General features: G+C 42.1%; 7 protein-coding genes across 15 annotated transcripts; 5 read left to right on the top strand and 2 right to left on the bottom strand.

The window, feature by feature from the left end:
- The first annotated feature begins 12,197 nt into the window (after positions 1-12,197).
- On the top strand, positions 12,198-14,792 carry LOC118389565 (beta-1,3-galactosyl-O-glycosyl-glycoprotein beta-1,6-N-acetylglucosaminyltransferase 3-like). Its single transcript, XM_035779458.2, has one exon. The coding sequence runs from the start codon at positions 12,711-12,713 to the stop codon at positions 14,022-14,024; it is 1,314 nt and encodes a 437-aa protein (XP_035635351.1). The 5' UTR covers positions 12,198-12,710; the 3' UTR covers positions 14,025-14,792.
- Positions 14,793-19,970: 5,178 nt separating this feature from the next.
- LOC118389103 (transmembrane protein 178A) lies at positions 19,971-38,786 on the bottom strand. The gene is made up of 4 exons (XM_035778850.2): positions 37,291-38,786; positions 26,198-26,311; positions 23,984-24,121; positions 19,971-23,176 (listed from the first exon to the last, which is right to left on the bottom strand). The coding sequence occupies exons 1-4, from the start codon at positions 37,700-37,702 to the stop codon at positions 22,935-22,937; spliced, it is 906 nt and encodes a 301-aa protein (XP_035634743.1). The 5' UTR covers positions 37,703-38,786; the 3' UTR covers positions 19,971-22,934.
- A 2,238-nt stretch (positions 38,787-41,024) lies between these two features.
- Positions 41,025-117,350, top strand: LOC118389102 (mitogen-activated protein kinase kinase kinase kinase 3-like). Of its 2 annotated transcripts, XM_035778846.2 has the most exons (34): positions 41,026-41,277; positions 65,606-65,663; positions 74,085-74,175; positions 74,788-74,852; positions 76,977-77,032; positions 77,713-77,760; positions 78,358-78,400; positions 79,068-79,140; positions 81,714-81,845; positions 82,479-82,541; positions 82,951-83,032; positions 84,371-84,493; positions 87,492-87,564; positions 90,101-90,162; positions 91,327-91,389; positions 94,687-94,745; positions 102,010-102,048; positions 103,841-103,903; positions 104,712-104,769; positions 105,147-105,366; positions 106,380-106,486; positions 107,309-107,350; positions 107,753-107,837; positions 108,302-108,381; positions 108,661-108,721; positions 109,294-109,411; positions 109,504-109,562; positions 109,906-110,009; positions 113,849-114,020; positions 114,191-114,259; positions 114,547-114,639; positions 114,809-114,879; positions 114,975-115,030; positions 115,777-117,350. In XM_035778846.2, exons 1-34 carry the CDS (start codon positions 41,182-41,184, stop codon positions 115,862-115,864), a joined length of 2,772 nt encoding a protein of 923 aa, XP_035634739.1. In that variant the 5' UTR covers positions 41,026-41,181; the 3' UTR covers positions 115,865-117,350. The 2 variants fall into 2 exon arrangements, with proteins under 2 accessions (XP_035634740.1, XP_035634739.1); XM_035778847.2 differs by lacking the exon at positions 91,327-91,389 and having other exon boundaries at positions 41,025-41,277.
- Positions 117,351-118,275: 925 nt separating this feature from the next.
- On the top strand, positions 118,276-188,341 carry LOC118389101 (son of sevenless homolog 1-like). 4 transcript variants are annotated; one of them, XM_035778841.2, is made up of 24 exons: positions 118,276-119,310; positions 131,951-132,076; positions 132,379-132,402; positions 136,540-136,671; positions 140,629-140,793; positions 141,649-141,858; positions 142,078-142,221; positions 142,771-142,881; positions 144,169-144,267; positions 147,874-148,001; positions 150,965-151,626; positions 169,774-169,855; positions 173,206-173,328; positions 175,338-175,441; positions 175,637-175,859; positions 179,200-179,319; positions 180,832-180,994; positions 181,219-181,336; positions 181,679-181,851; positions 182,427-182,543; positions 183,615-183,665; positions 184,360-184,630; positions 186,263-186,384; positions 186,630-188,341. In XM_035778841.2, the coding sequence occupies exons 1-24, from the start codon at positions 119,224-119,226 to the stop codon at positions 187,206-187,208; spliced, it is 4,134 nt and encodes a 1,377-aa protein (XP_035634734.2). In that variant the 5' UTR covers positions 118,276-119,223; the 3' UTR covers positions 187,209-188,341. The 4 variants fall into 4 exon arrangements, with proteins under 4 accessions (XP_035634734.2, XP_035634735.2, XP_035634736.2 ...); XM_035778842.2 differs by lacking the exon at positions 132,379-132,402; XM_035778843.2 differs by lacking the exon at positions 183,615-183,665.
- A 5,716-nt stretch (positions 188,342-194,057) lies between these two features.
- On the top strand, positions 194,058-198,344 carry LOC118389564 (uncharacterized). 2 transcript variants are annotated; one of them, XM_035779457.2, is made up of 3 exons: positions 195,598-195,725; positions 195,974-196,092; positions 196,283-198,344. In XM_035779457.2, exons 1-3 carry the CDS (start codon positions 195,714-195,716, stop codon positions 196,842-196,844), a joined length of 693 nt encoding a protein of 230 aa, XP_035635350.1. In that variant the 5' UTR covers positions 195,598-195,713; the 3' UTR covers positions 196,845-198,344. The 2 variants fall into 2 exon arrangements, with proteins under 2 accessions (XP_052383375.1, XP_035635350.1); XM_052527415.1 differs by lacking the exons at positions 195,598-195,725; positions 195,974-196,092 and adding an exon at positions 194,058-194,174.
- Positions 198,345-202,139: 3,795 nt separating this feature from the next.
- On the bottom strand, positions 202,140-203,696 carry gemin6 (gem (nuclear organelle) associated protein 6). The gene is made up of 2 exons (XM_035778840.2): positions 203,428-203,696; positions 202,140-203,092 (listed from the first exon to the last, which is right to left on the bottom strand). The coding sequence occupies exons 1-2, from the start codon at positions 203,553-203,555 to the stop codon at positions 202,705-202,707; spliced, it is 516 nt and encodes a 171-aa protein (XP_035634733.1). The 5' UTR covers positions 203,556-203,696; the 3' UTR covers positions 202,140-202,704.
- A 121-nt stretch (positions 203,697-203,817) lies between these two features.
- Positions 203,818-219,583, top strand: LOC118389098 (serine/arginine-rich splicing factor 7-like). Of its 4 annotated transcripts, XM_035778837.1 has the most exons (9): positions 203,819-203,954; positions 207,055-207,235; positions 207,586-207,762; positions 211,922-211,990; positions 214,461-214,532; positions 214,655-214,708; positions 218,696-218,740; positions 219,175-219,210; positions 219,309-219,583. In XM_035778837.1, exons 1-9 carry the CDS (start codon positions 203,927-203,929, stop codon positions 219,361-219,363), a joined length of 717 nt encoding a protein of 238 aa, XP_035634730.1. In that variant the 5' UTR covers positions 203,819-203,926; the 3' UTR covers positions 219,364-219,583. The 4 variants fall into 4 exon arrangements, with proteins under 4 accessions (XP_052383374.1, XP_035634730.1, XP_035634731.1 ...); XM_035778838.2 differs by lacking the exon at positions 219,175-219,210; XM_052527414.1 differs by lacking the exons at positions 219,175-219,210; positions 219,309-219,583 and having other exon boundaries at positions 203,818-203,954; positions 218,696-219,168.
- Positions 219,584-228,392: the final 8,809 nt, after the last annotated feature.

Genomic DNA, 228,392 nt, shown 5'->3' with positions numbered 1-228,392 from the left:
CGAAGGATAATTAAGGGTGGGATATAGTACGTATTGTTAGATAGGATGGTCGTTCTGTACAAATAGGTTAGCCATTCATTCAAAAGACATACCTAAATAAAGTTTAAACCTAAGTAGTCTATCTGTATATGGGAAGTAGTCTGACTATGAAAAGTAGCAGATAGATATATTAAAACAGGTGAGGATAAATTAGGCTAGGCGAACAGAAAAATTTAACCTGTTCAATGCTGAAAAAAATTAATATCCAAAGAGGAGGAGAGGGAAACCTAGTCTAGAGTAGTGAGATATGAGATATTAACGTTGAAAGTCCCAAGAAGAATATTATACGGGTGAAATGTAATGTCCGATCAAAAGTCAAATCGATTGACGAAGTTTCCAGAAAGGAGAAATACATATAGAATTCCATACACATTGATTATCATTAAAGAGACACACACATAGTCAGACAGAAGAGCAACTAAAATAACTGTGTAATGATAAAAACAGGTCGTAGAAATATATACACATAGATAGTGATAAATACCATAGCTACAAGGAGCAGCAAGGATTTATTCATCATGGGTAGCAAATTCTCCAAGGAGGTCCCGGAATGGACGGGAGATTACCGTTATATGGAGCAGAAAGACAGAAGGAATATTGATTTCTGCTTAAAATGGAAAAAAGGTATGGTTTTGATGGGCATCTAGATGTTGAAAAGTTAGAATTTCTTATAAAACAGATACATAAGGAATGTGGCAAGGACAGAATAGACAAGGCTTATATACAGCCAGGGTCTGGCTTTCGGAAGCCAGAAAAAGAGTGGAAGGGGATAGAAAAAAGAAAGATGTAAAGAGTCAAGATACTCTGCCCTCCGCTCCCACAGCTGGAAAAAGTGGCCAATTGGGTGGGGGTGTGGATCAAAACCTACATCCTTCTCTAGTGGACCAGGCTTACAGAGATAATCCCGACGATGGGGTGGTGATGGCTCAGAGGAGAGTGAGTGCAATTGCCGCTCCGTGCTGAGCCTCCCCCAGCTTATGATCTGGGAGCGGGTGGTGTGAGTCCGGAGGGACAGACAGGCACGGAGAGAGAGCAGGAACTGATTAGGGCAGTATTGAGGAAGGTGCAGATGGAAAGGGCATTGGTAGAGACTCAGACAGTGAAGGAGGAAGATAGGTCGGGGAGGGAAAAAATCAGACACCTTCACCGAATCAGAACCGATCAGGCCTACTCAGAGAAACCTCCGATATAGGAGAGGAAAATAGACCAAGGCATAGGAGAGATTTCCAGTATTATAGAAGGGAAGAAGACAGTGCAGAGAGAGAAGAGCAGTTTGCCCTGATAGAGCTACCCAACTCCCAAGCTGGGATGGAGGGCAACGACCCTGGACACAGAGGGACGTAGAAAAGGCAGTAGAAGGAATCTCACACCCTAAAACAGGAATGGCAGGGTTTGAGAGAGATCTAAACGGACTAGCGTCCAGTTTCAGGCTAAACACAGGGAGGTGGAAAGAGCAGTTAGAACCATAGTGGGAAAGGATTGGTTTGCTGTGCACGGAGCCTGGGTGCCAACGGGGAATGATGGGGACATTATACAGTGGAGCGCGGGACTTGGAGAGCCATTCAGAGCAAAAATTACAGAACTATGCGCTAACCTAACTGAACATTACCACCGACACGCCGACTTCTCTAAGGTAACTGAATGTAGACAGGGAGAAAATGAGACAGTCAGTCAGTACCTAGAATGTTTAAAAGATGTATTTAATGCCAACAGTGGTACGCCAGAACCAGCCCCCGGAGGGGATCAAAATACTCCTTATCATCAGCAACTAAAAATAGCCTTATTAACTGGAATGCACGTTGAAATCAGTAAGGAGGTGAAAAATAACTTAGTGGGGTGGGGGTTAGCAACTCTCGCAGAGGTAAAAAGATATGCGATCCACCACGAACAGCACGGGCAGACAGAAAAAAAGGAAAAAAGAGCATAGGAATGATGCATTTGTAATGTCAGTACTAGAAGATAAAGCAAGGGGAGGTAAGAACAGAGAGAGCAGGACGGGGGCAGATAGAAAGGGAACGTCAGGTAAATGGGGGTGAAGGGGAGCTAAAATGTTATAATTGTAATCAAAACAGACATTTCGCCAGGGAATGCGAGGCTCCATGTGGATATTGTAAAAAAAAAGGACATCAAGAGCCGCTATTGTAAACAAAAACCACAGGGACAGGGGGGCAAGAAGGAAAAGGGAGAGAGGCGCCCAAAATCTGACTCAGACAGCGACGAAGACAAATCCTGACTAGAGACTGATACTGCTAAAATAGTCAGGAAAGAAGTAGTGGACTGGTATGACGAAAAGGACAGCGACTGTAGTAATAGCACTTCAGACCTTAACAATTTAGATACGATTGACGCAGAGACTGAGGTATTTGAATTAGCAACAGTAGACCTTGCTCTTGCTCAGGAAGAGAAACCTTTTTTGACACTTACAGTTATGGGAAAGATAATTACATTTCTGTGTGATCCCTCAGGGGATAAGATAACTGTTCATTCTGCGTCTGGACATCACTGTGTAGAGAGACTCTCGACTACCATAACTCTCCGATATGAAATGACTGAGGGGGAGGCGACGGTCCCAGTACTCATATCAAAATTGTGTCCGGTGAATCTATTGGGGAGAGACGTCATGAAACTGTTGAATATAGCCATAACACCTACAGACAAAGGTATGAAAGTCCAGGTTGTTAAAAATAACATGGTAATCTGTGGGGAAGGAGATCCGCATTATTGGTATAGTCAAGATTTATTGAGGGGAGGTTTAACAGACATACCCAAAGCATTGTTGGAACTAACAGATGATGTAATATCAGGACCCACTAAAATGTCTCCAGATGACTTGCACTGTACACTGTGGTATAACAGACACCCCGGCCCCGACCTGGTATATGAGGGGGCACTTCTGAAAACCACTGAGCGAACCATTGGTCTGAAAGGGCTTTACTATGATTCAACTCATGCAGCTGTGGAGGTGGAACTGCCTACTCATATCCAGGCCCTGTACAGAGAAAAATGGAGTCCCCATGTGGACCCAGCTAAAGAACCCTCTGGGCAGTGGAAGGATATGGGATATTGGGTGACAAAGGGGAAAAGGCTAACACACTGGGTAACGGGGAAGGAAGGGTTACAACATAGCCCATCCACTGATAGATACAGACGTAAACTGAACTGGAGAGCAAACTGTGCTCCTACAGTGCACATTAGTGAGAGTGGGGGGGGGGGTTCTGAGAAGCAGAATACCTGTTGACAGAAGAACAGGAAGAAGATTTAAAAGGAATACCCGAGTATCTGTGGTCTCAGGGTCCCGGGGATGTGGGATTAATTAAAGGAGTAACACCGGTACAAGTTGTCCCAAAATCAAATTATAGACCTTACCAAAAACAATACCCATTAAAGCCAGAAGCAATTACAGGAATAACACCCTCTTTTGAACAGTTAAGAAAGGGAGGGGTTATCATACCGGGGGATGAAGCGTTCTGTAACTCACCTTTTTTTCCAGTAAAGAAGGCATTCCCTAGCACTGACTGGAGAATGGTAATGGACCTACAGGGGGTCAATAACAGTGTGATACCAAGAACACCTTGTGTACCAGATCCGCATACTCTGTTAAACCAGCTGAAGCCTGAGAATGCTTACTTTACTGTGATAGACCTTGCTAATGCTTTCTTTAGTATTCCAATACACCCAGACAGCCAGGGGTGATTCGGGTTCACATTTTTAGGAAAATAGTCGTTTAGTCCAAGGTTACTTGGAAAGCCCCACTATCTACAATCAGGCATTACTAGGAATCTTGGAAAATCCGACCCTCCCCAGGGAAGTCAAAATTTGACATACGTGGATGATATCCTGTTGACTAACTCCTCACAGGAGGCCTGTAAAGAGGATACTCTCGCTCTGTTCCTCTTCTTAGCTGACCAAGGTCACAAAGTTAAGCTCTGGCAGGAACAAGTTATCTATTTAGGACACACCATAACTCAGGAAGGGAGAACGCTTAATCCAACCAGGAAGACAGCCATTCTAGAAGCACCCAAACCATTGAACAAAAAACAGATTATGAGTTTCTTGGGAATGATTAACTATTGTAGAGCATGGGTCCCACACTTTGAATTGCATACAGGGTTACTTAGTAATTTGATCTATGGTAAGGCTATGACAGCTAAAGACAAAATAGTATGGAGAAAAAGAGGCGGAGAAACAGTTTGTGGCTATTAAACAGCTATTGATATCTGACACTGTTCTGGCATTCCCTAGGTATGACTGTGAATTCACACAGACTGTGGATTGCAGGGAGGGGTCCATGACATCAGTGTTGACTCCGGTAAGCCGGTGGCCTATTATTCCTCCCATCTTGATGAGGTGGCACAAGCAATGCCCCTGTGTTTGCAGTCAGTGGTGGCTGCATCACGGGCTGTGGAGGATTCTGCCTGTGTAGTACTATACCATGATTTGACATTGAGGGTACCACATGCCGTCTCAATTTTGTTATTGGAACATAAAATGGCGTACATGTCACCAGCAAGACATTTGTCTTGTATGATTATTCTGTTGAATATGCCAAACCTAACAATTGAGCGTTGTACCACTTTGAACCCCTCCACTCTAATTCCTATAGCCACAGAAGGGAGTCCCCATGATTGTGTAACGGAGACAGAGAAAATGGTCCTCCCCAGGCCAGATCTAACTGATCTGCCTTTGCCAGATGCTAAAATAACTATGTTTGTTGATTGGGTCTTCCAGAAAGAATTCAGATGGCTCAAATGCTACGGGTTATGCAGTAGTGACTCTCACTAAGGTGCTGGAAGCTGAAGCTTTACCAAATAATTACTCTGCTCAACAAGCTGAAATTGTGACCCTTACCAGGGCTTGTATATTAGGAAAGGGTACCACACTCACACGTAGACTCACACTTAAAGGAGGAAGTTTATATCAACATCGAAATACTGAGGGAAAGTCAGCTGGAGCCCCCATTAAGGAAGTTACTAAATGGGTCAAAATGGGAGCCGTAGATAGAGGAGGTATCTGGCACAAAGGGAATCTACCAATTTTACCAAAGTCACTATTTAAATATGCTGCTATATTGTTACATGGGCAAAGCCATGTATCAACAGGGTGTATGGTAGGGTTATTTAAACAACACTTTGTAGCATATGGAATAACTAACTATTTTAAAAACTTTTGCTCACGGTGCACTATATGCGCACAAAGTAACCACCAAGGTAAAGTGAGGGCACCACAAGGGGAATTCCCGGCGGCTAAGTATCCATTCCAACAATTGGAAATGGACTTTATTGAATTAACTAAAAGTGAAAATAAGAAATGGTGTTTAACAATTATTGACAAATATACTAAATGGATAGAGGCGTTTCCTACATCCTCGGCAGACGCAGAAACAGCGGCTAGAGCATTATGTCAAGAGATTATCCCGCGATTTGGACTGCCAGAAACTATTTATAGCGACAATGGTTCCCATTTTTCTAATCAAGTAATTGATAATATAGGTCAGAAATTGAATATAAATATGAAGAAACATTGTTCTTATTACCCCCAGAGCGCTGGCCTTATCGAGCGCATGAATGAATCGGTAAAAAGTAGATTAAGAAAAACACACCTAAGTACCAGAATGAACTGGGTAAAATGCTTGCCCATAGTGTTAATGACTATTAGAATAACCCCTGATAGGGAGGCACATGAGGAGGTTGTTCATTAACCAAACCCGTATATCAAAAGTTTTATGCCCAACAGGAGAACTACAGAAGGAGGTGGCACACAAGATTCAACCAGGAGACTGGGTCTGGGTCCAATTACTAAAGAAAAAAAATGGAAGCAGCTACGGTGGGAGGGACCATTCCAAGTACTCCTGGTGACTGCCTTCGCGGTGAGATTAGCCGAAAGAGCAACCTGGGTGCATATCACACATTGTAAGAGGGTAAGAGACACTGACACTGCGAACAATCACAGGAGTAGGAGAGGAACCGTAACCCATAGGGTACGGGGGTCAAACTCCTTCTGAAGATTCCCTAATACCCGACTTTTCCCCAGCTGTGAGCGTTCATAGAAGTGAAGTGATGGCTTGGCCTCTGGCTGATGATATGTTCTCTGGGAGAGGGTAGGGCTTCACATGTGCGCTGACCGTCCTGAGCTGTTTAATTGTGGGGGTCATATTCCTGATCCACCATGATCCCCCGGAGAATGCCAAAGAGGCTAACTTGACTCATGTGCTAGACAAGGGAACTTTGATATTACCAAAGCATCTCAAAAGGTCACTGAAACAAAACAGTAAGGAAGTGAGAGTGGATTTGGGTAAGGATATCTCAGTCGAATTTTATGTAGACCAAATGGGGGCATTCACTCCTTGGCGGTCTAGAACCATGGGTCTCTATGGGAAGTATTTGTGTAAATCACCATGTAATTCATGGAGTCAGGTCATTGCTCACACTGAAAGGGATAGCTATGTAAACCCATACACCCAATTTGGGACCAGATGGAGTATAGTAAGGGTTGGTGTTTCGGACTGTGTTCCAGAGCAGAGGTAGTATTGTATAAAGGTGCAAATTAACATTAAAGCGGTCAAGACCCAGGATCTCGGGTTATGGTATGTAGGATTTGACCAGTTTTCAACTGATACTATGGTACCGTTCCAGGTGGCAGAGGTTAGAGTTGATAAGGAGAATATGGTTGGCCGGAGTTCAACCAATCTCTCTAACACAACGGATATTCCTAGTGTAATCACCCAGGGTAAAGGACCAGTACGAATAGTTCAGACCAAAGACCTTAAAGAAGTTATAGAGGTGGAGACTGGGTTTGGGGATTCCAACTTATGGTTGGAATGGATTCAATATACGGCGAGATCAGTAGCTAAAGAAGAATTTTATTTTTTACCTTTATTTAACTTGGCAAATCAGTTAAGAACAAATTCTTATTTTCAATGACGGCCTAGGAACAGTGGGTTAACTGCCTGTTCAGGAGCAGAACGACAGATTTGTACAGCTCAGGGATTTGAACTTGCCGCCCCGAATGTTATGCCTGTGCAACTGCAAAACCCCAGTTGACAACTATCCCTTTTCCACTTAACGGAATTAATTCCCCTAAGGGAATGGCCTGTATGGTAAAGCTGTTCACGAAAGCAGGAATGCCAGATAATGACAGTTGTATTGATTTGCACTATTCATACCCCCAGGTTCCCCTTAAATCAAGACTTTCTCCCTTTACAGTGCCCGGAAGAGAATATTACTGTTTGGCCCGGTACAGTACTCATGGGAAATATGTGGGGGAAGTTAGTACCTGCAATAGGACAGAAAATATTACCACTGACGAGACCATGTCTGATTTGACAGGCTGGTTGAACTCTGGGGATTTCAATAAGGTAAAGTGGGCCAGGGCTGACATCTGGTGGTTGTGTGGGGGAATGATGTTCTGGCCAGTATTACTGGCAGATTGGACAGGATTATGTGCCCTTGTACATTTGGGAATGCCTTTCACACTCATTCAAAACCAAGACATGAAGTTAGCCAAACGGGAGAAAAGAGAAAAACTCCATCTGGGTCTTTTGATGACAGAGTATATATTGATAACATTGGGGTTCCACGGGGGGTGCCAGATGAGTTCAAAGCAAGAAATCAGATCCTAGCAGGATTAGAGTCAAGCATTTTCTGGTGGTCTACTCTCAATAAGAACGTGGACTGGATTAATTATATTTAATATAATCAACAGCGCTTCATCAATTATACCAGAGATGCTATTAAAGGTTTAGCAGAACAGACTGAAGCAACCCGCCTGATGGCTGGGCAGAATAGAATTGCATTAGATATGTTATTGGCTGAAAAGGGAGGAGTATGCGTGATCTTTGGGAACGTGTTGTACTTTCATCCCAAATAACACAGCTCCGGATGGATCAGTGACCAAAGCCTTAGATGATTTGACCACCCTAGCTCACGAGTTGGCAGAAAACTCTGGGGTGGATACTTCTCTGACTAATTGGTTTGATAGTACATTTGGAAAATGGAAAAATGTTATGATCACTGTGTTATGGGCTACATTCACCTGTGTGACTGTTTTAGTTTTATGTGGCTGTTGTCTAATTTCCTGTGTACGAGGCCTTATTTCCAAGACTCTGGAGAAATCAATGACACAACAGATGGTGAGGTACGGGCCTATTCCAGGTTCTGGCCCGTGGAGTGCTGAATTCATGTCTACAGAACAAGTAGACGAATCTGGATCCTTCATTTGCGGGGAACTTATGTTTGATGAGACCATTTTTTATATTTAGGGAGGTTAGGTTGTATCTTGTTTCAATATTAGACTGTTTTTTTATGAAGATTGTAACAAAAATCCTGATAAGAAGAGTTATGGTAGGCCTAAAAAACAGTGAGTGCGAATGCAAGTAGTGGTTTATGTTAACTTCTTGCGACTCTCAAACTAATTAGCATAACGCAGCAGACATAAATCTTCATAGAAAATCTTCCTATTCATGAAAATCACAAATGAAATATATTGAGACACAGCTTAGCCTTTTGTTAATCACACTGTCATCTCAGATTTTCAAAATATGCTTTACAGCCAACGCTAGACAAGTTTATCATGGCATAATGCTATGCTAGGCTCTGCTAGCAGCAGGCAACATTTTCACAAAAATAAGAAAAACAATCAAATTAAATCATTTACCTTTGAAGAACTTCGGATGTTTTCACTCAGGATACTCCCAGTTAGATAGCAAATGTTCCTTTTTTCCAAAAATATTATTTTTGTAGGCGAAATAGCTCCCGTTTGTTCTTCACGTTTGGCTGAGAAATCGACCGGAAAATGCGGTCACTACAACGCCAAACTTTTTTCCAAATTAGCTCCATAATATCGACAGAAACATGGCAAACGTTGTTTAGAATCAATCCTCAAGGTGTTTTTCACATATCTATTCGATAATATATCCGTCGGGACAATTGGTTTCTCATTAGAAGCGATTGGAATAATGGCTACCTCAGTACTTTATGCAAGATTTTCTGCGGGAGCCATCATGTGATCACTTGCTCAATGTGGTCCCTTACGGCTATTCTTCAACATAAATGCGTAAAAAGACGTCACAATGCTGTAGACACCATGGGGAATACGTAGAAAGCGTACGCTCATTCGTAGCCCATTCACAGCCATATAAGGAGTCATTGGCATGCAGGGCTTTCAAAATATGGGGCACTTCCTGGTTGGATTTTTATCTGGGTTTCGCCTGTAACATCAGTTCTGTTGCACTCACAGACAATATCTTTGCAGTTTTGGAAACGTCAGAGTGTTTTCTATCCAAAGCTGTCAATTATATGCATAATCGAGCATCTTGTCCTGACAAAATATCCCGTTTAAAACGGGAACGTTTTTTATCCAAAAATGAAAATACTGCCCCCTAGCTACACTCACATATAAATTGTGGAAACAAAACGGACAGATGTTATAATAATTAACCCCCCCCCCAAAAAAAAAAAATAATAATAATAATAATAATAAGTATATGATGATGTAATCCTTACGAGCCATGTGTTTAAGTTTGTGTCTGCAGAGCCATTTACTTTATGTTCATATTCTTATTTTTCATTATTTCTTACTGTTGCATTGTCGAGAAGGAACCTGCAAGTAAGCATTTCATTGGACAGTATATATGATGTGTATCATATACATATGACTAATAAAACTAATAAAACTCTGTTTACTTCCTCAATTGACAGAATTTAAATGGAATTGACCCCAATCTCTGATGAGAGCGCAATATCAGTGTCAATGCTCCCTTCTCTATCTGGCATTTGTTTAAGCTGATGTCTTCTGCTTTACACCAGCTGGCTGCTCTCTTGCTCCAAATGTTGCCAGACTTCATATCTGAAGTGCTGACTGGCTTCTTCCTCTGTCGCTGCTGCTTCAGTTTAGGTCTCTTGGACTGGCTCAGTTCCTGATCGAGACAATACCTGCTTCCAGGAAAGTTACCCGGACACCTGACTGGCTTTGGCACAGGCCTCCACATGCTTCACAGCACTCTGTGACAGATCTGGATGCTGCAGGGCCTGCTGGGTCAGCTCAGGACATGACACAACCTTCTGAGTTAAGCCTAGACAACCAAACCTCCTCAGGATCATCTTGATCACAGAGGGGTTACTGGGTTCAGCATACAGGATTGAGTCCCAGAGGACTGTGGCCTTGCGCTGGTCAGCAGTTCCAGCACGGTAAGTGGCTTGGACTTTGGAGTCAAGAGATGGAGCTGTGGTCGGGTTGTTCTCACCAGAGAACAGAGACTTGGCTGGTAGGCCACTTTTAATATGGAGACTGAGGTTCTCTAAGGTGTGCCCTACGGTAACCTCAGCACACAGATCCAAGAAAATGTGTTTTCTCTCAGAAGAGAGAATTAGAAGAGATCAATCCTATGTACACCTGAAGAATGGGGATAGTATTTCGATTTTACAAGCTAGTTGAATTTACACTATTTCTTAAAGACCCACTCCAGCCTCCCCAGCACCTTAGTTATCATCTGATTTACTTAACAAAAGGTGCATTTCAGCAGCTGGTGCAGATCTTCTCATGACATGGCACAAGTGGATGGGTGGGCCTTTTGTCCTCTATTGCTCCTCTATTATTCCAGCAATCAAAGGGGAATGCTGATGACATCTGAGTTCACCAATCAGAGAGACCAACTCCTTGAATACATTTTTTTCTTCTCCTGAAAAACACTATTTTGCTCAAGTATGTTTACTTCACCCTTACGTGCCGGTACTTTACTGTATATATACTCGGAATATTGTTTTTCAATGGAGGAAGAAAAAAAATAGCTGGAGAGTGTCTTTAACAAATGGACGTCTTGATTTGAAAGGCTCTGGGAAGATAATTATTTTGACTATTTAGAGTGTTTGTCATAGGCCTACAGGTCAAACCAGTCCACTTTCTACTAATGTAGTTTATGAAAGTTAAATCAGGAAGGCTGGTCTGAATGCATAGTCGCGGGAAGTAGGGGTGCACCATCAGCACCCCCTGAAATATATGAAGAAATATTTATTTTTTCAATAGTTCTGTATTAGCGAACCAACAAAGCGTCTCCTCCTGCTCAGCATCATTCAAATGCCAATCTTTGAACATCTTTGCCCAAAAGTGTTGATATTCATTCATCCTCATCCATTACACCTAATAGCACAACAAATGGCTTAATACCAATATAATACCAATATAATACCAATACCAATAATAAATATTTGACTTTTCTTTCTTCAAAAATGCATAAAACATTGTGTAAAAATATCATGAAGCCAACAACAACAAAAATACCCACAATCCTCTAATAAGGAGCCACATGTTAAGTTGTTGCAAGAACATAACATTCTTAAGTTGAGAGAAAATGTTATGCAAGTTGTTTTTACATGCAAATAATCATTCAGTTTTGCAATATATTAAATTGAATTTACATTTTCAAAAGTCAAGCTTTTTTAACACAAAAATGAAGTAAAACCAGAAACATGCATGAAAATCATTACATTTACATTTTTTTTACAGTGCACCACCAGATGGTTTGGACTTTACCACCACCTCCTCAGAAGGAAATCATTTGGCAGAAATAACATATTGTTTTACTGTATTAATTAAATCAATGCAACTGTCAAGCAAAGCCTTGTTATTGCCTCTTTAACGACACAATTGAAGCAATAAGGAAAGCTGTGATGGGAATTTCAGTTTACTGTAATTGACCCCAACCATTTCCCTACCAGAACCTGCTCCAATGTTGTTTTCAGTTTACTTCCTGAATTGAGTGAATTGACCACAACCAACCCCGGACTCTCATGACAGGTTTAACTGTTACAATTAGTAGCTGGAGATCTGGTCCTGGTAGACAAGATGACATCCAACCATGACCTGCATAGGGCCAACTGTTTTAGATGTTCATGACTCTATATGAAAAAAATATATTGTAATATCCAACAATATTGGTTGCGTGGGGTAAATTGGTTAGAATTGTGTACTTTGGAGCATCATGCCATTCATTGGAACTGCTGAAAATGTTGGTACCTTTTAATTTAAAGTATAAAGCCATGCCTGCTAAAGTGAATGATTACCTACTAATTTTAATGTGAAGTGTGTGTGTGCGTGTGCGTGTGTGCGTGTGCACGCGCGCGCGTGTGTGTGTGTGTGTGTGTGTGTGTGTGTGTGTGTGTGTGTGTGTGTGTGTGTGTGTGTGTGTGTGCGTGAGTGCGTGCGTGCGTGCGTGCGTGCGTGCGTGCGTGCGTGCGTGCGTGTGTGTGTGTGTGTGTGTGTGTGTGTGTGTGACATTAATCATTTAACAGCAGTTCTCCCAGGCTATGGTCTGCACAAATACTAATAATACATACAGTACCAGTCAAAAGTGTTGTATGTATCCAACAATATTGATTGCGTGGGGTAAGTGGTTTAGAATTGTGTAATTCAGAGCATCATGCCAAAACTTGGAAATGCTAAAAAGTGTGATATTGTAGGTTAGTAATTCATTTTCAACCACATTTGTTCCAAGTTTTGTACCTTTTTAATTTCATGCGTTTGTAGGCAGTATAAAGCCATGCCTACTAAAGTTAATGATTACCTACTCACTTTAATCTGAGTTGAGTGTGTGTGTATTTCATTATTTTACAGAAGTGCTCCCAGACTATGGTCTGCACAAATACTAATAATACATTCTTTAGATAAATCATTTTGTTATGGGTCCTCTTAGACCATCATTATCACAAAAATGCTTCTTCAGAAACCTCTTTCTCATCCTAATGTCTGCTTTAATCTCACTTCTCCTCTGGAACACTCTGAGACGCCCAACCTGTTCTGAGAGAAGCCCGCTCCCAGCACCTGACCTCCTGCCACAAGACTACGCAGACGACCTGCCTGCCTGCTCAGCCATCATCAGAGGAGACCTGAAGGGCATCGACAAGGAGCAGCTCAGAAGACTTCTGAAAACAAAGAATAAGCCCAAGCGTCTGTCTGAGGCGTTCTACCACGACGTGACCCGAAACTGTAAAACGTACGTTACAGGCAGAGGGTTCGTCATGATGCCCCTGAGTGTGGAGGAGAGAGACTTCCCCATCGCCTACTCCATGGTGGTCCATGAGAAGATTGAGATGTTTGAGCGACTCCTGCGTGCCGTGTACACACCTCAGAATGTATATTGCGTGCATGTGGACCAGAAATCCTCAGAAGAATTCAGGACTGCAGTAAAGGCTATTGTGACTTGTTTTACCAATGTGTTTGTGGCAAGTAAGACAGAGAGTGTGGTTTACGCATCGTGGTCTCGAGTGCAGGCAGATCTAAACTGTATGAAGGACCTGTTGAAGTCACCTGTCCAGTGGAGGTACCTGCTCAATACCTGTGGAACAGATTTCCCCATTAAAACCAACGCAGAGATGGTTCAGTCACTCAAACTGCTCAACGGGAGGAACAGCATGGAGTCTGAGACCACCGTCGACTATAAGAAACACCGGTGGCAGTATCAGCACAATATAACCAATAACATAGTAGTCAGAACAGACGTTACGAAGAGCCCTCCTCCAATCAGCACCCCCATGTTTTCCGGAAATGCCTATTTCGTGGTCTCCAGGGACTTTGTCCATCACGTGTTTGACAGCCAGGAGGTTCGGGCCCTGCTGGAGTGGGAGAGGGACACCTACAGTCCTGATGAGCACCTGTGGGCCACTCTGCAGCGCATGCCCTCGGTGCCAGGGTCTAACCCTCCTCACGTCAAGTACCATGAATCAGACATGAACGCCATCGCTCGCATGGTAAAGTGGAGTTACCTGGAAGGAGATGTGAGGAAAGGAGCCCCATATCCACCCTGCTCCGGTGCCTCCAGGAGAGCTGTGTGTGTCTACGGGGCTGGAGATCTACGGTGGCTCCTACAACACCACCACCTCATCGCTAACAAGTTTGACCCAGAGGTGGATGATGTAGCCGTTAGATGTCTGGAGTCCTACCTTCGTTTTAAAGCAACATATGGTTCATCTGGAAGTATCTGGAAAAAGCTATGAAATGAGAAAGGTTTTCACATACCGTAATGTACATTTTTTTTTAATTTGTGTTTTGGTATAATTTTTATGTGGTTGTTTTACCTATTGAATTGAACGCACTGATTGGAAGAGGCTATGGATAAGAGCATCTGCTAAGTTATACCAAAAATGTGCATTTTCATGTTGCATTTAGAATACACTCTCTAAACAACAGTTATATATTTACACAGTCTATATAATGTCAATATAGGTTGTACAAAAAAAATCATAATTGGGGTGTTCAAATATGTTGGGAATTGTGGCACAGGAGAGTCTGAAAAGAATGAAATACCCTAACCCTGTTCAATGTCAGCAGAAATTTCCTGTGTGAAATTAGACAGTCAGAGGATTTTCTTCTGAATAACTGGTCAGGGTATACCACGTTCCATTCAACTTCAGCCAACTTTGATGTAAAGGCTTGATAACACCTGTACTGACTACTTCTATACGTCATGCCCATTGTTGCTTGTCGATTGTTCACTAGAAAAGGCAATCACTTGGTTGCGGTGACTGAAAGGCTTGGATAGCTGTGGATTAGTGAGGAATGTGGGCAGAGGTCAGGTCAGATGAAGGGAGAAGGAACCGTTTTATTACACACTTCATCTGCCGAGCAGCAAAGATGTAGTGTTTAGAGGTGCAACGAGGAGACTCTGCCTAAAGGAGGGTATAAATAATGGTGCTGGTGGGAACATGATTTTGTCTTTTCAGCTGTTTGACCCAGTGGGTGAATAAAATTTGTTTGAGCTTTGACTAGTTTTTCACTCTGTTTGTCAGAACCTAACACATTGTTACAATAGCCTAAATATACAATATGAAACAGCCTTGGAAGTGCAAGCCAACATAATTCATTATTTTATGAACTTGTTTAACTGCATTGATATGGCTAAAAATACAGTGCTTTCAGAAAGTATTCCGAATAAATTGGATTTATTCAGACCCCTTGACTTTTCCCACATTTTGTTACACATTTTGTTTTTTGAGTATCTTTTGAGGCTTTTTGTGCTTTACCTTCCACCTTGTGGATTTACCTTTTTTGTCTTGGAGGATTTCCTTTGTTCTTGTAGGATTCCTTTTGAGGTTGTGGAGTTACATGTTTTCCTGAAGAACTTCACTTTTTACTTCATTAAATACACCGTCTCAAGTACTGCTGTGTCTGCCTCATCTTCTGGGTTCTGCCGACTATTCGTGGCTCAGTTGGTTAAGTGACTGTTTCTCACTCCGGAGACCCGGGTTCGTAACCGGGTCCTGACACAACCAACCCCAGTCTCTCATGACAGGTTTAACTATTAAACTAAATTGAAGTGGTTCTGGATAAGAGTGTCTGCTATTTCATTAAACAGTATATATGACGTCAATGGAAGTTGTAAAAAAATTTTATGACGGCTGTTCAAAGAGAACTTTTGCCTCCTCAATTTTGCCTTTCATGTCTCTCAAAAGTTGGCTGCATTGTTTGTCACTTCCGAACCAAATAAACTGTTCACCTCAAGCAAATAAATGACAATATTGCTTGGCTAAGTTGCCTTACTCTTTATCTCTCCTTTTCATTTGAAGAGAATGCCACCTGCTGATTGAAGTATGATATCAAATAGTCCTTAACTGTCCATTTGAATTGATAAGGAACATTTCATGATCTCTTTTTCATGTTAGCCATATAACCCACATGAGCAGACATTGTTGAACAAAGTGCTCATTCTACTAGCAACAAGTGGCGGTAGAGCTGCAAGCATTGCATTTGCCTCTGACATTAAGGGTGATGCACGTGAATTATCTCTGGATGGAATGGCTAATGACATCTTCGAACGTAAACTTGCCCAACAGTTTTGATATCCATTCATCATGATCCATTAAACCTCATAGGATCGCAAACAGCTTAATATTCATATAGAAAGTCCTCATGAGCACATGTGGGCCACTCTGCAGAGCAGGCCCTCAGTGCCAGGGTCTTACCCTCTCCACATCAAGTACCATGAATCAGACATGAAGCCATTGCTCGCATGGTGAACTTACCTGGAAGGAGATGTGAAAGGAAAGGAACCCAGGAAAGGAACCCATATACACTCTGCTCTAGTGCATCCAGGAGAGATGTGTGTCTCTACTGGGCTGGAGATCTCTGGTGGCTCCTACAACATCACCATCTCATTGCTAACAAGTTTGACCCAGAGGTGGATGATGTAGTCATTTGATGTCTGGAGTCATACCTTCATTTCAATGCAACATATGGTTAAGATGGGAGTGTCTGCTTAGTTATACCAAAAACATATTGTCATAAACCTGGGGCACATAGAATGCACTGTCTTTACGACAGTTAATTCACTAGGCCCACGCAGTCTAAATAACATCAATGGAGGTTGTATAAAAAAACTCAAAATAGGAGTGTTCAAATAAATCAATAAAGACTTATTTAAAACTTCATTTTACCCTCAAATTTGCCTTTCATGTAAAGTTGGTTTCACTAATCAATAACACTTGCTATCTGAGCGTCATGTCTGTCATTACACAAAAAAATATCAGTATGTGAAATTGTATAAATGAAAAAACATGTTCAAAGAACAACAGCTGTCAATTCACATGCACCTCTACTGAGAACAGTGGAGTCCCTGCATAACCTTCCGAAAACATTTAAAACCCGCCTTCTTTGAAGAGGAGGCCTATCTTATATAACTTTCACCGCGCACCCGATGCCATACCACCACAGGGTGACTCACAACACTGTGGTTAGAATGGGCGTTATGAAGAGCCCTCATCCAATCATCTTTAAGAAGACAATAGATGGCTGTTCCCAAATATATTTAGATGAATACTAATATATGGTTCTGATTGTTCCTAAATCCTGGTGAAAGATCACTTGAGTTTGTTTTGGCTTGCTATGCTATGGCTCAACATCCACCATCATTTCCACCTGTAACATAGACTATTGTTTGTCTTTCTCTATCAAAATGCTATGGTTGAGTTTTTGTATTTATTTGCTTCTGTTCATGGAAGGTTAAGTTCCAGAAAGTAGATGAAGAAGAAATTCATATTTCTAATTTATTTAAATGGTATTACAGTGTTACTAATTTGTCACCAGGAAACAAACCAGTTGCCTTAATCTTTCACGTATTTTTCATATCAGTAGACTGCCATCTTCTGACGTGCGCCGTAAATGCAATGGTCAAAGATGTCTATAATGACCATTTGAATTGATGAGGAATATTTCATGACCTCTTTTCCGTTATATATTGTTTTTGAAAGCCATTTTGTATTGTTACACAGTGGTAATATTGTACCACCACCCTATTTTATTCCTATACAGGCCTGGCCAGTTTGATGTGCAGTTCTCCTTTCTCTCATGACAAATGTTTACATTTAACTCACATTTAAATTGTGGAATCAAAGTACATAACTGACAGATGTTATACTAATTAACCCCCCCAAAAAAAAAAAAAAAAAAAAAAAAGTATATGATGATGTAATCCGTACGAGCCATGTGTTTAAGTTTGTGTCTGCAGAGCCATTTACTTTATGTTCATATTCTCATCTTTCATTATTTCTTAGTGTTGCATTGTCAAGAAGGAACCTGCATTTCATTGGACAGTGTATATGATGTGTATCCTGTACATACGACGAATAAAACTAAACTTGTGTGTTCCACTTTAAAATTCCCTCATTGCCGCTCTATGAGGAAAACAAATTTATTTCAAACTGGAATTTCTGTTTACTTCCTCAATTAACAGAATTGAAATGTTTTTGTCCCCAACCCTGATGTGAGCGGAATATCAGTGTCAAATTCTCCCTTCTCTATCTGGCATTTGTTCAAGCTGATGTCTTCTGCTTTACACCAGCTGGCTGCTCTCTTGCTCCAAATGTTGCCAGACTTCTTATCTGAAGTGCTGACAGGCTTCTTCTTCTGTCGCTGCTGCTTCAGTTTAGGTCTCTTGGACTGGCTCAGTTCCTGATCGAGACTATACCTGCTTCCAGGAAAGGTACCCGGACACCTGACTGGCATTGGCACAGGCCTCCACATGCTTCACAGCACTCTGTGATAGATCTGGATGCTGCAGGGCCTGCTGGGTCAGCTCAGGACACGACACAACCTTCTGAGTTAAGCCTAGACAACCAAACTTCCTCAGGATCATCTTGATCTCAGAGGGGTTACTGGGTTCAGCATACAGGATTGACTCCTAGAGGACTGTGGCCTTGCGCTGGTGGTCAGCAGTTCCAGCACGGTAAGTGGCTATGATTTTGGAGTCAAGAGATGGAGCTGTGGTCGGGTTGTTCTCACTAGAGAACAGAGACTTGGCTGGTAGGCCATTTTCAATATGGAGACCGAGGTTCCCTAAGGTGTGTCCTACGGTAACCTCAGCACACAGATCCAAGAAAATGTGTTTTCTCTCAGAAGAGATAATTAGAAGACACCTGATGAATGGGGATAGTATTTCGATTTTACAAGCTAGTTGAATTTACACTATTTCTTAAAGACCCACTCCAGCCTCCCTAGCACCTCAGTTATCATCTGATTTACTTAACAAAAAGTGCATTTCAGTAGCTGGTGCAGATCTTCTCATGACATGGCACAAGTGGATGGGTGGGCCTTTTGTCTTCTATTGCTCCTCTATTGTTTCAGCAATTGATGACATTTGAGTTCACCAAATAGAGAGACCAACTCCTTGAATAAATAAAAAAATTATTCTGAAAAACACTATTTTGCTCAAGTATGTTTAATTCACCCTTACGTGCCGGTACTTTACTGTATATATACTCGGAATATTGTTTTTCAATGGGGGAAGTAAAAAAAATAGCTGGAGAGTGTCTTAACAAATGGACGTCTTAATTTGAAAGACTCTGGGAAGATAATTATTTGGACTATTTAGAGTGTTTGTCATAGGCCTACAGGTCAAACCAGTCCACTTTCTACTAATGTAGTTTATGAAAGTTAAATCAGGAAGGCTGGTCTGAATGCATAGCCGTGGGAAGTAGAGGTGCACCATCAGCACCCCCTGATAAATCTGAAGAAATGTTGTAATATTTTTTATGTATATATTTATTTTTTTATTTATTTTTTGGGGGGGGATTCCCAACAAAAGTAGTCTACTGTGCTTTTAGTAGTTCTGTATTAGCGGACCAATAAAGTAATCTCCTCCTTCTCAGCATCATTCTGTTTCTCCAAACCTCAAATTTTGAAGTTGCTCCAAACGTCAGAAGTTAAGGGTTAAAGTTTTTGATAAGGTCAAAACATAAAGTTTAGGCATTCATTACGAATTGTTAAATTAAGTGTTTGGAATACGGAAAACTATTTAAAAAATGAGTGTGTTCCACTGGGATTAAACATGCAACCTTCAGATCCGGAGTCATGAGATTACGCCCATCTGCCACCCCCGTCCACAATGACCTAGCAAAACCCAAGCCCACCGCCCCTAGTGGGAGGTTTTGAAGGCATTTGCCATCATCCTTCGGACATTTCAAAGTGATCTTGAGTGATCTTGAGCCTGATGTGGTGACTATTGAGAAAGCAGCAGGTAAAATTAAAGAACTTATATCTAACCTGTGCTAATCCTAAATCAGGCAATTATAACAGTGCACACGTAAATAATGTTTCAGAACCATGGACAGTACTGCAATTTGAGGTAAAAATAGAAGACAGCTGATTGCTGATTTCAGCTCCTTAGACACTGAACAGCGTTGCACACAGTGCCGTTCCCAGCTCCCAACATAGATGATTATGGCAATACTGCTCAAGACCTCTTGGTTCTAGTAGTTTAACCATGCTCTGATGTGCTACAATGGTATACTGACAAGACTTTGTCATGAGTGCATGAAGGATCATTGTGATATAACATTATAAGGGGGTCATGAAAGTGCATTATAACGGCATCATGCAGGCCTTTGTAACACAGGTAACACACAGAGACAAAGCTCAACATAAGGCATGTCATAAACTCTTTAGACACGTTCTTGTTGATCATATTTTATTTACAGCTCGATTTAAATGTCAATATAGAAGACTTGAAGCTCAATGTACCATCTCAGAATTGCTGCTCTGCTTCTGACACAGCATGTTGAGTTGAACATACATAACCTGCAAAGTCCACACAAGCCATTTAATGTCCCCACAAGCCATTCAAGGTCCCTACAAGTCTTCCAGGTCAGATAAGAGTCGTTGCGAAAGCTGGCCATTCCATGGGGCAGCATGTAACTTTCAGGGCCCACCCCTCACTGTTGGCTGCTCAGAACATGTGTGATGACGTTCCAACACAAAAGTCTTACATCCATTCAAGCGGTGTGTCAACATTATCTCATCCAGTTTCTACTGTTTTCACATTCCAATGTTGAATCGTGCACCATTTGTGTCCACGAGTGAGAAAAATGACTTTCCTCAACTTTGTCAGCAACAATCCCTGTCGTCCTTCGCCTATCATTGTCAGTATTCTTCTCACAGTCTGGCACACATTTTGAAATGATTAGTGATTATGCCTCATCTGTTTGGGAAGGGACTGGTTAATAGGTTCACTAAAAACGTTGTACAATTCGATTGCCACAACTAAAATTACCAATAGAATCCGTCAGAATGTCATAGGCTGTGGATGACATTTTTTTCAAACCCTTTGGTGCAATTTTCACAAGTATGTGGTACATTTTCACAACAAGCACAAAAATCTAAACAGATCATTAAAATGGCTCATGTTTCAAAACTCTAAGCACATTTTCAATTGACTGAGTACAACAAACAAATTCACAAAGTTACTGCATCAAATCACTCTTTCAATTTGGATATATAGTCAATCTAAGTACCTGCTTTTCAAAATGCAATATTCCCTTCATTTTGTTATATGATTTTCTTATAATTTGTTAAGAATACAACTATCTATCACTTAATAAATCTGCTCAAAACTGATAACTACTGAACCAAAATGATGTAATGCCTACTTTACGTATACAGTTCGATAACTGCTGAACACTGTACATTTCTATATTTTTTTTTACCTCATAAATGTATCAGTTTGACATCAATTTATGTTGTAAGGTAAATCCAAATCCTGGATGTGACTATAAATACTACATCATTCTCCATCAGCCAGTGTCCTCCAATAGGACCAAATGGAAAGAGTCACTCTGTGTGCTACCATTTGGAATGATAGTGTAGTGTTGAAATACCTGTATTGTGTATAATAATATATTTCACTCATCATCTGAATTTCATTTGTACATTGTAAGCTGACGAATTTCAAACAGAGCGACAGACGATACTGTATTAGTTGACAAGTCACGTAGAAAATGGTGATCTTTCACAATGTTGCATGCGGCAGAAATAGCACACAACGCCCTTACTACGTTTTTACAGTAGCCAACTGCTTTACAATATCCCTATTTGTGATGATTTGTCCTACACGTGTGCTGTATACGGATTATGAAACCGTTAAACTGACATATTTCTCAACGTGCTCACAACCTGCCATTGGATACAAATTGTTTAAAAAAAATGGTATGTCAAGTTAGAGTCAAATACTGTATGGAAAATATATATTTACCATCTAGTATTCTTTCTATTCAGCACTTCAAAAAGAACAGTTTTGAAAGCACACTGGCTGATGGAGAATGATGATGTAGTATTTACAGTCACATCCATATGCTTTTACCTTCCAACATAAATTGATGTCAAATTGCTACATTTAGGTAAAAAAATATAGACATTTACAGTGTTCAACAGTTATCAAACTATATACGTTAACTAGGCAGTACATACTTGTGGCTCAGTAGTTATCAGTTTTGAGCAGTTTGATTAAGTGATAGATAATTGCATTGTTAACAAATGACAAGAAACTCATATCAAAAGTAAAGTGAATATTGCATTTTGAAAAGCAGACACTTAGATTGATTATGTAACCCCCCCAAAAAAGTGATTTGGTGCAGTGAACATGTGACTTTTTTTGTTTGTTTTTCTCAGTCAATTGCAAATGTGAGTTTTGAAACAGGGACGATTGTGATGATCTGTTTTGATTTTTGTGCTTGTCGTGAAAATGTACCACATACCAGTGAAAATTGCACGAAAGTGATTGAAAAGAACAACAACTGAAAATAGTAGTTAAAATGACTACATGGTGAGCCGATCATTATCTGATGTATTGGTGGCTAACCAAAATGTGCTCATGGTATTTAATGGAAAACAAAGATGTGAAACCCCAATGAATGCACAATCAAAGGTTCTGGACATAAGATAGGGGGCATTACACATGCTATCAGTTTAGAGTTTTGTACTTAAGAGTTTAGAAAATATATCACTTACATCTGAAAAAAAGGAGGGTTCTTGCTTTTAAAGTGATACTAGTAGTTTTATACAATGTCCATTTGATTCAATCTTACCAAACCACCCTAAAGAATTCTACCTTTTTTTCGTATATATGCTAATATATACACACATGTTTTTTGTGTGTGGTATGCCTGTGTGGGTATTTGCATCGTTTCATGTTATTCACTCTCATATTGTTCTCCATATCTTAGAGAGAGAGAGAGAGAGAGAGAGAGAGAGAGAGAGAGAGAGAGAGAGAGAGAGAGAGAGAGAGAGAGAGAGAGAGAGAGAGAGAGAGAGAGAGAGAGAGAGAGAGAGAGAGAGAGAGAGAGAGAGAGAGACTGTGTGTGTGCTTGTGTACACATGTGTAGGTCCATATGTATGTGTGAGTTTGCCTGTGTGCACTTACAAACACACACATAACACATTCTAACAGCTGCACCTTCCATAACACCTCGATAAGGATGGCGAGAGTCTACAAAAAAGACCAACAAGATTCTCATATCTCACTGTGGAAACTATGTTTCATCTCTGGTTTCGTACAAATAAAACACCTCCTGTTATATTGGTCTTCCTAGATCCTCCAAATCTACAGGGGGCGCACGATTCTCTCAACCTGCTCATAACGCTCATACCGAGGACTCCCGGGCGGTTTTGGAGTGCAGGGCCTTGGTTTGGCTGAAGAAGGGGTAGGTGGTGCAGAGGCAGCCCGATGCCACAGTAAGTCCCAGGCTGACCCAGGCGCAGAAGATGGACCAGCCGTAACCATGGTCCACGTCGCCGGGCAGTCCATAGATGAATGGTGGGTTCCGGGAGAGGTCGTAGGAGACGCTGGCGGCGTAGGTGCACAAGGAGATGGTGCAGAATATCCCTGGAGGGGACACATTTTTAGCTCCAAGATTTTTATCAAAGAGGTCATACAGGATTCAAATAACAACAAAGGACAGGCTAGACAGTTGAAGTAAAATCAGGAGACATTTACAAGTTATATTCTTCAAGAATCAATGGCTATATATTATTCATTAAAACGTCTAAAAATGGATGTACCAATCCCGAATTGCCACTTTAATAACCATCTGCATGGAATGACAATTCATGAGTATAACATCAATAAATAAACAAAAAAACACAAGTTGAAAGGAAATCTAAAACTCAACTGAAATGAAAAATGAGCCGCCCTATTGTGTAATGTTATAAATATGTTAAAGGAATGTTTGCATACAACCATTGAAGTAGTCTCCTGTTTGTAGCGATTAGCTATTATGAATGGCTATGGCATGTTTTATTATGCATATTAACACCTGTCTGTAAGGTTTTACGAATGCATCTGTATCCATTAGGCATTTACAAATTCTGCTAAAAAAGAGCCTTTACTGTATGTGTTTGATGAACAGTTGTGAGGAAGATTTGGATGAGAGAGAGAGAGAGAGAGAGAGAGAGAGAGAGAGAGAGAGAGAGAGAGAGAGAGAGAGACAAAGGGGGAGAAAACTAAAGATAGAGATATAGAGCTGTTGTAAAAGAGGCACAGAGAGACAAAAGTTGAAACCAACAATGAAAGGGAAAGAGAAGCACACACTCTCTCTATATCGATGTCTCTCTCTCTATATCTCTCTCTTTCTCTCTCTAACACACACACACATAGGAGAGGTAGGGTGTTGGTAGTTGGCAGGCTTTGTACCTGCCATGAGGAAGAGCAGGCCGGAGACGTGCTGGGTGAGGCTCTCCTCCCAAAAGAAGCCCACTGTGGCCACAATGCTGCCACACAGCAAAACGGCGGCCGCCATCCCAAGGAACCCCGCCGTGATTCGCCGCAGATCTGAGACACACACACACACACATATAAACATAGCACACACACACACAAGCAAGTACACAAAGATACAGACACCAGCATACACAAAAGCGAACACATAAGCACACACACACACACACACAGACAAACACAAAGTGTACACACACACACACAAGTGAAAACATTAGCACACACGCACACACCAACATTTCCATGACAACCACCCCCTAGTAAACCCGCTCATGCTACCCCTCAACAGTCTCCAAACAACCACGGGAAACATTTGTTTTTATTAGGTAATACTTTGCATTTTGTCTCCCCTGTCCTACATTTGTTACAACCCTGTCATAAGAATGACATGATGCCTGTCATAACGTAAAATGGCCAGCAACGACTGTTAAAAATAGGTGAATTTGAATGATTTCCTTAATGCATCGTGACAGCATTGTGCCTTGTTTTTCAGTACACGTTATGGCAAGCATTATGTCACTCAACACACAACAGTGTTATAGCGGGATATGTAAATGGAAATATTAAATTCCTGCAACTATACTGTAGCAACATTATGACACATTGATCATAAATCACATATCCGATAGTATACTCCCCCCACCCCCCAAATGTAGGCCTACTCTGCATCTCATACATTTGTCAGATCGAGTTTCAGTATCCTAACACAGGATCAAACTCGAACAGGAAAAACACTGGTAACGTCCCAAATAACACCCTATGCACTTAATAGGGAACAACTGTGCACGCAAAAGTAGTGCACTTAATAGGGAATAGGGTGCCATTTCGGATGCAAACACTGTCTAAAGGTGGCAGGCAGACAAAGAAAACCAATCACATTTTGACTTTGATGAATGTTCTTCCTCAGACTAGTTGTGCAGTAATAATAAGACTGTGTGGAGTTAATATGTTTTTCTTTTACAAGCTGACATTTACTTCCTCCCCGTGAACATTTTCTATAACCATGTAGTAATCCGATCATCAGGGGTCAGACACTGGAGTAGGAATGCTAGCTTCGAAAGGTTAGCTTAACATATTCAGCATGTGGGTACAGTATTAGCTTTATTACAGATCATGGTTCTCTGAAGAGATCACTATGGTTGTCTGAAGGTTCTAAAGGTTCCACAGCATGAAGCCAAATGAATATGGAGCACTGGGATTTGGACTTCCACTGTTATTTCATTATCAAACCTAGACACAACAGACAGAACCTTTAGTCTACAGTACTGAGCACTGAAAAACAGACTTAAAAAACACACATACAAAACATGTAACTATTTATACAAAAAAAAAAACACATAATACAAGGGATGGGAAGAGCAAGTAACAGTAAAACATTTCCTCTATAAATAATGGAAATAATATGGGTAGGAATACAATGATATTGTTTGAGTAAAGATGGTGGTAGAAATTTGCTCCAAATCCGTAAGATGAAAGTGAGGGTCGCTATGTTTTTTTGCACCAACCACTACCTGGAAAAGCTCATCTTAAAGGACCCTAACACTACGCATGACAGATGTCAGACTATCCCACCGCAGACACCGACATAGATCAGTTGTAGGGCACCTGGAATCAAACTTCTCACACCACACCAAGACCATCTAACCATTGTTCAAGAGACTTTTGGCTCAGACCAAACCGGAAATGAGCTAGCATTTTCTACCTCTGGTTCGTTGGGCATTGCTATGGAGGAAATGAATGGGATTATAGGATAAACTCTGAGAATAAGATCTGAAGTAAACACATGCTTAGGAGATCTTATATGTTTTCTTCTATGAGATAATATCAGTCAGTTTACATTACCTTTATGAATTCTAAAGTATTTATGTGCTATATGTGCTTGTTTTGATTACATAAATGCTTAAAAATTCACAAAGTGACATTAGCTGAGGAAGATGATCTCATAGAACAAAACGTATAAGATCTCTTACAGTTCCCCATAGGTTCCCCATAGGCTTTGGCCAACGAGCCATGTTGCAGTTAGCCTCCTTTAGTTCCTAAAAAAAGACACCATTACTATTTCTCTCTATAAAAAACAGCTAGCCATGCTAGCGGTTTTATTGCTGATGGTTCTGGGACTGCAATACATACGTAAGAGATGCCATTCATCTTGCTGAATGGTTCTCGTCAGGTTGAGCGGGATGTTTCGAAGCCGAATAGGCTGAGAGAAATGGTACTTGACAGTTGTGCATCGGTCCGCAATACCTGTAGAGAGAATGGATTACTAAAAAGCTCTACGTTTTAACATTAGTACGTATGACTTTTGTTATGTAAAATCGTTGCTCTACTTACAGGTCTTTACTTGAAGTTACCATAAGATGTATATGGCATACTGCCATATTATAATGGTTTATAATCATTTACTGTATAAAAGTTTCATTTAACTTTTAATGTCATAACAGCTTTATGTCAGTGATCGTTAACCTCTATGGGATCGGTGTGCCCCCCTCACGATGGTTGAGCTAACATAGGCTAATGTAATTAGCATGAGGTTGTAAGTAACAAAAACAAATCCCGGGACATAGACATATCTGATATGTGAAGAAAGCTTAAATTCTTGTTAATCCAACTGCACTGTCCAATATACAGTAGCTATTACAGTGAAAGAATACCATGCTATTGTTTGAGGAGAGTGCACAATTATGAACTTGAAAATGTATTCATAAAACAATTAGGCACATTTGGGCAGTCTTTATACAACATTTTGAACAGATAAGCAATGGTTCAAATAATGGCTGGAATAATACATTATGGCCTTATCTTTTACCAGATCTAATGTGTTATATTTTCCAACATTATTTTCACATTTCCACAAACTTCAAAGTGTTCTCTTTTAAATGATATCAATAATTTGAATATCCTTCCTTCAGGTCCTGAGTTACAGGCAGTTAGATTTGGGTATGTAATTTGATGTGAAAATTGAAAAAAGGGTTGGGATCCTTGTGTGTCATAAACCAGGCATTGCATATTATACAGGGAATGCTTATAACAGTGTTATACATTTGATGTGTCAGGTCACATTGTAAAGGGCAATACTCAATATTTCTCTTTAACGTCATCAACTGCCTCAAACTGTGACATTTGAGCTCTTGTAATTTCCATGCAATGGCTAACATGGCAACCAATGGGTTGTCCAGTTTCCCTTACGCGCATGGCAGGCCTAGGTATACTGTAGAGTTGAATTGGTATAGTAATCAAATATATGCAGGACAAATTATTTTAACTTGGCCTGTGCTGTTGCCTATTTTGTTATCTTTCCAAACTGGACAGGTTTAGACAGTTTTACATAGTGAGTTCTCAGTAACACTTTATAAGGTACCCTTTTTCATTTGTTTATAATGCATTTACAAATTATTAAATAACTGTTATAAGCCGTTTAGAAAAGGTACCTTTATAAAGGCTGCCTATAAATTGTTACAAAGTTACCTTTGCTGATGTTACGGTGTCTCTAAAGGTGAGCTACTGTAAAATGTTGTCTCTTTCTTATATGAGAGTACAGTTGTCACCTGTGCTCCCTCTCCGGTCTCTAGGTCACCAGCCTGCTCGTTGTGGCGATCACCTGTCACCATCGTTACACGCACCTGCGCGTCATCAGACTCACCTGGACTCCATCACTTCCCTGATTACCTTCCCTGTATATGTCACTCCCTTTCCCAGGCGTCAATGTTTCTGTTCCAGTGTTTAGTCTGTGCGTTGTTTTATGTTATGTTTATTTATTAAAACACTCACTCCCTGAACTTGCTTCCCGACTCCCAGCGCACATCGTTGCAGAATGACTCCTCACCTAAGGGAAGTATCAGGGAGTGTTTTTATTTTGTTTGGTGGGAATGACGTCGGGTCCGGGAGCCGCTACAGGCTCTTATGCCTCAGACAGATCACCAGGCTCCCCTGCTACAGGCTTTCATGCCTTCAACGGATCGCCAGACTCCCACTGGCTCGTCAGGCTCTCATGCCTCAGCCAGATTGCCAGTCTCCCCTGCCTCAGCCGGTCTGTCAGGCGAGGGGTACCTTCACATATGCTCTCTCCGGCGCTCTAGATTGCCATGCTCCCGCTTCTCAGCCGGACTGACTGGTTTCCCGCGCCTCAGCAGAGGTGACCGGTCTGCTCCTGATCCCCGGGATCATCATTTTGGTCGGCAACCTGCGGCTGGCGCCGCGCATCGGGGAGAGGTTACTGTCAAGTGTGCTCCCTCTCAGGCCTCTAAGTCACCAGGCTGCTCGTTATGGCGCACACTTGTCACCATCGTTACATGCAGCTGTGCGTCATCAGACTCACCTGGACTCCATCACTTCCCTGATTACCTTCCCTGTATATGTCACTCCCTTTGGTTCCTTCCCCAGGCGTCATTGTTTTTTGTTTCAGTTTCATGTCTGTGTGCTGTTAGTGTTTCTAGTTTTGTATTATTATTATTACTCTTTGAACTTCTGTCCTTATTTCCGGCTGAGCTCCCACAACTTGAAGTGGTGGGACAAAATCTAAACAGTTTCCCATCAAATGAATCGCTGATGCTCTTTAAAACACTTTTTATTCAAAATCTTTACACACATTCAAAAGACGTATCATAGGAATCATTGTAGATCCGTCTTGTGGTCCACATCTAGAAATGATGAAACATCAATATGTGCATATTGAGCGGGCACTTTGAAGTGAGCGCTCACACCTGTGTTTGATCTCTCACTGTGAGCGTGAGGCGTATGAGGCTGCGAACTGAATATCTGCATCTCACGCTCAGAGAGTTGGGAGGTTGTGTGTTTATTTACACTAGCCAACACTCCGTGCCTTTGCATAGATATGAGTAGCTCTGCTCGCAGTCCCTGGCTGTGTCCCAAATGGCACCCTATTCCCTATACACTCTTAGAAAAAAGGGTTCCAAAATTGTTCTTCGATGGTCCCCATAGGAGCACCCTTTTTGGTTCCAGGTAAGAACCATAGACAATAAAATCAGTAGATAGTGATAGCGCTGACGTCATCCACGTATTCCTATGGAAAACTCCCGATTGGCACATGAATTCGGAAGTATTTTAATTTTAAGCACGCCATATTGCTGAATGGTGCTGAATGGTGCTGAATGGCCCCCAAAAAAATAGCTGAGGATCATGGTGAAAGTGGCCGTAACTAGCAAAGGATCATGGTCGATGTAGTCGTTTTCATCCTGCCTGAGCGAGTCAACTGCCTCCTCGTAGCCTTCCGGCCGTGATTGGTCTGTGTCAGCACGTGGTCCTGTGTGACAACAAATGTAGAAGTCATAATGGATTCAGATTTAATTATATATCTTGGTTTGTCAAATGAAATCAAATTGTATTGCTCACATACACATGGTTAGCAGATGTTAATGCGAGTGTAGCGAAATGCTTGTGCTTCTAGTTCCAACCGTGCAGTAATGAGTAATCTATCAATTTCACAACAACTACCTTATACACACAAGTGTAAAGGAATGAATAAGAATATGTACATATAACTATATGGATGAGTGATGGCCATGCGGTAGATGGTATAAAATACAGTATATACATATGAGATGAGTAATGTAGGATATGTAAATATTATATAAAGTGGCATTGTTTAAAGTGACTAGTGATACACTTATTACATCTAATTGTTTCATTATTAAAGTGGCTAGAGATTTGAGTCAGTATGTTGGCAGCAGCCACTCAATGTTAGTAATGGTTGTTTAACAGTCTGATGGCCTTAAGATAGAAGCTGTTTTTCAGTCTCTTGGTCCCAGCTTTGATGCACCTGTACAAACCTCGCCTTCTGGATGATAGCGAGGGTGAACAGGCAGTGGCTCGGGTGGTTGTTGTCCTTGATGATCTTTTTGGGCATCCTGTGACATCGGGTGCTGTAGGTGTCCTGGAGGGCAGGTAGTTTGCCCCCGGTGATGCGTTGTGCAGACCATATGGTTGTGGGCAGAGCAGTTGCCGTACCAGGCGGTGATACAGCCCGACAGGATGCTCTCGATTGTGCATCTGTAAAGGTTTGTGAGTGGTTTCGGTGACAAGCCAAATCTATTCAGCCTCCTGAGGTTGGAGAGGCGCTGTTGCGCCTTCTTCACCACGCTGTCTGTGTGGGTGGACCATTTCAGTTTGTCCGTGATATGTATGCCGAGGAACTTAAAACTTTCCACCTTCTCCACTACTGTCCCGTCGATGTGGATAGGGGGGTGCTCCTCTGCTGTGTCCTGAAGTCCATGATCATCTCCTTTGTTTTGTTGACGTTGAGTGTGAGGTTATTTTCCTGACACCACACTCCGAGGGCCCTTAACACCTCCCTGTAGGCCATCTCATCGTTGTTGGTAATCAAGCCTACCACTGTAGAGGCGTGCATGGCCATGCAGTCATGGGTGAACATGGAGTACTGGAGAAGGCTGAGAACGCACCCTTGTGGGGCCCCAATGTTGAGGATCAGCGGGGTGGAGATGTTGTTTCCTACCCTCACCACCTGGGGGCGGTCCTCAGAAAGTCCAGGACCCAGTTGCACAGGGCGGGGTCGAGACCCAGGGTTTCTCGCTTAACTTCTCTGGGATATGTGGGACGCCCACCTGGCCAAAAGCCAGGGAAAATGCAGAGCGCCAAATTCAAATAAATTACTATAAAAAGCAAACTTTCGTTAAATCACACATGCAAGATAGCAAATTAAAGCTAGACTTGATGTGAATCCAGCCAACATGTCAGACTTCAAAAAGGCTTTTCGGCGAAGGCAAACGATGCTATTATCTGAGGGTAGCACCTCTGTAAACAAACAGAGAAACCATATTTCAACCCTGCAGGTGCAACACAAAACGTAGAAATAAAAATATAATTCATGCCTTACCTTTGACGAGCTTCTTTTGTTGGTACTCCAATATGTCCCATAAACATCACAAATGGTCCTTTTGTTTGATTAATTCCGTCGATATATATCCAAAATGTCAATTTATTTGGCGTGTTTGATCCAGAAAAACACTGGTTCCAACTTGCTCAACATGACTACAAAATATCTCAAAAGTTACCTGTAAACTTTGCCAAAACATTTCAAACTACATTTGTAATACAACATAGGTATTTTTTAAAGTAAATAATCGATACAATTGAAGACGGGATGTGTGTTCAATAAAGGAAGAAAACAAACTGAAGCATGCTTTCTGGTCACACACCTCTATCTAACAGTACACTTCAAGTGACCCTCATTCAAGACGGCCGTACTTGTTCATTATTCAAAGAAATAACCTCAACCCATTTCTAAATACTGTTGACATCCAGTGGAAGCGATAGGAACTGCAAGAAGGTCACTTAGAAATCTGGATTCCCAATGAAAAGCCATTGAAAAGAGAGTGACCTAAAAAAAAATCTGAATGGTTTGTCCTCGGGGTTTCGCCTGCTAAATAAGTTCTGTTATACTCACAGACATGATTCAAACAGTTTTAGAAACTTCAGAGTGTTTTCTATCCAAATATACTAATAATATGCATATCTTATCTTCTGGGGACGAGTAGCAGGCAGTTGAATTTGTGCATGCATTTCATACGGACATGAAAATACTGCCCCCTGTCACCAAGAAGTTAATGACGAGTTTGGAGGGAACTACGGTGTTAAATGCTGATGAACAGCATTCTTACATAGGTATTCCTCTTATCCAGATGGGTTAGGGCAGTGTGCAGTGTGATTGCAATTGCGTCATCTGTGGACATATTGGGGCGGTAAGCAAATTGGAGTGGGTCTAGAGTGTCAGGTAGGATGGAGGTGATATGATCCTTGACTAGTCTCACAAAGCACTTCATGATGACGGAAGTGAGCGCTACGGGGCGATAGTCGTGTAGCTCAGTTACCTTAGTTTTCTTGGGAACAGGAAAAATGGTGGCCCTCTTGAAGCATGTGGGAACAGCAGACTGGGATAGGGATTGATTTAATATGTCCGTAAACACATTAGCCAGCTGGTCTGCACATGCTCTGAGGACGCAGCTAGGGATGCCGTCTGGACCGGCAGCCTTGCAAGGGTTAACACGTTTAAATGTTTTACTCACGTTGGCCGCAGTGAAGGAGAGCCCGCAGGTTTTGGTAGCGGGCCATGTCAGTGGCACTGAATTGTTTTCAAAGCGAGCAAAGAAGTTGTTTCATTTGCCTGGGAGGAAGACGTCGGTGTCAGCGACGCGGCTAGTTTTCTTTTTGTAATCTGTTGATTGGACTGTAGACCCTGCCACATACGTCTCGTGTCTGAGCCGTTGAATCGCGACTCTACTTTGTCTCTATACTGACGCTTAGCTTGTTTGATTGCCTTGCGGAGGGAGTAGCAACACTGTTTGTATTCGGTCATGTTTCTGGTTGCCTTGCCATGATTAAAAGCAGTGGTTCACTCTTTCAGTTTTGTGCGAATGCTGCCATCAATCCACGGTTTCTGGTTGGGGAAGATTTTAACAGTCACCGTGGGTACAACATCACTTGCTAATAAACTGGCTCACTGAATCAGCGTATACATCAATGTTGTTGTCTGAGGCTATCCGGAACATATCCCAGTCCCTGTGATCGAAGCAAACTTCGAACCAGCGATGAACAGACCTGAGCACAGGCATTTCCTGTTTTAGTTTCTGTCTATAGGCTGGGAGCAACAAAATGGAGTCGTGGTCAGATTTCCCGAAAGGAGGGCGAGGGAGGGCTTTGTATGCATCACAGAAGTTAGAGTAGCAATTATCCAGAATGCTGCCAGTCCGGGTCGCGCATTCGACATGCTGATAAAATTTAGGGAGCCTTTCAGATTAGCTTTGATAAAATCCCCAGCTACAATAAATACAGCCTCAGGATATATGGTTTCCAGTTTACATAGAGTCCAATGAAGTTATTTCAGGGCCATTGAGGTGTCTGCTTGGGGGGAGGGGGGGGGGATATACACGGCTGTGATTATAATCGAAGAGAATTCTCTTGTTAGATAATGCGGTCGGCATTTGATTGTAAGGAATTCTAGGTCAGGTGAACAAAAGGACTTGAGTTCTTGTATGTTGTTGTGATCACACCACGACTCGTTAATCATAAGGCATACACCCCCGCCCTTCTTCTTACCAGAGAGATGCTTGTTTCTGTCGGTGCGATGCGTGAAGAAACCGGGTGGCTGTACTGACTCTGATAAGGTATCCCGAGTGAGCCATGTTTCCGTGAAACAGAGAATGTTACAATCTCTGATGTCTCTCTGGAAGGCAACCCTTGCTCGAATTTCATCTACCTTGTTGTCAAGAGACTGGACATTGGCGAGTAGTATGCTCGGGAGCGGTGAGCGATGTGCCCAACTACGGAGCCTGACCAGAAGACCGCTCCGTCTGCCCCTCCTGCGGCGCCGTTGTTTTGGTTTGCCTACTGGGATCCGATCCATTGTCCTGGGTGGTGGTCCAAACTGAGGATCCACTTCGAGAAAGTCGTATTCCTGGTTGTAATGTTGGTAAGTTGACGTTGCTCTTATATCCAATAGATTTCCAGACAAGGGCTTCTGGCACCGCGAGGTTGCTACGCAGTAGCCAACCAGCAGTGTGTGACTTCACGCTCCAGACCGGACACCGGGAGCCTGTGTAGAACCTTTTTTGGTTCCAGGTAGAACCTTTTTGGGTTCCCTTTTTGATTCTACCTGGAACCAAAAAGGGTTCTTCAAAGGTTTCTCCTATGGGGACAGCCGAAAAACCCTTTTAGGTTCTAGATCGCACCTCCGATGAAAAATCCATATCTCAGACTGGCCAGTAAAAATAAAATATTAAGATGGGCAAAAGAACACAGACACTGGACAGAGAAACTGCCTAGGCGGCCAACATCCCGGAGTTGCCTCTTCACTGTTGACATTGAGACTGTTTTTTTTGCGGGTACTATTTAATGAAGCTGCCAGTTGAGGACTTGTGAGGTGTCTGTTTCTCAAACTAGACACTCTAATGTACTTGTCCTCTTGCTCAGCTGTGCACTGGGGCCTCCCACTCCTCTTTCTATTCTGGTTAGTGCCAGTTTGCGCTGTTCTGTGAGGTGAGTAGTACACTGCGTTGTACGAGATCTTAATTTTCTTGGCAAAATCTCACATGGAATAGCCTTCATTTCTCAGAACAAGAATAGACTGATGAGTTTCAGAAGAAAGTTACTTGTTTCTGGCCATTTTGAGCCAGTAATTGAACCCACAAATGCACAGGAATGGTGGTTGCTGATAATGGGCCTCTGTATGCCTACATAGATATTACATAACAAATCTGCTGTTTCCAGCTACAATAGTAATTTAAAGCATTAACAATGTCTACACTGTATTTCCGATCAATTTGATGTTATTTTAATGGACAAACAAATTGCTTTTCTTTTAAAAATAAGGACATTTCTAAGTGACCTCAAACTTTTGAATGGTAGTGTAAGTATTCAGCCCCTTTTCTATGAGACTCGAAATTTTGCTCAGGTGCACCCTGTTTCCATTGACCATCCTTGAGATGTATCTACAACTTGACTGAAGCCCACCTGTGGTAAATTCAATTGACTGGACATGATTTGGAAAGTTACACGCCTGTCTATATAAGGTCCTGCAGTTGACAGTGCATGTCAGATCAAAAACCAAGCCATGAGGTCAAAAGAATTGTCTGTAGAGGTCCAAGACAGGATTATGTTGAGGCACAGATCTAGGAAAGGGTACACAAAAAAAGTCTGCAGCATTGAAGGTTCCCAAGAACACAGTGGCCTCCATCATTCTTAAATGGAAGAAGTTTGGAACCACCAAGACTCTTCCTAGAGCTGGCTGCCTAGCCAAACTGAGCAATCGGGGGAGAAGGGCCTTAGTCAGCGAGGTGACCAAGAACCCTGATGGTCACTCTGACAGAGCTCCAGAGTTCCTGTCTGGAGATGGGAGAACCTTCCAGAAGGACAATCATCTCTGCAGCACTCCACCCATCAGGCCTTTATGGTAGAGTGGCCAGATGGAAGCCACTCCTCAGTAAAAGGCACATGATAGCCCGCTTGAAGTTTGCCAAAAATGCACCTAAAGGACTCTCAGACCATGAGAAACAAGATTCTCTGGTCCGATGAAACCAAGATTGAACTCTTTTGCCTGAATGCCAGGCGTCACATCCTGGAGGAAACCTGGTACAGTCCCTATGGTGAAGCATAGTGGTGGCAGCATCATGCTGTGGGGATGTTTTTCAGTGGCAGGGACTGGGAGACTAGTCAGGATCGAGGGAAAATGTACAAAGCAGAGTACAGAGAGATCCTTGATGAAAACCTGCTCCATAGCACTCTGGACCTCAGACTGGGGTGAAGGTTTATATTCCAACAGGACAACGACCCTAAGCACACAGCCAAGACAACGCAGGAGTGACTTCGGGACATGTCTCTGAATGTCCTTGAGTGGCCCAGCCAGAGCCTGGACTTGAACCCGATTGAACATCTCTGGAGACACCTGGAAATAGCTGTGCAGCGATGCTCCCCAACCAACCAGACAGAGCTTGAGAGGATCTTCAGAGAAGAATGGGAGAAACTCCCCAAATACAGGTGTGCCAAGCTTGTAGCGTCATTTCTAAGAAGCCTCGAGGCTGTAATCTCTGACAAAGGTTCTTCACCAAAATACTGAGTCAATGGTATTTTGCAAAAATGTCTAAAAACCTGTTTTTGCTTTGTCGTTATGTGGTATTGTGTGTAGATTGATGAGGGGGAAAAACTATTTCATTTTAAAATAAGGCTGTAACAAAAAAAATGTTAAAGGTCAAGGGGTCTGAATACTTTCCTAATGCACTGTATATATGGTTCTATGTAGAACCCTTCATGCCTTCCAAAGAATCCTTCTTGCCTTCCAATCATCAAATAACCCTTTCTTCCAAAAACGGTTCTTAGGATATTAAAAGTTCTAGGTTAGAAACCTTCGCCTTACAAAGAATCATGTCTTCCAAAAATGGTTCTTCTGATCAAAACGGTTCTTGGTAGAATCCTAACCTTCCGCAAAGAACACTTTTGGAACGCTATTTTCTAAGAGTGTATGGGCACAATTCTTCACAGGTTGAAGCAGGTATCAAATTAAATCCACATTGACAGAAATCAAACGGTAGGTGTTGAAGCTTGAGGTCCTTCACATGACACCTCAGCCATTTTAAATGCAAGGTGGCAAGTGAGTTCCGGTGACATTTAACCGCCGGCTAAATCAGGACATTAATCTTGATGGACTGGACACCACGTGGAAAAGTTATCATTTCATCCCGATCGACTTTTTGAGTTTCAACCTTAAAAAGCCTTTGTAGGAACTTGAACTTCAGCACATTGGGCATGAATTCAGTTATAGAAAATGTTATATTCTGGCGTTTCCCTAAGGAGATCCCTTTATGGTTGTAGGTATAACACTTTCAATCAAATAAACCTTTTAGATTCCTTTTTTTCCATAGAGAAGGTTCTTAAGAACCCTGTAGGATTCCATGTTGAACACTTTTCCCTGTAGAATAAAAAATGGCTTCAAAGGGGGTTCTTTGTGGGTAAAAAAAAAAGGTGATATCTAAAACCTAAAAGGGTTCTTAGGCTGTCCCTTCCAGGTAGAACCCTTTTGCTTCCAAGTAAAACCATTTTTGGTTCCATGTAAAAACCCTTTCCACAGAGGGTTTAACATGGAACCCAACATTGTTCTTCCTGGAACCAAAAAGGGTTTAACTGGAATCAAAAGGTGTTCTCCTATGGCTACAGACAAATAACCCTTTGGAATATTTTTTTCTAAGTGTAGTCAATCAACACTTTAGCTTTTGTAGCCCTATAGATGGCTCTATTGACAATTTGACTGGGATAACAACATAAACAAACATTTCCGAGGCCTGTCTACAACGATTACCACTGTGGGAAAATGAGAGGGAAAAAGATGTAAAAATGTAACTCATAAATTAGCCTATTAATAACCTAAATCATTAGGCTATAATTTCCCAGCACCCTCATCATGATGCGACAATTATAGAAATCATAATAGCCTACTAAAGCAAGCACTGGTAATGAGTTTGAAATAGCAATTAATGTTCCTGGAAATTAGTTTGGGCGTGTATAATCATGAGCCCTTGTGTATGAGCCGTCATAAACCTTGTTTTGACGCAATGCACGTATGCAGAATCATCACCGCAGATGGAGCTACCTCGATTAAAGGGATGCAAAACAGTCATTGCCTATAGTCACGGTTTACTGACAGCAAATTTGACAACTGTTTTTCTTTTCTCCCACTTTTTAGTGTGCACATTAAAACTTACCCTTTGATATGAGTTTATCGATATCCCGGTCCATGCCTTGAAAGTAGCATTTTCTCCAGAGTCCAGAATATGTGGAGAACAACGGACGCCCACATTCCGTCTCAAGAATCCCCATCCCCAGTATTGCCCTCCAGTTCTCAAGTAATTCCTCCTCTCTACTCCCGACGTGAATCGGCTTCATAAGCGCCACGTTCCGTTTGGAGTTGCCGTTGTCCACAAGAGGCAAGTGGTATATAGGCATCTCCCTGTTTTTCTGGTCGTTAGAATCCGACCCATACTTGTCGCAGTTCTCCTTATGCCTTCTGGTGTCTGTCTCGTACCAATGGTCGGTGAAGATAGCGGTGACCAACAAGAGTAAAGAGATAACGCTCATGGACAAGCTAAGAGCCGTTGCAAGAGCTTGTTTCTCCATGGTTTGAACATCAGCGCTCGGCGCTATGCGCACAGTTTAGACGTGTTGACAGTCGGACGCCCTTCTTCCAGCACCTGCTATTCCAGTTACTACGCATTTTTACGCATCCTCTGACCTGCGAACATGGTCCACAGTCGAGAGCGCATTGGCATTGGCTGCTTCCCACCCGCGGGTTGCTGAAAATGGAAGATACAACAACACAGGTGGATCCGTACGGTGTCCGCAAGCGTGCTGGGTGTGGGCTAAACTCCGCACTTGCCTCTCTGTGCTCGGGATTACTAGTGTTTACCTGCAGAAACCACACCACCCCTATCGCCCTTTCCCTCTCCTCAGCACCTGGGCTTGTCCTCTTCGTTAGTGACACAGTCGGGTAAAACAGAGGGCTCCTCCTATTCGCATGGAGAGGAAAATGACCATCTCCCGGAGGCGACATACAGCGTGTGTGGGGGAATGTCAAGGTTGTCCTACTCTTTCACAGTCAGTAATAAAGATGGGTGTGTCTATAAGAGAAAATAATGGTTCCCTGTAACTTAACCCTTGCATCCTCAGTTTGATAAAATATCCATTCCCCTAATACACCAAATACACTATTTGACAATTTGAATGTGTAAAACTTAAATTTCTCCCTCTCTCTCTCTCTCTCTCTCTCTCTCTCTCTCTCTCTCTCTCTCTCTCTCTCTCTCTCTCTCTCTCTCTCTCTCTCTCTCTCTCAGATGCAGACACATACACACGCACATCAACCATATGAAACCCTAATTCTAACCCTAATTGTAACCCTAAACCTAACACAATGGCCATATCAAAGTGAACTATGAACAAAGTTCATGAACTGTACATAAAGCTTTCAGGGGACATATCCAAAATGTCAGGATTTTTAACAGTCCCCAAACGATGATAAATAGCCATTTCAGCATCATGCTATTGCAATTCTATTCTGTCACAGTATCAAAGTCTGAATTGAGCTAAAAGTGATGAAATAATTGCCACAAAGCGAGCATTGCTGAAATGGATTTGTGGGTGTTTATTTGGCTTGTTTGATCTGCGCCTTTGCCAGCTCTAATAATGGCCCATTAAAATGGAGCCTGGATGTGTGCCTGGCATGACAAGAATTGCATAAATAAACATGTAAATGGTGATAACAATGATTGCAATCTGTACTGTTGGAGTGAACATGGGAAAAAACATTAAGCAATTAAATTGGCACATTTGCTAGGTTGACGAAATTGGTACAAATAACAAATCAAATCAAATATTATTTGTCACATGCGCCAAATACAACAGACCTTAGAGTGAAATGCTACTTTACAACCCTTAACCAACAATGCAGTTTTACAAATAATTAAAGAGCAACAATAAAATAACAGTAACGAGGCTATATACAGGGGGTACCGATACAGTGTCAATGTGCGGGGGCACAGGTTAGTTGAGGTATTTGAAGTAATATGTACATGTAGGTAGAAGTAAAGTGAGGGGGAGGGAGGGGTCAATGCAAATAGTCCAGGTAGCCATTTGATGAGCTGTTCAGGAGTCTTATGGCTTGGGGGTAGAAGCTTTTAAGAAGCCTTTTGGACATAGACTTGGCACTCCAGTACCACTTGCCGTGCGGTAGCAGAGAGAACAGTCTATGACTAGGGTGGCTGGAGTCTTTGGCCATTTTTAGGGCCTTCCTCTGACACCGCCTGCTATAGAGGTCCTGGATGGCTGAAAGTTTGGCCCCAGTGATGTACTGGGTCGTACGCACTACCCACTGTAGTGCCTTGCGGTCAGAGGCCGAGCAGTAGCCATACAAGGCGGTGATGCGACCAGTCACGATTCTCTTGATGGTGTAGCTGTAGAACTTTTTGAGGATCTGAGGAGCCATGCCAAATGAGGGAAGGAGAGGTTGTTATCCTGGAACCACACTACCAGGTCTCTGACCTCCTCCCTATAGGCTGTCTCATCGTTGCCAGTGATCAGGCCTACCACTGTTGTGTCATTGGCAAACTTAATGATGGTGTTGAAGTCGTGCTTGGCCATGCAGTTGTGGGTGAACAGGGAGTTGGGAGGGGGCTGAGCACGCACCCCTGAGGGGCCCCCATGTTGATGATCAGTGTGGCAGATGTGTTGTTACCTACCCTTACCAACTGGGGGTGGCCTGTCAGGAAGTCCACGATCCAGTTGCAGAGTGAATAGCATTCTCACATTGATGTTCTTTTTATCCGAGTCTGTAGTCATTTAGGCAGGTTACCTTAGTGTTCTTAGGCACAGGGTCTGCTTGAAACATGTTGGTATTACAGACTCGGTCATGCTTGTAACGTCCTTGTATTCTGTTTGGTCCGGTGCCTTGTGAATGTTGACTTGTTTAAAGGTCTTACTCACCTTGGTTACGGGGGGCATGATCAAACAGTCGTCCGGATCAGCTGGTGCTCTCATGCATGCTTCAGTGTTGGAAAAGGTTACATTGTGTGGGTGATTGTCTTTGTTGAATACATTTTTTTTGTGCTGTGCATTCCTATTTTCAGATTAGTATAGGCCTAGGGAGTAGGGACAGATCCATCTAGTGACACCTGTTTTCTCTGGAGGATATTACATAAAGGCAGGACATAAAGGGAAATTAAGAATAAGAGTGATGTGTGATATGGTCAAAAGTAATAACGCATTGGCTTTTTATTAGTCATTTTTGGATCATTCAGTAATATGGACTTTTTAATAGTACTGTACAATAATACATTCAATCAAATAGTATGTTATAAATAATACATGTATTGCAAACTTTCCACATGCACAAATGCCTAGTAATTCTGGCTCACAAGACAATAGATTATAATAAATTCACACAATATGATTGACTGTATGGTTATTGTTTTGTGTGCTTTCCAGTTTTACTGAAAAGCAATACAATGTATCAATATAGTAGCCTAATGCAGCATATGATCTATTATACCATAATTATTGATTGATATAATCAAACTCACAAGATCATTTTTCCAAGTTTATGATCTTATTTTCCTAATTCTCAAATTCTATGCTATTCTACTCTGGATATTTGTGAGAATGAGAAGAAAGGATCCAGCTGTAAACAAGTAGAGAATTACTAGGGTATTCATGATCCTCGAGTCAAAGACATTTCTGTAGGATACACAAAACCAAACTAGTCGCTTCTAAACTCTGGTTTCAGATCAGTTTAGCGTTTCACCCCCAACAAGTGAGAATTTGTGGACGCTAAACTGATCCTAGATCTGTGTCCAGGGGTAGAATTCTACCAGAGACCCCAGCCAGCCAGCGACCCACCCTCTTGTCACCCATTCCTTGCATTCCCCTCTTGGACAAGCTGGCTGCGGCGCACGCGCAGTGCTCAGAGGAGGCCATGTTAAAGTTACAGTGAAGTCAGGCTGTGATATTTTCTGACGACGTGTGTTTATATTGTATTTTTTTCGTTATATGTGGTGTCAGTGTTTCAACAAATATAGCGACTGGATAACTAAACCGGGGACCTAAAAATGGCTTCCACTTTCGACCTTTCAAGGCGAAATCCGCAAGAGGATTTCGAGCTAATACAGAGAATTGGGAGCGGGACCTACGGAGATGTATACAAGGTAAAAGGGATTTTAGCTATACATTGTCCTCATTTTTGATAAACCATTGATATGCTACAAATAAAGACATTGTTATTAGTAAACTGACTACAATGTAGGAACTTGGAGTAGCCTTCAGGAGTTTAGTCAGTCGGGAAATAACAGTGGTTGTTGAGATAGTAACTACTGTATATCCAAGCTGTTAGCCTGTTTACCAACTCTCTACAGATGTGTTCCAATTCACAAAGCCTACTACATCCGTAAGGAATTCTACCTATTAGTGTAAAACATGTATACGTATCCCGGTCAAATTCCACGAACGATATTGTTATAATGTTTCAATTTGCTTTCACAGTGTTGTCATCGCTATCCTTAGCACAATAGTGGACTAACGTAGCCTAACATTATTCCTTATAGTCAGTCATAGGACCTTACATGTTCTGTTTCTTCTTCTATGGTATATTGGCGATCGCACAATGTAATGTGCATCCTGCCACCTACTGTACGGGATGGACACAGGATTCCCCCACAAAAATAAATAAACTAAACTAAATCAAAAACTTTTCTGATAAAAAAATAAAACACATCTGATCGCTACACAGGCTCAAGGGGAAAGTGGGAGGACGGGTCTTCCGTAGTCAGTACCCCTTGCAAGTCTTCCGATGTAAAATCCTTAAGTCCCAATAACTTTTCTGCCGCAGCCACAATAATGTCCAGTTTCTTAGACTTCTTTGAGACTTGTGCTTAGAGTTTATAACTGTGGCAATGAACGACATTAAATCCACCTTTTTTAACACACAGGGTATCTTTTGACTGGCAGCAAACATTTATTACAGGCTGTGGTCGGTCCACTACCATCTCTTCACTAGCATCACTTGTTTTCTCAAACCTTTTAATCTCTTCCGCATAGGCGATTTGATTGACCGCTCTCACTTTTGCTACCTCAATCTCCTTCACCCTTACAGGGCACTCTAGGAACTCGGGATCATGATCCCCCCCCCCCCACAATTGAACACCAACATTTTTCTACACACCATTCTTCAGTATATTCTGTCCGTCTGCACCTCACTTGAAACATGGCTAAATCCTGTACAATTCTTACACTGCAATGGTTTGGGGAAGAAAGCTCTTACAGTGTATCTTACATAACCACACTTCACATGCATAGGTATTTGCTCTGTAACAAAAAACAACAGGACCGACATACTTTCTTATTTTTCTCCATTCACCCAACGGGTCAGACGCCGGGCACCAATCACACCAGGTTTTCTCTTCGGGTATTCAACCTAAACATCCGTCGTCACCCCTGAGATGATTCCTTTGACAGGTGATCTACTCCAAAGTTCAAAAATGCTGTTGTCCGGATTCTTTTGAGGCTCACTGCAATCTTCCTTTCTTCTTCAGAAATACAATTAAATCTAAATAAGACCACTCCTGTTCACTCTGACAAACTCCACTTTTCACAGTGCGTACTTCGACACCTCAAATGGGTCTCCTGCATAGGCATCCTTACGCAACAAACGCATCTCAACAACAAGCGATTCATTATCATTCATAGACGTATCCTCCACTCCAATTTTAGAGAAATTCCTTTTTATTCCAGTTTTTGATACTACTGTTGTAGTATTGTCCATTCAGAACATTCGTCTTCACCAACTTTGCCCATCGCAATGCTTGATTTGACCTCTGCAACCACTTCCGGCCATCTTTCCCTTCTCTGCCCCCTCCCACACGTTCTGTTTAACCCTTAAGACCCCAATATAATTCTAGAATGCTGCTGTAGATTTCTGAGAATTTTCAAGATAAAGCACATTTCTTTTAACACATTCCACACAAACAGACACAGCTCAAAAAGAAAGAACAAATGACAGATTTACATTACATTTACATTTAAGTCATTTAGCAGACGCTCTTATCCAGAGCGACTTACAAATTTGTGCATTCACCTTATGACATCCAGTGGAACAGCCACTTTACAATAGTGCATCTAAATATTTTAAGGGGGGTGAGAAGGATTACTTTATCCTATCCTAGGTATTCCTTAAAGAGGTGGGGTTTCAGGTGTCTCCGGAAGGTGGTGATTGACTCCGCTGTCCTGGCGTCGTGAGGGAGTTTGTTCCACCATTGGGGGGCCAGAGCAGCGAACAGTTTTGACTGGGCTGAGCGGGAACTGTACTTCCTCAGTGGTAGGGAGGCGAGCAGGCCAGAGGTGGATGAACGCAGTGCCCTTGTTTGGGTGTAGGGCCTGATCAGAGCCTGGAGGTACTGAGGTGCCGTTCCCCTCACAGCTCCGTAGGCAAGCACCATGGTCTTGTAGCGGATGCGAGCTTCAACTGGAAGCCAGTGGAGAGAGCGGAGGAGCGGGGTGACGTGAGAGAACTTGGGAAGGTTGAACACCAGACGGGCTGCGGCGTTCTGGATGAGTTGTAGGGGTTTAATGGCACAGGCAGGGAGCCCAGCCAACAGCGAGTTGCAGTAATCCAGACGGGAGATGACAAGTGCCTGGATTAGGACCTGCGCCGCTTCCTGTGTGAGGCAGGGTCGTACTCTGCGGATGTTGTAGAGCATGAACCTACAGGAACGGGCCACCGCCTTGATGTTAGTTGAGAACGACAGGGTGTTGTCCAGGATCACGCCAAGGTTCTTAGCGCTCTGGGAGGAGGACACAATGGAGTTGTCAACCGTGATGGCGAGATCATGGAACGGGCAGTCCTTCCCGGGAGGAAGAGCAGCTCCGTCTTGCCGATGTTCAGCTTGAGGTGGTGATCCGTCATCCACACTGATATGTCTGCCAGACATGCAGAGATGCGATTTGCCACCTGGTCATCAGAAGGGGGAAAGGAGAAGATTAATTGTGTGTCGTCTGCATAGCAATGATAGGAGAGACCATGTGAGGTTATGACAGAGCCAAGTGACTTGGTGTATAGCGAGAATAGGAGAGGGCCTAGAACAGAGCCCTGGGGGACACCAGTGGTGAGAGCGCGTGGTGAGGAGACAGATTCTCGCCACGCCACCTGGTAGGAGCGACCTGTCAGGTAGGACGCAATCCAAGCGTGAGCCGCGCCGGAGATGCCCAACTCGGAGAGGGTGGAGAGGAGGATCTGATGGTTCACAGTATCGAAGGCAGCCGATAGGTCTAGAAGGATGAGAGCAGAGGAGAGAGAGTTAGCTTTAGCAGTGCGGAGCGCCTCCGTGATACAGAGAAGAGCAGTCTCAGTTGAATGACTAGTCTTGAAACCTGACTGATTTGGATCAAGAAGGTCATTCTGAGAGAGATAGCGGGAGAGCTGGCCAAGGACGGCACGTTCAAGAGTTTTGGAGAGAAAAGAAAGAAGGGATACTGGTCTGTAGTTGTTGACATCGGAGGGATCTAGTGTAGGTTTTTTCAGAAGGGGTGCAACTCTCGCTCTCTTGAAGACGGAAGGGACGTAGCCAGAGGTCAGGGATGAGTTGATGAGCGAGGTGAGGTAAGGGAGAAGGTCTCCGGAAATGGTCTGGAGAAGAGAGGAGGGGATAGGGTCAAGCGGGCAGGTTGTTGGGCGGCCGGCCGTCACAAGACGCGAGATTTCAGAATACCTCCCTCTACCTTGTCACAACACAACTGATCGGCTCAAACGCATTAAGAAGGAAATACATTCTACAAATGAACTTTTAAGAAGGCACACCTGTTAATTGAAATGTATTCCAGGTGACTACCTCATGAAGCTGATTGAGAGAATGCCAAGAGTGTGCAAAGCAGCCATCAATAAAAAGTTTGGCTATTTGAAAAAATATAGTTATAGTTTGAATTGTTTTGCTCTTTTTTTTGGTTACTACATGATTCCATATGTGTTATTTCATAGTTTTGATGTCTTCATTAATATTCTACAATGTAGAAAATAGTAAAAATAAAGAAAAACCCTCAATGTGGCACCGTCATAGGATGCCACCTTTCCAACAAGTCAGTTCGTCAAATTTCTGCCCTTCTAGAGCTGCCCGCTCAACTGTATGTGCTGTTATTGTGAATTTGAAACGTCTAAGAGCAACATCTGCTCAGCCACAAAAGGGGTCCCCTTGAGTGATGGATCACGTTTCACCACCAACAGATGAATCTGGGTTTGGAGGATGCCATGGGAACGATACATGCCCCAATGCATAGTGCCAACTGTACAATTTGGTGGAGGATGATTTGGGAATGTTTTTCATGGTTCGGGCTTAGTTCCATTGAAGGTAAATCTTAACGCTACATGATACAATGACATTCTAGATGATTCTCTGCTTCCAACTTTGTGTTAACAGTTTGGGGAAGACCCTTTCCTGTTTCAGCATGACAATTCCCCCATGCCCAAAGCTAGGTTCATACAGAAATGTTTTTTTCGAGGTCGGTGTGGGAGAACTTGACTGGCCTGAATAGAGCCCTGACCTCAACCCCATTTGAACACTTTTGGAATGAATTGAAACGTCGACTGCGAGCCAGGCCTAATCGTCCAACATCAGTGCCCGACCACTAATGATCTTGTGGCAGAATGAAAGCAAGTCTCCACAGCAATGTTCCAACATCTAGTGGAAAGCCTTCCCAGATGAGTGGAGGCTGTTATAGCAGCAAAGGGGGGGGGGCCAACTCCATATTAATGCCCATGATTTTGGAATGAGTTGTTCGATGAGCAGGTGTCCACATACATTTTATCATGTAGTGTATGACACCACATTCATGTCAGTAGGAATAACACTCATTTTGTATTCCATTGTGTAAATACAAAAAAACCTAGAGTATTTAAACTGTTGTAAAAATGCTCACTTAAAATGTATAATATATTATACTTGTAAATATTATTTTCATATAAATAAAACAATTATCCAAAATGTGACGAGAGGATAATATTCAGATGGTATTTAAAAATCCACACAAAGTAGGCTATTTGATTGACAACAATTCCTACTTCTGTAACATTGTAAACATTCAAACTATTCAGAGACTCTTTCAAAATGTTGCTATCCTCTCTCAATAAGATTTAGTACAGACCAGGCCTAACATAAAATGTAGAATAGTAGCCTATTTTGACAACAATTCAGTGAACGCAACAAGTATTTGATAGAGAAGATACAAAACACAACTGTTGAGAGACAACAAAACATTTGTAGGAGAAATTCTTATTTCACACTGTCACTTTAGTATTGGCATTTAGCCTACAACATGTCATGGAACTTCTGGAAGCACTGCACAATCCTGCTAAGTGGCACAGAACACGCAGAGCACCCAAAATACATTTCTACACATCTCCCACTCTTTGCTCTGTGTCCACTCCAGATTTTACCTTTATTTAACCAGGCAAGTCAGTTAAGAACAAATTCTTATTTTCAATGACGTCCTAGGAACAGTGGGTTAACTGCCTGTTTAGGGGCAGAATGACAGATTTGTACCTTGTCAGCTCGGGGGTTTGAACTTGCAACCTTCCACTTACTAGCCATGGGAAAATCAAAAGAAATCAGCCAAGACCACAGAAAAATAATTGTAGACCTCCACAAGTCTGGTTCATCTTTGGGAGCAATTTCCAAAGACCTAAAGGTACCACGTTCATCTGTACAAACAATAGTACGCAAGTATAGACACCATGGGACCACGCAGCCGTCATACCGCTCAGGAAGAAGATGCGATCTGTCTCCTAGCGATTAACGTACTTTGGTGCGAAAAGTGAAAATCAATCCCAGAACAACAGCAACAGACCTTGTGAAGATACTGGAGGAAACAAAAGTATCTATATCCACAGTAAAATGAGCCCTATAGCAAAATAACCTAAAAGGCCGCTCAGCAAGTAAGAAGCCACTGCTCCAAAACCGCTTTAAAAAAGCCAGACTACAGTTTGCAACTGCACATGGGGACAACGATTGTACTTTTTGGAGAAATGTCCTCTGGTCTGATGAAACAAAAGTAGAACTGTTTGGCCATAATGACCATCGTTATGTTTGGAGGAAAAAGGGGGAGGCTTGCAAGCCGAAGAACACCATCCCAACCGTGAAGCATGGGGGTGGCAGCATCATGTTGTGGGGGTGCTTTGCTGCAGGAGGGCCTGGTGCACTTCACAAAATAGATGGCATCATGATGAGGGAAAGTTATGTGGATATATTGAAGCAACATCTCAAGACATCAGTCAGGAAGTTAAACCTTGGTTGCAAATGTGTGTTCCAAATGTACAATGACCCCATGCGTACTTCCAAAGTTATGGCTAAAGGACAACAAATTCAAAGTGTTGGAATGGACATTACAAGCCCTGACCTTAAACCTATAGAACATTTGTGGGCAGAACTGAAAAGGTGTGTGTGTGTGCGAGGAGGCCTACAAACCAGACTCAGTTACACCAGCTCTGTCAGGAGGAATGGGCCAAAATTCACCTAACTTATTGAGGGAAGCTTGTGGAAGGTTATCTGAAACGTTTGACCAAGTTAAACAATTTAAAGGCACTGCTACCAAATACTAATTGAGTGTATGTAAACTTCTGACCCACTGGGAATGTGATGAAAGAAATAAAAGCTGAAATAAATAATTCTCTCTACTATTATTCTGACATTTCACATTCTTAAAATAATGTGGTGATCCCAATTTACCTAAGACAGGGAATTGTTATTAGGATTAAATGTCAGGAATTGTGAAAAACTGAGTTTAAATGTATTTGGCTAAGGTGTATGTAAACTTCCGACTTCAACTGTACAGACGTTTTATTCAGTACTTTGTTGAAACACCAAGTCTTCTTAGGTATGACGCTACAAGCTTGGCACACCTGTATTTGGGGAGTTTCTCCCATTCTTCTCTGCAGATCCTTTCAAGCTCTGTCAGGTTGGATGGGGAGCATCGCTGCACAGCTATTTTCAGGCCTCCAGAGATGTTCAAGTCAAGGCTCTGACCGGACCACTCAAGGATATTCAGAGACTTGTCCCGAAGCCACTCCTGCGTTGTCTTGGCTGTGTGTTTATTGTTGTTATCCTGTTGAAGATGGCAAAGGATGGTCACACCAAATATGGATTTGATTTAGATTTTTGTTCTGCTCACTCACTTTGCATTTAGTTAATTGATAAATATAATCTATTAACATGTCTATTTCTGAAAGCATTCTTACTTTACAGCATTTTTCACACCTGCCTAAAACTTTTGCACAGTACTGTGTGTGTGTGTTTTATTTTTTTTCTTGCTGATATGAAAGATAAGGAATTGAGAGTCATGATCAAGGGCTATGCTCTCCCCTGTTATATTTATCAATGTACCTTGTATATCTAAAGATGGACAGGACAACAGTCTACAGATGACTATTGTTACATTCACAGTAGCCTATCTTTAACAAATGTCCTTTTCAGGCCCAAGAAAGCAATCGCCCAAGAGGCTCCCAAAGATAAATGCTGGCTTACACGGTTAAGGGTTTCTCAGTTTTAACTTATTATGTGAATGTTGGTCATGTTTTGAAATACAAGGCAACATTTTTCTGTGTAATCTTTGGCTAAGCTTGAATATTTAAAAATGACTTCAAGCCTACTTTGTTTTTCTAACCCTTTTAAAAGATGCATCGATAACTGTTCATATAATGAGTTTATATCCATACTTCAACGTTGGGATTCAACCCACTAGTCGATCTTTTCATTCTGAAGGTTTTAGCTTACAAGCACCAGTGGCCCGAGTTAGGCCAGAAAATGAGCTACTATACCAATTCTCTATTTTGAAGTAAATTGGTCCATTTCAGAAACCAGATAAACAGGCCCTGTAAAGGGATTCTTTCTTTCATTAAATACTTAGGTAAATACCTGGTAATTGGCGCTAACATGGGTAATTCTGTCATGACAGTTGGCACACGATTATTAACAAGCACTTATAATAATACGCAAACTACTTTTTACCGTCAGTGCCCACAGTGCCCCTAAATAAGAGCGGTAAGGGAGGTGACCTATGCTGCATTAAATATATATTTGTTTTAGGTAGACCTATCACCCTGAAAGTGCACTACACATCAAAGAACTTGTGCATTTCCTTTTCCACACTATCTCTTTTGAAATAGGCCTAATTATCATTGTGCTGTAGTATCCATTAGTGCTAAGTTAGGGACTACTTATTTCATGAGAAAAGCATTGTGAAAGGAAGTCTTACGCAAAGGTACAGGAAAGGGAAGCAGTAGGATCAAAGCCCTTGTCATTTGACTGAAACTGAAATACAAAGAAACAATTAGGCTATGTACATACTCTCTCTCTCATGCTCAACACAACTCATTGTCTTTGGGTCATAAACAATGCCCCCCTGTTTCACCCCTCAAACTACAGTGTCTGCGGAAATGATTGACACTCTTGATAAAGATGAGCAAAAATGACTGGGTCCTGGGGCGCCTTGTTAAGGTCAACGGCATCATTAACTTTACCCAGTACCAGGACATTTTAGACCAAAAAAAATTCCAGCAGACATTAACCCCAAGCACACATCAAAATCCACAAAGAAATTACCATCACAGTCTTATGACTTGAAAACCTGTGATTTGAATTGAAGAGCCGGAGGTGCAGACGAAGGATATCAAGGATCTGGAATGATTCTGTATGTAGGAATGGTCTAAGATGTGTTCTCCAACTCATTAAACAGTTCAGAAAAGGCTCAGTGCCCTTATCCTTGCAAGATGAGGTATTAAAACATATTGAAAACAGGGGTGTCAATAATTTTGACCCCTACCTTTTTTGAGAATAAATTGTCGCTTTTTAAACAAATATCTTTCTCTGAGCTATTGTATTATTATATTATAATTTCCCCATTTTTTTTTGCATGTAATATAGCTCAGTATTTTAATTTGATTTTATATAGTCATTTTTGCTAAATGTTATGATCAATAATTTCGGATCCAACTGTATGTATAAAAATGCCAATTGAAGTCCATTTTAATTGTAAATGTATTGACAACCCAGTTGACGGACATTTTTTAAAAACTATCTCGATAGACTTGCTATTCAAAATGCGGAAATAATGAAAGCCATAGTTGTTCCATTTATCTGTTTTCTTTGCCTATACCCTGCAGCCAATTTCATAGCTGCTGGGTTGTTTTCAGTCATCAGCATCATCTCTGCAAGTGAGAACATTTGGTAACATGGGAATGTACGCTACCTACAGTGCCTTGCAAAAGTATTCATCCCCCGTGGCGTTTTTACTATTTTGTTGCATTACAACCTGTAATTTAAATAGATATTTATTTGGATTTCATGTAATGGACATACACAAAATAGGCAATTGGTGAAGTGAAATGAAAAAAATAACATGTAAAAAAAACTGAAAAGTGGTGCATGCATATGTTTTCACCCCTTTGCTATGAAGCCTCAAAATAAGATCTGGTGCAACCAATAACCTTCAGAAGTCATAATTAGTTAGATTGCACACAGGTGGACTTTATTGAAGTGTCACATGACCTCAGTATATTTCCAGTTGAAGTCGGAAGTTTACCTTAGCCAAATACATTTAAATTCCGTTTTTCACAATTCCTGACATTTAATCCGAATAAAAATTCCCTGTCTTAGGTCAGTTAGGTTCACCACTTTATTTTAAGAATGTGAAATGTCAGAATAATAGTAGAGTTATTTATTTCAGCTTTTATTTATTTCATCACATTCCCAGTGGATCAGAAGTTTACATACACTCAATTAGTATTTGGTAGCATTGCCTTTAAATTGTTTAACTTGAGTCAAATGTTTCGGGTAGCCATCCACAAGCTTCCCACAATAGGTTGGGTGAATTTTGGCCCATTCCTCCTGACAGAGCTGTGGTAACTGAGTCAGGTTTGTAGGCCTCCTTGCTCGCACACGCCTTTTCAGTTCTGCCCACACATTTTCTATGGGATTGAAGTCAGGGCTTTGTGATGGCCACTCCAACACCTTGACTTTGTTGTCCTTAAGTCATTTTGCCTCAACTTTGGAAGCATGCTTAGGTCATTGGCCATTTGGAAGACCCATTTGCGACCAAGCTTTAACTTCCTGACTGATGTCTTGAGATGTTGCTTCAATATATCCACATAGTTTTCCTTTCCTCATGATGCCATCTATTTTGTGAAGTGCACCAGTCCATCCTGCAGCAAAGCACCCCCACAACATGATTCTGCCACCCCTGTGCTTCACAGTTGGGATGGTATTCTTCGGCTTGCAAGCCTCCCCTTTTCCCTCCAAACATAGCAATGGTCATTACGGCCAAACATTTATATTTTTGTGTCATCAGACCAGAAGACATTTCTCCCAAAAAGTACAATCTTTGTCCCCATGTGCATTTGCAAACGGTAGTCTAGCTTTTTTATGGCGGTTTTGGAGCATTAGCTTCTTCCTTGCTGAGTGGCCTTTTAGGTTATGTCAATATAGGACTCGTTTCACTGTGGATATAGATACTTTTGTACCCGTTTCCTCCAGCACCTCCACAAGGTCCTTTGCTGTTGTTCTGTGTTTGATTTGCACTTTTCACATCAAAGTATGTTAATCTCTAGGAGACAGTATGATGGCTGCGTGGTCCCATGGTGTTTATACTTGCGTAGTATTGTTTGTACAGATGAACGTGGTACCTTCAAGTCTTGTGTCATGCACAAAGTAGATGTCATAACCAACTTGCCAAAACTATAGTTTGTTAACAATACACTTGTGGAGTGGTTTAAAAACAAGTTTTATTGACTCCAACCTAAGTGTATGTAAACTTCCGACTGTACACCTGTTCTGAAAGGCCCCGGAGTCTGCAACACCATTAAGCAAGGGGCAGCACCAAGCAAACGGTATCAAGACCAAGGAGCTCTCCAAACAGGTCAGGGACAAAGTTGTGGAGAAGTACAGATCTCGGTTGGGTTCTAAAAAAAAATATCAGAAACTTTTTACATCCCACGCAGCACCATTAAATCAATTATTAAAAAATAGAAAGAATATGGCACCACAACAAACCTGCCAAGAGAGGGCCACCCACCAAAACTCCAAAACGGACCAGGCAATGAGGGCATTAATCAGAAAGTCAACAAAGAGACCAAAGATAGCCTTGATGGAGCTGCAAAGCTCCACAGTTGAGATTGGAGTATCTGTCCGTAGGACCACTTTAGCCGTAAACTCCACAGAGCTGGGCCACCTCTCATCACCCCAAGAACATCATCCCCCACAGTGAAGTGTGGTGGCAGCATCATGCTGTGGGGATGTTTTTCATCAGCAGGAACTAGTAAACTGGTCATTATTGAAGGAATGATGGATGGTCCTAAATAAAGGGAAATTCTTGAGGGAAACCTGTTTGTCTTCCAGAGATTTGAGACTGGGACAGAGGTTAAACTTCCAGCGGGACAATGACCCTAAGCATACTGCTAAAGCAACACTCAAGTGGTTTAAGGGGAAACATTTAAATGTCTTGTAATGGCCTAGTCAAAGCCCAGACCTCAGTTGAATTGAGAATCTGACTTAAAGATTGCTGTACACCAGCGGAACCCATCCAACTTGAAGGAGCTGGAGCGGTTTTGCCTTGAAAAATGTGCAAAAATCACATCGAGACAGATGTGCCAAGCTTTTAGAGACATACCCCAGCTGTAATTGCTTCAAAAGGTATCTCGACAAAGTATTGACTTTGGGGGTGAATAGTTATGCACGCTCAAGTTTTCTGTTTTTTTCCCTTATTTCTTGTTGCAAAATATTTTTTATTGTGAATCTTCAGAGTTGTGTAAATCAAATGATACAAACATCCCAAAAATCTATGTTTAGCTTGTAAGGCAACAAAATAGGAAAAATGCCAAAGGGGGTGAATACTTTTGCAAGCCACTGTATATGTGTTCACATTCCAGAAAACACTCGCATGAGTGCAATATCAAGACTATTATGAAGGCCCATATGGGGCTTTATAATGGTGATTTACCTAGCTGCAACATGACAACATTTTGCGTTCCAGTGAAAAAATTCCAGTAGGTACAGATCTAGAATCAGCTGCCCATCACCCAATATTAACCTTCCCCATTAGTGGGGAAAATGCTAAACTGCCCCAAGATCTGTGTCTAGGGGCAACTTCACCCTACTCCCTTTGTTCCATTTGGCTCCATAAGATTGCTCGTCGTCTATCATCCTTGACTTTAAGATAACATTCTTGCATGTGAAAGAATGCTAATGAAATGTCTGAGTTCCTTCAATGTTTTTTTGTGAGTAGGAGGACTTGGCTTTTCCAGACAGTATGCTTCACTTGAAGTGTGTCATACTGTCGTAAGAATGACGGAACAAGTACAGTAATAATCTAACTATGAATCATTTGCCATTGTCAGGAACATTATTGTCATATGCTGAGACAAAAGTCGCTCTGGATAAGAGCGTCTGCTAAATTACTAAAATGTGATGTACATTTATTTCCCTATCGAGAGCTTGGGATTATACATGCTCAATGGGTGACATCTGGTGAGTATGCAGGCTATGGAAGAACTGGGACTTTTTCATTTTCCAGGAATTGTGGAGAGATCCTTGTGACATTGGGCCATGCATTATTATGCTAAAAATTGAGGTGATGGCGGTGTATGAATGGCATGACAATGGGCCTCAGGATCTCATCACGGTATCTCTGCATTCAAATTGTCATCAATAAAATGCAATTGTGTTCGTTGTCCGTAGCTTATGCCTGCCCGTACCATAACCCCTGTTCACAACGTTGACATCAGCAAACCGCTCTCCCACACGACGCCATACGCGATTTTTGCCATCTGCCCGGTACAGTTGAAACCGATTTAATCCGCGAAGAGCACACTTCTCCAGCGTGCCAGTGGTCATTGAAGGTGAGAATTTGCCCACTGATGTCAGTTACGATGCCAAACTGCAGTCAGGTCAAGACCCTGGTGAGCACGCAGATGTGCCTGAGGCTGTTTCTGACAGTTTTTGCAGAAATTCTTTGTTTGTGCAAACCAACATTTTCATCAGCTGTATGGGTAGCTGGTCTCAGATGATCACGCAGGTGAAGAAGCTGGATGTGGAGGTCCTGGGCTGGCGTAGATACACGTGGTCTGCGGTTGTGAGGCCAGTTGGACGCACTGCCAAATTCTCTATGAGGTGGCTCATGGTACAGAAATGAACATTTTAATTATCTGGACACAGCTCTGTTGGTGACTCATGCAGTCAGCATGCCAAATGCACGCTCCCTCAACTTGAGACATCTGTGACATTGTTGTGTGACAACTGCACATTTTAGAGCGACCTTTTATTGTTCCCAGCACAAGGTGCACCCGTGTAATGATCATGCTGTTTAATCCGCTTATTGACATGCCACACCTGTCAGGTGGATAGATTATATTGGTAAAGGAGAAATGCTCACTAACATGGATGTAAACAAATTTGTGCAAAACATTTGAGAGATATACACTTTATGTGCATATGGAACATTTTCTGGGATCTTTTTTCAGCTCATGAAACATGGGACCAACACTTTAAACATTATCTATTGAACAAAAATATAAAATGTATTCTAATTCTATGGTTGGAATATAAATAATAGTGGGCACTTTTGAATACAGTGTTGTTTGACATTACAACAAAGGAAATTGTGACAGGATAGGAACCAAAGTGATGGTAAGTGTTTCCTTGGATACCCTATAATCTTTGGCTACGTTAAATGTTTCTTCATCTAGCCAACATATTCATGCTTTGCCTATTCATCTTTGATTTAAAAGATACTGTTGCACAAACAACATGCAAGCAAGCTACTTTTGCTCTGACTCTGTACATTTATTAGCTAGCTAACTAGTGATTAGCATTAGCGGCTAACACGATTTAGCTAAAACTTGCTAAGAAAATCCTGCATGTGCTGCATTGACCATGCAGACTGAACGCAAGTGTCTCATGGTCAAGCAACAACAACTCCTTGAGTGACATTGGGTGGGGATAAGTCTGTGGGAAGTGGCATGGAGAGAGAGAGGAGAGGGATGACTCAAGTAGTGGTGTAAACTATAAAAATGGACATTACACAGGGCATATCACATTTAACATACCAAACTTTCAAATACCGTTATGTAAGGTAAAGTAAAAACCCGTAACAGGTCCGTGCAGCAATACCGGTATATAGTAAAATACGTATACTGCCCAGCCCTACTTATAGCTGTGTCTCTCTACTATGACATTCGCATGACTGTGGCATGAGAGTGTTATAGCATGGTCATGATAGTAAGTGTTAACTGTTATTGTAATGAACACCAAGTCCAGGTAGAAGACAATGTACCGACCCTAACCTATATTTATGTAGTTGGTGCTGTATATTAACTAATATACATGGGTTCTTGAAAAACAATTGTTTGTTTACAATTGTACCGTTTATGCTCCCTGCATATAAAAGCCATGAAAATTGATGGAAAGCCACGAACGCAAGATTGTAATTTCTATGACTCACACGGTGGAGGAACATGTTGCCTGTAAACTACTGTACTGTGGTAAACTGTAAGTGGCACTTCACCTTTTAATATGTAACGTCTGTCAGGATTTTTCTACAATATATCAATTATATGTGGAAATATGTGTTTGATTTAGCCAGCAGCTGATGAAACCAAGTGAATTCTTTCCTCCCTCTCTCCCCAGATTTAGCTTGTGGCTATCACTGTCTAGCTGGCTAGGTTTAGGATATTTACTAGCCCATTTACTAGCCCAAAATCCACAATTCGCCCCTCCAAAGAAAGCATGGCTCTCGGGATTCTCCGAAATGCCGCCAGATCCGCGTTCGGATCTATGGCCAAAGCGTGGCATTTCAGTTTAGCCTGCACCTGGCAGGCTGTATAGAAAACTTCCCCGGAACCACAAAATAGCCGAATTACCACAACATGCAGCCCCCACAAACACCTTGAAAACTTGCTCTATACAGTAACAGTGACGTCCGCGGCCAAAATTACTATTTCCCATAGGCTTGTGCTGTATAGCAGTGATCACCAACATTTTCTGAGTCCAGATCACATTCACAGTTATAAAGCAAGCCGAAAGCTACTGCTCATATTTTTTTTAAACATGACTTCCAAAAAAATAAGCCTATGCAACATTAATAAAAACAGTTATGTAGGACTGAAGTTTGTGCAGTAGTCTGTATATACTGTATTTTTACATTTAAAAAAACAATTGACCTTTATTTAACTAGGCAAGTCGGTTAAGAACAAATTCTTATTTTCAATGATGGCCTAGGAACAGTGGGTTTACTGCCTGTTCAGGGGCAGAACGACAGATTTGTACCTTGTCACCTCGGGAGTTTGAACTTATTATCAGAGCATATTGGCTATGTGCTTGGCCTGACAATATTGTTCTTTTAAGACCATATTATATTCCAAAACACGAGCTTTGATAACAAAATAGATCAGTTGTATCACTTGCGAGGCACAGCATAAATTGAAATAATTAGCTTTTTTTTTTCTGGACTGATGGTGCCTGCATCTGATGGTCAGTCTCAACGGAGGGAGGGAGTGAGCAGCAGAGGGGTCTGCCTCTCACTATCCCTGCTTTCTCCTTTCCTAAGGTGAGACTGACAAGTGAGGGGATACTGCCCTCCCACTCCCTTTTTAAATAGCTGAACTGCCTGTTTGGACAGTACATCAGGCTTGGGTCAGGTTGTTTTGATAGTTCTGCGGCTTCTATGCGTCTAGAAAATGGTTTTGTATTGATTTCAACAATCTGAGGAAGCCCTATTGTCTGGGGAGGGAGTGTGTCAGTGTGGAGTTGGGGGATGGAAAAATGGAGGGGAGGAAGGTGGGGGAGGCAGATGGATAAATATATATAGAAAAGAGTGAGGGAAAGTGAACAAGAGAGATATAGTGAGAGGCAGAGTGCGGGTCTAAAGGAAATATGGTGACACTGCATATTTCGTCGCAGTCCTGGTTTGAGTGGAATTTGTTCATTCTCTTTCTAAGGGCTGTGGTGGTTAACTGAAATGGATTGCGTAAGCAGATCTCCTCAGACAGAGTTAGGCCTCCTTCAAACTCAATGGCCTTGTTAGAATACTTAAATGCATCCTTCCTTGTTTCCTTGAGGTAATCAACAGATCTATAAGTGATTGGAAAGATGAAAGCAAGGTTACCACCCATTACTTCACTGATCCAACCAATTCCGATCTGTGATTACTTAAAGAAAGGAAGGAGGGAAGGATGCATTTGAAATATTCCAACAGGGCCATTGATTTTCCTGCATTTCAGGAAGTACTGCATTTCATGTTCTACCTCAACTTTCAGGGGTGTATTCACTAAAAACTAAACAGAAGAAAACAAATGAAACGAGGAGGGACCTACCTGAATTTGTCCAATAGAAACTCGTTGTGAAACATTTTGCTACGGTGTGCACTGAATACACCCCAAGTTCAGCTCAACCGGAACTCTTTGAAGTTTGGGGCTAAACTTTGAATAGACATTGACTGGATGTGGTCCAGCAGCAGCCATTGTGTAGAGAGAATGTAGTGAAGAGCCTACTTGGCATCCAGTCATCTCAGTCCATTTAAGCTGTCCAGAGGCACGGCTATGGGGGGGATGCGCTTGATTTGGTTAAGGTGATTAACACTTTAGCTTACTAACCCTCTTGTCTTGATCCTTGTTGGCCTGCCTTCTTCACACCACATACTACTCTCTCTCTCTCTCTCTCTCTCTCTCATTGTCTCTGCCTCTCCTGTTCTCCTCTTCCTCCTAGCCAATTAGATACTAATCTGATACATATTCTGTTGAGATATCACTCTCTTGCCATTAATCTCCCGGTAGGCCTACATATCTCTTGGTACGTCTTTCTCATGGTATGAAAATAAAATCAAAAGTCTACCCTTAGCTAGGAGACAGTGAGGCCATCCTTTTCATGTGTGAATACAAAGCATCTATTTTACAGTATCAATTAACTGTCTTTTGTATAAAAAGCCTGTTGCGAAACACAAGACGGCACCAATGTTTTTTTCCTCAGCGAACCCTCATAAATGTTGTCACCCAATCCTTTCACACTTGGAATTTTTCATCAATTATTTACCCAAGTCCCACAACTGGGCCATTGTCCCTTCCTGTTCCGCTATCACAGCGCCGAGATTGGAATCTCCCCATGCGGACCAACCTGGGCTCATGACCCTGACTTTGAACACACCTGGCTCTGATACGTCTTAGGCAGTGCTTTATTTGAAGGGTACCTACATAAGGCCTTCATAACACATTCATAAGAGGTATATTAGCGGTTCATAAATGCTTATGTCACTACTGCTTTAAAATAGCCTAACACTTTGTTTTAAAAATGTCATCATAATGCCTTGCTACATAAGGTTGTCATAAACACTACTTAATTGGCGTTACATTAGAAGTTGACAAATGATGTCACATAACCAGATTCTGTCTGGTATGAAGCACAAGACCCTAAACCCATCTCCTTACTTTGTGCTTGAATGACATACTTATGACACCTCTATGTAGGCATTATAAAGGAGCTTTTAAATAATGAATAAATATTTCTAACATTCAGAATGGAGTTAATGGTCAGACACTGAAATCACACTAGACCTTCCTTCACAGGCACTCTATATGAACGTGTATCCACATCCGGGAATCGTCAAAACCGCCCTATTCAGGAGTCAAATGCTTAGAATAATAAAAGGCCTCCTTTTTTGTCTTAGCACCCTTTCGGTTCCCCATCAACCCTTTTTTGTGACTATGGTTAGCATTAGGGATGTGCATCTTTTCCTTTCAAGACAATTCGATACGTATCTAGATACATGGCCTCTGAAACGATACAGGAATGATACGTTTTAGTTTGAATTGGTTCGGTGCGATTCGAAACACCAACATTTGTTGCATAAATACATTCATTTTCCATTCGAAATTCAAAACGGCTGCTGATGGCACTCGTGCTGGATCTCTCTGAGCTGGATCTCTCTGAGCTGGATCTCTCTGAGCTGGATCTCTCTGAGCTGACTCTCTCTGAGCTGACTCTCTCTGAGCTGACCTCTCTCTCTCTGTTTGTCTGTCTGTGTGTGAGAATTATATACATGTGTAATGTAGGCACCTGTGCTAAGCCATACGGGAAACAGGGCATCTACCACCTCACTATCAGACAAGGGAGGTAATGTTAGCTTTTTCTACCTCCACTTTCGATCTGAAATCACCATCACCCGCTAATTAATTAGTCATTTTTGCAGATTCAAAGTGTTTGAGCTCGTAATGTAATCAATATTTTTCTTTAAAAAAAATCATATGACATAGCCAATGAATATAAGGCACACCTTTGGATTTCACCACCCATGTCAAACCGTTTGTTTTCTGTTCTCATGAAATTATCAACTTTACCCTGTATATCTAAAAATGACCAAAACTATTGCTGATGGTAAACCGGAACATCAAATGTAATGTAGCCTAAGCCCCGATCAGCAGGTATGCTACAGCCAGATGAGACGTTTCTCAGGCGGTAGTTTAGTCTACTTTATTCCGGTAAAAAACACTTTTCAACTGCGCATTTTTATTTTATTTAACCTTTATTTAACTAGGCAAGTCAGTTAAGAACAAATTCTTATTTTCAATGACGGCCTAGGAACAGTGGGTTAGCTGCCTGTTCAGGGGCAGAAGGACAGATTTGTACCTTGTCAGCTCGGGCATTTGAACTTGCAACCTTCCGGTCACTAGTCCAACGCTCTAACCACTAGGCTACCCTGCCGCCCCAGATTACAATAATCTAGCATATTATATTGGTTGTCACTCAACTAATAAAGCCTAATAATGCGCAAGCCATTTTACAAACATTTTGATGCTGAAGGTGACGCGCGGCCTACCTCTTGGTCAGCGTGCTAAGCCGTGCACCGAGCGCAGTTTGACTAGGCGACTGATAATGCCTGAGTTGTTTGGCATGTAAAATTACTTGCACATCAATGACTGTCAACACAGTTGCTTAGTTCGACATTGAAAGAGAGGACGCATCAGTTGTCACAAAATATGAGGTATTTTCAGAAGGTAGAAAGTATTATACGCACCGCCGATTCGTAACGTTTGAATCGATTTTATGACCGATTCATGCTAAATTTGGATCAGTTTGGGGACCTGGGGACATTTGAACCAGGACCAATGTGTATCGCTGAATCATTACATCCCTAGTTAGCAGTTTATTTTGTCCTTGATCTAGGATCAGTAATTTATTTGCAGCCTAAGTAATTATAGGGTCATTAATATGCAATTACCATTTATATGTATAATATATGCCTTTTAGCAGATGCAATGCGTCGTACAGTCATACCCGCATACATTTTTCATATGAGTCGTCCCAGGAATCGAGCCCACTATCCTGGCATTGCAAGCACCACGCTCTACCAACTGAGCTACAGAGGACCACAACATTGTTTAACATTTCATTAACATGACTGACAAGTAGCCTAAATAGAGACCTGTAAAACAAAGTGAAACACAGACTTTGACCTAGGGGCCTGAGGAGGATGCATGTTCAGATAGAAATGTACTGTGTAGAACATGTTGGATTATCTGTCATATGCAGTAGAATAGGGAGTTGTCAGCTCTAGTCATTCTATTTCTATCTGCAATGTTTAGAAGCACGCCCCAGCGTGCTCCGTACCCCCCTCTCACAGAGGTGTCACCCAAAGGTGTGAGAGGCTGGACACAGAGGTTTTCTCACTTTTGGACCCTGTGGTTTGGAAAGCTGAGGAAATCCTCTCTGTCAGCTCTTAACGGACCTGTTCTTCAGTAGTCTTGAAAACCCGACCCTAAGCAACCGTAATTAGGGTCTGGTTTCAATGACGGACTCTTTAGGTATAGAGTAACTACATCAATGCCCACATCACGATCTTATCCGCTTGAATAAAATACACAATAGTATCTAGCAAGATGGAGATCAGAGGTTATTTCTAATGAGTACGTTTCGCAAGTGGCTAGTTTGCTTCAGCTACCTTCACTCAAACCACTGCAAAGGTTTTGTCTGGAAACTTTGGTTTCGAATTGCAACATTCTGGCGTATCTGTCTCGTGATTTGTTGGGAGAGTTGTCTGTCTGAAAAGAAACCACCCTGGACATTTTCTTCCCCCTTATCGAAGTTGCCAAAACAGTCTGTTATTGAAACAAGACCCTAGTCACTGTTTCCTAGGGTTGGGTTTTTGAGACTTGTTCCACAGGCCTTGAAGTTGAGCAAGTTGAGCAAACATTGAGCTAGCAATGTCAATATCGCCTGTGCAACTCCCGCAGTGATCACATGCACTTAATAAACAATAAGTCGCTTTGGATATAAAGCATCTGCTAAGTGACATGTTTTATTATATTATAAATATGTAATTCTGAGTGTCTGTCCAAAGTCAGAAGTACACTGTTGACATTAAAGTGGCCTGGATTCTATCAAACCTGCCTGAAATATTTGTGGCTGTATGTTTGTAAAACATTTTGTGGTTTGTCTATTTCAGACGGGAGTCTACCTGGTATTTTATAAAGGTCGCTACGCAAAACCATACACCGGTTTTACTTGACTCAGGAAAATGTTAAAGGGTTAGTTCACCCAAATTACAAAATTACATATTAGTTTCCTTACCCTGTAAGCAGTCTATGGACAAGGTGTCTTGCTTTGGTTTTGTTTACCTGGCGACTGTCTCCAAGTGCTAACATTTTTGCATTTAAGGCACAAGTACAATGCAAGTCAATGCATGCCATTTTGTAATTTGGGTGAACTGTCCCTTTAACATGTTAAATACTTCATGGATGCCTTCACTCCACTGTAACATTTTTCAGTACAAGTTCAAAAGAGGTCTTCTCTTTCCTCACCATGAAAGATTAGCATTTAGCATTAGCTACCCCTTATCTGTCATACTCCCTTTGTAAACAAAGCTGCTGGATCAATGGTAGTTCTTGTTTCACATAGACCAGGAAGTGAGTGGAATTCCACAGCACTGCTATGAGCAGGCATGCAGAAGAGAAATAGGGTCATTCTGTGTGAGAATGGAACAAAACATGACTTATTTCTCAATCCATTTGGAGACAGATGTGAAATGTATAATACACATCTTTCCCCCAAAGGTCATTTCTATGGGTTACATTTCAGAAAAGTCCACAACGTCAGGGTCATTAGTTGCTCCTATTTCACATTAAGTGACCCAATAAAGACAGAAGTGTCTGCCCCGAACATCCTCTTTTTAGTCTCCCTCCTGACATGTCTCTGATGTTTGAGTGTTGACATTCAGGTATAGATTGATCAGACACAGAAAACAACATGTCTCACTGCATTTCTGGATTATATTTCCATCCGTTATTCTTACAAACAATGACAGTAATTACATCACACATTAAACATCACAAAACCGCTGTAACTGACCACAGACAAAAGCAACAAGCCTACACATTGCCTTGAACATGTATCTATCTCATTTGCTCAAAATGCAGTGAAATAAATACTGCCCTGGTGTAAAGAACAGGTCGCTCCAGATTCTGCTCTACAGTCTGTGTGAACCCTGCGGCCCGTGTCGCTTTGGCCTATGTTGAGATGTATTTTCTTTGGCTGTAATTACCTGAGATGGTAGCCAAAGGGCCTGCTGTGCCCTGCGCCTGTGCTGCCTGAGCTTGGCTGAGTGCATGGCACTGGGGCGGAGGAGAGTTGGGTCAGCGTTCCCGATGGAGGGGAAAGCTCTATCTTGACCCTGTGTTGCCTTGGCTGAGTGGCGCTGGAGCGGTTGGGGTAGGGTTAGTGCTCCCAATGGAGGGAAAAGGGGCATGGGCAGCCTGCAGGGGAAGGTTGGAAGGAGTAGAGAGGTCGGAGAAGAATGAGGTGGGGGCCAGTCAGAGTAAAGGATTCATGGCCTGTCTTCTTCTCCTCCTTTTCCTTTGCCACCGTGACGTCGGTAGGAGGCTAACGTTGGTTGTGGAATGTTGCAGAGTGTGTACTCTCTAAGCTCATTTGCTTTAATCCCTCGCGGACAGAGTGCGGTACATAAATGTTCACGTAACGTCCGTCAACAGACTTTGGGATGCGGCAACTAGCGAGGAACATTTTTGCACTGCACTGGGTTTGCGTCACTGGTTATATTGAGGAATCACAATTTCGCAGGGCGGGGGCATCCTTTGAATTTCGGAAGGGGAGGTGACGTTTTGGGCCCTTAGACTTGCGGAGAGGGGGATGCAGTAACCAAATACTTTCCGGCTCCTATCTAACACAGAACCTAATCAAATAGTTTACAATTTATTTTTGGTTCAGGGTTACTAGAATGATGTTCTGTTGAGAGCTATTGAGTCTTGTTCTTCTGTTCTTGACGATCAGAAATCTGAAAAGCCTGGTTAGGTGGATCAACATGACAGCGACTTGTTTCTGATTGCCCGTTCCAGCATACTGTACAACTTCAAATGCATGTATTGGAACATGGCCACTTGACTCCAGAAGGCTAGATGATGGTGCCGTTCTAGTATCTAACTAGATATGGAGAAACGAGACAGAGGGGGAAACCCAATGGACTTAACCATACCGAGACCTTGTGACATGATCATCATCAGCCAGCCCCTTCCTCTCCCTTCGCCCCCTCAAGGGCACTGGTCGATACCCGGTGGGCGGTTTCCCACGGTCCTCAGCTCTCACCTTAGGGTGGGGGTGGGTGGTGGGATGAGGTGGGGGCGGTGTGCTGGTGGTGGTCGTTGTACTTCACAGGCGTAGTTTGCATTTAACATGCGGTAATGGCCAATATGATTTGCCATTTTCTACGAAATTAGATATCGACCTTTGGTAGAAGTGCCTGTTAACACCACCAGTGCGGTTGATTCCGCTATTGACCTTCAAGTGGTCTACGTTTCCCATAAGGTGGGGGTTAACCTTTTGGAGGTGTTTTTCGCAAAGTGCGTTCAGGTCATTAGTGAAAGACTGCGCAGAAATTTGTATTCAATTTCACCAAGGTTTTAATGTGTGTGTGTGTGTGTGTGTGTGTGTGTGTGTGTGTGTGTGTGTGTGCTAATTTTTTTCACTGTCTTTTGTGGAAAATCAATGTGTTGCTTTTTCCAATCGCTTTAAAGGAAGCGCAGAAGTGTCACCTTTGCTGTGACACATGCCAAGATGTCATTATAAGTATGACATTGATTATTGATGAACTTTTCTCCCAGGGTCAGCTATGTTGTATAGTACGTCTATCCAAAGGTACTTGAGTATCTTCTGACTGTACCCTGCTGGCGTTTTCATTTTCTGTGCCATTCTCTCCAAGCTCAGCCCTTCATGAATGTAACATACAATGTGAGCTTGCTGGCTCTGAAGAGTTTTTTTTTTTTCTCCATTTTGCGGTGAATGATTTTCTTGCTCATCACATCTGCTGCTAAACTGGGATTCTCTGCAGCTGATGGTGGAGCAGATAGAAGGCGTGGAAAAATAGACTCAAGTCATTGATCCTGCGTCTTGTTTCCTCCCATGCCTTCCATCCACTGCCCCCCTTGTGCTTTTGTGGAATAAATTCCTTTTGAGAGTGCAGTCTGAACGGGATGAGTGCCCATACATGTTTAATGCTTGGCAGTGGTAACCTTAACCCCCACCCCCGACCCTATCCCTAGCTCTAATTGAACCCTTACCTTAACTCACCCCTTCTAAACTCAACCTCAATCCTAAACCAATTTCGATGAACCTTTGAAAATGCCGGCTAAATGTCTGCCTTTATGCTTCTTTTCTGTGTTTTGATTTCCCCGTCTAGTAATAACCTCTATTGAAGGTTGGTCTATTGCATGTCTCCACAATAAAATAGACGTATTATCTAAATGATCATTCCCTGATCCTGAATAACCGGGTTTTCAATCCATAATGACTTGAATATCTTCTCACTGAACACATGAACCATGATTTTCCTTGTGACAGTCAATTCCGCACTAGTCAGGTTGGGATAAAAACCAGAATACACAGTAGTCCCATTACACCAGAATCTCGAAAAACCGGAGTCATCATGACTATGCAAGTTTTATCTGTAGCTATTTAAAGGCCAAGTGCAGTCAAACGTTATTTCCACACTATGAGGTTGGAATAATACTGTGAAATCAGCCTGCTTTGGTGAGATGGAGTTTTTGACACCAGGTAGATAATTAGTTAATAGACCAATGAGAACTAGAGTTCAAAACCAGTCTACCAGTAACAGCTAGTTTTCAGTTTTCCTCTCCCCACTCAGACCACTCCTCGACAGTCATAGCAAAATTCTTGCTTGAGAAATTGCTCTTTGCTAAGACAAGATTTGTGTTTGTTTTCATTTAAAATGGTCAAAAAGAATCACAGTAAGGTACTTAATTGTTACACAGAAATGATTTTATGTCCAGATAAAAACATCTCCGTTGGACCTTTTTTTAAAGTCGAGCCCCGGTTCCAAAACACATCCTCCTCAAGGTGTGCTCCTGGGCAGCTCTCCATCGATCACCTGTGGTTTTCTGTGTGTGGAGACTGGTCGATGTGCTCACCCTCTGTCTTGTTTGTCTTCCAGGCTCGGAACGTCACCACAGGGGAGCTGGCGGCCATCAAGGTCATCAAACTGGAGCCCGGTAAGAATCTTTGCCTCCATCTTCTGACACTCTGGGGTGAAGTTATCCCTACGTACAGATCTAGGATCAGCTTGCCCTCCACCAATCAGTGGGGAAAATACAAAACTGACCCAAGCTTAGCGTTGAGGGGCAACGTCACCCTACACCTCAACTCACTGTCTCAGCTAGTTTAGCCTCTCCTGACCTATTATTCCATTTGACTTACTTAAATATTCTCTCCCCCACCATCATACTTCTCCAGTCATTTCTGTGCCTATTTCTGAGACTCACGAAACATTTGGAGGAATTGAATTCACCCTAGGCAAAATACAAAAGCGTTATGCAAATGAAACCCACCTGAATGCCCCAGGCCATATGCATGGAAGTACAGTATATTATGACCCAGTGAGAGCATAACATTAGTGGTTAAGTTGGTTGGAGCATGTTGCTTACAGTAGAGCTGCGGGTTTAAATCCTGTATAGGCCACACACCGGCCTTATTAGCGTAAAAGGCATCTGCTTCATGCCTACCATTTATCATTTGTTACCCATCGCTTTAGATGAGAGTGGTGTGTGTGTGTGTGTTTTATCTGGGACTTTCCTATAATAGTCAGGCAGGCCTGGTTGCGTCCCAAATGGAATGTGTCCCACGTCAGGCCAGGAATGTGGAGTGGAGCTAGCCTTGGGAGCCATATCAGACCAGATTTACCTTCATCTCAGCCTCAGATGGCAGGGCTTGATTAAGTTGGAGTGTTAAGAGTAAACCTGTTGGAGCTTGCGGCCAAGCTCTTTGTCTGTGCCACAATAAGATTATCATTTTCGAATAGAGAGGAATATCAGATTTGAAGTCTCTGTGGTATTTCAAAAGCTGCCTGCTTATATCGAATGCATCAAAATCCAAGATGTCCTTATAATTTGATAAGATGATAATGATGGATATGAATTGTTATTCAGAAAAACTTAAAGTAACACTGTTGATATTCTTGTAGAGCTGTTGCTAGTAAGTACCCTGGAGGGATCCCGTGCAATTTCACATTATTGCATAGCAGTGAAACACAGAGCTCAAACGCCTTGTATTATTAAAATGCATTGAATGTCACATCCTGTCACGATGCAACAATGTGTGAAGATTGCAGGACTTCCATAGGCAAAGTGTTACCTGTTACTCTACATCAGTGCAGCTCGTCCATTTACGTGACACCCTCAGGGGTTACACATTTTTATTCTAGCCCAGCACTAACACAAAATATTCAGAATAGGGTTTAAAAAAAATCCCTATTCTGGTAATTTTCCAACAGATTTCTGGAAAACCTGGTAATTTTGGGAAAGTTATCAGAATTTTGCAGCCCTAATTCTGACCCTCCCCCCACACACACACACAACCTTGTTCATAAGGATAAACTAGGCGTGGTATAGGCCAACTGACTCACTTCTCCAATAACCTATAGAGGCGATGTCTAACCATCCAAAAATACATTTTTATTGTAGTGTTTTTCTTAGTTAGCATTAGCAGACTATCTCATTGGTCCACAGTTAGTCATAATTGCTACTATAAAACAGCCTAATTACAGTTGGTTTGTGTTTGGTGATAATCTGTCACCGGTCAGTTGTGCAATTGAATTCTGCTATGAATAGCACGTTATCAGTCTCCTTGCAATCTCTAAACTGCATTCTGCTCTGTTGCTTCCATATGTGGGAATAATAGCAAATTAGCTCTCGGATGCTAACTTTTTTAGCCTACGGCCATGTCTGTCTCCTGTCTATGATACGTGGATTAGGTCATCTATTGAGGTTGAATTGATCATATATAAGTAATGTTAGAATTAGTTTGGTAATGACGTTCCATTGACGTGAAACACGCGTTTGACGTATTCAATACCATTCCGCTCCAGCCTTTACCACGAGCCCGTCCTCCTCCAATTAAAGTGCCACCAACCTCTTGTGGTTCCATTCTAGTAATCATAATCTATTCATTTGCTAAGGCTGTTTGATCTGTGTGATAACGCAACCTTAAGGAAACACTCCATTGCGATGAGCGGTCTCCTACTTTTGAGCTACCTATAACACTATTTACAAGTCAACCGATCACTCTAACACCTCTTAATATGAAATCGGAGAGGTTCGGATAGATGTAAGTAAGCCTTATCACGACAATATTTGATGACAAAGTGGAGCTATTACTTTATTGCTTATACCTATCCAATCCTTTCAGATCTACAAAAGGGTGGCTAGGAGTCAATGTGGAATTCTCATTTTGTACAGTCATATGATATTATATTGGTATTTTACTGATTCTAATAGGTACGGTGCTATTTAGAATCCGAATCAAACAACAACTCGATACATCTTATTAACATTTTGGTCTTAGTCAACTTTCAGACTCATTTTACAGTTAACTGTTGATGCTATAGTTGGGACGAACCAACCCAGGGAGTGGGAACTGGTGGGTGTAGGCTAGGCTAGAGACTAAAGAAATGTTTACTTACATTTTCTTGCTATAAATCAACAGGGATTCACTTTGATTTTGGCTTGTGAGACTGGGTGTCAGCAGGTGGTAGGCTTGATGGACTGTGAGTGTGCGTGCGTGCGCGTGAGTGTGTGTGCGCAAAATTGTGTGCAATTATCTATGTGTGTGCGGGTGTGTGTACAGATATGCAGCCTGAGGCTTGTGGGGTACCATCTGACGTTGCGGATGTTAAGAGTTCAGACAGGAAGAACTAGCTCCTATAGAAATAATGAACACTACTACATACAGCCCCTGCTCATGTGAAGCACGCTTGTGTGTGTTACCACTAATATTCAACTTTCAGGCAGTCCGTTAAATCTACAGTACAGAATAGGATCATAATTTGATTAACCTGTTGCAGGAGAATAGTCCTACAGTACAGGACATTTAAAACGTGTGGTTTATTTGCGGTTTTAAAAAGGCTTCTGAAGTTTGTAATTTCCACTTTGACATTTCAGACTTAATTTTCCCTAACAAGAAAATGTATCAACCCCTACAAAAATGTCCATAAATTATAATAATTCACATTTCCTTTTGCTGCAGGATAATTTTCCTGCTGTAGCAAACTGGCTCAAATGAAGTTACGACATCTGTAGCTATCCAATGTTAACTTTTATAATTTTGTGTGTGTGTGCACGTGCGGCCGTGTGTGTTGTTGTCCTTGTACGTGAGTGTGTTCTTCAACAACCAAAGCTATTCTTGGGTGGAAGGTTGAGGGGTCAGTCAGTATTGAACCGCCCCCTGACTCTCCCAATCCTCTCCTTTTAATGTCAAACCACCTCTTTACCATATCCGCTGTGACAGCTCCTGCCTTGCTTTTGGTCGTGTGTCCCAAATGGCACCCTATTCCCTATTTAGGAAAGAATGAAATAATTGTGCACTACATAGGGGATTAGGGTTCCATTTTGGAAGCGGCTTTAGTATAGACACACAAGACTGGAGTATTTCTGCAAGGCTTTTGGACTGGAGGACCTCTGTCGTAGCGCTTCTAACGTTAAGAGGCACTATTGGTTTGCTGCAACTTTCCTCTCCCTTCGTGTGTCCGTTCTTGTAAGGACACTGCATAATTCTAAAATAACAGGAATTGATTTGGGGTTTATTTGTAGCATATTTTTAGGTTGTGCTCGTGGTGCCATGGTCATTTCAAACATTTGATTTGTGTCAGTTGTATTATCATCCACAGCTGACTGTTAACCATGTTTTATTTATATAAAGGGATAGTAAGCCAAATGACAAAATTACATATTTGTAACCTTGTAAGCAGTCCTTACAGAGTATCATTGTCTTCTGCATGTAGTCACTCAAGGCACTTTTTTCAAAGCCCCCTTTATGAAAGACCATCAATGTTAGGTGTGTGAGCCTGTGTATCATAAAAGAACACTGTACTGTGACGTCTCTGTGTTGTTGGGAATTCCAGTCACTTCAAGGTTGCATTTCAAATGACTATTCCCTATATAGTGCACTACTTTTTACCGGGGCCCATTGGGTGGGGACTTATCATTTGTTACATATTCGTCGCCAAACCCACTGGCTCCAGATCATCTATAAGTCTCCGCTAGGTAAAGCCCCGCCTTATCTCAGCTCACTGGTCACCATAGCAACATCCACCCTTAGTATGCGCTCCAGAATGTATATTTCACTGGTCATCCCCAAAGCCAACACTTCCTTTGAGCATCAGCTGTCAGAGCAGCTTACCGATCACTGTACCTGTACACAGCCAATCTGTAAATAGCCCATCCAACTACCTCATCCCCATGTTGTTATTTATCTTCTTGCTCTTTTGAACCCCATTATCTCTACTTGCACATCATTATCTGCACATCTATCACTCCAGGATTAATGCTAAATTGTAATTATTTTTGCCTCTAAGGCCTATTTATTGCCTTACCTCCCTAATCTTCTACATTTGCACAGACTGTACATTTGTTTATGTGTAACTCTGTGTTGTTGGCCAGGTCGCAGTTGTAAATGAGAACTTGTTCTCAACTGGCCTACCTGGTTAAATAAAGGTGAAATAAAAAAATCAAGATGGGGTTTCTGATGTCGTTTGAACTTCCCTTGCGGATGTTTAGGGTTGAAATGCTTATTGTCTTATTACAGTGCATTAGATGTAGAGAATGCACTTGACAGGCCTTTGATGGTTAACTAGATTGACGGTGACAATTGGAGCTGGAAAGTGGTCAGAAGCTTTAAAGAGAGAGTGGGAGAGAGAGTGTGTGTGTGCCCGCATTTATCAGGTGGACCACATGCGGTGGAGTTCGGCCCGGAGGTCTCTTATTAGCCATTCCTGCTAACGCAGTGCAGGAACCCCATCTAACATTCATGCTGCCAAGGTTTTCACCCTACCTCTTAAAATGCCAACAGCACGGCAACACGAGGGGAAGGTGCCACAATCCACCGTGACAGCGTGGAGTGACATGGAGGTGCTTGTCAGTACGCATCATGGCCAGGGCAGCTGGCACTCTTGACAGATGTCGCCATGATGTCCAGGAGTGCGTTTCGTGGCGACAGGGTCGATGGCTCCCGGTGTGTCGCCAATGCCAGGACCATGGAAACCTACGTAGGCTAGACATAGGCTGACAGATTGACTATTCATAGTGTGTGGACACACACACACACACACACACACACACACACACACACACACACACACACACACACACACCCCAAGGGTGGGCGGCTAACACCCTCTAACATGTCACAGTTAACCAACGCCGGACACCATATTCAGCACCTTGTTATATCTGCCTGTCTGTTTCAATCTCAAATGTAAAACTGTTTCCCAAAGATGCTTTCAAAGCTTTAGCCCAACTAATATTCCCTAGCAACAGTTTGCTTTGGTCTAATTGGCTTATCTCGCTTTAGTGGCGTGCTGTGCAGAATTCAAAGAAGTAATTTAATATTTGCTTCTTTTTTTTTTTTACTTGTTCCAATTTGTTCTAATTTGTGCTGTTTGATTTTCAGATGGCATCTCTGTCACAGTTTCCTTTTCATTTGGGCTGGCTGCCAGGCTTTATCTTTATCTTGTGCTTTGTGCTGTCCATGTACAGCCCAACAATCTGGCTTAGAGGCTGCCAAGATCTGTGTAACTGCTCCAATAGATCTCAATCTGTTTCCATAAGGCCCCCTCCACCAAATCTGGATCCTGTTCATTAGGGAACGCAACGGGAAAAGTTTGAAAACATTTTGCAACGGAAAACCAAAATGAGCATTCCGTTTTTGAATTCCTTTTTTCTTCCGTTTGGTGCCTAATGAGCACAACCTTGATTGCTTCCAGTCGTCCATGGTATCTGCCAACTCTAAGCCATTTTCTGTTAGCCAACATGAGATTGTGGTTGTACAGCCATCACATTATGTGGTCCTTGCTTGCTGTCAGTGTATGTGTGCATCCCAAAGGGTGCACCCTATTGCATAGTGCACTGTATTTGACCAGAGGCTTAAACTGCACCAGTCAGGGGGTAAAGCTGCAAAGAAACTGACCTTATGTCAGAGCTTAAGGGCAACTGCATTCCATTATCCTTGTGCTAAGGTAAGCTCTACTCTTCTGGGGTCAGCAATACAAGTCTTTATTCCTTGCCAAACATTCACTACTGTTTGCTAAATAGCCCAAATAAAAAACGACCATTTGGTCCATACAGTTACAATATGTAAGGTCTTAGTGACCAGAATGTAAATATTAAACACTGTTTTGTAACTGCACATTAATACTTCATTCCATGTATTTGTAGGATATTGTGATCAAAAAGAATACATAAGAGTAAATGAATGACAGAAGAAAAGAAAAACTTTTAGAATGATTCATTGTTAACGCCATGTTCTTAAAAAACAACAACATGTAGGCAATTTAGCGTACATTACATCTCTGTAATAAGCCAGTAAACCTCCACTTGTGTTCTAAATATAACATATTTAGAAATTGTTTTGAGTCCTAAGACTGATTCTGGCAAGCTTGAGATAAGTGTGCAGGAGTTTATCCAAAGTCACTCCTTTGGTGTTAGCACATAGAGGCGATTGCAGTCAGTAGTAGGCTTCTCCCCCAGTCCTACATGCCCCATAGACACTGATCTTGGGTCAGTTTAGCCTTTTCCCAACGAATGGTTAATGTTATGATTGGAGCAGGAGACGCTGATCCTGGATCTGTACCTAGGGGAAACTTCACCCCCAGAGCATCCTACACAGTCAGCTCCTCTCTCCAATCCCCTCTGTGCTGGAAAAATGTCACCGCGTCACCGGAGAAGGACAGGCTCACCACGACAGGAAGCACCAGGGCCATCTGACCTTGGTCACTGTTGAAAGGGAACCCTAGGACACTCCCTCAGGAGGAGGCCGTAAGCAGAAAAAGACCCGCAACCCCCCCCCACCGATATTTCATTCATCATAGGTTTGAGTAAACTTTCTTCTTCTTCTTTTTTTTTTGCTGCAGCGCCAACGCTATAGACAACCCTCGCCTTGCATATCCAGCACGTTACATACATGTTAATGAGCCATTACGTAAGCCAGCATACAGATTTATTTTCATCTCTTATTGAGACTACAGAAGGAATTTTGAACGCGGAGCAAGCGACTGGCTTAGAAATATTGAATAGTGGCGAGAGAGATAAAGAGGGAGGTGTAAAAAAATAAATGATCAGCTTTTTAATGAGGCCTGGAGCGTCCATCATTAAGCCAGCAGTCACACTAAAGTGACTTTGTTCTCTCTCGCGCTCCTCCAAAGCGTTTGTCCCGCGCACACGTTTATAGACGTTGAGACCCGAGACGGAGATCAAGGTCAGCCCAGATCGGCGCCGTCAGGTCCACGAACCCCAGGGGACATTGGATGAGAATCTCTTTTTTTCGACAATCAACCAGGCCCCGCCGTCTGTCCCTCGGGCCAATCGAAGGCGAGGGAGAGCTTCATGGGCAGTCATTTCTCGTTAAAGCCAATAATCGTTCCCTGCTTCTTCCTCTGAAGAAGCATCGGGTGGAGCTGCGCTCGATAGCTCTGCCTGGGAGAAATGCGCTGACCTAGCAACAGTGCCAGTGCTAACTTGCTGATGGAGAGTGCCGGGTTTGAATGTGCAGCACGCACCCCGTATTGACAGAGCTGCTAAAAACGAAAAGCAAGCATCCCCGGCGGGTTTTCGTTAAGGGCTATTCACTGCCGCCGCATTAAGAGAATCTCTTATCTGTGAGAGTGTGTGCATGTGTTTTGATTGTGTGTTTTGAGTGCACCCTCAAGGAGACAGGCCCCCCCCCCAAAAAACATAGCTTCTATTGGTTTCTATTTCCCCAGTTTCCAGGCCCATCACGTTTCCCTGCGTTAGAATAGCATTGAGTGTCGGGAAACACTGGCCTTCTGGTGGTGTTGACAAGCTGCCAAACTGAATATTCCCAGCCTGTGTAATTATGATCTGTGGAATTGATTCCCCTCAGTGATCGTAGTTGGACGTCGTGCGGCTCATTGATTCTGAGATGTATGGTCCTCATTTGGGAGGTGTGGAGCTTAATGTTTGCAGTGATAGCTTTGCCAGTTTGACAGATGCCTTCATCAAAAGGGACTAGCATAGATTACAAATAACGCATTGATTCTGCTAAATCAATCCTCCGAGCCATTATCTCTGCACATCCGGGTCAGTATGCAGACTAATGCACAGTTGGTACTTGTTTAGAGACAGAGAGGAGTCCACTTACTCTAGTTCCCAGCTAGTCTTGCCAGAGTGCTTTGGTTCAGCGAGGTGGTTTAAGCGTGTGTCTGTGTCTGCATCAAAAAATTAATAATTAAAACTTATTTTATGCCATTTTATTCATGTAGAAGCAACTGAAGTTCCTTTTAAAGTCATTCAAGTGTGTTTACATACGTGTGTGTTTGTGTATGTGTTTATAAATGTGTGTTTATGTACATATGTGAATTTGTCTCTCTCCTCACCTGCTCTCTCACGTCTGCCGTCTCTCCACAGGGGAGGACTTTGTGGTGGTGCAGCAGGAAATCGTCATGATGAAGGACTGCAAGCACTCTAACATCGTGGCCTACTTTGGCAGTTACTTAAGGTAGCATATTTAAAGGCCCGCATCCCGCGCTCCCTCCGTCACCATCCCTAACCTACCCTACCCTTCCCTCCTCCAAGCCGTGCCCTGGCTCAGTCAATTCCCAGCCACTTACAAGCTAGGAAGTATACACACACACACACACACACACACACACACACACACACACACACACACACCACACACCACACACCACACAGGCTCAGCGTGGAGTCTTACTCCACTGCAGTCAAGCTACAGTCAGAACCTCTGGTCCAACCTAGCCGCACTAACGTTAGCTAGCGATGTGGCTAATTGCTAGCTCTAGGGAAATGCTTTCTATTGAACTGCTCAAGACAAGGGGAGGTGGAGGGTGGCCATACTGAGAAGTTGCAGGGGCTGAAAAGAGGGAAGTTCCAACGTGTTGGTTGCCCGGAGGGCGGTTGTGGCCTAATAGCCAAACTGCATCATGCTGTGTCACGACCTACAAAAGACTCCCAAAAGCAGTCATCCTCCTCATACTCTCGCTCTACCCCCCGACTCCACCCCGCCCCCTAGAGTTTGGTTTTTACTCAGACTATTTTGGGACGTACGGTATCAATTGTAATGTCATTTGTTTCCTTTTGCTCTTTACAGGAGAGATAAATTATGGATATGTATGGAATATTGTGGGGGAGGGTCCCTACAAGACATATATCATGGTAAGTAGACACAACGACATACACACACATATTTGAAAAAATGACAGCTGGTTCAACCGGTACGATGAAGCCAAATTCAATAAGTTTCAGTGTGTGGTTTTAAGCTAATTCCTCACTCAAGCTAGGCGTCCTCTTACTAGGGGTATGGCACCCTATTCCCTTTATAGTACACTACTTTATGCCACGGCCCAGAGGGAATCGGTTGCCGTGTAGGAAGTAACCTGGCTCCTACCACATAACCAGACAGATTAACAGATTCTTATTACTCTTTTTCTTCTTCTTGTCTTGGTCGTTAAAGGGAGAATCTGCAGTTGCTATGTCCATTTTTGGACTTTACGATATATAGATATAGACGATATATACCCATTTTAATTCGGGAAGAATATAATTTATAAATTGCCTTGCGCTTAGTTCAACTGTCTTACCCCATCACAACCCAAAATATAAGCTGGTTTTACTCCAATGTTTGTAAACATTGTAAGTTGTAAACGAACACTGTATAGGTTTAAAACATGGCTACATCCATAGCATCCATCTGTACATTGGAGAAGTTACATTTCTCCAGGCCCCATCCCGGAGTTGTGTACGAAAGCAGTGGTGGCATGACGTCTTTGTAATTGTTTGAACTGCAGATTGCCCATTTAAAGCACAGGTCATTAGAGCGGCTGTCTTAAGCAGCTGCTGTCGCACTTGTGCGCGCACACACATACACTCACAGAGACAGTGTTGATTCTGCTCTTAATGACTGTGCTGGGCTCAGTCGGCTGCGAGGCCCCTCGTTAGAGAGACAGAACAGCAGTCGACACCGCCAAGTACCGTTGATCTCAGCCTCCCACATATCAGCTCCCCGCTGCCACGGAGACGACGCGCTGCTCGTAATGTCCCCAACCCAAGGCTCCGTCTACGTCTCCGGTGTAAATAGAGGGTCCCCGAAACGGAAGGTGTCTGAAATGCCCTGTAGTTTCGTTGTGTCGTTACATTCCTTGGACCTTTTAACCTCTGTCGTTTTAGACCCGCCCTGTAGGCAGGTGGCGGGGGAGGTCAAGGGGGCATGTCAATAGTCTAACATAGCTTCCTCTCCGTCTGCATTGATCTGAACATGGAGGATAGGTGAAAGCAGTATGGTAGACCATAGCTGGGAGTATGCTGTCAACTGTATAGGTTCTTTCAGGTCAGTGCCGATGAAAGAAAGAATATAAAGGTAGGAGGTCATTTTCAACTGAGTTTCCCAATTGAAACAGGGTCAATGAGTTGCCAGCAAACCTGTGTAAATATTTGGAATTAACATCATCATTTTTTGGAAAGATAAGCTTGAAATGGGAATGTTATAATTGATTGAACTGACTAACTTGGTGACCCTGCTTTTTGATATACCCCCTAGAGGCCTAAGAGAACGTTAGTTTAATTAGCCCTGTCATGTGACTGACTGCACCTTTTAATCAGACCCCAATCAACTGGTGCGATCATGGCTTGCAATCTACTTTGTAGAGACTCTAAGAAGATTAGCCTCTCAACGGTATGGCCAAAGCCCTCACACAGCCTAGGATTGAAGCAGGATGGTGGATGATGCGTGTTCTCACTCAAACTGAAGACAGACAGAGAGACGGGCCGGCGAGCAAATTCCAGAGGATCATGTTTGAATAGACAGTTGTTTTATTTGTTTATACAGGCGATCTCATTGAGAATATGCCGTTTCCTGTATAGTACTATAAATGATATTGAAATCTAAGAAGAATCTAGCTCTGTCTAATTCAGTAGCAAATCTATTTTTTGTTCTGTTTTAAATAGGGTTCTGTTGTGCCTGGTCTGTTCTATAGTCCCAATAATCACCTTGAAATAACCTAATGTTGCCAGGTAAAGCTGTCAGATCAACATCCAGTTGTGGACTCTATTGTTGATTTGATGTGATTTGGTTGATGCTGGGGTTAAATGACACAAATACTTCAAATGTGGAAATGCTGATATGTGCCCAAGTAAGACCTTTAGCTTAAACAATATTAAAGATTTACATGATACATTTGAGTTCAGGTACCAGATGTTGTCTCAGGCACCAACGGCCGAGGAACGTTTTAATAAAGCACGTGTGCTTCTCAGGCTCCAACTATGTCTCTCCTTATCTTTCAGTGACGGGGCCTCTCACAGAATCACAAATAGCCTACGTGTCTCGAGAAACTCTTCAGGTACGTCAATTCAGTTTGCCTCCTCCAAACGCTCAAGCGCTCACTCTTCTTCTGACACACGTCTTTCATCTCAAAGTGTTGCCTTTGAACGTCCTCTTACATTTGATTTGACCCATCCACTCGAAATGAGACTGAAAGCAGCCTTTAGCAATAGGAAAGGGAAGATACCTAGTCAGTTGTACAACTGAATGCCTTCAACTGAAATGTGTCTTCGGCATTTAACCCAACCCCTCTGAATCAGAGAGCTGCGGGAGGCTGTCTCAATCGACATCCATGTCTTTGGCGCCCGGGAAACAGTGGGTTAACTGCCTTGCTCAGGGGCAGAACGACAGATTTTTACCTTGTCAGTTTGGGGATTCGATCCAGAAACCTTTCGGTTACTGACCCAATGCTCTAACCAGTAGGCGACCTGCATAGCAACATCGTAAGGACTATTGTTGTCATTGATTTGTTGATTTTGATGTACAATTATTATACCATAATAAATCCCATCTTTAGAAATCCCCCAAAATAATAACCAGACTATTGCTTTCCTGGTTAAATGACAATGCTCTCATGCTTTGGAAAAGTATATGTGGTGATTTTGGTTGGATGCTAAAAAGGGACAACATATTAGGATGAGATATTATTTGTGAAGAGGTCAATGGACTGACTCACTGTAGGCATATTTCCCTCCACAGGGTCTCTACTATCTACACAACAAAGGGAAAATGCACAGAGACATAAAGGTAAGGTGGGAAAATGGCACATTGTAGCAGGAATACATGGCTTCCATTGCATAGAATAGAGTGCACAAAGACAAAGGTAAGGTGGGACTGGGACAATAACCGTTTCAAGCAGGAATACATTGTGTAGATTAGGCTAAAATAGATGTTATTGTCCTCTTTATTAAGGAAGTCATTTTACACAAGCTTGTACGCACACACAAATAGACCAACAACACCTTTACCCAGACATGTACAATTACATTGACAGTAGTTTTAGGTCCTCCTCTGGAATTTCTTGGCATAGATGTGCAATAGCCATTATAAAAACATTTCTGACACTAATGGCCACCATTTTAATCCCCACAAGACATCTTTCAAAGTCACTCCAGGCTTTTCCCATTTCGGTCTTTCCCCTGTGAAGTTTCCTTTTGATAGCTGGCCTTGTTAAGAGACCGCTGCAGAAATGAAGTTGCACTGAAAATGTGCAGATACAAGTTAGTTAGACGTTTGATATGTTGTTGAAGGGGGAAAATAGGTAAAAACGTACTAAGCGCTTCCATAGGCCTATGCAACTGCAGATCCATTGTGACGTTCTGATCTTCTTTTATGTTCACAAAGGGAGCAAACATACTGTTGACAGACAACGGGTACGTCAAACTAGGTAAGGAGTCCAGGCGTGCAACTGTTTTCTTTGATGTGTGTTTCAATATGATGAATCATGGCAAGTTGATGAGCGCGTGAATCCTCACCTGGCGAAGATTGACAAGCTGTTAATTGAGCTTGGCTGTGAAGAGCACCTTCTGCTTTCACATTCTGTCTCTGTCTGTCCTCTCTCTCTCTCTCTCTCTTTCTGTGTGTGTGTGTGCGTGCTTTCCTATTCAATGTGTGTAGTAGCTGCGACACACGCACAGCTTGGACAGTGATAATTGTATCAGTGCTAACACAACACTTTATATCGTATTCCTTTTGGAATATTACCTGGAATATTACCTATTACAATACATGAGCATTGCATGATTTGAATTGATTTCAACATCGTTATGCATAATTATGCATAGTTTATCATCATCAAACGTGTATTAGAAGTTCACTGTGTTCATGATAAACTGTTGTTGATTGCATTTGGACATTTATTAGCCATTTATTCCTGATAAACTGTTACTGTATTAATGTAACTCTGACTTTAAACAACTCATTTACAAATCATTCATTGGTGAGTAACGACATGTTAATAAAAATGCACAATTATTATTAATTATGCTTAATGGAGGCCTCATGTAGATATAACTACAAAGTCAGGCTTCTCATGTCTTTCTTTTCCTCTGCAGCTGACTTTGGCGTCTCGGCCCAAATCACGATGACCATTGCCAAGAGAAAATCCTTCATCGGCACACCTTACTGGTAACGTCCTTCATCACTTCCCCCCCTTCTATCGATTCTCTCTCTCCCTTGATACCCAAGTCAGGGGAATCTATCCATGGATCTATCGTCCGCCATTTTGTCAAGCAGGATATGAATGTGCCCTTCAATTGATTTTAAAAGGTGTTGGACCCCTTAGAGCCGATTTCCGCGGCCCGCATAATAAAAACATCCCCATCCAAATTTATCAGTTTAGGTTAGAGAGATGTTTTTTCTGCATTGCATCTGCCGATGTTGCCCTTCCGCATATGCAGTAATAGGTGGTAGAGCTAGAGCGGTGTTTGTCAGACAATGAGACATCCCGAAAATTGGTCTTCTTACGAAAATGTCTGTAGCGTTCAAACGGTTTGGCCTGCAAAAACTATTACGACTATTGAAAGATGAGACGCACAAACACGATGGCGTTCTCTGTTTTGCTATACGGCCCCCACAAGCCTCACAAGACTTGTCTGAAGGTACCAGTTGAAACATTTTTTTATGTAAGTGTATATATGGAGAAAGTCTAGTGACAGAAATTAGGGCTTAAATACACATTTCAATGCGTGTCACCAGAGATTTTCACAGTTTGAGAATGCTTGACAAAAAAGATATGCAAATCTAAACATGTTTTGCATTTCAAATTACAAAGCTAGTAGAATATATATATAATATATATATATTTGTTTTTTCTAAACTCAATCCAGCCCCTTACCCTAAACTGGTTTGTATCCTAACCCCAATCCAGCCCCTTACCCTAAACTGGGTTCATATCTTAACCCCAATCCAGCCCCTTACCCTAAACTGGGTTCGTATCCTCACCCCAATCCAGCCCCTTAATTTCTTTAAAGCGCAATTTAATTAAAAAAAAATTAAAAGTTCAGCGGCAGAACGACAGATTTTTACCTTCAGCTCGGGGATTTTTACCCTGTCAGCTCGGGGATTTTTACCCTGTCAGCTCGGGGATTTTTACCCCGTCAGCTCGGGGATTTTTACCCCGTCAGCTCGGGGATTTTTACCCTGTCAGCTCGGGGATTTTTACCCCGTCAGCTCGGGGATTCGATCTTTCAACCTTTCGGTTACTCGTCCAACGCTCTAACCACTAGGCTACTTGCCACCCCATTATATAGTCCCATGTATTATTATAATTATTATGCTTGGCGAAAACCAAACACTGCAATCCACAGTAAGAACCTCATACCAACAGTCAAGCATGGTGGTGGGAGTGTGATGGAGTGGGTATGCTTTGCTGCCTTAGTACCTGGACGACTTGCCTTAATAGAAGGAATCATGAATTCTGCTCTGTATCAGAGAATTCTTCAGGAGAATGTCAGGCCATCCATCTGTGAACCGAATCTGAAGTGCAGCTGGGTCATACAGCAAGGCAATGATCCAAAAACACACTATCAAGTCTACATGAACATTTCTAAAAAGTAACACATTTTTAGTTTTGGAATGGCCTATTAATGTCCAGACCTAATCCCAAATGAGATGATGTGGCAGGACTTGAAACAAGTAGTTCATGCTTGAAAACCCACAAGTGTTGCTGAGTTACAGCAGTTCTGCATGCAAGAGTGGGCCACAATTCCTCCACAGCGACGTGAGAGACTGATCAACAACTACAGGAAGTGTTAGGTCGGAGTCATTGCAGCTAAAGGTGGAACAAACAGTTATTGACACAGGAACATTGGGTAGTGCATAACTTTGTTTATGAAATACATATGTAATTGTTGTGTTATCTGTTCACTCAGGTTCCCTTTATTTGATATTAGGTTTTGATTGAAGATCTGATAACATTCAGTATCAAAAATATGCAAAAATAGAGAAAATCAGAAAGGGGGAAAATACCTTTTCACAGCACTGTAGGACCGACACTTCAGAACAAACTTCCTTTAGATTTTTTGGGGGGCTACTGTCTGTTGTTCCATGTAGTGACTGTTATTCAATATGTTCGTATGGGCAAATTTTATTATGGGCTTTATTCATTTTTTTTATATTTGAAGGGGTCTTAAAATTCTAAATCAAATAACTAAAGGATCTTTGGTATGACCTTAAAACAATACCATATGTTAGCTTAGTAGAACCCCCGCCCAGCTTAGGCAGGGCTTCGACTCTAGTCCAGGGAGTTAACGTGTCAAACATATTCTGATTTATATTGATTGATGATGGGCGGCAGGTAGCCTAGTGGTTATGCGCGTTGGGCCAGTAACCGAAAGGTTGCTGGTTTCAATCCCTGAGCCAACTAGGTGTGTCTGTGCCCTTGAGCAAGTAACTTAACCCTAATTGCTCCTGTAAGTCGCTCTGGATAAGGCCATTTTGGGAGCAAAACATTTTAGTGGCCCCCCACTTGGCAGCTCTGGTGGTTGCGCCACCGCTAAACAAAAGTTTATAAATATTTACAAAATGTGTTCATATTTATAAACATTTATAAGCGAGTTATTGGCACAGTTGGTTTGACAGTGTGAGTTGAGAGATCAGTGTGAGTTGGTTGAGATGACCCTGTAGTGTTAATTGCTATTGACTGTGCCAAGGCTATGTGGTGAACGGTTCATTTGACTGAGCCGACTCCCTGTGTGCAGGATGGCACCCGAGGTGGCAGCCGTGGAGAGGAAGGGCGGGTACAACCACCTGTGCGACATCTGGGCAGTGGGCATCACCGCCATCGAGCTGGCAGAGCTGCAGCCGCCCATGTTCGACCTTCACCCGATGAGGTTAGTGTTTGGACCCGTTGGTATCAGACCAGGGTCTTTTTCTTTTTTTAAAGGAGAGTGGACTCTCCTTTCCTATTTTGTTGTTTTTGACAGAGACCGTTATGAAATGAAGAGCAGACAGAGAGAAGGGGCCAGTAGGTGCCGGGATTCTTATCCATACAGGCAGGGGAATCGTATACACTCACACCCCACATATGTATTTGGACAGGGAAGCATATCTTTTTTTGGGGCTCAATACTCAAGGATTTTGGATTTGAGATAAAATGTTTCATTTGAGGTGACAGTACAGAATGGCACCTTTTATTTGAGGTTATTTTCATACTTATCTGTTTTAGCGTTAAGAAATGAAAGCACTTTATGTAGCTAGTCCCCCATTTGAAGAAGTCTGTAGTATTCGGAGAAATTCACTTATAGTGTATTGAAGTAGTCAAAAGTTAGTTATTTGGTCCCATATTTCTAACATGCAATGACTCTACGAACTCGTTGTATGCATTTGCAGGACATAGAGAAAGCAGAACATCATTATTTTAAATGTATGCTTAGTAAGTTAGCACCTCTGAGTAAAAGCAAGGATTGTAAGTGTAAGGACTGATTTCCTTAAATACACAACTGCACTTTTTTTTTTTCTCTCAGGGCCCTGTTTTTAATGACCAAAAGTAACTTCCAGCCGCCCAAGTTGAAAGACAAGGTGAAGTGGTAAGTGTCTTTTAGGGTTGCTGCCTGCAACATTACCTACACTCTGGCCAGTTCTATTTCGCTACTTGAACATACCGTCCTCTCCCACCCCAACTCTTATACATTAGAACTGGATGGGAAAAAAGATGTAATACAATATTAACGAATCAAATCAAAATGCTGCTAAAATATTAAAAGTCAGGCGTTAAAGGAGCCTCAGATTCGTGTCGATGTCATTGGACTCCGAGAAAGGCTGTTTTTTTGTGGAGAGGGGCTGGAGAATTGACAGCCTAACTTGATTTACACATAATATGGGGTCAGGTTTCATCCCAAAGAGGTTTGATCGTTATTAGCATATAAATGGAATATTTATGATCGAATAGGCGGAATATATCTTTTTTTTAATCCAATTTCGTTCTCCCTCCCCAAGGACCAGTAATTTTCATCATTTTGTAAAGATATCGTTGACGAAAAATCCAAAGAAAAGGCCCTCTTCAGACAAGCTGCTGCAGGTAAGATGATCAGCAATGGGATTGTAGTGACGTCATTGTGTAGATCAAGGGATTTGGTTGCCGCAGTGACAACCCATAGAGCATTGTTTGTAAGTAACCCTTTCAAATGTTCAAGGTCAAGATTTAGTGAAATAGTGTGAATATTTGGAACTAGAGCCCTCTTTGCATTTGTTATATGTAGACTGGTTAAATGGGCAATATGACGTTTAAACAGTAACACAGCAGTCACTGTTTTTGTACATTTGAGAGTGAACGGGTGCAAGGACCGACCATTCATGATACTATATCAAAATGATAGTTTTGAAGGTATACAGTGTTTTTTTTTTTTTTTTGTAATACAAGCTTATATTTTGGGTTCTGATGGGTACGACAGTTGAGCTAAGCTCATGAGGCAGTTAAAATATCCCTCAAGAATCAATGGGTAAAAATGATTTAAAAGCCTGAAAAAGGATGTTGCAATCACAGAAAGTGCTGCAGTTTTTACATAGCAACTCTTATTTACTAGTAGCCTGAGGTTTGTGTTCTCAGAACTCTCCCATGTGTATTACTCAAATAAACATGGACAGAGGAACCCTTCTAACTCTTACAATCTCAAACGTTAAAAAAAATGTAATCTTAGAAATCTTGTTTATCAAATCATTTGATAAATCTACTGCACTTATAGTGCCTTTTGCACATTACTCTTTAGCCTTTTAATAATCTATTGCACTAGCATGTGATAAAAACAGGATAATATCTTGTGTCATGCTTGTCTGAGGCAAATGGCACTGTATTCGCTATATAATGCACTACTTGACCAGGGCCCATATTTGGGACGCATCCTAAATGTTTTGTGTCTGTCTAGTGTTTGTATATCAGTTCATATCAGATGCACCACTTTAGCCCTGAATCGAATTGTCCTGAGGGATGGATAAAGTTGTATCTTATCTCATCTTAGATAACATTTTCCCCATGCCAAGCCAACTCCTATTTTATTCAACTGCTGTTTGGCTCAAGAGGGAACAACCACGGCAGGAAATGTATTTATCATTTTTTAAATAATTGAGTGCTATGATTAATTTGACAATGTAGGTACAAAAAAAGAGTTTTATTCGATTGCATTTCTCATAATGCAATCTTTCTGACACATGGATTTTCTTGACTGAATCTGGCTTTTCTGTTCCATAGTCTCCTACAGTTAGTCCCAGTCCCAGATCTGTTTGTATAGTCTTGCCAACTGCTATGGTCATTGCCCCACCAATAACCATAGGATTTGACAAGGCAGCACAAACAGATCCGAGACCAGGCTTTCCTACAGTATGAACTCATCTTCATTGTTGTCCCCTGATGTTTCCCCAGCATCCCTTTGTCTCGCAACCCCTGAGTCGAACGTTGGCCATCGAGCTCTTGGACAAGGCCAGCAACCCGGACCACTCCTCCTACGACGACCACTTAGATGACGAGCCCGAGGAGCCTGAGGAGGTACAGTGGAGCTGCAGACACTCAATCAGAACCAGTAACCTTTGCCTCTAGCGAGGGGGCTAGTCTGTTTCTGCTATCTTGCCAACTCCTTGCGTCAATCCAAACATTTGGCATGACTATTCCATAAGGAGTTGGCAAGATAGCAGAAACAGATTGGCACCCAGGCTAGGTTGCCTCGAAGGTTGCCATTTTAAAATGGTGACATCGATTCTCACAGCGGAATAGTAATAATTTAGATTTGTGTTTTCTTACCTGTATTCCTGGTTACCGGTTTTGATTGATCAAGGCCCTAAATCATTTTAATTGACTGTAGAGGACAATCATTGGTTATAGAGCATCTACTGTACTTTGTCATACAGAAAATGTTGTCACTGTAGGTTTTAGGGGTCAATTTAGTCTGTGTATAATGCACAGCAAGAGCTTGACGAGAGTGCTTTTGCTATTCATAGCCACGGTATTCACACTCAGCAGTACTTTCTGTCGTTGCCAATATTATACTAGAAAACACTGACTGAACATTCTGTCCTGTTCATTGGCACTCTTAAATGCATATTTGTTAGACAATTACAGAATGCATAATATTATACAGCATCTATATATTTTTGTTTTAATTTTGAAGATGTACTAGCCTTAGCATAAGCGTTAATTAGCCTCTTATCTTCTTGCAATTAAAAAAAAATCAAATGTACACGTCACTAAATCCAAAACCTTGCACTGTCACTTTAACTGGCAGCAGTCACTTTGTCCGAGGTCTATAATACCTGTCTGTAGGTGTTGACTCTGTGCCTTAAAGGAATTCTTTAGGCCGTCTCACCCCCTGCCCTGTCCTCAACTGCTCTGGGGTAAAGTTTCCCCCAGGTACAGATCTATGATCCCTTCCCCCAATCCTAACCTTAACCATTAGTGGGGGAAACGCAAAACTGACCTGAAGATCAGCATCTAAGGGCAATTTCACTCTACTCCTCCTCATCTCCTCTCATCAGTTGGGCTGAGTGTATCTGCCTCTCTCCTTCGCCCTTAGTCGAAATACAAGAGGGTCGTTTGGCTCATACTGGCGTGTGTTTCAACCTGTTGACCCCTCCCTTTCTCTGCAACTCCCACGTATTGCCGTTGGCAGAGAGGTACCGTGTGTGTGTGTGTGTGTGTGTGTGTGTGTGGAGGCATTGTGGGCCTGTATTTGCCTGCTCTGGTAAATTAGATTGTGTGGACATAGATGTTTTGTGCATGAAAAGTGTGTTTGGGTGTTACTTCAGAAATGGACGTGTGCTGAAATGGTTTGACGTGGAGAATGGTGTGATACCATTGGGTCCTTGCTGAAGCTAAAATGTATGCTAAACCTTTTGAGTACTTAGTCCCACTTTACAGTGGGTGACCATAATACATATTTACATCAGGTAGTGTAATTACAGTGTAGATACTGTAGCTCTACATGTAAATACAAAAGGTATCGGAGACACTTACTGTAAATTGGAACCAAATGCTATTTGTAGACCCGTGTGGCTCAGTTGGTGGAGCATGGCGCTTGTAACGCCAGGGTTGTGGGTTCAATTCCCATGGGGGACCACAAGAAAAAGTATGAAAAATGTATGCACTCACTACTGGATAATAGCATCTGCTAAATTAATTTTAATTAATTAATTTAAAATACAGACTAGAATGATCCTATAATATATGCTGGTGAAGGTCCTTCAACCGCCCTTCGTTTCAGACGGTTTGGCTAAATGCTTTTAGTCTCTTCTTCAAAACAAGCACGCAGTGAAGGATGTCATTCAACTGTCATTTTGTGCCCTGGAACTGTCAGTTCCACTGTGAGCCCTTCACATAAAGTAAAGTGCATGTCCTCTGATGCACGAGGGAGGACACACTGCTAAATAAATAACAGTGGAAGCCATCCTGGGACTACCTTGGCTGCTGCCAAATGTCACCCTGGTCCCTACGTAGTGCACTGCCGTCAAAATTAGTGCACTATATAGAAAAAATTAGTGCACTATATAGGAAATGGGGAGCCATTTGGGATGCACACTTATTGATTTTCCCCACAGGGCTTAGCGATCCCCCCCCACCACCCAGAAGGGCCATTTTCATTACGCATGTGTCATCAACGTGCGACATTCAGTGGTGTTATTTTTACACCAGCCTTTTTAATCAGGGAAACATGGAAGGTTGCCAGGAATATGTGACTCACCTGAGTGTCCCAAATGGAACCCTATTCCCTATATGGTACACTACTTTACATAAGTATTCAGTCCCTTTGATATGAGACTCGAAATTGAGCTCAGGTGCATCCTGTTTCCATTGATCATCTGTGAGGTGACCGTGTGTTGAGGCACAGATATGGGGAGGGGTACCAAAACATTTCTGCAGCATTGAAGGTCCCAAAGAACACAGTGTCCTCCGTCATTCCTAAATAGAAGAAGTTTGTCAAAATTGCTTAAGCTCAGTAGATTTGGTTAGGAATCATTGATGGACAGGAATATTTCAACCGTATCTCTGATTTTCATGCAAATTTAATTCGGGACTGAGACTAAACCAGTCAGGATCACTCCACTTATTGGAAAGCCATTCTGGTGTGTCTTTAACAATGTGTGTAATTGCCTCGCTGAAAAATATAACTCTCTAGGTTTTCTGAAGACAGGCTGGTTTTCCTTAAACTTTTTACCAAGGCTTTGCTCCTTTCATATTTCTTTTGATCCTGACAAATTCCCCAGTCCCTGCCGATGACCAGCATTCCCATTTCATAAAACTGCCACACAATACTTGAAAATGCAATTTACAGGGTTTTTGTGACGCTTTCATAAACGGTACTGTAGGTGGAATGTATGTCAGAATGCCTGCATCCAAAAATACTACATTTTGGACTAATGTATTACTGGCCTGGTCCCTGAACAGTTTGGGCTGACAATGACCATAAAAGTTGGCAATACAGCACAAACAGATCTGGGACCAGGCTAGTTAGTGTTTTACTGTTTCCCTCACTCCACTTTATCTGTTTTGACAGCCTCCTGTACCTGTGCCGCATCGGATTCGCTCCGGGAACACACGAGAAGGGAAGACACTCTCCGAGATCAACTGTGAGTGTCTTCAGTAGCATTTGTCTTAATCCCTCTGGTATAAGACTGTTATGAGAGTGACATTAGCATGCCGTAGTATGTCGTAAGCAGTCATGACTAGGGCTGTTGCGGTGACCGTATTACCGCCACACCGGCGGTCACTAGTCATGAAGGCAGTCAAATTCCACATGACCCTTTAGTCACGGTAATTAGGCTTCTCCAAACTCTGATTCCGCTGATGGTCATTAGTAGTCTACCAAACTTGCTAACTGCCTGGTACTCAGCATTCTATTGTCCTTCTAATCGCTCTGACATCAATGCAAATGTATTCGAAAATCTAATCAAACACTTCATGAGCTAATGTTGCGCAACATTTCAATCGGCTATGCAATTGCGCGAGAAAACAGTAATGGCCTCTATTAAAAATAGGAGGCTTTCTATTGGCTAGGCCTACTGTATTTATTTGTCAACTTTCCTAATATTAAGCACATTGCTTATATTTACAACAGGAGTACCTAGCTGGCATGAAAATAAACCACAGGGAAAAGCATCCTCTATTTAAGTGCATAGGTTACATGTATTTTTCCCCGCTACCCCTGTTTCGAGACCGGTGCATGATAATGATCCATTCTAAATAAAAACACATTTCACGCATATATTATTTAGTATATGTAAAGACAATATTAAATCAAGAATAGCCTAGCCCATAGGCCTGTATGTTTTAGTAAGGTTTGTTTCACAACTAAAGTGGCGAAAAATAGTATTAATGCGCTTTTCAAGGGGTGTAGAGCCTAACTGGCATACATAAGTAGCGTGTGAGTTTCAAGTTTGGGGAAGATAATTTTCACCATAAAAATTCACCTTTTTAATAAAAGCATTACACACATAATTACATTTGCGGTCACTTTTGAGAATGGTGTTTTCCGCTAATGGAACATTTACGCTTATAGCCTACTACCATGTGCGCATTGCAGCGCTTATAATGGAAAGAAATAGCCTAATAGTTTATCCGCATTTTAAGTTAAACGTTCTGATCTGTTGCGTCAGCCACATTGCAAAAACATGCTAGGGGTTGTATTAATGTGGGATCTATCGCATCCCACAACTGTCCCAGACTATGTTTGGAATATGTATTTCTCATACAGAATAGAATAGGTTGAACTTTGTACTATGGGGGACAGTAGATTGACATAGGCTAGTGCTGTCGCTATTCGTTAGGTCTACTCATATTGTTGACTGACGAAAACTAGATAGACGGGTCTTCCAATATCTTCAATATGCACCTCGGAATTGGATAAGGACCACCACCTGTCCTCCGTTGCCAACACTCACTACCGAGTTCCAAACTGCCTCTGGAAGCAATGTCAGCACAATAACTTTTTATCGGGAGCTTCAGGAAATGGGTTTCCATGGCCGAGCAGCCGCACACATGCCTTAGATTACCATGCTCAATGCCAAGCATCGGTTGGAGTGGTGTAAAGCTCACCGCCATTGGACTCTGGAGAAGTGGAAACACGTTCTCTGGAGTAATGAATTACAGTCCAAAGGACAAATCAAGGTTTGGTGGATGCCAGGAGAACGCTACCTGCCTCAATGCATAGTGCCAACTGTAAAGTTTGGTGGAGGTGGAATAATGGTCTGGGCTGTTTTTAATGGGTTGGGCTAAGCCTCTTATTTCCAGTGAAGGGAAATCTTAGCACTACAGCATACAATAATATTCTGCACAATTATATTCTTCCAACTTTGTGGCAGCAGTTTGGGGAAAGCCCTTCTCTTTTCTTGCATGACAATGCTCCCGTGAAGCGAGGTCCATACAGAAATGGCATGTCAAAGGTTTATAGTGGGAGGCGGGATCAGATCAGCACAGTATTGTCCAATGAAGTTGCGGGGTGAGCCCAACATGCACATCCCCACATGTACGGATGTTGTACACAATGTTCGGGGAACCGTTTTGGCTTGTGAGCGCTTCTTTCAAAACTACTGGCTGAAATTATACGAATCCTTTATAACGCATCTTTACAACTGCCTCAAGTGAGTAGCCACAATCTAACGCCTACTAAGGTCACTGTGACTGGTTAGGACATCTATAATGTCACGTTTATAACAATGTAACAAAAGCTTTTCAGATTTCTTCCTAATCGGTCCTTCTCACTCCCCCCACACACTCCCTCCTTATCTCTCCAGCTCTCATTTTTGTCACTCAGAGTGGCAGAGACATCACTTCCCAAGAGACGTATATTCGCCCTGCATCTGCAAAAGGCATATGGGGAACTGCTTACTGTTCATTCAGGGACTCTATATGTGAGGGTCTAAATCTTTGCCATTAAGTTTTGACTCTGTGCCCACAGGGATTATGGGGGAAAGTGCCTGCACTAGTAGGAAAATGCCCATAAGCGATCTTTAGCGATATGTTGTGCTTATGTTACTGTTCGACTCATGCGTTTTTGATCATTTTTTCTTTGCCAGGCCACTGGGACTATATTTGTGTGTCGTGTGTTCATTTCTTAGTACTGCAGTTTGTTTAATTCTTTGTTCATTTTTTTTTTAACCCTGATAGTTGATCAAGTCAAGTTTGATCCCCCGCTTAGGAAGGAGACTGAACCTCATCACGAACCAGCAGTGAGTGACTCTCCTAACACACACACACACACACACACACACACACACACACACACACACACACACACACACACACACACACACACACACACACACACACACACACACACACACACACACACACACACACACACACACACGCTTGCCCATCAACATTTCACACTTTTCGACCAACCAAATCACGCTTTGCAACAATAACAACTGTTTAAATTCAGAACCTCACAATTTCCATGGCTTCTGCCATTACTGTTGCACTGCTATTATCCCTTAACTGTGCATTGTATTTCGGATGAGGCAAACTATAGAATTATATGTTATATAGACTATATTAACTGTATGTGGCACAATAGGGATGGCAGAGGCCTCATACAACGCTATATTGGAAACCCAGAATGTGTGCTCCAAAGGTAGGCAGTGCACTATATATGGAATAGGGAGTTATTTGGGACGTACCCACAGTCAACAGATAGGAGTTGTAGTTTATGTGTTGACTTAAAAAATACCGAAGGGGTGAGACACTCTCGTTGTTGAATACATTTTGGAACCCTTCCGACAATGAAATATCTAACCTAGTCTAAACGGTGTTTGAATGTGTGTGTGAATCAACACAGTTATAAAGTCTGTACACAGTGCCTTCCATCCTCCAGTCTTGAAGTGTTCTCATCTTTTATGCTTTTTTTCTTATAACCCCCCCCTCCCACACACACACACACACACACACACACACTCGGGCAACTTTTATTATTCTAAATTTATTTTTACACGTATTTTTGAAAGGACTGTTTGATTTTTGTTTTTATCAACAACAACAAAAATCGTAGGCTTGTAATACTACGCTCTTTCTCTCTCTCTCAACTTCTGTCTTTGGTGTGCTTCTGTTGGAGGGGAAGGTCGGCCACTTATTTTAGAAGCGCATGTCCATGAAAGATAATTTTCTGAAGGCCCCACTTGCATGGTATCCTTTTGGTCCCCTGGCCAGCATTTTGAGTCTCTCACCCCTTAAGTGTGTTTTATTTGTGTATACATTTCTAAACCCAACCATCATCCCACCTCTTCGGAGAACAACTTAAACACTTCAACATTTTTTTATACTGTGTGTGTGTGTGTGATTTTTACCAGATGACTGTGAATAATCTATATTTTCTTGGTCTGTCTACTAAACAGCCCGACTCTGACGATTTTTTGGACTGTGTGGAAGAACAATACTACACTGCAAGATCTAACATGGTACTTTTGTTCTTATTTTTGCCCACATTTGACCTCCGTTTTGTGTTGTCTCATCCTCATCGCAGTTCATATGTTGTCAGTTCACGTTTGGACGCTTTTCACTCTGAAGCCCGCTGTCTTGCTCCTTTCGTTGGCATCCCATAACACTTTCACTTGTTGTTGCATGTGAAGACATAACCCGTGCCACATGTACTCTCTTTTGTAACACATAGTTTGCAGCCTATAGTTCCTTTTGGTTATTAAAGCATCATGCATCACTGCACATTTATTGATGCCCTGTATACCTTACAGTATGATCAATTTGTATTCCTACCTGCTTTTGACGTGGATGATGAAATAACACAGTAATATCAGCATGAAAAAATCACCAAACAGGTTCAAATGATGAAATATATCGCATCTAACTCGTCCCCTAGCCTATTTTGTAGTAAGTAGAATTTGGTTTTAGCATACGCTTGTTGTTTACAGGGGCACAAAAGGGCTTTATTTTTAGGCCTTGTCACAATGCCACACGTCTCTTTTTCAAAGAGAGAGAGAGGTTTATAGAGAGGGGGATGGTTATCAAAGTGCAACGCCCTCTCAATGATGGCAGACTCAGACGAGGGAGGACAGGGAGCTGGAGAGATGAGAGAGGAAGAGGGGTTGGGATGGAGATATAGGGCTGGAGATGTTGAGAAAGGGAGATGTTGAGAAAGGGAGAGATTTAGAGAAGGAATGAGTGTGAGGTTTTATTTAACCTTTATTTAACTAGGCATGTCAGGTAAGAACAAATTCTTATTTTCAATGACTGCCTAGGAACAGTGGGTTAACTGCCTGTTCAGGGGCGGAACGACAGATTTGTACCATGTCAGCTCGGGGATATGAACTTGCAATCTTTCGGTTACCAACGCTCTAACCACTAGGCTACCCTGCAGCCCCAGGTTTAGAGAGAGAGTGAGGTTTAGAGAGAGAGTGAGGTTTAGAGAGAGAGCGATGTGTAGAGAGAGGGAGCGCGATGTGTAGAGAGAGGGAGCGTGATGTGTAGAGAGAGAGAGTGCGATGTGTAGAGAGACAGAGAGAGAGAGAGAGTGACGTTTAGATAGAGTGCGCAAGGTTCAGAGAGAGAGAGGTTCAGAGAGAGCGAGGGATGTTGAGGTTAAGAGAACGCTTGAGAGGTTGAGAGAAGAAGGGATAGAGAGAGCGGTTGAGAGAAGGAGGTTGATAGAGAAAAGTGTCATTGTTTGTCCCATCGGGACAAACTCTCAGAGTTGGACAGGGGAGTGCTGCCTAAGCGCCCGCCACAGATGCGTTGCGTAACAAACGGTACATACAGCCAACATACAATAGCTGCACCGCGGTAAAACAGGCCTCCGCTTAGCCTCACAACCTCCCCACAACCTCTGCATGAATGTGTTGTGATATAGTAGGGTTTGTTTATTGTCAAGCGTTTCCCATTAGGCCATACAGCAGCAATGTGCCCTAGAAATATAATATTGCAATATGGAATTCAGCCAATGCTTTTATCTAATCTAAAGATACAATTATGCACACATCTTATGCATATAATTAGTTGTACATATACGCTGTAGTACATATATATTGCCATTATTCACTATGTCATCACGTAGACACTAAAGATGGGAGCTGAACAGTTTCTTAACTGCACCCTCTGAGATTCTGTGTACATTGGGTTCAAGGCTGACACCTGGTTTGTCCCAAACGGCCCCCTATTCCCTATAGGTCACTACTTTTACTACTCAATATAGGGGATAGGGGGCCATTTGGGACGCAGACCCGGCATTTCTGTGACTAAGAGAACGTTATTACAGGGGAAGGAACGGAAGAAAAGCGACAGGGACGGTTATCAAAGCGCATCGCCCTCGCAATGATGGCAGACTCAGACGAGGGGGAGGACGGAGAGATGAGAGGCGAGGGATGGAGGAGGGCAGAGAGGTGACAGAGTCACTGAGCTGCAAAGCCTGAGATCTTCTGTCAACTCTCCTTCCTTCCCTCCCTCTCTCTTTCTCTCTATAGCTTCCTTCCCTCTCTCTCTCTCCCCCTCCCTCTCTGAAAAATCCCTCCCTCAGCAGAACGCAGAGCGGTGAATAATGAAATTTCGTCTGATAATCTAGGGGTGAAAAAAATCGATGTGGTTTTGCATGACTGAGAGTTCCGCTCCAAAGGCAGAAGGTGGTAAATCTGATTCAGACAGATGTGTCATCCACACAGTTTATCCAGTCTTTACTGTGGAGATAGAGTTTAAGCTCAGAGAAAATAGTTAAAAAAGGCCTTTGCCATTTAATTTACCCCTCCTACTCTATAGAATTTTAAGACTAAACTGACAGAATTACCAAGCTTTTCTGACTTATTAAGCAACGTTTAATCTTTCAAAGAAAACTGTAGTTTAAAGCCGAGTCAAAACTGCTGAGTTTTGTTCTGACTGTAAACTATGTCCTGTATTAGATATCTGCATTATTTCTGAGTTGCTGTGTCACCGTCGACCGTGGCCATTTGTCATCCTTATGCTAAATCCTCATAACGTCTCTCCTTATTACGATTGTCTCCTTTTGACATGTTGGTGAGAACTCAGAGCGCCTAGAAACGAAACCTTAAAAGACGACTTACCCCACTTAAAATACGTAGTTGTATCAACTCATATGTTTTGTCATATCAACTTAATTTCCTGAGTTTAAGGCGATGGTCTAACCAACGATGCATCTTATCTCAAATGTATACTGTAAATATTAGAAATTATTTTATCGTGATTTTGGCATAACCAGTAAGGATAAGTATTGTGTCCAGCATAAACAACTATTTGTTTGGTTCATATACAGTAGCTGCCATTAAATGAAGTGTCAACCAACATGTATTTTGTTTGACGTTCAAACAAACCGCTCATCCACCAATCAGCATCTTCTTTGCTTGTGTGTATCCATTACATGCTTAACCAAATCAATTGTTATTATTAAGAGGTATGATGTATTTGCATGCGTGAATGAATGACTGCCATAGGGCATGCCAATGAATAGAAGTTCACCAACTGAATAAATCAAAAAGCAAATCACATTGCATTTCGACTAGAATTACAGTACACATTGCACCTCGGCACAACAAAACCTCAATGTCACCTATCACTCAAAAGAGATGGAGCTTTAACGTGTCATGATTTCATCTCGGTCCAACCGTATTCATTTATTTCTCATTTCTAATACACATCATCATGAAGTTATAATGACTTTCTGACTCGTGAGGAATGGAGCATGCAGATTGAAATGAAATAAGGCTTCTGTCTTGTGTAACGGCCTTCATTTCTCCTAGGACTTGCAGATGGATTACGAAGAGGGATCTCCCAGAAGTTCCTTCTTGGGAGGGCATAAGTAAGTGAGACTGCATGCATGGAGGTTTTGAAAAGTGCAGTGAAATGCTAATGCACAACTCTAAACCCAACAATGTAAGCATTTGTGCTACACCCGCAAAAACTTCTGCCTAACGTGTATACGACCAAAAAAATATATTTTTGATTTGATTTGCAGTAATCAATATCAATCAATATCAATGTGGTGGTAAAAATAACAAGGTCGAACAAAAACACAATAAATAAAAATGAGAACGTAAGTAAGCTACTGTATATACAGTCTCAGTTCCAATACCACATTTACAATTTGTAGGGATACAGGAGTGATAGAGGTAGATACAGTGGCGTGAAAAATTATTTGCCTCCTTTCTGATTTTCTCTATTTTTACATATTTAATACTGAATATTATTAGATCTTCAACCAAAACCTAATATTAGATAAAGGGAACCTGAGTGAACAAATAGCACAACAATTACATACTTATTTCATTTATTTCATAAACAAAGTTATGCAACACCCAATGTTCCTGTGTGAAAAAGTAATTGCCCCCTTACACTCAAAAACTGGTTGTTCCACCTTTAGCTGCAATGACTCCGACCTAACGCTTCCTTATAGTCGTTGATCAGTTTCTCTCGTCGCTGTGGAGGAGTTGTGGCCCACTCTTGCATGCAGAACTGCTGTAACTCAGCAACACTTGTGGGTTTTCAAGCATGAACGGCTCATTTCAAGTCCTGCCACATCATCTCATTTGGGATTAGGTCTGGACTTTGACTAGGCCATTCTTAAACTTCAAATGTGTTGCTTTTTAGCCATTTTCATGTAGACTTGATTGGGGATTTGGGATCATTGTCTGTAATTAGGCAAGTCAGTTAAGAACAAATAATTATTTATAATGACGGCCTACCTCTTCAGGTGGACAAAATGACGCCGGAGGAGATGGCCGCCGTTTTACGGTCTCCTAACCAATTGTGCTATTATGTGCTTTTTTTCGCGATATTTGTAAATTATTTTGTAAGTAATGTTTCTGCAACCGTATCTTACGGAAGAAAAGAGCTTCTGGATATCAGGACAGCGATCACTCACCTCACTCACCTGCCCAGTGACACGAGCCTACCAGACGAGCTAAATCGCTTCTATGCTCTCTTCGAGGCAAGCAACACTGAGGCATGCATGAGAGCATCAGCTGTTCTGGACAACTGTGTGATCACACTCCGTAGCCGACATGAGTAAGACCTTTAAACAGGTCAACATACACAAGGCTGCGAGGCCAGACGGATTACCAGGACCTGTGCTCCGGGCATGTGCTGACCAACTGGCAGGTGTCTTAACTGACATTTTCAACATGTCCCAGATTGAGTCTGTAATACCAACATGCTTCAAGCAGACCACCATAGTCCCTGTGCCCATGAACACAAAGGCAACCTGCCTAAATGACTACAGACCCGTAGCACTCACGTCCGTAGCCATGAAGTGCTTTGAAAGGCTGGTCATGGCTCACATCAACACCATTAACCCAGAAACCCTAGACCCACTCCAATTTGCATACTGCCCAAACAGATCCACAGATGATGCAATCTCTATTGCACTCCACACTGCTCTTTCCCACCTGGACAAAAGGAACACCTATGTGAGAATGCTGTTCATTGACTACAGCTCAGCGTTCAACACCATAGTACCCTCAAAGCTCATCACCAAGCTCAGGAACCTGGGATTAAACACCTCCCTGCAGAGGGATCCTGGACTTCCTGACAGGCCGCCCCCAGGTGGTGAGGGTAGGTAGCAACACATCTGCCACGCTGATCCTCAACACTGGAGCTCCCGAGGAGTGCGTTCTCAGTCCCCTCCTGTACTCCCTGTTCACCCACGACTGCATGGCCAGGCACGACTCCAACACCATCATTAAGTTTGCTGACGACACAACAGTGGTAGGCCTGATCACTGACAACGACGAGACAGCCTATAGGGAGGAGGTCAGAGACCTGGCCGGGTGGTGCCTGAATAACAACCTATCCCTCAACATAACCAAGACTAAGGAGATGATTGTGGACTACAGGAAAAGGAGCACCGAGCTCTCATTGACGGGGCTGTAGTGGAGTAGGTTGAGAGCTTCAAATTCCTTGGTGTCCACATCAACAACAAACTAGATTGGTCCAAACACACCAAGACAGTCGTGATGAGGGCATGACAAAGCCTATTCCACCTCAGGAAACTAAAAAGATTGGGCATGGGTCCTGAGATCCTCAAAAGGTTCTACAGCTGCAACATCGAGAGCATCCTGACCGGTTGCATCACTGCCTGGTACGGCAATTGCTCGGCCTCCGACCGCAAAGCACTTCAGAGGGTAGTGCGTACGGCCCAGTACACCAGGCGGTGTCAGAGGAAGGCCCTAACAATTGTCAAAGACCACAGCCCCCCCAGTAATAGACTGTTCTCTCTACTACCGCATGGCAAGCGGTACTGGAGTGCCAAGTCTAGGACAAAAATGCTTCTCAACAGTTTTTACCCACAAGCCATAAGACTCATGAACAGGTAACCAAATTGATACCCGGACTATTTGCATTGTGTGCCCCCCCCCAACCCCTCTTTTACGCTGCTACTACTCTCTGTTTATCTTATATGCATAGTCACTTTAACTATACATTCATGTACATACTACCTACATTTTCCCGACCAACCAGTGCTCCCGCACATTGGCTAATCTGCATTGTGTCCCACCACCTGCCAACCCCTCTTTTTCTGCTACTCTTTGTTCATCATATATGCATAGTCACTTTAACGATACCTACATGTACAGACTACCTCAAGAAGCCTGACTAACAGGTGTCTGTATATAGCCTTGCTACTCTTTTTTCAAATGTCTTTTTACTGTTGTTTTATTTCTTTACTTACCTACACACACAAACACATACCTTTTTTTTCACGCCATTGGTTAGAACCTGTAAGTAAGCATTTCACTGTTGTATTCGGCGCACGTGACAAATAAACTTTGATTTGATTACCCCGGCCAAACCGTAACCCGGATTATGCTGGGCCAATTGTGCGCCTCCCTATGGGACTCCCAGTCACGGCCGGTTGTGATACAGCCTGGACTCGAACCAGGTCTGTAGTGACGCCTCTAGAACTGAGATGCAGTGCCTTTAGACCGCTGCACCACTCGGGAGCATAAGTGTAAGATGACTAGGCAAGTTGCATTCAGACCTGGATTCTAATACTCTTTGACATTTTTCAAATACTTTCACTGTTTTCTGTAGCCTATCTGGAGTGCACTTTTGCCACTAGGCAAGGCCGATCAAGCACAGATAAATTATTTGAACCCAACTCTGGTTGTAATTGCACTGAATCTTCATGGGAATCTTGAGCTTGTGTAGTTTTTTTCCCAAACTTTTCCAATCTCCTTAAGTATTTTATTTATTTGTAGAGACCGCCATTAATGAAGGGGATGGGGATAAGAGGGGAAGATGGAGATTTGAGAAGGCCGGTGGGGCGTCGAGAGAGATGGATTGTCACACGAGTGAGACAGAGGCAAGAGGTGCCGCTCCCAGTTACACTAACAGATGGGCCTAGTCACAACCGGTGAAGTTTGAGCTTTCCACACAAAGCTATGCGGCACCCTTGTCATATTATTACTAATAATGTATAATCTGGTCATTTAGCGTAGCCACAACCTGTGATCCTAGGGCTTTCCACACAGAGCAACATAACAGTACTAGTAATAATATGATAATTTGGTTATTTAGCTTAGCCACAACCTGTTTAGGTAGAGCTTTCCACGCTAACAATGTAACAACCTGTCTTTATACAGGACTAGTAATAATATAATATGGTAATTTAGTTTAGCCACAACCTGTGTCGCTAACGTTTTCCACACATAGCAACGTAGCATCCTTTCTACAGTACTAGTAATAATACAGTATATTTGTAGGTAATTAAGCTTAGCCATAACATGTGAAGCAAGCGCTTTCCACACACAGCCTAGCAATGTGGCGTCCACTGTTCTTATACAGTGCTAGTAATAATCATTAAATGGTCATTTAGCTTAGCCACAACTTGTGTAGCTAGCGCTCTCCACACAAAGCAACATGCTAGCATCCTCTCTTAAACAGTAGCCTACTATGCAGACCCTGGCAACATCTCTGACCAGTGCCACTATGACTATGCTTGTATCTCATGGTCCAGTGGCATAAAACAAATCTGAAGGACAAACTTGAAATGGCCCCAAACCAACTGATGATCAATATACTCAAGCTCAGCCCTGGGATGCATATTTGTCCTAATAATTTCAGGAAACTGAAGTGGCTTCCAGTTGACCTCCGGGTGGTGCAGATCAATTTTTTTTTTAAAGTTCTACATGACCTTGCCCCCAGTTACTTGTCTGGTTATTTTAAATTCATTAGACTCTCATAGCCATCACACCAGAGGCAGTGTTGCCAATATCAGACCGCTGCACTATAGGAGCATGGCTGGAAAAAGCTATTTCCTTAACACTGGTGCAGAGGAATGGAATGGTGTACCAAACCATATAAAATCCATCCCTACGCAAAGGAGTTTTAAGATAAACAAAACAGGCTCAGCAGTTTTAACTCCGCTTTAAACCTTCACACAAATGACAAAATAACATATTGGTTTATGACAGCAATCCATGCTTTGGTTTAGTTTCCCTGGGACTGTTCCTGTTTGTGCCGCAAATCCCATTCAAGTCATGGGACCGATAATAGCATTTTTCGTGCATTATATTCAAAACATCTATAAGTGACTTTGTTAAACTTCACAATCAATTTTAGATACTTTCGGAGGATTTGAACGTGATGTACGAAAAATGCTAATATCGGTCCTGTGACTTGAATAGGATTTGTCCCACAAATTGAAAACGTTAGCATGTGGAAACAATGACAGGGAATCTAAACCATATCATGGATTGCGGTCATACCTTGTCCATAGACTGCTTACAGGGTAAGGAAACCAATGTGTGCTTTTGTTATTTGGGTTAACTAACCCTTTAAGAAATGGTTTATGGGCAAAATGCTTTAAAGCGACATAAAAAAAAGCCAGACTACAGTTTGCAACTGCACATAGGGGACAAAGATTGTACTTTTTGGAAAAATGTACTCTGGTCTGATGAAACAAAAATAGAACTGTTTGGCCATAATGACCATCGTTATGTTTGGAGGAAAAAGTGGGATGCTCACAAGTCGAAGAACACCATCTCAACCGTGAATCACGGGGGTGGCAGCATCATGTTGTGGGGGTGGTTTGCTGCAGGAGGCATTGGTGCACACAAAATAGATTGCATCATGAGGAAAGGAAAATTATGTGGATATATTGAAGCAACATCTTAAGACATCAGTCAGAAAGTTAAAGCTTGGTCGCAAATAGGTCTTCCAAATGGACAATGACCCCAAGCATACTTTCAAAGTTGTGGCAAAATGGCTTAAGGACAACAAAGTCAAAGTATTGGAGTGGCCATCACAAGGCCCTGACCTCAATCCAAAAGAACATTTGGGGGCAGAAATGAAAAAGCGTGTGCTTGCAAGGAGGCCTACAAGCCTGACTCAGTTACAGCAGTTCTGTCAGGAGGAATGGGCTGACATTCACCCAACTTATTGTGGGAAGCTTGTGGAAGGCTACCCGAGACGTTTGACCAAAGTTAAACAATTTAAAGGCAATGCTACCAAATACTAATTGAGTGTATGTAAACTTCTGACCCACTGGGAATGTGATGAAAAAAATTAAATCTGAAATAAATCATTCTTTCTACTATTATTCTGACATTTTACATTCTTAAAATCAAGTGGTGATCCTAACTGACCTAAAACAGGGAATTTTGACTAGGATTAAATGTCAGGAATTGTGAAAAACTGAGTTAAGGTGTATGTAAACTTCCGACTTCAACTGTACATAGGCATACAGAGGCCCATTATCAGCAACCATCACTCCTGTGTTCCAATGGTACGTTGTGTTAGCTAATCCAAGTTTATCACTTTAAAAGGCTAATTGATAATTAGAAAACCCTTTTGCAATTATGTTAGCACAGCTGAAAACTGTTGTTCTGATTAAAGAAGCAATAAAACTGGCCTCCTTTAGACTAGTTGAGTATCTGGAGCATCAGCATTTGTGGGTTTGATTACATGCACAAAATGGCCAGAAACAAATACATTTCTTCTGAAATTCGTCAGTCTTTTCTTGTTCTGAGAAATTAAGGCTATTCCATGCGAGAATTTGCCAAGAAACTGAAGATCTCGTACAACACTGTGTCCTACTCCCTTCACAGAACAGCGCAAACTAACTCTAACAATAATAGAAAGAGGAGTGGGAGGCCTCGGTGCACAACTGAGCAAGAGGACAAGTGCATTAGAGTGTTTAGTTTGAGAAACAGATGCCTCACAAGTCCTCAACTAGCAACTTCATTTAGTACTTGCAAAACACCAGTCTCAACGTCAACAGTGAAAAGGTGACTCCTGGAAATGATTAAATTATAGTAATTATGGTAATTTAGTGTAGCTGCAACCTGTGTAACTAGGACTTTCCACACAAAGCAATGTAGCGTTATACAGTACTACTAATATGATATAATTTCGATGTATACATTTTTAGCAGACCCTTCCAAAGCAACGTACAGTTAACCTATACCCACTGTGGCCCGTGCAGGAATCAAACCCACAACTATTGTATTGCAAGCATCATGACAAAACTAACTGAGCCATCGGAACCACCAATAGAAGATTGTGTAGCCTACTGCTGAGCATAGTGTGTTTGAGAGGTTGTTGTGCACTAGCAGGGAACCCTGTCAGCTTTGATGCTTAAAAAAAAAAAAGAATGTTCAGCCAACATTCTTTCTACCTATTGAGAGGTTTTGCAGAGTGCTAATTCATAAAACATAAGTAGCCTTTTTTTTTTTTGCTCTTCCACAATCACTTGGCAATTTGTTTGTTGGAACTGCCCCCAGCGCACGACCCCGGGTCGCACTAAATAATTTAAATCCAAGACATGGAGAAACAGGTGACAAAGTTATTTTACAAAAAGGAATATGGCTCCACTGATATTTTTAGACAAGATATCAGAGGTTGGTTGAGTACTTTCACAGCATCTTCCGAAAAACGGACGGGAAATCGGCCTTTGAACGATCCACATCAATCTAGCGCCGTCTTTACACTTCAAGTCAATAAAAGCCTTTTTGTAAAACAGTGTTTTGGTAAATTGTCTCCCTTATCCTCAACCATTCCCTGCAAGTACCCCTTGTGTGCAAATGTAAACATGACAGTATCTATCTCCCTTTATCTCGCAACAGGAGTCTTCTGAAATCGGTGGAGGAGGAGCTAATCCAGAGGTAGGCCCAGCTGTGCTTTCCTTCCTGTCCCCTTTTTTCTAGTTTTTACTCCTATTTCTCTCTCACACACTTTATGTCTGTGTGTCTGTCTATCTATCTATCTCTTCCTGTCTTTTCACTGAAACTGTATTTCTCTTTTTTCTATTTTTTTCCTATCCTCTCTTCTCATTTCTGTCTCTTTATTGGACAGGGCTCACTTGGAAAAATAAATGTGGCTTCCCTGTTTAAATAAAGAATTTATAAAATAAAAGTTATTATCTCTGTCATCTCTTTCTCAAACTATTCTATTCTCATCCCTTTTCCCTCATATCTTTTTCTCATCTTCAGCCTCTCTCTCCCTCTGCCTCTCCCTCTCCCTCTCTCTTTCTCCTTCCCTCACTTTTTCTTTCTCTCGCTCTCCCCACCCCTCTCTCTTGAGCCTCTTGCTCTTGCAATACTCAATATTTAATGTGACCTAACCTTCTGCCTCTGTGCTTGTCTGAGTGATATGGACGACTAATTTGCTTTAGAACCACTCCCGCAAAGACCGGGGGGATTTCTCACACTTGCTGAGGCGTTAAAGCCGTATGGCCAGTTATAGCGCAGCGGGGACTGAAAGTCGGCGGGATGTCCGCTATTGTTTATTGTGGTCTTTGTCTTTCGGCGGCTAGGGTGGTATCCCGCTGGCATGCATTAATTCTCAACGTTAAAGTGAAAAAAAAATACACCTCGTGCAGGAAAGATACCTGCACACTGATTTCCAATACACAAGTGACGAGCAGGTCAGCTAGCCTGGTCCCAGATCGGTTTGTGTTGTGTCGACAACTCCTATGTTCATTGTCTTGCCACACGTGATGTTTGGCAAAACAGCACAAATAGATAGCTAGACTCTGTTCAAAATAAGGCAATGACTGTTTCGGATGTCTTCTCTACTTTCATCTTTGTTGATGAAATGGCACTTACAGAAGAAGCAGGGCACTCTCAAATGTTGGCCGGTTTCACTACTAAAGGCGTCAGCTGCTGGCGGCTATCCCAAGTCAGCTAGGCGAACCGAATGAGTGTGCTCACATACTCCCTTAAAAGACCTCTGCTTGAAAAAACCTGGAAAAAAGCGGCAATAGTACTTTTGTTCATTTTGAGACGCCATAGCCAGTATACACTTCCTCAAAATAGACAGAATGAATCAAAAATAACTCCAGAAATTTCATTAATTTTGACGTTTTTGTAGAGGAGATCTTAGTCGTGCAATTTTATATCTAACTAAGATGTTTGGTGCAGTATTTCTGAACAACAAAAATTGCATGAAAACGAGTCGCTTCGTTGAATGACAAAGACTTTAAATGAGGAATCCCTACTGTTAAATAATCACTGATGAAGGGGGGTAGATTCGGCTTCCAACTTTAAAAAAAACAATAACTGTGTGCCCGAAAAATCCCCCAGCGAAGTGCAAAACGAACAAAAGCCTCAAAATGTTGTCATGCTATATCCACAAACTGTTGAAATGTTTTGGACATGAGGTGCCTACTAAATATTTTCCTACATTGGACAGGAGAAGAGCATGTTTCCCACTGCTGAAATGCTGTTCAATAGGATTGTTGTTATGGGGTGGATATTTTCTCATCTCTCCAAAGCACATAGAAGGGAGCGCTCAGCCGATTTTGAGCAACGATTGAGAAATGCCTCTCTGTATCTATTCAATACAACTACAAATAATTGTAATGTATTAATCCCAGAGGGGCAATTACAAAGGCATTAATAGTTGTATTAAAAGTGGTATTGAATTGAAATATACATCCCTCTTCTTCTCCCTTAGGGGACACGAGACTCATTTAGATGATGATGATGATGGTGTTGACCATGATGATGAAATGCAACAGTAAGTCCTACTGTCTTCAACCCCTTTCTCCTTTCAACTTAACATCTGGCCTCTTAACATTTAATCTGTAAACTGCAGTTATGAATGTTTCGTTATGCAAATGATTGGAACGGGCTACTCTGCTATGGGCCAGGTTCATGTCTATTAAGCGTTTCTTATTGGACAAGTCCAGATAGTCCGTATTATATTTACTCTGTTTTCTTCCATTTGATGCTTAATAATGCCTAATAGTGGCTAATGAACGTGACCCAGGACATGCGCTGAGTGTATGAACACCTGCTTTCTCCATGACAGACTGAATCCAGGTGAAAGCTATGATCCCTTATTGATGTCACTTGTTAAATCCACTTCAATTGTTGTGTAGATGAAGGGGAGGAGACAGGTTAAAGAAGGATGCTTAAACCTTGAGACACTGTATGTGTGCCATTCAGAGGGTGAATGGGCAAGACAAAATACTGAAGTTCCTGTGAACGGGGTATGGTCGTAGGTGCCAGGCCCACCGGTTTGTGTCAAGAACTGCAACGCTCAACAGTTTCCTGTGTGTATCAAGAATGGTCCACCACCCAAAGGACATCCAGCCAACTTGACTCATGTGGGATGCATTGGAGTCAACATGGGCCAGCATCCTTGTGGAACACTTACGACACCTTATAGAGTCCACGCCCTGACAAATTGAGGCTGTTCTGAGGGCAAAAAGAGGGGTGGTGCAACTCAATATTAGGAAGGTGTTCTTGCACACTGTACACAAAGGTATAACTGTTAGTACAATAATTTGTTCTAATAGTTATGCCCTCTCTCTCTCTCTTAGTGCCAAGGGCTCCACATTGCGGCCCAAAGAGCCTCCACCACCGCCTCCCAACGTTAAGGTATGTGTTCTTCAAATGACTCATTGTCCATCGTATGAGACTGAGAGCGTAGTGTTTCCTCACATATCAACCTGTAAGATGATCTCTTTTCTACAGTGTACACACAGGAATCATTTTTGTGGCACCACTTTAAATTGAACATAGCACAACACTTGTTCATATTTCCTATAGCCCCATTGTGTGCAGTAGAGCATAAGACTTTACATACAATGATGATGATTCCATGTTGACGTGTGTGCTTTTATGCCGATCATGTAGCGTTGTGGGTCAAATCAATTTCAACTTTTTTTTTCTATTTATTTTTTTTTCTCACAAATGTCATTTGTTTAAATTCAGTTGACTTCCAACATTAACCCCGTTTTGTCTTTTGCTCTCAGCCCATCCCCATTCCACAAGATAGTGCCAACTCCCACGCTCAACATGGCTCCCCTGCTCACCATGGATCCCCCGGTCTCTACGGCTCCCCCGGTGACCATGACGACCACGGGGGGACCATAAAGCGGTGTCCGGCCGCCGAGAGCCCCGCCCGCTCTGCCACCCATGTTCCACCCAGGCCGCCACCCCCCAGACACCCCCCACACAGGCAGCTTAGCTTAGGTAGGTAACGTAGTCTACAGGCATGCTCACGAACTGAAAGGGGATACCACCACTCCCAGAATGCACCCAATGTCAGAAATGCATTAATGCTGGTATTCTTATCTCCCCTGCACTTAATTGGAGAACCAAAGCTGTGGTCCCCTTGAATGAATGAATGGGTCGGTGGGTGAATGAGTCAATTAATAAATGAATGAATCAGTCCGTCACTTCTATTCAACTCATCACAATACCAACCACAATACCCAACTCAAACCACTTAGACAATAAGTGTGATGATGCTGAGATAAAAGCTACCACCGTTTTCAGGGATCTCTCCTTCCAACCCTGCCAACATTTATCCACTCACTCTACTAAACTCAAGAAGCTCCACCCCACGTCCTCCATGTCTTAGCCAGTCAGCTTTTCCAAAGTGGACCCTGAGTGTGTGTGTGTGCCCCAGCTAGTATTTATAGCCCGTTTAATTAGGAGTAGTGGTGTGACTGGTGCTGTGATAATGTCACATACCCACTCTGCCACATGAGTCACCTTCCAGTACACACACACTCACACAAACTTCCCCAGTTTCCACATCCTGTCTGCTTCGAGTAGTCTGGTGGCAGGGGCCAACTTTCAAACGAAGCTCCCTGTCCCTCACGTGTGCATCGCAATAGTTTTCCTCCCCTCATCATCTTTCCTTCGTCTGCGCTTGACGTGAAAGAGCTGGACTAGTACCTGGGCTATTCCATCCTATTATATTCGCCTGTTGTTTTCAGATATGTCAAGGAGAAGAGACGAGGACGCCACTTTAGACTATTGAGACATAGTCTTAAGTTTAGTCACAGAGGCGATCTTAGTCGTATCAGTGTCTTGTTTCAGCACAATTGTTGGAATTGCTCAGTTCCCACAGAGCCACATTTTCTCTTGCTTCCTTTTCACTCTCCACAGCACCATTCAGATTGTGGCTATCGGGGAATCGTTTAAATAAATCATGTAATATTTAAAAATGAATCCATAATTAATTTCCCTCCCAACAGGCAATGGGTTCAGCTCGTCAGAAGTGAGTGGGGATGCTGGTGGTGCCGAGAAGCAGTCTACTATGCCACCTAGCGTCACCACGAGGAAGGACAGGAAAGAGATTCCGGTAACATCATAGTAATGTAGCCTTGGTCAGAAACTGTGCATAAAAATTGGTGGCAACACTTTCTGTGAATAACTTGTGTATAATGTACTTAAAGTAGATTTTGTCAAATCCGTAGTGCATTATAACACTTCCTGTAAGCATTGTGTTAAACATACAGGTTGTAAAGTTCATTATATTAAGTGGTCGTGGCTGTCATTAATTCATTAATACCTATAGTGAGGTGTTTATTATATACATAATGCATTTTTGTATAATGTATTCATAATGAATTACACACAGTGCTGGTTCATAGCAAGTGTTACATAGACAGTTCCTGACCTTTTCACATTTTTACACACTAATTTGACTATGTGTTACCTGAAAGTAAGTTATTTGGAGAATAATTTATGTAAATGGTGATTAATTCATGTCCGAACAGCTTTGATAACAGGCGTACATTTTCATTGCAACCTATATAATTGTGCGGTTTTGCATTATGACTAAACGTAAATCTTCTCGTTATTCTTAGAAGTGGATTTTTATTCGCACCCAGAGCTCTGTGAAGAAATAGCATTTATTCTATGTTTACCTCATTAGTTACTCATTAATAAGCAACGACTCATGAATGTGTCATTCTACTGTGTCATTCCCAAGTTATTACAGCACTGATAAAGACAGAATGATAACATTGTTAACGCATAGCTAAATAGAACTCTATAAGATCCACATAATTTTTTTTTATATTTAACAATATTACAGCATAATATGCAGTATATTTGAACTATGATTGTTAATCATTCTACGCTGATCTTGGTATGATGATGTCATTTCCTGTTTCCTCAGAAACCAATCAGTAATGGCCTTCCCCCTACGCCAAAAGTCCACGTAAGTCTTAACACCCCTTACCTGCTCTTACACACACGCATTGTCAAGTAGAAAACTATAACTCTGCGCTGTAGGAAAAAGCAAATGAGCACTAAGATACAGAAACAAAAGCACAAATGTGTTGATTACACATTCACTATCTAAATATTTTATGTGAGTTGTAATTCATTCATTAGCAACCTAAAAGTAGTAGTGTTGAGTTCACAACACATTTGTAATTACTGCGACTCTCGAGCTAGAGATCCTGCCACAACTTTGTTTCAAAATAAGCGATTTATTATAATGTACTGAATTTATAAAGGGCTTTTCCAGGTGCTCTACATTGTGATATGCTCTACATTGGTCAACTATAACTAAACACCTACATTCCTCTACATCTTGTTTTCTATTTTCGCTGCACAGATGGGAGCCTGTTTCTCCAAAGTCTTCAATGGCTGCCCTCTAAAGATCCACTGTGCGGCGTCTTGGATCAACCCCGACACGAGAGGTTCATTTCTGTCTAACTGCCATGGAACCTGATTCCATCAATTGCAGATAACAGGAAACTGTATTTATGCTGGGTTTTAAGGACAGATGTGGTTTCGTGTCAATGACAATGTCCACAAAGGGTGTGCAGGGTGTGACAGACAGAGCGCGATTAAAATTTTGATCGAACCCGCTGTGCGATTGACCTTTTATCTGCAATTGGTTGAGTTGAAGCATTTGATAACTTTATTTTTCAGTCTTGCGCTACCAGTCGTCCACCGTATTCTTGTTGGAGAAAGGCTTGGAGAAGCCTAGAGCAGGAGTCGAAGCTAACTTGATTTTAAGTCTTACCCCATGTCTTATTGGCAGTTTGCGTGTGCTAATATTAGTTTCCTTCTTAGGCAGTGTGCTAAGCAATGTGTGTATTATCCAAGTGTGCCAGTCTCTCTGTGCTGTAATACTTAATTGTTTCATTCTCTGTTTTAGACCAATACCTGCTATTTGGCGCCGAAGAGGGCATTTACACTCTAAATCTCAACGAACTACATGACTCCTCCATGGAACAGGTCAGTGTCTTATTATTTCATTTATATTATCTTGTTGCCAGTAAATTAAAATTGTTCTATTTATGTGAAGGTGGAAAATATTCTCTTATCGCATCATACTACAGATTATAGTTCAATTTGAATGCTTCCTTCTGTGTGACTCAAGTAAAGGATTTGAGGATTGATCCACAAGGTTTTATCCACAAGGATTTGAGGTTTTATCCACAACTGGTCAATAAGACACGTATTATGATTCATTGTACCACCTACTAAAAACTGAAACATGTTTTTATTCCCTAGCTCTTTCCCCGGAGGTGTACGTGGCTTTATGTCATGAGTAATAGTCTGCTCTCCATATCTGGTAAGGATTCATCATAGAAACCTGTATTGCCACACACACATTGCTAATATATCTCAACAAATAACAAAAAAATGTACATTGTTTGTTTTATTTGTAGTTTATAGAATAGATTCTCCAGACACATCACACACATTGTTTTTTAATTACATTTTTATTTAACCTTTATTTAACTAGGCAAGTCAGTTAAGAACAAACTCTTATTTACAATGACAGCCTACCAGGGAACAGTGGGTTAAATGCCTTGTTCAGGGGCAGAACGACAGATTTTTACCTTGTCGGCTCGGGGATTCGATCCAGCAACCTTTCGGTTACTGGCCCAACACTCTAACCGCTAGGCTACCTGCCACCCCAATGACAGTGACATACATTAAAAACATAAACCAAAAGCAGCAATATGTCATCAAGAGCATTAGTCTTATTTTATCATTAAATATGCACTCGTAAATATAAATCGTAAATACTACTTGTCAATACTTGCTTCAGATATACCAGCAGTTAGACACTGCACTGTTTGCGTGAAAATCTAAGATTTTCAAAGCATTCAAAGGTGTGTTCGTTGTGTTTTTTGGCAGGAAAAGCTTCTCAGCTATACTGTCACAATCTGGCGGGTCTGTACGAGCATGCTCGACAGATGCAGAAGCTGCCAATGGCCATCCCCACCCACCGGCTCCCAGACAAAATCATTCCAAGGTAAGGAGTAAGGCGATGTCTCTGTGTGTAGGAGTTTTCTGTGGGAAGAGTCCCACTTTTCCGACTAAATTCCTTGTTATTGTGGTTTTTAGGAAATTTTCCATCTCCAATAAGATTCCCGACACCAAGGGATGTCAGAAGTGCTGTGTGGGTGAGTAGAGATGGACATTCTCTTTTTTATTACTCTTATGCTTTTTCTCTCTCTCCCCCTTAGTTTTCCCCCCTTTCTAGATCCAACCCCTTACTTTCTCACAAGTTGCTACGTCATCTTGGTACAAGATTGAGAGTAGTTGCTACACTACTGTGTTTCTTAGATGCATCACTTCACTACATGTAATAAACACAATACTTCTCCATTCCCCTTATAACCAATTATGACAACAACCTTTTCATCTGAGTACCAATAGTTGAAAGGTTTTTGAAAAAATTATTATTGTGGTCACAGCTTAGTATGATTGACAACCCCGGCTGACTACCAACAATTTCCCCCTTAGTGAGAAACCCTTACACGGGCCACAAGTACTTGTGTGGGGCCTTCCAATCCAGTGTGGTCATGTTGGAATGGGTGGAGCCCATGCAGAAGTTCATGCTTATCAAGGTAAGAATTTTTGCATCTGTGTGCATTTATTTAGTCATCTCTTTGTGTTTGCCAGGCTCACGGTTTACTTCCAAACCTTTGAGGAGTGCTGACAGCACATGTCATAGCCATATGAGGTTTCAACCAAAAACAATAAAGCATTGATGGTAGCTATGCTAAGAGCCTCCGGGGAAGACAATCCACAACTTTAACTGTCCTGTCAAATGGAGGTGTTTGAGATATGCTAAGATACATCCCTTTACTTTGTAGCCTACATGCTAATGGAAACACACTTCCCTCTTCCTAAAAACACTGACTTCCCCCTGCCCACTGGCACTGGAGGTGTTTGTGTTTCATAAACATAAACTAAGCTACCCTTGCTTTGTAACCGAAGAGCTAACACTTACCCTGTCCTCTCCTAAGAACATTAACTTTCCTCTGCCATGCCCATGGAGGTGTTCGGGTTTCAGATAATCATGCCAACAAGGCTACCCTTACTTTGTAATCTACAAGCTCATGCTAACTCTTGCCATCTCCTCCCAAGAACATAATTTTAGATTAGCATGCTAGAGTCTAGACCAAGGAGTTCTTAGGTCAGTCAGGATAGTAGAATTGACATGGTGCAATTTCTAAATTTGATTGTGCATCAGCAGTTTTTCTCTTATGTCAGTCACTGATAGTCAGTCAATTAGCCCATGTCAGCAAACACATTTTTTGATTGCTAAAGTTAGTTTAGCAGCCAGCTACTAAACTTGTTATCGTGATCGAAATACCGGTCGGGGGCCCCCATTGATTTTGTAAGTCTCACTTTATCATATTAAAAACTGCAAACATTTCTCTCCGCCATATTGAAAAATGTGTAGTATTGCAGGATATGAGCTGTAAAACAACCAATTTTCTTCTCCACCCCATGACAAAATTAGTAGAATTGCAGGAAATGTGTTTTTAAATTGCAAAATCTTCTTTCCACTCCACTGCAAATGTATAGAATTGCAGCAAACTTGCATTAAAACTGCAACACAAAATTAACGCTAAAACATAAAAAATGTCTCTTGACAGAAGGGGGTCACTCAAATCATAGCAACGATAAAAACATTCCCTAACCAGAAACCGTGGATTGATGGCAGCATTCACGTGAAACTGAAAGCGCGAACCACTGCTTTTAATCAGGGCAAGGTGTCTGGCAACATGACCGAATACAAACAGTGCAGCTATTCCCTCCGCAAGGCTATTAAACAAGCTAAGCGTCATTACAGAGACAAAGTAGAATCTCAATTCAACGGCTCAGACACAAGAGGCATGTGGCAGGGTCTACAGTCAATCACGGACTACAAGAAGAAACCCAGCCCAGTCACGGACCAGGATGTCTTGCTCCCGGGCAGACTAAATAACGTTTTTGCCCGCTTTGAGGACAATACAGTGCCACTGACACGGCCTGCAACGAAAACATGCGGTCTCTCCTTCACTGCAGCCGAGGTGAGTAAGACATTTAAACGTGTTAACCCTCGCAAGGCTGCAGGCCCAGACGGCATCCCCAGCCGCGCCCTCAGAGCATGCGCAGACCAGCTGGCCGGTGTGTTTACGGACATATTCAATCAATCCCTATACCAGTCTGCTGTTCCTACATGCTTCAAGAGGGCCACCATTGTTCCTGTTCCCAAGAAAGCTAAGGTAACTGAGCTAAACGACTACCGCCCCGTAGCACTCACTTCCGTCATCATGAAGTGCTTTGAGAGACTAGTCAAGGACCATATCACCTCCATCCTACCTGACCCCCTAGACCCACTCCAATTTTCTTACCGCCAAAATAGGTCCACAGACGATGCAATCTCAACCATACTGCACACTGCCCTAACCCACCTGGACAAGAGGAATACCTATGTGAGAATGCTGTTCATCGACCACAGCTCGGCATTCAACACCATAGTACCCTCCAGGCTCGTCATCAAGCTCGAGACCCTGGGTCTCGACCCCGCCCTGTGCAACTGGGTACTGGACTTCCTGACGGGCCGCCCCCAGGTGGTGAGGGTAGGCAACAACATCTCCTCCCCGCTGATCCTCAACACGGGGGCCCCACAAGGGTGCGTTCTGAGCCCTCTCCTGTACTCCCTGTTCACCCACGACTGCGTGGCCACGCACGCTTCCAACTCAATCATCAAGTTTGCGGACGACACAACAGTGGTAGGCTTGATTAGCAACAACGACGAGACGGCCTACAGGGAGGAGGTGAGGGCCCTCGGAGTGTGGTGTCAGGAAAATAGCCTCACACTCAACGTCAACAAAACTAAGGAGATGATTGTGGACTTCAGGAAACAGCAGAGGGAACACCCCCCTATCCACATCGACGGAACAGTAGTGGAAAGGGTAGCAAGTTTTAAGTTCCTCGGCATACACATCACAGACAAACTGAATTGGTCCACTCACACTGACAGCGTCGTGAAGAAGGCGCAGCAGCGCCTCTTCAACCTCAGGAGGCTGAAGAAATTCGGCTTGTCACCAAAAGCACTCACAAACTTCTACAGATGCACAATCGAGAGCATCCTGGCGGGCTGTATCACCGCCTGGTACGGCAACTGCTCCGCCCTCAACCGTAAGGCTCTCCAGAGGGTAGTGAGGTCTGCACAACGCATCACCGGGGGCAAACTACCTGCCCTCCAGGACACCTACACCACCAGATGTTACAGGAAGGCCATAAAGATCATCAAGGACATCAACCACCCGAACCACTGCCTGTTCACCCCGCTATCATCCAGAAGGCGAGGTCAGTACAGGTGCATCAAAGCTGGGACCGAGAGACTGAAAAACAGCTTCTATCTCAAGGCCATCAGACTGTTAAACAGCCACCACTAACATTGAGTGGCTGCTGCAAACACACTGTCATTGACACTGACCCAACTCCAGCCACTTTAATAATGGGAATTGATGGGAAATGATGTAAATATATCACTAGCCACTTTAAACAATGCTACCTTATATAATGTTACTTACCCTACATTATTCATCTCATATGCATACGTATATACTGTACTCTACATCATCGACTGCATCCTTATGTAATACATGTATCACTAGCCACTTTAACTATGCCACTTTGTTTACTTTGTCTACATACTCATCTCATATGTATATACTGTACTCGATACCATCTACTGTATGCTGCTCTGTACCATCACTCATTCATATATCCTTATGTACATATTATTTATCCCCTTACACTGTGTATAAGACAGTAGTTTTGGAATTGTTAGTTAGATTACTTGTTGGTTATCACTGCATTGTCGGAACTAGAAGCACAAGCATGTGTATGTGACAAATAAAATTTGATTTGATTTGATTTGAATGTGTTGATGTCAATTAGCCTATCAGAAGCTTCTAAAGCCATGACATCACTTACTGGAATTTCCCAAGTTGTTTACAGGCACTGTTAACTTAGTGTATGTAAACTTCTGACCCACTGGAATTGTGATACAATGAATTATAAGTGAAATAATCTGTCTGTAAACAATTGTTGGAAAAATGACTTGTGTCATGTACAAAGATGTCCTAACCGACTTGCCAAAACTTTAGTGGTTGAAAAACAAGTTTTAAATACTCCAACCTAAGTGTATGTAACCTTCTGACTTCAACTGTATATCGTACATGTTGTCACTAATACTTTGTGGTTGCGCGCACGCGTTGGCTTTGTTGGTAAACACCCCACCCGTCTACATGCCTGATGCTAACGCTCCTCTACTCGCAAGAACATTGAATTTGAGATTAGCATGCTAACATGCTAGAGTCTAGACCAATGTAGCATAGTGATAATGGTAACCCTCTCTTTCTAACATTGACATAGCTAATGCTAACCCTGTCTTCCTAAGAACATTGACTTTCCCCTGCCCTGCCCGATGGAGGTGTTTGAGATGCTTGTGGTGCCCGAGCACCAGTACCCCCTCATCTGTATGGGCGTCAGCAAGGGCACGGAGCTCAACCAGGTGGTACGCTTTGAGACGCTGGACCCCAACACCGCTTGCCCCTGGCTCAAAGAGTCCGGTAAGGTCTCATTCAAAGACTGACCTTGACTCCTCATTGACATAGACTTGACACAACTCTAGAGAAAATATAGTCCTATTTGATTCCATTCATAATGGAAAATGTTTGACGCTGATAAAGCAACAGATTAAATGGTTAGTTGACGTTTTTATGTTTTTATCTCCTCCTAGACACTCCACAGACCTGTGTAATCCATGTGACTCAACTGGAAAGAGACACCATTCTTGTCTGCCTGGATCGTGAGTCTAGCAGCATGTCTTGGCAATCCAAAAATCGGATTTGCATTGTAATATTATCTATGTAGATTATACATGCATTGTACGTTCATTGTATGCGTTGCTAATAACATTATGACAATATATTAACAGTGTATCATGTTTTATCACTGAGCAGTCCTTTAAATGAGATGGAGGGAAACTCACCTCAATAGCCACCAATGTGTTGCACCCCGCCTGGGTGGAGGGCAACCATTTTGTGCCTGGATGTCTTCAGTTTCTTGTAATAGCATCATTGTTTAACTCCCCAGGATCCATTAAGATTGTGAATCTGCAGGGGAGGCTGAAGTCCAGTAGAAAGCTTTCAGCTGAGCTGACGTTTAATTTCCAGATTGAGTCGATAGGTAATCGCCCTTGACCCCTTTGCTAGAGTTTAGCCAACACACACACACACACATGTATCAACAGCTATAGAATGGAGAGCAGAGTTTCACAGTCATGTTATGATGAATGACATTCTGGTCAAATTTTGAATTTTTCATATGGTATATTAAACATCCATCTTTTCCACAGTCTGCCTTCAAGACAGTGTTCTGGCTTTCTGGAGACATGGCATGCAAGGGCGGAGTTTCAAATCTAATGAGGCAAGTATTTGAACTGTTTATTGTTGTTTTAATATGATGACTATGATAATGACTGCGATGACGTTAATATTAGATCCTGTCCATATTCCCACCAGATTACACAGGAGATTTCCGACAACACCAGGATATTCCGACTCCTCGGATCAGACAGGTGAGAAATCCATTTTTAGATTGAGGCTAAATCCGTTTAGCAGGGATCATCAACTAGATTCAGCCTCAGGACTATTTTTTGAGGGGGAGCGGATGGTCAGGGGGCCCAGAACATAATTAGAAATCATTTGTGAACTGCAAATTGACCGCAAGAAGCCCAAACAAATAATCATGTCAAACCTTGCTTACATTTGTATACGATCACATACTGTTATGTCTCTATTACGCGTGGGAATACTTTGGAACAGATTTCCAAAATTAAAGTCACTTGGAGCTGATTTGCTGGTGTTTTTACAGTCTTATGTCCGACAATAAAATAATAACACAATTAAAATAAAATTGATTTTATTTTTGCTCAGAAAACTTACAAATAAAATCACCACCATTTGGGGTAACCTGTGTTTAGTGTTGTGGATACAAATTAGTTTAGCGACCTCTGCTGACATGGGTACGAATCCCCTCTGTCCTTTTCATCTATCTGTCCCTCTACACATATCTCCCTCATTTCTATGCTGTCTCCCTCATTTCGGTGCTGTCAAATTAATAAATAAAAATATGCAAGGTAAATATATTTTTAAGTGCCTCGATTACTGCCTGTAATAGCTATGGTGGCGTTCCAGATCTTATTTTTTGCAGTCACATCTCAGAAGATTGCTATATTTTATTCATGCAGTTCATTTTATTTCTATCTGCAACATTCAGAACATTTCACATCACTGAATACGCCCGTTGTACCTTTGATTGCAGGGTTGTGGTGCTGGAGAGCAGACCTACAGACAACCCTACAGCACACAGCAACCTATACATCCTGGCTGGACACGAGAACAGTTACTAACCACCCTGCGCTCTGGGAACCAGGGTCCTGTTCAGTAGGCATAAAGCTTTCTGAAACGGAGTGCTACAGGGATGTACAGTCTGAACCTGTCCAATAAGAAACCTTAGTTTCATTGTCGGTTGCAAAACATTATTTAATTGTATGCCTTAATGAACATGGCCCAGGATTGGTTTCAGTTACATTTTAAGAGGTTATAAATCTGAATGAAATTCATTCATTGAAAATTGCAATTAGGTTTATTTTTCTATTATTAAATTGGAATTCATGTCCTGAAATTAAACTATGGAACTGACCCCATCCCTGATGGGAACAGACTATGATGAGGAGGACAACTCTGACTCTGCATCTGAGACCAAGGAATTGCAATCGGACTATTCATCGAGCAAGCGACCTTGGATATGTCCGGTTTTTAATTGAACCTTATGATTTTAATTGTAAGTCAACATTTATAGTAACACAAACCCACATTCCTGGATATCACACTATTTCAATATTGACCAACTTCTGAGAGCATGCATCCTTACCTGACAAGTGCTTGACCGATGTGTTTGTAATTAATGTAAATAGAATATTGAGGTTGTACACTATAAGTATGTCATGTAGATAACCATGCTGCATATATTTTGTAAAGTTGCCCCCCAACTTAAGAGATATAAAGAGTTGTTGCCTAATCAATGTGGGGTACAACTTTTAAGGGCTTGTCAACTAATGTAATTTTACAAAACAGTGGTAGGATGTCAAAGAGCAAAGTGTCTGTTCATTTTGATCATGTGTTGCCTTTTTTTAATATGTTAGACTCGTTTTGATATAAAGCCATATGCAATGTCATTTTATTTTCACACACTTTAATTCCAACCCCATAGAAAGTTGTCAATTCTCAGATATGCACTGGTTGTGAAATTTGCACATAGTTGTACGCAATAAAACACTTTATTCTTACATTTAAGGCATGGTTAAGTTGTGCTTATAACAAAGTATCTGCATGAGTGCATTAGAAAACATCATACTACACACTTTAACTCAGACAAATTTAACCGGGCAATATAAGGTTTATTTTTGTACATACACGCCAACGCTGTTGTTAAAACTGCATTCAAACTGAAGAGACTCTGGGCAGTTGTACCATCTTAGAATATTTTTCCGTATGGTGGCCAATGAGTTGAATGTTGAATGTTTGCTAAATTGCATTGTTCATATGGTTTGTTCTGGTGTTTGGGCGTCATAGTAAGGCCTCTACCTCATGCATTGGGGAGTCAGTGGGAATATGTGGGGCCAAATTGAACATGTAACACTAAATGTGATTTGCCGACTCCATCATGTAGCTTACACAACTAAAGGAGGGTATGATGAAGTACAAGAATTTTCTGACTTGGTTTCTTTCCATATTGTTTTGGTGTCATGTACATACAGTAAAATAAAATTGCTTAATTGTGCCTGTACAACTGCTAATATTTGAACATGTTACATATTAAACATTTTAACTCACGATGGGCTAAATTGATTGACTGATGAGCCATAGGAAGCCTGTTATTTTTCTCCAAAATTTTAGACGGTATGATGAAGTATAAGGATCTTCTCACTTGGTTTCTTTCCATATTGCTTTTGTGTCATGTACATATTGTAAAATAAAATTGCTTAATTTCGCCTGTACAACTGCTATATTTGGACATGTTACATATTAAACATTTTAACTCACGAAGGGATACATTGATTGACTGATGAGCGATAGAAAAAAGATAAAGTCTAATGTTTTTCTCTTTGACATTTTAGTGGAAAGAATCATTTAGAATCATTTCTGCCAAGATGTAGATGTGTATTTTGAACATTGGGAATGCTTACTATACCATGAACTGCTCCACCCAGTTAGTTAGTGGAGGTGTCTGCTTTGCCACAAAAAGATGAATGCTTTCCATTATGTTTTCTCTGGGCTCTGTTCGTCAAGTCTGCGACCTCACCGCGTGCGCACAAAACTAGCACTAGTTCACATGCATCGTTGGTATGTTTGAAGTTTCATGTTTTAACGTCACATGCACAAGTACAGTGAAATGCCTTTCTTGCAAACTCAACCCAACAACGCAATAATCCAGAACAATGTATTACTAGAAAAAAGCACAAGATAATTTTTTTAAAAGTAATTAAGTAAGCATACTAAATACAGAAAATATTTTTTAAGTCAGTTCCAATACTACATGTACATGTGCAGGAATATTGTAGTGACGGAGGTAATGTGACTAGGCACATTGAGTTTGCAATGTGAGTATGCAATGGTTTCAATTGATCTTTCTCATCAAACGATGTTTTTCATGCTATCGTTTAATTAATTATTGCTCTCAGATAGTATACAGGACTGCGAATGTGGGCAGGCGCGATGATTATCGTAAACAAGCCCTAACGACGTCATTAGCTATCATCTGCGCCTGTGCAATATTCTTCTACCAGCAACTGCACCCGACCCGAGTCATAACAATCGTCTAAATAAATAATTTTGACCAAAGGTAAACTGGTAATTAAAACCAGCCTTTGCGTGGATTCTTGGTTTTCTCGATAACCAAACAAAAAGGCTAAATAGTCTGAAGACATGTTTTGGACATTATAAATTCATGGAGGATAACACGGTTATCAATATCCACCCTGCCGAAGATTCGGTGAAAATGGGCGATTTTGTACCGAGGAGGTTTTTTTTGCCCAAAATATAGGGAATGATTCAACTGGCCGAAAAGGACGAACAGTATCGCATTTCCCGAAACGTGAAGTGACACCCTCACTCCCACGTTGGATACTAGCTAGTCAGCTACGCCACTGTCCACATATTGCTAGTTAGTTCACCACTACTCCAACCATCTTCCGATTCGGATCGATCCGCTACGGCTAGTAACATCACCAGCTCGGCTGCTAGCTAGCTACTACTAGCTTGCCAAATTAGTTAGGGTAACATTTGTTGCCACCAACAACGTCAGTTCGGAACTTGGAAAAATGTCCATCTGCCAAAGTAACGCAAGCTTGTTAGTTAGCGTTTGAAGTGTCTTTGGGTTCGTGCATTTTGAGCTTTTTTTAAACTCTCGGTGTCCCGAAAGAGCAAGCCTGCTAGCTAACGATAACGACTTGCTTCGGCAGCTGGAGACGGCTAGCTAGCAGCTATCAACATCTGTACACTGCCGATGCAATGGTCGCATTGTTAACTGTTTTGGTAGAGGAATGCTCATTTGGTGGATATTCTGAGGCAGCGGGCCGCACAGAATATTGCACCTCTCAGTTCCAACCACAGGCCACACTATATACTGCTTTGATGTGAGAAGTGGCGGTGAACACACAACGCTCACTGGCTGCAAGATAGCGCACGAAGACCGGCAGCTGAAGCCATGCAAGCGGCCCAGGTTCAGTACGACTTTTTCAGCGAGGAGAACGCACCGAAATGGCGGGGGCTGTTGGTACCCTCCCTGAACAAGGTAAGCTAGGAAGTTGGCAGGTGCCAAGCGAACAAATTAACGTTAGACGGCGAGGGTATGCATTACAAGCAAAGTGGCTATTATTAGCTAGCCAGTTAACGTTAATGTTTGTTAAAAACATTTTAATGGTGCCACGTCAAAACACACCATGTTGCCAGTGACACATGGTTTGGTTGGTCAAATCACATATTGGGTGCATACACGTATTTATCAGACGTTATTGCGTGTGTAGCGAGATGATTGTGTGTGCTAATAGTACCAAGATAAAATTGCATTTCGATTACTGTTAGCTGCCCCCCGCTCATTATTGGGGTGCACCCGTGGGGACGCGATGCTTCTATATAATAATATAATAATATATGCCATTTAGCTGACGCTTTTATCCAAAGCGACTTACAGTCATGTGTGCATACATTCTACGTATGGGTGGTCCCGGGAATCGAACCCACTACCCTGGCGTTACAAGCGCCATGCTCTACCAACTGAGCCACAGATGACACAGCCCTATGTTTGACTCAAATGGTCTTGTTTGATTCCCTCACCTAAACTCGAACGTCACTAGTTCCCCATCCATTATACCATTCCTAAAAACGTCCCCTTTTTATCTGCGATCTCAGCGTCACTGTATGTACATCTTGTCCACAGTGTCAGTTTGAGTGTGACGGAACTGGAAGCTTCTGTGGGGGAGGACGCTGTCACGCTCACAGAACGTCGCCCCCCCTCGGCAAAACTGCATCACTTTTTCCTAAGCGAAGGGCTCCATAGTAACGTTGAAACTGGGCCCTCAATTTCAGACATAAAATAAAGTACTTGCTAGCAGCAACCCTGAATATTGTAGTACTAATCATCATCATGAAACGAGTCATTTGTTTGTTCTTGTCCCTGAAGGCAGTTTTGGAAATGCTATGTTGGTGGAGGTGACTGTCATAGCCTATTCATGACCAATAAATGACTATTTGACCATTTACATGGACAACATCATTGACACTACAGTAGTTGTTGCTAGATTAGTCATAAGTATCTTTTTATATTGTTGTTGTGATACACTGCTTTACTCTACCTCCTACCAAAGAAAATAAGAACATGCAAATTGCACACCTAGACTTATAATAATAATAATAATAATAATAATATAATAATAATAATAATGGGTGGTCCCGGGAATCGAACTTGTCAGGTATTTGAAGAGAAATTAGGTTTTGAAACATTGCATGGGTCACAGCTCATCAAGATTGACTCAGCACTTTTTTTTCAAGTAGGTTCTGACTCAGTCTCAATATTTTGGGACGCCCTCATATAGTCTCATGAAGGTGGTGGCCGTGTTTTTGGCGATTTACAGACCTTTGAGGTGGTTTGAAATAAAATGTCTGATGTGGGCAAATTTTAGTGACACACGGTACCTTGGTCTACACAGAGTGAACACTGACTCGCGCCTCCCTGGTTTGCATGTGTGTGTGTGTGTTGGTAAATAGAGGCCTATAGCTTGCGTGAGGCGATTAGGGTGGGGTTTTTCAGCAAGATGCTGCAAGCAGGGGAATGCCGAGTCAGTGAACTTCAGTCACAGCTCTCAAGTGAGATGTTACAATAACAGTTGAGAATTTTCTTTAAAAAAAATGTTCTTTACATTTTTATTTGTTCACCCCAGTGCTTTCTTAAGATGAGTGTTTTCAATGACTAGCATATATTTAGTTCATGTTTGGCCACTGCAACATTCTTAGTTAAAACCACTCCAGACCAACCAATTTAGGCCTAAACAGAAAAACTATTGGGCCTATATAATGGTAGTAGTCAAGATGAAAGGACACCTGAATAACAAACACAATAAGTATCCCAATTTACAATGCGAGTTTGACATGAAGGGGTAGGCCCAGCCTAAGCCCCTCTGTGTCACGTTGGACCGGAGGTAGTGATCAGGAGAAGAGAATGCTAAGAAGAATCAGAACAATACTTAAACAGTAGGTTAATAATACCGAAACTGAATTCTAGCCTACTGAAAGAAAAACATCCTAATGGACCAGCTAGGACTGAATTATGTAATGAAAGTGTGCCGCTTGATATGAATCTGGAAATGAAAATTACCTTTGACATGCCTCGGTTAATCTTTTAGCTAACGCTGCAGAAACGGTACACTGTGAGTTATGTTGAGAAGTTGGTCTTATGTGGGAGATTGAACGAACTGTGGAGGAATGCCGCAGAGAAACAGTTCAAGTCTTTGCTCGAGGTCCCACTTTTGGATGACTGGCACATGTGGAATCCCAACGAGGGGGGATGGCCTCTGCATTCCTGTTGTGTGTAGACTGGCAAGGGCCGGCAAATGCCAAAGTGTGATGATGCTGTAGCAATACAACGCCACAGGCATGGCAGGAATGTAGCCCAATGCATGAGGTCAGAGCAAGTCAGCCCTCGCAGAAAACAGGAGTGAGCGACAACGAAGGGGTGGTTTAGCCCCAGTGGGTCGCATTAAGGACATTTTTGCAACAAGCTTTTACCCCCTTCTCCTCCAAACCACCCCCATTGGATCCCTCAAGTGTTGCTTTCCCCGCTCAAGCTGTGTCAACAAGTCTAGGAGCGGTTATGGAAGACTTCAAAAGAGCCCCATGGCAAGACCAGCTTCTCCTCATTGAACTGTTCAAAGTTGACACACCCTCTGTTCACCCTATTGATTTAGCCATTGGCCTATCGCCTATGCACTCCAGTGGATGAGCATTGTTTAGGTTTCTGCTGTGGAATGAAATGGGGAAATAGGGTCAGTTTTGTCATGCCATTTAAAAAAATATATATTTTTCTCCATGGTCCACTGCTCAAGACATTTTGGCCTGCTTTGCCAAAGCCAAGATGCCAGGTTAGCCAGCCCTGCCAGGAAAAGCTTTGTCAAGAGCAAGCCCTCATTTTAGCCTCCCCACAAATTTCCAATGGCGTGAGTTTGCAAAGTCTTTGAAGTTCTCTGCTGGATTTTTTAAAAACTTTATGCACAGAGTAATTTGTTCATTTTGTGGGGATAAGTTGTGGTCAGGTTTTTAAAAAAAAAACCAGCTGTAGTCTAGAATATCCCCTAATATTCTCCCAGCCCTGTAAACATCAATGGACATGATCTTCAATTGGGGATGGAAAATGTCACACTGATTCTTCCATATGTACTTACAAAGACTTTTCACATTACAATGGCATTCAACATCCAAACATGCTGCATCTTGCCTCTACTCTTTGGCGATAATTAATCAGTCTAGCATCTGCAATAATCACAATTTTCAAGGGCAGACAATTTTCCATATAAACGGTGTGCCCCATTCCTCTTTCTGTTTTTCCCCTAATCTGTTTGCTAGGGATGTGACGATTCACCGATATGCATCGGTCCCCGATTCAAATGTTTAACATCGGTCCGCAGACCCCAAACCGATCCAAATGTAGCTTGCATCTGGTCATAAAATCGAATAAAACTTCACAAATCACCTGTTCACAATTTTTTGGGAATCGTATTAAATTATTTCTACCTTCTGAAACTACCTTATCTTTTGTGACAACTGGTGTCCTCTCCTTCAGTGTCGAACTGCGTGTGACTGTTGACAGTCATTGATCTACAAGTCATTTTGCATGCTAAACAACCCCAGACATCATCAGTAGCCTAGGCAAACTGTGCTCAGCTTTGGGCACTGACCAATGTGGGGTAGGCGGTCTGTTCCTGATATTCCACATCTGCTCGGCACCTTCAGCATTCATATAGTAAAATGGCTTGCATGATATTAGGCTATATTAGTTGACTAAAAGTGTGTGTTTGCTGGGTATTGATATCTATGCACTGTTGAAAATTGTGTTTTAGGGGAATACAAGTAAGCTACCGGAGACAACTCTCATATGGATTTACCTGCCAAACAGTGCTTAAAATACATTTTATTTAGATTGTTCAGTTTCACCATCAGCAATAGTTTTGTCTGTATATGGTAATTTCTATATATAAAGGGTAAAGTTCATAACGTGGACCACAATCCTTTTTGCGAGGCTCACTGCATGGTTGAAGCGAGAGGAGAAGAAAATGTCACTGTAAAAACTTAAAAATGGTCAAAACCATTAGATTTTGAGATGGGGTGAAATTCAAAGTATAGCTAATTTGTAAATGATAAATATTGATACAATACTAGCTCAAACAATTAATCCACTAATTAACTTGTCATTTTAGATTTTAGAAGTGTGGCTCCATTGCCCCCCTCCCCCAGATGCCGAGCCTCCCTTATGGCTCAGCTCAGGTGCTGACATTTACACACAGACACACGCACATAAATCAACTCAGACAGATTCAGCTCAGGGAGGCCCAGCTCATGAGTTCCATGAGCAGATTTTTATTTAGAATGGAAAATTAATGTGTTAGTGCATTGAACTGAATTGCATTTATTCGTTCTCAAATCAAACCGAATTGTTTCAAACTAAAAAGTATCGTTCCTGTATGTGAAAGATTCACATCCCCACTATTTGCATGTCGTGCCGTGCAGGCCCGCACTGGCTGGGGTTCCTGGGAATGAAATTCCTGGCATTGCTTTGGGTTAGTCTGGCATGCAGGAGCCAGGGCCTTCTCTCCACCACACCCACCTGCCTGGGACGGGCAGCTCCGGCCCGGATTCCTTCTGCTCTTTAACCCCTTTTCATAAACCCTTAGCCCCTTCCCACATAATTCACGCAGACCAGATAGGACCTGGACAGGTGGAAGTGCTATTGGAGAGGTGCTATAGGTTGCAGATTAGGAGATCTGTCTGGTCCCTTCAGTTCTGTTAAGACTCTTGAGGAAAGGGCTATGGGCAAGGGTTGGTTACCAGAGTTGAGTTGGGATTGAGGGAGGAGCACCTGGGTACACCAGCTTGGTTGTCATCGGAAACCTCTGGGCCAAGAGTGACACAGGATCAGGTGAAGAGGTCATGTGGGGCTAGGGCTCACAAGGCCACGTTGCACATCTGGAGTCAATTCACTTGAGCTTGAATCGTCATCAACGATATTGATTCACATGATCAGCAGCTTACTCTGGATTTGAGACTCCCATGCTTCCTTCTAGAATGACACTCAGTCCACTCATAACCTGGGGTTGGAGAGTGACCTTGAATTTGCAATCAAGTATTTCATTCTACTCTTTACTTGATGTTGTCTATCAGAGGACCACACTGCTCTACTACACACAACACTTTTTGATTTGAAGTCCACCTTAGGCATTGTTTCAGTGGGGAAGTATTGAGTTGGCCCCCAATTTTCAATAATGAGCCTTTCTTCCAATTTGTCTTGGAGCTTCCCATAAACCTATCCTCCATATTTTATCTTGTGTGTGTGCAGATTTTATTTGCAACTCATTTATTCAGATTATTATTACCTTTATTATAATGGGTTTTAAGACTTTTCACTTTTTTGTTTATTTATAATTTGCCTTCACAAGGAGGCAGAGCAAATGAAGAAGTCTGATCAAACGGTCTAAAGAATTGCAGCATGCAATGTATTCCAGCATACAGGTCATCTTCAAGCAGAGCTTTCTAGTCAATCTTCTATTTTTTTCCCCCATTGGCAATCATGATGTAGCCTAACACAAGCCTTGTGTCAGGCTAGGCTACATCTTTTACATTATCTCAGGACCTCCTGTTAGACCTTGATCGTTCCCCACTCAAAACACACTTCTGAAAGCACCTACGTATATGCCCACGACAGATGAATACCTCTGTTTGTTCCGTCGCGAGGTGAGAAAGGTAGGTAGAGGTGTGTGTCAGTGATGGTCATTGCCGTTTAAGATGAGGGAGGATGATCTTTGTTTATGAGCATTGTATTTCAATTACAGCATAGTGGATGACTAATTCATGTTCCTTTCACCCAGCTCAAAGTAACACCCAGCTTAATCTAACGTTGATAGTTTTAGGCTCATATGCTACTCACATTTTCCCTGTACCAATGAGTGAAAGTTTACAACGTAGGTGCACCGGTCGAGAGAATTTTGAGTAATCAAGGTACGAGACAATGACTCAATACCGCCTTGCACACTCTTGCCTGCATCTAGCTGATCTAGGGTGTAATCATTAGTCCAACAGTTACAAATTAGTTTCTATTGTACAAATTAATGTATGTTCATCCCGCTTCCGTTTTAAGGAACGTTTTTCAACCGAATTAGCGGGATCAATACACCCCTTATCAGACACAGTTCACATTCATAGCAGCCACCAAAAAAATAGCATGCTCACTTTGCTTGTTGTATATATAATTCCTTCTCGCAACTATCAACATGCTTTCCTCCTATCACCTTTTCCTGTCGCTTGTGTACTTCAGTGCACAACACATCAGCTGTCTGACCAGGTGAAAAAACCTTTCCAAGCCAAACCTTCATATCAGGACCGCTGGCCGCGATACACAGCCTACATCGTTGTCCCATCATAGTCAACATAGCTACTAGAACTAACGTGTTAGTAAACCGGCGACAATCATGCAATACAATGTACAGTCAGAAAGCAGTTTAGCAATTACACTGGTGGGCCCCGGTGGCAATAAATTAATAAAATGAAAATCTTGACTTGGAAGAGTTCCAGTGTTGGATAGCCAGCAAGCTAATAAACATACAACCATATATATCTCACTCTTGCTTGTCCTTAGTTTTGTAAGAAACTTATATTCAAAACTGTTCAACTGTCTTTCCACTCACCACATTTTAGGCACTTCTGTGCTAGCTAGCTGTAGTTTATTTTTTCAGTACTAGTGTCATTCTCTGGTCCTTTCATTGGGTGGACAACATGTTAGTTCATGCTGCAAGATCTCTTATAGGTTGGAGGTCGTCCTCAGGAAGATGTCACAATGACTGTAAGTCTATGGAAGGGGGTGAGAACCATGAGCCTCCTAGGTTTTGTATTGAAGTCATTGTACCAAGAGGAGGATGGAAGCTATCTGTCCTCCAGCTACACTATGGTACTACACTACATAGTGCTGTTGAGGCTACTGTAGACCTTCACTGCAAGATGGTGTGTTTTAATCAATTATTTGGTGAGGTGAATATATTTAGTATAGTTTTATTTCTATTAAATTCACTGAGGAGAATGGTCCTCCACTGAGGAGCCGTGTGTGTGTGTGTTTAAAATGGAGGCATTAGAGAACATTCAGGCTTTATTGACCCAGTACAGCAACCTCTGTATTTCCATAGAAGATGGCCGTTTTCTTTGCCTTGTGATGGGAGAAGATTGCACTTCAGCTGCAGTACGATTTTCGCCATGTTCCGATTCTCTGCCTTTCTATCTGAAGTTTTGTCACTTGCTTGTTGAATTGGTGTTTGTCATGGGCTCGAATTGGTTTCCACCGTATTTCTTGCTCCAATGAAGTATCAAGCGTGTGCAATGCTGCCATCAAGGCAAAGGATGGCTACTTTGATGAATCTCATATATTTTGATTTTAACACTTTTTTTGGTTACTACATGATTTCATATGCGTTATTTCATAGTTTTGATGTCTTCACTGTTATTGTACAATGTGGAAAATAGTCAAAACAAAGAAAAACCCTTGAGTCGGTGTGTAAACTACTGGTACTGTATGTATTTTGGAGTTTATTTAGTTTTTTATTTTATTTTAATTGTTGGAAATAAATGACTGTTAACAGCAGGAAATCAGCTCCAAGTGATTTTAATTTAGATAATCTGTTCCACAGTATTCCCATGCCTAATAGAGAGATACGTGTAATTGCATACAAATGTAAGCAAGGTTTGAAATGTATTGTTTTAGTCAAATACATCTATTTGAGCTTCTTGCAGTCAATTTGCGCTCTCCAAATAATTAGTAATCATGTTGAAAAAATCTTAATGATCCCTGCTGTAGGTTATAGTCGCCTCGTTACTTACCTCCCTTTCATTTAGCTTTTCACGCTATCTGCGCCTTTTTGCTTTTATTCACTCTGCACTATTTTTACCGATCAGTTTACTATTTTATGCAGTCTCTCCCTTAAAATTAAATGGCATATTCATAAAAATAGTTTTATTTTCTATTTCTAAGGTCCATCTTTTCACTCTGACCTCAGAAAACACCCTCTCGCTCACACTCACTCTCTCCCTTGGCAGCTCTTCAGAGGCAGAGAGAGTTACAAAGTTGAGTAGGACCATGCCCTCTCTAAGAGGAGGAGGGGAGTAGAGACTCTCAGAGCTTGCTTAGTCATGCTCTGATAGGAGGCCTCGGCTGGCGAGGCGAACTGAGGAGACCGGAGTGTCTATGCTGTGCTCTCGTCACTGGGCTCAGTCAGTTACCAGGGACACAGAGTTAGAGGCAGTAGTCCCACTCCACGAGCTACAACCGCAAACGTATGCTTATTCCAACCTAAACTCAAGTAGCCTAATTGTGTACTTTTTCCCTAACGTATTTGACCCATTACCAGCCATAAAGTTAAGATTGATGTGTTGTCTTGTACCAACTCAATGGATGATGGTTAGGAGATGCAGGACCAAAAGGTAGGCCTCAACGTTAGAGTAATGTGTCTTTATAGTTATGTTCGTAGCGACAACCCTTCGTCGCTGATCATCTATTTTTCTAGCCATGTTTGTCACTGTTTGAGTGACTGCATGAAGTGGGCACAAGTTTGTCAGTAGTCAACACAAAATGCGTTGGGGATAATGAGTACTTAATAGCAATTTCCTGCTGGAAATATATGAATTGACTTGGAAAATAGCTTTCATCAATAATCATGTAGCCTATGTCTAGTGTTTGATTTAAAGCCAACCATGGGCTGTGTTCAAGGAGTCGTATGTTATGATGTGCATGTTCTGCAAGAACTCCTCGTGTAGGTCACAGTGACTTGTGACTGTTATGATGGAGTGCACTTGACTGGAATGCAGATGGGCCTATCCAGAGTAAGAATGTATTTGAGTAGACTAGGTACTGGTGAACACAGCACTCTGAATTTGCATTTCATCAGGTAGGCCTAATACTCTGTATTGCAATTTGCAAATGCATATCTCGAGGGCTTTTCCAAAGGGGAGCCACACTACAAGCCTATTTGTCTTATTTATTCATTACATTATATTCCACCGCATCCTATCCAACCAAAAGAGAGTGTGAAGTCAAGCCTACTTTCAGTAAAAAGTTGACTTATTGTATTCTGTCTGTTTTCGAGTGGTCCAAATGAGAAATCCCCATTTATTTTAACATTTTACAAAGGGTATTTAAAAAAATATATATAATAGTCAACTTTGTATATATATATATATATATATATATCCTCTTTGTATTCACACTGCCCTTGCCTTTGAATGAGGACTCAACTTATTTTGTGGTCCGAGTCCTCTTTATCCACATTTGCCAAGTTCAGAAAGGATCCAAAAGCTTTTTCCAACATTCCCTGAATACACTCTGGGTTTTTACAAAGTGCAGGACAATCTCACCATCTCATCAGAATTTATCAGACGTGGGGAAAAAGTATCAAATTATCATACTTGAGTAAAAGTAAAGATACCTTATTAATAGAAAAACACTCAAGTAAAAGTCAGTCACCCAGTAAAACACTATTTGAGTAAAAGTATTTTGTTTTAAATATACACAAGTATCAAAAGTAAATGTAATTGCTAAAATCTACTTAAGTATTATAAATAATTTCAAATTCCTTAAAGCAAACCAGAAGACGACACAATAAAAAATAAAATAAATGAGTAAATTTAAAAAATGTCTATATATACACAGTTGAAGTCGGAAGTTTACATGCACCAAATACATTTCAACTCAGTTTTTCATAATTCCTGAAATTTAATCCGAATAACAATTCCCTGTCTTAGGTCAGTTAAGATCACCACTTTTATTTTAAGAATGTGAAATGGCAGAATAATAGAGTGAATTATTAATTTCAGCTTTTATTTCTATCATCACATTCCCAGTGGGTCAGAAGTTTACATACACTCAATTAGTATTTGGTAGCATTACCTTCAAATTGATTAATTTGGGTCAAATGTTTCAGGTAGCCTTCCACAAGCATCCCAGAATAAGTTGGGTGAATTTTGGCCCGTTCCTCCTGACAGAGCTGGTGTAACTGAGTTTGGTTTGTAGGCCTCCTTGCTCACACATGCTTTTTCAGTTCTGCCCACAAATGTTCCACTACTTTGGAAGTATGCTTGGGGTCATTGTCCATTTGGAAGACCCATTTGCGACCAAGTTTTAACTTCCTGACTGATGTCTTGAGATGTTGTTTCAATATATCCACATAATTATCCTACTTCATGATGCCATCTATTTTGTGAAGTGCACCAGTCCGTCCTACAGCAAAGCACCCCCACAACATGATGCTGCCACCCCATGCTTCATGGTTGGGATGGTCTTCTTAGGCTTGCAAGCATCCCCCTTTTTCCTCCGAACATAACGATAGTCATTATGGCCAAACAGTTCTATTTTTGTTTCATCAAACCAGAAGACATTTCTCCAAAAAGTACAATCTTTGTCCCCATGTGCAGTTGCAAATTGTAGTCTGACTTTTTTGTGGCGGTTTTGGAGCAGTGGCTTCTTCCTTGCTGAGCGGCCTTTCAGGTTATGTCGATTTAGGATTCGTTTTACTGTTGGTATAGATACTTTTGTACCCGTTTCCTCCAGAATCTTCACACGGTCCTTTGCGGTTGTTCTGGGATTGATTTGCACCTTTCGCACCAATGTGCGTTCATCTCTAGGAGACAGAGCGCGTCTCCTTCCTGAGCGGTATGACGGCTGCGCAGTCCCATGGTGTTTATACTTGTATACTATTGTTTGTACAGATGAACGTGGTACTTTCAGGTGTTTGGAAATTGCTCCCAATGATGAACCAGAGTTGTGGAGGTCTACAATTATTTTCTGAGGTCTTGGCTGAGTTATTTTGATATTTCCCATGATGTCAAGCAAAGAGGCACTGAGTTTGAAGGTAGGCCTTGAAATACGTCTACAGGTACACCTCCAATTGACTCAAATGATTTCAATTAGCCTAAATCCATGACATAATATTCTGGAATTTTCCAAGCTCTTTTAAAGGCACAGTCAACTTAGTATATGTGAACTTCTGACCCACTGAAATTGTGATACAGTAAAATAATCTTACTTTAAACAATTGATGGAATAATTATGTCATGCACAAAGTATATCTCCTAACCGACTTGCCAAAACGATAGTTTGTGAACAAGTAACTTGTGGAGTGGTTGAAAAGCGAGTTTTAATGACTCCAACCTAGTTGTGTGTGTATATATGTAACTTTGTTAAAACAATTCAAAATAAGTTTCTATTGACTCTTCAGATACCCTAAAATGTAATCCAACTATAATTTTTCATACGGAAAGTAGTATGTTCAATAGGAAACCGATATTAGCAGGTGTGTCTTGTCTTCCTCGTGCGACCAAACATGAATTTCCAATAGTGTCCCAGTACTAAAACTCATATTTCTTACTCATTTTGGAAGAAACAAGCCTGAAACCGTGAACACGGTGCTGACACCATGTGGAAGCCATAGGAATTGCATTCTGGGAGCTAGATTTGAATTATTTCTCGATACTTTCCATGGTAATAGTATAGGCTCTCTCAAAAAAAAATCTGGTTGGTTTTTCTATGGATTTTCTCCTACCATATCTTTTGTGTTATAGTCTCCAACATTTTTTCTTTCCAATGGTACCAATTATATGCATATCTGGCTTCAGGGCCTGAGCATCAGGCAGTTTACTTTGGGCACATCAGTCAGGTGGAAATTGAGAAAAAAGGACCCTAGCCTGAAGTGTCAGAACCCACATTTATTAAAATAAGTTTTCTCTGCAAATAAGTTTCCTTCCAACTCTTATGTAGGTTTCATAACAGCAAGGAAATAACACTGTCACAACAGGTCTAAATATGTGTCATGACAGTGTTATGTCAGCTGTTAGGACATGATATGGTTATGACCGTGCAGGTCAAGTAAAGGGTTACCTCATCTTCTCTCTTTTGTGGCACATTGGTCTTATGGCAGGGGAAATGGTGTTGCAGTAGTCTAGTGTGTGGTGCAGAAATAATGGCAAGCAAACAAACTGAATTCAGACAACCTCTCGCGATGGTCTCAGTTTGGTTTGTTTCGGGGCTCTTTTGAGGGGTCCGAGTTACTTTGGAGTGTTCACACGGCACAACAAATTAAGTGAACCGCACTGAGTTCACAAAAATTGTCTGAAAAAGGACTAAGTGTGAAACTATACTACACTAGAAAATCTCGCCAGTCGCAGCCCAAGGTTTTTTTGAACATAGACGTCACTCCGTCTAGTTTTGATTTTACATTTGAGTTCTCAACTAACGTGAAATCAACAAACATTTGAACTGTTATTGGATTTAGGTTCAAAGTTGGGTGTAAAAATTTCAACATGTCTCTAAATTGCCTTACGTTGATTACTTTTCCCACGTTGATTCTATTCCATGGAAAAACCATTTATTCAACCAGTTTGAGCCCAGCTGTAATCTATACTGAACTAGTAGCTTAGCCACATCTCTCTTTCTGTGTGAAGGTGCTGGGCCAGATGCACCTCAAGATTTTTAACACTTGATTTAAAAAAAAGTGTAATGATAATCAACTCAACCTATACTGAACTAATACATGTTTACCACGTATTCTGCCAATCCAACCTTTTTTTTTTTAACAGCTGATTTTTTAAAAATAAATCAACTCATACTGAACTAATACACATCTCTCTCTGTGAAGGTGCTGAGCCAGGTACATCCCAAATTGTCATCCCAGGAGGATGCACTGCAGTACATTGAGGAGCTGATCCTACTGCTGCTCAGCATGCTCTGCCAGGCACAGCCACGCAGCGTGCAGGATGTGGAGGTAAGGATCTCCGTCAATAGCGCAACAGTGTCAGGACCAAAAACCTTGTTGACCCCTTTTTTACAGAGAGTAAACAGAGTTTTATTTTTTTTATTTTTTTATTTTTTTTACATACTTCCAAAGCAATAGCAGCAGCTTTGGACAAACAGGTCCTTTACGTAGAGAAATAGGAGTCTTTGCTCAGTGTTGTTTTGCCCTCAAATGTGATCTTTTACTGAAGCTTAGGTCAAGGTGATAACACATTTCAATCACAATTAAGTTGAATCGTTGTGATTGTGTTGTCTAATCTTTATTATTAACAGATCACGTTTGGAAGCAGAAAAACAGTGAGCAGACCTTCCCTTTTGGAGTCCCTCATGGAATCAACAACGAACTGTGGCGAAGTAGAAGTTGCCTCTAAATCACAGATCTAGGATCAGATGACTGTTCCCCTGATCCTCTCATTTAAACCTATCATCTGGGAAATAAACTGACCCTTGACCAGTGATGCGAGCTACTTCTACTTAAAGGGGCAATCAGCATTTGCTACACTGAACAAAAATATAAACGAAACATGTAAAGTGTTTGTACCATGTTTCATGAGCTGAACTAAAAGATCCCAGACATTTTCCATATGCACAAAAAGCGTATTTCTCTCAAATGCTGTGCAACAATTTGTTTACATCCCTGTTAGTGAGCATTTCTCCTTTTGTCAAGATAATCCCATCTACCTGACAGGTGAGGGATATCAAGAAGCTGATTAAACCGCATGATCATTACACAGGTGCATCTTGTGCTTGGGACAATAAAAAGCCACTCTGAAATGTGCACTTTTGTTACACAACACAATGCCATAGATGTCTCAAATTTTGAGGGAGCGTACAATTGGCATTCGACTGCAGGAATGTCCAACAGAGATTTTGCCAGGGAATTGAATGTTCATTTCTCTACCGTAAGCCATCCCCGATGTCGTTTTTGGCAGTACGGCCGACCGGCCTCACAACCGCAAGACCACGTGTAACCACGCCAGCCCAGGACCTCCATATCCAGCTTCTTCAGCTGCGGGATGGTCTGAGACCAGCCACCCGCACAGCAGATGAAACTTTGGGTTTGCACAACTGGAGAATTTCTGCACAAACGGTCAGAAAACGTCTCCGGGAAGCTCATCTGCATGGTCGCTGTCTTCACCAGGATAACACAATTGCAATGAACACAATTGCATTTTATCGATAGCAATTTGAATGCACAGAGAAACCGTGTGAAACCGTGACGCACCACCCTCTGTAGCGCTTTATGGTCGAATGCCGCGCAGTTGCCATACCAGGCAGTGATGCAACCAGTCTCTGGTGCAGCTGTAGAACCTTTTTGAGGTTCTGAGGACCCGTGCCAAATCTTTTCAATCTCCTGAGGGGGAATAGGTGTTGTCGTGCCCTCTTCATGACAGTTTGGCAGATGGTTTTGTTGCCTACTCTTACCACCTGAGGGCGGCCCGTCGGGAAGTCCAGGATCCAGTTGCAGAGGGTGTTTTAGTCCCAGGGTCCTTAGCTTAGTGATGAGCTTTGTGTGCACTATGGTATTGAACGCTGAGTTATAGTCAATGAACAGCATTCTCACATAGGTGTTCCATTTGTCCAGGTGGGAAAGGGCAGTGTGGAGTGCTTTCAACATGATAATCCACAGCCCCATGTCGTAAGGATCTGAACACAATTCCTGGATGCTGAGCATGTCCCAGTTTTTCCATGGCCTGAATACAAGACATGTCACCCATTGAGCATGTTTAGGATGCTCTGGATTAACGTGTATGACGGTGTGTTCCAGTTCCTGCAAATATCAAAAAACTTCGCACAGCTGTTGAAGAGTGGGACATCATTCCACAGGCCACAATCAACAGCCCGATAAACTCTGCGAAGGAGATGTCGCGCTGCATGAGACCAATGGTGGTCACACCAGATACTGACAGGTTTTCTGATCCACGCCCCTACCTTTTTTTTTTCAGGCATCTTTGACCAACCGATGCATACAGTGGGGCAAAAAAGTATTGTCAGCCACCAATTGTGCAAGTTCTCCCACTTAAAAAGAAGATAGGCCTGTATAATATTCATCATAGGTACACTTCAACTATGACTGACAAAATGAGAGAAAAAAAATCCAGAAAATCACGTTGTAGGATTTTTAATGGTAAGGTTGTGGACAGGTGTCTTTTTATACTGATAACAAGTTCACACAGGTGCCATTAATACAGGTAACAATTGGAGGACAGAGGAGCCTCTTAAATAAGTTACAAGTCTGTGAGAGCCAGGAATCTTGCTTGTTTGTAGGTAACCAAATACTTATTTTCCACCATAATTTGCAAATAAATTAATTAAAAATCATACAATGTGATTTTCTAGATTTCTTTTCTTCTCATTTTGTCTGTCATAGTTGAAGTGTTACCTATGATGAAAATTACAGGCCTCATCTTTTTAAGTGGGAGAACTTGCACAATTGGTGGCTGACTAAATACTTTTTTTGCTCCACTGTATCTGTATTCCCAGTCATGTTAACTCTTTAGATTAGGGCCTAATTAATATAAATTTAAATTGGCTGATTTCCTTTTATGAACTGTAAAATCGTATAAATTGTTGAAAGTTAGGTGTTTTATATTTGGTTTCAGTATACATCAATTTTGGGACTTAAATGAATACGTAATGATTCTTGAAGAATATAATTTATAAATGCTTCATGAGCTTAGTTCAACTGTCGTACCCCATCAGAAGCCAAAATATAAGCTTGTTTTACTCCAATGTGTGTAAACAAACACTATATAGCCTCAAGACATGGTTAAAACTATAATGTTGATATCATGGATGGCCAGTCCTTGCATCCATAGCACTGTCTGAATTTGGTTGGTTACATTTCTCGTTCTACTGCTGATTGCTGCTTTAATGTCCCTCACAGTCACAGCATAGCATTCCGCTTCATTTTATTCTGTTTATTCTGTTAGCACACTTTTTATTGACAGCTGGTGAAGTCAGGGTTGCAGTAAAAGAGGATGTTGATTTTATGTGCCCACCCAAAAAGGGGAAATTATCAGTGTTTGTGAAGTGTATTTCTTTTAAGCTCAGGTCATGGTGTACTTTAGACAGTTTGTTTTGCACTGAGATAAAACTCAGTTTTCATTTGTATTCTTACAAATCCAATCCAATCCATTTACAAAGTGACCGGTAGAACATTTAAGCTATTTGCGGACATGTATTTTGACTTGTATTGCTTTGACAATCATTTGAACAGAACTCGCAGCATTCCCATATCTTGTTTTATTTTATGTCATTGAACAGTAGAACGTTTTCTTGCGCATCACACTGTTGCTTTTCTACAATGATAACTGACATGAGCTAATGCAGAAAACATCTGACATTTTGCTTTGTTCTGTCCATGTTTTTAGATGGCCAACCTGTTTTCACCTCTTGTTTTTGTTTTGTCCACCTTGACTCATTTTTTGCTTGCAGACGGATCACGTGAAATCCGCAGGTGCTTTTTACGGCCCATGGCCCTAGCCATGGGGCATGGTAAAGTCAAACCATGGATATGTGGTCTCTTTGTACCATGTTTACTCCTCCCTTAGTTCTGTGCTCTCTCTTTCTGTTGACCTCTCCCTGTGACCCTGTCTGTATGAACTTTAACCCTTGACCTACCTGGGTTGGTGACTGACCACACTCATTTGTGCTTGTGTATATTGTAATTTGTGACCCATTGAATCCAACGGATTGCGTGAAATTTGTATTGTTTGTGTACTATGTATGTACCCTACATAAGGACTACATAACGCATTCATAAAGAGCTCCTTAATACCTTTTGTAAGCACAACATAAATGTTTGATTCCCGCAAATATACAACACAAACATTTTGTAAATGCCTAGGCCTCAGAAAGCCTATGTCAACTTGAAGTTGTTGACATAAGCGCTTATGACTTTTTATGTAGTGCTTATGAAGATGTCCTCCGTTAACTGTGGATGTATTTTGTAGTTCTCACCCTTTGTTTTTAAAGAGTTAAATTAACTCTTTTACCTAACTCATACATCAAGGGAGGGACATCCTGGTAGTGCCTGCATCAGAAGTGTGACATGACACTTGACATGTACATGTCATGCACCCGCCCTCCCATTGACATAACCTATAGATGTCCCTTTTTTAAGGGAAAAGTCCCATGTGAAATGTCTGCGACAATAAAACAATGGTGAACGCATGGAAATGCTTATGTCAAGTGTCATGGGGCAGTTTGAAGGAGGAGGAGTCATGTTTACCCCCAGTGAACGAAGACATGTTTGCTTTGCCTATTGATGCAGCATCAACAGGGGACCAGGAAATATGTAATTCAAATAAATAAGAGATTAGGCCGGACTGCAGCCCAAATGGCACCCTATTCCCTACGTAGTCCACAATAGTATTGCACTATTGAAGGGCTCTCAATCTCCCTCACACGTCCCTCCTTTCCTCCCCTCAGGAGCGAGTGCAGAAGAGTTTCCCTCACCCTATCGATAAGTGGGCTATCGCCGACGCGCAGGCAGCCATCGAAAAGAGGAAGAGGAGGAATCCTTTGGCCCTGCCAGTGGATAAGATCCACCCGCTGCTCAAGGTAACCCATAATCCCAAATGTCTCTGGGTCATGTTCAGTAGGGCAAAGCAATTTGAAATGGAAAGCGAAAATGAACGTGTCTTACTGGACACTTTCAGCAGGATCTGACATTGCTGATTGCCCGCTGGCCAGTAAAAACATGTTGAGGCAGTATCTTCTCAGCGCATATTGTTGTTCCAGTGTACCTGCTGAGTCAGTCTGCTGTTGAAAACCATTGAAAACTACACTCTGAAAAGTCATGTTATTTGTATTTGAGCAAAATGATTGGCCGTTAATTCAACCACGCTCCTCGCTAGTTAGAACTTCTTGAGCGCTCGCACTACATGCCTTCACACGGCACATATGAGCTACTCTCGCTAAGCTTGTTTATTTTAGGGAAAGTGGTTTACAAAAGTAAAACTTAAATAGTGAACATACTAGCAAAAATAATACAATGTCTACATTGCTAAATTATATTATTTTTTTAATACAGTATTACCGTAAAAACCAAATGTAGCCTTTTACGAACTGAATATATATACAGACCAAGCATATCAACCTAGGCCCTGCATGACCCTAATGCATTTACAAAGAAAAGGTTAACGTTGGACCCTGATTTCAGGCAGTTTGTAGCTGTTTCAAAACGTTTTGCGCCTACTGAACATGACCCTGGTGGCTAGACCAATCATAATGAAGGTCAGGATGTAGCCTAGGTCTTTAGCGCCAAGTACATTCGTCAGGCTGTGAAAATGCTGGGTGTATTCAGTGATGTACAGTGCCTTCAGAAAGTATTCACACTCCTTGACTTTATTTTCCCCAAAACATTTTTCATTTGTTGTCAAGGATCTACACAAAATACTCATGTCAAAGTAAAAACAAAATCAAATCATATCTTGATTAGAGCGGTGAGTCTTTCTGAGTAAGTCTCTTAAGAGCTTTGCACATCTGGATTGTACAATATTTTCCCATTATTCAAAAAATTCTCCAAGCTCTGTTAAGTTGGTTGTTGATCATTGCTAGACAGACATTTTCAAGTCTTGTCAAAATCTTCTTGAAAATCGGTCTGTAACTAGGCCACTCGGGAACATGCAGTGTTGTCTTGCTAAGCAGCTTCAGTGTATATGTGGCCTTATGAAAGGTGAATTTGTCTCCCTGTGTCTGTTGGAAAGCAGACTGAAGCAAGTTTTGTTCTAGGATTTTGCCTGTGCTTGGCTATATTCCTATACTCTTTTTATCCCCAAAAATCTCCCAAGTCCTTGCCGGAGATGAGCATATCCGTAACATGATGCAGCCACCACCGTGCTTGAAAATATGGAGAGTGGTACTTAGTGATGTGTTGGATTCGCCCAAAACATAATGCTTTGTATTCAGGACATAAAGTTAATTTCTTTGCAACATTGTGTGCAGTATTACTTTAATGCCTTACTGCAAACCGGATGCATATTTTTGAACATTTCTATTCTGTACAGTCTTCCTTTTCGCTCTGTCATTTAGGTTAGTATTGTGGAGTAACTACAATGGTGATCCATCCTCAGTTATCTCCTATTACAGCCATTAAACTCTTAACTGTTTTAAAATCACCTTTGGCCTCATGGTGAAATCCCTGAGCGGTTTCCTTCTTCTCCGGCAACTGAGTTAGGAAGGATGCCTCTATTTTTGAAGTGACTGTGTGTATTGATACACCATCCTAGGTGTAATTAATAACTTCACCATTCTCATAGGGATATTCAATATCTGCTTTATATTTTTATTTTACCCGTCTACCAATAGGTTCCCTTTGCGAACCATTGGAAAACCTAGCTGGTCTTTGTGGTTGAATCTGTGATTGAAATTCACTGCTCGACTGGGGGACCTTACTAATTGTATGTGTGGGGACAGAGATGGGGTAGTCATTTTAAAATCATATTAAACACTATTATTGCACACAGTGAGTCCATGCAACTTATTATGTAACTTGTTAAGCACATTTTTACTTATTTAGGCCTTAACAAAAGGGTTAAATACTTATTGACTCAAGACATTACAGCGTTACATTTTTTAAAATGAATATGTAAACATTTCTAAAAACGTAATTCCACTTTGATGTTATGGGATGTTGTGTATTGATCAGTGACACAATCAAAATTCAACAAAATGTGGAAAAAGTCAAGGGATGTGAGTACTTTCTGAGGGCACAGTAAAACGTCCTGAATGTTGCAAACAGGACTGTCTGTCAAGTATTCATTTATGCATCCGTTCTAGCTGTTCTACACAATATATCTGAAAGTGTTGTAATGTTACATCCTCCTGAACAGAGCCCAGTTACTGATATCTTTAAAAACATGTTTCACCTTTATTTAACCAGGTAGGCCAGTTGAGAACAAGTTCTCATTTACAACTGACCTGGCCAAGATAAAGCAAAGCAGTGTGACACAAACAACAACACAGAGTTACACATGGAATAAACAAATTTAGTCAATAACACAATAGAAAGGTATATATACATTGTGTGCAAATGAGGTAAGATTAGGGAGGTATGGCAATAAATAGGCCATAGTGGAGAAATATTTACAATTTAGCAATTAAACACTTGAGTGATAGATGTGTAGAAGATGAATGTGCAAGTAGAGATACTGGGGTGCAAAGGAGCAAAAATGTATAAATAATATGGGGGATGAGGTAGTTAGGTGGGCTATTTACAGGTGGGCTATGTACAGGTGCAATGATCTGGAAGCTGCTCTGACAGCTGATACTTAAAGTTAGTGAGGGAGATATACGTCTCCAGCTTCAGTGACGTTTGCAATTTCAGCAGAGAACTGGAAGGAAAGGCGGCCAAAGGAGGAATTGTGCTCTCCACTTCAGAAAACAATGTTATGAAACAGACAAGGTATTGATTGAACCGCTTTTAACGTGACTCAATAAACAAAATTGATATTTTGTGTGTGCTTTGTCAAAAATGTTTTCTGTTTCGGTATTGGTCACTACTCACAGTACCTATACTGACCAATAGAGGGAGACATTTAACTATTTTGTGGAATTGGTCACTTATTGAAAATCCATGATGAACCTGTGATGCTTAACAAAATGTATTCACCCATGCCAAATACTTTAATTGAGATGATATTAAAGGGGCGATATGCAGTTGAAACAATAACACATTTTGGTAAAAAGCTGTGGGATGGGTATGGAGAAATGTCGAAAGCCAATATGAGGGTTTGCGCTCAGGCTAGAATGAATAGTGGCTGTAGAGTTCAAATGGTACTCTCACTCAAACCATGAAAGGGAAAATTCCAAGGAGGCCAAGATGCAAAGATTTACTTAATTTAGACCAACTTTTTTGCACTTTTTGTTGTATTCTTTTACCTATTGCCCCCTTTTTAAATAAGGAAGGATATGATTCACATTTTAGAATGCAAACTAACACCTAACCATATAGATGCTTTGAGTGACCAAGCAACCTTTAAAAAAACATGTCTCTTATTGGATACATGATAAGAATATTCCACCTATATTCTTTAGACCTTTTTTTGCTATGAGCTGGTAGCTCTTTGTTTTAGAAATACACATAATAATAATCAGTATTATTTTTTTTGATGTGCAGCAACAACAGAATTACTTGATTGACATAATTTTAACAACACAGGTTATATAATTCTGAGCCTTGCATTAACCGTAATGCATGACTTAATTAGTATTTAAAGTACCCATTGTGCCCAATTACTGTTCAATGATGTACCGGTAACTAAAACGCATAAAGGAAATCTTACCCTGCGCTTTCTGTGTTCTGTGTACCATTCAGGCCTGCACCGTTTACACTAGTTTGAAAGTACAGTGGTCAGATTGTACAGTAGTCAAACCACACTGACCCTGCTTTTTACCCATGATTCCTCTCTTCCTGGGTCATGTTCAGGAGGCACTAGGGTACAAGACCGCCAGTACACAGTAGGTATTTGTGTACGTAGTGGACTCATTTTCCCATAATCCCTCTCCCTTGTTCAGGAGGTACTAGGGTACAAGATTGACCACCAGGTGTCGGTGTACATCGTGGCAGTGTTGGAGTACATCTCAGCAGACATCCTGAAGCTGGCAGGGAACTACGTGAGGAACATCCGCCACTACGAGATCTCCCAGCAGGACATCACCGTGGCCATGTGTGCCGATAAGGTGAGAGTTAACACCTGTGTTGTGCTTCACAGTGTGTTGTAATGCATTATGAAGAGGATCTTCAACATCCGTTACTATGAGATCTCCCAGCTGGACATCACTGGCCGGATGTGCCAATAAACAATTTCTAGTTTTCCAATCCCAGATTGGCCCTTTTTATGTTGTTATGACTGATATTAGATTGTCTTGTAACTGTTGTTGTTGGCATACGTATGGCTGGTGGCGTGTGATGGTGAGAAGTTTCAGGAACCACACTGACTGGCCAATATACAACTAAAGCTGGAGTCTGTAGGGTCATTTGTGAACGTAAGCTGATGAAGAATGCCAGCTGAATGAGGGAGAATGTGTGCCCGCTTTGTTCGCGTGTGCGCATGCATGTTTCTAAGCTTGGGTCTCTCGGGATCCATCTCAATTCAGGAAGTACACTGAAATTCCAATTCCATGTTTTCTTTACAGAAAATGACTGAAGAAAATTGTAATTTCAGTTTACTCCCTGAATTGACTGAACTAAAATGGAATTGACTCCAACCTGGTATTGAATAATCTATGAATTTTATTTTTATCGAACCTTTTATTTAACTCTGCAAGTCAGTTTAAAATAAATTCATATTTGACTGCCTTCCCCGGCTAAACCCGGATGATGCTGGGCCAATTGTGCCCTGCACTATGGGACTCCCAATCACAGCCGGATGTGATCATCCTGGATTCGAACCAGGGACTTTAGTGACACCTCTTGCACTGAGATGCAGTGCCTTAGACCGCTGCGCCACTCGGGAGCAAAAAGTGGTCCGGAACACTCTTTGTGTAATTGTTAAGAATACGTCTCTGGCCACTTCTATTCCCCCTCATCTCCAGGTTCTGATGGACATGTTCCACCAGGATGAGGAGGACATCAGCGGTTTCCCCCTGATGGACGAGGAGCCGTCCACCAGCGAGGAGCAGACCTACTACGACCTGGTCAAGACCTTCATGGCCGAGGTCCGACAGTACCTGCGCGACCTCAACCTCATCATCAAGGTGTTCCGCGAGCCAATCGCCTCTGACGCCAAGCTCTTCTCCCACCATGTGAGTAGTGATGGAGGTACCCTCGCGTACACACTTGCGCATCTATGGTCTTCCATCAGGACTTTGTTTGACTCTGGCCTTTTTCCACTCCTTTTCCTCCCCTCTATCACCGCTCTCACTTCTCTACTGCCGCCTTCCTGCTTTACTCTGTTCCCCATCCCCCCCTTTCCATTTACCATCCCTCTATTCTCACACGTCGCTCTCTACACTACCCTGCAGGATGTGGAGAACATCTTCAGCCGCATCGTGGACATCCACGAAGTCACCCTCAAGCTGCTGGGCCTCATTGAAGACACGGTGGAGATGACAGATGAGGGGAGCCCACACCCGCTGGTGGGCAGCTGCTTCGAAGACCTGGCCGAGGTGGGTGGGTGTGTGTTTGTGGGGGGGTGCACGTGTTTATGTGGTGTTTGTGGGAGCCCAGCTTGTTTGTGGTGGGCAGCTGCTTCAGAGACCTGGCCAAGGTAGGTGTGTGTGAAGCTGTCTGTGGTAAGAAATTGCTGTCTGCAAAAAAGTGTGTTTTTGTGGAGATGTGTGTGTTTACACGTGTATATATTGTTTGTGTGTGTGTGCTGTTTCTGCTAATAAATTGCTCCTGGGCACCCAAAGACTGAGCTAAAGCTTAGGCATTAGCTTGGGGAGCTGACATGAGTCTTCAGGTACCAGTGAAGGTTGCTCATTACACAAACCACTTCTGTTACACTTAAACCTGTGTCTGAAAATACATTGCTCTTGTGCACCACAACACTGTTAGTCTGCCGAGCTTAAGCTCAGGGCCGAGACATTAGCTCAGGTAGCTAACACAAGTCTTCAGGTCCCAGGCAAGGTTCCTTGTCATTCACAGACCCCACTTACACCCTATGGCTGTGGCCATTGTCATAAAACATGACATTTCATATTTTTTATTTCCAGGAGCTGGCCTTCGACCCCTATGAGACATATGCTCAAGACATCCTACGGACTGGCTTCCACGATCACTTCCTCAGCCAGCTGTCTAAGCCGGGAGCTGCCTTCTACCTCCAGGTCAGAGGCCACACCACCCCAGCCTCTTTCCACACCCCCTGCCCCCCCGCTGATCCCAGCCCCCTGCTGACCACACACCCCTCAGCCCCCTGCTGACCACACACCCCTCAGCCCCCTGCTGACCACACCCTCCCCAGCCCCCTGCTGCCCACACCCTCCCCAGCCCCCTGCTGCCCACACCCTCCCCAGCCCCCTGCTGACCACACCCTCGCCAGCCCCCTGCTGACCCAGCCCCCTGATGACCACACCCCCCAGCCCCTCACTGACCACACACCCCCCAGCCCCCAGCCCCTCACTGACCACACACCCCCCCAGCCCCTCACTGACCACTCCTTATCATAACCCCAAAAGTCAGGCTTGACTACTCCATTGTTTGTTTTTGTCATTGTAAACAACTGATGTATTCAAATTATGTTTTAAGAAAGTAAAGAGTTGTAATGTAATTAATCATGTACCACAAATATTAATTACACGCTATTTACATGTGAATTTAATTGGAAGAATTTGCTCATTAACTTTTTTGTTGGTGGCCATTCTTGGATGTGCATCTAACAGAGTTTGGCGTTTAAATTCTGACTGTTAAGGCAACCAGGCAAGGTCCACGCCAGGAAGGTCCAGAAATACTTCTGGTATCCGATTGTCCTGGAAATTCTCACATAGGAACTTCACTGTGTGGAAGGATGGTTGATATGCTTTTTACATTTGTATCGCAAACATTTTTTTTCATTGAGATAAAATTGCCCATTTAAGCCCCTTTTAGACCTGTACCTGCCTCGTGTAAAAGCTTTTGATTTGTGAGCCGTACATGATACAGACAACATCTTGGTGTCATTGTGATCCAAAATATGAAATTATAATTAATGTCAACAATTTCAGAATCTAGACATACTCCATATTTTAGAGCACACTACAATGAGTATAATTGCATCAAGATGTTGTCTGTATCATGTACGGTTAATGGATCATAAGGTCTTACAGGAGGCATGTAAAGGTCTAAAAAGGGAATAAAACGGCTACTTTAATAAATAAAATAAAAGTGATTTAAAATGTAAAAATCATGTCAAACATACCTCCCAATGAAGTCCCTGTGAGAATTGCCAGAATAATATGAGATACTAGAAATGTTATGGGCCATTTCTGGGTGGATTTTCCCTAAGGTCAGAACTTTAAGACTTTTCCCCCCCAGACCACTGTTTGCATATCCCTGGTCTATATACCTTGATAAGATTTGACACTGTATTACCTGCCCAAGTTAACACTCATCTCTGTCTGTCTCTGAACCCCCAGTCTATATGCGAAGGCTTTAAGGAAGCAGTCCAGTACGTCCTGCCCCGTTTACTCCTGACACCTGTCTATCATTGTCTCCACTATTTTGAGATCTTAAAGGTAGGCATTCCTAATGTGGTTGGTCCTCTGTAGCTCAATTGGTAGAGCAATGCCACTTGTATTGCCAGGATTGTGGGTTCGATTGCCAGGACCACCCATACGTAAAATGTATGCACGCAGGACTGGGTGTCGCTTTGGTTAAAAGCATCTGCTAAATGGCATATATTATGTTTTAATATTAGTGTATAAATAGCTTGTGTATCTATTACTGAAATGCACTGCATATGGATCAGAAAGCCTTGGTTTCTCCCCAAACGGTGATCCACCAGCCCACATTTGATGGGCTCAATGTTTTTCAATCTCAATGCTAGCAGATAGTAGAAAGGGAGGATATGAAGATTGGTCTCTGGTGGGTAGGCATGCATGTGTTTAGAGCAGAAAGTGGTACCACAGGACCACATGATCTGTACTAGTGTGGAATATCTGCTATCCGAACCATGTGCCCCCTCCGAGAGAGCCTTAGTGTTTGGGCTCCTTGTTCACCCTTAGGCCTAGATTTGGCCCCCACACTCCCTATTCTCCAGTGAGCCTCTTTCCAGCAAGCCATAGAGGTGGCGGCTCTCTGCAGAGGGCTAAATCACTGAAATCCCTCTTTTTTTTTTTACTGCGAGTCCAGGGTAAAGGAAACACGGGTGTGGAGAGAAGTAGTTTCTTTCCTTGTCTTTAGACGGCATTGTCCCTTTGACTGACTTAGGATGCAAACACATGGGTTATGTTCGTTAGGCATCAAACGGACAACAGACAAAACGGAGGGGGCTACCTTTTTTGTGCAAAATACTTTTAAAGCATTTTATGTTCCAATGAACATGACCTTGGTTTCTCCATCCACTCCTGGAGGTGTGTGGTTTCTCTATTTTCTCACAAGGTGGCAAACGTATGCGTATCAAGCCATTCCAAGATGTAAAAACATGATTATCCTAGTTTTCGGAAAGATAATTATCTTCTATCGTGGTGCAAATGCAGTATGTAGACTTATACTATGGCATTGTTAAATACTTGATTCTGATTGGCTTGAAGGGCATTCTAGAGTGTGCATTATTTCCCTCAAGGGCACGACATATCAGCACGGTAGAATTCAAAGGCTATATTTAATCCTTACATGTTCTATGTTTGAGCTGCTTTTGAAAGCAAAAGTCAAATTGAAAACATTTGCCATTGTTGAATTAGATTTTCATAGTAGCACGTCTGGTTGTTTGGTTACCAAGGAAACTAGTGAACTTGCTAGCAACTTCAGTGGATGTTGAAAACATTTCTACCTGCAAATGAACCCATTTTTAGCTGCAAATGTATTTAATTATAGACATAAAGGGGATAATCAACTCGGGGCTCTATGCGTTCTCTGGAAAATAATGCTGCTCAGTGGGAGGTTAGTTCTACTCCGCTAGCACATCGTAGAACACTCCTTCCACGTCGTTCATTATTTTCCATAGAACGCAGAGCCCCTCATTGATTATCCCTTGCATGTCATGCGTTTTGTACAGGTATACAAGACTATCAAACCATAATATAGACACTGTCACTACAGATGTAAAAGGTAGGGCTTTCTGTACTTTAACCACAGCATGCTAGCAACCTTATTAGTTTGGAGACTCTTGAATAAAAACTGCGAAGACGATGACATGGTTTAAGGATAGACAGAGAAAAAAGTAATTGAATATTCAATGTTTTCTCCCTGACAGTTACTTTAGGCCAGCTCACCCCAGAGCCATGTACGTGTAATATATGGCTTATACAATGCATTCAGGAAAGTATTCAGACTCCTTAAATTTTTCCACAATTTGTTACATTACAGCCTTATTCTAAAATGAATTAAATTGTTTTTCCCTCATCAATCTACACACAATGCCCCATAATGACCAAAAAACAGGTGTTTCGTTTTTTTTTTGCAAATCTATTAAAAATACTGATCACATAAGTATTCAGACCCTTTACTCAGCACCCTTGCCAGCAATTCCAGCCTGGAGTCTTCTTGGGTATGAGGCTACAAGCATGGCACAACTGTATTTGGGGAGTTTCTCCAATTCTTCTCTGTAGATCCGCTCAAGCTCTGTTTGGATAAGGAGCGTCACTGCACAGCTATTTCCAGGTCTCCAGAGATGTTCGATTGGGTTTATCAAGGACATTCAGAGTCTTGTCTGAAGCCACTCCTGCATTGTCTTGGCTGTGTGCTTAGGGTCGTTGTCCTGTTGGAAGGTGAACTTTCACCCCAGTCTGAGGTCCTGAGAGCTCTGGAGCAGGTTTTCGTCAAGGTTCTCTCTGTGCTCTGCTCCGTTAATCTTTCCCTCGATCCTGTCTAGTCTCACAGTCCCTGCCGCTGAAAAACATTCCCACAGCTTGATGCTGCCACCACCGTGCTTCACCTTAGGTACTGTGCCAGGTTTCTGCCAAACTAGATGCTTGGCATTCAGGCCAATCTTGGTTTCATCAGACCAGAGAATCTTGTTTCTCATGGTCTGAGTGCTTTAGGTGCCTTTTGGCAAACTCCAAGCGGGCTGTCATGTGCCTTTTCCTGAGGAGTGGCCTCCGTCTGGCCACTCTACCATAAAGGCCAGATTGGTGGAGGGCTGCAGATAATGGTTGTCCTTCTGGAAGGTTCCCATCTCCACAGAGGAACTCCGGAGCTCTGTCAGAATGACCATTGTGTTGTTGGCCAGCCCATTGCTCAGTTTGGCAGGGCGGCCAGCTCTAAGAAGAGGCTTGGTGGTTCCAAACGTCTTCCATTTAAGAATGGAGGCCACTGTGTTCTTGGGGACCTTCAATGCTGCAGTAATTTTGGTGGTATCCTTCCCCAGAGCTGTGCCTCGACACAATCCTGTCTCGGAGCTCTACGGACAATTTCTTCGACCTCGTGGATTGGTTTTTGCTCTGACATGCACTGTCAACTGTAGAACCTTATATAGACAGGTGTGTGCCTTTCCAAATCTTGTCCAATCAATTTAATTTACCACAGGTGGACTCCAAGTTGTAGAAACATCTCAAGGATAATCAATGGAAACAGGAGACACCTGAGCTCAATTTCGAGTCTCATAGCAAAGTGTCTGAATACTTATGTAAATAAGGTGTTTTTTGCGGGGGGGTTTATACATTTGGTCAAATTTCTAAAAACCTGTTTTTACTTTGTCATTATGGGGTATTGTGTATAGATTGATGAGGAAACCTTTTTTTTAATAAGGCTGTACCGTTAACAAAATGTGGGGTAAAAATCAAGGGGTCTGAATACTTTCCGAATGCACTGTATTAATATATATTAAAATATATTAATATATATTAATATATATATTAATGTAAAGTAGGGCAAGACTTGTGTGGTATATCACAAAGGGTCATGTGGTGTCAGTTGAATGTTGGTTGCCATTTTGTTCCTAGGTCTTCACTAAAGTAAGACTTAAGGGGAAACACTGGAGTTGAGGGGGTTGGGAATGAGAGAATGATGGAGAGCGATGAAGAACTTATTCTTTACTCAGCCCTAATCTCGCTCATGAGTTTAGCCTTATACCGACCGCATCATGATCCTTCACCGGACTCCCCCTACCAGCGAAACCACCTGACCCAACATGTTTTTCTCTACCCACTCTTTCTCTGTCCACCCCCCCTTTTTTTCCACAGCAACTGGAGGAGAAAAGTGAGGACGAGGAGGACAAGGAGTGTCTGAAGCAGGCCATCACTGCGCTGCTCAATCTGCAGAGTAGCATGGAGAGGATCTGCTCCAAGAACATGGCCAAGAGGAGGCTGAGGTAGGCAGGGGTGCGCCAATTTACCACCCCTCCTGGTCCGTCCACACCTGCTTCTCTTTACCCAAGAAGATACAAAGCTAGCTCTGACACACACAAGATTTTGCACACACACTGGCTGATCCAATAATAGAAATCCACAAGCAAAATATGGAAAGCTAACTCAGACACCCACATAATGGCACAGACCAGAGAAGCACATATGTACCACATGTGCATCATGTGCATCAGTAGGTGGATTTGTCTTGAATGTGCACTATGTATGCTCATAGAGGCGTTAACACTTGCACAACACAGACATCATGATAGACACACACAGCAATTCATTCTACTGCCTCATTGGTGTACTCCTCCCATCCTCTGCACACCCCCCCACCCTAAGCTCAGTTCTGAGTTTCCCTCTGGACCTAAAATAGACCTGTGGGGGGAGGGAGAGGGTTGGAGGGGGGGCTCGCCACTGTTGTCGGAGGGAAGTTGTGTCAGGAATTGGGCTGTCCTGTTCTGGTATTATTGTTCCCGGCTTTGAGAAAAGAAAAAAAAGGTGAGAGAGTTTGAAAGGGGGAAAAAAGAATCCCCTTGCTTTCAGCAGTGGACTTTAGCGTCCCAACCTTACAGACCATTTTTCTCTCCATCCCTCCTTTTGTATTGGTGAAGAAAACGGGGTGTTTTTTTGGTTACATGCGGTTGTTGCTCGTTCTTTACCTGCGTGGAAGCGAAGAGCGTGGAGTATGAGGACGTAGGGTATAAACCCCCCAAAATTACCCCTTTTGTTGCTGTTCTTTTTGTTTTTATTTTTCATGGGGAAAGGATGGCTTATCTTACGGTATGTCTTTGCACCCCATACTTTGGCGGGAACGTGGGGATGGTGAAACAAACAGGAGGCTAAAATGGACAGTTCGAGAGGACACACTGAGTTGGGGTACCCGACAAGGGTTACCTTTGTTGACTTTGGCTGTTTCGCTACACCTTTCCTGTCTCTAGGGGTCTTTGTATTTCGAGAGCCAGAACAAAGAACAACCCAAGAGTTCTATTGTCACAGCCATTTGAATTATGTTTGCTCTTTCGCAAGCATGCAGTTCATTAGGAAAACGTAATAACCTCTTAGTCGCTAATCCTCTAGCAAGGTCCATCGCTGCCTGGAATAAATGATGGTTTGATAATGATGCTCGTTATATATATTTTTGCTTTAATTAACTACTTCATTTCATCATAAGACTGCTAGTTTAAAGATGAATGTAAATGCACTTCAAATATAACCTCTGATCAGACTTGAGAATAGGCAAAGTTTTGACTTTCTTTCTGTATGTAGTTTTTAGAGTTTCACACTTAATGGGACTGGGAAATGGGAATTTAAGATTTTGGGGCAAGTTTTGAGTGTAGTCTTGCCCTTCAGAGGTGCCCCTTGTCTCTCAGCGAAGCTAATTCTGTCCGGTTGACAGTCATCCTGTACTTTGAGGTGCTGGTATGAAGACAGGCGCGCACAAGTTGGCTTTGCCTGCCTCTCGGGAGTGCTGATGCAAGTCGTTGTGCGTCCGTGGAAAGCAAAGTAAGCTCCCCCTGCGATTGTTTACTAGTAGGTCTAGTTCAGATGCACTGTACTAGCGGGTGTTAAATCCTTGTTGATTTTTTTTTCTCCTCTCACTCAATCGATTGTAGAACACCCCCCCCAACAAACCTTTAACCCCCAGTGGCTCAATGCTGTTCTATTGTTCTAAGTAGATGGTTTTAGAAGTGATCATTGGAATTATTGCTCAGCTGATTTGTTATGTGCAATAGAGGTAAGATTCTGGTTCTGGTGGGCCGCAGAGCTTTCTTGTCTTCTGTTTACTTATGTTTTGTCATTCTGGTTTTGAAAGACCACCGCATGTGCTGGTTTTTCACTCAAACCAGTCTTTTCGTAGTGAATTTCTGAAAGAGTTTTGAACTTACTACTCACATGACCTAACTATTATGGCCCTTAATAATGAATATCGACTGAAAATAGACATTGGTATAATATGAGAATAAAGAGATTGATTAAAACAAAGACTAGTCTACATTGTGCTCCTAAAAGAACTGAAATGAGAGACACTCATACCTCATTATTGAATATGATAGTCATACCATAGACCATATTAAAGGTATGATGAACCAAAGCAATATTTAAAGAGTGTCTGGCTCAAAGAAATATAATCAGATGCTCTTTATTCTTTTTAGACTCATTCTATTCTTATGCACTTTCTCAGTTGGTCCTCCGAGGCACCCTGTTAACCATGGGTGTGGGCCCTTCCTCGGTAGACTACCGTTTTGTTCAACTGCTGGAATGGTGAGGAAGTCTAGTCAATTGGCCTGCTGGTCCACCAGTGTTGGGTGGAAACTGAAGGGACATGACTGACCAGCAAACTGATATTAAATTACCTAATTGGTTCGGATAAGTTTAGGGTTATTGGTGTGGTTAAAGGAAAACTCTACCCCAAGAACTCTTTTGGTATTTGTTTCTTTGGTTCACTGTTTTACATGTCAGCAATCCAGTTTTCAAGATGTATGCAAAACGCATCGTATTGGCTGTATTTCTGTATTTGAAAGTTGTATATCTTGAAAATCTGATGAAACAAATACCACAAGATAATTTTTGGGTGGAATTTTCCTTTTAAGTTTAGGGTCAGGATTACAGTTATGGGTGGGGATGCCAGTCACGTCTCTTCAGTCGCACCCAGTGTTTTGTTAATGAGATGTTGTTTGTAGGAACCCTCTCCTGGACCAGTTTTAGTTATACCGCTGCTTTAGAAACTCAGCCACCCACACTGACCCTACACTCCATCTCAGTCTCGCTGGCTTTGTTGATTTGTTTTCCATTGTCATTGTTCTGTGAACACCAGACCCACATTTCCCTACCTCTCTCTTCCCCCCCTCTCTCTCCCTTTTTTTCCTCTCACATTCTTTCTCTTACATTCAACTATTCCCCTCAAACTCTTCGGTGGTGCCAGCGAGTCGGCCTGCCGCTTCTACAGCCAGCAGATGAAGGGCAAGCACCTGGCCATCAAGAAGATGAACGAGATCCAGAAGAACATTGATGGCTGGGAGGGCAAGGACATCGGCCAGTGCTGCAACGAGTTCATCATGGAGGGGACGCTGACACGCGTGGGCGCCAAACACGAACGGCACATCTTCCTCTTCGACGGCCTGATGATCTGCTGCAAGTCCAACCACGGCCAGCCGCGCTTGCCTGGCGCCTCGTCCACCGCCGAGTACCGCCTCAAGGAGAAGTTCTTCATGCGCAAGGTGCAGATCAACGACAAGGACGACAAGGAGGGCGAGTACCGGCACGCCTTTGAGATCATCCTCAAAGACGGCAACAGCGTGGTGTTCGCCGCCAAGTCGGCCGAGGACAAGAATGGCTGGATGGCGGCGCTCATCTCGCTGCAGTACCGCTCGACGTTGGAGCGCATGCTGGACTCGGCCATGCTGCAGGAGGAGAAGGAGGAGCAAATGAGGCTGCCCGGGGCGGAGCTTTACCGGTTCGCCACGCCCGACTCTGAGGAGAACGTGGTGTTCGAGGAGAACGTGCAGTCCAAGTCGGGCATCCCTATCATCAAGGCGGGGACAGTGCTCAAGCTCATCGAAAGGCTCACCTTCCACATGTATGCAGGTGAGAAAAAGCACACGACACAAAGGGTTTCCTGTGTTGACCTGTTATGACCTTTTTAAAATGCGTGCCTTTTTCCTACAGCGGGCTATACAAATACCTCCCTCAGATGTGTGGAATGACAGTAGTTGCTAAATCCTGAAAGAGAACATCTTGCAGACACTTTCCCATCGTAGAACAGGGGGGAAGGGGCAGGGTTTTGGTGTTAAAAAGTAGTTGGTAGGAGTCAATTTGGTGTTGAACAGGTTTAACCCTTTACACTTGTGTGAATTGGCCTATATGGATAGGGCTACATTGAAATGTTTTTTACAGAAGAAATATGAGCTTATGGGAACATTATTATACCAAAGTTGAGGACACGATAGTTCACCTTTCACAAGACTGAACCCAAACATTACACAGTTGATTTTATGTGCATTTTACATTTACTGTACTTTTCACCGCGTTTGTCGATAATGAAATCTGAAAATACTCTAGATGCATTCAGTAACATGATAACAATATTCCTGGAAAATGTGGGGTAGGCGCAACCGCTGATAAAAAATAGTTTGAGTTAGAGGAGTAACTGGTGTGCAGAGTTCCGAAGTAATTTCAATGTACTTTAATGACTCAGTCTTCAACTATTAGGTGCTTTTTTTGTGTTCTCCAAGCTGAGCCGTTAAGGAACTAGAGCAAGCACACTTGTAGTTGTTTTGTTTGTAACACAGACCTGCATCACCGCCGTCACACAATTACTGTTGTTTATGCAATCCAAAAACGGACCATTATAAATCGCAATCTCAGTCAGCTGGGCATCTTGAAAGCTTGTTCTATTGCCAACATGATGACTAGCTAAGTTATAAAATACTATCTTCCAGTGTTAGGCTTTCACAGGGCAATTCAGAGAAACGGGTTGTGATTTTTGGTGCGGACAGAATAGAGTCATGCTTTAGACAAACAGGATCATTCTGTTCAGAACAACCCAGGGTATTGACGCCATGTCATCTTGTAACCGTACATCGTACATAGTGATCATAAACTTTAACACTGCATGTTATTGTATTGCTACTGTGTTCCAATTTAGGCGCTTATCAGTGCCCAAATATGCTATTTCCAACCTGTATACAGGTACGAGTGTAAAGGGCTACGAGGAGCAGGAAGTAGACATGGGTCGAATCTTTTATGGCTCCCTCTCCATGTTTCTTTTCCTGAATGTGAGAGAACTGGACAGGTGAAAGTGAATTCCTATAAACTTAGATATTTTCTGTATCTTGTTAATTTTGTCCTGACTTATTTTAAAAAATTTACTCACCTGTCCACACCATTGTACACCTCCAATGTTTGTGTTCATGCAATTATGCACTTGCCCAGTACCTGGCGTGTCTGTTCCTGTTATCACCTTGTTGTTCTACACACAAAACCTTGAACATGGCGCAAACGCTGTTTATGCTAAACATAAAAGACAAGATAGTGGAAGGCCTATTTCTTCCCCCCCACTTTCGTCATCCCCGCATCCATTTATAGCTGTTTTCACACTGCTCGTAAATATTTGGCCACTGTTGACGTCAGAACGCGGATATGTGATGACCTGCTTTGTTTCAGTGTCATTTTAGCCCCAGATAACACAACGAGAACTGATAAAGAACAAAAAACAAGTGGATGAAGCCTATTCATCTTCACGTCGCCATTTAGTAAGCGACCGGTAGTAGCAGATCTTTCCTGCCTGTAATTTGCCTATCTGTTTAGTGTTTAAAGGGGAAGTTCAGTATCCTCACCTTGTGCATAGCTGTTTAAAGAGAACCAAACCACGGATTACAGTTTTTTCAGGCCCATAGACTACTTTCAGGGTTAGGAACCCTCTAGCATCAAGTTGTAAAATACTGAACTTCCCCTTCCACTGGTTGATGCTTATTTATAAAACCCTCTTAGGCCTCACTCCCCACTATCTGAGATATCTACTGCAGCCCTCATCCTCCACATACAACAGCTGTTCTACCAGTCACATTCTGTTAAAGGTCCCCAAAGCACACACATCCCTGAGTCGCTGCTCTTTTCAGTTTGCCGCAGCTAGCGACTGGAACGAGCTGCAACAAACACTCAAACTGGACAGATTTATCTCAATCTCTTCATTCAAAGACTCAATCACGGACACTGTTACTGACAGTTGTGGCAGCTTTGTGTGATGTATTGTTGTCTCTACCTTCTTGCCCTTTGTGCTGTTGTCTGCCCAATAATGTTTGGACCATGTTTTGTGCTGCTACAATGTTGTTGTTGTGTTGCTACCATGCTGTGTTGTCATGTGTTGCTGCCTATGTTGTTGTCTTAGGTCTCTCTTTATGGGGTGTTGTCTCTCTTGTTGTGATGTGTGTTTTGTCCTATTTTTATATTGGAATTTGTATTTTTAATCCCAGACCCCTGTCCCCGCAGGAGGCCTTTTGGTAGGCTGTGATTGTAAATAAGAATGTGTTCTTAACTGACTTGCCTGGTTAAATAAAATAAAAATACAATTTAGACACAGCCCTTTGTGGAACGTTGGTGAGCTCGCCATTACAGTGTTGTTGCCAAAGATGCCATGATTTTCAGGATGTTCATGAAATGTAATCCATAAAATAGTCCTTTGGAGACAGGTTTGTTGACATATACAGTTGAAGTCAAAGTTTACATACGTAGGTTGTATTCATTAAGACTTGTTTTTCAACCAGTCCACACATTTCTTGTTAACAAGCTATAGTTTTGGCAAGTCGGTTAGGACATCTACTTTGTGCAGACAGATTATTTCACTTATAATTCATTGTTTCACAATTCCAGTTGGTCAGAAGTTTACATACACTAAGTTGACTGTGCCTTTAAACAGCTTGGAAAATTCCAGAAAATTATGTCATGGCTTTAGAAGCTTCTGATAGGCTAATTGACATCATTTGAGTCAATTGGAGGTGTACCTGTAGAAGTATTTCAAGGCCTACCTTCAAACTCAGTGCCTCTTTGCTTGACAAAATAAGTCAGCCAAGACCTCAGAAAAAGAATTGTAGACCTCCACAAGTCTGGTTCATTCTTGGGAGCAATTTCCAAATGCCTGAAGGTACCATGTTCATCTGTACAAACAATAGTATGCAAGTGTAAACACCATGGGACCACGCAGCCATCATACCGCTCAGGAAGGAGACGCGTTCTGTCTCCTAGAGATGAACGTACTTTGGTGCGAGAAGTGCTATATCGACATAACCTGAAAGGCCGCTCAGCAAGGAAGAAGTCACTGCTCCAAAACTGCCATTAAAAAAGCCAGACTACAGTTTGCAACTGCACATGGGGACAAAGATCGTACCTTTTTGGAGAAATGTCTTCTGGTCTGATGAAACAAAAATAAAACCATAATGACCATGACCATAATGACCACCAGGAAAAATGGGGAGGCTTGCAAGCTGAAGAACACCATCCCAACCGTGAAGCACAGGGGTGGCAGCATCATGTTGTTGGGGTGCTTTGCTGTAGGAGGGATTGGTGCACTTCACAAAATAGATGGCATCATGAGGCATAAATCATTCTCTCTACTATTATGCTGACATTTCACATTCTTAAAATAGTGGTGATCCTAACTGACCTAAGACAGGGAATTTTTTACTAGGATGAAATGTAAGGAATTGTGAAAAAAATTGTTTAAATGTATTTGGCTAAGGTGTATGTAAACTTTTGACTTCATCTGCATTTATCTAAAAGTTGGCATATTTATGACATTTTGGGCTTACCCAGGCCTCCTTAAAGACTCCATAATGCTTCATCTGTAGGTGCTACAAAGCAGAAATTGTCGTATGAAGCTTTACCACTTGTTCTGTAATATGAAGAGTTTGATTTAAAAATGTATTTTTTAGAGTTTTTTGAAAATATAACATTTTTGATTTGGCAAATGTTTCAATATATTCTGGAACATAATATGCTCTACGGGCATATCAACGTTCCAGAGTGGGATCTCTGCTAGTTTTAAAGTTATGGTCCATTTTATACAGAGAAATTGGCGTAGTTGGCAATGTCACCAATCACAGCCCTCCTTTTACTTGTATCCTGCATATCACCAGCAGAGGGCCACCATTTTGAATACATTTTCACGTTCACTTTTGGTAATGCTTACAAATTGGATCATGACTCTAAGAGTAGCAGAGATCCCATCTGGAACTTTGATATGCCTGTAGAATAGGCTATATCATGTTCAAATATATATATTTTTTAAATGCCAAATCAAAAATGTCTTAATGTTTATTTTTCTATATTCATAAATTAATGTAAATATGTGATTGAAACCAAATTACTACTCATATTACAGAGCAAGCAATAATACTTCATGACATCAATGTTTGCTTAGTAGCACCTACAGATGAAACACTATGGTGTTTGAAAGGCGGCCTGGATAAGGCTAAAATGTCAGAAATATGCCAACTTGTATTAATTCTTTCTCAGTTATACTTTTAGATATAATTGACATTTGTATGTCAACAATCCTTAAACCTGTTCTATGGATTATATTTTGTGAAAATTCTGTAAATCATGGTCATTCTTTGTCTGGGTATCGTGAGAAGTTACTCTTTAGAAAGGCTGAATGACCCAGCATGCATAGTAGTTCTTAGACCATGGGGTCTGTATTCTTCTCTACGGACGGGTGCCATTCTACTTAACCGGATACAAGGCTGCGATTGGACCAATAAGCTCTTCATTAATTAAAAGTAATGACGTCATTTTGGGGAAATAAATCACCAAATTCAATCGCTCAAAGTCCAAGTGGATGTGGGCTCTGGTAATCTGGGGAGCAAAACATTTAGGCCAAGCACTTCTGAATTTGGTCTGTTTCTATGCATTGTTATTCAATGTCATGCAACCATACAGGTGTTGTATAAAATCTTCTTAAAGACACAAGTTTTCCTTTGTTTAGCACAGAATCCTTTCTGAACTCTTACACATACGTTTGGATTTTGTCTCTGCAAGTCTAGAGCAGTGTTTCTCAACTGTGGTCCATGAGTACCCCCAAACTGTACACTTTTGTTGAAGCACACCTGATTCAACTCACCCAAGTGCTTGATGATTAGTTGACCAGTTGATTAAGGTGTGCTTGTTCTGGGCTACACCAAACCTGTGTGCTGTGGGGAGTATTGAAGGACTGGAGTTGAAAAACACTGGTCCAAGGTTATTCCAGCACAATACAAAGCCAGGAGAGAACATTCCTCTCATGGGTGGACTGTCCAGCTCACACCCCTGTGTAAACTTCCTCCCCCGAATAAAGAGTAGGGTGTAAATATAGGCCACTATTTTCCTTTTTAGTTTCCAACAGTCTGTGTGCCACTGATTTCAAATAAGCCAAGGGAAACAAGCATTTTGAGGAAAAGTGTGTCTGTGTGGCCACGGTAATTTGAAAAGGGGAAAAAGGTGCTTCCTGTGCGATGCACCTCATGCCTGGACACACACCCTACTCCCACCCAGGAGACAGCAGGGCAGGGACAACACACACTTTCTCTCTTATCTCTCTGTCCTGACTATCTGCATTGCAATTTGCATGGAACTATGCTTCTCTTTTGCCATAAATTGTAATCAAGAATCCATGTAGTCCATGAGCCAGGAGGGTCGGTCGGGCTCACTTGGGACAATATCTCTTAGTGATTTTTTTGAAGGTCTATGTCCCTAGAGTTGGAAAATGGGTGATAGCAGTGCAGCAATGGTAGCTTTCTGCGTGTTGTCTTTCATCCCTCCGTCCCATCTATTTTTCCCATTGGGATTTTACCCTATAACAAACTATATCACTATACAACAAGTTATTGCTCACTTGTACCCTTTAATCTAATATCATTGGAAAGCTTAGAGATACAGACACATTTTCGGAATGTTCAGGTCAACAGGACGTTGACCATTGACCCTTCTGGTATATAACGGCAGTGGTGGAAAAAGTACTCAATTGTCCTGAGTAAAAGTAAAGATACCTTTAATAGAAAATGACTCAAGTAAGTGAAAGTCACCCAGTGAAATACTACTTGAGTAAAAAATATTTGGTTTTAAATGTACTTAAGTATCAAAAGTAAACAGAACTGCTAAAATGTATTTAAATATCAAAAGGATAAGTATAAACCAACCATTAAAAATTCCTTATATTAAGCAAACCAGACGGCACAATTATTATTATTTTTTATATATTTTTATTGACTGATAGCCAGGGGCACACTCCAGCACTGACATAATTTACAAATGACGCATTTGTGTTTAGTGTGTCCGCCAGATCAGCGGCAGTAGGGATGACCAGGGATGTTCTCTTGATGTGTGTGAATTGGATCATTTTCCTGTCAAAATGTAACAAGTACTTATGGGTGTCAGGGAAAATGTATGGAGTAAATAGTAAAGTACAGATGCACTAAAGTACTACTTAAGTAATTTTTTTAAGTATTTATACTTAAGTACTTTACACCACTGCATATCCGAATGACCTGTAAAGCCATTAAAAAGGAAACCCTGATATATTTTAAACTTTGATTGACAAGTGGTTCTTTCATGACCTTTCAAATGATATATAATACAGTGCATTTGAAAAGTATTCAGACCCCTTGACTTTTTCCACATTTTGTTACGTTACAGCCTTATTCTAAAATTGATTTAAAAAAAGAAAGAAAATGTGCCTCTTCAATCTACACACAATACCCCATAATGACAAAGCAAAAAAACTTTTTTTTTTTAAATGTTTGCAAATATATATAAAAATACATTTAAAAAAAATCACATTTACATAAGTATTCAGACCCTTTACTCAGTACTTTGCTGAATCACTTTCGGCAGCTATTACAGCCAGTCTTCTTGGGTATGACGCTAAAAGCTTGGGACACCTGTATTTGGGGAGTTTCTCCCATACTCCTCTGCAGATCCTCTCAAGCTCTGTCAGGTTGGATGGGGAGTGTCGCTGCACAGCTACTTTCAGGTCTCTCCAGAGATTTTCGATCGGGTTCAAGTCCGGGCTCTGTCTGGGCCACTCAAGGACATTCGGAGACTTGTCCCAAAACCACTCCTGTGTTGTCTTGGCTGTGTGCTTTGGGTCATTGGCCTGTTGGAAGGTGAACCTTCACCCTAGTCTGAGGTCCTGAGCAGGTTTTCATCAAGGATGGTCTGAGTCCTTCATGGTCTGAGAGTACTTTAGGTGCCTTTTTGGCAAACTCCAAGCAGGCTGTCATGTGCCTTTTACTCATGAGTGGCTTTCGCCTGGCCACTCTACCATAAAGGCCAGATTGGTGGAGTGATGCAGAGATGGTTGTCCTTCTGGAAGGTTCTCCCATCGTCACAGAGGAACTCTCAAGCACTGTCAGAGTGACTATCGGGTTCTTGATCACATCCCTGACCAAGGCCCTTCTCCCCCGATTGCTCAGTTTGGCTGTGCAGCCAACTCTAGGAAGGGTCTTGGTACTTCCAAACGTCTTCCATTTAAGAATGATTGTGGCCAGTGTGTTCTTGGGGACCTTCAATGCTGCGGAAAGGTTTTGGTACCCTTCCCCAGATCTGTGCCTTGACACCATCCTGTCTCTGAGCTCTACAAACAATCCCTTTGTCCTCATGGCTTGGTTTTGCTCTGACATGCATAGTCAACTGTGAGACATTGTATAGACAGTTCTGTACCTTTCCAAATCATGTCCAATCAATTGAATTTACCACAGGGGGACTCCAATCAAGTTGTAGAAACATCTCAAGGATGATCAATGGAAACAGGATGCACCTGAGCTCAATTTTGAGTCTCATAGCAAAGGGTCTGAGTACTTATGTAAATAAGGTATTTGTTTTTTATTTGTAATACGTTGGCTAACATTTCTAAAAACCTGTTTTCGTTTTGTCATTATAGGTTATAGTGTGTAGATTGATAAGCAATTTTTATTTAATCCATTTTAGAGTAAGGCTGTAACGTAATAAAATGTGGAAAAGTCTAGGGGTCTGAATACTTTATCGTGAGAGGGACCATTTGCTGACATGCACAAACATTTATACTGAATCTACACACACTCACATACAATCATCATGTAGGCTGCTACTCTGTTTATTATATCCCGATGGCTAGTTACTTTACCCCTATACATATTTACAGTACAAAAATTTGGACACCTAATCATTCAAGGGTTGAATAATAGTGAAAACATCAACACTATGAAATTACACATGTGGAATCATTTAGTAACAAAAAAAGGCTTAAACAAATCAAAATATATTTGATATTCTTCAAAGTAGCCACCCTTTGCATTTATGACAGTTTTGCGCACACTTGAAATTCTCTCAACCAGCTTCACCTGGAATGCTTTTCCAACAGTCTTGAAGGAGTTCCCACATATGCTGAGCACTTATTGGCTGCTTTTCCTTCACTCTGCGGTACAACTCATCCCAAACCATCTAAATTGGGTTGAGGTCGGGGGACTGTGGAGGCCAGGTCATCTCTCTCATCATCACTCAATGCCTAGGTTTACCTCCACTGTATTCACATCCTACCATACCCTTGTCTGTACATTATACCTTGAAGCTATTTTATCGCCCCAGAAACCTCATTTTACTCTCTGTTCCGGACGTTCTAGATGACCAATTCTCGTAGTTTTTAGCCGTCCCCTTATCCTACTCCTCCTCTGTTCCTCTGGTGATGTAGAGGTGAATCCAGGCCCTGCAGTGCCTAGCTCCACTCTCTTATGACTTCTGTAACCGTAATAACCTTGGTTTCATGCATGTTAACATTAGAAGCCTCCTTCCTAAGTTTGTTTTAGTCACTGCTTTAACACACACTGCCAACCCGAATGTTCTAGCCGTGTCTGAATCCTGGCTTAGGAAGAGCACCAAAAACTCTGAAATTTTCATCCCTAACTACAACACTTTCAGACAAGATAGAATGGCCAAAGGGGGCGGTGTTGCAATCTGCTGCAAAGATAGCCTGCAGAGTTCTGTCCTAATATCCAGGTCTGTACCCAAACAATTTGAACTTCTACTTTTAAAAATCCACCTCTCTAAATACAAGTCTCTCACCTTTGCCGCCTGCTATAGACCACCCTCTGCCCCCAGCTGTGCTCTGTACACCGTATGTGAACTGATTGCCCCCCATCTATCTTAAGAGCTCGTGCTGCTAGGCGACCTAAACTGGAACATGCTTAATACCCCAGCCATCCTACAATCTAAGCTTGATGCCCTCAATCAAACACAAATGATCAATGAACCTAACAGGTACCACCCCAAAGCCGTAAACATGGGCACCCTCATAGATATCATCCAAACCAACTTGCCCTCTAAATACACCTCTGCGGTTTTCAACCAAGATCTCAGCGATCACTGCCTCATTGCCTGCATCCGTAATGGGTCAGCGGTCAAACGACCTCCACTCATCACTGTCAAACGCTCCCTGAAACACTTCAGCGAGCAGGCCTTTCTAATCGACCTGGCCGGGGTATCCTGAAACGATATTGATCTCATCCCGTCAGGAGAGGATGCCTGTTTTTTTTTTTTTTAAAGGCCTTCCTCACCATCTTAAATAAACATGCCCCATTCAAGAAATTTAGAACCAGGAACAGACATAGCCCTTGGTTCTCTCCAGACCCGACTGCCCTTAACCAACACAAAAACATCCTATGGCGTTCTGCATTAGCATCGAACAGCCCCCGTGATATGCAAATTTTCAGGGAAGCTAGAAACCAATATACACAGGCAGTTAGAAAAGCCAAGGCTAGCTTTTTCAAGCAGAAATTTGCTTCCTGAAACACAAACTCAAAAAAGTTCTGGGACACTGTAAAGTCCATGGAGAATAAGAACACCTCCTCCCAGCTGCCCACTGCACTGAAGATGGGAAACACTGTCACCACTGATAAATCCACTATAATTGAGAATTTCAATAAGCATTTTTCTACGGCTGGCCATGCTTTCCACCTGGCTACCCCTACCCCAGTCAACAGCACTGCAACCCCCACAGCAACTCACCCAATCCTTCCCCAATTCTCCTTATCCCAAATCCAGTCAGCTGATGTTCTGAAAGAGCTGCAAAATCTGGAACCCTACAAATCAGCTGGGCTAGACAATCTGGACCCTTTCTTTCTAAAATTATCTGCTGAAATTGTTGGCACCCCTATTACTAGCCTGTTCAACTTCTCGTGTCGTCTGAGATTCCCAAAGATTGGAAAGCAGCTGCGGTCATCTCCCTCTTCAAAGTGGGGGACACTCTTGACCCAAACTGCTACAGACCAATGTCTTTCCTTACCCTGCCTTTCTAAAGTCTTCGAAAGCCAAGTCAACAAACAGATTACCGACCATTTCGAATCCCACCAAACCTTCTCCGCTATGCAATCTGGTTTCAGAGCTGGTCATGGGTGCACCTCAGCCACGCTCAAGGTCTTAAACGACATCTTAACCGCCATCGATAAGAAACAATACTGTGCAGCCGTATTAATTGACCTGGCCAAGGCTTTCGACTCTGTCAATCACCACATCCCCATCGGCAGACTCGATAGCCTTGGTTTCTCAAATGATTGCCTCGCCTGGTTCACCAACTACTTCTCTGATAGAGTTCAGTGTGTCAAATTGGAGGGCCTGTTGTCCTGGCCTCTGGCAATCTCTATGGGGGTGCCACAGGGTTCAATTCTTGGACCGACTCTCTTCTCTGTATACATCAATGATGTCGCTCTTGCTGCTGGTGAGTCTCTGATCCACCTCTACGCAGACGACACCATTCTGTATACTTCTTGCCCTTCTTTGGACACTGTGTTAACAACCCTCCAGACAAGTTTCAATGCCATACAACTCTCCTTCTGTGGCCTCCAACTGCTCTTAAATGCAAGTAAAACTATATGCATGTTCTTCAACCGATCGCTGCCTGCACCTGCCCGTCCGTCCGTCCAACATCACTACTCTGGACGGTTCTGACTTAGAATATGTTGGTAACTTCAAATACCTAGGTGTCTGGTTAGACTGTAAACTCTCCTTCCAGACCCATATCAAACATCTCCAATCAAAAGTTAAATCTAGAATTGGCTTCCTATTTCGCAACAAAGCATCCTTCACTCATGCTGCCAAACATACCCTTGTAAAACTGACCATCCTACCAATCCTCGACTTTGGCGATGTCATTTACAAAATAGCCTCCAATACCCTACTCAACAAATTGGATGCAGTCTATCACAGTGCAATCCGTTTTGTCACCAAAGCCCCATATACTACCCACCATTGTGACCTGTACGCTCTCGTTGGCTGGCCCTCGCTTCATACTCGTCGCCAAACCCACTGGCTCCATGTCATCTACAAGACCCTGCTAGGTAAAGTCCCCCCTTATCTCAGCTCGCTGGTCACCATAGCATCTCCCACCTGTAGCACACGCTCCAGCAGGTATATCTCTCTAGTCACCCCCAAAACCAATTCTTTCTTTGGCCGCCTCTCCTTCCAGTTCTCTGCTGCCAATGACTGGAACGAACTACAAAAATCTCTGAAACTGGAAACACTTATCTCCCTCACTAGCTTTAAGCACCAACTGTCAGAGCAGCTCACAGATTACTGCACCTGTACATAACCCACCTATAATTTAGCCCAATCAACTACCTCTTTCCCAACTGTATTTAATTTATTTATTTATTTTGCTCCTTTGCACCCCATTATGTTTTTCTACTTTGCACATTCTTCCATTGCAAAACTACCATTCCAGTGTTTTACTTGCTATATTGTATTTTGCCACCATGGCCTTTTTTGTCTTTACCCTTTTTTGTCTTTACCTCCCTTCTCACCTCATTTGCTCACATTGTATATAGATTTGTTTATACTGTATTATTGACTGTATGTTTGTTTTACTCCATGTGTAACTCTGTGTCGTTGTATCTGTCGAACTGCTTTGCTTTATCTTGGCCAGGTCGCAATTGTAAATGAGAACTTTTTCTCAACTTGCCTACCTGGTTAAATAAAGGTGAAATAAAATAAATAAAAATCTTGGCCAGTTCGCAATTGTAAATGAGAACTTGTTCTGAACTTGCCTACCTGGTTAAATAAAGGTGAAATAAATAAATCTGATGCAGCACTCCATCACTCTCCTTGGTCAAATAGCCCTTACACAACCTGGAGGTGTTTTGGGTCATTGTCCTGTTGAAAAACAAATCATCGTCCCACTAAGCGCAAACTAGATGGTATGGTTTAATGCTGCAGAATGCTGTGGTAGCCATGCTGGTTAAGTGTGCCTCTAAATAAATCACAGACCATGTCACCAGCAAAGCACCATCACACCACCACCTCCATGCTTCACGGTGGGAACCACACATGCAGGGTTCCTCCGTTCACATACTGTGCGTTCCACAAAGACACAGCAGTTGGAACCAAAAATATTGGACTCACCAGACCAAAGGACACATTTTCACCCGTCTAATGTCCATTGCTCGTGTTTCTTGGCCTAAGCAAGTCTCTTCTTATTACTGGTGTCCTTTTAGTAGTGGTTTCTTTGCAGCAATTTGACCATGACCACCTGATTTCACGTAGTCTCCTCTGAACAATTAATGTTTGTCAGTTACTTAAACTCTGAAGCATTTATTTGTGCTGCAATCTGAGGTGCAGTTAACTTCAATGAACTTGTCCTCTGCAGCAGAGGTCTTCCTTTCCTGTGGCGGTCTTCATGAGAACCAGTTTCATCATAGCGCTTGATGTTTTTTGCGACTGCACTTGAAGAAACTTTCAAATTTCTTGAAATGTTCCTTATTGACTGACCTTTGTGTCTTAAAGTAATGGGCTGTTGTTTCTCTTTGCTTATTTGAGCTGTTCATGCCATGGTATTGAATTGGCGCGTGATGTCTAATATTAAAGAAGTCTCAACGTATTGCTCGCCTGAGATAGTGTGGTCTACGGCTTATCATAAGGTACTCTATCTACCAAGAGAGTTCTCATCTATATTATTTGTAGCTGTCTATTTACCCCCACAGACCGATGCTGGCACTAAGACCTCACTCATCCAACTCTATAAGGCCATAAGCAAACAAGAAAATGTTCATCCAGAATTGGCGCTCCTGGTAGCCAGGGACTTTAATGCAGTCAAACGTGTATCAGTTTCACCAGATTTTTACCAGCATGTCACATGTGCTACCAGAGGGGGGAAAAAACTCTGGACCACCTTTACTCCACACACACAGATGCAAACAAAGCTCTCTCCCGCCCTCCATTGGGCAAATCTGAACATGATTATATCCTTTTGATTGCTGCTTACAAGCAATAACTAAAGCGGGGAGTACCGCAGGGAGTACCAGTGACTCGTTACAGGGTTGTTTTGCTAGCACAGATTGGAATATGTTTTGGGATTCATCCAATGGCATTGAGGAGTATACCACCTCAGTCATTGGCTTCATCAATAAGTGCATCGACGACGTCAGCCACACAGTGACCGTACGTACATATACCAACCAGAAGCCATGGATTACAGGCAACATCCGCATCGAGCTAAAGGCTAGAGCTGCCACTTTCAAGGAGCGGGACACTAATCCGGACACTTAAAATAAATCCCGCTATGCCCTCAGACGACCCATCAAACAAGCAAAGTGTCAATACAGCATTAAGATTGAATCATACTACACCGTCTCTGATGCTCGTTGGACGTGACGGGGCTTGAAAACTATTTCGGACTACAACGGGAAACCCAGACACGCGAGCCTACCAGACGAGCTAAATGCCTTTTATACTCTCTTCAAGGCAAGCGACACCAGAGCACCAGCTGTTATGGATCTGTGTGATAACGCTCTCGGCAGCCGACAGATCCACAGATGACGCAATCTCAATCGCACTCCACACTGCCCTTTCCCACCTGGACATAAGGAACACCTATGTCAGAATGCTGTTCGTTGTCTACAGCTCAGCATTCAACAACATAATGCCCACAAAGCTCATCACTAAGCTAAGGACTCTGGGACTAAACACGTCCCTCTGCAACTGGATCCTGGACTTTGACGGGCAACCCCAGGTTGTAAGGGTGTCAACAACACATCTGCCTCTCTGATCCTCAACACTGGGGCCCCTCAGGGGTGTGTACTTAGTCCCCTCCTGTACTCACTGTACTCACTGTTCACACTGTCCACTACTGTGTGGACAAACACAACACCAAAACCATCATTAAGTTTGCTGACGACACAACAGTGGTAGGCCTGATCACCGACAATGATGACACAGCCTATATGGAGGTCAGAGACCTGGCAGTGTGGTACCAGGACAACAACTTCTCCCTCAATGTGAGCAACTCAATGGAGCTGGTCGTGGACTACAGGAAAAGGCGGGCCGAACAGGCCCCCATTAACATCAGCCCCACAAGTCTTGTGTAGACCTCCACAAGTCTGGTTCATTCTTGGGAGCAATTTCCAAATGCCTGAAGGTACCACGTCCATCTGTACAAACAATAGTACGCAAGTATAAACACAATGGGACCACACAGCCGTCTCCTAGAGATGAACGTACTTTGATGTGAAAAGTGCAAATCAATCTCAGAACAACAGCAAAAGAGCTTGTGAAGATGCTGGAGGAAACGGGTACAGAAGTATCTATATCCACAGTAAAACGAGACCTATATCTATATAACCTTAATTGCCGCTCTTCAAGGAAGAAGCCACTGCTCCAAAACCACCATAAAAAAGCCAGACTACGGTTTGCAACTGCACATGGGGACAAAGATCGTACTTTTTGGAGAACTGTCCTCTGGTCTGATGAAACAAATATATAGAATAGTTTGACCATAATGTCCATTAAGTTTGGAGGAAAAGGGGGAGGCTTGCAAGCCAAATTACGCCATCTCAACCGTGAAGGACGGGGGTGGAAGCATGTTGTGGGGGTGCTTTGCTGCAGGAGGGACTGGTGTACTTCACAAAATAGATGGCATCATGAGGGAAGGAAAATGATGTGGATATATTGAAGCAACATCTCAAGACATCAGTCAGGAAGTTAAAGCTTGGTCGCAAATGGGTCTTCCAAATGGACAATGACCCCAAGCACACTTCCAAAGTTGTGGCAAATTGGCTTAAGAACAACAAAGTCAAAGTATTGGAGTGACCATCACAAAGCCCTGACCTCCATCCTATAGAACATTTGTGGGCAGAACAGAAAAAATGTGTGCGAACAAGGAGGCCTACAAACCTGACTAAGTTACAGCAGCTCTGTCAGGAGGAATGGGCCAAAATTCACCCAACTTATTGTGAGAGGCTTGTGGAAGGCTACCTGAAACGTTTTAGCCCAGTTTAACAATTTAAAGGCAATGCTACCAAATACTAATTGAGTGTACGTGAACTTCTGACCCACTGGGAATGTGATGAAAGAAATCAAATCTGAAATAAATAATTCTCTGCTATTATTCTGACATTTCACATTATTAAAATAAAGTGGTGATCCTAACTTGACCTAAGACAGGGAATTCTTACTAGGATGAAATGTCAGGAATTGTGAAACTGAGTTTAAATGTATTTGGCTAAGGTGTATGTAAACTTCCGACTTCAACTGTACATGTACAAATTACCTCAACTAGCACACTGACTCGGTACTGGTACCCCCTGTATTTATAGCCTTGTTATTGTGTTACTTTATTTATTTTTTACTTAAACCTCTTGGAACTACCCATCCCGGATCTGGGAGAATTGTCATCAACTACACTAATTAGCATAGTGCAAAGGTCAAGAAATATTACTAGAAAATATTCATATTCATGAAATCACAAGTGAAATATATTGGAACACAGCTTAGCCTTTTGTTAATCACCCTATTATCTCAGATTATGAAATTATGCTTTACAGCCAAAGCAAGACAAGTGTTTGTAAGTTTATTGATAGCCTAGCATAGCATTATGTCCAGCTAGCAGCAGGAAGCTTGGTCACGAAAATCAGAAAAGCAATCAAATGAACCGTTTACCTTTGAGCTTCGGATGTTTTCACTCACGAGACTCCCAGTTAGACAGTGAATGTTCCTTTTGTTCCATAAAGTTATTTTTATAGCCAAAATACCTCCGTTTGTTGGTCACGTTATGTTCAGAAATTCACCGGAAATAGCGGTCACGACAACGCCGAAAAAAATCCTACTTATATCCATAATATCGACAAACATGGCAAATGTTTTTTTTAATAATCAATCTTCAAGGTGTTTTTCAAATATCTATTCGATAATATATCAACCGGGACAATTGGCTTTTCAGTAGGAGCGAGAGGAAAAACGACTACCTCTGTCTTTTACGCAAGAATCACTCTGAGAGCCCTCACTTGGCCACTTACGCAATGTAGTCGTTTATGCTCATTCTTCAACATAAAGGTGTGAAATTACGTCAAAATGCTGTAGGCACCTTAGGGAATACGTAGAAAAAGGAATCTGGTTGATATCCCTTTCAATTGCCAATAGGGGTGCATGGGAACACAACGGTTTCAAAATAAGAGGCACTTCCTGATTGGATTTTCCTCAGGGTTTCGCCTGCAATATCAGTTATGTTAAACTCAGACAATATTTTGACAGTTTTGGAAACTTTAGTGTTTTCTATCCTAAGCTGTCAATTATATGCATATTCTAGCATCTGGTCCTGAGAAATAGGCGGTTTACTTTGGGAACATTATTTTTCCAAAAATAAAAATAGTGCCCCCTAGTTTCAAGAGGTTAAGAAAATGTTTACCAAATTAACTAAACTCTTCTTGAATTGCACTGTTGGTTAATTATGGGCTTGTACGTAAGCATTTCACGATAGTCTCCACTTGTTGTATTTGGCGCATGTGACAAAGTTTGATTTGATTCTGCATTTTACCAAATAGAGCTATCTTCTGTATACCACCCCTACTTTGTCACAACACAACTGATTGGCTCAAATGCAATAAGAAGGAAAGCAATTCCACAAGGAACCTTTTAACAAGGAACACCTGTTAGTTGAAATGCATTCCAGGTGACTACCTCATGAAGCTGGTTGAGAGAATGCCAAGAGTGAAGAAACTCATATAAAATATATTTTGATTTGTTTAACACTTTTTTTGGTTACCACATGATTCCATATGTTATTTCATTGTTTTGATGTCTTCACTATTCTACAATATAGTAAAAAATAAAGAAAAACCCTTGAATGAGTAGGTGTCCACACTTTTTGTGTGTGTGTGTGTGTGTGTGTGTGTGTGTGTGTGTGTGTGTGTGTGTGTGTGTGTGTGTGTGTGTGTGTGTGTGTGTGAGAAATAAGTTACAAAAAAGGTTTGGGATGGTAAAACGTGTTCAGTGTAAACTTGAATGATTTAAATCCAGATATAACATATGTAGAAAAGATCATGGAGCTGTATTGTTTTTTAATAAGATCTTCTTTGAGAACTAACAACCACCAGAATAAAAACTAAACTCTCAGTGAGAATCTAAAATGTATTTTGTTTTAAAGTTTGAGTCACTCCGATAGCATAAGAACACAACATAAGCCAAGGCAAAAAAATGTGTAAAATTGCAGGAAGTTAACATTAAAGTAACTGCCCAGTGAAAATCTAACTTTTTATAAGTTCGTATTCTGTTGAGTAATACCCAAGTAATGTTGTTGACTTGTCCTACAGTATACTTGTATGTGTGGCCAAAGCCTAGGAGAAACACTGCAGTGTGTATGTCGGTGGTGGGAAGGGCAGGCGGCTAATCTATTTTTAAGCGTGTGTGTGGTGGAGTGGCAGTTGCGTGCGTCAGAGCAGCGTCTGTTTCCTGGCTGAAATGGTTCCAGGCCGATTGTTTGTAAATCCACACTGAGGCAGCTATTGTTCCCCCCACTGCCCGCCAGGCCCGGCGAAAGGGCTTGGACAGATCCATCATGTGAACCACGAGCTAACGATCTTGTTTGGACTGCAGAAGATCTAGCCCTTGCTAGGTGCCCTGTAGCTCACACTCCAAGGCCCGCATAACCACAGCATCCGCACTCCTAATATACACACAGACCTGGGTCATGTTCACTTGGGAATGTTTGACATTTTTCTTATTGGACAGGTCGAGTTGTCGACCATGTTTCAGTCTGTTTTTTTCTGTTTGGTGCCTAATAATACGCATGACATTGGTTAGCATATCTTAGACTGTTAACTGAATAGTTATAAGATATCTAGCCGGCAAACAGTAGCAAATTTAAATCGGGATCACTGAAAGTCATGAAAGAAAAATAGATACTTGCACACTGCTGGGAATGATTAACAAAATGGCTGACAATCCCATTGTTTTTCCTTCTTGCAGATCCAAATTTTGTCCGAACATTTCTAACAACCTACAGGTCCTTCTGCAAACCTCAGGAGCTGCTGGGTCTTCTTATGGAGAGGTGAGAATGTTGATGCCATTCTACGATTTGGGCTCCACTGTTATTATTCTATGAAGAACCGCCTTTGTCTAATATTGTATCATATTTTTCAACATCAGATACATTGCCTTTCACTTCGGAAATTTTTTCAGTCAACAAGTCAACCTTTTCCATTTGGAGTGCCAATTTATGTTAGCATTTCTACCGTTCTGCGTGCCAGTTAGGATTATGAAAACAAACGGTTTCATTTAATTTATAATAAAGTCTTCATATCTCAAAATCTTTGCCATGTGGTTCATCTAAGTTCTATCTAAATGAATATTAAACAAATCTAAAAGTAACTTCTATTGCCATTGCCAACTCTGTAAAAAATAGTCTACATAAAGCCAACAAATAATAACATTGCTGCCTGCAGATAGAACATATCCTGATATAAGAAAATGTATATCCTATAAATCACTTTGGCTACGTATGGCCGGTCTGTATCGAACTTGAAACATTGTATCAACCAGGCCAGTATCTTCCAAACTTTTTATAGTCCTGTACCCCTTCAAACATTTAACCTCCGGCTGCCTGCCCCCTCTAGCACCAGGGTCAGCGCACTCTCAAAGGTTTTTTTTTGCCATCATTGTAAGCCTGCCACACACACTATACAATACATTTATCAAACATTTAGAATGAGTGGGAATTTTTGTCACAACCCGGCTCGTGGGAAGTGACAAAGAGCTTTTATAGGGTCATGGCACAAATAATATAATAATAATCAATCATCTTTATTTAATCATATTACATATAAAACCTTATTTGTTCATCGAAAATTGTGAATAACTCACCACATGTTAATGAGAAGGGTGTGCTTGAAAGGATGCACATAACTCTGCCATGTTTGGTTGTATTGGAGAGTCTGTCTTAAATAATTATCCACTCAGTCTGTGCCTGTATTTAGTTTTCATGCTAGTGAGGGCCGAGAATCCACTCTGACATAGGTACGTGGTTGCAAAGGGCGTCACTGTCTTAACAGCGAGATTTGCCAAGACAGGACGCTCTGAGCACAGCCCAATCAAGAAATCTGGCAGTGGCTTCTGATTTAAGTAACATTTTCACAGAACTGCTTGTTGCAATTTTGATGAGACTCTCTTGTTCAGATATCAGTAAGTGGACTAGAGGCAGGGCATGAACGGGATAACGAATCCAGTTGTTAGTCATCCGTTTCGGGAAAGTACCTGCGTAATTGCGCACTCAACTCACTCAGGTGCTTCTCTATATCACATGTTAAATTGTCCGTAAGCTTGAGTTCATTTGCACTCAAAAAAATCATATAGTGATGGAAAGACCTGTGTGTTGTCCTTGTTAATGCAGACAGAGAAAAGCTCCAACATCATTATCATAACCTCAATTTTGTCCCGCACATTGAATATAGTTGCGGATTGTCCCTGTAATCCTAGATTCAGATCATTGAGGTGAAAAAAAACATCGCCCATAGAGGCCAGTCGTGTGAGAAACTCGTCATCATGCAAGCGGTCAGACAAGTGAAAATTGTGGTCAGTAAAGAACTTTAAGCTCGTCTCTCAATTTTTAAAAAAAAGTGTCAACTTTGTCCCTTGATAACCAGCACACTTCTGTATGTTGTAAAGACATTACATGGTCGCTGCCCATATCCATTGCATAGTGCAGAAAAAAACATGAGAGTTCAGGAGCCTTGCTTTAACAATGGTAACCATTTTCCCTGCAGTATCCAACACGTCTTTCCAGCTGTCAGGCATTCCCTTGGCAGCAAGAGCCTCTGGGTGGATGCTGCAGTGTACCCAAGTGGTTTCGGGAGCAAATGCTTGCACGAGCTTTACCACTCCACTATGTCTCCCTGTCTTGGCTTGCGCCATCAGTACAGATACCAACATGAGCAGCAGCTACGTTTGGCTACATACGGACTGTTAGTGGAATTCCCGCGAGAAAGTAACGGTTAATGTGATTGGATGTTAATTATTTGACTTGGCTACCTGTATTTGACATTGTGTTGTTATTTTGCTGAACACTAGATGGTTTAATTTTATTTTTGGCAGTGAAACGAGGCTTCTTTGAAAATGTGGAGAAAAAATAAATATATATTTTATATTTGTAAATATATTTTTTTAAATGTATATCACATTTTTATTTTGCGTACCCCTGATGGCATTGCGTACCCCAGTTTGGGAATACCTATACTAGGCTATCAACTGGATCCGGGCCCGATGCTCGCGCTAGCAAACTTGCAACATTTTATAAATTATTCTGGGCCCTCAGAGTTTCTTGCGCGAGTGAACTTGGGACAGACACACAGCTGTAAACTATTTGTGCAAGGGATCAGAAGTAATTAGGCATTTTATGATGTTTGCACTGGATCAGAACATTACATTTTTCCCTTTTCATGCTAAGGGATTCGATCGAAAGGGAGAGAGCTGGAAATATTTTTCAAATATGTTGAGAAAACATTGTCATTATCAATAAAAACACACCTTTACTCGCTGTTTGAGGTGAAGAATAAACAACTTTGAGAAGCTCCACAACTCGAGAGTCGCAGTGGTCTAAGGCACTGCATCTCGGTGCAAGAGGCGTCACTGCAGTCCCTGGGTTCGAATCCAGGCTGCATCACATCCGGCTGTGATTGGGAGTCCCATAGGGCGGTGCACAATTGGCCCGGGTTTGGCTGAGGTAGGCCGTCATTGTAAATAAGAATTTGTTCTTAACTGACTTGCCTAGTAAAATAAAACATTTGTGATGGTGAGTTAAGACAATCAGACATTTTTTCTCACATGTAGGATAGGTTGTGAGCTCTGCAAACAAAACAACTTGTCCCCTCCGACGATGAGAACGGTAAACATCTGTATTAATGAAATATTGAATCCATTAACAGAAATGACTGTAACCAAACAAACATTATAGATTAGAAATTGAGAATTAACTGTAAATGTACTACTCTGCTGATGATCTATGTAATGGGGGATTGCGTGCGAAATGTCAGGAAAGAGACATTGTGCATCTTAGCCACACTCCCCTTCTTGGATCGCCGCGGCCTCTGCATATTCCACTAAGGCATGCGTGAATCAGACAGGTGTCTTGTATGCCATGAAAAATATATATATATTCCCGACTGCTCCGCTCAAAAAATCCCGGCTGACCAGAAGCCTATCGACCAAACAATCGAACAGTGAACTAAATGGCGTCAGCCCTGGTAGAAACATACCTAGGTGTTCAAACATTTCGAATTATACCAATCTTTATTGTTGCCATCTAGTGTATAACAATCACCATCTACTGTCTGGTTTAAAGGTGTCTCCCAGATTCCACACTACTGTGTCTTCTCGGTTGTGATTTTGTTTTCCGGATCCTTCCAGGTTTGAAATCCCAGAGCCAAAGCCCACAGAGGCAGACCAGATGGCCATAGAGAACGGAGACCAACCTCTCAGCGCCGAACTCAAACGATTTCGCAAGGAGTTTGTCCAGCCAGTCCAACTCCGGTACCTCTCCACACCTCCCAATTTACCATACCTAATTCCAGAGGATGTGTTCATTAGGGACTGTAACAGAACATGTGACAGCAAAAAAGTTGAGGTAGCCCCTGTCTGTTTTTCATTTTGGTGCCTAATGAACATGACCTAGGGGTCAACAAAACATCCTGTTTTTTTGTGATCCTTATGGTGCCACATGGAGGGTAGTCTGTCCTGATTAGCAGAGAAAGGTTTCAAACTGTTTCAATGCTGGGTTGAAACAGAAGCATGCACTTTTTTTCTCTTTTTTATATACAGTGCATTCGGAAAGTATTCAGACCCCTTCCCCTTTTCCACATTTTGTTACATTACAGCCTTATTCATTACAGCCTTTTTTATCCTCATCAATTTACACGATACCCCATAATGACAAAGCGAAAACAGTCAAAACATTTTTTTTTTCAAATGTATTAAAAAAACTAAATAAACAGACGCCTTATTTACACAAGTATTCATACCCTTTGCTATGAGACATGAAATTGTGCTCAGGTGCACCATGTTTTCATTGATCATCCTTGAGATGTTTCTACAACTTGATTTAAGTCCACTTGTGGTAAATTCAATTGATTAGACATGATTTTGAAAGGCACACACTTGTCTATATAAGGTCCCACAGTTGACAGTAAATGTCAGAGCAAAAACCAAGCCATGAGGTCGAAATAATTGTCTGTAGAGCTAAGAGACAGGATTGTGTCGAGGCACAGATTTGGGGAAGGTTACTAAAAAATGTCTGCAGCATTGAAGGTCCCCAAGAACACATTGGCCTCCATCATTCTCTTCTTAGAGCTGGCTGCCTGGCCAAACTGAGCAATCTGGGGAGAAGGGCCTTGGTCAGGGAGGTGACCAAGAACTTGATGGTCACTCTGACAACGCTCCTTCCAGAAGGACAACCATCTCTGCAGCACTCTACCAATCAGGCATTTATGGTAGAGTGGCCAGGCGAAAGACACTCATCAGTAAAAGGCACATGACAGCCCCCTCAGACCATGAAGGACTCAGACCATCCTTGATGAAAACCTGCTCCAGAGTGCTCAGGACCTCAGACTAGTGTGAAGGTTCACCTTCCAACAGGCCAACGACCCAAAGCACACAGCCAAGAGAACACAGGAGTGGTTTCTGAAGTCTCTGAATGTCCTTGAGTGGCCCAGCCAGAGACCAGACTTGAACCCGATCGAAGATCTCTGGAGATACTTGACAATAGCTGTGCAGTGACGCTCCCCATCCAACCTGACAGAGCTTGAGAGGATCTGCAGAGAAGAATGTGAGAAACTCCCCAAATACAGGTGTCCCAAGCTTGTAGCGTCATACCCAAGAAGTTTCGAGGCTGTAATTGCTACCAAAAATGCTTCAAGAAAGTACTGAGTAAAGGGTCTGAATTCTTATGTAAATGTTATATTTTTGTTTACAATTTTTTTATAAATGTGCAAACATTTATAAAAACCTGTTTTTGCTGTGAAAAACAATTGTGGACAAAGTCAAGGGGTTTGAATACTTTCCGAATGCATTGTAAATATTTTTTTGTAAATATATATAATTTTTAATGCAAATATTTCACTACTTTATTATTTCCCACTAACCCTGCCACCCCTCACCTAATTGGAGTAAATTAATGGACAACAATACTCAGGCTTCACTTCAGGTTATACATACTACATAGATTTCACGTTATCTTTTTTGTTGGTTTTTAGTCCCAGCCTTCAGCTACCCTCAACCCTTCCCATCTCTCTCTGAAGAACATGCAGTTTTCATTTCTAGCTGCCATATATTTTTCCAGCATGCACTCTTTGTAGTTCTCAATCTGTGGCTTTCTTGTCTCTTATCAGTTAACTCATCTCTTTCCCAGTATTTTAGGAGTTGGTTTAAGTTGCTAATCCAGGGTCAGATTAATTTAGTTTTTAGGTCAGGATTTGTAGTTAGCAGTTACGGACCAGCAAGAGACCGTTATCTAACTGTCTTTGACCTACCCTCTCTTCCTGCAGAGTACTGAATGTATGTCGCCACTGGGTGGAGCACCACTTCTATGACTTTGAGCGGGACTGCCAGTTACTGAAGCGTCTGGAGGAGTTCATTGCATTGGTGCGAGGTATGTGTGGATGGGGGCAAGGACTTTCTCTTCTCCTCCCGTTGCATATCCTCTCTTTTTGTCTTGTATTTTCTCCTCTTCTTTTCCTCTCCCGTCTCTTATATTCTATTTTCTTCTAATTTAGTGTATTTTTTCTCTCCTCTCTTCTCCTTCTCTTCTCGGAGTGACAATCTCTCTCTCTGTGACCCCTCCCAGGCAAGGCCATGAAGAAGTGGGTGGAGTCCATCACCAAGATCATCCAGAGGAAGAAGCAGGCACAGGCCAACGGGCCCAGCCACAACATCACCTTCGAGACCTCGCCGCCACCCATCGAGTGGCACCTCAGTAAGCCGGGCCAGACAGACCAGTTTGACCTCATGACCCTCCACCCAATTGAGATCGCCCGGCAGCTCACACTGCTCGAATCCGACTTCTACAGGTAGGCCTACAGGACCGTATGGCCGTCCACGCCAGTGTTTATTTAACTCCCATTCCTTTTTGTTCCTGTCCAGTACTAATGCACCTCAATTTGCCACTGGCTTGATTACTTGGATCAGCTGTGTAAGTGTTGTCCTAGAGCAAAAATGTGACCCACCACCTGGATTCGGTCCTATGTAGCAAAATTTGAAATGGTGTCTTTTACATTGGATAAAAGTACAGACTCCAAGCTAGAAATGTGGATATCGTACACTCCAGTTGAGGAACATTGAGAAAGTAATTCTGCTTTGAAAGTTGATAAACTTGTAACCCCACTTTTGAGAGCTCTTCTTTGTCTACACCCATTCAGCATTGTTCATACCCTCTTAAGCCTTAGCCCAACCCATCTAAGGATGCACATTCGAGGCCATGTGCTAAACCGAGTGAGAAGTGTAGTAAACAACAAAGGATTTCAAGACTAAAAGTGCTAAAAGTAGTAGCCTACAATAAGTAAAAGCTCCAGGAAAAAATACACTTCATCTAGTCCTTGTCCAATATCCTAATTTGGCTTTGGTGGTGCAGGCTATGTTTTTCTTTACCATCTCTGGTAAACACACACTATATCAAATAAAATCTAAGTTTATTTGTCACATGTACAGGATACAGAAGGTGTAAATGGTGCTGTGAAATGGTTACTTGCATATTTGCAAGTAGTATAAAAAAAAAACAAAGTGTCCAGATAAAAACAGTGTCAATATTTGATCATTTATTAGATGATGCTTACCCAGACACACTTGCCTAAATTGATAGGCCATGTGAAAGAAATGCTATATCCACCCCCCAGCCACATCTAGCTAAGTGTATGGGCCACTATTGTCTAGACGTACGCATGTTCATGAAATACAACAGATGGCTGTAAAGTACAACAGATGGCACGGTAGCGAGCTAACATTAAGCTATAACTAGCAATGTAAATCGTTTTCTGATTCAAATAATATTACTACAGATCATACACGTAACGTCAACAAGCTAACATTCGCTAGCTAGCTAACAGTACACTTTAACTTGCAATGAAAAATGACTTTCTGACAAAATTAGAAACTTATAATATCTGAAAATGACTCTTACATGGATGAAATCTTCACGGCAGACTGGAACCATTTAACATTTTATTTGTAGCTACATCTTTTTTGGCCAGCGTTGTGTTAAGTCAGTCCGGTTCACACTGACCGTGGCGTGTGCAGAAGTAGCCCATCACAACTTTTTCCAACTGATCTGTCGATAGCGCCTGCTAAATTCAGGGCATCAATGTTGTTGAGAAAAGTATAAAAACTTTTGTAGTTCTCAATGGCTAATGTTAAAACTTTCAAAATACGGCGCAGTAGAAAGGACTATCAATACATACTAAAGAGTTCACGTTATAGACAGAAGCCTGCTACATGGCAGACCAAACCAAACTCATCTCCCGGCATGTCCAGCCCACCCATCTCAGCCAATCATGGCTAGCAGGAAGGTTCCTGGCTTTTTCCGTGGCTAAACCAACTAGGCTTGTAATTTTAACAATTTAATTTGTATTTACAGATGGAATATACATTTTCTATTAAGGCACATGAACGTTCACATGTTCCAGAAGGTATTTCTGCCCAAAAACACATTTTGATAAAAAGTAAGACGTTCAAATGCCTCTCCTGTGAAGTAGTGACGTGCGACATACGCCTAGCTTCCTGAAACGGGGCACACGTACTGTATTTGTTGCCTTAATACCAGGTGGGGTGTGAAGGGTGGAGGTGTTCCACTTTATTTAGTCCCCTAAATACCCGGTAATTATTTGTTATCAATTTTGTTATATCATTTCATGTAATTAGAAAGTTCTCAGTGGTAATAGGACTTTAAAAAACAAACAACTGTAGTTTGGGATGTTCTTTCGGGATTCATATCTTTGCAGTTGCACCCAGATCCTCCTAAGAGGTCGTTTACATTGGAAGATACTCCTTCATGGACATTTCAATTGATATTCTTATGGCTAAGTGATCCATTTTTTTCCCAGTGAATAAAATTGAGTTCATGATTCGTCACACTTGATGCAGTCTTCACTTTGGATCCAACTCTTGTCTGAATGTGTTTCTATGTTTTCCCATTTTGTCAGATTAAAGTTGTTTAGTACAATAGAGGACACATGCGCACACTTCTTCTCACATATACTTACACACACACGAACGTGCAGACCAGAGAGGGGACGCAGGGACACACTTCCCCCTCTGACGTCGCTGGGCCTGTGGGAACAGCTCGGGTGGGCCGTACCCAAGGTTATCCCCTCACCTTTTTCCCACGCTCCGGGGTGAAGTTTCCCCTAGGTGCAGATCTATGATCAGCTTCCTCTCTCCCTATATTAACTGTAACCGTTAGTGGGGAAAATTCAAAACTGACCCAAGATCAGCATCTATGGGAAACTCAATGTATGTACTGTAAGAATATCAATTGAAATGTCCATGGAGCTGGTCCTCATTAATGCCCCGTAGGTCACTTCATTACTCCCTATTTGTTTACTATACAAGCATCTGATTTACCTAACTTTGTTGTTGAAGGATAAAAACATGAGTTACAAAACGCATTCACAGGGTTGGTTAACTCTTAAGGTTCCTCGGGTCTCCACTGAATTAGGTAAATCCGCTTTTAGTTTTAATGCATCCCACTGCTGGAACAATTTACAGATCTCATTAAAACTGGATGTTCTGGTGCTGCTCGGATGTTGATTGAAAACCTAGTAGCTGAGAAATGTAACCGTTTATGATTGTTTATTTGCGTTTTGCATATTTAAGAATATATATATATTATATTAACACATTTACGCACATGTAGTTTTAAATGTGTATATTGATGTGTATTGTGTACACAGGGCTCCCCTGGAAAAGAGGCCCTTGGTCTCAGTGCAGACTACCTGTTAAAATAAAGTTCAAATAAAAACATTCACATATTCACCCTACTCCATTTCCTACGACGAGATCGCAACACTTCGGCTCGGTGACCCAAAAATGGTCGCCGGTATTGTCTGAAAATCTTACCGCAATGCTGGCACAGAAAGCTCCTTTTGCTGCCAAGACTGGAATCGGTAGAAGTTTGCACCTGACCACTGACAGATTTTTTTTTTATTTGTCATTTAACTAATAACGGTGGTCCTCTGTGGCTCACATGGTGAGGCTTCAATTCCTGCTGGGATCACATAAACATACAGTATAGTGCCTGCATACATTTTTTTGTAAGTCGCTTTGGATAATGGCATAGAATAGTTAGGGTATATGGTAATCTCCTCCTAGAACTTTGGTTTGGAGAATTATTGACCTCTCTCTGACCTATATCTACAGGGCGGTGCAGCCATCAGAGCTGGTGGGCAGCGTGTGGACGAAGGAGGACAAGGAGCTGAACTCTCCCAACCTTCTGCGCATGATCCGCCACACCACCAACCTCACGTTGTGGTTCGAAAAGTAAGAGCGCCAATTTTGTTTTTTGGCAGCACAAAGAAGCGGTCCTCATGTGAAATGTGACCATGATACTCCTTACACTTGCAGTGTTGACCAAGCATTTTCTATGATGAATTTATGGCATGATAAAGTAAATTATGTAGCTGTTATGTAGCTCAATGTATACTGAACAAAAATATAAACAAGTATAGTGTTGGTCCCATCATAAGCTGAAATAAAAGATCCCAGAAATGTTCCATAAGCACAAAAAGCTTATTTCTTCTCAGAGTTTGTGCACTAATGAGTTTACATCCCGGTTAGTGAGCATTTCTCCTTTGCCTAGATAATCCATCCACCTGACAGGTGTGGCATATCAAGGAGCTGATTAAACAGCATGATCATTACACAGGTGCACCTTGTGCTGGGGACAATAGGCCACTCTAAAACGTACAGTTTTGTCACACAATGCCACAGATGTCTCAAGTATTGAGGGAGCATGCAATTGGCAGGCTTGACCATAACATAATGTCCAATGACATTTTATAGAATTTGTCAGTATGTCCAACCGGCCTCACAACCGCAGACCACGTGTAACCACGAAAGCCCCTCCACATTAGGGCTTCTTCACCTGCGGGATCGTCTGAGACCAGCCATCTGGACAGCTGATAAAACTGAGCAGTATTTCTGTCTATAATAAAGCCCTTTTGTGGGGAAAAACAAATTCTGATTGGCTGTGCCTGGCTCCCCAGACAGTGAGCTTGGCTCCCAAGTGTGTGGGCCTTTGCTTCCCAGGCCCAACCATGGCTGTGCCCACTCATGTGATAGATTAGGGCCTAATGAATTTGTTTCAATCGACTGATTTCCTTATAGGAACTGTAACTCAGTAAAATAGTTGAAATTGTTGCATGTTGCGTCTTTATATTTTTGTTCAGTATAGTCATGTCCTTTGCATAAAGATGTTATGAATGCTTTATGTATGTGGCAGAATTTCACCCTAAATAAAGCTGTGATTACTCCTATCCTCCCTATCTTGATTCTAAAGGTGAAAATGAAGGAAACATTTGGGACTGTTCTTTGTGTATGAGCTGCTAATCCCTGTCTGATTTTACACCAGTCTTGATATCCAGAGACTTCCTGATTAGTTTTCAGGGACAACTGAATTGGTTGAGTGAAATGTGTCCTTACACTGACTTAATAGCTCGCCATGTTACCAAATGAGGACTAACAGGTCAATATTATGTTACTAATTAAACACATTTGGGAGCATTAAAATGTACCAGTGCTTATTTTCTTGCCCCCACCTACCTTACGACAGCTGTGGACGTTATTGACCGGACTATGCTGACCTGAGTCATGTTTATTAGGGCTTGCAGCAGAAAACATTTTGCAATTCAAAACAAAAATGTGTGTTTCTTGTTGGACAAATCCAGGTAGTCCCTCCATGTTTGTCAGTTGCCTGTTTGGTGCCTAATGAACACATCGCTGGCCCCTGGGTTTAAATAGCATTTGTTTTCTATGTACTATGTTCTACACCAGGTGTATCGTAGAGACGGAGAACCTGGAAGAGCGGGCAGCGGTGGTGGCGCGTATCATCGAGATCCTGCAGGTGTTCCAGGAGCTCAACAACTTCAATGGCGTGCTGGAGGTGGTCAGCGCCATGAACTCTTCGCCTGTATACCGGCTAGACCACACCTTCGAGGTGAGGAAGGCCGGAGGGGTTCTTTCTGCAAGATTCTTTGGTGGTGGTGTTAGGAAATAGTACCAAGACAGTGTTATCACAGTATCTGGCATTGCATGAATCCAATGAAAATTGCGGAACCAAATAAGTGCCTAGTGTTTGAGTATTGAAATGAGTACGTCTCTACGCATCTGTAGGACGAAATATATATACTTGTTTTGACTGAACTTCTGCCCCCTTTCCAGCAAATTCCAAGCCGACAGCGGAAGATTCTGGAGGAGGCCCACGAACTGAGCGAGGACCACTACAAGAAGTACCTGGCAAAACTACGCTCCATCAACCCCCCCTGTGTCCCCTTCTTTGGTATGTTCTAGTTTTTCTCAACCTATTTGATACCAGGGACCAGGAAGCTATGCCCTCTTTTGTGTCAGGGACTCACAAATAATGTACTTTTTTTTTTTTGTCTTTTTTTTTTTGTATATGGCAGTACTGTGTGTCTAAGACAATTTCCCCCTCGGGAACTTTGAAGTTGATCCTGTCCTGTTCTATCCGAAGCTAGGGTTTTTCTTCTTTGGAGGACCACTTACATTAAAACTAGTGTTGGTTAACCATCTCTGGGACCGGCCAGCAACATTCCATGGACCGGTGCCAGTCCATGGACATCATCGCTCTGCTCTCTCATGTCTTTTCTTTCTCTCTCCTCAGGGATCTACTTGACGAACATCCTGAAGACGGAGGAAGGCAACCCTGACTTCCTGAAGAGGCATGGCAAGGAGCTGATCAACTTCAGCAAGCGACGGAAAGTGGCCGAGATCACCGGGGAGATCCAGCAGTACCAGAACCAGCCCTACTGCTTACGGGTGGAGAGCGATATCCGGGTGAGGAGCGAAAACAATGTCCTACGTTCCGTTGAAGTCGGCTCCCTCTATATGGCCAGCCCGCATAGTCAACATTGTTTGTAGAAATTGTAGTAATTCTGGCTTTGCAGCATGGTCCGACCCATTTGATGTTTCACAAACACCATTTAGTTACATGGAATATGAATGGGTGTAAATAGGAGTAACACATGGAAGTAATATAAAACATTATTGGACTGTTTCCTTTTCACAATTTCAGCTCTACAGTTACCATGTACAGTTGACAGTTTGCCAAGTCATAGCAACCTATTAGTATTTGATTAGATATACATTTAGTGGTGATCCCTAGCGTCAACTTTAGTCTCATTGACATCAGTGCATGACTAAGTGAAGATTCGACATAAGTGGAAGGTAGGATTCACCACTTAGTAGAGAGTTACTGCCACTCGGCTCCTGACATGTACTATTTGGTTATTCATCCAATTGTCCCCAATCACCCACACCCTTGTCTATTGTCATTAGGACAGCAATGTATATTTCACGATGGATCTTTCTTTCCATCTTTCTGACGACTCCCTCTCCTTTGTGTATCACAGAAGTTCTTTGAAAACCTCAATCCAATGGAGGACAAGGCAGAGAAGGAGTTTGCTGACTATCTGTTCAACAAGTCGCTGGAGATCGAGCCTCGGAATGCCCGGTCGTTGCCTCGATTTGTAAGTGTCTTGTTCCTCTCTGATCTTACGGTTCACGTGATTATCCTCTCTCGGACTCCCTATGCAGTTTGATCAGTTGTTGTATTTCAAACATTTGTTAGAATGACATTGGATCTTCATGAGTTCAGATGAAAAAATACTTTTCCTCCACTATTATTATTATTTATTTTTTACATTTTAGTCATGTAGCAGACTCTCTTGCCCCGAGCGACTTACAGTAGTGAATGCATACTTTTTAGTAGTGGCCCGCCGTGGGAATCGAACCTACAACCCTGACCTTGCAATTGCCATGCTCTACCAACTGGGACCAGACTAGGCCACACTTAAGCATGTATACTCCATGTATACTCTTAAGCAGTGGCGTCTCGTGAAATGTCCAACAAATGGAGTTGTTGTCAATACGTTGCCAACTGACAGTAAGTAGCTGACAAATAACGCTTACGTAAGTCCACATTTCCAAACGAAATGAGTTGGCTACTGTAAATGTTCAACTTATTTTCTAGACTCGCAAGCATATGGGAATACAGTAACAGACAAAAACTTGTCGTTTAGTTTTAGCTAACGTCATGGCTCGTTTGACAGTGTCATCTTCTGTGTCTGAGCTCACTTCATACCTGACAACAGTCCAGTGTTTTTGTAGATCGTCGCCATCTGGTGTTCAGAGTTATAACTGAAAACCATGGGCTCTTTGGATAGGTTCAGTAAGAGCGGCTAAAATCCTATGATAATCAAATTGTATTGGTCACATACACATGTTTAGCAGATGTTATTGCGGGTGTAGCGAAATGCTTGTAAAATGTTCTAAGGACTAGAAGCGAGGCAGCCCTCTGGCTCTGTTTTTTTAGGTTCCGCAAGGGGTATAGGGATCGCTTTGAATTGCATTGAATGAGGTGGCTTGAGAAGCTCTCTGGAACGCTGGAACTACGCTGCCGATTACAGCAGCACATTTTCTTTTTGAAAACTCGATTTGTAATCTAAATGCAGCTATTTATATCCCCAAACTTGATATTATTACAATATTCTATCATTATATACATTTTTGTAAATACATTTTTATCTCATTGCTGCCAGGTGGGGCGGCGTCCGAGCGCCCTCTATGGACGCAACGCCCCTGCTATTAAGGTAGAAAAAAGACTGACAATTTGTCAGCAGAATTGATACCTAGAACATTTACAGGTAACTGCCAAAATAAAGGAAACGCTTGAGGAAACGCACAGGTATTCCTGAGCTAATTAAGCAATTAACATCCCATCATGCTTAGGGTCATGTATAAAAAAATCCCATTTGTCCATTTTGGCTACCATGGCTAGAGGAAGAGATTGGTGACATTGAAAGAGGTGTCTCAAAGGTGCATAGAGGGTTTAAAGTGTGTGTCAGCCACCAGATCTCACCCAATTGAACACTTGTGGTAGATTCTGAAGTGTCACCTGAGTCACCGTCAACAAAACAGCAAATTATGGAATTTCTCGTGGAAGAATGGTGTCACATCCCTCCAATAAAGTTCTAAACACTTGTAGAATCTATGCTACGGCGTATTGAAGCTGTTCTGAAGGCTTGTGGTGGACCAACGCCCTATTAAGACACTTTATGTTGGTTTATGTATGTTGGTGTATATTTTGGCAGTTACCTTTAGGTAACACACTAACCAGATAGTTCCACAATCTTGCGACATTAATTTATCAATTAACTACCAGATAGAAAAGAACAAGCAGCACTTGAGGGCTGAAGGTCTACAGTTGAGAAGCCTTGACATTATAGTGTTGCCCTGACCCCTCCTTCACCTCTCTTCTCCCCCTCTCTCCCTTTCTACTTCCAGCCCAAGAAGTACAACTGCCCGCTCAAGTCGCCCGGCGTGCGCCCGTCCTCGGTGCGCCCGGGCACCATGCGCCACCCGACGCCACTGCAGAACGAGCCACGCAAGATCAGCTACAGCCGCATCCCTGACAGCGAGATGGAGAGTGCTGCCTCTGCGCCCAACTCGCCGCGCACGCCCCTCACGCCGCCGCCGGCCTCAGCCGCCTCCAGCTCCACCGACATTGGCAGCGTGTTCGACTCGCCCCAGGGCCCCTCCAGCCCCTTCCACTCCAGTAGGTGGTCTTTCGAGCCGGACGGGGGAGCAGCTTGGGTGGGGATCGCGGCGGAAGGGAGGGGAGGTTGGGTGGGTGGGAGCACAGATAGAGTTTATAGAGAAAGTGTTTAAGAGTTAAACACAGTTTGAGAGTTTGAATTTAATGCTTCCTTCCTCCCCTACTTGGAGAAATCACTGAGCTAAGGTAAGTGATTAGCTAGGTGAATGCAAAGTGTTACATTTCTTAGCTTTCACCAATCCAGTCATGTCAGATCAGTGATTACAGGAAGGAAGGAAGGAAGGAAGGAAGGAAGGAAGGAAGGAAGGAAGGAAGGAAGGAAGGAAGGAAGGAAGGAAGGAAGGAAGGAAGGAAGGAAGGAAGGAAGGAAGGAAGGAAGGAAGAATGCATGCATGCATGCATGCAAGACCAGTCAGAGTGCAATTGAGTGTTATCACTGTGAAATGTTTGGCGCCGACATGGATAATGCCAGTATTTACAGTATATTGTTCTGAGCACAGCCAAAGGAACACAACCTCTTGTCCTAAAGATACTAACCCAATTTTACATTACCCTGTAACTCACATTATACCAGTAATTTTCCCATTTTCAGAACTCCGTTGTAACAAGGTGTGTGTGTGGGGGTGGTGATGACACCCGCAGTCCTTTCAGAATTGTGAACGGTGAATACATTAACGGGTTAATGGGTGATAGGTCCAGTGGTCCAAAATGAAACTGGTCCATCCGCATCAGTCTCTCCTCCTCTCAGGGCCTTTTCTCTCTTTTCTCTCCTCCTGCCTCTCCCTTCGTCCAGACTGCGACAGCATCTTTGCCCCGGTTTCTTTACCACACGGCCCACGTTAGTATGACCCTCTCAAAGCCAGCCTACCTGTTGTCAGTGAACCCCCCACACCCCATCCAAGCAACTACATCAACTCGCCCCCCCGTCTCTCACTCATTCTGACCCTCTCAAGCCCAACTTGCCTCTCCCTACCTGCATGCAACTGACATCCACCTCATTGCTCCCATCTCCACCCACTGTTGCGCCTGTCTGTCTCCATGGCAACGGACGCTAGTCTGTGTGTGCGTTTCGTAGCTCCAAGTAGAAGTTGCCCACGGGTACAGCTCTAGGATCAGTTTACCTCTCTCTGAATACCGACCCTGACCAGGCTACTAACCAGTTAAACTGACCCTAGATCAGTGTCACCCCCTTCTGTTCTCCTGTCCTGAATTCATTGTCACTGTGGGGTTTTGCTCTAAGCATCCTTGTACAATATCACTCTGTGGTGTGTAGTTAGTTATTGAAGTTGGTCATTGCCTCGAACATAATACTTTAGGGGTGTTGTTTGCATACCCTTCCCGAAAGGAGAGTGTCTATTACCCATCCATTCCTCATCCTCTATTCTAAATGTTTTCAAAGCTTGTTTTTACTCCATTCTTCGTGGGCCTGAATGTCTGGAGATATTGTCTGATTTAAGCCATATGAACCAGTCAAGTGCCAAGCAAAAGAGAGAACCCCCCCAGACACTCAGTTGCCCATCCCTGAGTTGTGGAGCCCTGTATGGGATGAATTTGGGGAATTGGGGTTAAATATGTGTAATTACTCTCTTCCTGTAAGACTTAATTTGAGTTCCTGATTTCCTTCTATTCCAGGGTCCTCTTCAGTTTCCTCCATGGTGAGTCTCCATAGGAGCACTGAAGACGCCACCGTCCCCCCGCCTGTGCCCCCTCGCAGACGCCCTGAATCCGCCCCCGCTGAATCTTCCCCTTCGAAGGTGACTCTATTTTGACATGTTTGCTACCTAAAGTTCTGAGACTGTACCATTAGGAGGATTCTCGATTGATTTATTCAAGAGTGTAGATGTGGAATGCTAAATATCCAATGAAACACAACTAAGTTGCACTGTCAGTTATTTGCTAGAGATTTAGATGACAATTTTGAGTTTGTCGAGTTGTTCTCCCACACTCTTCATAACGTTTGCTTCTCCTTCTTTCTCCTTTTCCACCTCTCACATTCCAGATGATGTCCAAGCACTTGGACAGCCCCCCCGCCATCCCTCCGCGGCAGCCCACCACCACCAAGGTCTACTCGCCACGCTACTCGCTCTCGACCGAGCGTACCTCCTTATCGGAGCCGCCTGACAGCCCACCCACACTGCCACCACGGGAGCCCGTGAGAACGCCGGACGTCTTCTCCAGCTCCAACAGCCCCCTGCACCTGCAGCCACCCCCTCAAGGCCGCATCCGCAGCAGCGAACCCACGCTGAGCCAGACCTTCTTCCCTCCCTCGCCGTTCGGCCCACTCACCCCGCCACCACCCCCGACTCCCTCGCCCTCGCTGGGGCCGCGCAAGCACCTGCCCTCCCCGCCCTTACCACTGCTGGGGCCCGGCGGCCCAGACTGCTGCGGCGACTCAGCCCTCCTCCCTCCGGGGGGTGCAGCTGGCCCCCCTGTGCCCCCCCGCCAGAGCACCAGCAGCGCTGCTGCCCAAGCCATCCCCAAGCTCCCCCCCAAAACGTACAAAAGGGAGTCGGTGTCATACCCGTCCCTTGCGCATCGAGACGGCCCGCCCCTGCTGGAGAATGCCAACCCCTTTTAAAAAGACTTGTGTATGTGATCTGGGGGAAATTATTGAACACTAAAGACTTGGACAAAAAACAACATTAATTGTGATGTTGATTTTGAGAAGAAAAAAGACAATACCAGTGTAGATTCTTAGCTACCTGGAAAAATAATCATGTGCCCTTATAAAAAAAAATACTTAAACGAAAGATGATTGTCCTTTTTCATTCGTGCAGACCATTTGGAGATTCTCTATAAAAATCATTTCGTGGGGGGGGGGGGTCTTACTGTTTTGTTTTTGTTGTATGTGTTTGTATGTACAGTATGTCGTTTGTCATCGTCCAATGTTTATTTCATTTGTATTTTTTAAGTGAATTGATTGCAGCATTACTTGTCTATGAGCTCGGTGGCCTACCCATGAACATGGCTTGAACCGTAGTAAACCATGAACCAGGACCACACAAGTCCACCGCACGCTGGAGGACGGAACGATAAAGACTGCCGCCAAGTTTGAACAGACTCCAGGAGAACTCCACAAACTTAATAGTGTTTTAACTCCCTGTGTATGGGCTAAACGATCTACTAAAGTGGCTCATATTGACCAGAGACGGACCAGAGAGGACTCTAGCTATCACGGTGTTGCAAACCCATTCAACTCGCCCATAACAAATATCTGTTGTTCAATCCACCTCACTCAGATGGAAAAAGGGACTTGGGAAATCATGTTAGATAGGTTTTAAGGCTTTGTGTAGAGACATAGTCCGGAGCGAGCTTCTTTTTTTTTTTTTTGTGCCAGTAGATCGACCAGAGTACCATGATTTAAGGCAGGGGTTCCCAACCTCGGTCCTGGGTGCGTGTTTAGTTGTTTTTGCCCCAGCACTACACAGTTGATTCAAATAAACAAAGCTTGATGAGTTTGTTAATTGAATCAGATGTGTAGTGCTAGGGCAAAAAAACTAAATGTGGGGGGTCCAGGACTGAGTTTGGAAAACCCTGACTTAAGGTACCCATCCACACCAAAGAGGTACTTTTCAAGAAACACAAGAAGTGATTGTTCTTAAGTTTGTGTTAGTACTTTTATGTTCTGATTCATTTCTGCCAATGAGTATGTAAAGATAATTACGATTTGACTTCTTTAAACAAGGGAATAAAAGTGTTTCTACCACTCTATGCAGTAGGTCCGCTATGAAACTAGTGAAGAGCTGGCTACGGTCCTGAATGCCCAGTTAGAATATATTTGTTTAATGATTCCCTTCCTTCAAAATGGTCACTGATCTGACTGAAGCTAATCGAGTTATGTACTGGAGACCTTGCTCTATCAGTGACAAAGAGTCTATGGAAATGTAGTTGCTAATTGTTTACCTCAAACTTCAGCTTGTGTATATGCCCCATACATGCAAGACTCATTTTAAGGTTTACATTTGTCATTTAGCAGACACTCTTATCCAGAGCAACTTACAGTAGTGAGTGCATATGTTTTTCGTACTGGTCCCCCGTGGGACTCGAACTCACAACCTTGGCATTACAAGCGCCGTGCTCTACCAAATGAGCCACGTTACAATTTCTTAACTCATGAAACCACACAATCCTTAGTTTTAGACTACAATATGATTTTGCTCATGGGTGTCAGGAGATACGCCCCATTCCGTCCAATGAGGTCATTTCTGGGCACGGTTCGATTTACACAGGCAATATTTCTGTCAATTCAGGGGACCCCTTTTGACTCAAGTGCACCACAGAGGCAAACGTTCCGTATAACCCCATTTTAAAAGGAAGGATGAAGGGATGCCTTTTTAAAGCATCCAAAAAGGGCCATAGCAAAATGCAGTTGAATTGCTGGCGCTGCCTAGATGGCTAAATATGAATGACTAGCCACAGCCAATTGTCTTTGTCCTTATTTTGCTTGATCATGAATACAATGCATTTAATCACAGGTAGACCACACTCCAGTCAAATGTTACCAACTCACTATGGAATGGTCATATATTAACAGTACATCTTGAGTACACCACATTTTAATTAAGAGAACAATATCCTGTGACTGTGGCAATAGTTTATGTATGTAAAATCCAACTATTTGGTTTATTTGAAGAAGTGCAAGTGTTCCACCTTCAGGTTATACTATGGTTTGTTCCCTAGGGTCAAAATGTGGGCTGTGAGTCACCCAAATGGCACCCCATTCCAGACACAGCGCACTGCTTTTGATGAGCCCGAAGTACCCTGGTCAAAAGTAGTGTACTATATAGATTCCATTTGGGACACACCCAATAGCCTAAAGTAATTAACCTGGGTTTGTCGTCTTCATTGTAATCATTCTTGGCTATTCTCCCAGGTTTCTTCCCAACGGACAAAGTGCCATAGGGTCATCCTGTCAGTTGCTTCCAAAAACATGTTATTTGTCTGGCCCATACACTATGTAATGTCTGGAGTTTGAGAATCATAGAAATCGAATGACTAGAACGTGCACATTCACATTCAAGTCACGTCCCGCGATGGGTCAACTGACGGCAACATCAGTGTACCAATATCTAGGAAAGTAATAATGACCTTTTAAGGAAAGTTACTTGAATTTAGCGACCAGGTTGTATGTGTGTACTGCATGTATGTGATCATCTCATTGACAGTGACTCTGGTGTTTACCAGCAATACTGTGAAAAGGCCTCGGCAATAGAGACCTCTTTAACCCACAAAACGTTGATGCAGTGTCAGAAACAATAATTGTGCCACGTCGGTAATAAACTTATACTACTGACCATGACTTCCAAGCGTTTAAGTCGAGACTGCAGCAGTGAGATATGCAGTCAGGTAAAATGAGAAGAGTAAAGGAATTTGTTTCACTGCTATGTTGAGTTAGATTGTTAGATTGTCAATAGATACTCATATTTCACTGTCATGTTAAACTACATATACCCATTTAGCCATTAGTCAAATGGGGAGCTTAGGGGATAATTGGTTGACTGATTAATGTTAAGAGTTGTAGTGAAGATCCTGACTCTGTGCAGCTGGTCACCTAGAGACTGTGGCTAATATGTGTGATTTGAGTGTTTCTGATAGTATTGATTACGAAGTTTCAGGAGGAACGTTTAATCATACGACACATCCCATACACAACTTACACAACTTACACAACATACACAACTTACACAACTTACACAACTTACACAACTGGAGTCTTTCTAAGCAGGAACTTCCAGGCTCAACCTTCCATCGTCTTGCCCAATCAGGCTTCCTGCACAATGCGGGTGACGGCTCACACCCTGTCGTAAATTAAAGGAGAGGAGAGAGAACATCCCTCTCCAAATTTCACTGAGAAATGTGCTTTGTCTACACAGAGGTTTCCCGCCTGATCTCTTAACACGTTCTCAGGTGAATACTGGAAAAATATTCCTAACAGAGAACGTGGGGAATGGTCAGTGGAAAATTTGAAAACTAATGTCATATTGGTTTTTATTTTGTGATATTAAGTGTTATAAAGGAAATACTGTAACTTGGAAAGTATATACACTACATGTACGAAGTCTCCATCCTTTACGTTGAGCATGAAATATGAACAATTATGAACATTTTTTTGTTAAGATATGAATGTGATTTTAGGAGCCATGAGATCAGATCATTTGTGTCCTATAAACTTTGCACATTAAGTAGCCATGCCCCTAGTGAGGTCAGAGAGCGTGTCAGCCTGACGGAACCGTCCCTTTCGATCAGAGTGCATAAAAGGATTGGTAAAGAAACAACAGCGAGATCAGAAAAGCATGAAGCGGGAGCTTACACGTTTAAAATGGTTGGAACTTTGAACCTCAACACGAGGTGAAGAAAGTAAACTCACCTCCGAGACCAGAACATCGCCAGGCTGCAGCTGCACGTGTAAAGTGGTTTGAACCCTGAATACCAACACAAGGGGAGAAGACAACTCAACTCTCAGACAATCACTGGTACGGCTGATTAGCTGTCCTAAGAAAAGTATCTAGAAAAGTGAATTTAAGTGGGACCATTCTACTATTCAAAACAACGTATTCTACTACTCATCACCACAGAACCATCTACACAGCTGGCTAGCCTATCTTCAAGTAAGCTTCAGGAGCAAATGGAAAGTAGAATAAACTCTTTCGGTCTGTTCAGGACTACACGACAAGTTTAACGGGCAGAGGAGCGTAACAGTAGAAGAGACGGATGAACGACTTCTTTTGGACAATCGGAGCCTTACAAGCTTGCCGCGAAAAGGCCTAACAGTGAACCAAGACATTGACACGTACATTCATGATTTCTTACTCCAATCATGTTTGGTTTCAAAGTATATGATTACTGTGAGATTAGTTTCTAAAATGTATCACGATAAATGTATCTTTTTATTCTACCCCCCCCCCCATCTCCTTTTGTAAAAAGCAACCATATTGTGTCAGTTCACTAGGGACCTTTTCCTAATGTATTAAATGTGTATGTTTATCCTCTGTTATCATTTAGTTATCTAGTAAATAAACAAACCAATGTGTGTAGTACTGAATCATAAGTAAGGTTACGACTGTTCAGAATGATGATATGATGCGAAGTTGTGATTAAAACGTCAAGTGTTTTATGGATGTGATAGGTAAAGAACTTTAGAGTTTAATTCGGGAGATGGTAACTCTAAACAACCACTCTTATGGTGCCCCAAATCCTAATTGAGTTAATTGTTAGATGATTAATTTAATTGGGTAACAATTAAACATAGTTGATTAGATAAATAACAATCATCAGATTAATGAAAGTAAAGTCACGACAACAACTATGGCCGGGGATCGGCACTGCCAGCAGGTTCAACACAGTCTGCAACTGGGGGCTGATCCAGCCGGGAGGTCAGCTACCAACCTCAGTCCACGGCCGGGGGCTGGCCACTCATACCATACTCCATCTGCTACCACCCCTTCCAACATGTTTGTCAGATGGCGAGAAGCCAAACTAGTGAAATTTGGTTTCCCGTAATGATATTACATCACGATGACCTTGGTTTATCTGGAATGACGCTACTAGTCTGTCTGTCCCTCTTGCCAACCCCCACCCCTACCCATACCTCAATCCTGAAAATATAAATAATAGGTTCCCTTAACCGAGCTTGCTCGTTGTGCTGGGTTGGCAGAAATAGAACTTTCTGACCAATGGAATGCTTTATAAAGGGAAAACTCCCCCAACATGGCATGCTGGGTAAGCTGAATTGACACACAAAAAGTATTGCTAACACAGATAGATGATTCTGACACAGACAGCACTAAGTGATAATCAGGTACATGGGAGTTCTGTATTTCTCACCAAACAAAATGTTTAGCCTGTTTTAAGAGCATTTTAAGTGTCTAAACATGTGTTATGATTGATTCCTTATTGAAGTTTATAAACTCAGCAAAAAAAGAAACGTCCTCTCACTGTCACCTGTGTTTATTTTCAGCAAACTTAACATGTGTAAATATTTGTATGAACATAAGATTCAACAACTGAGACAAACTGAACAAGTTCCACAGACGTGACTAACAGAAATGGAATAGTATGTCCCTGAACAAAGGGGGGGGGGGTCAAAATCAAAAGTAACAGTCAGTATCTGGTGTGGCCACCAGCTGCATTAAGTACTGCAGTGCATCATGGTCTGCACCAGATTTGCCATTCCTTGCTGTGAAATGTTACCCCACTCTTCCACCAAGACACCTGCAAGTTCCCAGACATTTCTGGGGGGAATGGCCCTAGCCCTCACCCTCCAATCCAACAGGTCCCAGACGTGCTCAATGGCATTGAGATCCGGGCTCTTCGCTGGCAGAACACTGACATTCGTGTCTTGCAGGAAATCATGCACAGAACGAGCAGTATGGCTGGTGGCATTGTCATGCTGGAGGGTCATGTCAGGATGAGCCTGCAGGAAGGATACCACACGAGGGAGGAGGATGTCTTCCTTGTAACGCACAGCTTTGAGATTGCCTGCAATGACAACAAGCTCAGTCCATTGATGCTGTGACACACCGCCCCAGACCATGACGGACCCTCCACCTCCAAATTGATCCCGCTCCAGAGTACAGGCCTCGGTGTAACGCTCATTCCTTCGACGATAAACACGAATGCAACCATCCCGCCTGGTGAGACAAAACCGCGACTCGTCAGTGAAGAGCACTTTTTGCCAGTCCTGTCTGGTCCAGCGACGGTAGGTTTGTGCCCATAGGCGACGTTGTTGCCGGTGATGTCTGGTGAGGACCTGCCTACAAGCCCTGTCCAGCCTCTCAGCCTATTGCGGACAGTCTGAGCACTGATGGAAGGATTGTGCATTCCTGGTGTAACTTGGACAGTTGTTGTTGCCATTCTGTACCTGTCCCGCAGGTGTGATGTTCGGATGTACTGATCCTGTGCAGGCATCTCACAGTACGGACATTGCAATTTATTGCTCTGGCCACATCTGCAGTCCTTGTGCCTCCTTGCAGCATGCCTAAGGCAGGGACCCTGGGCATTTTTCTTTTGGTGTTTTTCAGAGTCAGTAGAAAGGCTTCTTTAGTGTCCTAAGTTTTCAAAGCTGTAAAGTTAATTGCCTACCATCTGTAAGCTGTTAGTGTCTTAACGACCGTTCCACAGGTGCATGTTAATTAATTGTTTATGGTTTATTGAAAAGCACGGGAAACCGTGTTCAAAGCTTTTACAATGAAGATCTGTGAGGTTATTTGGATTTTTACGATTTATCTTTGAAAGACAGGGTCCTGAAAATGGGACGTTTCTTTTTTTGCTGAGTTTATATGTTTATATCTGTTTACTCTAATGGTTTTACCATCTGTTAAATGGTGTGCAGTGTGTGTACTGACACAGTGTGTGTGCGTGCGTGCGTGCGTGCGTGCGTGTGTGTGTGTGTGTGTGTGTGTGAGTGATACTCCAGTGTGTTTCAGATGTGTGCAGCTATGAGGGGGGTTGTCCTTCTCATTCTGCTTTTTCTCTGGGCTGGAGACAAGATGGATGCTCAGATTAGTGAAGCAAATTTATCTAAACTGATTACAGAGATGAAAAAGTGAGTGCTTCTCTGTTTCGTTGTAATTATATAGTCTCTGTTTTAAAACCGCACTTCTTATTTCCCCAACATCTGTGAAGTTGTAGAGCTCTGGAGGACTACTCTCTCCACTAGCTTCCAGTTGAAGCTCGCATCCGCTACAAGACCATGGTGCTTGCCTACGGAGCTGTGAGGGGAACAGCACCTCAGTACCTCCAGGCTCTGATCAGGCCCTACACCCAAACAAGGGCACTGCGTTCATCCACCTCTGGCCTGCTCGCCTCCCTACCACTGAGGAAGTACAGTTCCCGCTCAGCCCAGTCAAAACTGTTCGCTGCTCTGGCCCCCAATGGTGGAACAAACTCCCTCACGACGCCAGGACAGCGGAGTCAATCACCACCTTCCGGAGACACCTGAAACCCCACCTCTTTAAGGAATACCTAGGATAGGATAAAGTAATCCTTCTCCCCCCTTAAAAGATTTAGATGCACTATTGTAAAGTGGCTGTTCCACTGGATGTCATAAGGTGAATGCACCAATTTGTAAGTCGCTCTGGATAAGAGCGTCTGCTAAATGACTTAAATGTAAATGTAATAACACACAATGTAATACTGTAGCTCAATGTGTGAGGATGAGATTCCCTTATCTATTGTTGGAATGGTTGGACGGTATCCAGATTTTCATATCGTCATACCCTCCTTCTCTCATACTGGTATATTTAAGCAATAAGGCACGGGGGGGGGGGTGATATTTGGCGAACTTACCACGGCTAAGGGCTGTTCTTAAACTCAACGCATTGCAGAGTGCATGGACACAACCCGTAGCCATATATCACAAACCCCCAAGGAGCCTTATTGCTATTTTAAACTGGTTACCAATGTAATTAGAACAGTACAAATACATGTTTTGTCATACCCATGGTATACGGTTTGATATACCACAGCAAAAAAAGCCCCATTGGGCATCTATACCAGAATGCTAACAATGTTTGCACAAGTAATAGTGAATTTCAATGGAGGCTGCTCACTGAATATGCTAACGAAAATAAACAAATTGCAAAGACAGGCAATCCAGCTCATAAAGTAAAAAATGCACTACCAGTCAAATGTTTGGACACACCTACTCATTCAAGGGTTTTTATTTATTTTTACTATTTTCCACACTAGAATAATAGTGAAGACATCAAAAGAATGAAATAACACATTTGGAATCATGTAGTAACCAAAAGAGTATTAAACAAATCAATATATATTTAATATTTTTGATTCTTCAAAGTAGCCACTCTTTGCCTTGATGACAGCTTTTCACACTCTTGGCATTTTCTCAACCATTCCCACTCAGCCCAAACCAAGTCAAACTAGTGAAATTTGGTTTCCCGTAATGATATTACATCACAATGACCTATCTGTTTATCTGGAATGAACTTGCTTATCGTGCTGGCACTTTCTGACCAATGGAAACTCCCCCTACATGGATGGCATGCTGGGTGAGCTGAATTGATACATAAAAACATTGAAGTATTGCTCACACAGATAGAGGATTCAGACACGGACAGCAGCAATGGATCATCAGGTACCTGGGAGTTCTTCATTTCTCACCAAACAAAATGTTTAGCCTGTTTTAAGAGCATTTTAAGAGCCTATACATGTGTTATGATTGATTCCTTATTATTTTAAATATGTATACTCCATACCTTTTATATCTGTTTACAGTAATGGTTTTACCATTGAAATAGTTTGCAGTGTATGTATTGACATAGTGTTTCTTTGTGTGTGTGTGTGTGTGTGTGTGTGTGTTGTTGATACTCTGGTGTGTTTCAGATGTGTGCAGCTATGAGGGGGGTTGTCCTTCTCTTTCTGCTTTCTCTCTGGGCTGGAGACAAGGTGGATGCTCAGATTAGTGAAGCAAATTTAGCTAAACTGATTACAGAGATGAAAAAGTGAGTGCTTCTCTGTTTCGTTGTAATTATATATTCTCCGTTTTATTACCACACGCCTTATTAACTAAAGAAACCTTGCATTAATATACTATAGGGAATTGTCCCCAAACTCTACAATTAAGGTCAACCAAAGTACGTGCTCTGTGTTCTGTCACCACCTCTGTCTCTCGATTTTTCTGCTGTTGTTCAGGTTCGGACTGCAAAATCGTGAGTATGCCATGGCTGTCAGGCTCACCAAAGATGAGTGCAAGACTGGAGAGTTTGATGTCAACGTTGAACCAGAGGTGGTCAAGGCGGCACTTACTGCCGGACAAATCTACAAAGGAGACAAGATCATCGCAGCCATACCGTATAATGGCTACCACGCAGAGTATCGTCTCCTGAGTATTACTACCCAGGAAATGGGCTACCCCATATTACACCTGACCAATAACAACAAGGACTGTATAATCTTCTTTACCACATTCTCTCCCTGCCTGGAGTCCTGTATGAAGGAAAGAGGAGGCCACAGCATTATCAATGACCTTGATAGGGCCTTCCGTACTAGAGACCTAAACTCTAAGGCCTTTGTGTTTGAGAAAGTCTGGCAACCTAAGTGGGGTGGGGCAAAAACCAATCCCCCAAGGCAAAACGTATTAAACTCCTTCAATACAATACATAAGAAAATCCCCCTATATCGCTGTACACGCAGCAAGTGTTATTATTGCAATGAGATAAACACAGGTCACTGTTTGGAGGGTTACAGTGGCTGAGTGCACTCCTTCAATGAAGCCTCCTACTATTTTCTACATTGTAGAATAATAGTGAAGACAGCAAAACTATGAAATAACACATATGGAATCATGTAGTAACCAAAAAGGTATTAAACAAATCAATATATATTTCATATTTTTGATTCTTCAAAGTAGCCACCCTTTGCCTTAATGACAGCTTTTTACACTCTTGGCATTCTCTCAACCAGCTTCACCTGGAATGATTTTAAACCCGTCTTGAAGGAGTTCCCACATATGCTGAGCACTTGTTGGCTTCTTTTCCTTCACTCTGCAGTCCAACTCATCCCAAACCATCTCAATTGGGTTGAGGTCGGGTGATTGTGGAGGCCAGGTCATCTGATGCAGCACTTCATCACTCTCCTTCTTGGTGAAATAGCCCTTTCACAGCCTGGAGATGGGTTGGGTCATTGTCCTGTTGGAAAACAAATGATAGTCCCACTAAGCCCAAACCAGATGGGATTGCGTATCACTGCAGAATGCTGTGGTAGCCATGCTGGTTAAGTGTGCCTTGAATTCTAAATAAATCAGAGTGTCTCCAGTAAAGCACCATTACACCTCCTCCTCCAGCCTTCATGGTGGGAACCACACATGCAGAGATCATCCGTTCACCTACTCTGCGTCTCACAAAGACACGGAGGTTGGAACCAAAAATCTCACTTTTGGACTTATCAGACCAAAGGACAGATTTCCACCAGTCTAATGTCCATTGCTCGTGTTTCTTGACCCAAGCAAGTCTCTTTGTCTTATTGGTGTCCTTTGATAGTGGTTCCTTTGCAGCAATTTGACCATGAAGGCTGGATTCGTGAAGTTTCCTCTAAACAGTTGATGTTGAGATGTGTCTGTTACTTGAACTCTGTGAAACATTTATTTGGGCTGCAAGTTCTGAGGCTGGTAACTCTAATGAACTTGTACTCTGCAGCAGACGTAACTCTGGGTCTTCCTTTCTTGTAGCGGTCCTCATGAGAACCAGTTTCAACATAGCGCTGGATGGTTTTTGTGACTGCTCTTGAAGAAACCTTTAAAGTTCCCGACTGGCGTTTCCCTTTGCTTATTTGAGCTGTTCTTGACATAATATGGACTTGGTCTTTTACCAAATAGGGCTGTCTTCTGTATACCCCCATACCTTGTCACAACACAACTGTTTGTCTCAAACGCTTTAAGAAAGAAAGAAATTCCACAAATGAACTTTTAACAAGTCACACCTGTTAATTGAAATGCATTCCAAGTGACTACCTCATGAAGCTGGTTTCGAGAATGTCAAAAAGAGTGTGCAAAGCTGTCATCAAGGCAAAGGGTGGTAATTTGAAGAATCTCACGTATAAAATATATTTTGATATTGTTTAACACTTGTTTGTTCAACACTTGTTACTACATGATTCCATATGTGTTATTTTATTGTTTTGATGTCTTACTATTATTAAACAATGTGGAAAATAGTAAATAAAAATAAAAACATTTGACTGGTATGGTATAAAGGTAGGACCTACTGAATGTCCTTTTTTGTGAGTTTGGACATTTACAAGCGAATGTGAACCAGAGACATTGTCCAAATGACTTCATTTTTTTGCATAGTTTGTAACTTATTTTGCTGCTGCTGTCTCTTATGACCGAAAAGAGCTTCTGGACATCAGAACTGTCACGTTCTGACCATCGTTCTTGTGTGTTTTCGTTGTTTTAGTGTTGGTCAGGACGTGAGCTGGGTGGGCATTCTATGTTGTGTGTCTGGTTTGTCTATTTCTATGTTTGGCCTGATATGGTTCTCAATCAGAGGTAGGTGTTAGTCATTGTCTCTGATTGGGAACCATATTTAGGTAGCCTGTTTTGTGTTGGGTTTTGGTGGGTGATTCTGTAACGGTTTTCTTCTGGTGAAAGAGAGGCGGACCAAAATGCAGCGTGGTGAGTTTTGTACATCTTTAATAAAGATGAAAATGCAACAATCTACAAAACAAGAAACGTGAAAAACCGAAACAGTCCTATCTGGTGCCACAAACACAAAGACAGGAACAATCACCCACAAGAGACCTAAAGAATATGGCTGCCTAAATATGGTTCCAAAATCAAAGACAACGATAAACACCTGCCTCTGATTGAGAACCACTCTAGGCAACCATAGACTTACCTAGAGTACTACTCTATACACAATCCCATAACTACAAACAACCCCAGACAAAACAAACCACATAAATCCCCATGTCGAACCAAAATAATAACGAAAACACAGAATACTAAGGCCATGGCGTGACAGGAACAGCAATTACTGACCTCAAATTGGACGAGATTAATAACCATAGTTGGTAGTGATTGGAAAAGCCAAGCGGATGCTTCACATTTATACATATGGTGAAATATCTGCCTCGTTGCTCTGTGTATATATAGGCTATGCTGAGTCTGTGTGGAGTCTGGAGTTGCTAGGGCAATGGGCCTGCCTGCTCTGAGAATAGGGGAAAGAAGAATATAAGACTGGAGAAGGAAAAAGGGCCAAGAACAGAGAGAAAAACCCCAAGGATTTCAAGATAGTAGCAGCAATACATATAACTCATCCAAAGGGATTTGACTTCTCAAACATGGCAATTAGCTAACACAATATGATGCCCCATCACCTTATTAATTCAGCCACTTACTTAGATTAAAGAGCAAGTTACATTTAAGGGTTACATTAAATTAATACATAATTCTGTGATTTTCAAGCAGGAAAAAATGATAAAACACATAAGAATTATCTTGCTAAATGCAGAAATGAAAACGCTTCTTATTGTAATTTATGCTCGGCATCAGACACATTTCGTGGTTCAATTGCACTTCTCCACTCAGATGAGAATTCACAAACAGGCATTCTATGAGCAGACAGCGCTCTGACTGATTTGTAGCTATACTGAACAAAAATATAAACCCAACATGCAAAAAATGTAAATGAGTTTACTGAGTTACAGTTCATATAAGGAAATCAGTCAATTGAAATAAATAAATGAGGCCCTAATATATGGATTTAATATGATTGGGCAGGGACGCAGCCATGGGTGGGCCTGGGAGGGCATAGGCCCACGCACTGGGGAGTGGGTGGACCATGATCCCGATGAAACTGAAATACATGGGTTTAAATTACAGTATGTAGCAGTGAGTTGGTTTAGGTCTTATCTGACCAACAGAACACAAGTATGTAATGTTGGTGATGTTCTGTCAGAGGCCAAAGAAATATCCCGTGGAGTACCGCAGGGATCTATTTTAGGGCCTCTCTTATTTCTTATATACGTTAATGATATTCCAGATACAGTAAAGGGCAAACTCCTGCTTTATGCTGATGATTCATCCATACTGGTATCAGGGAAGGATGCAGTTTACATAGAGGAGACCCTGAGTAAGGAATTGCATTTTGTTAGAGATTGGTTGTCTGACAACAGTGTCACTACATTTGGGAAAAACTGAATCGATTTTGTTTGGAACAAAATGTAGATTGCTTATTAAGGCTGACAAGTATACTGCACAGGCAAGGAGATTGAATCTAAAACAAATGTATCTTATCTTGGTGTGTTCCTAGATCTTTCCCGAGACCTGATTGCTGCTAAAATTATTTCTAAAATGGCAAACAAATTGACATTTTTACATCATAACACTAGATATTTTAAAATAAATTAAAGTTAAGAAACTGCTTGTCTCAACCTTGATTCAGTGTAATTTTGATTATGCCTGCTCTGCTTGGTATAGTGGGTTCTCAAAAAAAAACTGAAAAAGAGAATGCAGGTCAAGCAAAATAACGTTATCAGGTATATGCTGAATGTCCCCCCTAGGACCCACATAGGGGTACAGGAGTTCCGGAAGGTGGGCTTGTTGCCTTTGGAGTCCAGAGTGGACCAACTTGAACTTAATCATATCTTTGACATCTTAAATGATCGTGCCCCATGTTACACGAAAAAACACATTGATATGGTCTATAAACAACACAGTCACAATACCAAAGATAGTGTTATGTCATGTAAAATCCCAAGAGTAAACAGTACTGCAAGGAGCACATTTTTCCAAACATGCATTTGTCTATGGAATAGCCTGCCCTTAGAAATCAAGCAAATAAAAAGTAAAAATAGCTTTAAAAAGCAGGCAAAGGTTTTCATTTGGTTGTCTAAGTAAGGGAAACCACTAAACTGTCACTTGTACCCCCCCTACTGCTGGTCAGGTGTATTATTTGAAGGATCGGTATGATGTGAAATGAATAGATTGTTTTAATGTGAAATTAATATTATTGATTTTTAAGGTTAGGGAGAAGTGCAGTGAATGGTGACACTTTTTAGGATGTCAATATAAATTAATGTTTTTATGGTTGGTTGTAATTTTGACTTGTCTTTTAATCATTACATGTTATTGCTTTTACCATAGAGGACCACTTTGGAAACAAGTGTTTTAATTAATACTTTCCAGTAATATCCTCTGGGTCCACATTGTGCATTTTGTTGTATATGTCTGTTGGACCAAAATAAATTACATTTTAAAAAAGCTTTGTGTGCGCATGGAACATTTCTGGGATCTTTTATTTCAGCTCATGAAACACAGGATCAACACTTTACTGGTTGCGTTTAGGTCTTTGTTCAGTATACATTTCTCCAGTGCTTTTCTCGGTGTAGCCAGCCTACTTTACTCTAGTACGATTAACTTTAAGCAAAACATTAGAAAATGTAGCAGGCTACGTTCTTCCTATGATAAACATTAAATGGCCGGGCATTGTTTTTGCATAAAATAACTTGCTATTTCAATGTAATTTCATTTTCTGCCAAATAACATTGCACTTCTGTTGTCATCTGATGAAAATTAAGCTATTTTCTGCTGAATGTGTTGCGCTAATGTCTTTTCTTTGAAGAAAAACTGTAGTTGCACATCCCTGATCTCTCTATTGATGCAAACGTTTAATATAAAATGCGACCCCTGTCAATACCCACCTGGATTCACCTGCTTCCACTTTCTCCCATTGTGCTATTTACAAACAAACCCATGACTGGGTCAACTGTTCTGAGGAACTAAGGTAAGCGTCATAATGTAAAATAATGTTACAGGGGTAAAATGAACAGACGTGATCTGCTTTATCTCTTAACATATTGCACAAGTTGACTAGGTATTTACTTAAAAATGTATTGGGAAAAAAACATCCTGTGGCTTTTTCCAAATACCCCAGTGTACAGTATACCACCCAAGCCTAATTATTGGAGATTTATTCAAGTTTTATCAAGTAAAATGATTTACAATTAAAGATTCATAACATAGATTTTATAGGCACAGGTATTTTATTGGTTATTTTTTTTATAGATATTTAAGTGTAGCGGGACAGATGCAACTATTGGTTTGTAAGTAACAGTGCACGTTTAATTACAAAAGTATATTACAAAAAAGGCATCTTTAGAACCAAAAAGTCACATTTCGAAATGTTGCCAACAGTTTGCTTTGTGATAGCAATGTCCATTGTTTAATATGATTATAGTAACATTTGAACCATCAACAATCCAAAGCATTTTAAGTGTCTCTCAGTTCATCCCAACAGTCTAGAGTGGCTTTCCCCTCCTCCTCTCCTCGACCTTCACTTATCTAAAAACGTAGGATAGGTGAAAGACACATGGCCAAGACCCAATTCCCAGTCCATCTTTTTCCCCACATAGAGGCAGATGAAGGAGACGGGACCATTTTAGACTATTGACATCCACTATGAGCTGGTTTCCCTGACACAGATTAAGCTTAGTCCTGAACTAAAAAGCTATTTCAATGGAGATCAAGAAAATAGACAATGTATTTTATTCCAGGACTAGGCTGAGCCTGATCTGAGTTTGGTAAACTATCCCTATATGTCAAAGTGAATCCTTCATCAGGAGTTGGCAGGCTGGTCTGGAGTTGAATCAGGGTTGCTCTCCACCAGGCTCTGCACTCGGGCCAGGATGATCTCGTTGGAGCTGCTACAGTCTTCCGCTCCGTAAGGGGCGCTCACTGTCAGCACGTTGGCCACGCACAGCATCTCGCCTTTCTCTTCCACGGGGATGCGGTTCTTTTCCAGCCACAGGCGGAGGCGCTCTTTCCTGTGCCTCACCTCTTCCGGGCCAAGGGCGTGGGCTCCTGGGGGTGTGAAAATGACCCTCAGCCGCCCCGCTGTTTCTTCATTACCCTCCTGGAGGACCTCTACTTCCTGCACTGCATGGCCTGTCACAACTCGGACCGTCGGTGTGCCTCCTTTCTCCTGGAAGGTCACTAGGACTATACTGAGGGAGAGAAAATAGGTAATGCATTGAGTGTCAACTCAGCTGATATACACCCCTTTCAAAGCAACAATCCTGGTATTGTCTATGACTGAGTCACATCAAAAATATCACACTGTAGCTAGGGATAGCAGTTACGAAGTACGATGCTCAAACTTAGATCTCATAACAGAGTGGCGTCGTCACTGTTGTAGCTAGGTACCACACTATATAAGTGGGAGAAAAAACTGACAAATCAGTGCATTGGTGTATTATTTTCATATGATAGCTTAAGCTATCCATCAACAAATTGTGCACATGGCCATGGGGAAAGAGTACTGGGAAGTTGACGAAGTTACCTGGCAGATACTGGATCAACGGTAAAAACCCAACCATGATGTTGTTGTTTCTCGTGCGCTGTCACTTTGACCTCTTTGTTTACATATTTACACCACTCCAGTGGCTTCAGTTGACGCCACGTGTCCATTACTATTTCAATATTCTGACCGAGAATAAGCTACACTGGGCTTTAATCTCCAAATCAGGTGAATGAGCTGGCTACTGGCTAGCTGGATTGAGCCTGTGATTACATTTGTCCGACGGTCAAATGTGTCGTAGAAAACAGTGATACAATTCCAAAGGTTCCAGCCCGAAGAATTAAATACCTCGTTACATATTACTAACCTCTTCACCAACCTAATACGCTACTGTGTGATTCATGGTATGAAATATGAGTAATTTAGCAATTTATTGCATTGCACGAGTACATTTAGTGACCCGTCCTGTCTTTGACAGTACTTTCAGGATAATCATTGGCCACACGCATGCGCAGATTGATTGTAAAGCGGGCCTTGAATCATGTCAAGACACGGTCGAAACGGAGGAGGTAAACTAAATAGCAAAACAGATTTTCACTTCACAAAAATATTATCTAACGCATGTTCAATAGTAGACAAAATACAGTATTCGTGAAGATAATCTCATGCTTAGTTAACTATCTAACGTTAGCTACATTAGGCGTAACGTTACTTAGCTTTCCTAGCTCTTGCCCTAAACGAGCACACCCGATTCTCTAATCAATGGCTTGATTATGTAGCTATTTTTTTAATCAAAACGTTTTAAAGGGGCAATCTGCAGTTGCTACATCCATTTGTGGACGTATAAATGAATGAAATGTGCCCATTGTTTGTTGAAGAATTGAAAGGTGCAATAATGCGGAAATCTCTCCGCCATTTCCTGGTTGCTACAATTCTAATAGTTTGCGACAAAACAAGCAGTCGTTGTGTAGAGAATCATTGTACCATCTAACCCGCTGTGAAATATATTTTCCATAACAAAAATTTACATATTGCAGCTTAAATGCCTCATGACCTTAGTTCAACTGTTGTACCCCATCAGAACCCAAAATATAAGTATGTTTTACTCCAATGTTTACAAAAAATGTAAATGTTAACAAAAAACTAGCTATAAAGCTTTAAAACAAGTTTAAAACTATAATTTTGATATCATAGGATGGTCATTCCTTATCATTCCTTATATCCATTGCTCTATGAATTTGTGAGAGGTTACATTTCTCAGCAGGGGTGGGGAAGGCTTTGTTATTCAATCAATCAAATTTGATTTATATAGCCCTTCGTACATCAGCTGATATCTCAAAGTGCTGTACAGAAACCCAGCCTAAAACCCCAAACAGCAGGCAATGCAGGTGTAGAAGCACGGTGGCTAAAACTCCCTAGAAAGGCCAAAACCTAGGAAGAAACCTAGAGAGGAACCAGGCTATGTGGGGTGGCCAGTCCTCTTCTGGCTGTGCCGGGTGGAGATCATAACAGAACATGGCCAAGATGTTCAAATGAGATGTTATTAATGCCATACATTTGTTTGGAAAATTTCCTCACAAGCCAGAATGTTGAATTACTTACATTCCTACAGACAATATATTCACAGGAAAGTATACTCACATTAACGAGGTGGCAGGGTAGCCTAGTGGTTAGAGTGTTGGACTAGTAACTGAAAGGTTGCAAGTTCGAATCCCTGAGCTGACAAGGTACAAATCTGTCGTTCTGCCCCTGAACAGGCAGTTAACCCACTGTTTCTAGGCTGTCATTGAAAATAAGAATTTGTTCTTAACTGACTTGCCTAGTAAAATAAAGGTACAATTTAAAAAATAATAACCTTTCAAGGCGCTTGTGGTGCATTCAGTTCTTTCACTTGAAGCATGCGCTTTAAATACGAGCTCGCCAAGTATGCCTGTGTCTCTTGTGTGCATGCTTCAGGTGATCGAAATCTGAACGCACTACCAGCGCTTTGAAATTTTTGTATTTATACTTCCTGTCGATATGTCTCACATTCCTACCTGCAAAAGGACCAGCCACGTAGACAACCGGGAAAGTGAGTAAAAATACAATTTGATCTGTGTCATAGCCGGCCGTGACCAGGAGACCCATTAGGCGGCGCACAATTGGCCCAGCGCCTTCTGGGTTAGGGGAGGGTTTGACCGGCTGGGATTTCCTTTTCCCATCGTGCTCTCGTGACTCCTTGTTGAGGAACCAGGTGCCTTCAAGCGGACTTCGTCATCAGTTGGATGGTGTTTCCTCCAACACATTGGTGTGGCTGGCTTCCGGGTTAAGCGAGCACTGTGTCAAGAAGCAGTGTGGCTTGCCAGGGTTGTGTTTCGGAAGACGCATGGCATCTCAACTGTCGCCTCTCCTGAGTCCGTAGGGGAGGTGCAATGATGGGACAAGACTGTAACTACCAATTGGATATCATGAAGAAGGTGGTAAAAGTACAAAAAAACGAAAATATTATTTTATTCAACACTCTAGCTTGTAGAGGTCATGAGATGAAACTTTCCTGATCCAAATGCCAATTTCTGCCTGATGTAGAAATCAATGAAATTCAAGTTTGGGCTAAACTGCTGATTGCGGCTTTAAATATATCAGTAGGGATTAGTAGACAAGTTGAATTAGGTGTGCTAGCTCTGGAATAGATAAAAAACATGTAACATTTGTGGTCCCCAAGACGTTTGAGAACCACTGATAACGTTAGTATAGCTAAAGAGTCTATGGATTAAGATGCTAAACTCTTACTACTTTTGTAGAGGGCAGCTCATGAGTCAAAAATGGGTCTGCAAAATTGGACCTTATTTGCAGTTTAATTAGGCTAAGTAACAAAAATAAACAAAATCCTCACCTCACTGGCTGTTCCACCTTCTGTCTTAGTTGATGTGTTGACTCGTTCACCACAGAGCCAAACATAGCTACGCTTGATGAATACACCATTCCTCTGTAACGTTAGTCGGTGTCATAAAGAATTCAATGGTTATGTATGACATATGTTAGGGGATGGATTACATCTAAATTCAAAGAGCAAATTACACGTTCACTTGGCAACTAACATGGGCCTAGGCCTAATCATAACCCCATAAACATTTTGTCTTATCATAAAGAAAGGGAAAGGGGGATACCGAGTCAGTTGTACAACTGAAAGTATTCAGCTGAAATGTGTCTTCCGCATTTAACCCAACCCCTCTGAATCAGACAGGTAGAAATGGATAAATTACTAAATGTTACACAATCTAGTAGCAAGGTATGGAGGGAGATAAGGTTGATCCTTTGCCTAATTTATCACATTTTCAGACTTCAAATATTTGCTCTAGTGTGATTTAGGTGATACGTAATTGCAGTAAATCACTACATACAGCTCATTGTCATGTGGAAAAGTACACAATATTATATTCATATGCCTGACACTAGTAATTTATAATTTTATTTAGACCATAGCATGAGGAACTGCCTAAGGCCAACCCTATGCTAATTATTCACTGACCTCAATACAAATGGGATGCCTTGAGAGGGCTGCATTTCAATGTGATTTTTACATTACCCTTTTGATACTGAGCTTAGGGGAGTGGGAAATCAAAGGCCTCTCAGAACAGATGTCAGTGAGTTGCAGCAGTGGTGGCACATCTTTCTGTTTTTCCTTTGCAGACTCTAAGATTTATGTCGGTAACCTGGGCACTGGTGCAGGGAAAGGAGAGCTAGAGCGGGCGTTCGGGTATTACGGACCTTTAAGAACCGTGTGGATTGCTAGGAACCCCCCGGGCTTTGCCTTTGTGGAGTTTGAAGACACCCGGGATGCAGAAGATGCGGTCCGAGGCCTTGACGGCAAGTAAGTGATACCTCAAGACTTCAGACTTTTCCCCCAAGTTTAGCCTACTTTCCAGGACCTACAAGCTGAAAGGGCTCAAAGGGCACCTGTGTTGTTGACGTTTGCCAATCAATAATGTAATTTGCTCTTTGCAAATATTGAAGGATTTTATTGGTTTAGGGACATCTATCAGTAGATGGTAAGCAGGTAGCTGGTATTATCTTGTTACTCATTTGCTACTATCCAGATCATACACTTAAGGTATGTTCCTAAATGCTTGTTACACTTTAGATGGGTTTCCTTAAGTCCTCTTTTTAAAGTGAACTATGCCATTGTGCAATTTGCTGACTGTCAAACTGACTGTTTTTCAGGTTGATTTCTGGATCTCGAGTTCGAGTCGAATTATCTACAGGGATGCCGCGGCGATCTCGGTACGAGCGTGCGCCCACCAACCGGCCCTTTGACTCCAACGACAAGTGCTATGAGTGTGGTGAGCGGGGGCACTATGCCTACGACTGCCACCGCTACGGTCGACGAAGGAGGACCAGGTAAAGCCTCTTTAACCAATACATCAGATTTAGCTTGTTTTGGTCTTTTCTTATTTTGATAGTTGTCGCTTATTTTCCATTGTCTTGATTTTTCAGTGTCTTATGTAGATAAAAAAAAATGAAAGATGATTATTATACTATCATACAACCTGTTGTTGTTGCAACTTTTGTCTTTCCATCTGTCATTTAATCCCTTTTAAAATATGGAAATACTTCTGAACTGTTATGTGGGTTTTTTTTGTTAACAACTCACCTGGTCAAAACATTTCAGGTTTCGTCGTTTGATTCAGAGTGTCACGATCCTTAACGATTTCATGAGGCATCTAGCAAATTCCACACTTTCGATCCTATGACCATGGGGTTGATCGATCAACCAGACCTCCCCTTCTCAAGCAACTGCCACTTCTAGCTGCACCTTAAAGATTTCATAGAGGGCTGACAATTCACCAGATGATTTGGTTATCAATTTGAGCCTGGGGTTTTGTAAAGAGGACAACCTGGTAGACCATGGTCCCGTCTAGACAAATCGCCTTGCATCTATCAAGTCTCAATCAAGCGATTTGGCTGTCAATACAATCATCATCGTTAGAAATCGAAGAACACGACTAGATGCAGAGGTCGGCTGATAGATACTTCTAGAACGCCTAGATCTGCTCGAACCTTGGTCCAAAGTGGGTCAACCGGGCAAACTCGCAAGGTTTATTTCAAGTACCAATTGTGTTTTTATCTCCAATGTATGACTTGACAATAACATTCTTCTCTTCCACTCTTTACTAGAGAACTGAAAGGCCTGCTTTAAGCAGGATACGTTAGCTCCATGAACAGCTATGTCTATATTAGAGGTCGACCGATTATGATTTTTCAACGCCGACACCGATTATTGGAGGACCCAAAAAGCCGATACCGATACCGTTGAAGTCTGATGTTTACATACACCTTAGCCAAATAAATTTAAACTCAGTTTTTCACAATTCTTGACTTTTAATCCTAGTAAGAATTCCCTGTCTTAGGTCAGTTAGGATCACCACTTTGTTTTAAGAATGTGAAATGTCAGAATAATAGTAGAGAGAATGATTTATTTCAGCCTTTATTTCTTTCATCACATTCCCAGTGGGTCAGACGTTTACATACACTCAATTAGTATTTGGTAGCATTGCCTTTAAATTGCTTAACTTAGGTCAAACGTTTCATGTAGCCTTCCACAAGTTTCCGACAATAAGTTGGGTGAATTTTGGCCCATTCCTCCTGACAGAGCTGGTGTAACTGAGTCAGGTTTGTAAGGTCTCCTTGTTCGCACACGGTTTTTCAGTTCTGCCCACAAATATTCTATGGGATTGAGGTCAGGGCTTTGTGATGGCCGCTCCAATAACTTGACTTTGTTGTCCTTAAGCCATTTTTCCACAACTTTGGAAGTATGCTTGGGGTCATTGTCCATTTGGAAGACCCATTTGCGACCAAGCTTTAACTGATGTCTTAAGATGTTGCTTCAATATATCCACATAATTTTCAATTCCTCATGATGCCCTCTATTTTGTGAAGTGCACCAGTTCTTCCTGCAGCAAAGCACCCTACAACATGATGCTGCCTCCCCCGTGCTTCACGGTTGGGATGATGTTCTTCGGCTTGCAAGCCTCCCAGTTTTACCTCCAAACATAACGATGTTCATTATGGCCAAACAGTTCTATTTTTGCTTCATCAGACCAGAGGCCATTTCTCCCAAAAGTACGATCTTTGTCCCCATGTGCAGTCGCAAACCGTAGTCTGGCTTTTTTATGGCGGTTTTTGGAGCAGTGGCTTCTTCCTTGCTGAGCGGCCTTTCAGGTTATGTCGATATGGAACTCGTTTCACTGTGGATATAGATACTTTTGTACCTGTTTCCTCCAGTATCTTCTCACGGTCCTTTGCTGTTGTTCTGGGATTGATTTGCACATTTCGCACCGAAATACGTTAATCTCTAGGAAGTAGAGTGTGTCTCCTTCCTGACCTGTATGATGGCTGCATGGTCCCATGGTGTTTATACTTGCATACTATTGTTTGTACAGATGAATGTGGTACCATCAGGCGTTTGGAAATTGCTCCCAAGGATGAACCATACTTGTGGAGGTCTACATTTTTCTTCTGAGGTCTTGGCTGATTCCTTTTGATTTTCCCATGTCAAGCAACAAGGCACTGAGTTTGAAGGTAGGCCTTGAAATACATCCACAGGTACACCTTCAATTGACTCAAATTATGTCAATTAGCCTATCAGAAGCATCTAAAGCCATGAGATCATTTTCTGGAATTTTCCAAGCTGTTTAAAGGCACAGTCAACTTACTGTATGTAAACTTCTGACCCACTGGAATAATCTGCCTGTAAACAATTGTTGGCAAAATTACTTGTCATGCACAAAGTAGATGTCCTAACCAACTTGCCAAAACTATAGTTTGTTAACAAGAAATTGTGGAGTGGTTGAAAAACGAAAGTTTTAATGACTCCAACCTAAGTGTATGTAAACTTCTGACTTGAACTGTATATATGTAATAATGACAATTACAACAATACTGAATGAACAACGAACACTTTTATTTTAACTTATTATAATACATAAATAAAATCAATTGTCTCAAATAAATAATGAAACATATTAAATTTGGTTTAAAAAATGCAAACACAATGTTGGAGAAGAAAGTAAAAGTGCAATATGTGCCATGTAAAAAAGCTAACGTTGAAGTTAGAACATAAGAAAGCTGGTGTTTTCTTTTAACATGAGTCTTCGATATTCTCAGTTAAGAAGTTTTTGGTTGTAGTTATTATAGGAATTATATGACTATTTCTCTATACCATTTGTATTTCATATACCTTTGACTATTGGATGTTCTTATTGGCACTAGTATTGCCAGCCTAATCTCGGGAGTTGATAGGCTTGAAGTCATAAACAGCGCTGTGCCTCAAGCATTGCTAAGAGCTACTGGCAAATGCTGTGAAGAGCTGTTTGAATGAATGCTTACGAGCCTGCTGCTGCCAACCACTGCTAAGTCAGACTGCTCCGTCAAATACCAAATCATATACTTAATTATAATATAGTAAACACACAGAAATACGAGCCTTTGGTCATTAATATGGTCAAATCCGGAAACTTTAAATTCGAAAACAAAACGTTTATTATTTCAGTGAAATACGCAACCGTTCCGTATTTTATCGAATGGGTGGCAACCCTAAGTCTAAATATTGCTGTTATATTGCACAACCTTCAATGTTATGTCATAATTATGTAAAAGTCTGGCAAATTAATTACGTTCTTTACACAGTTCGCAACGAGCCAGGCGGCCCAAACTTTTGCATATTACCCTCTGTTTGCACTGAACGCAAGAGAAGTGACACAATTTCCCTAGTTAATATTGCCTGCTAACATGAATTTCTTTTAACTACAAATGCAGGTTACAAAAATATATACTTGTGTATTGATTTTAAGAAAGGCATTGATGTTTATGGCTAGGTAAATTTGTGCAAAGTAAGTGCTTTTTCCGCGAATGCGCTTTTGTTAAATCATCACCCATTTGGCGAAGTTGAAGTAGGCTGTGATTCGATGATAAATTAACAGGCACCGCATTGATTATATGCAATGCAAAACAAGCTAGTTAACTACACATGGTGGATGATATTACTAGGTTAACTAGTGATTATGTGAAGATTGATTTTCTTTTTCTTTTATAAGAAGTTTATTGCTAGCTAGCAACTTACCTTGGCTCTTTGCAGCCACAAGGTCCTTTTTATGCTGCACTCGCGTAACAGGTGGTCAGCCTGCCACGCAGTCTCCTCGTGGATTGCAATGTAATTGGCCATAATCGGCGTCCAAAAAGGCAGATTAACGATTGGTATGAAAAATTGAAATCGGCCCTAATTAATCGGCCATGCCGATTAATCGGTCGACCTCTAGTCTATGTAGTGACTCCTACTACCAGTTCCATTGCACGTGTAATGCTAAATCTAATGTAATCCCCCTTTTTTGTGTGTTGATTTGAGCCAGAGTCAGAGCATCAGTGGGCTTAGGGTAATTGTTGTTGTCAGAGGCCAGGTCAGAATTAAAGACAAACTGAGGCAGTGTAATGTGGGGCTTCGTGGGGCCTGCTCTGAACTGTCAATCTTTCCCTCCCTCCCCCTCGTTTGGATGTGGTTTAGGTCCCGGTCTCACTCCAGGTCCGGTGGGAGGAGGTACTCTCGCTCTCGCAGCCGGGGCCGTGGCAGGAGGTGAGCATTCTTATGCACATTTTTCTCGTTCCAAAGGCTCTGTTGTCCAACTTCCTCGGAAGAGGGTCACATCAATCATCGATGGAGTTCCTCAGGGGTCTATTCTTGGACCTCTTTTTTTCGTAACACGTATAATGAAACAAAAATGATTGTACAGTACATTCAGAAAGTATTCAGACCCCTTGACTTTTTACACATTTTGTTACTTACAGCCTTATTCTAAAATGTATTAAATTGTTTCCCCCCTCATCAATATCTCATTTACATAAGTATTCATACCCTTTACTCTATACTTTGTTGAAGCACCTTTGGCAGCGATTACAGCTTCGAGTCTTCTTGGGTATTACGCTACAAGCTAGGCAAGCCTGTATTACGCTACAAGCTTGGCAAACCTACAGTTTCTCCCATTGTCTCTATTTTCTCTACAGGCATCACTGCACAGCTATTTTCATGTCTCCAGATATGTTCGATTGAGTTCGTCAGGGCTCTGGCTGGGCTACTCAAGGACATTCATATACTTGTCCCGAAGCCACTCCTGCGTTGTCTTGGCTGTGGGCTTAGGGTCGTTGTCCTGTTGGAAGATGAACCTTCGCCCCAGTCTTAAGATCCTGAGCGCTCTGGAGCAGGTTTTTTTCAAGGATCTCTCCGTTCATCTTTGCCTCAATCCTGATTTGTGTCCCTGCCACTGAAAAACATCTGCACAGCATGATGCTGTCGCCACCATGCATCCCCCGTGGGGATGAAGGCCTCATTGGTGGAGTGCCGCAGTGATGGAAGGTTCTCCCATCTCCAAAGAGGAACTTTGGAGCTTTGTCAGAGTGTCCTTTCGGTTCTTGGTCGTCACCTCCCTGATCAAGGCCCTTCTCTCCCGATTGCTCAGTTTAGCCGGGCGGCCAGCTCTAGGAGGAGTATTGGTGGTTCCAAACCTCTTTCATTTAAGAATGATGGAGGCCACTGTGTTCTTGGACCTTCAATGCTGCAGAAATGTTTTGGTACCCCTCCCCAGATCTGTGCCTCGACACAATCCTGTCTCGGAGCTCTACGGACAATTCCTTTGATCTCATGGCTTTGTTTTTGCTCTGACATGCACAGTCAACTGTGGGACCTTTATATAGACAGGTGTGTGCATTTTCCAAATCATGTTCAATCAATTGAGTTTACCACACGTGGACTCCAATCAAGTTGTAGAAACCTCTCAAGCATGATCAATGAAAACATGATGCACCTGAGCTCAATTTCGCATCTCATAGCAAAGGGTCTGAATACTTATGTAAATATGTTTTTTTTTAATGATTTTTTCATTTCTAAACATGTTTTTGCTTTATCATTATGGGGTATTGCATGTAGATTGATGAGGAAAATGTGTTGTTTAATCCATTTTAGAATAAGGCTGTAATGAAACAAAATGTGGAAAAATGGAAGGGGTCTGAATACTTACTGAATATACTGTGTATAAAACATTAGGAACACCTTCCTAATATTCAGTCGCACCCCCTTTTGCCCTTAGAACAGCCCCAATTCGTCAGTGCATGGACCCCAAGGTGTCAAGTGTTCCACAGGGATGCTGGCCCATGTTGATTCTAATGCTTCCCACAGTTGTGTCAAGTTCTCTGGATGTCCTTTGGGTGCTGGATCATTCTTGATACACACGGGAAGCTTGAGCGTAAAAAACCCAGCAGCATTGCAGTTCTTGATACACTCAAACCAGTACGCCTGGCACCTACTACCATACCCCGTTCAAAGGCACTTACATCTTTTGTCTTGCCCAATCAATCAAATGTATTTATAAAGCCCATTTTACATCCACAGATGTCACAAAGTGCTATACAGAAACCTAGCTTAGAACCCCAAATAGCAAGCAATGCAGATATAGAAGCACGGTGGCTAGGAAAAACTCCCCATTCACCCTATGAATGGCACACATACACAACCCATGTCTCAAGTCCTTCTTTAACCTGTCTCCTCCCCTTCATCTCCACTAACTGAAGTGGATTTAACAAGTGACATCAATAAGGGATCACAGCTTTCACCTGGTCAGTCTATGTAAGGATTCTCCAACCCTGTTCCTGGAGAGCTACCTTTCTGTAGGTTTTTGCTCCAACCCCAGTTGTAACTAAACTAATTCAACTGATCAATCAGCTAATTATTAGAATCAGGTGTGCTAGATTAGGGTTTGAGGGAAAACCTACAGGATGGTAGCTCTCCAGGAACACGGGTTGGAGAGCCCTGGTCTGTCATGGAAAGAACAGGTGTTCCTAATGTTTTGTGCACTCAGTGTAGAGTAAATTGTCATTACACTGTTATGCTGTACACAACTCCATATACATGCATGCATACATTCACCACAGATACATATACAGATTTATATGTGTTACGGTAGTATGGTAGAGTAGTTGATCAGGAATGGCAGTGCAGAGTTTACCGGGTCTGAAGGTATGTTAGCTAACAGCTTTTGATATTTATATTCTAGATCAAGATCCTTCTCTCCACGCCGCTCTCGTTCTCCTAGAAGATCTAGAGCCCTTACCCCCAAGAGATCAAGGTAAATGGTAGAAAAATGGACTTGCTTGCATTATTTAAAGATCCCACATTGCGTAAAACAAAAACATTTTTCACTTATTTAGTAAATGATGGGTGTTGCTTTTTCCCCTAATTTCTTTTTAGATCTCGATCAAAGTCCAGATCAAGGTCTAGGTCACATTCTCATGCAAAGACCAGGTGAGAAATATAACTGTTTCAATGCTCTGATCAGCGTTGCATTGCTATTGTCAACAATGCAGCTACATAAGTTGAGTAATTAACAATGCAACAGTTTGTGTCAATCCCCAAAGATTGTCACTACTGCAACAAAATACAATTTTGTGTTGGTATTGACCGTTTCGGGTATTACAATTTAGACATTTGTCCCCTTGATATATTACATCACTGACTTAAGAGACTAAAGCAGGTTCCTCATTCCATGGAGGGCATAGTGTCTGCAGGTTTTCCATTTAGATGAAGTAAGAGACTTACTACGTTGAACAAAAATATAAACATAACAAGTGTTGGTCCCATGTTTCATGAGCTGAAATAAAAGATCCCAAAAATGTTCCACAAAAAGTTTCTCTCAAATTTAGTGCACAGATTTGTGTACATCCCTGTTAGTGAGCATTTCTCCTTTGCATATATAATCCATCCACCTGACAGGTGTGGCATATCAAGAACCTGATTAAACAGCATGATCATTACACGGGTGCACCTTGTACTGTGGACAATAAAATTGCACTAAAATGTTTTGTCACACAACACAATGCCACAGATGTCTCAAGTTTTGAGGGAGCATGGTGACTGCAGGAATGTTCAGCAGAGCTGTTCCCAGAGAATTAAATGTTAATTTCTTTACCATAAGCCTCATCCAATGTAATTTTAGAGAATTTGGCAGTAGGTCCAACCGGCCTCGCAACCACAGACCACGTGTAACCACTCCAGCCCAGGACCTCCACATCTGGCTTCTTCACCTGCGAGATCATCTGGGATGAGCTACCGGGACAGCTGATGAAACTGTGGGTTTGCACAACCAAAGAATTTCTGCACAAATTCTCAGAAACCGTCTCAGGGAAGGCAATCTGTGTGCTCGTCTTCCTCACCAGGGTCTTGACCTGACTGCAGTTTGGTGTCGTAACCAACTTCATTGGGCAAATGCTCACCTTCAAAGGACACTGGCAAGCTGGAGAAGTGTGCTCTTCAAGGATGAATCCTGATTTTTAACTACCAGACAGATGGCAGACAGCCTTGTGTGGATCGAGTGGTTTGCTGATTGTGAACAGAGTGCCCCATGGTGGTGTTGGGGTTATGGTATGGGCAGGCATAACGCCTTAGGGCTGCAATCCCGTTAACGGGATGATATGACAACAGCCAGTGAAAGTGCAGGGCGCCAAATTCAAAACAGAAATCTCATATTTAAAATTCCTCAAACATACATTTCTTATACCGTTTTAAAGGTAATCTTGTTCTTAATCCCACCACAGTGTCCGATTTCAAAAATGCTTTACAGCGAAAGCACCACAAACGATTGTTAGGTCACCACCAAGCCACAGAAAAACTCTGCCATTTTTTCCAGGAGTCACAAAAAGCACAAATAGAGAGTAAATTAATCACTAACCTTTGATGATCTTCATCAGATGACACTCATAGGACTTCATGTTACAAAATACATGTATGTTTTGTTTGATAAAGTTCATATTTATATAACAAAAATCGGAGTTTACATTGGCGCGTTACGTTCACTAGTTCCAAAAACATCCAGTGATTTTGCATAGCCACATCGATTCAACAGAAATGCTCTTCATAAATGTAGATGATAATACAAGTTATACTCATGGAATTATAGATATACCTCTCCTTAATGCAACCACTGTGTCAGATGTATTTTTTTTTTGATTTTTTTTTTGAGACGGCGCCGTGTTGGAGTCAACAGAAACCAGAAATTACATGATAAATATTCCCTTACCTTTGATGATCTTCCAGGAAGTTCCACAATTAATGCTTGATTTGTTCGGTAATGTCCGTTATATATGTCCAAGTAGCTACTTTTGTTAGCGTTAGGTACACGAGCGTTTGGACAAAAACTTCGGACAAAGACTTCAAAAAGTTATATTACAGGTCGAAGAAACATTTCAAACTAAGTATAGAATCAATCATTAGGATGTTTTTATCATACATTTTCAATAAAGTTCCAACCGGAGAATTCCTTTGTCTACAGGAGCAACGGAACGCAGGGCGATATCATGTGGAATGCGCATGACCAGAAAATGTCTCTCTGCCAGTAAGCTGAATCATTCAGCACTTATTCAGTCCCACAACACAGTAGAAGCCTCATTCAAGTTTCTAAAGACGGTTGACATCTCGTGGAAGCCCTAGGAAGTGGAACTTATCCCAATGTGAATCCCAATGTATCCCAATGTGAATTCAATAGGGTCTGAGTTGAAAATCGACTAACCTCAGATTTCTCACTTCCTGTTTGGATTTCTTCTCAGGTTTTTGCCTGCCAAATGAGTTCTGTTATACTCACAGACATCATTCAAACAGTTTTAGAAACGGCATAGTGTTTTCTATCCAATACTAATAATAATATGCATATATTAGCAACTGAGACTGAGGAGCAGGCCGTTTACTCTGGGCACCTTTCATCCAAGCTACTCAATACTGCCCCTGCTGTAGATAAGTAGAGAAGATAAGCTACGGACAAGGGACACAATTGCATTTTATCGATGGCAATTTGGAAACACAGAGATACCATGACGAGATCCTGAGGCCCATTGTCGTGCCATCCATCCGCCACCATTACCTCATGTTTCAGTATAATAATGCACGGCCCATGTTTGGGATGCTCTGGATCAATGTGTACGACAGTGTGTTCCTGTTCCCACCAATATCCAGAAACTTTGCACAGCCATTGAAGAGGAGTGGGACAACAATCCACAGGCCACTTTTTGGGGGGGGTTGTTGAAGATATGTGACCAACTGATGCATAGCGTATCTGTACTCCCATGTGAAATCCATAGATTAGGGCCTAATGAACTTATTTCAATTTGCTGATTTCTTTATATGAACTGTAACGCAGTAAAATCTTTGAAATTGTTGCATATTGATTTTTATTTTTGTTGAGTGTAATTAGTGACCTAATTTCATCAATCAACTACAAGGGAAGAGCGAAAACCCGCAGGCACTCGGCCCTCCGTGGAATGAGTTGAAGTGAGGCCTAAAAGCCTTGTTCACACTGCAGGCCTTAATGCTGAAATCAGTTTTATAATGGTGACTGTTCAAACAGCAAGTTACAAGTGACCAAATCGTACTTGCCCTTTGTTCTATTATTATTATTTATTATTCTGTTGTCTGTACCATGTTGTGTGCTGATACCATGTTGTGTGCTGCTACCATGTTGTTGTCATGTTGTGGTGCTACCATGCTATGTTGTTGTCTTAGGTCTCTCTTTATGTTGTGGTAATGTGTGTTCTGTCCTATATATTGTTTAATCTCCAGGCCTTTCTGTAGGCCGTCATTGTAAACAAAAATATGTTCTTTACTGATTGCCTAGTTAAATAAAAAATACATGTGTGTGTTCAGATAGCAGTCATTTGCTGACATGGCTACACTAGTTGTCATAGTAATGATGGGTGTGTGTGCAGTGGTGTAGGCTGATTGGTGGTGGTGCTTGTGCTTCCTATTACTCAGAAGTTTTGTAGCAAACCTAAGGTGACAACAATGTTTGCCATGGACTTTTACCCAGTTGCTTTGAATGTTCAAAGTCATAGTGTAAGAACACTTTCAGGATAAGATTATCCAACTTTCAAAGCTAGTCCTTTTTGGCTAGCCGCAGCAGTCAACTAGCTAGCCGTTTAGGTTTGTAGTATATTCACTAATTTTTTGATAAGCAAATAACAAGCTAGCTAGCTACAACGTCACGTTCTTGTCAAACTCAACAAAGTATCTTGAGGGCAAATAAATCAGATTTGACTGTTCAGACAAGTCGCTTTGCCAGCAATCAGATTGAAGGTGGTTTGCAATGGTGGTTTGAAATATCAGATTCCATGTAGCTTTTGAATGTTCAGACTGCAGGAAAGGTAACAGAAGTGATCTTAACCTATTGGTGGAGGTAAAAACCACAATGACAAACAAGAAAAGGGGACACTAGAATATGAATGCCTTGTATGTTTACTTCTTCAGGTCTGGTTCTGTGGGCAGATCCAAGTCTGGTTCCCCCACGAGGAGGTATGCAGAGGTCTTGAGTCTGAGCCCAATTTTCTTTCAACCATTCTCTTCTCTAAACGATCTGTGGAACAGTTTGACAATGCATGATAAGCAGCAAAACGAGACAATGCAAATGTCCATGCAATCGTTATGCATGGTTACAGTTAACGGTGTAGATGCATGATGGTTCGTTAAGTCAGGCTACTTTAGCATTACAAGTGAAAGGTAGACTGCAATAAATCAACAACAATTACATTCACATTTTTTATTCGATATGTGAAATATGTATTAAAGGTTATTTGAATTGTATTCTTTAAATTCACCCAAGTAACACATTTTGCATGACAAACTTTCATTTAATGCATGGTCTTTAAATACTTTGCTTGCTACAAATTGCCACTGTCAAAGTCTTGTAAGAATGAGCTCTAAAATGAAAATTCTAATTTAAATTCCAGCTGTTCAAAATCTAAAGCTTCACCTCAAAAACTAAGGTGCGTTTTTCCTCCCAGCTGAGGTAATGACTTTAAGTTGGGGTTAATGGACAGCAAATAAATGAGGGGAAACTAATTTTTGTTTTTCTCTCTTTCAGCCACTCTACCTCGAGGAGTCCTCGTCGAAGTGACAGCTCGGAGAGGGACGACTGAACTTGGGAAGTTTTTGTTTCTTTATGTTAGCAGCTCTAGTGACTAAGTTCTTTGTAAACCCATTGTAATTGTATCATTTGAACATATGTGGTGTTGTTAATTTCCTCCTGAGGGATATTACTGACGTTTCAAGAAGAAGCAATGGGGACCCAGTTTGGAATGGTTTTGTGTTTGTGTTTTAGAAATAGTTGTTGGTTAATAAAGTATATTTGATTTAAAATGGTTGTGATACTGTTTTGGTGCTGTGTTGTCCATCTGGGCACAGTTGGTCTTTATATAGCACAACTAATGAAATGGTTGATAAATTAAATGTTTTCAATTGAGTGATACCTATAGATGGCAATGTTGCACTTGCGAAATGTGCTCTTTGAATTTTGAACTCAGGATTAGAGAACACTGCTCTTGTATTATCCTTGATACCAAATAGCTACTACTACTACTTCAGACCTTTGGCCTACTTGTATATGTACTGACATGTATGTGTAACTGATAGATGCACACCGGTGCTGTTTAAGATGAGGGAGGGCCATTTTTCTTCATGAGCATGGCCTTATATCTATTACAGCATATTGGATAACTCTCATATTCCATTCACCCAGGCCAATGTAACAGTGACAGGTTTAGGCTACTACATGATACATTTTCCCTATGACCATCATGATGTTGCTACAACCTAACCTATGAAGGAAATTTTATAACGTAGCTCACCCAGGTCGAGAAACAAATTTAAGGTGACATACAGGGACACATGGACAGACAGTGACATTAAATACTGCCTTGCACACTTGCCTGCATTTAGTTGATAGTGCCTTCGGAAAGTAATTCAGACCCCTTGACTTTTTCCACATTTTGTTACGCTATATAGCCTTATTCGAAAATGGATTAAATTCATAAAATTCCCCAGAAATCTATGCACAACACCACATAATGACAAAAAAACACAGAATTACCTTATTTACATAAGTATTCAGGCCCTTTGCTATGAGATGCGAAATTGAGCTAAGTTGCGTCCTGTTTCCATTGATCATCTCTGATGTTTCTACAACTTGATTGGAGTCCACCTGTGGTAAACTCAATTGATTGGACATGATTTGAAAAGGCACACCTCTTTATATAAGGTCCCACAGTTGACAGTGCATGTCAGAAGAAACCAAGCCATGAGGTCAAAGGAATTGTACATAGAGCTCCAAGACAGGATTGTGTCGAGGCACAGATCTGGGGAAGGGTACCAAAAAATGTCTGCAGCATTGAAGGTCCCCAAGAACACACTGGCCGCAATCATTCTTAAATGGAAGACGCTTGGAACTACCAAGACTCTTCCTAGAGTTTGCTGCACGGCCAAACTGAGCAATCGGGGAGAAGGGCCTTGGTCAGGGAGGTGACCAAGAACACCATGCTCAATCTGACAGCGCTAGAGTTCCTCTGTGGAGATGGGAAAACCTTCCAGAAGGACAACCATCTCTGCAGCACTCCACCAAATCAGGCCTTTATGGTAGAGTGGCCAGGACTGAAGCCTCTCCTCAGTAAAAGGCACATGACAGCCCGCTTGGAGTTTGCCAAAAGGCACCTAAAGACTCTCAGACCATGAGAAACAAGATTCTCTGGTTTGATGAAACCAAGATTGAACTGTTTGGCCTAAAGACAACGCAGGATGTCATCTACAAAATAGCTTCCAACACTCTACTCAGCAAACTGGATGCAGTTTATCACAGTGACATCCGTTTTGTTACTAAAGCACCTTATACCACCCACCACTGCGACCTGTATGCTCTAGTCGAGTGGCCCTCGCTACATATTCGTCGCCAGACCCACTGGCTCCAGGTCATCTACAAGTCCATGCTAGGTAAAGCTCCGCCTTATCTCAGTTCACTGGTCACGATGGCAACACCCACCCGTAGCACGCGCTCCAGCAGGTGTATCTCACTGATCATCCCTAAAGCCAACACCTCATTTGGCCGCCTTTCGTTCCAGTTCTCTGCTGCCTGTGACTGGAACGAATTGCAAAAATCGCTGAAGTTGGAGACTTTTATCTCCCTCACCAACTTCAAACATCTGCTATCTGAGCAGCTAACCGATCGCTGCAGCTGTACATAGTCTATCGGTAAAATAGCCCACCCAATTTACCTACCTCATCCCCATACTGTTTATATTTATTTACTTTTCGCCTCTATTGCACACCAGTATCTCTACCTGTACATGACCATCTGATCATTTATCACAGTGTTAATCTGCAAAATTGTAATTATTTGCCTACCTCCTCATGCCTTTTGCACAGAATGTATATAGACTCTCTTTTTTTCTACTGTGTTATTGACTTGTTAATTGTTTACTCCATGTGTAACTCTGTGTTGTCTGTTCACACTGCTATGCTTTATCTTGGCCAGGTCGCAGTTGTAAATGAGAACTTGTTCATAACTAGCCTACCTGGTTAAATAAAGGTGAAATTAAACATTTAAAAAGGAGTGGCTTCAAGACAAGTCTTTGGATGTCCTTAAGTGGCCCAGACAGAGCCTGGACTGAAAATAGCTGTGCAACAACGCTCCCCATCCAACCTGACAGAGCTTGAGAGGATCTGCAGAGAAAAATGGGAGAAACTCCCCAAATACAGGTGTGCCAAGCTTGTAGCATCATACCCAAGAAGACTCAAGGCTGTAATCACTGCCAAAGGTGCTTCAACAATGTACTGAGTAAAGGGTCTGAATACTTATGTAAATGTCATATTTAATTTTTTTTCTTCATAGATTAGCAAAAATTCTAAAATCCTGCTTTTGCTTTGTCATTATGCTGTATTGTTTGTAGATTTAATCAATTTTAGAATAAAGCTGTAACCTACCAAAATGTGGAGAAATTCAAGGGGTCTGAATACTTTCCGAAGGCACTATATAGGGTGTAATCATTAGTCCAACAGTTGCAAACAAGAGTATCTATTGGACAAATTCAGGTATGTTTATCCCTGTCTTGTTCTGTTTGTGTAAACACAGTTCACTTTCATAGAAGCCATGTTGTATTCCTTATTGCATCTATGTGCTCTCCTCTCACGTCTTCCCTTCCCTTGTGAACATCAATGCACAACACATTAGCTGTATGTGACCTAGCGAAAAAACCTTATCAGGCCAAACACAGCCTACATCGTTGTTACCATATTAGGTAAAGTAACGTCATTGTCAGCAAAGCTAATATAACTAACGCTTTAGTAAACCCCTCTACAGTCATGCAATAACATTACAGTGTACAGTCAGTAAGAAGTGACACCGGCAGTCCCCGGTGGCAATAAATTAGTATCACCAAAAGCTTACCTTGACTTAGAAGAGTTCCAGTGTTGTGTTGGAATGTCATAGCCAGCTATCTAACATAGCATCCCTTGAGTAGGCTAGACTAGCTAGCTGTATTTTCTTGCAAAGTAAGTGAAACTGAAAAAAAATGACACTCTCACTCTCTCTATTTATCTTGCTTCTCCTTCATTTTGGAAGAAAATCAATTGTTCAAAACTGTTCAGCTATTGCCTTTCTTTTTTAGTCAGGTACTCACCACATTTTATACACTGTAGAGCTAGCTAGCTGTTGGTTATGCTTTCAGTACTAGATTGATTCTCTGATCCTTTGATTGAGTGGACAACGTCAGTTCATGCTGCAAGAGCTTTGAAAGGCTGGAGGACATCCTCCGGAAGTTGTCATAATTACTGTCTAAGTCTATGTGAAGGGGTGAGAACCATGAGTCTCATAGGTTTAGTTTTGAACTCAATGTACACAGAGGAGCACGGAAGCTAGCTTTCCTCCACCTATACCATGATGCTACCCTACAGAGTGCTGTTGAGGCTACTGTAGACCTTTGCAAAATAGTGTGTTTCAATTATTTGGCGAGGTGATTATATTTAGTATAGTTTTATCTAAAAAGGATCACTTTTAAAATGTTTTACAATTTGAATTTTTATGAAATTTGCAGAGGAGGATGGTCCTCCCCTTCCGCCTCTGGGAAGCCTCAACTAATGCACTGTAATGTTTTTACATGTATTTAAATTGTAAAGTATTTTGTCTGTAATGTCTTTTTCGTTATGTGTCAGACCCCAGTAAGAATAGTTGTCGCCGGCTAATGGGGGATCCTAATAAAATAAAATTTGATTTGATTGTGAAAACGCCCAAGGTCACAGAGACAAAGGAGGGGGTAAGAGATGGTCATAAAAGATGATAATCATGATGCAGTTGATGGCCTCCAGTTACCCTCTCCACTCAGTTTCACTTGGCCAAAGATTTGACAATAATAAAATAATCTCATGGTGAATTAATATCTGAAGTGTTTTTCAGACACGCCAACATGCTGGTAAAGACCAGGGAGCGTTTAGCCTATAACAGCACACGAGGCCTTTAAGTCCATCACAAATTGCACCCGTTTCCCTATATAGTGCACTACTTTTGACCAGAGCCCTATGGTCCCCTATCGGCACTAGTCAAAATAAGTGCACTATATAGGGAATAGCGTGCCATTTGGGATGCACTCATTGAAATGCAGCTGTTTATCGCTTGTTTCTCCCCCTTGTTTTTCCCTTTTCCTCCCAGCTGTTTGATCATAATCCAAAGAGACTGCTCATATCTATTAATAGCCTCATTAGCCAAAGGCAAAATGTCAACTACCTAATGTGCGTGACCTTATTCTGGTATGCAAGGGGTTCGAAGATGAATCAAGGTTGTGTGGTGTCTTGGGGAAATGGAGAATTAAATCCTCTCATATGAGGAAGACATGTATAAGACAAACAACCATCATCTAAGCCTAACTTTATGTCCTAATGTCCACCTACATTTTTGTTGATACGGCAAGTGCTGTTTCCCGCTGCTTCTGTTTATCCATGTAAACCGTCAAAACAATTGAGATGATTTAAATATGGAGCTCCTTCTATTGGTTGGTTGGTTTCTATAAAGGCAAAGGATCAGCACTGGAAAGGAACACAACACACAAGGATCCTGCATTTATGTCATAGCTTAAATTAAAGTACTAATATCAAGTAATTTAACCAGCTCATAACAAATAAAGTATTCATGCCCCTTGACTTGTTGTGTTACAGCCTGAATTCAAAATGGATTCAATTTATTTGTTTTTCTCACCCATCTACACAAAATACCCCATGATGTTTTTATACATTTTTATAAAATGTTGTGAAAATGAAATACATAAATATCTCATTTACATAAGTATTCACACCCCTGAGTCAAAAATATGCAAGAATCATATTTGGCAGTGAATACAGCAGCAAGTTTTTCTGGGTAAGTTTCTAAGAGCTTTGCACACCTGTATTGTATACTGAATAAAATATGAACGCAACATGTGTTGATCCTAGTCATTTTCCATATGCACAAAGAACCTTATGCAAATAAATTGCACTAATTTGTTTACATCCCTGTTAGTGACTAGTTCTCCTTTGCGAAGATAATCAATCAACCTGACAGGTGTGGCATGCAACTTATGAAATGAATCCATGCAACTTATGAAATGAATCCATGCAACTTATGAAATGAATCCATGCAACTTATGAAATGAATCCATGCAACTTATGAAATGAATCCATGCAACTTATGAAATGAATCCATGCAACTTATGAAATGAATCCATGCAACTTATGAAATGAATCCATGCAACTTATTATGTGACATTTTTACTCCTGAACTTTGCCATAACAAAGGGGTTGAATACTTATTGACTGAAAACATTTCAGCTTTTCATTTTTAATACACTTTTCAAACATTTCAAACAATTCCACTTTGACATTATTGGGTATTGTGTGTAGGCCAGTGACACAAAATCTTAATTTAATTCATTGTAAATTCAGGCTGTAACAGGACAAAATGTGGAGAAAGTCAAGGGGTGTGAATGCTTTCTGAAGGCACTGTATGTCTCAAGCCTGCTCATAGAATCATAAAGCAATCTAGGAACACTGGCACACATTGTACGGTTTGATTTGTTTGATCGTAGCTAGCTACATAGCCGTCTTTGTTTCAAAGATAATTGTGTAGTCTAGACCGATTCCCTAGGTTAGCTAGCCAGCTATTGTCGTTCTTTTAACTCAACGTAACGTAAACAACACTGCTAGCTAGCCAGCTAGCCCCCGAATAGCAGCACTGTAGAATTATTACACTCAACGGAACGACTTGATTAGTGTAGTGTCAACAACGCAGCTACTGCCAGCTAGCCTTTTAGCAGTACTGTATCATTTTAATCATTTTAGTCAATAAGATTCTTGCTACGTAAGCAACTTTCAACATTCGAGACGTGTAGTCCGCTTGTCATTCCAATTTCCTTGCATTAGCGTAGCCTTTTCTGTAGCCTGTCAACTATGTGTCTGTCTATCCCTGTTCTCTCCTCTCTGCACAGACCATACAAACGCTCCATAACCTGGTGGTCCCAGCGCGTGACCCACGTGGGAGTTCCAGGTCTCTGGTAGCCTCTGGAACTGCCAATCTGCGGCCAACAAGGCAGAGTTCATCTCAGCCTATGCCTCCCTCCAGTCCCTTGACTTCTTGGCACTGACGGAAACATGGATCACCACAGATAACACTGCTACTCCTACTGCTCTCTCCTCGTCCGCCCAACACCCCGAGAGCTTCTGGTCAGCGGGGTGGTGGCACCGGGATCCTCATCTCTCCCAAGTGGTCTTTCTCTCTTTCTCCCCTTACCCATCTGTCTATTGCCTCCTTTGAATTCCATGCTGTCACAGTTACCAGCCCTTTCAAGCTTAACATCCTTATCATTTATCGCCCTCCAGGTTCCCTCGGAGAGTTCATCAATGAGCTTGATGCCTTGATAAGCTCCTTTCCTGAGGACGGCTCACCTCTCACAGTTCTGGGCGACTTTAACCTCCCCACGTCTACCTTTGACTCATTCCTCTCTGCCTCCTTCTTTCCACTCCTCTCTCTTTTGACCTCACCCTCTCACCCTCCCCCCTACTCACAAGGCAGGCAATACGCTTGACCTCATCTTTACTAGATGCTGTTCTTCCACTAACCTCATTGCAACTCCCCTCCAAGTCTCCGACCACTACCTTGTATCCTTTTCCCTCTCGCTCTCATCCAACACTTCCCAACTGCCCCTACTCGGATGGTATCATTTCGCTCTCTCTCCCCGCTAATCCTATCTTCTCTTCCCTCTGCTCAAACTTTCTCCAACCTAAACCCTCCTCTCCTCCCTTACTGCATCCTTTGACTCCCTATGTCCCCTATCCTCCAGGCCGGCTCGGTCCTCCCCTCCCGCTCCGTGGCTCGACGACTCATTGCGAGCTCACAGAACATCCGGGCAGCCGAGCGGAAATGGAGGAAAACTCGCCTCCCCTGCGGACCTGGCATCCTTTCACTCCCTCCTCTCTACATTTTCCTCCTCTGTCTCTGCTGCTAAAGCCACTTTCTACCATTCTAAATTCCAAGCATCTGCCTCTAACCCTAGGAAGCTCTTTGCCACCTTCTCCTCCCTCCTGAATCCTCCCCCCTCCCTCCTCCCTCTCTGCAGATGACTTCGTCAACCATTTTGAAAAGAAGGTCGATGACATCCGATCCTCGTTTGCTAAGTCAAACGACACCGCTGGTTCTGCTAACCCTATGCTCTGACCTCTTTCTCCCCTCTCTCTCCAGATGAAATCTCGCGTCTTGTGACGGCCGGAACAACCTGCCCGGACCATTTCAGACCTTCTCCCTTACCTCACCTGCTCATCAACTCATCCCTGACCGCTGGCTACGTCCCTCCCGTCTTCAAGAGAGCGAGAGTTGCACCCCTTCTGAAAAAACCTACACTCGATCCCTCCGATGTCAACAACTACAGACCAGTATCCCTTCTCTCTTTTCTCTCCAAAACTCTTGAGCGTGCCGTCCTTGGCCAGCTCTACCGCTATCTCTCTCAGAATGACCTTCTTGATCCAAATCAGTCAGGTTTCAAGACTAGTCATTCAACTGAGACTGCTCTTCTCTGTATCACGGAGGCGCTCCGCACTGCTAAAGCTAACTCTCTCTCCTCTGCTCTCATCCTTCTAGACCTATCGGCTGCCTTCGATACTGTGAACCATCAGATTTGGGCATCTCCAGCGCGGCCCACGCTTGGATTGCGTCCTACCTGACAGGTCGCTCCTACCAGGTGGCGTGGCGAGAATCTGTCTCCTCACCACGCACTCTCACCACTGGTGTCCCCAGGGCTCTGTTCTTGGCCCTCTCTTATTCATACACCAAGTCACTTGGCTCTGTCATAACCTCACATGGTCTCTCCTATCATTGCTATGCAGACGACACACAATTAATCTTCTCCTTTCCCCTTCTGATGACCAGGTGGCGATCGCATCTCTGCATGTCTGGCAGACATATCAGTGTGGATGACGGATCACCACCTCAAGCTGAACCTCAGCAAGACGGAGCTCCTCTTCCTCCCGGGGAAGGACTGCCCGTCCATGATCTCGCCATCACGGTTGACAACTCCATTGTGTCCTCCTCCCAGAGCGCTAAGAACCTTGGCGTGATCCTGGACAACACCCTGACGTTCTCAACTAACATCAAGGCGGTGTCCCGTTCCTGTAGGTTCATGCTCTACAACATCCGCAGAGTACGACCCTACACAGGAAGCGGCGCAGGTCCTAATCCAGGCACTTGTCATCTCCCGTCTTGATTACTGCAACTGCTGTTGGCTGGGCTCCCTGCCTGTGCCATTAAACCCCTACAACTCATCCAGAACGCCGCAGCCCGTCTGGTGTTCAACCTTCCCAAGTTCTCTCACGTCACCCCGCTCCTCCGCTCTCTCCACTGGCTTCCAGTTGAAGCTCGCATCCGCTACAAGACCATGGTGCTCGCCTACGGAGCTGTGAGGGGAACGGCACCTCAGTACCTCCAGGCTCTGATCAGGCCCTACACCCAAACAAGGGCACTGCGTTCATCCACCTCTGGCCTGAGGAAGTACAGTTCCCGCTCAGCCCAGTCAAAACTGTTCGCTGCTCTGGCCCCCCAATGGTGGAACAAACTCCCTCACGACGCCAGGACAGCGGAGTCAATCACCACCTTCCGGAGACACCT

The sequence above is a fragment of the Oncorhynchus keta genome, chromosome 10 (genome assembly GCF_023373465.1).
Source record: "Oncorhynchus keta strain PuntledgeMale-10-30-2019 chromosome 10, Oket_V2, whole genome shotgun sequence".
Lineage (NCBI taxonomy): Eukaryota > Metazoa > Chordata > Actinopteri > Salmoniformes > Salmonidae > Oncorhynchus > Oncorhynchus keta.
This window is presented reverse-complemented; position numbering and strand designations above follow the sequence as displayed.

Excerpts from the sequence above, each read along its gene's own strand:
- LOC118389565 (XM_035779458.2), top strand. The coding sequence starts at position 12,711 with ATGGGTCCTCTTAGACCATCATTATCACAAAAATGCTTCTTCAGAAAC.
- LOC118389098 (XM_052527414.1), top strand. The coding sequence starts at position 203,927 with ATGTCAAGACACGGTCGAAACGGAGGAG. Across the intron at positions 203,955-207,054 it reads ACACGGTCGAAACGGAGGAG|ACTCTAAGATTTATGTCGGT; the intron begins GTAAACTAAATA and ends TTTCCTTTGCAG. Across the intron at positions 207,236-207,585 it reads GTCCGAGGCCTTGACGGCAA|GTTGATTTCTGGATCTCGAG; the intron begins GTAAGTGATACC and ends ACTGTTTTTCAG.
- LOC118389564 (XM_035779457.2), top strand. Across the intron at positions 196,093-196,282 it reads CTGATTACAGAGATGAAAAA|GTTCGGACTGCAAAATCGTG; the intron begins GTGAGTGCTTCT and ends GCTGTTGTTCAG.
- LOC118389101 (XM_035778841.2), top strand. The coding sequence starts at position 119,224 with ATGCAAGCGGCCCAGGTTCAGTACGACTTTTTCAGCGAGGAGAACGCA. Across the intron at positions 132,077-132,378 it reads GCAGCGTGCAGGATGTGGAG|ATCACGTTTGGAAGCAGAAA; the intron begins GTAAGGATCTCC and ends TATTATTAACAG. Across the intron at positions 184,631-186,262 it reads CTCCAGCCCCTTCCACTCCA|GGTCCTCTTCAGTTTCCTCC; the intron begins GTAGGTGGTCTT and ends CTTCTATTCCAG.
- LOC118389103 (XM_035778850.2), bottom strand. The coding sequence starts at position 37,702 with ATGGAGAAACAAGCTCTTGCAACGGCTCTTAGCTTGTCCATGAGCGTT. Across the intron at positions 24,122-26,197 it reads AGATGAATGGCATCTCTTAC|ATCTGCGGCGAATCACGGCG; the intron begins GTATGTATTGCA and ends TGTGTGTCTCAG. Across the intron at positions 23,177-23,983 it reads CCTGCTCTTCCTCATGGCAG|GGATATTCTGCACCATCTCC; the intron begins GTACAAAGCCTG and ends TGTCCCCTCCAG.
- gemin6 (XM_035778840.2), bottom strand. The coding sequence starts at position 203,555 with ATGGACACGTGGCGTCAACTGAAGCCACTGGAGTGGTGTAAATATGTA. Across the intron at positions 203,093-203,427 it reads GTTGATCCAGTATCTGCCAG|TATAGTCCTAGTGACCTTCC; the intron begins GTAACTTCGTCA and ends TCTCTCCCTCAG.
- LOC118389102 (XM_035778846.2), top strand. The coding sequence starts at position 41,182 with ATGGCTTCCACTTTCGACCTTTCAAGGCGAAATCCGCAAGAGGATTTC. Across the intron at positions 90,163-91,326 it reads AACCTCATCACGAACCAGCA|CCCGACTCTGACGATTTTTT; the intron begins GTGAGTGACTCT and ends TCTACTAAACAG. Across the intron at positions 107,351-107,752 it reads CCCCTACGCCAAAAGTCCAC|ATGGGAGCCTGTTTCTCCAA; the intron begins GTAAGTCTTAAC and ends TTCGCTGCACAG.